Genomic DNA, 288,358 nt, shown 5'->3' with positions numbered 1-288,358 from the left:
AACACAGATTCACTCACAGATTAATTATCTCACATTTCAGTGAGGTTGGAAAATTTTCGTTTTATTCCTAATGGTGGAGGGATGGGAAAGGAAAAAAACCTCACATAAGGAAACTTAGTGGCTTGATAAATGTAAGAAGATTTGAACACCAGGATTGTTCAATAACAATACTTAGCAAAAAGGATGAAAGAAAGGGACACAGAAGAATTTTTCTTATTTCTTATAATAGTTATTTTAGGATTAGCATCTGAATGATAAACGATAATTCTGTATCTCTTATCTGGAAGCAGGCTGGCAAGAAGCCATACCACCCTATTATGATCAACTTTATTGATACTTGTTTGGATTTTGGAATGGCTAACATTTTTCAACTTCTTCCAGATTCCAATGTTCCATCTGGATTTTGTGGGCAGAAGTAGAGCTATTTCAGGCCCAAGTGTTAGCTCTTCAAGATACTCCAGACCAAGAAACACAAACTATGAATAGTGAGACTATTGTTATTGTAGGGTTACAGTAATAGAATCTTGCAAGTCTGCAAGCACTTCTCCCCTCCTTTACTTTCACTTTCCCAAAAACTAGGGAGGGTCTCTTCTGAGATAGGTGAGATAATTCTGAGATAATTCTGAGATTAGCTACTGACTAAGTGGCTCAGTGGCTAAGACACTGAGCTTGTCGATCAGAAAGGTCGGCAGTTCGGTGGTTCAAATCCCTAATACAGGTCTCCTGCGTGAGCAGGGGGTTGGACTACATGACCTCCAAGGTCCCTTCCAACTCTGTTACTGGTAAAGAGATGCTTCCCACACCACTTTCCTTTCTTGGATCTGAGATATTTTTTGCATGATGGATGTCTAGAGGGTGTCTTCTTCCTATTGCCCAAGGCCATTCCTACATACCATTATACCAAGTGAGGCCTTTCTATTGGTGTTCCAGTCCCAACACAGTCATCTATTAAAGAGCTAATAATTTCATTTGAGGGAGCAAATCTGTTTTGGAACATGAAATTTGCAGTCCTAAGCTACTTTTAGGAGAGAACAGAAGCAGTGGTAGCTCTGGGTTTTCTCTTGTGGGATAACGTGGCACCAGCAATTTTGTGTCATAAATTAAAGTTACCAGATCTGAGCTAAAAAATAAATCCACTGAACATCTCCTAGCTGACAGCAAAGGCTTGGAGATTTTAGTATCTCTTTGCTGCAATCATTCTAGTCTGTATTGATTGAAGTGGCTCCTATGCCCTTGCTTCTCTCCACACATCTCCACACATTAAACTACTTCAGGCAATGCTGGATTATTCCATGCTTCTGTGCTGGTCCTTAACTAGATTTGTTTTTAAACACTGAAGATTGAGCTAGAGGATTTTTGTATGTATAGGGCCCAAGGTGGCTACCAGCCCTGCCTTATAATTGCTTTTAGCCTACTGCTGGATTGCATTATTCTAAAAGCAAATCAGGCTCACTTCTGTACAGTTGTATATGTTCAATAATGACATCATTAGATATGGTCTCAGAGTAGACAAAACAGCTGTTTAAACTGTTAGGTATATACTACTATCTTGCCATGCAAGTTTGTCCTAAAGCAAGCTACAGTATAGATGGAAATAGGAAACAGCATTAAAAAAAAACTTGTGCAGATTTATCAATATGGATCTAACCATTAATTTTAGAAACTAGATATTTCCATCTGAAACTATTTACTATAATCCAGAACAAAGGAGAATCTGAAACACAATGATTGCTTTTGTTAAAGAGCCAGATTTCTTTCTGTCTCCCTGAAACTGCCTTTGAGAGTAGAGTTACATATTTTTTTTTTTTAAGGAAATAAATTTGGGTCTTGCTCTTATGTTGACTCATTAACATATTGGTGCTGCTAGCAAACTTCAGGGCAAGGATGAATTAAAAATGAAATTAAATTAGATTAAAAGAATAAAATTAAATATATTCATTCCTTGAAAAAATTGTACCATCCTATGCTCCATTGACCTCCCTGGAAAGTAAATGCCACATTATTTGTAAAGAAATACAATTGACTATATTATTAACTGGCCTAAAATTTACACTAGGTCCAAATTATTTTACTGTGAAACGTATCAGTTTGTAAATTCCCCCCCCCCTTGTTTTCATGCCATTGCTTTAATCACATATCTAATATCTCCGGTTGCCAGATCTGAATAAGTTCCAAATGGGGGGAACTCAATATTAGAGAAAGCCCTTATTATCCCCAATCAAACACACAGCATATGCAATTGACATCTCACCTTTGGTTTTACTAAATTCCCATCTATTCAATAATATAGAAAATCTTGCAAAAAAAGAAGTTTCTTAGATGAGTTTCTATTGTAACTTTTAAAGAAAAGAATATTAAATTAGAATAATGAACTGTTCATGAAAGAGACTAAATGATTTGATGAAACAGACTACAGTATATTGTATCATTCACATATGTCAAAAATTAAAGGAAACTATTGTGGTTCATTCAAAATTGTGCACCCAATTTTGTACTTACAAATAACCTTTTAGGAGTTAAGATGAAAGTTAACTCCAGATTCAAGGTCAAGGAATTTGAATCTGATTCTTCCCAGTCCTAACTCAATAGTCTATCCATGTATGACATCATAATTACCACAATAATCATATTAGTATGCTATTTTAAATACCTAATCTGTCCTTTTTCATAGCTTGTATTGCTAGGATTTTTCTGCTCCATAACACCTGAATACATTTTCAGGAGATTATTTGAATTTTAGCCAAAGTTATTAAGTTCTCAGCATGGAAAAAAGGGCCTGAGGCTTGTTTTGGAGTATGGCATATGGATTTACTGCGGTAGATAAACTGGCATCTCTGGAAGCTTACTCAGAGAGTGACGCATGTGCCATTCTCATCTATGCAGCACCATGTGAGGTCCAATGGCAAAAGTCCAAGTCTCCATCTCACATGATTGAAAACTCTTAAACAAATCTGATGAGGAAGATGAAGCTCAAATTGAAAGAAGATCAAATTTCCCATTCAAGCTGTGTTTCACAACATGATGAAATTGATCTGTGCCAAAAATCATGCAACTGGCCAAATACCCTGATGAATGATAAGGCATTGGACCATGGTTAGTGCCACAATAAGGATAAACTGAACCTAATTACACTATTGCTTAACAAGATACTGCTTCTGAAATATTCATTCGCATCTGCTGCATTTGTAAATCCAGTTATTGAAAGTATAAACAACTGAGGCTACAATGTTACCTGTTCTGTTGCTGTTACAGGGTCTTTCTCACATATAACCTGTAAAGCATGCAAGTAAAAGTAAAGAGTCATAAAGGTGAATGAAAAAAGTCAGATTTACTCATTAAAGTGATGGAACTGACAGAGATTAGCTGTCAAAAGTGCCCTTGTGGTGTGGACCGTTTTAGGTTTCTGCTCCTGTGAAATATGCGAAAACAAGTGGGAATTGCACTAAAATAGTTCAAAATAGAGATTACCTGTTCAAGTTGCTCAGCCATCCTCCATTATCTTGCCGTGTTCCTCTATTGCCCAGTTTTCTCTTCCAACAGTCTACCAGTATTCTTTGGGCAATGACGTTGTTTAGCTTGGTCTTCGCTTTTTTTGTCTGAAGTTGGTTTTCTTTGGTTTTCAAATTTGGGAAATTTTGGCATTTTCCTAACCTTACAAATATTCTACTCTGCTGCAAAGGTGATGGTATTTTGGCCTTGAAATCATTCGAATTTCAATGATGGGTATGTTATTAGTATATGGTAGCCTTGTCTCAGATGTTTCAAACTATAACTACATCAGTCCTGATCATGGACTATGCTGGCTGGACAGAAACTGATGTTTACACTCTAGGACTTATTCTTGGTCTCCTCTCAAATTCTTAAACAATTTTGCAAAACAGAGACCCAGATTTATTTTCTTCACTTGAGGCCCAAATAGTCTTGGTGGTGGGGAGAACATTTGGCTATTTAAGGCTATTCTTTTGGCTGACTGCTCCTTCTGTACTGAACTGTTCATGGGAACCTACTGCCTCAGTAGGATTATAGATTCTCTTCCAAAACCATTTTTCTCCCTTTCCCATACAAAATAAACATAAGGAATTTATACTTAAAAGCCACAATATGTTCATTCACCCATGATCTAATAACTTGATTAGATTATTTCTTTATGTGTCTTTTGAGAAAGACTTGAAGATGCAGCTTGACTTGAATGTGGCAGCAGGGCTACTGACTAGACTGACATTTTAGAGATTATATCACACCTGTCCCAAATAAACCACCTGCCTTTACCCTTCTGTTTTGCTGATCCTTCAGAGTGTCTTTCTGGCTTTAGGAAAAATCTTCCTTAGTGCCTCCTTTGTTCCACCCCTCAGTTTTGGACTATTCTTCTGGAACAAAGCTTGGTGCCAGTGATAATGAAGATGGTATTATCCATTCAGTTGTGTCCAATTCTTGGTGATTCTATAGGCCAGGTCTCTCCACATCTTTCCATCTTGCACTGCTTTTGTTGCCAATATTATTTGCTTTTCAAGTGAACAACAGGTGTTTCTCGGTTATGTTTGGGATTTAACAGCTATTGCTTGGCTGTGGTGCTTTACCATCCCTTGTAAAATGTTGTGCCTTTCAATTATTGCATTATGGTTAATGTTGTTGTAATTTATTGTTATGTTTATTTTTTTTAAATTAAATTTATATAAATTTATTAACTTTAGTGTTTTATCTTTTGTATTTTATGGATTATAACTCCTGAGATCCTTAAACTAATGGGTGGACTACAAACATTTACATAAATAAATAAATAAATATGATATGGCAAGTTCTATATGTTGATTGGGGCAATATTAGAAGTCTCAGAAAATTAACTTTTCAGACTCATCACAGTCAATTTATCCGAAGAGTTCTTTGGTAAACCATAGTAAATTCAAAAGGAACAAACCATCAGCATTTCATTAAACAATGCTGCTGCCTTATTCCTTTTGATCAGTACTTGGCATTTGTCCTGAGCCCTATTCATAAAATCCAACTGTTCCAAATTTGCCATAGCTAACATTTTGATTTTTTATTCTTATTGATGCAATGTACAGAAAAAAAAAAACCCCGTACCATATAATCTATTTAAGTAACTTAAATAATTCCAGTTAAAACTTAATTCAGCCAATATATCTTGCGGACTTATAAGGGAAAATCTTCTTTCAATCAAATCAAATTAATCTGCTTTGATTTCAGCTTTTTAAGTACAAATTATTACATGCAGCAACTCTAGTGCAGGAACTCTAGTGCAGGAACCAGCCTGTAGGCAAATTTGGAGTCCTGAGGGTTTGTCCTCAGAAAATGGTTGCCATGAATAGGATGACCATTAAAATAAACTAAGAAAGAAGGATGGAAGACAGCATTGCAGGAATGAGCGACTTTTCTTAACACCTCATAATAGTAAAGAATGTTAAACTATTTTCACTTATTCACACACACATACAAATAGAGACATACTTTTCTCTGTCTCATGTGGCTTTTCTCTGTTTGTTTTCTTGCACCTTCCCCTTTCAAGCAAATGCATACATTTGATTGATACTTAATTGTAAGGAGACCAACTTTTTACAATGAGAAGGAGAACACAAATAAATTGTGTCCGTGTCGTGTTTTGGTAAGAAGTAAACAAAGCCACTTGCGCGCGGTGCACTCTTGCGCATGGCGCACTCTCTCAAAACAATTCTTCTGTGTGGAGCGCATGCATCTCATAATCGCGTCTCACCGTACTGTACCAAGCCTCGATGAATCGTCATGTCAAATACAAATACGTCACATCACACGCAACGGATCGGATCGGCATCGATCGAATACGGAGAGTTACAGATTAGTCTTCAAATATCGAAAAGGTGGACATGTAGGAGGACACTTTTTGAGAGAAGACAGAACTTACAAAAGAAGGACTGTCCTCCCTAAAGGAGGACGATTGGTCAACTTATTAATTTTTTCTAATCTGATCATATATATGACATGGGTGATGATTTGAATAATAAATAAATAAATAATACATCACACATTTTTTTTTCTTTTTTATGGGAGATCAAGATATAATCAGCTGTCCTGATAGACAACTGTAAAAAGTACCCTAACTAACATCACTGGAAATTTATTTTGCTATCTTCCCTTGGTACCCAGACTCCTTTGGAGATCCATTTAGATGTTGGAAGGTTAAAGCCATGTTATGAGAGGGCATGTTATGGATCTCATCATCTAGGGAGGTTCAGTTGGGAAATCCTAGGCAATGGGATCTGCTTTGATCCCTGCTTTATGGACGGTATTTTTTCCCAAAGTGAGGCTGGCTTCATCCCTTTTAACTTTGTGGAAGTCCCTGAAAAATTGGTTGGTCACCAAGCCTGGGCATCTCAGAGGACTGCTGAAATATTAAGATGGCTCTGGTGTAATTAACACCTGTATGTTGCCCAATGTATATTTATTATTTTTTCATTTTGTGCTTTTTATAATTTATTTTTTTTAAATAATATTTTACCTTTATAGCTCTTCCCTCACAATTACAGGGTTTGCTTTCTTTTGATCAACTGAGTATTGATGCATAGTTTGTAATAGGAATTGACTGACTAGCTTGTCACCCAAAGTTGACACTGTGGGCTGAGAGAGAGTGAGTGGCCCAAAGTCACCCAATTGTCTTTCATACTTAAGGTGGGACTGAGTTCACTGACTTTTCGCTTCTAGCCAGTGCCTTAACCACTAGTTCAAACTGGGTCTCACTATAATATTAATTTTTTTGTATTTATTGTTTTTAGCTTTGTTGTAAGCTGCCTGGAGTCATTTGTCTGTGAGATAGATCACCATGTTAGTATGACAAAATAAATAATACTTTATAGCAAAAATAAAAATAATTGGTAGATGATAGCAGTGAAATGCAGACCTCTCTAATTCCATGCTGTCATCTAGAGGTCATCCAGGCATTTGCAGTGCAAAGATGGTAACCTTATAGGAAACACATGTGAAATAGACCAGACAAAAATGATGGATAAAATGTAAGTCTGCCAGAGCATTAGGATGGACAGATGGCAAACTTTTTTAAAAATTCTAGATTACTTGATATATTCCTAGATATCTTGTCACCCTAGGCAGGGTATTTGTCTATTCAGAAAATGATTACCACAGTTTATAGCCAGATGTGTGATGCCTACAAGCTTTTTTGTAAATAAAGATGATGTTGGATGATGACACTTTGCTTTCAGCATATTTCCTTTCCATTTACTGAAATCAAAATAATTTTTGTAAAACAATAAGTCTGATGGGACAGGAAGTCTGCCATATGCTGAAAAGGATAAAATTGTGAGCTGTTGCTCTATTAGAAATGAAATTATTCATATACTCCCTGTGTATAAAGTACTTTTAAACTGCAGTTTTGTACATATTCATGTAAATCAGATAGCATGATTAAACTGTCAATATGATTAAACTTCACAAGCCTGAGGCTACTGTTACGTGGATAATTGGTTGGATAATATCTGACTGTTATTTATAGGTCTCATTTTGTGTATTTTGTGTATTTTATTTGTTTTATTATAAGCCATCTAGTGTAAACATGAGATGGGCAGCTATATAAATTGATTGATTGATTGATTGAAAAATAATACATAGGTTTGCTTTTGTAAGATTCTGAGCTTGGAAAATTATGTGTGTGTAGGTGTGTGTGTAATATTTCTGTTTGTAAAAACTCAAAGACTACACCTAATAATATGAAACCACATTTTTTGTGCTTTCATATTGTTTTAATCTATATACATCTGAAGCATAACCTCTGTGTACATATATTCAAAACATCATTACATGCAGAGTAAATTGTGGCCATTATTATGGGAAGAAATAGAAAACATTCAGAACTCTGTATTACTATCATTGCTCTTTTAATACTTGATCATTTTACTATAGCCCCACTATGCCCTGAAACAATATCACAGAATAAAGTATATAGCAGCATATCTTTCTCTCAATATTTGATAATTGTAAATTGATACCATTATAATAATTAATGTACAGTTTGATATTAGATATATTTTATAGCTGAGAAACTATGGGGCACAAAACTATTAACTTATAACAGCATGAACTCTCAAATTTAAATCCTGCCAATTTTGCTTCCAAAGACAAATGTTTCATTTCATGTTCAGCCTACCAAAGAAAACTCAAGAGCTATTTTCTTGTTCTCATTGTGCTATATCAACTTTCTCTCTTCTCACGTTGATGTTTTTTTCCATGTTTCTATTGCAGGCAGGCTAAATGGTTAGTGACGCAGTGAATTAGCAAAAGGTCTGAAACTTCTGGCTCTTGCCACCAATTGTTAATTTATTCTTAATGGTAGTGCAGCAAGAAAAAGATATTTGGACACACTTAAGACTGCATATCAGGCTCCCTTTGTGCCCTCCACTCTTTCCAGCCCCCATACACTTCACAAATTTGCTACAAGGAATAACTTAACTCTGTCTAGAGAAGATTTGGAGGTATTCAGATTGGAAGATAGAAATAGACTCTCCTGTGTTATTGAATATCTTTCTGCTGCTCATGTGATTCCATTGGTTACATATCAATATTGTAAACAAAAGTGATGCATTTGATGAGTAGAATAGAATAACAGAGTTGGAAGGGACCTTGGAGGTCTTCTAGTTCAACCCCCTGCTTAGGCAGGAAACCCTACACCACTTCAGACAAATGGTTATCCAATCTCCTCTTAAAAACTTCCAGTGTTGGAGCATTCACAACTTCTGGAGGCAAGTTGTGCCACTGATTAATTGTTCTAACAGTCAGGACATTTCTCCTTAGTTTTGGAGAATAGCTTGACTCCCTCTTTATTTCTTGAATAAAAGAAAACTAAATGCAGCAACTCCAAAACTGAATGTAGTGATTGTATTGAAATATAAGGATTACTTATATTACTTATATAAGGAATGAAAAATAAAATCTCCCTCTCCCTCCCTCCCTCCCTCCCTCCCTCTCTCTCTCTCTCTCTCTCTCTCTCTCTCTCTCTCTCTCTCTCTCTCTCTCTCTCTTGTAAATCCTTAGTAAGGCCACACCTGGAATACTGCATTCAGTTTTGGTCACCACATTACAAAAAAAGATGTTGAGATTTTGGAAAAAAAAGTAAAGAGCAGCAACTAAGATGATTAAGGGCCTGGAGACAAAAATATATGAAGAACAGTTGCAGGATTTGGGTTTGACTAGTTTAGAGACCTAATTGTAAAATCTTGCTTTTCTCACTGTTGAATTTTATTTTCTTAGGTAAGGCTTTTTTTTTTTTTTAATTTGATTTATATGTTGCCCTTCTCCGGAGACTCAGGGCGGCTTACAATGTGCTAAGCAATAGCCTTCATCCTTTTTGTATATTTATACAAAGTCAGTTTATTGCCCCCACATGCCCCCTATTCAGCCCCATTCTCAGTCTTGTTGATAGTCACCCTTCCAAAAGAGACATTTTTCAGCCTATCTGGACTGAAAGCATTACTTTATCTTAGAAACCAGTAAAATCAACACTTTCCAAACATAATGTGATAAACTCTCAGACATATAAGTGATTTGACCTTGAACTCTAAGCCAAAAGTAATGAAATTGGCACCATGGTGATATCTGGAAGCATTTATGCTGCAATGTAGTGTTCCTAAAACTATTAACCATCTGATGCAGCGATATATTTCCCTTTCTAACGCCCGCTCCCTTGTCAGTTCTGACTGTAAAAGAAAACAGTCTAAGCTCTTCCTCATCTTTTCTGTCAATCCAGTGACTATAAGGAATTAGGTTATACAAAGACATCTCTCTGCTGGCCATTGGGTAAGATTTCATTGAAATAAATGTCTACAGACTCACTGCTAAACTGTTCTGCTGTAAACGACTGATTCTTTCAAAGCAGCTAGCCATCAACAAGCTCACTTCCTAATTAAGTGCAGGACCCTAATGAGGAACAGGGCTGCCTTTGTTTAACAGCTTGTGTGAACTGTAGCCATAATTCCCCAGACTCTCCTAACTCCTTCATTGAAAACTTGTAATTGAAACACGAGGAACCAGGTACGACAAGAGAAAATGGTTTCACAGTGGCCCCATTCACTGCCAGCCAGATGTGAGAGGCTTTCAAAGGGGCTGAATGACTCATATATTGCCTGGTGTTGCATGACACCATAATCTCTGGTTTTTAGGCCTACCGTCAATAGGCACTGTCATCTTTAGTGCAATCTGGTGTGGCACTCAGATTTGCAAAAAAAGACTGGCCATTCAAATTCCAAGGCTAGGACAGGGGTTTAGACATTAGAAGTTACCAGAAATATCAAACAGATAGTTTAACCCTGATAAAATAGTTTAACCCTGATCAATTTGACATTCCTTCTTTCAATTCTTCACAATCTTGATCTTTAACTTATTCCAAGGTCACCACAGGACTTGATTTTTCATCAATCTTTGGCATTCAAGAAGAGATGTCAAATATTGGCTTTCATCAGCCAATATTGTAAATCCCATCAGGAGGCATGATCAAGGGTTTGTCACAGGTTTCCTATCTTTAGATCCTTTTCTTAATTTGTCTTTTGTATTCCCATTTTGGTAATTTGTGGTCTTCCGTATCTTTAAATTCTATAATGCTTGTGTCAAGTTAGCGTTATTTTTTTTCTTCATCATCTTCTAGAAGTTAACCATTGAAATACGTATCACTTCTAAGGTATTCCTTTTTAATATCTCGATCCATTTTTGAAGAATTCTTTGAGACAAATAAAAGTTATAGCTGGTTTAGCTATTTTAATTGCTGCCTCTAATGTCCATTTATGTCTTTCAAGTCTTGTTTCCTAAATTAGGTTTAGTTCTTTTTTAGTCATTTTCCACAGGTATATTTTTTAATTATATACTTCATATTTTATATTATATTATATTATATTATATTATATTATATTATATTATATTATATTATATTATATTATATTATATTATATTATATTATATTATAATTATATACTTCATATTTTAAAATCAAATCAAATCAAAAATTTCACATAACCAATATTCCAAATTTCTTTAATCTCTTAATCCATTTAAAAGTTTTATAAACTTTTAATGCAAATATTTTTAGAGAGCATTTCACCTATTCTATTCTATTCTATTCTATTCTATTCTATTCTATTCTATTCTATTCTATTCTATTCTATTCTATTCTATTCTAAATATTTTTTTTGCTTTTTTGCCAGTCGTATATTGTTTTAAATTAAGATCAGCAGTTCAGGGGTTTGAATCCCTAGTACAGGTCTCCTGCGTGAACAGGGGGGTTGGACTAGATGACCTCCAAGGTCCCTTCCAACTCGGTTACTGTTAAATTCTTAAGTGTCCATTTAACATTTCTTAAATTCAAAGAAGAAAGGAAAAGTCAAGCTTGCCATTTTGATAGTCACTAATATCCACAAAGGTGTTAAATTGAACATTTTTAAATGTGATTAGAAAGTGACTTGGGTTTTATGGCTCCCATCCCTAATGAAAAGTACCAAAAGCAGAGATGGTATTCAGCCGGTTCGTACCAGTTCAGGCGAACCAGTCGCAGAGATATCAGGTGCCACCCCGGCTCTATGCCATTCTATTTTGGGACATTTTTGAGGCTGGGTGCATACGCGGAAGGCATACAAACAAGCAATGCACATGCACGGAAGGCCGGTTGCATGAGCGGAAGGCACGCGCATGTGCAAAGCAAGTGTGCGCTTACACAGCAAACTGATGGTAAGAATATTGGCAACCCATTGCTGACCAAAAGGTTTAACCGCTCTAGAAAATGGCAAAATCCCACCTATGTTTTTGTAGAGGTTATTCTGTGTTGAATGACAGCTGAGTTTGAATCACCAAGCACCAGTTCAGGGCAGGTGTTGACAGCCAGTAGCAGAGTGAAAGATGTGGATATTGCTATGTTAACAAGTCTCTCCATAAATCCCTTCTAAAAGGAGTGCTCCTAGATGAGGTGAGGAAATTAACAAGGAAAAAAAAAGTAGAACTGGAAAAAATGAACTGGAAAAAATATGTAGCAATATTAAAATATATTTTAATATCATAATCTATGGAAACATTACATGTGATGGTTTCATTGAAGTAGTAGTGTTTGTTTTTTGCTTGAAAACCATAAAAGCAATTTCTGCCCAGCACAAATTGTAGCAGAAGGCAGTGGGAGTAGAAAGTCTTCTATTTGAACATGCCCAGTGTAATGATCAAAGCATGTCTTGCAAAGGGAAGTCAATTATAAGTCTGGACACATTTCTAGGAATATGCAAAGCTGCATTGTAACCAGTAGTGGGTTTCAATTTAGTGTTGTGGCCCGCCAGCGGACTGCGCGGCTTGTGGCTGATCCCAACGATGAGGTGTGGTGTCGCGCCAGCAGCCTGTGCAGCCAGCACTCGCGTTGGACAGCAAGGAGGCTGAAGAGGATGTGATGCCAGAGGCAGAGACTCAGACAGGGCCTTCAGAACCTCCAGAGGCTCCTTCAAGTGCAGAGGGTGAAGTGGAGGAGCCTCTCCTCAATGCTCGAGCATGCAGGGCTGCCAAAAGGCAGGAGTGGCTACTCAGAAGGAGGAGGAGGTCTCCTCGAGAGTAAGGCTTGGGGCTAATTGGCCACTCCCTTAGCCTATTTAAGTTGCACACAGTTAGCAATTGTTGCTGGAAACAACATTTAATTATTACGCAGCGCATTTTGGAGAGTGAGTTTCTTATCACATCTTGGTTTCTGGGTTGGTTGCCAACCTTTGTCGGACTTTCTTTATTCTTTGTACTTTAGAGCAGGCTGATAAGGACATTTGCACTGAAAGCCTGCATTTTGAAAGGGGTCTGTTTGTAATAAACTGAGTTTTTGGAGCTTGGTGTGTCACACTCTTTGGGATCCGGAGCTGGGGCAGAACATTTAGTTTGCTACCAGTTTGCTGGTGCACGCATGCTTGTGTGCATGTGCAACGCTTCTGCGCATGCGCTGAAGCGTCCAGATGGGTGGGCGGAGCCTCCCGCTGCCACTGCTACGGGTTCACCCAATCCAGGGCGAACCAGTAGCAACCCACCACTGATTGTAACTAATGCAAAGTTACATATCCTGGCCAAAGGTAGTATTCAACAGGTTCTGACCAGTTCTGGACAACCGGTAGCGGAAATTTTGAGTAGTTCAGAGATCCGCTAAATACCACCTTTTACTGGCCCTGACCCCATCTATTCTCTGCTTCCTGAGTCCCAGTTGATCAGGAGAAAATGGGGATTTGGCAGTAACCTTCCCCTGGAGTGGGGAGGGAATGGAGATTTTATAATATCCTTCTCCTGCCATGCCCACCAAGCCACACCCACCAAGCCATGCCACGCCATGCCCACCAAGCCACATCCACAGAACCGGTAGTAAAAAATTTTTGAATCCCACCACTGATCCTGGCACGCCTGGGCAGAAACCACATTTTGCTTTGGCTTTGACTTTGCATTGTCTTATATGCTTTCTAATGAACGGGTTGTGTGGATGTGATTGAAGTACAAAATCTTAAAAGGCAAAAGGAAGTATAAAAATCTTAATGCTATGTCAGATCCAGATTAGTGGAGATATGAAAAGGGCTATCTGGCAACTTACATGGGTGAAATATTTATCATGAAGGAACTGGGGACAAGGGGTTAGAGAATGAGAAACAGATTAAAAGACTATTCAATCAGCCCTATAAAGACGCCTTTTTTATCCTGAATTGTATAATTAAATATAAAAAAGGATTCTATCTTTAGCTTAGTGCTTAATTACGAAGTTTCAACAGGATTATTATTTGTTAGTTCATATGAGAATTAACAAAAAACAAAAAGGAAAACAGAGAATAAAAGAACTGCTTGGAAACGTAGGTATTTTATTTATAACTTCCTTCTTTATACTCTCACTGATTTGTATTACTTATAAACACCTGGACAACCCTCACCTGTTGGAAACCATACTATATTTGTATTTGGGTTGCTGCGTAATACGTTGTGTATATGGAACAGAAGCCATTCTGGTTAAATTCTATTCTGGATATATCTTATTAATTTTGTCATTCCTGTGTATTCTTCAATTAATTACATTGATGAGATCAGTGATTAAACCTGATAGGCTCCCATTATAACTGATTCTATATTATGACTTTTTAATTTAGGCAGAAGGTCTTAGTCATTAATTTCTAGGTCAGATTGTCTATAAAAACGATATAGATTCAGACTTTTGCAATGGTACAAACAGCCATTATTACAATGTTACAGCAGTTTGAAAATATTTCCTATTGCTCAGATTGCTGAACTCATATGATTATAGTGCTATAATATTCTACCTCTGCCAACAAAAATTAATTGTCTTGAATTATGTCTCTGTTTTGTTCCATTTTAAAGGCTTTAGAGATGTGCACATTGGCACTATGTAAGTTAAAAAACTTTTAACATGGTTTCTGTAGATTTGTTTTTAAACATAATATACATATAATTCATTGAACATGATCAATTTCAGCACAGCCAAGGCAATAAAATCTGAAAATGCATTTTTATCCCAGTTAAATGTTAACATAATCTGATTAATTCTATGGATCAAATCAGATTGAAGCAAAGCAGCACTCAGAAATTCCCTTTGTCAACTAGAATCGATATTCAATACATTATATACATTATATTTCTAAATGTGCTATTCCTTTATGTACATTTCTTTTATCCAGATATGAGTTAATTATTTTTACAATCTTTATTGCAGCCAATGAAATCCAAATTATAACAGCTGAATGCTTACCGAAAAACAAAGAATGTAGACCTTTATATAACTAGGTTCCAGGATTTCAATACTTGACTCTTTCAGAATATTTCTGAGTTAAAAGAAACTTGTGCCTAATGACATTGGGTAGCTGAGGTATGTCAATATAATGGTTCTGTATAGTCTGGGAACCATTGGTTTCTACATTATCAATTTTGGCACTTAATCTTTCAATGAACTTGAAAGTTTTGGCATTTGCATTCAGTGCCTTAATTTAGTTTTAAAAATCAACAAAATAGGATATTTTTTGATGTTGATGAAAAAAATGGATGAAATACATTTCCTTTCAGCTTGGCCTAAAGTATAACATTTACTACAAACAGATATAATATGCAAGTTTGTATTGCAGCTGTTTATAAAATATGATTTTCTCTTTTACTGAACTGTAGGTGCTGGCCTTTTCTAAAAAAAAATAATAATTCTTGCCCTGAAACGTTTTTGTTGAATTATTGATTTTTTTCTTGAACTCTCCCAGAATGTGCTACATATTGACCGATGAGACAACAGTCTTTTTTGTATTTTGTAATACTTTTTCAACAAAGGCTGTAGTTTACAATATTTTTATCCTATTCTTTTTTTAATGCATTTACTTTCAGACTACACAGTTATGATAATGGTTTATTTATCTTTCACACGTGCAAACAATTTAATATTTTGACTTTGGTTGTATACAGGTGTTTTTAGACCTGTTAGAGAGGTTGGTTTGGTTTTGGCTTCTCACAATAAGTTACACGAAGAGCAAGCTTGTGTGTATTTGTTACCATAACATGTGTGAAATTCCCATTATAACAGGCAGAATGAATTTTAAATATTTGGCTTTATCCAATAGTCTGTGAATGCACAGCTGGTTTCAGTCACCTTTTATGAGTAAATGTCTACATCATGTTTTACATCTATTAGACTAAATAGGAAGAAATTTGATTCAGGATGCCAAATATTAAATGATATGTGCAAGAATGTAAATTCTATACAGACCACTGTTGTTAAGGGCTTTGTAAGTAATAGCAGCTGTGGAAGGGGTAAGAGCAAGAATGAACTCACCTGGGGACACTGTTGTGGACACTTTTTGTATAAACATGTTATTTCCTAAAATATAGTGAATGGGCTTCAGAACTTGAAAGGGAAATGCGGCAAGGAAAAATGTAGCTGATTATGCCTTAGATGCCCTGCTGTATACATTCTGATACACAACTACAACAAGAATATGACACATATTCCAACATTTACAAGTCAGAATAAACATTGGGATCAATTCCTACTTAGCTTTCTAGTTCTTGATTCCTGCTTCTCTAATAGGTAATAGAACGGAAGCCGGCCAGTACAAAGCATAAATCAATACTTGTCCCAGGATCATTTTATAATTGGGCTTTACATATAAGCCAAACAAATGCAGAGAAAAACTGAATTAATGATTAAATGGAAACTAGAAACCTTACGTTGGGAGCCACAGAATTAATTCATTCTCAATTTTGAGATTAGAGTCCATGGAGGAAGATTCATCCTATTTTATATTCAGTTTTAGTGCTATTGTTTCCCTCTTCCTTATTAACAAGAATTTTGTTAATAATTGTTTTCCTCTTCCTCATTAACAGGATTTTCTGGTGCTGATTTAAAGCCATTCTCTTGATACTTCATTGCACATACACAGAAAATACTGTTAACATTTGATTGAACATAAGCTTAATGTTCTGCTTCTTTTATTAATTCTACCAAACTTGCTTTTTTAAAATGTAGAATTGGAAAAGAAAGTTTGTTTGTATTATACAAAGCATGTGGTATAATGCAGCATCATTTAGCATGCATTTTCAAACTGTCACTAACCACTAACACAAAGATCATTCCAGCTTTGCAAAATAAATTGTTTGATCTGGGTTGAGACTAAACAGGTAGCACTGTTTACTTTTGAAAGCAAAAGTAAAACTTAACATTAGGGAATAAAATATTAAAGAAGCTTTCTTTGCATGTATAGCTTTAGAAAATTACTTATAACAAATCATGTTGAAATATTGAACTATTACCTTAGGTCTCTGCTGGTGAAGTACAATCTTTGATCAGGATTTAATTGCATTTATAATGAAAAAATAAAGCAAGAAGCTCAAGTACTCTGAATGCATCTGGAATGACTTTATTTTTATCTAAGAGTTCCAGTAGCAGCAGCAATGCTAGTTGAATTCTAAACTTGCAACACTTAATTATTTATGCCCTATAAAAACTTTATTACAGGATCCTACCAAGCCAACTTTAGAGTTTTTTTCATGATAATTTTCCATGACAAAAATATGCTGTTGGTTGAAAGTTAATACTCATACACAAATTTCCAGCAATGAAACTGGAAAAAATAAAATTCACATTCACCAAATTAAGAAAGCCAATGGAAAAGGAGGCAAGAGATGCATTCCAAATTGCTTATAAAATAATGAAGTTACAATTCAAATTTACTCAAGTGCTTTATGAAATGTTAGAGGCCTGCTGAATTTCAGGGAGAAGAGTGTTCCATAGGGCATGAGCTTCCATGGAAAAGGCACACTTTCTAGCTCCCATAAGATAGGGCACTTGGATTGGAAACATATTGACATGGTCCCAACTAATATCCTGACTGGTGATTGATGAAGAACATGAGGCTTGTCTGGCACCAATGTTTTTTTACATAATGTATTTCATGTGTGGTATTTTTTTCCCACATAGATCACTAGAAGGAAGTGCATGATAAGTTTCATCTTATTTGGGATTCCTCAGACATAAGTAGCCAGAGATCTTTTCTATGAGGTTAAAACCCTCATTGGACTCATTGACTCTTGCAGTTGACTATAATAACATTTATTAGGCTTAGAAACTATCCAAGTTCTGATACTCAGCAAAATGTTACAGGAAGGCATATATAATAACTACATTTAGAATAATATGTGGAGTCCATCTTTCTTTTCTTAAGCTTTCAGACCAGAGAAATATAGATGTTACATATAACATGATGTCATGACATAAATTCTCCCTCTGGCTGGGGAGTAGAAGTGACATAAATCTCATACATGCTATATGTAACACTTGTAATCTATTTGTTTTGAGAGTTTAAGAAAGAAGGAGAACTATATATACCATTCCAAAGATAGATTCTATCACCAATTGAATCTTTCTCCCCATTACAAAGAGGCTTTGAGAAGCATTTTTATTAGAACATAAATATAAATGTTTTATGTCCACCCACAGGTATCAAGAACTTAAGTTCGCTTCCCTAATAGTTGCTATTTATGATAACTTTTTTTTTTAAATGGTACGCTGAATCCTATATTTAATATTAGGTCTGTTTATTCCTCAGCCTCAGCTATTGTACTTTTTCACCATCTTTACTGTTCTCAACAACAGCTCATAAAACATGATAACTTCCATGGTTTATTGTACTTAACGTCTATTTTTAAATAAAAATGATGATTAGTTAAATCAGGGATGTCAAACTCAATTTCATTGAGGGCTGCATCAGGGTTGTGTCTGACCTTGTGGGGGGGGCAGAGTGGGTGTGACCAGGATGAGCATGGCCAGCTCACCACATGCTGCCCTCCTGAGCTCCACTTTCGCTGGCAGAGCCACCCTGGGCCACTCCTTCACTGTTTTCAGAGCCCCATGGGCCAGATCTAAGCACCCAGTGGGCCAGATCCGCCCCTGGGGCCTTGAGCTTGACACCCCTGAGTTAAACAACAGTGATCGGTCTCATTCGAGACAATGATGAATCTGTTTACAGACGGGAGGACACTAGAACAGTTTTTCCCCAAACGCCATCACTCTGCTAAACAAATAATTCCCTCAACACTGTCAAACTATTTACTAAGTCTGCACTGCTATTAATCTTCTCATCGTTCCTACCACATATCTCCTTCCACTTATGACTGGATGACTGTAACTTTGTTGCTTGTATCCTTACGATTTATATTGATATTGTTTCCTGATTGCTTATTTGTACCCTATGACTATCATTAAGTGTTGTACCTTATGATTCTTGATGAATGTATCTTTTCTTTTATGTTCACTGACAGCATATGCACAAAGACAAATTCCTTGTGTCACACTTGGCCAATAAAAAAATTCTATTCTATTCTAAAAAAAACCCAATCGTTTTGAGAAAAAGTCAAAAGTGTTTCTAGTTACTAATTTTCAATGCCCATTCAAGCATGCAAAAAATGTTATTTTACATAACTAATATTTGAGGAACTATCATAGTGTAATGGTATCTATAAAATATTCAGGAAGATTTCTCTGGTAGTGTGACAAATGGGACAAGTTGGGAAGGAAGCTCCTTTGCAACTAAAATACTGGGCCACTGATGTTTGTCATATGATGAAGTCTTTAAGAATGCACCATGCAAAATTTTGTTTTTAGTTTTACTTATTTAAATGTATTAGCTACCCAGTTTCAATGGAAACTGTGTCATCTTTTCAACTTTGCTGTGTCATTAAGATACTGTTTTAGTGCCTCTCTACTCTAATGAAGAACACTTCACTCTCCCATAGTTTCAGCTTTCTACTAACATTCCTTTACTTTATAATCAGATGTGGCCATAATGCATGGTGTAATTGATTTTGTTTCTCATGAGCTTAAATGTACCGTGGGAAAGTAAAACATTAAACTATTCAAAATAAATACTTTTCAGAGATGGATTTTAGTTTAATTTTTCTACAGATCAAAGTTTGACTTTAGTCCACCATAAAATGAACATAACATAAGAATAAAGATGTTTTAGATTATCACAAGATCAATTTCTCATGTCTTCACAAAATGTCTTTAATGGGATTGGAATTATTTCAATTGTCATTTTTTTCTCATCTATGCTAATATTCGTAGGGTTATAACTATGAGATAAAATTAAATTTGGTTTACAGCAGTAATATATGCTTCCTGAAAATTGACAATATTGTTCCAAGTGGATTAAAATAGTTATCTGAAATACCTCATAATCTTGTATCATTGATTTTTTTTTTTAAAAAATTAAACTCAGCTAGACATATTTCAATTCAACTATATATTATCTTTATATGTTGTGCATAAAACCAATCCATGTGCTACAATATCCAGATACTGGGCACCAATACACAGTGCACAATACTTTTGTTGATAGAGACATATCTTTATTGTTACTACCGGTATTATTAGTTGAAAATCTCATTGTGTTGACTTTGTATCCTTGAGTCTTACGATTATGTGTATATATATGTGTAGAAATAATACAAAGTTTAGGATCAACAAAAATTAGAAATAAGTAAAAATTAGATGATAGTCTGAGAGAATTACACCTTGATTTGGATGATTCCTAACAAGCATGGGAATTCCTCTATAGGAATGCATAAGATTTTAAGCAAAAAAATGCCTCTTGGTTTTTTATTTTCAAGTTTTGTTAGTTGCCTTGGAATAAAATAAAAATACCATTTGCAAAAAAGGAGATTTCTATGAAAAAAAAACATAGATTACTGGTCATTCTTGCTGATAATCTCAAAAGAGAAGATTCAAGATAAGAGCAATACACAGTGAGGTTGAGAAAAGGTAGGGCTCCGTAAATGTGAAGGTAGCCAGCCCACCAAGGAAAAGGAGTAACAAAATTAAATTCAGAAAAAGGCAAACCTATCCATTAGAATTGAGACAAGGTATCCATATGGCCATAACCTAAATATTTAGATAGGGTGGTTCTCAGTTAGAAGAAGGAGTGAAATCCAGCAGATTCTGACAGGTTCTGGAGAACCGGTAGTGGAAATTTTGAGTAGTTCGGAGAACCGGTAGCGGAAATTTTGAGTAGTTTGGAGAACCGGCAAATGCCACCTCTGGCTGGCCCCAGAGTGGGGTGGGAATGGAGATTTTGCAGTATCCTTCCTCTGCCATGCCCACCAAGCTACGCCCACGAAGCCACCAAACCATGCCCATGCCCACCAAGCCACATCCACAGAACCAGTAGTAAAAAAATTTGGATTTCACCACTGGTTAGAAGGTGTTCCTATCGTTACAGGACTTTAGAGTTTCACAAGTAGATCTGGAGTTGGTAACTTGACAGCAAAATTACTGTAAGAAGTCTGGTTATTAATGGTGTCAGTATTGAAAGAGAAGCTACATATATAATAAAGAAACATAAAATTTAAACATGGAAATTTGGAAACATAAACAAAAGAAAACTTGAATCTGTCAATTAAAAAATGAAACCAAATGAATTATATGTTGTAGAAATAAGTGAACAAATAAAGGATTCTGGAATTGCTGCAAAGTTGAATTGAGTAAATGCAATAATGCAGAAGACAGCTTAACAGATATGCAAAGGTTCTTTCTTTACTGCCAAGACTTGCTTCAAGCAACAGAAACATGGATTCTATGTACAGAATGGACACTATCAGATCAATGGTGAAATCTACTTACCTTTTGCACCGGTTTGGAAAAGCACGCACCCGATGCGCGTCACGTGCACGAGTGAACCCTCTGCACATGCGCAAACCCTTCTGTGCATGCACAGAGGGTAAAAAACAGGTTACTTCCTGGTTAAAATCAGGAAGTAATGACGACTGAGTGGGTGGATGGAGCCTTGTGCTGCCGTCGCTAGTAGTTACAGAACCAGTTCAAAAGCATTTCACCCCTGCATCAGATGCATAAGCTAAAAACCAAACTTCAATTGCATTTTAAAAAATGCAAATACTGACTTTGTCCACATATATTTCATTCAATAAATATATAAATTATAGGTGAATAATTATTTTAAAAGTCAACATATTGAAAATATAGGAGGGAAGAACAGAAATCCAGGTGATAAAATTTGTATAGAAAGTAGTGATGAAGAATATTGATTGTTTTCTCCAGCAGGTGGCTATGTATTACCATTATTTTCTATTTTATTATTCCATTATTGTTTTAATTTTGTCAAGGAAATTGGCTAGAATTTCTTCAGTAATTGGTGTGGTATACAAATGGATTGATCAACTAGCAAACAAAAAATAAAGCGAAAGTAGCCTGTAGTTTGCAGTGTGATTCAGTTGCAGAAGGAAAGCTTAGAATCAATTTTGTTCACCTATAGATATAACTATCCTTCAGTGCATAAATAATTGTATTTAAGAAAATCCAGAGAAAGGAAAAAAGCTTAATTCTGCTTTGCAAAATGCACTGAATTTATGCAATATTGTTTCTGGCTTTGCATGTGGAAAATCACATCAGAAATTAATTTTGACTTGAGACTGCTTCAGCTTTTTTTAAAAAATAACTGCCATAGTTTTAAACAATCTGCATAATTACTTTAATTATTTGCTTTGATCCTCATAAATGTAATTGTCTGCTTCTGTAGCATTGGTTTCTTACCACCATCTGCAATAAATGAAGGACCCTGGCTAATAACTATTGAAAATAGAGAAATAATTGAAACTTTTGTTCACTTTTAAAAAGCCACTGTAGCTAGGATTTAAAACAATGGCACAATATTATTGTAATGGCATTCAGGAATATGCAGTCTGAAAGGATTTGTAATCTCAGCTGTTTCTTTAAAACTCAATTTAAAGGAATAAAAATTTCTGATTTTTTTTTCTAAATTCACTTTGCTTTTCATGTTCTATGTCAATTTTTTTTGCCAGAAACTTTGTCATTCAAGTATCTGTGACATTAAAATAAGCCATATTCAGTTTTAAATTTGGTTTGAGTCAAAGTGCTGCATTTGTGATCAACATCTGATAGGATATCCAATGGAAATGAAGCTGAAATTTAGATGGCAGAGGGTAGAAACGAAATAACTAAGGTTAATAATGCTCACATTCTTCCAGTTCAGAGATATATGCGATAATGATGGAGTCACAAAACAAAACAAATGCATGAAGAGAAAATGGTTCATGAGGAATGCACCTGGAAAAAAAGACTTAGAAAAAGGGAGGAATGTATAAAGTGGCATATGGATATGTTGGAAGCAAAATGATTTACAAAAGTACAGATAAGAATAATAAATGATGTTGGAATATTTCTTGAATGTATGCCTTTTGTATCTTACTATTTCTTTTTTTTAAAAAAATAATCTTTATTTACATTTTTCGTTAAAAAAACATAGAAACAACACATCATAAAAAGATAACACACAAAAAACAAAACAACAATAAACATACATACTTCCTTGCTTCTTTGCAGTACCTTAATACACAAATATTCGGTACTGTATCTCTACATTATAATCCGGGGAAGACAAAACAACTTACATGCTTTAATATATCAATTAGGTCTGTCCGACCTCACTTATCTTATATAGGATAGGTTTCTCAATAGATATCATTCCTCCTCTAAAATGGGATTTACTTTCCTCTTTTCTAGCCATTTATAAAATTTATCCCATACTAAACCTCCCTGTGATTGCTCTCTCTCCTTTAATTTTTTGGTTAATGTATCCGCTTCCGCACAGTCTAAGATTTTTTTAATAATAGCCTCTTCTGTTGGTATATTCTGGTTTTTCCAGAGTTGAGCATACGTCAACCTCGCCGCTGTGATGATATGTAAAGCCAAATACCACAAATCCTTTTTTATATTTTCCGGCTTGGACCTGAGCAGGCATGCCTCTGGTCTCCAATCTATTTTTACCATTAAAATCTCATTAAGCCATTTTTTTATTTTCCCCCAGAATTCCGTTGCTTTCGGACACGTCCACCACTGATAATAATAAGTGCCATGTTCCCACCCGCATTTCCAACATTCTGCCGTATGCCCCGGGAACATTTTTGCTAATCTATCGGGGGGTAGATGCCATCTATCTATCATCTTATAGATGTTTTCCTTATACGCTGTAGATACAACTAATTTCATATTATCCCACCAAATCTCTTGCCATTTGTCCAAATATATTGGGTATCCAAAATTTTTTCCCCAAGCGATCATGGTGTCCTTAACTGTTTCCTCACCTATCTCCATTTTCATAAGCAATTTATAAGTTTTTGAGGTCATGCCTTTTTCTTGGCCCATCAGAATTTTATCTAGCTCTTGTGTGTCCCCATTAATGCCTTTCCCATCTTCTTACTTCTTTTTGTGCTTTGTATAACATTGCTTACTCAAATCACGATTAGAGTGGATAATAAAAATGAGATTTTTGCACATTGTTTAATTAAATAAAAATGTGGTTTCACAGGTCCTTTTTATAAAACGTATTAGGAAAATTTATCTTTAATTAACTTTTTAAAAACGTATTAAATATATGTTAGCTAGATTTTCTTCTAGGAACCTAGAAGTTTATTGCTTGCACTATAATATTGTTACATCACATCTAAAAACATCAATTATGAGTTTATAATTCTTCAAGGCTGGGCTATGGGTTAACTTTTGGAAGAGTTTATTGACATTTTATTAGAAAGAAACTGACTATAGATATATGGAAATTTGACAAAGTGGAGCTGGAATAAATAATTGGGGAAAATAATAAAAATAATAATGTAATCTTCAGATTCATTATAATGAAAAAATAGAGGGGAAAGCAGAATATCAAATAAAGAATTGCTGATTCCTGATATGAAGTTGTGATTGTATTTGCTTGATAACAATGTAAGGCTAAAGCTGCTGAAGAAATATTTATTTCTTTTACAAGATTTTTTTTACAAGATTAAAAGATAAACGCAAAACAACATAAAGAAAAACAAAGTTAAAGGAAAAAAGTGCTGAAAACAATAAAGACTGAAGGGAAAGAAAAAATATACATAAAGAAAAAACTTCTGACCTTATTTAGAGCAGTTTCAAATGTAAGTTTGAAATTACGTTTCCATTTCACAGTTAAACACAGTTCCTTTCTCTCCATAGCCCATTATTATTAATTGGTAAATCCAGAAATCACCAGTTCATTTTTATCCATTTTCAGCAAAAAGCCCATGAAGGGTTTCCCAATTTCATAAAAATTGTTATTGTTCCCTCCTTAATCAAATCAGTTTAATTTGATTAATCTTAATCAGTTTAATCATATCTGCAAGTTCTGCCATCTTTATGATGCATTCTTCCATTTATTTATTAAATTTATATGCTACCCATCTCACCCAGAAGTGACACTAAGTGGCTTATAATCATTCCACCATTGTAGGTATTCTTTTATTTTTCCATCTTTGTGCATATAATTACCTCTCTGCTGCAGTATAAAATCAATTATCCATGAATCTTTTCTAATTGGCTACTCATAAATCCTAAAAGAAAAGTATGTCCTTTTTCACATCTTTCCAGAATGAAGGTAATAAGAACTTTTTAGAGCAATAGCATTTAATTAAAACCAATGAGATATATGCCACAACTGCTATGTAATATTTGATGTGTTGGAATCATATGATGAACCCCTGTTTTCAAGTTTGACAAGTAAAAATGATTAAAAATAAGCAGATTGGGAACCACTAAAAATGTGTGGCAGATGGAAGATACTGATTATTTTTATAACTTTTCTCTTTCACTCCTGGTGATTGCATGGAGATATCCGTGTAATTTTCTTTGTACTTTGGAATCATCTTGCTGTTCTCATCTTCGATAGTTTTATAACTTCCCAGCCTAGCCCACAACCCAGTGGTGGGTTTTAATTTCGGCCGCTACTGATTTGCGCATGCCCAGAGACGTCCAGATGGGTGGGCGGAGCCTCCTGCTACCGCTGCTACCAGTTCTCCCGATCCGGGGCAAATCAGTAGCAACCCACCATTGCTACAACCCTGAGATTTTGTGGAAGTTCCCTCTCAAATGTTAACTGGGTTTGATCCACTTTAGTTTGTTCAAGTTTTAGACTGGCAGATATTGCCAATTGTTGTGCCTATTTGAATTTACGAATGTATGTTATTCTAATTATTTTCATTTTATTGGTTCTCATATTCATTGGCATGTTTAATTTATATTAAAAGATATATAACATTGTTATTTATTTTTACACTTGCTATTGCTTGCTACCTTGTAGATTTGACTGTTCAATCTTTTTAAACATGTTTAAAGATTGAGTTGATCTGTAGAGAAATGTATACAGTGTGGTAGTTTCTCAAAAAAAAATATCAAAAGGATAAAATGAAATATTTTAAAATTCTATAAGACATTTTCACACAAGGATATTTTTTCTTATAGCTCCAACAGGCAATGCCAGTCATAATTATATGGAAAAGCTCTCATTATGGCTATGCTAGCTGGGAATAATAAGTGCTTTAGTCCAACACAGCTGGAGAGCATGAAATTCAGAAAAGCTGAGAATGATTCAGTAGAATGAAAAATAAAATTCATGCAAAAGGTTGTGAGACATTGCAAAGGTAGAAGAGAAAGAAAGATGATGTAATGGGCTCCAGAGCTTGAATTGTTAGCCCTGGGAACTGCCCAATAAAACACTCACAAAAAATGATCCAATATTGAAAGTAGAACTGGTATAGTTCTAGGAAAAGATGAAGTCATTGTTCACTCCTGTTTTGAAGGAAAATGTTGAACTTCTTGCAAAGCCAAAAGAAATGTTAGAAACTTAACAAAAGCTCTGGAAATAGTATATTTTTAATTAGATTTTATCCTTATACTTCTCTTGATTTTGAAAGTGGAATACGTTCCCAAGGAATGCTCATTTGCAAAGGTCGAAAGATGATCCATTCTTTCTAAAATGGATTCTAAATCTGCACCAAAAATATCTAGAAGTGACTTTTAGATACAGCCTGATCTTTACAATGACCCTGTTTTGCTACAAGAATTTACTTAAAAGGGTATTTCTACAAACCAAAACAAAAACCAGCATGCCCTTTGTCTTCACATTTTCTTACCAATGAATAAAAATGGGAAGATTTTGGTTATGAAAAGCCAATCTTGCTGCTTTATTAATTCCAAATTTCTTTTTCAACAATACCTATAGAATTGGTTTTTGATGGAGCAAACTAAACATGGGTCTGTGAAGAGCAGTGATGGAAATCATGGCAAAGGCTGAAGGACTGGTCAATAAACTGGTTCTTCAGAACCTCTTCAGATAAAAAGAAGATAGGAAACAACCATGTGTGTGCCAGATGGATGTACCTCGTGAGAAGACAACGCACAACAGTCTCCCTGCATTTGAACATCATTAGCAAAGGGATTAATTATCAAGTTCGCCACCAGAGTGGACACTAATTCTTTAACCTTCTAATCACTTTTGGAAATTGCTTATCTAACCATCTTAAAGATATCAGAAATCTTTGAAACAATGTTTGTAAAGTCATCCTGTGAGTCTATATTTCTGAACAAAATAAAAAAAATCCTAAATTTAAGAACTTAAACAATTTGACACAAATAACAATTAAATGGCACCAATAAGTTTTTGATAAGAACAACAAACAAATTTAGGCTCCAACTGAAATTTTTACTACAAGATTTTGGAACCACCTATATAAAATAAGCGTTCAGAATTATTTTGTCTACTTTAAGCCATAACAGAGATTAGAGAACTTCCGATTTAAATTGGACACTAGAGGGAAACTAAAGATTCCAGGCAGGAAGAACCCCCCCCCTTTTGGCTTTGATTAAAATTTATAAAATGACACAAGCACAATAACGTTTGAAATATTAAAAGAGATCTTCAAAGAATGACGCCAGAAATCAGTAGCCATAATATCAGAAATGATGTCTGATTCTATGAATAGACTTTTTAAAGGATGTTAATAAAAAAAATGATCAATATGAAACAAATATTACCTAATGCAAAAATAGTGGAATCAGAAATATTGGATAAAATAGTACAGATTACAACATAGAGAAGGTATTTATAGTGGAAACACAAGTGGACATACAAGCAACAGGACACAAGAATGACCAGGATAAGAACCCTTCATATATGAAAGAAAATGGCTGAAGTTTTAAAATTAAGAAATAATTAACCAAGAGAATCACCTGGAAAAATGTCTTTTTATTGTATTTACAAAAGAGGCTTGTTAAAGTCTCAAAGAAGCCTATGTAATGGGACAAAGAAGACAGTTCAAATCCTATAACAATATTTGAATGAACTAAAGATTAAGAATTTCAGAGATAAAAGGAAGGAATATAAAAGTTGGTTCCGTTGATCAAAGTTAAAATAAGACATGTTTTTATGAAATACTGGCAAATCTTTATTGACTTTTTGCTGATACCAGATTTGAAAACGATGTTTTTATGATCAAGTTGCTTATAGAAAAAAATGGATTGTAGGAACAAGAGCTATCTGTAATTTTACAGAGGGTGAAAAATCACTAGGTTTGTTTGTTTGTACTTTTTATGCTTTCTTTTTTCTTTCTTTTCTTTTCCTGAGTTTAATTTGTATAAGCTTTTATTAATGTAATTAAAATATTCAATAAAAATTATACACATTTGCTTACACAAACACACAACATTACTTATAGAATTTAGGCTTAACTGGACCTGATGTAGGATTCTGATATTTAATACTTCTTCTTAGAATATTCTACTTCTTAGAATAATATAAAGTTAAAGGCAGCCATTATTGGATATCTTAATGTAATTTTAATAATGCAGATTTAACAACTTAATACATTAGGCTGAGCAAGGGTCTCCAAATTTGGTAACTTTAAGACTTCTGGATGTCAACTGCCAGAATTCTCAGCCAGCTGTGGGAGTTAAAGTCCACAAGTCTTAAAGATGCCAGTTTGGTGACACCTGCATTAGAGTTTGCAGCCCATAGATTCATTCTGTAGCTCTCAGATTCTTCTAGCATTGTACCAAAAACTTTTTAGCCTTTTTCTCCTTGTTTGTTTCTGTCCCTGAGGGACTTTTCCTAGAAAGAGAGAATACCAGAAAATGTGTTTGGGAGCTGATGGGTAGGTTGCATCTGTCCTAGCGAGCCCATTTCTGATTTCCATCTACTCTCTCCTCTGTTCCCTGTTTTTTATTTTATTTTATTTTATTTTATTTTATTTTATTTTATTTTATTTTATTTTATTTTATTTTATTTTATTTTATTTTATTTTATTTTATTTTATTTTATTATTTTATTTTATTTTATTTTATTTCTATACCGCCCTTCTTGTTCTTGTTGCTTCAGCTGTCACTTACTTTCATCTTGCAGAACCCACTGTCTTCAGTGAGGGCATGAATATCATTCCCTGGGGAAGCGAATGTCAGCATTCCTCTGCTTTGCAAGCACAGTCTTGCTAAGTAGCCCTTAAGCTGCATATTGAGATAGTGTATCTTTCTTTAGCTGATTAAACTCCTAAGGACAAGGGTTTACTTTGAGAAGAAGGATTCACTTTAATTCCTCAAAGCAGATTGTCTGATGTTTCTCCAACACACACAATTTGCAATTGCTAAGCAACATGGGCAAGAATCGTTTAGTTTTGCAAGGATTCAGAGTTGTGTTTGATGCATGGACTGTCTTATTTCAGCTGTCAAATCTTGTCTTTGGCATATATATATGTGTGTGTGTGTGTGTGTGTGTTAAAATTATTTCTTGATCATATAAAATTTAATATATGCTATTTGGCCATATCGAAGCTAATGTAGGCTATTGTCTTCTTTCACATAGACATGATATAATTGTTATATATTATCTCTGTTACCTCCAGTAGTGAAAACATTAAACAATGCCATCTGGGAGACATGAAAGGGAATTGCTATTGCACTCAAGGTCTTGTGGGATTTCCATTGTGGTTTCTGTGAGAACAAATTGACACTATTATAACCTCCCATGTTCTTATAAGAAGCCATGGGAAGCTTTTCCTATGGGAATAGAATGTTGGGCTGATTGAGAATTTGGCTTAATCCAACATGGCTTGATTTACATTCTTATATATTACTACACATAATGAGCTACCATAAGATTCTGCAACCAGATTCCGGCTTCTTCCAGTAATGTTAGCTAGCTCACAAAAGAGACAATTCACACTAATGTTGTACTTCTAATGATAATCACATAAAGAACATCCAACATGCTATGGAGAGGCAATTTCACCTGAGTTGATCTGAACAGGACTTCTACCCAGAAAAAGGCTTATTTCCTCTCATAAGCCTTAATGAAAATGATTCACTAAATCTTTACCACATGAATGCCTAACAGAAGAAAGTTTTTGTGCCAGAGTGGTATAGCAACCTGATCTTGAAATCTCTTTGAAAGCATGAGAAGCTTCATCTCAGGTTTTTTGCATTTCCTGTCTAAACTGAAGTTAAAGGTCTGTTTCTTTGCTAGAACTCCTAGACAAACTCAATTGTTCAGGAAGCACAAATATAAATTAGTGAGAAAATAACATTTCAAATATAAGTTTAGTGCAGACTATGACATTTATTTTTTTAAACACGATAAATTGTTATATGTAAAATTATTAAATATATTGGAGTACAGCTTCATAGATATAGATGAGCCTGCTTCAATGTTCCATTCTGTACAAATATATAATTTCTTGTTGACATTTTGCTTGTATGACCTTATCTTCTCTAAATATTCATTGTTTACATTAATCAGTGTGCAGTATTTATTGAAGTTGGAATATCGGTTTATAATAGTAGGATATTTTTGCCCTTGGGAAAGACAGTTCTAACAGCAGTGCAACATGAGCAGGCATAATAGGGAGTTCCTGTGCTATTTAAATCAACAGCTATTATTCAATCAAGTTAATAAACCCCATTTGTTGATTGGAGAGCTGTCATCTGCAAGTACTGACATTGAATGAATGAGATAGTTTAGAAGTCTTTGCCACAGGAATATCATTCTTTCAGAACAGGATTACAAATCTCATGTTCCCCTGAGAAAACAAATTTCAATGCAATTAAAATCATTTTTCCTCATTTCATTAATCAAGGATAGATACATTGATTTTAGTATCCAGGAATAATATAAAGACTTTCTCAGGAATAAGATTCTGAGAAAGAAAGATAAAATCTATAGAAATTAGAGTCTGGTGTCTTCAGTCATGGCCTTTCATTTGTATTCTCCAGCATTAAAGGATTGTTACCGCTGTGTATCTTTGGGAACTGTGCATAAACTGAGAACTATGGTCAATACCATTTCATTTCAAATGCCTCTCATTTATAAAAACAACCAAGCCTGGAAAAAGAGCTGTTCAATCAGCTACTACTTGTCTGACCTTGCAAACAGACCTTTTCCTCTGGTGTGGATTTGGGGTTTCTGCTAGAATACTTTAATCCTTGACTTTTTGCCTTGACAGCTTATTCCCCCTGGAATCAGGATCTGAGTTTCTATTGCTTAGCTACTTTGGAGGGGGAAAAACCCCCCAGAAGAATCATAAAGATATGTTCAAAGGAGTTTAGCAGTGGAAGAATAAGATTTTCATGGATTGAAAAACAAAGGCACTTTTATGCCCTGCTTTCTGTATAGTTATATCTGTGCATATGTGTTCAAACTCTAGCAGACATTACAGCAAGCAACCACATGGCCACTTTAGTTAATGCTCAGTTTGTGTCCACAAAATATCTGTCTTTCATTATTACTAAAAGAAAGGAATGTTCAATGCACTTAGGCGGACATCAGGTTAATTTTGTACATGTCAGCACTTGCAACTTAGTATAATGAAATGCCTTGTTATATGCTGTAGTATAATCGTTGAGAAACTATTCTGATTATTTCTCTCACAAGGTTACTGAAGGCATTTTGGCTTGGATAATTACAATGATAGACTGAAAGTGCATAAGCGTGCACTTTAGTGAGGTCATTTCACTAAATGGTTTCGGCCCTTCTTTTACAAGTTTATCATATGACTTTCTCCTCCATCACTTATTACAAAACATATTTGAAAGCAATGGATTTTTTTTTAGAAGTCAGTGCATATATTCAGCAAATTGCTGTAGTAATTACAATGAACTCCAACGAACTTAATGAATGATGTCCAATAATGCAAATATTGTGGGCACCAGAGGATTGTTGCTACGGTAAAGAAAGTCCTCCATTTTTAATCAAGCTTGATCTTCTATTGCCTGCAAAGGAAGGAGCTTGAAGATTGAGGACATCAGAAGATAAATCCTAATGCTGCCTCTGGTAGCCACAATTGCTACCAAAATTCCTTTTCCATACCAATCTGAGCATTATGTTTTATATTATTTCATCTGAAATAGAATAGAATATTACTTTTGAAGTCTGAAATTACAAGAAATCAACATTTTTACCCAATGCTATGCACCAGCTTCTTTTAAACTGTAAACTATTTGACTGTATGCAGTGCAATAATAACTTATGATCTACTAGTAGCAAGAAGAATTAACAAACTCAAAAAACACAATGTTGGTGTGAGTGGAAGTACCACTGTGCTTCAAATTAGAATTAAAAAGTTTTTGTTATGGAAATAATAAATGGAGGTCTGTTATTGTTAGCACTGTAGGAACCTTATATGTTTCAAACTTTTTTTTTTCTTAATTTCTGTTGAAATACTGTTTACAGTATTTCAAAGTAAACTTCCATTGGGACCAGTGACAGTTTCCCTTTCTCCCTTTCTCACTTGGGAGAAAGAATAATTCTGTATACAGTTATAATTTTGTGGAATACATTTTCATTTTCTCAAGAACAAAGCCCCAATTTAAGTTTGTTAGATATTTAAAATGATTGTAATCATTTTAGTTAGTTCTATATGTTCTTAAACTCATAAATTTCAAATTGCTTAACTCTATACCCAATTAAATCATTCATTTTTCTGGAGGAAGATATATTATTTGTCCCCAACTCAGCAGAATTGGGTCACAGGTTCTTTTGAAATTGGAAGCAGTGACCATTTAGTACAAATACTTAAGTTATTCCAAGTAAGTATAAGGATATAACATGATAGGAAACAGCAATCGAGGAATGTAACACAAGAATCCTGAAACATATAGTACAATAAAAAGACAGAATTTGAAAAAATTCAACAGTACAGTAAGACAAAGAAAGTCCTTATAATCCTTCTGCCAGTCAGGGAACCCCAAAGAGATGATGATGGGCAGACCCCTTCAAAACCAGTAAACATACAGCACTCTCCCAGTTAGATCTGCATTAAAGTAGCATTAAATGTGGTTCTGACTAGCTCTGAATCATAATTAAGCACATCTGCTTTTAAATGAATTCTATGAAGAACAGGAAGGATTGTGGAATGCTTTGCCTTCCTGTCAAGAATGAGGCTATCAAGGTAAAGGAGTCCTTATTTATAACAGGTGGCAATGAGACCCTCTCAAAGTTCAAGCATATCTCTGTTTCTCACAGATAATTGAACTGATCATGGGAAAATTTATCTTATATTCATGCAAATTAATACAATCTTATATTCCAGAAGGACTTTCAGAGGGATGGATAAAGGAATATCAGTATAGTGAACAGAAGGCCCAAGTATCTTGTTTTATATATATAGTATGGGCCCAATTGACAAAAGAAACCTCATGACCATATTGGTTGGAAACATGCAGAAGAGGCCTTCATCCTGAAGAGAATAGACAATGGCTAAAATGATTATATCTAGTGTCTGTGTCTGTGTCTGTGTCTGTGTCTGTCTGTCTGTCTGTCTGTCTGTCTGTCTGTCTGTCTGTCTATCTATCTATCTATCTATCTATCTATCTATCTATCTATCTATCTATCATTAGAACCTCTGGTCACAACCATAATTCATTCCATAACTTTGGTCACAACCTGATTTGGTCATGACTTGAACCTAATTTTGGAAATTTGGCACTTACCCAAAAAAAAAAAAAAAAAAAAAAAATTGGCGCAGAAGGAAAAATTGGCTGCAGGGAAAAAAAATGTGAATTTTTTGGTTGGAACCCGATTTGGTAGTGGTCAGAAGCGTTCATGACCAGAGGTTCTTCTGTCTGTCTGTCTGTCTATCTGTCTGTCTGTCTGTCTGCCTATCAATATATATGATATATATATATTTATACTGTGTTTCCCCAAAAATAAGATCCTGTCTTATATTTTTTTGAACCCTGAAATAAGCACTTGGTCTTATTGCCATGCACTCAAAAGCCCGATTGGACTTATTATCAGGGGATGTCTTATTTTGGGGGAAACAGGGTATATTTATTATATGTGACAAAATATTGAAGTCTGTTTTTTGTTTCCATGTAGGGTGCATTTCACATGAACATCTCTAAATACATGACATTTGATCATTGTAACCTTTAGAGTTATTTTGGCAAGAGGGGTGGCATATATGTTTGATAGATAGATAGATAGATAAACAAACAAACAAACAAACAAACAAACAAACAAACAAAATTCTGGGTCCTTATAACAAAGCTTCCAATGTTGGCTGATGCTATAGAACAAAAACAATAATAAAAAAGGCTATACTGACATCAGAGCTAAGTAATGAAATTTGATCATTATTTCTTATTCTAACAAAGCAATCCCACTTCAAAGGAGCATAAATAGTATCAGGAAAAAAGGGAGATTTTTATCCTATCAGAATTTGAGAAGAGAAATACCTGTGCAGCAGGGGTGGGTTCTAATTTTTTTTATTACCGGTTCTGTGGGTGTGACTTATTTTGTGGGTGTGGTTTGATGGTCATGTGACAATTCTTTAGTATTTAGCAGAGGTACTGGTCTACCAGGCTTTTAACTGCTTGCAGAGCTGTACCGGTCTATCCATTTGTTCTTGGAGCGTTCCAGTCTACCCATTTGTTTTTGGAGGCACCGGTCTACCCATTTGCTTTTGGAGGCACCGGTCTACCCATTTGTTTTTTGAGCGCACTGGTCTACCACCACACTGCTTTTTAACACTGATCAGCTGTAGGGCAGCCCTTTGAAGCCCTGCAGCAAGAGTTTAAACAGTTTTTTTCCTTCTAGCCGATCAGCTGGGACTCGGGAGGCAGCGAATAGATTGGGGGTGGGGCCAAATAAAAGGTAAGAATAACGTGGGAACGGGCAGTTCGGCTGAACTGGGCCGAACCGGGCGGAACCCACCACTGCTGTGCAGGAATGAGAGACCATAAGTTCTAGTCCTCCTTTAGGCACAGATGCTACATGTACGATTATGAAACAGTTTCGACCTGACCCTTCTCACTGGCTGCTATTGCAGGAATATGGAGAAAACAGTATGTATGCCACCTTGAGTTGTACACATGAAAGGGGATATAAATCTAATCAAGAAATGCATTCGGGAAAGGCATAATTGCATTTGTCTATGAATAACAGAGTTAGTCTGATAAGTCTTTTCATTATGAAGTCACTTGTGGGAGCATTGTATTTAGGTCTGGCAAACAATTATGAGATTAGCTTGATTTTTTGTACTTCTAATCCACATGTGGCATCCATATGGGATGACAAGAAAAGATGCGCTTCAGAGCACACAAACCATTAGAATTGTATTTTGTTTTTACCGACATGGTTCATGGCTTCTGAAATCACAACAGATCTACTGGAATCTGAATGCAGTTTCTTTTACAAAGAAGGATGTGCAATATCTATTTTAAAAAGAATATTTACTGAATATAGAAAATGTGATTTTTATTTCCTTTTTTCCCATCTTAATTTCTTTCTTTCATTATTCACATCCATAATAAGAAGCATTTGCCTACAAATGAGAAATTTTCTTTAATACTTATGCACTTCTGTATTATCACAGAGTTGACCCAAATTCATTTTGGTGGTGCTAATTATCAGGATGAATTCCCAGCACACAGGGGGTTCACAAGGTTACTGTAGCATCTGTTTCACTAGAGTTACCCAGGCTAATGAGTGCTGAAATGACAGAATCTCAATCAAAGACAATTTATAAATTTAAATTCTGAATTAACCTATACATGTAAAAAGGTTGTCAGGTTCCTCAAAATGCTGATTCTAACATTGAAACAGATAGGATTCATAATGAATGTCTGGCTCTTAAATCTTTTATTAAAAGGTGTTTAATGTCTCAGAAAAAAATTAGAATATTTCAGTATGGGCTCTATACTTTCCTAAATGGTTATGACATTCTCCCTTCCATTAATAGTTATAATTTTGAACTTAAATCTATTTTTTATACTTACTTTACCTCAGTAAATGATCTACTAAAATCCTTAGTTGCTGATAGATAATCCGATCATTGATGTACAGAAGTGATGACATGTTATCACTTCACCTCTGGTCTCCCTGTCTCCAAAAATTGTGGTTCAGAAGCCAATGGACAAAGAAAATTGGTTATCCCCCCCTCCTCATATTAATTCTCTGCAAACTATGTTTATATTTAGTTTCAGGATAAGTGACTAGGCCAGTTGTTTTTATGCTCATGGAATTCCACTTCTCCCACCACCCATCACTGCCTACTAGATCTTCAGACCTGAATACAACTGGAACACATGCATGATACAGGACCAACAATTAGCTACTTGGTCTCTCAGAAGTGTCTTAATTTTTTTTTAAAAAAACTCCTTAAAGGTAAACTCAGTTCTTAATGACCAAATGGATACTGCTATGTTTTCTTGGAAACAATACCAAAATCATTTCCCACTGTTGTCTTCTGGCAGTGTTTTTTACATTTGTACAGTATATACTTTCCAATCTCGCCTACATCCTTAGGACATCCTGGTAGTTTATCATTCAAATACTGGCTGAGTCAAAGCTGATTAGGAGTGGCCAACCTCAATTTTCGTGGTAAATCTAAGAAATCATTTCTCAGATTGGCATGAAAAATTACATTTGGTTGGAATAATCACCTTTCACTCTGGACTATCATGAAGATAGATTCTAAAGTCAAAAAATGTGCATTATTACTTCAAAAACAGTTGGATAAAACAGATCTAAATTTTCAACTCAGCAGTTAAAAATGTTACAGATGGTGAGGTGACCCAATTATCTGATACAGCACATGCAACAGATTCTCCCTACTGTTAAAAAAAAACCCACCATGGGGTTGAATAGTAATTGACTGAAATATATACTGATATATACAGTGTTTTCAGAATTAATTAAAATGGACTGACATACTTCTAAAATGATATCAGGTTGTACAGCATTTGGTATTCACTGATCAGAAATCAATGGCTTTGGTGTGTTAGAATGCCATCAAATTGATTAATGTTGGCCCTGTCTGCTGTGAAATTCCTGACTAGAAGCCTTGTATTTGTGCATACTGGTGCCTTTTGTGATAAGAACAGACAACATCACTGGCACAGACCACTTGCATTCTTGGCTGTCTTCCTGGTAGTTCCATATTCTTATCGAGCGGTTATTTTTAGTTGATAGTCATGGATGGTTTATTCATAATTAAGCCAGAGATGACCATTGAGTATAGATTCACCATCTTTCTGATTTTTTTTTAAAAAACTATAAATAGCTCTTGAGCATTTCTAAGCATTTCAAAGTGTTCTATTCTTTGTTCTATCCTGATGATGGCACAGAGAGAATTCCAGCTTTCTTTGCAGCTGGATGTATGTGTAGCCAAAGGGACATGTCTGCCCTTTTCTGCAAAGTTCAGACATGAATACTCATAATATCATGTCATGCTTTTCCTTTAAAAAGCAATGGCTCATTCTAACCCACCTGTGAGTTAAAAGGCCATAATTTAAATTTCACAGTACAGCAGAGAAGTTAACCCTGAATTGGAGCAGATGGGCTACATTCATACAGAAAGAAGCCACTGAACTCATTTAATTAAACCCCACTTGGTACACAGCTGTGCATGTTTAATCATGTATTGAGCTTAAATGCAGTGATTAGAAGCTGACTATCTGGATTGCATATATCCCCTCCTCCAAAAAACAGAGGTATCATTTTACTTCAGTCCTATGCAAGTTCATTTGGAATAAAAATAAATGCATTCCATTTTCATTTATTTAGTGTGTGGTAATGTCGATATTGAATCTGGATTGCAAAAATCAAGGTGACAACTAAGTGAGCAGCAGAGATTTTGCAGCCCAAATCTGTTGGAGATAGAGAAATTGATTCTAGTGGCTCTCTAAAAATTGGTGTTAAGAGACATATCAGGAAAATTAGGAGGATGTGCAGTAGAAAACGTCTGTAGATGAAGACTGAAGGAATAAGCAACAGGGGTGATATGATAGTAGGAGGGCTGGATTAAGGCCACTTTTTTTTTTTAATTGAAAAAATTTTACAATTACATTTTCTCCCCAGTTTCCCCCCTCAATCCTCCCTAACCCCCCCCAACCCTCCCTAACCCCCCCAACCCTCCCCTCCCCCCTGGACTTCCACAAAATTTAATCCAAATCAAAATCACATTTTATAAAACTTGAACCCTCCACCCCATGTATATTTTTCACATCTTCACAAAATTCTATTATTCTATCCCTATATAATACTTTCAGTTAAAAGCTATCTGATATTTCCTAGTTTGATATTTATTCTGCACATAATCTATCCACTTTTTCCACTCCCATACATAAGTCTCTTGTGAGCGATCTTTTAAATATGCTGAAATCTTCGCCATCTCTGCAAAACTGGCCATCTTCAAAGTCCATTCTTCAGTAGTAGGCATAGCTTCATTTTTCCAATATTGTCCTATCAGTAATCTCGCTGCTGTTATCATGTACAATATCAACTTTGTTTCATCCAATGTAAAACCCTTAACTATACCCAATAAAAACAATTGTGGAGAAAACTGAATTTTTTTCTTCAAAACATTCTGCATAACCCACCAGATTTTTATCCAAAAAGCCTTCACTTTCTTACAAGTCCATCACACATGATAATATGTGACATCTAGGCAATCACATCTCCAGCATTTTGGTTGAACATTAGGGTACATGCACAACAATTTCTTAGGATCTAAATGCCATCTATAAAACATTTTATAAAAATTTTCCCTCAAATTCTGCGACTGTGTAAATTTAACATTCTGAACCCATATTTTTTCCCATGTTTCCAACATCATTGGTTCTGCAAAATTTTGTGCCCACTTTATCATGCAATCTTTAACCAATTCAGTTTCTGAATCTCTTTCTAACAAAACATTATAAACCCTTTTAATATGCATTGGACCTTTCTCTTTTATATGTCTAACCAGTTCTTCCTCATGCATCATTATACCAGTTTTTTGGTCCTCTTTCCATCTCAGTTGAAGTTGATTATACTGTAACCAAGTTAAATTAATCCCTTCTTCCAACAGCGTTTCTAAAGTCTTCAACTGCCATCTGCCCGCATCTGCAAAAAGAACTTCTTTATATAAACCCCCCCCGAGTGACATTATATTTGTATTCCACATAATATGACCAAGATCCAGCCATAACGGTATTTTGTAATCCCATTTGAGTCTGCGCTTCTTCCAAACTCTCATCAAAGAATCTCTAAGTATGTGGCTTTTGAATACTTTATCCACTTTGTTCTCATAAAATAAGTAGGCATGCCAACCAAATTCAAGGTCAAAACTTTCTATATTCAATATTCGAGTCTTTTTCCTTCCAAACCAATCACTTGTTTGCGTCAAAGCTGCTGCTTCATAATATAATTGTAGGTTTGGAAGTTTAAGGCCTCCCCTTTCTGGAACATCTTGCATAATTTTCAGTTTAACTCTCGGCTTTTTCTCGTTCCAGACAAACTTATTCAGTCCTCTTTGCCATTCTCTCAGTTGTTTATCACTTTTAAGCACCGGAATCATTTGAAACAAAAAAAGAAATCTTGGCAAAATGTTCATCTTAACTGCTGCTATTCTTCCAAGTAAAGACAGCTGCAGTTTTTTCCAAGTCTCCATATCTTTCTGTACGTCATGCCACAACACCTCATAATTATTTTGAAACAGTTTCATATTTGATTCTGCAACCTGAACTCCTAGATATTTAACCTTTGGTACTATCTCAAAACCTGCCTTGCTTTCAAGTTCCTGTTTTCGATCTTGTGTCATATTTTTAACTATCATCTTAGTTTTTTTCTGGTTCAATCTAAATCCTGATACTGTACCATATTGATCTATAATGTCTTTCATCTGGATTATTGATTCCATCGGCTGTGTTAGGGTAACAACCAGATCATCTGCAAATGCCCTTATTCTGTAATCCTCTTGCCTTATCACTATTCCTTTCAAGGTGCTCGAGTCCCATATTGTATTCAATAAGACTTCTAATGTTAAAATAAATAACAATGGGGATAACAGACAACCTTGTCTTGTTCCTTTTTCAATATTAAAGTCTGTTGTCAAACTTCCATTAATAATAATCTGTGCCTTTTGTTCTTGATAGATTGCTGAAACCACCTGTATAAATTGACCCCCAATTTTAAAGTCTTTAGTAGAAAATTCCAGTCCACTCTATCAAAGGCCTTCTCCGCATCCAAGAAGACCAGCACTGCAGGGATCTGTTTATTCTTCTCAAGATATTCCAGTAAATCTATAACTTGCCTTACATTATCCTTCATGTATCTGCCTTCTATAAATCCAGCTTGGTCACAATGAATCATCTCTTGAATAACTGGCATCAACCTGTTGGCTAATACTTTTGCAAATATTTTATAGTCATTGTTCAGTAGAGATATTGGTCTAAAATTCTCAGGTTTTTTAGGACCTATTTGCTCTTTCGGTATCAATGAAATATAAGCTGTTTTCCATGATGGGGGTATTTTACCCTCTTGTTGTATGCTACAAAATAAATCTTTAATATGTTCAGTCATTTCTGCTTGTAAAGTTTTATAGTACACCGCAGTTAAGCAATCCGTCCCAGGAGCTTTAGCAGTAATTGCAGCAATAATCTCCTCAACTGTTATAGGATAATTCATTCTCTCCTTTTGTTGACTGGTAGTTTTTGTAACTCTTTTATTTTCTAGATATTTCTCTATAAGTCCACTGTGTGTATCATCTTTGGCATATAATTTAGTATAATAATCTACAAAAACTTCTTTAATTAATTTTTGTTGAGAAATTTCCTTCCCTCCAGTATCAATACTATCAATAATCCGTGTACTCTGCTTCTTCCTTAGTGTATAAGCCAACCATCTGCCCAGTTTATTAGCGTTGCAAAATGTGTTGTGTTTCGCAAATTGTAAATTTGTTGCTGTTTGCTCCGCCATAAGCATTTGAAATTGATCTTTCAGAAGTTTTATAGCTCCTCATATTCTTTCATCTGTTGGGTTTTTTATAAGTAACTGTTCTTTATTCTTTATTTCTGTGATCTGTCCCCGTCCCCACACACACACACACACACACACACAGCCAGTCGAGGGTTAAGGAAACACTTTGGAATGCACCCAGTTCTTATCTCCAACTTGGCAGCGATAGACACACCGTCTGCCAAGTTACTTTATTTTCACAAATAGACAGATAAGATACGAACGTTCAAGAAAGTCCAAACAGAAATAATATTCCTCCCAGCAGTTCCGGACGAGGCTTTAGTGACTCCAAGGTTTTGCTTTGTTCGTCACAAGGATCCTTTGACCACTACCCTCTATTATATAGTCTCTGGGGTGTGGTCCAGTGACTCAGTTCTAATCCCTAGCACGCCTCCCAAGCTGCTGCAAACGTTTATCACGCCTTCGGAGGCGTGCGTCCAGGAATGATGTTTCATTATCACTTTGACTCGAATCAGCTGTTTCCTCTCCCTCAGCCGGCACTTGAAACAATGCCAGAGGGGAGGGGCCTGGAGAGGGAGGCCTGGCTGACTCCTCTTCCTCATGCTCGGAGCTTTCTTCCTCCGATGGGACAGGCTCAGAGGGCGGGGCCACAACACTATCCCCCACCGCAGGGCCCTTCCCCCGGGTCTGACGGTCGGGATGGGGTCGGGACGGGAACTGTTCGTGGAAAGCCCGCACCAGGTCAGGGGCCTGAACGGCAGATGCGTCCACCCAGGTGAAATCCTCAGGCCCGTACCCCTTCCAGGCAATGAGGTATTGGAAGCGCCCCTTCAGCCAACGGGAGTCCCGGATACTGTCCACCTCGTACGTCGAGGCATCGTCCTCGTCGGCTGCGGCTGGGGGGGCAGGCATCGGCGGGCGGCGGAGATGGCTCGCGGGGGCCTCAGGGACCAGGAGGGACCGATGAAAAACAGGGTGGAGCCGCATGGAGCGGGGTAGAGTCAACCGGTAGGCCACCGGATTGATGACCGCCTCGATAGGGAAGGGACCGATAAAGCGTTGGGCCAGTTTCCTCACCGGCCGGTCCGTGGGGAGGTGTTTCGTGGACAACCACACCCGATCTCCTACTTCCAGCGGTGGCGTCGCCCGGCGGGCGCGATCGGCGAACCGTTTATAATCCTCTTTCGCCCGGATCAGCTGCCGCCGCACCAGTTGCTGCACTGCCTGCAGCTCCGAGAGGAAGTCCCGGGTCTCGGGAACAGGGGAGTCCATGATGGTCAACGGGAAAAGCCGTGGATGGTATCCGACGTTGGCATGGAATGGGGTCATCTGGGTGGAGGTGTGTTGGGAGTTATTAAAAGCGAACTCCGCCAGGGGAAGGTACTCGGCCCAGTTGTCCTGCTGCTGGTTGACAAAACAGCGGAGGTACTGCTCCAGTATGCCGATGACCTTCTCCGTGCCCCCGTCAGTCTCCGGATGGTGCGACGATGACAGGCACACCTGCAGCTCCAGCGCGGCCATCAGGCTTTTCCAGAAGCGAGCCGTGAACTGGGCCCCGCGGTCCGAAACCACCCGGTCCGGCAGGCCGTGGAGGCGGAAGATATGTTGCAGGAACAGGCGAGCCGTGGTGCGGGCCGAGGGCAGGCCGCGGCACGGGATGAAATGTGCCATCTTCGTGAGCGCATCCACCACCACGAGGACGGTCGTGTACGTAGCGGACAGGGGCAGGTCTGTCAGGAAGTCCATGGAGATGGCTCCCCAAGGTCTCTCCGGTGTCGGTAGCGGCTGGAGGAGTCCGGGAGGGGGGCCGGACGCGGCTTTGGCCTGTCGGCACGTCACACAGGACGTCACGTAGGCGTGCACGTCGTGCCATACCCGAGGCCACCAAAAAGTCCGCGTCACCAGGTTCAAAGTCTTAAAGAAGCCGAAGTGCCCCGCCGCGGGGTTGTCATGACACTGGTTCATGACGAGGGCTCGGAGCGGACTCGTGGGCACGTACAGCCGACCCCGATGTCTGAGCAAGCCCTCCTCCACGGTCCATGGGGACGCGGGGCCGACGTCCGCTCTCCGCTGCTGCGACCAGTCGTCCCGTCGCTGCGCTTCCAGCACCCGAGCCCGCAGGTCCACCGGTTCCTGGACCGCGGCCAAGGAGTCCGCTGGCAGCACCGTCCGGGGGGGAAGGGAGTCCTTGGGGCAAAAGTATTCCGGCTTACGGGATAGCGCGTCCGCCCTCTGGTTGAGGTTGCTCGGAATGTAGGTGACGTGGAAGTTGAACCGGGCGAAAAACAACGACCACCGGATCTGCCGCTGGTTCAACTTCCGTGCCGTGGTGAGGTGCTCCAGGTTCCGATGGTCCGTCCGCACCTCCACCTGGTGTCGGGCCCCCTCGAGGTGATGTCGCCAAGCCTCGAACGCGGCCTTGATGGCCAGCAACTCCTTTTCCCAGATGGTGTAGTTGCGCTCGGAAGGGTTGAGTTTCCGGGAGTAGTATGCGCAGGGAAAAAGAGTGCCGCCATCCACCGGAGCCTGTAGCAGCACCGCCCCAATCGCCACGTTGGACGCGTCCGTCTCCACCACGAACGGACGGTGTGGATTGGGGTGCCTCAGGACTGGCTCCGTGAGGAAGGCCTGCTTGAGGACCTCGAAGGCCTGCTGCTGCGGGGGCCCCCACTGGAACGGGACCTTCTTCCGAAGGAGCTGGGTCAACGGCAAGGTCAGGGTGGCGAAGCCCGGGATGAAGGTCCGATAGTAGTTGGCGAATCCCAACAGACGCTGGACGTCCTTCACCCGACGCGGGGGTTCCCAACTGCGCAAGGCCTCCACCTTGTGCGGGTCCATCGCGATGCCCTCGGGGGTGATGATGTGCCCGAGGAACTCTATGGAAGTCTGGAAGAAGTAGCATTTCTCCAACTTCACATAGAGCTGGTGCTCCCGCAGGCACTGCAGGACCTGTCGGACATGCTGGAGGTGACTTTCCGGGGTCCGGGAATAGATCAAAATGTCATCCAAGTAGATCACCACGAACCGATCCAGCATGTCCCGGAACACATCGTTCATCAAGTGCTGGAAGACCGCGGGGGCGTTGGTCAACCCGAACGGCATGACAGTATACTCGAAGTGTCCGTACCGCGTGCCGAACGCCGTCTTCCACTCGTCCCCCTCTCTCACGCGCACCAGGTTGTAAGCCCCTCGGAGATCGAGCTTAGTGAAGATCGAGGCCTCCCGCAACCTCTCCATCAGCTCCGGGATCAGCGGCAGGGGGTAGCGATTTCGCACTGTGATGGCGTTCAAGCGCTGGTAGTCGCAACACAGGCGCAAGTCCCCCGTCTTCTTTTTAACGAAGAGGACCGGGGCCGAGAGCGGGGAGGTCGAAGGCCGGATGAACCCACGGGCCAGGTTCTTTTCCAGAAAGTCCCGTAAGGCGGCCAGCTCGGGCTCCGACATGGAGTACAGGCGTCCCGAGGGCAGGGGCGCGTTGGGCATTAGGTCCACCGCACAGTCGTAGGGTCGGTGCGGGGGCAAGCGGTCCGCCTCCTTCTCGCTGAACACGTCGGCGAAGGGCGTCAGCTCCGGAGGCAAGGAGACGTTTGGGGCAGAGACGTCCTGGCCGGCGCAGGTGTGGCGAAGGTGGTCGACACACTGCAGGCTCGGGAACGAGATGGCGTTTCTCGACCACGCCACCTGAGGGTCGTGCGCCCGAAGCCAGGCCATCCCCAGGACCAAGGGAAAGTGCAGATCCGCCGTTACGTAAAACTGGATCGCCTCCTCGTGGTTTCCAATGGCGAGGCGCAAGGGCTGGGTAGCGGTTTTGATGGGTCCCGCCACGAGTTCCCGCCCATCTATAGTTTCAACCCTCAACGGAGGGTCCACTGGAACCAAGGGGACTTTGTAATGGGCCACAAAGGCCTGGTCCATAAAGTTCGTGGTGGCCCCCGAGTCCACCAGCGCGTGCGCCTGGAGCCCCTCCGACCGGTTAGCCAACAACACCCGGGTGTTCAAAATCAGGTGCCGAGGGGGCTCACAGTCCACAGCCGCCGACTCCGGCGGGGCATGGTCACGTGCCTGACCCAGAGTTTCCCCTAGGCCAGGCCTGGCCCGTTTCCCGGCAGGTCACGCCGAGACTCCGGAACAGGCTTGAGCGGTCCACTCCGCTTCCGGGGACACGAGGCGGCAAAATGTCCCGCCTCGCCGCAATAGAGGCACAACCCCCCTTGACGTCTCCGCATCCGCTCCTGGGCCGTCAGTTGAGGTCTGGCTGCTCCGAGCTCCATAGGCTCCTCAGCCGTCGCCACAAAACGCTGTGCGGTCCGGAGCGCTGTCGGTGCGAAACGCGGGGGTGCCGACGCTGTCGATGGTTCCGGAAGAGCCCGACGGGGCCGTCGTCGTTGCAAGCGGGCGTCGATGCGCAGGCATTGGGTCACCAGCGCGTCGAGGGTCGGTGGCGCCTCCACACGAACCAGCTCGTCCTGCATCTCGTCAGAAAGGCCGTCCTGGAAAGCGTCCATCAGCGCCACCTCATTCCAAGCCGAATCCTGGCCTAGCAGTCGGAACTCTGCAATATAGTCCTGCAGGGGGCGCTTGCCTTGGCGGAGGTCCTTGATGCGCCTCGCTGCCGTCTGCACCCGGAGGGGGTCCTCAAACATGGTGCGCAGGTGTTGTAAAAAGCCCTGAAAGTCCAGGAGCAAGGGGCTATCTTGCAACAACAGGGGCGTGGCCCATCGGGCGGCAGTGCCCGAGAGGGAGCTGATAACAAATGCCACCCGAGCCCGGTCATCCGGAAAATCCTCCGGCCTCATTGCCATAAACAGTTGGCATTGTCCCAAGAAGGCCGGAAACATCTCCTGCTGCCCAGAAAACCTATCTGGCACATTCACTGGGCATCTCGGATGGGGAGGGGGAGGAGGTGGAGCTGCAGGAGCATTTCCCAAAGCAAGTTGGGCAGTTAGCTGTGCTACTTGCTGTTGCAGAAGCTGATTGGCCTCCAGCATCTGCTGTATCTGCTACTGCAGCTGTTGGTCCATCGTGGGTTAACGATGGAGTATGGGGTGACGAACAAGATGATCTGTCCCCGTCCCCACACACACACACACACACAGCCAGTCGAGGGTTAAGGAAACACTTTGGAATGCACCCAGTTCTTATCTCCAACTTGGCAGCGATAGACACACCGTCTGCCAAGTTACTTTATTTTCACAAATAGACAGATAAGATACGAACGTTCAAGAAAGTCCAAACAGAAATAATATTCCTCCCAGCAGTTCCGGACGAGGCTTTAGTGACTCCAAGGTTTTGCTTTGTTCGTCACAAGGATCCTTTGACCACTACCCTCTATTATATAGTCTCTGGGGTGTGGTCCAGTGACTCAGTTCTAATCCCTAGCACGCCTCCCAAGCTGCTGCAAACGTTTATCACGCCTTCGGAGGCGTGCGTCCAGGAATGATGTTTCATTATCACTTTGACTCGAATCAGCTGTTTCCTCTCCCTCAGCCGGCACTTGAAACAATGCCAGAGGGGAGGGGCCTGGAGAGGGAGGCCTGGCTGACTCCTCTTCCTCATGCTCGGAGCTTTCTTCCTCCGATGGGACAGGCTCAGAGGGCGGGGCCACAACATTCTGCTTCCATTTCAGATCTTTTCTTTTGTTGATTCAGTTTGTGTTTAATGTTCATATGAATGAGTACCCCTCTCATATATGCTTTACTCGCATCCCACACAATTTCAATAGGGGTACCCTTATTCAAGTTCATTTCAAAAAATTCTTTCATCTGCTTTTTAAGTTCTATTATATTTTTTTCATATCTAAACAGATTTTCATTTAATCTCCATGATCTTCTCTCACTCTTTCCCATCTCAATTTCTATCCATACCGGGCTATGGTCAGTTAAAGTCCTTGGAAAAATCTTTGTTCTTTTTGTTTTTACAAGTAGATCAGCTGATAGTAAAATAAAATCAATCCTAGAAAAGGATCTGTGTCTATCTGAAAAAAAAGTAAAGTCCAATTCTTTTGGGTTATGTATTCTCCAGATATCTTTTAATTCCAAATCTTCTTTCATATCAAAAAAAGTCTGTGGTAGTCTAATCCTTGACTTCGCCGAACTCTTTTTATCTATTTTAGAATCAATTACTCCATTCCAATCTCCCATGATTAAAATAGATCTATAATCCCATTGCAATATTTTAGAATGCAAAGTTTTATAAAAAATATCCTGTTGTTGATTAGGAGCATAAATTCCAATCACTAGAATTAAACCACTTGCTGTGTGCAGTTCAATTGCTATAAACCTACCACCTTCATCTGCTTCTATAAGTTTAGCTGACAGTCTTTTATTTATATAAATAACCACACCATTCTTTTTTTCCAAATTTGAGGCTATAAAATGTGTTCCTAATCTTGAATTTATCAGATATTTTTGATCTTGTGTTCTAACGTGAGTTTCTTGTAAACAAATTATATCATTGTTAAATTGTCTCGAGTATGTAAATAATTTCTTCCTTTTCTGTGGTGAATTTAATCCATTCACGTTCCAAGATAAAAACTTAATCGTCATGTATACTTTTTTGAAGCGACAAGAGCTCGTGCTGAAGATTTTCCGAGTTGGTGGTCTTCGGCTTTGCTCCTCCCATGGCTCCAGATTCTTGTATATTGCTCTTGACTCCTTTCTTATATTGCTGTGGCTTGGGCCTTTCCTGTTGTTGTTTTTCTTTGAGTTGCTTAGAAATTGCTCGAGTTATACGCTGATCTTTAGCTTCACACATCCTGGCTAGGTCCAAAGCCACTTCTCTTGTAGTCTTAGGTGGTTCAATCACAATTTTCGAAGGAAGATCTAGCAGGGGCTCATCCAGAAAACCTCCTGTAGCTCCCTGCATTTCTACCTCTGGTTCCAGCTGCTTAGGCTGCTCTTCCATCTCTTGCTGAAGTTGCTTCTCCTTGTCACTCTCCTTTATCTCCAACACAGAGGATGTACGTGGAGATGGTGAACTCTCTTTAAAGACATTAGAATAAAATTCTTCCGCCTTCTCAACAGTATTTAATCGGTATCTTTCTCCCTTATACCTCAAGATTATACCAGTTGGAGCATCCCACCGAAATGGAATTTGTTGTTTATTTAATTCATTCACTAGAAATCCAAAATCTTTTCTATCTTTTAACATCTTAGGTGGTAGCTCTTTATAAACTCCAATCTCCTTTCCCTCCACTTGCACAGCAGAGAGAAAAGACTTTTGCAAAATATCATTTCTCATTCTTCTGTCTGTAAAGTATATCACCACATCTCTAGGCAATTGTCTTTGTCTGGCCACCCACGAATTCACTCTGTAGATTTTATCCATTTTGTAAAAAATCACTTCAGGGCTAATCTTTAACAACACAGCTAAAGCATCAGCACAAATCTGTCTCAGGTCTTGTCTATCATTCTCTTTTATGCCTCTCAGCCTTATAGCAAATTCCATAGACCTGAACTGTATCATTGTAATTTCATTTTCAAGTCTCTGCATTTTATTGTCAGCATCAAAGATTTTATAGTCAGTCTCTTTCATTTTGATATCCGTTTCTGATCTAAATTCTTCCACCTTAGCATCAGTTTTAATAATTGCTTCTGACAATCCAGTCACCACTGTCATTAATTTTTGGGTCACCTTGTCATATTTTTCTTGCACCCCCTCTTTGATTTCTTTAATCTCCTGCTTAATTTCCTGTTGTGACTTTTTAAACGTTTCATCCAAATTTTCATCTTGTCTCATCAAAGCCTGAGCAATAAAATCCTTTAAACTTTCAAGATCAATCTCTTTTTTCTGGCTCTGCTGGCTAGGAGGCTGCTGTTCAGATTTATGTGTGGGGGATCCCCCCCCTGCCGCCTTCCCTTCCTGTTTAGTCTGCTTAGAAGCTATCCTGCCATATAGGCTAGCTTTTCCAAAAAAAGAAATCCTTTTTCCCTTTCCTCCACCACAAAGTCCTCTAAAAAATTCCCCCAAGTTTAGTCAAATTAAGGGTGAAATTGAAGCAAAATCAGGCTTGTTTTTTTTTTTTAAAAAGGATTTTCTTTTCCTCCACTTGTAACAGACAGACCAACTTTGTAACTAGTTGAAATAACTTTGCTAATCCACTCTCGCTTTCAGCTCGTTAATGCTGAAGCCGGACGCCATTTTCAAAAAACTTTCACTCATTCACTCTTCCGTTTCAAAGTTAATCTCAGGGCTAGTAATACTTGCAGTTTCGAGGTTCAAGTTGTTGTTCCACCCTGGTTATTTGAATTTGCTTTATTTTCAATAAAAAGGTTGCTCCTGCCGCCTTGTTCTGCGCTAGGTAGACTCGTCCCACGCTGTCCGGAGTCTCGGAAAGCTGAAAGGGAGCCGCGCCTGTTTCCTCCCCAGAAGCAAACAATAGCTATCTGGGGGCTCACAGGGGCTCAACCTGCTTCTCACCCACTCTCTTCCACTAATCCTTTAGGATTCGGGAACTTCTGAGCCGCTTCTCTTGATCGAAGCGGCTCTAACAGGCAGCGGGGCTGGCAGTCCAAAAACGGGACCGTCTTTCGGCGACAGGAAGCAAATCCATCCCCCTTGTTCTTCGAATTAAGGCCACTTGATACCCTAAATGCAGCTCAATAATGGTGCCCCTTGGCCTTCCATTGTTTTATTGACAAGAAGTAAAGACTTTAATGCTGAAAATTAAAGTTGACTATGTCAGCAAAAGAGTTAAAGGCATGGATGCTATGGGCAGAAAACTCTGTGGCATCCTAAGTATCTGCTTATTTTGCTTAGTGGTTAATCCAGGTCTGCATAATAGGATGGCCTCAATTTGTGTGTATGTGTGTGCTGACTTAGCAAAAAAAAAAAAGAATATCCTAGTAGCTGTCAAGGTGATCTCTTCAAACTATTCATCTTACATGCAGTGTTAGATCAGATGCTGGTAAAATAATTATGCAGGATTTAATTTTGGAAGTGCTGACTTGTCATATAAATACCTGGCTGACATAGGGTGGGTTAGTTTCTCCCACCTTTGAATGCCTGGATACTTTATGATATAGCAGGTAGGGTGGAGGACAGGGGTGGGTTCTAAATTTTTTTACTACCGGTTCTGTGGGCGTGGCTTATTTTATGGGTGTGGCTTGATGGTCATGTGACAATTATTTATGATTTAGCAGAGGTACTGGTCTACCAGGCTTTTAACTGCTTGCAGAGCTGTACCGATCTACCCATTTATTTTTGCAGGCACTGGTCTACCCATTTATTTTTGCAGGCACTGATCTACTCATGTATTTTTGCAGGCACTGGTCTACCCATTTATTTTTGCAGGCACTGATCTACTCATGTATTTTTTCAGGCACTGATCTACTCATGTATTTTTGCATGTACCAGTCTACTCATTTGTTTTCTTTTAATACTGATCAACTGTAGGGCGCCCCTTTGAAGCCCCGGGACAAGAGTTTAAACAGTTTTTTTCCCTCTAGCCATCAGCTGGGACTCAGGAGGCAGCAATAGATTGTAGGTGGGGCCAAATAAAAGGTAAGAATAACGCGGGGGGTGGGGGAGGTGGGGGCTGGAGAGAGCCCAGAACCGGTTCGGTGACATCATATTATCACCGCTACCGGCTCGGCAGCACTGGGCTGAACCAGAAGGAACCCACCACTGGTGGAGGATAGAAAGGATGAGCAACCAAGGTCCATAAGAATTCCATGTTTAAACATAATGTTGTGTATAAGTACCAGGATGTCAGCTCCTCCTCAGCTGGTTCAATTTAGCAACAGGTATTCATGCTTTATCCTGTCTTGTTTGCTGCAATGAACTCTAAAGTGATACTATCCTTGAAAAGTGGCTGGAAATTGTCTGTAGCACTAAGTATAACAGGTAGATTCCTAAAATTAAAGCACACAGAACTTTGTTCTGGCAACAGCTTCTTCTTTCTCTTGATATCTTTTACTTTTTGGTGTATATATTCTTGCTAATGCCTTTGGCCCATTAAACTTTTGTATAATTTCTATGTAAGAAGCTGTACTGAGCTTTGTAGCTTGAGATAAATCTAGTCTCTTGCTTTGGGCAGGCCACCAAAGAGAGAACTTTGTTTAACTATTCAGTGCATAGATAATTTTCATGAAGGTGACTCTATTTAAATCTGTGTAGAGAGCTTTTTCTTTTGTTTTTGTTTGGCACAAAGTCATCTTGGACAATTGCCCATTTCTAAGTAAAAAACTTAAGTGAATGTTTCGAACTTGCATTTCAATATGATTTTAGTTGCATATGGATGAAATCACTTCCTGAGTTAATAACTAACAGGGATGCTGGCTTTTGACTGTTGGCTAATGGGAGGAGATTAAGGCACTTCAGGCTCTAGTTGGATGTAGCGAACATCACATATTAATCTGATGGAGTGTAATTGCATCATATAAAATTATGCTTGAATATAGATTGTCTAAAAGATGTCAATATTCTCAGTGGTATTAAAGATAGCTTAGACCCGAGACTCAAGAGCCTTCTTGATGGCAATTGTTCATTAAAAACTACTTAAATTGAAAAGAACCAAATAACTATTATCAGGAATCCAGCTGCTATCAGGTTACTACTATTCTGTTGAAATTGTCAGTTTCAAGATGAATTTTGTTCAGGGAACTAGAAGTTACTGCAAACCTTGTTTTGTTTTTGCAGCTTCATTCAGATATTATGATAAGTAGAGAGCATGTCGGTGATATTTAACAATGGGAGATTTGCAGGCCAAAAGTTCAACTTATCAGTTTTTCTTCAAATTATTATTTTTTAATCTGACAACCCCCCTTCCCTCTGACAATTTTTGACCCAGAATTAAACCAAACTACATCTTAACATAATTTCTTCAGGAAAGTAATGCTAATAGGAACAATGAAACAATGGTGTACATCTTTCAGGTCTCAAACTGAATGAATGAATGCAGTCAGTGGTTAGATTGGTTTCAAACAATCTTTTTATTTTTTATTTTATTTATTTGTGAAGCATATATAAGATAACAGATAAAAGTATAAATATTATTTGAATGCATGAAAAGGATACGAGTAAAAAGGGACATTAAGACAGGGATAGAAGGCACGCTGGTGCGCTTATGCACGCCCCTTACAGACCTCTTAGGAATGGGGTGAGGTCAACAGTAGACGGTCTAAAGTTAAAGTTTAGGGAAGAAACCACAGAGTCAGGCAGTGTATTCCAAGCATTGACCACTCTGTCACTGAAGTCATATTTTCTGCAATCAAGTTTGGAGCAGTTTATCTTGAGTTTGTATCTACTGTTTGCTCATGTATTGTTGTGGTTGAAGCTGAAGTAGTCATTGACAGGTAGGACATTGTGGCAGATAATTTTATGTACTATACTTAGATCAGACCAAAGTTGGCATAGTTCTAAGTTGTCTAAGCCCAAAATTTCAAGTCTGGTGGCATAAAATATTTTATTGCGGTAGAAGGACTCTTCTCATGAAATATCTCTGGACTCTCTCAATTGTATTAATGTCCAATATGCAGTGCGGGTTCCAGACAGATGAGCTGTATTCAAGAATTGATCTAGCAAATGTTTTGTATGCTCTAATTAGTAGTACAATATTACCAGAGAAGAAGCTATGCAAGATTAGGTTAACAACTCTTAATGCTTAGCACATTGTAAGCCGCCCTGAGTCTCCGGAGAAGGGCGGCATATAAATAAAATAAATAAATAAATAAATAAATAAAAACCCCATTTTGGCAATGTTGTTACAGTGGAGTCGGGCACTTAGATCTTTAGAAATGAGTACTCCAAGGTCCTTGACTGAGTGAGGGTCATTTACAAGGTCATGTCCATCTAATTTGTATTTTATGTTCTGATTATTTTTTGCCAATGTGCAAGACAGAGCATTTGTTGGTTGAGATTTGAAGTTGCCACTTGTTAGACCAATCTGACACATAGTCAAGGTCTTTTTGAAGGGTAGTTGCATTGTCGGTGGTGTTGAATAGTTTTACATCATCAGTGAAGAGAACACAATTGCTTTTATTATGATCGCAAAGGTCATTTATGTAAAGTATGAAGAATGTTGGACCTAAAATGCTGCCTTGGGGAACACCACAGTTAACAGGTGCAGGATTTGATAGAGCACTTCCTATTTTGACCACTTGTTGTCTCTTTGACAGGAAGGCAGCTATCCATTTATTTATCTTAAGCTTCCATGGATATTCATCAAGGGTTGCTGAACAGGAAGATCAAGAGTAGTAGACTTGCTACAAAAAGATGGGCTGTTCATTGGTATCTGTGTCCCTCCCAAATCCCAGCAGAATTTGAGGTTGTTTCAGAGCTGGCACGGGACATTTTTTCCCTACACCAAGACCTATTCTTATAAGACTTTCCTAGTTAGGTATAAATCAGGCAGACTATGACTACTTATAATGTTATGAAAGAGAACATCACAACATATTCTGTCAAAGTCTTTGTTCAATTTGTTTTTGTCAGAGTAACCTCATTATAGTAGATTGGCAGTTCAACATGCAAAAGACACCTGGGTATTTTTATTGACCTCAAAATTATACAGTGTGAAGCAGTTGCTGAAAAGGCAAATGCTACCTTCATTAACAGAAGCCTAAAGTCCATATCATGGGACATAATTGTTCTACTCTGTCCTGATCAAATGCCATTTGGACTACTGTGACCAGTTCTGCACACAACAATTCAAAAAAGAATTATCAATTGGAACAAATCCAGAAGAAGCCTACTAGGTGGAGGACACCAAGCCCAAGGAATAGTTAAAGGATTTAAGTATATTTAGCTTACAAAAAAAGATTGACTAAAGAAAGATGTGTTAGTAGTCTTCAACTATCTGATAGGGTATAACATAAAAAAGGAAGTGGACTTATACTTTGTTGTATGCAGGAAGGATAAGATTTGGTTGGTTAAAACTGAAAAGTTCAAGCTAGATATCAGGAGGAATTTGCTGACCAAACGAGCTGTCAGTAAATGGAATAGGCTGCCTCATTCTATCAGTTCTTATTCATGAGAACTCTTCAAAGAGAAACTAAGCGGCCATCTGTCCGAGATGCTGTAATTAACCACACATTGAGTGGCATCTTAAACTACACGGCCTCTATGGTCACTTATAATTTTATGATTATAATTCTATGATTTAGCTTGCAAGCCAGAACGTATAGTGATTGTCCCATATTTCTCAATAATGCCCCACTTGCGTAATGAATAGGCTTGAGACATTTTCAATATATAAGATTCTGTGTGAAATATGCTGTACTACATCCTGTGTTGTGCATTTGGGAAGGGAAAAAATGCTCTCTTGGGGACACTATTGAATCATAAGAACATATGAGCTTTGAGATACACACACACACATACACACACACACACACACACACACACCGTGTTTCCCAAAAAATAAGACAGGATCTTATTTTCTTTTGACTCCCCCAAATAAGGGCTTGGCCTTATTATCGGGGGGGTCTTATTATTTTGGGGGTGAAGGAGGTGGCGAGCGTGGGACTGGATGTCCCATCGCTGCTGTCACCTCCCCTCCCTGTTCTTCATGCCGGCTGAGTGGCCCAACACATCCCACCCCACCCCAATGACAACAGCTGCTTCCCTTCCCCGTTGACTCTTCATCGAGAGGGGTGGCAGGTGGGGTGGTGGAGAAATGAGATGCATGGAGTGAAATGTGGCTCCTCTTGCCGTCTCTTCTCCCCCCCACCTCGCTGGGCATGACAGGGCTCCTGCCCCTTGCTTAGCTACCTGCCCCCTTTAGGGACGCAATTTGGGGATGACAGGTAGGGCGGGTGAGAAGCGGGATGCACATCTTACCTTTCCAGATCCATCATGTTCCTCACCGTTGTGTCCAGGAAACACACTGTAAAAGAAAACCTTCTCGCGAGTTCGTTTTATTGAACTCGCAAGAAGGTTTTCTTTTACAGTGTGTTTCCCTGGACACAATGGCAAGGAAAGCGACAGAGCCTGAAATGTAAGACCTGCATCCCACTTCTCGCCTGCCCCACCTGCTACCCCCAAATTGCATCCCTAAAGGGGGTGGGTGGCTAAGCAAGGTGCAGGAGCCCTGCCATGCCCGGCAAGGGGGGGAAGACATGACAAGGGGAGCCATGTCTTGCTCCATGCATCTTGCTTCTCCCCCATCCCACCTGCCACCCTCTTGATAAAGAGACGGCGAGGAAGGGAAACAGACAGGCTGCTGTTGCCATTCGGATGGGGTGGGACGTGTTGGGCCACTCAGCCAGTGTGAAGAACAGGGAGGGGATAGCATGTCCCCCCCTTCCCCACCTCTGGCCTCGCCTCCTCAACTCATTTTAGTTGCGCGGCAAGCAACCAGGGAAAATGGCAGGACCGGCTGCACATGGGTGTAAGTAGTTGGTGGGGGGCTTATTTTGCGGTGGTGGCTATATTATTGCATGTGCTGAAAAGCCCAATTGGGCTTATTATCCGGACATGTCTTATTTTCGGGGAAACACGGTATATATAAATAAATATACAATAAGCATGAAGAATGATAAACTTGTCAAATGCTTTGTTTATTGTATGTGCATCGCAAAAGCAATTCTCCAAAATCTCTTATTTGCAATAGGAAAAGAGCAAATTTGAGAGCAACCTAATTTTGTTGCAGCACAGAATTGGAAAATGTGCAGCAATGTGGCATTTTATGCTTGCCTGCATGCAACTTAAATAATTTTCATGTTTTGTTATTTGTCATTTTAACTTGAAACTAAAACACAGGTTCTTGTCAGTAGTCCTATCAGTTGTCCATTATAGGCATAGCAATTTACTTCTGGCTAGACTGATTTAGGAAGCTTAGTTTGCTTTTCAAAGAAACTTTGACAAGAACACCATTACTAATCATATAAGTGTTTAATTACAGAGGCTTACAGCCCCTTGATATGGTCTTATCAGGTTTGAACTTCAGTGACAGCATCAAATGTAGGGATTAGCAAAGAAAATATTTTCTTTCCAAGTAGTTCAGATTTCCTGCATGTGAATCACCTTTGCTTTCAAATGTGAGCCCACATGATCTCAGCAGTTCCCAAGCTTTGGACTGTTCATTTCTGCCACTTGTTATTGTTCGCACCAGTTCTCTGAACTGGCATGAAAATAACCATGGTACATAAAAAGATGGACTACTATATTTTCCAGATATTTTTTAAAAATCAGACCTTCAAAGCCAAAACTTCATGCTTCAAAGCCAAAACTGAAAAAAATCCATTTATATGAAAGCAACAGCTATTTTCTTCAGAACAATAATTACATTTAATCCAGGTCTGCTATAGCAAGAGGTGGTTATAGCTCACTCTACTAATGCTTACTTTGCTAACCAGTTAAATATTGTGAGAAAATAATCTGTTCAACTCTGCTCAAATCCTTGGAGAAAGATTTGTCTAGAATTTAGTCTGGACATCATTAATCTCCCAATATTACACATGCTGTTTGTGGTTTTTAAAGGAAACTACTGTTTCCAAACTTGTAGCAAAGTGCCCTTAAATTCTAAGTTCAGGATTTTCCAGCCATAAAGTACTAGTCTCTCTCTACATTAAGATGCACTTTTATTAACCTCAGCATTCTGATTTCCTTGAAAAATTGGCAAAATTCTTTTGGGTATACTTTATCTCCCATCATAATTGCACAAATGAGATGTGCATATTGTACCGTTTTTTTTTTTACTTAACAATAAGTTTGATGCTAAGAATTAACTCAATTTTCTGATGTTTTTGTGCTCACATATCAATGGCTCTGCTATAACTAGGTGAAAGGGGAGGATGTACTGTGGGAACTCCAAAAGGAAATCATTGACAGTTAACCTCAAAAGATTTAGCTTCAGCTTGGAATAGAATTTCTTGCATAGGCTTTTACTAATTCCCCTATGTCAACTATGTCATGAGAACTGCTGACTTGGCATCTAATAACTGTATTCTTATTTTTTCCAAGATTGAGATGAAGCCCTAGGAAACTTGTCTAGGAATCTGCCTGTAAGATTGTTTCAGTCTTCACACCTCATAGCTACCCAAGTTGGTTGATGGGCTGAAAAATTACCAAAATGGCTGTGAAGTGACTAACATTGCCCCATCCCCATCCTATACTAGTTGACAGTGATGTTGGCACTCATTGTTCTATTATAGTTTTCCCCCTGATTTTTAGAATTTATTTTTGCCCTGGTTTTAAAAAAAAGAGACAAAAGGGAAATAGGATCAGAAGGGTCAATCTCCTAGCCTCCTTTCATGTGATTGGCAGGAGTGCAAAATTGATCATTGCAATACAGATCCAGTTATCCCCCATCATTAATAACATGGATGAGAAGGTGGAACAAAGTCTTCTCAGATTTTCAGAAGTCTAGTATTCTACAAGTTGAAATAAAATTCAACATCACATTGGCAAGGTAGAAATGAGAGGCCCAATTAGCAGAATGAAATTTAATAGAGATAAATGTAAAGTTATGCACTAAGGAAGCAGAAATCAAATGACCATATCTGGGGGTGAGTGCTACTGCAGTTGACAGTAGTTCTTATAAAAAGGTTTTGAGTAGTTATAGTAAATAAAGACAAATACACTTTTAGGCTGCATTAACAGAAAGATAGCATCCAAATGATAGGAAATAATAGTTCTACTGTTGCTCAGTCTTACGTTCTATATTCTACTCACCATTTTTTAAGGATTCAGACCAGTGGTGGGTTCCTCCCGGTTCCGCCGAGCTAGTAGCGGTGACGATATGACATCACCGAACTGGTTCTGCCCCCCCAACCCCCAACCCCCCGCGTTATTCTTACCTTTTATTTGCCTCACCCCCTATCTATTGCTGCCTCCTGAGTCCCAGCTGATGGCTAGAGGGAAAAAAACTCTTGCTGAGGAGCTTCAAAGGGCTGCCCTTCAGCTGATCAGTGTTAAAAGAAAACAAATGAGTAGACTGGTGCCTGCAAAAATAAATGGGTAGACCAGTGCCTGCAAAAATAAATGAGTAGATCAGTGCCTGAAAAAATAAATGGGTAGACCAGTGCCTGCAAAAATACATGAGTAGATCAGTGCCTGAAAAAATAAATGGGTAGACCAGTGCCTGCAAAAATAAATGGGTAAATCAGTACAGCTCTGCAAGCAGTTAAAAGTCTGGTAGACCAGTACCTCTGCTAAATTCTAAATAATTGTCACATGGCCATCAAGCCACGCCCATAAAATAAGCCATGTCCACAGAACCGGTAGTAAAAAAATTTAGAACCCACCGCTGATTCAGACAAAGAGGGAGAGCCCAGTAGAAGAGAATATATCTCTCTCAAGGTTGAATTATAGAGTTCTTCATGCTCCTGAGCTTGGTTATTTACTTATAGATGTTTCATTACCCAAGTAGATAATATTAGCAGTTTGAGTGAGCACAAAATTTGCTGCCTGTTTACATTCAGTAGTTTGGCTGCCAGTTTCACTGAGGATGTAGTTTCCACCATGATGGTTTTTTTTATTAGAGCATTGCTTTTCTGCCAAATTGTTTATCTGGTGCTAGCTATTCCCTGAATCACTGAATGTGAGCAGCTGGGGAATGAAGGATGTATTGTATTTTGTTTCCTTCCTAGTTTTTTTATTGTCTCTTGAACGATGAGTAAATGCATTTTATCTATATATGTTTATTGATGCTGTTTTGTCTGAATACAAAGCTTCCAAGAATTCTCTAGCAATTTTGGATTTGGCGTTGTTGATCAGAAAGGTCAGCAGTTCAGCGGTTCGAATTCCTAGTGCCACGTAATGGAGTGAGCTTCCGTTACTTGTCCCAGCTTCTGCCAACCTAGCAGTTCGAAAGCACGTAAAAAAAGCAAGTAGAAAAATAGGGACCACTTTGGTGGGAAGGTAACAGCGCTCAGTGCGCCTTCGGCGTTTTAGCCACATGATCACGGAGATGTCTTTGTACAGCACTGGGTCTTCGGCTTAGAAACAGAGATGAGAACCACCTCTAGAGCCGGAAACAACTAGTACACATGTGTGGGGGAACCTTTACTTTTACTTTAAGATGCTAATAGTTTTCCAGTTGAAACTGTGATTGAGTTTGTCCATGCGTTGTGAGATTAAAGAGTTTTTGTCATGTCTTCTGGCAGCTACCTTGTGTTCATGGATGCACTCTGCTAGTCTTCTGCTTATCTGTCCTACATCTTCTTCCTATCTGCCCTACATAGTGTCTGTTACAATCCTTGCACTGAATGTTGTGTAGTAGATTACCCTCTGCAGAAAAGATACACAAGATACCTCTTGATTGAAATAAAATTCTAATTGCTGGAGCTAATTTTAGGGCATTTTAGTTTATATAGTCCAGAGTAGCACTTTTCTTACCTTAGGCCTGGAACACAATTCCAAGATATTTAAAGGACTTGATTTATTCCCTTTCATATCTAGGTTGCAGCTTGTGACTGATAGAACATTTTAGAACTACTAAGTATTGTCTTTTCATAGTTAATTGGTTATTCTTTCTTCTTGCTCTGACTGACAAATGCTCTTAAGATACGCTTCAATCCAATCAAGGGCTGAGACAGGAGAACTACTCAGCATATAGAAGCAGATGTATGTATCTATGAGCTGACCTTGAAGGAAAGAAATCAGGATTATTCTGATAATTGACTAAATAATTTATGTAGAGGTTAAATAGTAGTGGTGCCAATACACAGAGCTAATTACCCTAAGTGAAATAATTGCTTTTATTAAGTGACCTTGTGTGTGTGTGTGTGTGTGTAAATCGGACTTTTAAGTAGGATTTTTCATGAAGCTTACAGCAACTGTAGAAGACATACTGTGTATATATCTATCATAAAGGTAAAGGTTTCCCCTGTCCAGTTGTATCCGATTCTAGGGGTGATGCTCATTTCTGTTTCTTAGCTGAGGGAGACAGTGTTGTCCAAAGATATTTAAAGTACAATAACAGAGTTGGATGGGACCTTGGAGGTCATTTAGTCCAACCCCCTGCTCACGTAGGAGACCTATACTAGGGATTCGAACCGCCAAACTGCCGACCTTTCTGATCGACAAGCTCAGCGTCTTAGCATGATTATACATTGAGGCTCATGGAACACTGTTACCTTCCCACCAAAGTGGTACTATTTATCTACTCACATTTGCATGCTTTTGAACTGTTAGGTGGAGAGGAGCTGGGGCAAGTAAAGGGAGCTCACCCTGTTGTGCAGCCTTTGGGTCTTGAACCCAGGCTTTCCAGATAACAAGCTCAGCATCTTTAATCACTGAGCCACTGCTCCCCACCCATATATCTATTATAGAAATGGTAAATTTGATAAGAAAAGCAAACCTAAAATCAATTCAAATAATAGATAGACCAATCCTGCTTTAGTCAGGTGCTTTGCTGCTCGATGTGTTCTGGGGAGAGTGATTGGCTCTAAAAGCTAACCTATGCCTCTTTGACTGGATTGACTTTTGCATCCAGTCAATCCAACATTTTCGCATTTTTGCAATTTGCTGATCATCCTTTAGGATGGTAATTTACTGTTAACTCTTTTTCCCCCTTTTATAGGTAGAGACTGTTATTATTTCTACCCCTGTACTTTGAAACCATTGCAGAGCAATCTTTAAAGACGAACAGGAAGGTTAAGACCAAGGTCCTACAAATTTGTACACATGATTTCCACTGTTAGGAAATCATTGCAGCATGCTTTTCTTGGTTTAAGATGGTAAATCAAATGTTGATTTCTTAGCAGTTTATGGAGGCCAGTGAGAAGAAAGTCAGCGTGCAAATCAGTTTGGCTTGGTCTAAGCTCTTGGTGTGTGTGCAGCAAGGGAATGACAGTGCTAGGTTGGGAATTCTGAGGGTTGATGTCCTTACATCTTGAAGTTGCTAAAGTTGAGAAACACTGGTTTAAAGAACACTAGCATTATTTGCTCTTGTCTCACTAGGTTCAAATGGGTTTATTTAAAATTGGTAATAGCTTCCAGATTTTGACATGCAAATTCCAGTGAGATACTTATAAAATTATTTGGACATCCAAATGGCAGTTTGGATAGCATATCTGTGGATATAAATACAGAGTAGAAAAAGGTTGTCTGTTCTGTATTACAAGTACGGTGACCTAGCTGCATCCTTTAGTAGTGGATATTTTCCTGCTTCCACTGAATACTTCCACTGAAGAAGAGTCATAGGTTTCTAGACCAGAAATTAGTATAACAGAGAATTTTCCGCCTTAAGATCAAAAGCTAATTAAAAATGCAACCTGTTTTTCTGTATTTGAACTGGGTGGGAATTCTTCCCTAGTAAGAGCTTTTAAAGCAAATCATGCCAAATTCCAAGAATCTGCAGAAATTCCAGAAGTTTGACCCATATGAAGGATATATACCAAAGGTGGGTTTCAGCAGGTTCTGACCAGTTCTGGAGAACCGGTAGCGGAAATTTTGAGTAGTTCGGAGAACCAGTAAATACTACCTCTGACTGGTCCTGCCCCCATCTAGTCTCTACCTCCCGAGTCCCAGCTGATCAGAACCTTCCCCTGGAGTGGAGTGGGAATGGAGATTTTACAGTATCCTTCCCCTGCCATGCCCACCAAGCCACACCCACCAAGCCATGCCATGCCCACAAAGCCACATCCACGGAACCGGTAGTAAAAAATTTTGAAACCCTCCACTGATACATATCCTGCTTCCCCCAAAATAAGACATCCCCTGATAATAAGCCCAGTCGGGCTTTTGAGCGCATGGCAATAAGGCCAAGCACTTATTTCAGGTTCAAAAAAATATAAGACAGGGTCTTATTTTGGGGGAAACACGGTATTATATTTTTGAAAATTGCAAATATTTAGCACAGGTATTATTCTGAGCCCCTTCTTCTCATAGGAGCATGAATTCATAGAAAAGAAAGATAAGAGAAAAGATAGAAAAGAGCTCCATTTCATAAATTTAAAAGTTTAGGTCTTTCTTTGTCCTTCAGAAAACAAATATTATACCTGATTGTCCTTCAAACTCTGCTGCTGCTATATATATATAAATACCGTATTTTTCAGAGTATAAGACGCACTGGAGTATAAAACGCACCTACCTTTTTTGGTGAGGAAAAAAAGAAAAAGAAATCTCCCTCTGCCTCTGCACAATTTTGCCTTGCAACAAACAGCAAACAGCAAACAGCCTGCTTCACTTTTATTTTCATTTTCAGCATAGCTTGATTAGCACAAGGAAAAAAAAAATCTGCTCCAGCAATTTACCTCTTTGCAGCAAGCAGCAGAGCCTCCACAAAACAGCTGAGAGCAAATGAGCTGAGAGTCGGGAGGCTGATCCAATCAACTTGTTCTAATTAGGCTGTGCTGAAGCTGAAAGGAGCTGTTTTTTCTTGCTGTTTGCTTGCAAGGAGATAACTGCTGTGAGGCAGAGGCCAAAGGGTGGGGGCCAGTGGGTGGGCGGGGCTACATTCGGTGTATAAGATGCACCTAAATTTTCACCCCCTTTTAGGGGGGAAAAAGCTGCATCTTTTACTCCGAAAAATATGGTATATTTTCCTATAACATGTTTGTTTCTTTATGCTGAATGCCAGTAACTAGGAAAGATCCATGCAATTGTTTTTGGGCTGTTTCAAAATATTTTATTCCTCCATTCCATCAGAAATCTGATTAGTATTTGAGCGTCTTGTTAATATTGGGATGGCACCTTCCACTGAATCTAGAGGCAACAGACTGCCTAGACGTTGAACATCAAACTGATTCACGGGAAATGAGCAGGTTTCACTCATCATTATTTCTGGCATTTGTTAAGGCATCGATCTCATTCTGCCTAATAGGATGACTAGATATAACTTCCTTTCCAACAGTTGTGTTATTCATGCACAGGACCCTAGTGCATGAAATTACATTAGGAAATAAATTCCTTTATTGCCAGGAGTTGAGCTTAAAAGGCAACCTCAAGCAATAGGTCTGAAGTTGCTTATTCCTGAGATTCTATATAGTTTATCTGACATACTTTCTCTGATCCTGCCTATCATGTGTTTGTTCTCATCAGGACTCACTGCAGAAGCTCCTAACCTCTACCTTTTTTCTTACCATACTTTAATAAGACATGACATATGTGATAGCAATTGCTTGAAACCTCTAACAAGACGCTCAAATACAAATCAGTGCACATATGGCTACTTGTTCAATGTTTATGGGTTTTAGAGGTTTCCAACACTTTGCTCTTTCAGAAAGCCTTCATAATCTGATTATGGTGGAGCTGCTGGCCTTAGTATTTATTAATTACTATGTTTAATTTTTATTGTAGTTATTAATTGGGTTCATATATCTTGCTGATACTATTTGCAAACAGCTTAGAACCTTCTGAGATTGAATGAGCTAAACATTTAAACGTACAAGTAAGAGCCTTGGTAGTACAGTGGTCTAAGGCACCCTGTTATTAAGCTGGTTATTAAGACCAGCTGCCTGCAATTACTGCAGGTTCGAATCTCGCCAAGGCTCAAGGTTGACTCAGCCTTCCATCCTTTCTAAGGTAGGTAAATTGAGGACCCAGTTTGTGGGGGCAATAAGCTGACTTTGTATAAATATACAAAAGAATGAAGGCTATTGCTTAGCGCATTGTAAGCCGCCCTGAATCTCCGGAGAAGGGCGGCATATAAATCAAATTTAAAAAAAAAAGTATAATCAGTTTAACCTGCCATAATATTAAGTTTTCAAGAAACCTAAATACCAGATTCATCATATGTTCGGAAACTTTCAGAATCTGTTTGTGCAGAAATGTAAGGTGGTTTTTTTTTTGGGTAGCTCAATGCCCCATGGAAAATGATTTTAGACCTTCATGTGAGTGATGAGAGCTAGAGTCACCCTCACGCACACACTCCTCTGCTATTTCTGATTCATGATCACCCAACTTTTTCTCTCTTAATCACTTATGGTGCTGCCTCCAAAAAGCCTTGGTGATAATTTCAAGATCATTTTCATCCCACCCCGTTTTTCCCACTCTTGCACAGAAGTAGATTCACCTCTGTCACTTGACATTGCTTGTTTTCATCCTACATAGCATGAGTCTTCTTCCCATGCTCTTCTTCATCTTCCACGTCTCTGTCTCTTGCACAAAAATATACTCCATCTGTCCCCTTATAAAAAGTGCTTTTTCACATTCTTTGCACCATTATAATGAATTAAAAATGTCTTTCCTATGCAGTAATTAAAGTTGTGTGCAAAAAACAAACAAACAAACAAAACAAAACAAAACAGCATCAGTGGGTCTTTTTATTTCTAGGACAATTTCTAGGCCCTGGTGGCGTAGCAGACTAAAGCACTGTTATTAACATCAGCTGCCTGCAATTACTGCAAGTTCAAATCTCACCAGGCTCAAGGTTGACTCAGCCTTCCAACCTTTCAAAGGTAGGTAAAATGAGGACCCAGATTGTGGGGGCAATAAGCTGACTTTGTATAAATATATACAAAAGTATGAAGGCTATTGCTTAATGCATTCTAAGCCGCCCTGAGTCTCCGGAGAAGGGCAGCATATAAATCAAATAAATTAAAAAAAAAATTGCAGTGGTGATGATGGGAAGCTAACGCAGGAGACCCAGGGTTGGATCCAAAGATGCCCTAAATCAGTGGTTAGTCTACTCTACATTAAAACACATTGTAACATATTTAATAAACAATAATTTAAACACGTTAATGCCATTATCCTGAACCTATGGCATGCATGTCCCAACTGGTACACAAAGCCATGTCATCTGGCATGCGCGACCTTGCCTGTTTGTCTTCTGGGTTTCTGGTGTGAAAAGCTGAAAACCAGTGTGTGCATGCGCACTAGCCAGCTGATTGTCAGGTGCGCATGCACACCTGAACCTGGAAATTTGGTTTTTCCAGAGCGCGATCCCTTCGTGCGTGCAGCAGTGCTGAAAACAGGCCTATGCATGTGTGCCGGCCAGCTGATCGTCGGGTGCGCATGCATTCTAGAACCCAGAAGTTTGGCTTTTCTGGGGTGTGGTTCTGACGAGCGCGCGTGTGATGTTTCTGCATGACTTTTTCGGCAGGTTCACCATCGCTGTGTTAGTGCAATATTTTTTTCAGTTGTGAAAAAAGAGGCACATCCTTTAATAGTTTCACAAAGGAATGTCTTCCCATCTTGATCATCACCAGATTCAGAGCCTTCTTAATTCTCAAAACAAATGCACTGGAGAATGACCCTTCATTCTTGATGTGGAGAAGAATGAACCTTTGATTTTGGGATTTTACCGATTAGATTGATAGATCTTTATAGAAATGGCTTATTTATACTATCAAAAAAAAAAAAAAAAAGGAAACATTTGTGATTTGATATTAATGCCTTATTTTACTGTAACAGAGAGAGTCAGAAGTCAATGCTTCTTTCTTTCTTTCTTTCTTTCTTTCTTTCTTTCTTTCTTTCTTTCTTTCTTTCTTATCTTTCCTTACTTCTCCTTCCCCTTTACCTCCCTATTGCTTTCCTATTTACTTTGTATTTTGTATTTTATATTACTTTATAACTCAGTAAAAATGTTAATTGAAGAGAATGACCCTTTAAGCAGAAGAACTAATAAAATCCAGTGACTAAAACTATCATCCAGTCAGAACCTGGTACAATATGTTCTGGCTTTTGCCTGTTTGTGTGTTTTTTCCTGGTTGACTGAAATTGGCAAAAACAAACACTATTCATAATTTTGTCAAACTCCTGCCCCGCCACCTTTTTTTTTTTTAGAATATGCAAACAACTATTTGTAAACTGTCAACTTTTATTCCAAAATGTTATTTTGCAATTTAAAAAACTAAAAACTAAAAGTACTGTACTACAGGTAGTCCTCGACTTACAACAGTTCATTTAACGACCGTTGAAAATGACAACGGCACTGAAAAAAGTGATTTACGACCGTTTTTCACGGTTACAACCTTTGCCGCCATCCCATTGGTCATGTATTCAAAATTCAGGTGCTTGGCAACTGGCTCACCCTTATGACCATTGCAGCATCTCTGGGTCATGTGATTTTACAATCTTCTGACAAGCAAAGTCAATGAAGAAATCAGATTCATTTAACAATCGGGTTGCAACTTAACAACTGCAGTGATTCACTTAACAACTCTGGTAAGAAAGGTTGTAAAATGGAGCAAAACTCACTTAACAAATTTTTCACTTAACCACAGAAATTTTGGGCTCAATTTTGGTCGTAAATCAAGGACTACCTGTATTTTAGAGAGTGACGCACCTGGTCAATCTCAAGCACCCACTCGGTTGGGCAACCATTCTGGAATTTTATGCTATAACCCTGGCTGGGAAATTGACAGAAGACAAAAGCAAGCCAGTTTTATATTGTTGTAGAAACAAACAACCCATAATCCCTACCAACACATGTCCATGCTCGACTTGAAGGAGACTTTACTGCTTTTTAAACTGAGTTAGTTTGAAAAGCTTTAGTGAAAACTCAATAGAAAGAGCTAACTGATGAGGAAGATTTTGTGCACAGTGCAGAGTATAATAATACCATTTTGTCTGATAAAAGAAAAGCTGTGTTTAATTTAGGGAGAGCAACGTTATATTTAGATATGGGGATGCAAGTATTAAAAGCAAATGAACTTTTCATGAAATAGAAGGAAAAACCCCTCTCCACTGCTCTTTCATGTATCAGAAATGGATGCAACTGAATTCTCCAATCAGAGACAGATGGGTTTAAAAGCTGCTAATCAGACTAAATATAATTTGGTCACCATCCTAGAGAAAAGAACATTGTGAAAAGATATATTAAGAGTATAAATATTTAGAAGTACTAATCATGCTCCCTAGGGCAATGTTGCAAATCTATTGGAAAATACTGATTTATTTCCCCCTCTGACCCCAGAAATAAAGCCCCAATCTCTGCTGGTTTACATATTTGGCTTTTGTCAAGGTCAGGAAATTCTGACCTTGGGAAATCCTGAAAAGAAGCATGCCAGAATAGTGTGGTTTGGAAAGGCTCGATATCCAGTTGCTCCCATCTCTCCATCCCTCTGTCACTCTCCCAATCTGGAGGAAACACAAGCTATTGATTTGGCTGATCTAAATGTATCTCTTCCTTTTGCTTGGGAAAAACATAAGATAAAAAAAAAAAGATGAAGAAACGCAGCCACATTTCTCTTCATTTTTCTACACAAGGCTTGCCCAGTAGGCCGCTGGATATGTTAGCATGTTCTACGTGAATGAAAGGATTGTTCTGCCTGGTTGCAATCACATACATCTGGAGTTTGACTAGGCAATCTGGTGCCCTCCAGATGTTTTGTTTTATTTTATGACTCCCATAAACCCTAACCATTTGTTATACTGGCTGAAGCTCACTTCCTTGGGAATCAGAAGGTGAATAAACAGGCACTGGATTGCAGTGTTAGCTGAGAGAGAAAACAAAGCACTTTGATTTGTTCAAACAAATGTTTGATTTAGATTTGTTCAAACTAAACCATGGGGAAAGATATATGGGTCAAACGTCATTGTTTCTGCTCTTCAGACTAAAAGAGACTCGGGGATCTGGATATCTTGTATTTACCTAGAAAGAAGAAAACCTTGAATTTAAGATTATCTTTCCCACAAAAGGAAGAGTAGGTAAGCGCGTGCGTGTGTTTTCAACTTTCTTATCTACTTTTCCTTTTTTTATTCCAAAAATGGACAGTTAGGAGAGACTCTACTGAGTTAAGAATTTTTAATTAAAATAAATTTCATGTGAAATAAAGTATATTGATAACATTGATTCCTAATTGAATATATTATCCATTGTGTCTCATCTGCAAATTATTCTCCCACATAGAATCTCTATAACAAATGAGATCCCTTTTCCTTCCTTCTAGTAAAGCCTTCTGTTGTTATTAGTGAATATTAATTGAAATAGCTCATCCCCATGTCATAATTATTTGGGAGCATAACCAAATATGTTTTATATGGCTGTTTCTTCAATTTAGGTTTTGAACTTGTCCCACAGCTAACCATTTTGATTTGTGGAAGAGGCAGCTGCAAAAGGCCTATTAGAATTTTTTTTTTCATCCAGTTCTAAGCCAGGTTATCCAATGAAAATAGACACAGTACAATTGCTAGATGCAGAGATGAATTGGATAATCATTTGTCTGAAATAGTACATGGTTTTCTGTCTGCACAGAGGGTTGGACTAGAAGACCTCCAAGGTCCCTTCCAACTCTGTTATTCTGTTCTGTTAAATTTTATTTGAAGAGCCAGACAGTAGAACGGAAGATCTGCAATTTGAAGGTTTAGAAATGAGAAAACTGAGTCATGGTATTTATAGTGATAATGGACTTTGAGCATGAAGTAATGGACTTTGATGTGGAGCCTGTCGGACAGCATTGAAACCATTGTCCAAGAGTCTGGATTATAGGCTTCCATGCTATTTCAGTGGAATTTTTTCCAAATAGTTTGTAGAACTTGTCCTTTCTGAGAAAAATATTCAGCAGTTGCATCATATCTCCTTAGGATGGGTTATGGCTTTCTGTGATTGACTGCAGGATGTCTATGACCATTTGTGGGTCTTCCTGGAAGATTGGGTATCCTTCTTCCAGACCACCATGTTGGATGGGAAGAAGGTGCATGTAGACATAATCCAGTTGTCCATGGGCTCAGATGGACAACTGGATTTTTCAAAAGGGGTATAATGAGTTTCCCCATCATTTTCCCGGTCATTCCATCCTGTTCAAGATAGGCAGGAAGAGTGGAAGGTTCATTTTGGCCATAACCTTCATGGTCTGTATAATAAGGAGGGGCTTGAGAGTTGTGACTGCCAGGTCAGAGTTCTGCCCAGCAATACCAATAGGGTAAATGGACAGCTTCAGTTTCAATCTTAGAGATTTTAGGGTAGCATAATTGAAAATACCCATTTCCGGCCAAAATGGATTACCAGCCCCTATCTCTGAGTCTAGCCCATTCAAGACATAACCTTTGTGCATGGTTTTGTTTCATCCTAACCTGGATGGGCAATTTGAAAAGACTGATCTGACTGAAGTAATACAACTGTGTCTGGGTTAGTTGATTAAACACTTGCATTCTTTTCTTTGTGGGTTTCTTCCCACACCCAACTGATAAAAGTTAAGTGTCCCATGGGAAAAGGGTCTTGGAATAAATCCTTTAAAACCCATAAGATTTAAATTAGTCATGATTAATTGACTAAATTTGGATCAAGCTCATTCAGCATTTAATATTTTTATCTTGCAAAGAGCAATTAACTTTTTCACAGAAATGGAAAAGTACCGTAACACAAATTAAATGATTTGAAGACACGTGGCAATCTAATCTTTACTTGAATACATCAGATGAAGGGAATTCTTCCACCTCTTTGGTAATTTGTTGTACTGTTGACCTACTTTTTATTTTTTATCAACTATCAAGTATCACTTAATATAACTTAATTGCTAGTACCCTATTTTTTTCTGGAAGTATTTCAATTTTTCTGAATCCCATTTCCTGTGTAGGGCTCAGACCTGGATAAAATAAAGTAGAATGACTATTTCCCATGATTTTAAAATTATGCTTCCATTAATGTGGCCTAATATTGCATTAGCACTTCTTTTGTAACCATATCATAATTTATGTATTTTATTTTTCTTTCTGAACTGAAGAAATTTCTCTGTGTTAAATTTATTCTTTTACTTTGAGCTCATTTTCATAATCAACTTTCTCAAATATTTCTCTATTTTACCTTTTGCCACCTTCTTCTCCTCACTCTGATTTGTCTTTGGTACTATGGACAGACAAAATGGTTTCTTTCTAAAGGTACTGCAAATGTACTGAACATAAGGAAATATTTTAAAATTACATTTCTATAGCCAGAGGAGATTATCAGCCCTTCTTAATTTCCTTATTCACAAGAGGTGGCCACTATACATCTGCAGCACTCAAATTATTTGAAGTGAAGCCAATAGCAAAACTTCATTATGATGCTCAGCTGGACCTCTTCTCCAATTTTGCACCATTAGAACTTGCACAATCCAAAGATTAGCCTTTCATATCTCAAAGTGCCTCTAATCAGGGGTGAAATGCTCCCGGATAGGGCCGGATCGCCCGGTCTGGTAGCAATTTTGGCTGGTGGTTCTGCAAACTGGTAGCGATGGTGGAGCAAAGCTCCGCCCACCCACCCGGGTGTCATTACTTCCTGGTTTTAACTAAGAAGTAATGTGTTTTTTACCTTCTGTGCATGTGCAGAAGGTTTCGCGTATGCGCAGGTCTGTGCACGCACGTGATGCACACGCACTTGAGTGAAGTGAGCATGCGCACGGCACGTGCACTTCTAAACCAGTAAGGAAGGTAAGTAGGTTTCACCCCTGCCTCTAATGCCACGTTTCAGACTAGAGACAACATCATGAAAGTAGAGATTGGAATGTGCCATTGGTTAGACTATCCTTTTTTCCATATGATTTTGCCTCATTAACTCCGAGTGATGATTTTTAGCCCACATGGAAGTTGACAGTGGTAAGTAAAACCTCATCCTTCTCTACATGTCTTCTATTCAGCAGTGGATATGAACAGGCCCAAGCATTCATTAAATACTGTATAGCAGACACAGAACACCAAGTGAATCTAGCCAGGAGCTCAACCTTTATTGCCAGTGAATTCAACAGCCATTCTACCTCCTCTGTGATATACTTAACTAAATTTGAAGTACTTCAAGTAAATTTGGAGGCTTTTATTCTGGTACAATGTCATGATGTCCCGTCAGCTATCTTTTAAGGTCAATATCTAGAGAGACTATGCCTCTGTGATTCTGGACACACAAAAACAACAGACTATGTGCTTCTCCAGTGTCTGTACTACAGAGACATTCATACTAGTGTCCTCTCACCAAAACTACGTAAATATTCAGCGCACAGAACAGTTCTACATTTCCCTGCTGCTTTCAGATATCAACCCTGCTACAATAGACAAAGTCACGAGGTTCTGTGCAGCAGCACAACATTCATCAGTTGATGATCTGTGCCATAAGCTTGACTTAGTGAGCATCTAGTTTGCCATACTAGAACACCCTGCAATTTGATATATACTTTCACTTACTAACCTTGATGCTTCTCTACATCCATGTTACGTTCCTACCTCTTCTTTTAAATTCATATTTATATCTTCTAGCTTTCCATAATATTTTAAGGCCCCATGAATCTTCTATGACTGCACCCCACATGGTGGTTTTTGACTATAATGAAGATTGGATTGTTTAATTGATTGTTAGGTTTCTATAGCAAGAGAAGATACTATCAATTACTCACATGTTTACAAAAGGGGTGGACTTGTGTCAGAACATGGAAACACACATTTTGTCCTTCCCTCCTTCTTCTCATTCAGAATAGAATAGAATAGAATAGAATAGAATAGAATAGAATAGAATAGAATAGAATAGAATAGAATAGAATAGAATAACAGAGTTGGAAGGGACCTTGGAGGTCTTCTAGTCCAACCCTCTGCTTAGGCAGGAAACCCTACACCACTTCAGACAAATGGTTATCCAACATCTTAAAAATTTCCAGTGTTGGAGCATTCATAACTTCTGGAGGCAAGTTGTTCCACTGATTAATTGTTCTAACTGTCAGGAAATTTCTCCTTAGTTCTAATTTGCTTCTCTCCTTGATTAGTTTCCATCCATTGCTTCTTGTCCTGGCCTCTGGTTCTTTGGAGAATAGCTTGACTCCCTCTTCTTTGTGGCAGCCCCTAAGATATTGGAACACTGCTATCAAGTTTCCCCTAGTCCTTCTTTTCATTAAACTAGACATACCCAGCAGTGGTGGGATTCAAATTTTTTTACTACTGGTTCTGTGGGAGTGGCTTGGTGGGCATGGTGTGGCTTGGTGGGCATGGCAGAGGAAGGATACTGCAAAATCTTCATTCCCTCCCCACTCTGGGGCCAGCCAGAGGTATTTGTTGGTTCACTGAACTACTCAAAATTTCTGCTACCGGTTCTCCAGAACCTGTCAGAACCTGCTGAATTTCACCCCTGGTTCAACTTCAAACACAACCCTGATGCAGCCCTCAGTGAAATTGAGTTATACACACCTGCTGTATATGAACAATTCCCAGGATTAAAGAAGGCTTCTTTACTTAGTCAGCCTTAACTGCAGTCTGATTTCAGTTTGGGAGAACTTATTTAGTACTTAGTCTTTCATTTAAAAGAAGCAGTTGTGTTCATTTGGACCCATTTCAAGACAGATGAAATATGTTGTCATAAAACCACCTTATTTTTTTTTTCTCTGAAAGACTTCAACATGATTAAATTGAAAGGAGATAGCCAAAGAGGAAAGGCTGCTTGGGATGTGGTTTTGGGTAACACAGATTTACATTTCATTCAGCAGGAATATTTTGTACTGCAGATGACATTTATTTTGCATACAATGGAATTGAGAAGGAAAAAAATTAAAGAGGATATTGGAGCAATGCAGAATTCCAGGATGATATATTTGAAAGTATCCTAATGATGATTTAATATAATACCACACACCCACACCATGAGCCGGGGTCCAGACAAAAGTTTTCAACTAAGGCGATTACATTCTTTATGTATGTGTTTTCAATTTTTAGACATTGTAGGAAATGACATTCTGTTGATAAAAATATAGACGTACATCAACCAAATATAAATTGGATTCAATTCCTAATGCCTTAGAAGTTTAGCTAGAAAGCCTGCTAGCCATATGAAACTAAACAAATGAAAGATGTTGACAACCATCTGATTCATATCTAAGCTCACTTTGACTATTAAATTATGGAACCACCAATATATTTGCTGAATTAGCTCCCATATCTAACTCAACTATAATTTATTTCTCCATCTGATCAGTTTAACCATGCTAGCTGATTGGTAGGACTTCTAGTTTTTCTTCTTTTTTTCTTGAAAAATAAAATGTTTTCTTTAAAAAAACGAAAGAGGGGTGAGCCAAAGATTTTCCAGGTGTTTTGGTTTAAAAATCTCTGTGTACTTCAGGCAACTGATTCATTGAAAAATGAATTCATTGGCAGCAGTATCAGTGCAGCTGTCATTTTTTTTCCCTCTTCTGTTTCTAAGTTTCTGATGGTGGTGGCTACATTAGCAACAAAGATCCTGTTGGCTACACATTTATCCCCAGAATATACCAGACATATAAAATATTCAGGGCACTGAAGAGCAGAAATGGGCCATGGACAAAAGCTCTGGGAGAATTTCAAGCATTACAATAAAAAAAACTAAAAAGGCTGGTGCCACAAAATTATCTTACTAATATTATTCTAAAATTTCATACAGCAATGTTAAATCATACTAGCTAATTCTTTAGCTGGTGTTGTCCATCACATGAATCTAGTTCATCCCCAAGAACCTAGGATGTCATAATGTATTGCCATAACGTAGGTGTGGAGCTAAGCAGTGTCACATTTTGTAATTGACAGATAGAAAATTTGAGGATGACAAAGTTTCCAACTACTGCCCAAGATTATTTGGTATGGTGCTGTGTGCTGATAACTACTGGGACAACAGTTTCCCCATTTAACCATTTACTACTAGGCCATAATCCAGTGGACTGTGCAATGCTAATACACTCAACATGGTTATAACCATCAGCAAAGACATTTTAATAGTTGTAATAACATTAAGTTGGGAAATAATATAGCTGTAGTAACTTTTAGAATATCACATTTATACAGAAAATTGTGACTCTGAAAACAGAAAAAGACAGAAAAATTGGCAAAGGGAAAACTCCACAACTGAAGAAAGTAGCAATGAAAAGAAATAGAACACTTGTGATACTTCTACCTTTATTTTTCCTATCACCTTTACCTTACTGCCTTCGTTCTCCCAGGAGTTTGAGGGAGAACTCCTTAAGCCACAAGCCCAAACTGGAAATTTGCTTCTATAATTGTTGCTCTTAGGACTTGCAGACAATTCAAGACTGGGAAAAAGACTGGCTCCTCTGCCCTCTTATTAGAAGATTCAAAACACAGAAATTGTGAATAATTCTGTGCTTACCCTCTGTCCTCTTTTCCTTTCTTATCATTTCCCTTAAATATTTAGAGTGTTTAGTAAACTTCGGCTGTTTCAATAAATAATAAAAACTTCTAACTTCTGCTAATTGCTCCATGTAAATAGAGAGGCAACTCACATAGATCTAAATTGTAATTGTAAAAGCATATCTGGTACTAAAAGTATTAGCACAGGTATTGTTACTCAGAATTATACTAGTGATATGGTCCCAGCCATGCAATATTCCTTGAAATCCGTTGCATGTGCTTGTACTGCTTTTAATTTAAGATGCGCTAGGTCTTTCTTAACAATCATCTCCCATTCTTATAAACCGGTATTCTCTGTGCCAGTATTCACATTTATCCTTATTGTGGTTTTCTAAAACAAACAGGCTGATAAATCCAGGACTGCTGCCAGACTTTCTCAACAGACATTTATTCTGTTTTGTCATTTTCTCCCTTCTCTAATTAACACATGCAAAATCCAGGGTGTCTTGAGAATGACGCAGAGAAATATATATATATAGGGGAAAATCAGAAAATGGGGAAATATCTAGAGACAAGAGAGGAGATTATTTATCAGCTGAGTTTGCCAGTTACCATTCGATGGCTAATGAGAACACAGCGGAAACTCCTGGAGCAACAGAGTGGTTTTCCAGCTGCTGCAGCTTTCTGCTTGGCTCCTTGAGGAACTTCACAGGAACTGGGCAAACGTCTTCACTGTTTGCTTATTGTTTCCTGTGTTGCTACTCATGAAAATCAAAGGTAGAAAAAAAGAGGATTTTGCAAGGTCAGGGACATCTGTGGAAAGAAAAAATTGAACCAGGGAAAATATAGCAAGGACTGCCTGGCCTGGGCCAGTTCATGGATCCTGATCTTTTGCCAGTGGAAACAAAGCTCAAATGCAAAGAATGTTGAATTCAGGCAAGGATGGTGTGGGCAAGTTTGGGAATGCAGCAGTTGACTATGACAAATCTCATAGGCCACCCAAAAGGGACAAAGGCTTATTCCTCAACGTCAGTGGTGGGTATCTACTGGTTCGCCCCAGTTTGGGCGAACTGGTAGCGGCGGTGGTGGGAAGCTCTGCCCACCCACACGGACGTCATCACAGATGCTCTGCGTATGCGCAGAAGCGCTTTGCGCGCGCTCACAGTTCCGAACCGGTAGCGAAGGTGAGTGAAACCCACTACTGCTCAACATGTTCCTCAACACATTTCTCAAGGAAAGGGGAACATAAATATCCATATAGAACATGCACACAAAAACTGAATATATAAAACAACCATTCTATGTTAATGTAGAAAAGGTCTATGTAAGGCATCAAGACACTTTTTAAAATTGTGGCAGGGTAGGAATATATTATTTATATAATATGTATATGACATTTATATATATCAAATTATTTAATAAATAAAATGCCATTTTACTTTTTGTATAGTCATTTTCCTATTCTTTTCAAGGTGTAGCTCCTGATTCTGAATCTCCATTAGGAAACAAAACAACAATAACAGAGCTCTGCCAGGTGTTTATATTTCCTATGCTTTGATTAAGAAAAGATAGTTGGATCCCCACAGTGCAATGCAACCAGAACCCCTTTTAATGTTCCCTTCCCAAAGAGTCAATTGTACTGAATTACTCAAAAGAAGCCTCCCAAGGACATTGCTATATTTTCACGAAAATTCCATGTAATTCTTCATGAACATAATACGACAAAAATATATATCTTCCCTGCCTGTTTTCCACTTTATCTAGTCTTTGCTGCTCAATTGAAGCTAAAGAGACCCCTTCCACCCCTTTCCCATTGGAGAGTGTAGTGGAAGAAGCAAGGAACCAAATATCCCTGTTTAGATAGGACAACCAAAAGGCAGGAGAGGAAAGAAATTCAATTAAGCATGACAAAAGGAAATAGAGATACAAATTAATCTTTACCTCCTTATCCATAGCCTTGGGTATCTATTTACAGATAGTTTTCAAATTTCAGGCATTTTGCCAATAAGATTTTCCATTGAGTTTCTTGGTGTAAAAAGCTAAAGGGATTTTATTTATTTATATTTCATATTTCTTAAGAGTCCACATCCTGTGGAAAGGGGCTCTGGGCGGTGTACAATATCATCAATAAAATTAAACATTAAAAACAAAAATGTTTTTGAGATCCTGTTCCAGCCAATAGCAATCTGAATTAAGTAATCAGAACTGACCATGCTAAGCTTCTGAATTCAGCCAAGGACAGCTAGATGCTACCATGCGTCAGACTAAAAGCATATTTCTGGGCCTGAACAGTTCCCAAAAGGAAACATGGCATGCTTTCAAGACAAATCTGTGGAAAACAGAATACAGCATAAAATGAATTTTTGGGCTTTCCTGTATAACCTTTCTTTGCCTTAATATCTCAAACAAAAATGGTAACTGCAGTGACGCAATCCAAGTATACACAAAATCAAAACATCAAGATCTATTGCAAAATATGGTGCCTGTAGACTTCTTCTAAAGATATATCCCATCATATGCAACAGTAGAATGATAGAACTGTGTAATTGGAAAGGGCCACAGGAGCATCTAATCCAAGCTACTGCAATGCAAAAGAAAACCAAACCAAATCCTTGAGAGGTGGCTGTCCAGCCTCTTCTTAAGAGCTTCCAGAGATGCAAAAATTTCACAATCTCTGTAGGAAGATTGATTCCACTGTTGTGCAGATTTTATCATCAAAAAGTTTTTCCTTTTCCTTACAATTTAGATGTAACTTAATACCATATTGAATATTAATGAGTATTTCTATTCTGGCTTTTGTGGCAATGGAAGTGCCACAGGAAAGTAGTTTCCATTTATGTTCCTGATATGGGTACCAAATATTTCCTTTGTCTCTTTTCTTCAGACTGTACACCTCCAGTTCCTTCATGGCTTCCTAGAAAATTTCTCCAAACTTTCTATCACCTTTGCCAACTCTTCTGAACCTGGCTGGATCTGGTCTAACCTGTCAGTATTCTGAAAATGTGATGCTCTAAACTGTACTCCAGATGTGAACTCACCAATAAAGAATAAAAGGAAATACTTTTGATTAAAGATTAGATAATACAAAGAAGTACATAGAACAGAATATTCTACAGATGTTTCTTGCCTTTTCCAAAGATATCCTGATTATTGCAAAAGGGATATAGGCTAGGACAGGGCTGTCAAACTCTCAGCCCACGGCCTGGATGCGTCAGGCAGTGGCCATGCCCAGCCCAATTTAGCGAAGGGGAAAAAAATCCCGATACATCACATGATGCCACCGTGATGACGTGAGTTTGATACCCTGGGCTAGGAAGTAGACAGCTCTATCTACTAATGAAACTTGTTTCAGTTATTCTATCATTTCTTTAACATAGAAATGTAATTGTCTATTTTGTACCAGTATAATAATTTTGCTGACATATGTTGAAAGTGTACACAAGTTTAAATATTGAGGAAAAATCCTTCTCAAAATTGTAGGCAAAGGATCATAAAATTACACCGTTAGAGGGATTTCTTATTCCGACCTGTGTCAGTCCCATTTGACATCATATTTTGAAAGAGTTTTCTGGCTGTCTCCCCCTGACTTTTCATCAAGGAGAGTCGCATTTCCATGACTTCATCATTCTCTACCTTGAGTTAATGAAGCACTCCACACCTGCACCCAGCAGGAGTGGACTTCTTGATTCTCAATTCTCTGAAGTCCTAATGTAGTTGTAGCAGCCAACCATGATGTTACAAACAGAATTACAACAGAGTCACCTGGTGAGGGAATAAGCAAGTGGAGCAGATGAAATCTCCACAATAGATACCTTTCTATGCCAGAAAAAAATGGAGAAAAGAAACAGGGAATAGTTATAATCAATGCTTTTGACAAGCTGCTCACTAGGATAACATCCCAAAGTGCAGCCAAACATTTGAATGTTTGTGTTATATCATGGGAAAAACAATTATATAGTCATTGAATTAGACTATTAAACTTCCTGGCAACACAGCTGTTCAGTGTTTCTTTAAATAACTCTTTCATTAGCTGTATTTTAGTACTGTGGAGAAATACACTGCAATAACCTTCATATGGTCTTCTCATTGATAGCGGGGTTTACTTGAAACATTATTGCATATTTTGCAATAATGCAAAATTGACAGATTGACAGATTAGTTCATGCATGCATTTCTCTACTTGTTTGAATCTGCTTTAATATTATCAAAATATGAGAATGTTTCCATTCACAAAACAGAATCTTTCAGCTTCTAACATGGAGATGGAGATCCAATACATATACTGTAGATCCAGAGAAGAATCTATGTAAGAATTACCTGAAATTATATCTGGCCAATATTTTAGTAAGCAGATATTCTGTATACTGAGCTAATATATGAACATCTAATACAATTTGAATCTTATGTATACAATTTGTCTCCTACATACAGATTATCAAATTTTGTCAAGTTTGTAAACTGAAAAATTTACAAAGGTATCAGTCATGTTTACACAACACATTCGTTTAAAGTCTTTCTGAGATTCTTGTTTTAGAAGTTGTACTTATTTAGAATTAACATCCAGAGTACCATATGTGAAATGAAGCCAGCAGTGCTAAGATGCTTTATAAAAATGTAATTAATACTTCTACATTTCTCAGACTATGTTACATTGACCTCAGTAGGTTTTCGCATACACATAATTTCTTCCTGCAATAAATAGTACAATATTTTTGCACTTAGTTAAAGCACTAAATCTGATCTCCAGAATAAAGCAAACTTCCTCTGAAAGCTCTCCTTAAACAATTAAGTCTTTGTAGTGATATAGCCTCCAGTTCTATGGCTGCTTTTCTTTACTGTGTCACTTTTCCTTGATTTCCTTCTTTTGATCTCTTGGTTCCATGTGGTGTTGTAGTTGATAATTTATATAATATGCAGCAGATTGGTAACAAATGTTCTTAGACAATCAGATGGGATTCATGTTCAAGGGAAACAACCATGGCTGTTGTAGAATGTTATTTTATCAAGGAGTAAAGTTTTTCATCAGTTTATAAGGTACTTTATGGACTTGGCTAGACATACTGAGATAAATTAAGAGGTAAGAAAGATAAGATGTTAAAGTTAATAGAAAAGTACAGAGAAGAGTACAGAAACAGAATTTAACTGGCTTAAATTTCCATTTTTTGCTTTTTAGTCATTCTATTCCTGACTGAAGTTTTTAGCACATTTACTTATTACTTTTATATGCCCAGAATAAAAATTGACAAATGGTCTGTTTTGGAGATGACATCAAATAATGCACATATAAAGTGGCTTCATTTACTTTTGGAGAAGTTTGACCCTCTTTCTCCTTGACTTATAATTAAAATTATTAAGATGCCATAGTCAACATTATAAATGCACTCTGAGAAAGGGCAGGAAACCTCTTTTAAAGCAGTGGTGAAATTTAGCTGGATCTATCCAGATTGCGCGATCCTGTGGTACCGGCGGTGGGAGGCTCCATCCACCCACCTAGACATCATCACGTCCATTTTTGACCCTCTGCACATGCGCAGAAGGCTCTACACATGTGTGGAGGAGGCGCACGTGCTCACATTTGCGAGCCAATAGGAAAAGGTAAGTGAATTTCACCCGTTTTAAAAGAAATAATTATTACATTCATCTTAAGAAACCTGGGCTGGATCGCTCAAGTAGGCAATTATAGGCCAGTTTCTAACCTCCCATGGTGGCATGAGCTGATTGAAAAAAAACAAAAAACCCTTTTTCACCTGTGAGATATCCTGGAGGAAGCAAATTCTGTTTATCTATTTTAAACTGGATTCAGAGAAGACTGTGGATTTGAAACTGCTTGGGCTCACCCAATGAGTTTGATGTGGGATTATAACTTTGTTGGTTCTTCTTGAAGTTTCATTGGCTTTTAGTACTGGTGACCATATCCATATTCTTCTGGATTACTTTAGAGATTTAGAAATATGGCAGTGACTTTGTTTCTGTATCTCACATATATATGAAAGTGTCATTTGCAAAAAGAAAAAAAGAAATTGTGCTTGAAAAAGAAGCTATTGTATCATATTCCGCAGAATTTCCCAATGTCAACATGAAACTGCTAATGTTTTGCCCCTGGTACGGACCCCAAAGAACGCAGCACACACAAAGTCTATACAAACCTTAGTTTACTAAATTAAATCAGTCTTTTTCAAACAAAGGCTGTTAATTAACTTTCTTAACAGCCTACAAGAATCCAAAGAATAAATAATCGTAATCTTACTATGATTTGCAGAAAGCCCAGAAGCAATTTGCAGGAAACTGATAAGAGAACTAAGATCAGGACGCGAAGGAGAGTGAACAAAGTTGTTCCCTGCAAATTGCCTCAGTTGTCATCCTTCCTTAAATAGGCTAAGGGAGTGACCAATTAGCCCCAAGCCTTACTCTTGAGAAGACCTCCTCCTGAGGAGCCACTCCTGCCTTTTGGCAGCTCTGCGCGCCCATGCATCGAGAAGAGGCTCCTCCTCGTCTTCCTCTTCACTTATGGGAGCTTCTGGAGGTTCTGAAGGCCCTGGCTGAATCCCCGCCTCTGGCACCGCATCTTCTCCAGGCTCCTCATTGTCTCACTCGAGTGCCAGCTGCACAGGCTGCTGGCGCAGCACCAGCCTCCTTGCTGTCGGAATCAGCTACCAGCTGCACAGGTCGCTGACGGGCCACAACAGCTAAGGAAGATGATCAGGAGATTGTAAGCTAGATGTTATTACAAAAAACTAGTGTGGCCGCTCTGATAACTGTCTGCAGTCAGTACTGGGCTGGATAAGAAATAATAAATAATAAAATCGAATCCCCTCAAAATAGAGATGATCATTCCAGAAAGGTAATAAACATGTTGTTGTGGGATTATACTCTTTCAGAAGAAGCAGATATACAATACTGAGGTGTTTTTGAGAACAACAGCCAGAATCACCTTTTATCTATTTTAATCTAATTACTTTATGTCCCTTTCTGGATGAAAATAACTTTAATACTGTGAAAGTAGTTCTTGTTTAGGGACTGCAAATTGGACTCAGTGATTAAGCTAAGTGAAAAATCATGTTACTGCAACTTGCGATTTTATTTTGGCTTTCCCAGCTGAAATATTTTCAGCTCATGAGAAAGCTTGGTAAGAGTAATGGGATAATTAACAAGAAGGGAATTAATGTTTGTATTTACATTTATTGGAGAGAAAAGGATTATAAAAGAGTATGAAAGCATACAATAGGGAATACATACCAAAAGGCATTTAATGGCAGTTATGTGTCCAATGCACTTGTAACTATTAGTCACAACCTATTTAGGAAGCAAACAAAAGGTTGACTCAGCCTTCCATCCTTTCTAAGGTAGGTAAATTGAGGACCCAATTTGTGGGGGCAATAAGCTGACTTTGTAAAAATATACAAAAGTATGAAGGCTATTGCTTAACGCATTGTAAGCCGCCTTGAGTCTCCGGAGAAGGGCGGCATATAAATCAAATTATGGTATAAAAGCTTTCAGTGTGAAACTGACTAGTGTCTTGTCAGTTTTAGGGAGCAGCTACCAGTCAGTTAATTAAAGTAACAGTGTTGAGCTTGTTAACTTGTAGTACATACTTTTTAAGGGGTACTGTAGAGCAGGGCTGTGAAACTCCTGGCTTGCGGGCCAGATGCGTCACATGCTGGCGACACCCATGCCAGGTTTAGTGAAGGGGGAAAATGTCCTGATATGTCACGTGACACCACCATGACAACATGAGTTTGACACCCCTGCTGTAGAGGAAAACAGATCAGGAAGAAAGAATTTATTTAGGTAATCTCTCCACTCAATGAGGAGAGGGGGGAGTAAACAAATGGGTCAGCACAGAACAATGTAAAATAGTGTAATAGTGAATAAGTGACAGAGTGAGTGAGACTGTGAAGGTTATAAATGTGAGTATTGGTCACAAAGTTATTTCTTCTCTCTGTCATAACTGCAAACAGTCACTGTTTAAGGCAATTACTAAACAAGGACAACCTGTGTGCAGGTATGGTAACATGCTACATAGTATGTGAGGCTGACATTCTGCCTAGTCCAGACACTTCATATGGTTTAAAACTTGTCAGCCAGCATGGACTCAAAAAGACTGCAAAGAAATCATATTATATCTTTGATTAAAACACTGCACTGGCTGACAATTTGTTTCCAGATAAAATATTAGTGCTATTATGTTTAAAGTCTTATATTGCTTGAGTTCAAAATATATAGAAGGGTATCTCTGTCTATGTGAACCATCATGCTTATTAGATCATATGAGGAAATTCACCTACATTTTATTAAGCTTGTCTAGAAGTGAGTTGAAGTTGAGCTTTTTATGTTGCCCTTTCTAGTTTTTTGAAATGCTCTCCTTGAAGAACTGAGGGAGTATAATTATCATAAGTAGCTTTCTAAAGGCTCATAAAATACATTCATTGTATACATTTTACAATTTGTAAAATGTTAAGTGTTAATTTTAATGTTATGTGTTTTAATGGTTTTAATTGTTATTTTAAATTATTTCAGTATCATAATTTTAAATTTGTAAATTTAAATCTTTAAAGCTGTTTCTTGCAAATGTTTCATTACCCAAACTTGGTAACATCATCAATGCTAATTTACATGAAAACAACAAGCTCAGAGAGCACCAAGGACCCCCCCCATTTCAACCCTGAGCTACAAATGTTCTCCTTTATTGTTTAGATAAGGAAAAATCTCTAAAACTATGATCCAGTTGTAGTAGTAGTAGTAGTAGTAGTAGTAGTAGTAGTAGTAGTAGTAGTAGTAGTATTTTTTAAAAAATTACAGGTGTATATTTTTCCATTTATGAAGGTAAAAAAGCTAGGGAAAAGAAGTAGTACTTGTCAATGGAGATTATTTTGATCTTGGAAAATACTTTTGAGAATATCATTGGCAGCCAATAAAACAAACAATTTGATCATCAAACATCAATTGAAAGTTTTAATTCAAGGCACAATAACAAATAACCAGGCTCAAATTATTCTATTTCAAGCACATTATGCAAAGACCCAGGTCCCTGGAAAAATGCTGTAATGCCAGAAGAAGATGAAAAGAAAGAGAGGAATTAAGGTGAATGGATTTAATGGTGATAAGTTCACCATTATAGACCTGAAAAGGGCTAGGTATAGATATCATGGAGAATATCTATGTGGTCACTAAGAGTTGAAAGACTTAATGGCACATAATCAAGAAGTTAACATAGTCATTTAAAGTACAAAATCACATGCTAATGTCATTTTCATTTTATCAGCAGCTGACCTTATAATTAGAATTAATGCAATAGTGCACCATCTATTTTTATATCTTTGGTTTTCCTGGTTGAATGCCAGAAAGGTGTTAACGTGTTGCTCTGATCCATCAGCACCTCATGAAGGTGAGGTGTTGATGGATCATAAGCCAGCAGTAATTGGAATCGTGCAGATGGAAAATTTAAGGCTGCTACAACTATGGGAAGCAGATAGTGATTAGATGAGCATGGAACACTTGAGATAAAAACATGTTAATTAAAGAAAACATTTAAGACTGTTGAATTGACTGGCAGTGTTGCAAAACTGAAACTAAATGTGGCAGGTTGTGATTTTAGGCTCTCAGCAACTATAGTCTGATTTTAATAGGAATTGGAACATAAAATTGCATACATTGAAAATATGTTGAAACTGATGTAATTATTACAAAAATATTTGTATTATTAATAATTCTTTTAATCGCTATTATTTAAGCAGGACAGAGACTACATCTATATATTACTGAAATGCTTATGTCCGCAACCTTTAACTGGGTGAAACAGTGCATTACAGGGCAACACTTTTTGAACTAAGCGACCTCAAATGGAAAGTTCAAACTATCGCACCATTGCACTCATTTCACATGCTAGTAAGGTTATGCTTAAAATCCTACAAGGTAGGCTACAGCAGTATGTGGATCGAGAACTACCAGAAGTACAGGTAGGATTTTGAAGAGGCAGAGGAACTAGAGATCAAATTGCCAACATACGCTGGATCATGGAGAAAGCTAGGGAGTTCCAGAAATACATCTACTTCTGCTTCATTGACTATGCTTAAGCCTTTGATTGTGTGGATCACAACGAATTGTGGCAAGTTCTTAAAGAGATGGGAGTACCAGACCATCTTATTTGTCTCTTGAATAACCTATATATGGGTCAAGAAGCAACAGTGAGAACTGGACACATAACAACTGATTGGTTCAAAATTGGGAAAGGAGTCTGGCAAGGCTGTATACTGTTGCTCTGCCTATTTAACTTATATGCAGAGCACATCATGAGAAATGTGGGGCTAGATGAATCAAAAGTTGGAATTAAGATTGCCGGGAGAAATATCAACAACCTCAGATATGCAGATAGCAGAAAGTGAAGAGGAACTAAAGAGCTTCTTGATGTGGGTGAAGAAGAAGAGTGCAAAAGTTGGCTTGAAACTCAACATTAAGAAAACTAAGATCATGGCATCCGGCCCTCTCAATTCCTGGCAAATAGATGGGGAAGAAATGGAGGTAGTATTTTCCTGGGCTCCAAGATCACTGCAGACGGGGACTGCAGCCAAGAAATTAAAAGACGCTTGCTTCTGAGGAGGAAAGCTATGGCAAATCTAGACAGCATACTAAAAAGCAGAGACATCACCCTGTCAACAAAAGTGCCTATAGTCAAGGCTATGGTTTTCCCAGTTGCAATGTATGGCTATGAAAGGTGGACCATAAGGAAGGCTGAGCACCAAAGAATTGAGGCCTTTGAACTATGGTGCTGGTGAAGACTCCTGTGAGTCCCTTGGACTGCAAGGTGATCAAACTGATCAGTCCTAGAGGAGATCAACCCTGACTGCTCTTTAGAAGTCCAGATCCTGAAGATGAAACTCAAATACTTTGACCACCTTATAAAGAAGGACTCACTGGCGAAGACCTTAATGCTGAGAAAGATTGAAGGAAAAAGAAGAAGGGGACGACAGAGAATGAGGTGCCTGGATGGAATCACTGAAGCAGTAGGCATGAGCTTAAATGGACTCCAGAGGATGGTAGAGGACAGGAAGGCCTGGAGGAATATTGTCCATGGGGTCGTGATGGGTCAGACATGACTTTGCAACTAACAACAACAACAACCTCAAATGGGCCAACTCACAGAATGCATCCAAATTCAGTCCTCCTTGACTCCTGTGGGATTAAAATTTAGCAATTTTGTGGTTGTTTTGATGATGTGCTGCCACCTCTGTAATCAAATACAATTTTTCACATTAGGTAGTCAAAGCAGTATTTCTCAGTCCTTATTTCCTAATAATTCTGTTGGTATCTCCAAAACGTAGGGGAACTCTAGTGATTGAAGTCTTCTACAGGAGGCCAAATTTACAGGTACCTCCTATCTCTTTTTTGCTTGAAAGGAATAAAGAATTGCCGAACAGACTCAGATACCTACCAATATGGAAATATGGAATGAAATAGTGCCACAAAGAGCTTACATGATGAGCTTTTCAAAATCTGTTTTAAAAGATTTAGATGAAACTGTTAAGACTTTGTAAATGGATAACTTAAGCTGAGAGACTCTAATTAATCTAAAGTGTAGTTTCTAGTCTGCTAACAAAAGGATCACATTGACTTGTAGAATGCATAGAATTCTTTTTCTCTAAATTCTAGATTCCTGTTTCTCCTACTTACCTTGTTATGATAAAATCTCTATGTGTTAGCAAAAACAGTCCTTACAGGGACTATGAAGCAGTGGTGAAATCCAATTTTTTTTACTACCGGTTCTGTGGGTGTGGCTTGGTGGGCATGGCAGGGGAAGGATACAGCAAAATCTCCATTCCCACCCCACTCCACGGGAAGGATATTGCAAAATCTCCATTCCCACCCCACTCTGGGGCCAGCCAGAGGTGGTATTTGCCAGTTCTCCGAATTGCTCAAAATTTCCACTACTAGTTCTCCAGAACCTGTCAAACCTGCTGGATTTCACCTCTGCTATGAAGTGTGTGTTTACACACATTCACACACACACACACACATACACACACACACAAACACACACAGAGTGTTATATAATATAAAACATGATGTACTATTGCCACAAGAGTTATCAGTAGTGCATTTCTGATGTCCCATAAAAATTCAAATGAAACGACGTGGACAAGCGTAGGGCAAGATGGCACAGGACATAAGCATACCCATCACATATTCCATATCCAGTCAGACCAAAAGCACCCTTTCATAGAAGACATAACGTAAAATTAGCCTTGGGGCTGCCATGAAGAGTTCCTCTCTGATTTGGATTAAATGGGAAAGGAAACAAGAGTCATCTCTGTACTGGCTTCCAATCTGCTTGGGTTGCCATGACAGAAAACAGGATATAGTTCAAGGCATCTGTTCTCAGCACATTATTACCAGTTCATAAACTTGACTCCAGTTAGATTAACTTCTTCACAAGGATGTGCTGCCAACTTGTTAACAAGGAGATTTCCAATCTTGTGAGGGCAAGAACAGTCATTACTTGCTGGTTGAGAAAAACATAAACGTCCTCTTTCTCTCAGTTTTTTTCCCTGGAACCATGTATGTCAAGAAAGACATATTGCCTCTAAGTAATAGCACATAAGTCTGCCTCTCTAGGATCTTCTTCATGTACCCTCCCACTCTGTGCCTCTTATGCAGAATGAAGTTGGAGCCCTTAGAAGGGACTGGATTCCTTTGATCTTGCAGTCACAACCAAGTGGCAGTGAGTGAATCTTTCTGGACCCTCTTGCGATCTGCATTGTTGTAATATTACATTTTATCAAACTATTTTTTTCACAATCTGGTTTGATACCAACCCACCCCCTCTAAATTTAACACAAGTCTCCTACAAGCGTATCTCCAGACACTTCTAATATTCCCCTCCATGTCTACATACAATTCTCATGGAGGAAATTGTAGGGAAGGGAAAATAAAGAGAGACAATTTTGCATACATAAGAACTATGAATAAAACTTGAACAGTTTGTTTTAAGGCAATGAATGGTTACATAAATATATTAATTTTCTATAACTTATAAACACAGCTACCCAATAGCGAGCTCTATTCTATTTGAACAAGCGGACCAGCGTAGATAAAGTATCCCACACAGGAATACACAGGAAGAGTGCAATTATGGGACAAGATAGGAGATCAGAAAATATCTCCCTGTGCCTCTGCTATAGTACTGTAGACAGTTAGCACCCAACCCCCTCCTAGAAGAATGAAATATTCTAGGAAATATTAAAAAGGCAGAATATTATATTTCGCTGGATGAGAAAAAGAGAAACATGTTTTTAAAGACAAAGAGGAGGTCCCTGCAGCAGATATTTGGTGCACATTAAGACTGGGCCAGCCTATCTACAAGACAATTAGAATTTCAGCTCCAAGATGATGGGATTAAGACATGACCCTCAGGACATAATAGGATTAGCCCTCTACCCATCTAGCAGCAGGGCTCACTGCATTGTGAAATCACCTGGGGACATTACATCACCCAGCAAGGTTCAACCAAACTTAATTCAGACAACCTAAAAAGTTAGCTATGACCCCTGCATCACCCCATGGGAGTCTGACAGCAGCCAATAAAATACATTTCTTGCACAGGAACTGGAAGCTCAAGCCCAAGAGAGAGTACAAATAACCCTCTTTCTATCTACTCCATGTGTACAGCTACCCAGGACTTAAAGTCCATGTGGTCCAGGGGTGGTATTCATGTACCTTCGCTAGTGGTTCACAAATATGAGTGCATGCACCACCTCCGTGCATGCGCAGGGGCTGTCCACACATGCACAGAGCATAAAAACATGGATAAATGGGACGTGATTACGTCTGGGCGGGTGGGCGGAGCCAACCACCACTGCTACCGGTTCGCTTGAACCAGATAGAACTGGCTGAATACCACCACTGATGTGATCCTGTCCATCAATAAACCATCTTTCCAATCAGCCTCCATGTTTCCAGTGTCTTTCTCCCCACTTGGAACTGAACCCAGATCGATATTTCTTCCTACAGTATATAAATGAATATAGTGTTTTGGTGTTCTTTTTAATATTTCTAAAAATAAATGGTAAAATGTAAGGGCTAGAAAGGTACTTGAAGATCATCTTTCACAGTTCCCTTGCGCAAAATAGTTCTAACCTCCTTCTCCTCATAAAGTGAAAAGTGTCCCTCATTCTACTCATTCTACTCTCCATTTGTGAAAAAAAACTGCTTGGAAAATGAGAAGCGCTTATAGGTAGTCTTCGACTTACAACAGTTCATTTAGTGACCATTCAAAAAATGACAAAAAAGTGACTTATGACCGTTTTCACACTTGTGACCATTACAGCATCCCCATGGTCATGTGATCAAAATTCCGATGCTTGGCAACTGGTTCATGCTTATGATGGATGCCCTGTCCCAAGTGTGATCCCCTTTTGCAATCTTCCGACAAGCAAAGTCAACATGGAAACCAGATTCACTTAACAACTGTATTGCTAACTTAACAACTACAGTGATTTGCTTAACAACTGTGGCAAGAGAAGTCGTAAAATGGGCTAAAATTCACTTATCAAATTTTGACTTAACAGAAATTTTGATCTCAATTGTGGTCATAAATCGAGGACTACCTGTATTTTATGTTCTTTTTGCATATACCACTTAATTTTTATTATTCACATTTCCTGTTTGTGTATTTCATTTCCGTTATACATATAAAAAAGGTAGTCATTCTATAATAAGCTTTCTCACATGGAGTGTAAGATTGCCCTGTGGGTGTTCTTGAGATTATGTGTTTCCTTCACTGCTCTCAAAACTTAAATCAAGACTTGCTGTGTTTCATAAATTAACACATAAATAGCATACCCCAAACTGAACCAATTACTGTATATAATTTTCTTTGTTACTGTAAAACATGATTTGAGGGGAGAAAGATATTGAAATAGTCTCTATTAAAATTAGTAAGACTTTGGTCTTAGAATAGCAGAGTTGGAAGAGACCTTGGAGGTCTACTAGTCCAACCCCTGCTTAGGCAGGAAACCCTACACCACTTCAGACAAATGGTTATCCAATCTCTTCTTAAAAACTTCCAGTGTTGGAGCATTCACAACTTCTGGAGGCAAATTGTTCCACTGATTAATTGTTCTAACTGTCAAGAAATTTCTCCTTAGTTCTAAGTTGCTTCTCTCCTTGATTAGTTTCCACCCATTGCTTCTTGTCCTACCCTCAGGTGCTTTGGAGAATAGTTTGACTCCCTCTGCATAGGATTTAGACTGTTATACAAAACTGTTTCTGTATTTTATAAAGCAGGAAGCAGCAGTCTCCTTTGTTTAGTATGTCTGCTCCAGGAGCTTTAAAATACTATAAAATTGTAAAATAAATAAAGCAATACAGTTTTTACTTTCTTATAATGATTTCTTATAGGGGAAAAAAAAGCTTTTTAATGTGAGTTTGGGGACCAGTAACTCAAATGATCAAAGTGTTTTGAATAATTGATAATATTTTGATGTGCTGGAACTAGAATTAAAGCAGCAATGTGAAATGCAGGGTAGATTTTATTTACAAAATGATAAGGGGACTTGCTCTCAGTCAGCACTTCCTGCTTGCTTGTTGTGGTGATGGTAAGTAGACAAAACAATTTCTTGCTATCTTAAATTCTTGAAACAAGTTGCCTTTTAATTAAGTCAGAAATCAGTAGCAGACAGTCGTAACATTTATCCCAGTGCAGGAGAGGAACTACTGAAGTCTCACCAAGCTACCTAAATGAGTAAGATCTCTGGTCAAAATCTGAACAGTAGAGGTTAGGTAAGCACTAAAAGCTTATCACAAGACTGACTATAAGAAAGCTGCAGTGATCTCAAAGGAAGTCTTTCTTGTTCAAAGGATGGAAACTTTGTCAGACATAATATATCAGCCAGATGGATTTGACTAAGGGTCAATTCATTGTAAATACAAAGATCTACCAACATTCTCTTGAACTTTGAGGTGATTAATTCACATTGGCTATTATGAAAATATATTCCTATGAAGAAACTGTGACTAGTGTGTAACTGAGACAGGAATATTCACTTTGTGTTTAACACCACTGTAATAAATTGTTTTCATACATATATTAAGCAAGATGGTATCTAATACATAGTTTTAACAATAAAAATACTTCAGCACTCGAGACCACTAAGAAACTCAAACATCACAAAGAGCTCACAGTACAGAGCCAAAATAAATATTCATCACAACAATGTTTTTGATGTGCATAGTAAGAAAAAAAAATCCAAGAAAGATTCAGAACATGATCCAAAATAAGTCCTGCCCAAATTAGTAGAACCAAAATGTGAAGGTGGAATATTAAGAAGGAATGTGAAACCACTCTACCTGCAGAATCCCCTGAACTTTTCAAGAAATACTCATAGCTGAAAGTAACTATTAGAACAAACAAATAAACAAAAATAGAGTTCAGAGAATCTTTTACCCAAGCACACGTGCACAGATTCTTAAATAACATACAAGCATATGTGTGTAAAACATTCCCTGAACTCCTATTTTTTTTAAAAAACAAATTAAAAATATATTAAAGATTTTTTTTAAAAGAAGATGAAAACTAATACAAATATAAAATAGGAAAAAGAAAAGAAACAACCAGTAATCCAAGAGAAAGCTGAAAATGCAAAAAAGGGGGAAAAAAGTAAAAGAAAAATAGAAAAGAAAGAAAAATATAAAGAAGTAGCTTCTGATCCTCTTTACAACAATTAGAAGTAAGTATAGTTATAAGTTTACCTCTTACTCTATGATTACAAAATGACTCTCTTCCTTTTATTATCTAATCTGTATAATTTAATTTAATTTAATTTAATATTTAAATTTATATACCGCCCTTCTCCCGAAGGACTTAGGGCGGTGAACAGCCAGAAGGAAAAAACATCAAATACAAAATTTAAAAACAATTTAAAAATAAATTAAACATTTTGGCCCGACAGTTAAAATCCTCCATTAAAAATCCAAATTAAAATACACAATTGGAGAGATTAGGCCAGCCCGACTTGATGAAATAAAAAGGTTTTGAGGGCCCAACGGAAAGTATGTAAGTCCGGAATTGTCCGTATCTCGGGGGGAGTTCGTTCCAGAGGGCAGGTGCTCCCACAGAGAAAGCTCTCCCCCGGGGACCACCAGTCGGCATTGTTTGGCTGACGGCACCTGGAGGAGCCCCTCTCTGTGGGAGCATACTGGCCGGTGGGAGGCTCTCGGTGGCAGAAGGCGGTCCCGTAAATATCCAGGCCCTAAGCCATGGAGTGCTCTAAAGGTGGTCACCAACACCTTGAATCGCACCCAGAGGACCACCGGGAGCCAGTGCAGCTCACGCAGGAGAGGTGTTACATGGGCGCACCATGACGCTCCCATAATCACCTGTGCAGCTGCATTGTGGACCATTTGGAGCCTCCGGGTGCTCTTCAAGGGGAGCCCCATGTAGAGAGCATTGCAGTAGTCCAGGCGGGAAGTGACGAGGGCATGAGTGACCGTGCGTAAGGAGTCCCGATCCATAAAGGGATGCAACTGGCGAATCAGGCAAACCTGATAAAAAGCCCCCCCATAAACCATAAATAATAAGCTCATTTTTTTCTGTAAAAAAAATTGCATCTTCCTATCTGGTTTTTCAATTGAATTTTATTGGATTTTTTGTTTTACTGTTATCCACCCAGTATGTTTGATGCAATATAAAAACTCCATAGACAAAGAATGGTACTATGTGCCCATATACAAACAGATAATCATTATTTAGTGACTTTCTCTTTACTGCACGTTTGCAGTTATGATGGTGATAAAAACAACTTTATGACCAATTCTTGAATTTATGATCTTTGTAGGTCTGTAAAGCAATGGAAAGCTGAAGTAAGGCTGGAAGCACAGTCATGATCGCAATTGTGGTAGCTAAATGAGGATTACCTATGCACACTCATACACATGTATACAATTTTATGGTTTCAGATTTATACATGGAAAGCTGCTTAAACTGGTGCACGAAATCCTTTTCTTGTCACCTACATTTGCTTTTTGTTATTTTAAAATGATAAACTAGCATCATCATTGTTATTTTAAGATGATAAACTCTTAAACAGTGCCACCTATTGGGACCCCAGAAAAGTGCCCTTTCTGGGCAGAGCCTGCTCTCTGAAATGACATTCTCTTGAGATCTGGGTGGCTCCCACCGTGAAGCTACTCTTAAAGATTCAGCTTTTCTCACGGGCTTTAGGCTAGGCTGTTGTTGTAGGGTATACGTATGTTGCCACTGGCCTGATTTGTCATCTAATTTATTGTTTATTTGTATATTGCTCTGTATATTTGCTTTTAAGCTGCCCGGACTTGATTGGAATTGGGTGGTGGCCAAGTTGACGGATTGAATAAATAAATCTAGCTTTGGGTTTCTAATTTTCTGACCTAGTCATTCCTTGTAGATTTAGAAAGATAAGTTTCAAATGATTTGTGATTATTTGTTCTCTTTTTACATATAACTTCAACCAGGCTTCCACATATATCAAAGGATAAGTCCCCCTGCTTTGCTGTACACCTTTTATTATGAATTCTCTTGCTTGGATTCCTAGGCTGTTAATGCCAGGAATTGGCTGGTCTGTGATTTCTGATTAGAGAGGTGCTCACACATGAGAATGCAAGCAGGCAGATAAGTGACAGTATGTCAAATGAATGAAGAAATAAGTCGCCTATTGAGAGGCACTGGAGCAGCAAATGGGGGAAAAATTGAGGAGAGGCGATTTCCCAAGACATTATTGTCTAAACTCAACAAAATGAGAGAAGACAAATAATGTCTGTTAAAATGTTGATTTCTAATTGATTCTACAAGTTGTAATAGGGAACAGTTTCTCAAGTCTTAGCTGGGATTTAAATGAAAAAGGGAAAAAAAGCACTTTTAAAAATACATATACAATGCTCTTCTATAATACGATGAATAAAGAAACAGCTGTTCAGTTCATTGTTTGAGTTTCCATGGTAAAAGAGCAAGAGGTGGGGGGCAGAGTTTACTGATTACACAGGCAGGATGCCAAAAGGAAGGTTTAAATTTGGGTCTCTTCCACTTTGTCAGAATAATGAATAGCACTCAGTTATATTTCTGCCTGTGCCTTGAAAGATGTCTAGTGAATTATGAGGTTGAGAAAAAAGATCATTTTTCTTCTAACCCATTTAGTTGGAGTAATATAACAGAAATATTTTTGTAGAGATATAATACTGAAAATATACAGAACATGTTACATCTATCTTTTCCTCTTTGAGCTGATTCTGATGTGATTTAGACACAATGCCCGGATGGGAGATATATTTTGTGAGCATTGTAACCCCATACAGGGGAGATGGCCCTGTTATGCAACCCCAATGCACAACAAAAGAAGAGTTCAGAAAAAGAGACTAATGCGGGTCGTACTTGCAGATATGTATTGAAACGTATTTCTCTGTAACTGTATACTATTGTTCAGGTAGGGAAGAACAAATGACATTTTGAACTATGAATTTCTGCCCTAGGCTCTTCTCTTCTACAGCAGAAATGTGTTGGCAAGTTAAACCAGCAGGATTTAGACTTGAGGAATCAGATAAAGTTGAGCCGTGGTGGCGCAGTGGTTAGAATGCAGTATTGCATGCTAATTCTGCTGACGGCTGACTGCCAGCAGTTCGGCAGTTCGAATCTCACCAGCTCAATTTTGACTCAGCTTTCCATCCTTCTGAGGTTAGTAAAATGAGGACCCAGATTGTTGGGGGCAATATGCTGACTCTGCAAAATGCTTAGAGAGGGCTACAAAGCACTGGGAAGCAGTATATCTAAGTGCTATTGCAGGTGTGTCAAACTCACATTGTCACAGCAGTGTCACGTGATGAATTGGGACTTTTTTATCCTTCACTAAACAGGGTGTGGGCATGGCCAGTTTGTGACGCATCCAGCCCATGGGCCAGGAGTTTGACAGCCCTATGCTATTGCTATTGCTAACTCTGTGATATTTCCTCTCAAGAACAATCCATTGCAGGATTAATTCCTTTTGTGTAAGCAGGATGAAGAATCTGAGAGAGAAAAATCACATCATAATAATCGGAGCAATACAACTCAGGCGTTTATGATTCTAATACCGTATTTATTTATTCATTTGCTTTATAATCACTTTTCCCATACAAAGAAGGAACTCGAAGGTTACCCCCCCAAAATAAAAAAATTAAAAACAAAAATGGAAAATAATACAATTACTACCATTAACATTAGAACTAAGTCAAGTTGATGACTTTTTTTAATTCACTGTTATTTGTCTGGCTAAGACTTGAGCAATTCTTGAGCATTTCTATATACCTTTTGCCAAAAAGGGAAAGTTGTAGCAACAGTAAATTTCACATAATAAATTCAATTTTTGAAGAGAAACTACAGCAATATATGTAAATAAAATGTAGTTCACAGATATCCTACAGCTTTTTAAAAGAATTTAAAAGAATCTTGCACAATGAAGAAAAACAAATATATTTTTGAGGTTTATTTTAAAAATATTTGCAAAAGAATAAACCTGTTGATAAATAAATAAATAAACCACTTCAATGATCAACAGGTTTATTCTTGAATCAGAATGACTTTTGCTCTCAGCTTAATGTCAGTTAATTTATTTTATTGTAAACTGACCAAAATCACTTCTTTGTGAGATGGGCAGCTATATAAACCAGATAAATAATTAGATAATATTATAGATGAGTGGTACATTTAAGGTATCTGCATTTAAATGTGTAATGGGAAACAGGAGGCAGACTACATGCTTATTGCTTTGAATCATGTGACCAGGTAGGAGGGGACGTAGAATGGAGCAGTTTTGACATTCTATAGAACTTTAGATAATAGCTTTATTAGAGTCAATCTGCAAGCTTTGTAGGATTCTTGCCAAGTTTACTTTATTTTGTGTCTCATCTCCCTACCAGGTTATTCATTTTAGTCCCATCAATCTAGATTTGGGGGCCACAAGAAAAATCCTGGAAAATTATGAATTGCATTTTTTCACCTATAAATCATCTGTATTGTACACGGTGCAATTTAGTCCACCAATCTCTTCTACTGCTAGGTAACATACACAGCAAAGAAGTTCATAAACTCTGTTCTAAGTTAATTTTTAATGGATTATTATCACAGATGTGCTTGTGATTTCCCAAGAATTTACTGAATATGAGCAAAATATTCCATTTGTCCAGAATAGCAAAATCAAAATCTATTCCTAAAATATGAAAAAGAGGAAGATTGTAATCCATGAATGTAATCTGCTGATTTTTAAAATAGAAGCTTAAATACTATTTTGAGGGGGGGGTAATATAGAACTTATAAGAAATAAGTTACAGAAACATCTACTGAAGACTGATAAAGTACCAGACATTAACACTTAGCTACAATTAATGTACAACAGCTGAAAAAGACAGAGAAACTAAGAATTATGACATAAAATCATAAAACACTGCAAAGAAAATAGAATATTACTCAACCACATAGACATTCCTTAGAGGTACAATAAACAATGCATTTTGCCCACAGCAGCACATTAAGAACACAACTGCTATTTGTTTGAACTCTGTCCTCCATTTTAATGATTCAGTTTTCACAATTAAAGAAAACTACATTGAAGAAACTATGAAATATTGTGGTATTGTCTTCTGAAAACCTGAAGCCAAAGGACTCAAATTGAGAAAGATTGTTTAATTTCCCAGAAATCTCTACATGAGATCAAAATACTTTAAAAATAGAGTTTTTAGGTTATAATCATTAAACCCCTTTCCCTTACATGAGAAATAAACACTGAACTTTTTGGACTTTTGAAAATCATATTGTCTTTTAACTTTATGGATGCCTGCCTTAAGATGATGTTTTTATAAGAAGGCTGTCTGAACACACAATAAGTCCTTCTTTATTCTATAGGATTCAAATAATTAAAATAAAATAAAACTAACCCTATGATAGCAGCTAAAGTCTAGTCATGACCATAACTTCTAAAACTAGATAATGAAGTATGTGTTATATTTTACTGACTTTGCAGAACTGCACTCATATTTATGCAGTCTAGCTTATTTCAGGATGGAAGTGACTAAACTCTGATTTGTTACTAGGAAATAATTCTGCTCCCTTTTATATACTGTATATATTATTGTCATTTTGAACTGAAATGATGGCTCTTTTGGAATATTTAATCTTTATGCCTTTGGCTTGGCATGTTTGGAAAATTGATCCTAAGCAGCTCTAACTATGTGTGATTTGATTAAGAAAGAAGTGGCAGTTCAATCAATAAGTAGGAAGAATGGTAGTTTTAAACTAAAAACTGGGCAAATTGATAAAAGCAATGAAAGATCCAAAATAATGGGACGAGAAAATCTTTTTGCTATTTCTATTTTGTTATGAAGTCTTTTAAAGAAAGCTTTTCTTGAAGACTTTGAAGGTGCTTTGTGCTTACACCCATTACAATTTTGGCTCTGCCATTTTATGTTTTCAATTGCATCTTCTTCCATACTTTCTGATATAGGAAGAAACTGCTGTAATTCAAGCATTGGTTTGATACTGTGATTCAGACATTTGCGCCAAGGTTTTCTAGTACCAAATGCTAGTGTTGAAGGCATTTGTTGAACTTTTTCATCTTGGAATGCCCAATTTCTTATACACTGGAAAGACTGCTGTTTTAAGACATGCCAAGGTGCGGGATCTGACAAGTTTGTTATTCCAGGCCTGGCAAATGCAAACTTCTTTGAACAACCTGTCTACTCCACTACTCTACTCCACTTATTTATTTTCACTCAAAAATTACCATTTATTTTATTTCTTCTCAAAATAAGTTACAGTCAGGTCCAGAAATATTGGGACATCGACACAATTCTAACATCTTTGGCTCTATACACCACCACAATGGAGTTGGAATGAAACAAACACAATGTCCATTAACTGCAGACTGTCAGCTTTAATTTGAGGGTATGTACATCCAACTCAGGTGAACGGTGTAGGATTTACAGCAGTTTGTATATGTGCCTCCCACTTGTTAAGGGACCAAAAGTAATAGGACAATTGGCTTCTCAGCTGTTCCATGGCCAGGTGTGTGATATTCCCTCATTACCCCAATTACAATGTGCAGATAAAAGGCCCAGAGTTCATTTCAAGTGTGCTATTTGCATTTGGAATCTGTTGCTGTCAACTCTCAAAATGAGATCCAAGGAGCTGTCACTATCAGTGAAGCAAGCCATCATTAGGCTGAAGAAACAAAACAAACCCATCAGAGAGATAGCAAGAACATTAGGCATGGCCAAAACAACTGTTTGGAACATTCTCAAAAAGAAGGAACGCGCCGGTGAGCTTGGCAACACCAAAAGACCCGGGAGACTACGGAAAACAAGTGTGGTGGATGACCGAAGAATTCTTTCCCTGGTGAAGAAAACACCCTTCACAACAGTTGGCCAGATCAAGAACACTCTCCAGGAGGTAGATGTATGCGTGTCAAAGTCAACAATCAAGAGAAGACTTCACCAGAGTGAATACAGAGGGTTCATCACAAGATGTAAACCATTGGTGAGCCTCAAAAACAGGAAGGCCAGATTAGAGTTTGCCAAACAACATCTAACAAAGCCTTCAGAGTTCTGGAACAAGAACCTATGGACAGATGAGACCAAGATCAACTTGTACCAGAGTGATGGGAAGAGAAGAGTATGGAGAAGGAAAGGAACTGCTCATGATCCTAAGCATACCACCTCATCAGTGAAGCATGGTGGTGGTAGTGTCATGGTGTGGGCATGTATGGCTGCCAATGGAATTGGTTCTCTTGTATTTATTGATGATGTGACTGCTGACAAAAGCAGCAGGATGAATTCTGAAGTGTTTTGGGCAATATTATCTGCTCACATTCAGCCAAATGCTGCAGAACTCATTGGACAGTGCTTCACAGTGCAGATGGACAATGACCCAAAGCATACTGCAAAAGCAATCAAAGAGTTTTTGAACGGACAGAAGTGGAATGTTATGCAATGGCCAAGTCAATCACCTGACCTGAATCCCATTGAGCATGCATTTCACTTGCTGAAGACAAAACTGAAGGGAAAATGCCCCAAGAACAAGCAGGAACTGAAGACAGTTGCAGTAGAGGCCTGGCAGAGCATCACCAGGGATGAAACCCAGCGTCTGGTGATGTCTATGAGTTCTAGACTTCAGGCTGTGATTGACTGCAAAGGATTTGCAACCAAGTATTAAGAAGGGAAAGTTTGATTTATGATTATTATTCTGTCCCATTACTTTTGGTCCCTTAACAAGTGGGAGGCACATATGCAAACTGCTGTAAGTCCTACACCGTTCACCTGAGTTGGATGTACGTACCCTTAAATTAAAGCTGACAGTCTGCAGTTAAATCACATTGTGTTTCTTTCATTCCAGCTCCATTGTGGTGTTGTATAGAGCCAAAGATGTTAGAATTGTGTCGATGTCCCAATATTTCTGGACCTGACTGTATATGCTAAATGCTTTCTAACATATTCAGTATATAAAACATGTATAAATCTGAATATTGATGGATGTGAACAGTAGAATGAGGAAAGAAATGAAGAAAGAAATAAAATCTACATATTTGGAGTTACTGAAGTCCATAAATACAAAATATGTAATCGTATCAGTTTTGTTTAAAATATCTATCACATACTTTCTCTTTTAAACATTGCTCTTACATCAAATCCTGAAGCAACTGAAACTTCACAGAACTTTTAGCTCCATGTAAAGCAGATAACAGTAATACAAACACAACAAAAGTTAAATATTTGTCAACATGGCTGGATACTTTTCCAGAAATTATTTCAGCAAGTTCATTGAATTAATTTAAGCAAAATCACTTGTGGTTGTGGTTACCAACCAGGACATTTATACTGGTTTTGAATATTTTCAAGTTCAGGTAAATTTTCAAGTTCTCTCAAAGTGCTTATTCACATTGCCTAACTGCCTCTTTCCTAGAACAAGCCAATAACTATTTTTTAAGAGTAGAAACATACTTTATTCATCCTTCATTTGTTGTAATTTTGATATGTTTTCCTGTTTGAAAGTAGTTTTTTCTTCCTATGTTGTCTCAAGAACTCTTGTCCATTTGGGATGGAGCATTTTACTTCCTGTAGGCTAATTTCATAAATCAATTGGCATATTCAGAGAAGGTACAACACGAGCTTAACTGAACAATAGTTGTGAATATATGAACTTCTAAGACTTCTTTATACTCAGTATTAAAAGACCACACTAGCTAAGAATATTTGCCTTGATGTAAAAGGTTACTGATTCAAACCCTAGCAAAACTTTTAAAATTACTACTTCCTGTATCTACTTTGCTTTCCCTGAAGGAAAAGTACAAAATTGCAGTGTTATATCATTTTTCTATTAATTGAAGTAAAGGGGTCTCATATGTAACTCCTTTAAGAAATTATTATACCTGACATTAACAAGACTGACAGCAACATCCCAAAGAAAGAATTAACATCTTTTATCTAAAGCAACATAGTTAATCTTACCAGGGGTTAGCAACCTATGTTCCACAAACTGGATATGACCTACCATAGTCTCATCTATCCCTCACTTCCTCTATCCATTGCTCCCCACTGGGACTCTTGGTTACTGAAGTCTTAACTGTCTACTGTTGACTTCACCCCATTCCTAACAGGTCAGTAAGTGGTGTTTATACTTATTCCTGTTACCTCGTACATGTTTGACAAACTAAATAAATAAATAATGTTTGACAAACTAAATAAATAAATAAAATAAATAAATAAGTCCCTTTCTCCTCTTCTATCCAGACTCATTGGCCATACCCTTATTTTTCCCTTTAGCCATGCCTCCCCTTTTTTTCCATAAGAAAGAAATGTGTTTCTATGGTTTGACCTAAATAATAATAACAGTATCCTTCCCTGCCACGCCCACCAAGCCATGCCACGCCCACCAAGCCACACCCACAGAACCGGTAGTAAAAATTTTTGAAACCCACCACTGCTCTAATAGTTTTTTTCCCATATTTTTTATTATTAACATATATATATAAAAGAAATTAACATACATAACATACATGAATCATAATATATAATATATAACAATATACACAATACAAACAATCAACGAGTGCTCCCCCACCCCTCGGGATCATTCCTGCTTCCAGAATCTTAAAGCTTCTTCTGGCGGTGGAACACTGCTCTAATAGTTACGTGTTCTGTGAAAAAGATTGACACCATCCCATAGACTTTGCCACATGTAATCTCCCGAGTAGCCTCCACAAGCCAGGAGAAAGAAGGATCTAGTAAAAAGCTGTAACAGTCCCAAGAATCTTATCCACTTTCTCAGAGTTACAGGATGAAACTCTCCCGAAGTTATCCGGCCAGTCCATGCCTTTGCAATTCATATTGTGTTTTTTTGTAAATTTAATTTAAGTGTTTTGAGTGATATAAAGCTGGTGAAAATATGCAAAGGCAGCCTTGAAGTATGATGTAAATTGTATTTTTTTAACATAAAATAAAATAAAATGTTAAAAACATTATGGAAGAACAGTGGGTTCTTGGACATGGGCTGATTTCCAGAATTGGACTGATTCCAGAACTAGCAAGAAGGTTGGCCCCACGACAGAAAGAGAATGCATGAGAAGTAAAAGGATCTGCTTGAAAGACCCTTTGTGAAGGCTCAAGGAAGCAAGCCAGAGGCCCATAAAAACTTCTTCCTTAAAGATAAATGAAGACAATTATATGGGAACCAAGCCTCATTATCTAACTCTGCACTTGAAACAGGTTCATAGATCCAGTAATATAAACCAGTTTCCTGTTTTCCAAATTTGCCTTGAAGTGCAGTATTTTACATCTGCCTGAGTTTGGCCCGAGTCTGTTTTTTAGAAACGGGGACCACCACTGTGGTCAAAACAAACAATTGCCTCATCAAAAAGATTGTGGCTTGATTTTAATGATACTTCCAGTTGGAATTCAACTGGTCCCTGAAAATGTCCTAAGAAAAGGAAGACAAATGGAAACTGCTAATATATGGAGAAGGAAATGCTACATCTAGCAACCATTGCATTGTATTCTGCAATTACACATTTTAATATACACCTATAGAAAAAGATGGAGAATGCTTCAATCCAGATAGGATAGCAACACATAAATAACTGCAAAAGTGTAGGGTATCTGTCAGGTGGAGTAGTTGAAGGATAAAATGGAAAAAGAAATGGAGAAAGAACACATCTGGCTTTAATACTCTGACAGCTTTTCTTCCTTCCTTCTTTTGGTTCAGGCTTTTTTTTTTTTTTGCTACACATCTGCGTAGTTCTTTCATTTTGGCAAACAAACAGCATTTAAACTTCAGTTCTGCTGTAGGGTTTCTTCAGAGTGATGCAACATTTTAAAAACTAGCCTTAAAAATGAACCAAGCCTGTTCCAGATACTCAGCCTTCATCTGGTTATTTGGAATTCAGCCCAATCTCATACTAAGCGTCATGGATTTCGCAGAGCACTGCAGCTTCCTGGGCCACTTGTAAGATAAGAAGGTCTACCTTTCAGTGAATGAGACTTGAGAGAAAGAGAAACCAGACTGTCAGCTGGCACTTTGCCTTGTGTGGTTGCAACTGAACATCACATTTCCTGCTCTTGCCTCAGTCCCATGAGCTGTAATAGACCTTGTTCTGGCTGGCAGACAAATAATGGGACTGCATCTATTTTTAAAAAAAGTATTAATGTTACAGCTACAGTATATTTAATGCAGTGTATCTTGAGCTGCTATACAGGCTTTATCATGAAACTCTATTGAGTGAAAACCACAGTATAGCTGTAATGACTTAGGCAGAATGCTGGATTCAGAATTTAACACCTATAATGAAACTGACTTTTTTTCCTAGTGGCTGCCTATATATGTATGTGACAAGAACAATTTAGCAACCATGAAAGAGGAAGAATTTATTTTATCACTATTACTATTTAGCGTACAATTTAGCTTCTTGATTAAATTTGTCCTGTTTTGGTCCTTCACAGTTCTATGCTGTGGTCCTTTGACAGAAGCCCAATCTTTAAGCTGCTGTTACTGAACTATTTGACATCTTCCTCAATTGTAAACAAAAGATACAGGGCACTTCCAGCACACAGACTGAATATACCATCACTTCATAGAAGTGAGAAACTGCCAGTCCTAGTGAAGGAATCACAAAGACATAGAGTGGATTGAAGTGCTGGGTGAATGCATCCAATAGCTATACATAAATTCTATAGTAGACCACACTGGACAACATTTAAATTAGCCAGTTAAAGTAGGGTTTGGACATTTGTGTGTGGTCCCCTGCATCCCATTTGCAACCCCAGAATGTGCCTCACCCCACTGGAGGCTAAAACATGCTTTGTATGGTCCTTTCGCCTTCAGTTACTTAAGTCATTCATTTTATACCACATAATAATCAGATCACCACCACCCCAAAAATATTAAAACCTTGGTAGGTTTTTTCCCCCCTATTTGGAGGAAGCTTGAAGGGCAAAAACAAAAAGCCCTTGCCGCTCTGCACAATTTAAATTACCAACATCACCAAACCCCAGGGAAAAGAAAGAAAGAAAGAAAAAACAAAACAAAACAAAACAAAACAGCCCACCTACTTGGATGACACCACCACCACATCCAGCAGCGTTCAGGAAGGGAGTTTGAATGTATCCCCAGGCCAAAAAGGCTGCCTTTCCTCTTCTCATCTCATCTCCATCAGCATCTCTTCATTACCCTTTTGTCATGATTGGGTCTCTCTGTGATTTCATCTGACTTTTTCCTTAAGTCAGAGAAAATCACAGAGGCAATCTTTTATTTGGCAGCTGAATTATTGCTATGGAATAAGACAAATTTCATTGTAGATATATATTACAAACTGAAGTCTTGGAGGCATTTTACAGCTATAACCCTTAAGATTATATGGAAGATAAACTATCACTAATTATTGTTAGAAATGAGAATTACCCTACAAAAGGGCCTTTATATGTTCAAAAAGTATTTAGCAAAGAGAGGAAATATATGTCATATAAAAATATATGATTTTCCTTCTTTTTGTTATCTTCTGTTTTCATGCCAAGATGATTCAAAATTGTTTGTATTTTTGTGCAAGTACAGAACTTCGCAATTAGTATTTCCATTTCAAATTGACACATTTCTTTTTGTTGCTGCTTGCCAAGTGAAGTTGTTACTGAAAATTTATATTGAACTGATAACTCTAATGTTGAAGTATTAATCACAGCTGTGAATATTTTTTAAGAATAAGTAATATTTAGGTTGTACTTATAACTAATATTAATGCCAAAGTGGCTGACTTCACACATCATGCCAGTATTGGAAGAAAATTCTGGTCTGGTCTACAGCCAGATAAATGAGCATAGGACATCTCTTTGAAGTGGAAGTAGGATTTCAACAACAAAAACATGAACACACAATCCAGCTGACTATAAATTTTGAACATTGAGAATGATAGTACTTACAGTAACAATGGACTTTGATTTGAAGTATGTTAGATATGTAAATTGAGGTGTTCCTGCCTTAAGTATGTGTGAAGTCCCTGAGAGAAAAGGTCCATTCCTTGTTCTGTGGGGTAGGTGATCTTAGATGTGTAAATCTCTTCCTTCATGTGGAATTTTATGAGGAATCTGGCATCGGGGATGCAGCATTATCATAAAAGAATTCCTTTATTTTGAGGGGAATTCTGTTTTATATTTGTTTGGCAGTGTTGACTTATCTACTGGAGAGATGTGCTTAATTGCAACCCGCATGCCCAAGTCATGCATAATGACTTGGGCGTGCATAAAGGCATGCATAAGGGCGTGCATAAGGGCGTGCATAAATGCACCAGCATGCCTACCATCCCTGTCCTACTGTCCCCATTTATTTGTACTCATTTCCTACGTTCATGTCTATATTTATACTTATGCCTGTTATCTTGTACATGTTTGACAAAATAAATAAATAAAATAAAAATAAAATAAAAATAAATGCTTAAGCTTTATTTTGAGGTTACCAGTATATCAGAGGTGGTTGAAGTTGATGTGTGTCCTCACTAAGGAGTATGTATGTGTCATAGACGCTTATTATTTTTTATTTTTTATTCTTCCAACACTAGCCATAAACTGAAGTTTCTAAACCAGAATAACTTGGATCATATCATACAGTAAGGCACAATTTTTAAGCATATCTTGTTGAGTAAGAGAGAAATGGATGGATTTAAACAACAATAGGTAACAAGCAATAAGGTATTCATACCCCTGGTAGATGATGAGACTCCCAAAATCTTGGATGATAATGATGATGATGAAGATTCTGCATCCATCTGATAAAGCTGGTAATTAAGTATGAAAAACTTTGTAGTTAATTTGTCCGCAACAAGAAAAGGGCAGTTAGCACATTCCAACCAATCTGTTTACAACAGAAAGAGGAGTCAACCTTGTTTCTATTGCTGTCCTGATTCATGATGGCACATGTTCTTTGATGAAGCTTTCACATGGTCTTCCAGAATGAGATGCTCAAAAAACAAAACATATAAGAACAGAAATGAGCAAAATGAAGGGTTCTTTTTCCCAACAAAATGAAATTTCTCTGGCTAAAACCAGCTATACCAGTCCTACGTAATGTTGCCAATAGCTGCCGATGCTGATGCTTTGTAGAAATGTTGGCATGAAAAACCATATTTGGCAATTAATTAGAAACACAATAGAATGCTAGGTAATCTAGACTTAGATTCCACACATGTTCAAAACAGGAACAGTCCAAAGAGGAAGCAGTATTTTCTCTGGTCAGCAGGGGGCACAAAGACCCTAGCACCAGGCCTAGTTGGAATAGGAAGAACAATCCGGATTTACCAAGCTTTCAACAATTCCCTTGAGGAGTAGCAGAATAAGAACTTTTGTAAAAAAAAAAAAATGTTGGGCATAAGCACCAAGTTTTTGAAAGGATTAAAAAGTACCTTTTTTCTGCTTGCCAGATAAAACTTTGAGGGAAGTTAGCAATGGAAAAGTAAGATATATATTCCCAGAATTAGAAATTTAAACTACTTTGAAATAACATACTGTTATCTCAGAAGACTAAACTTCTGGTGCTGGTGACGGACTCAGATTGGATCATAGTGTTAAAGAAGCTGATTTAGATATCTCAGTGCAATGTTTTCCTAGATTTATAAAGTTGGTCTTGAATTAGTTTGTCATTTCCTTGGAAGGACATGCAATTCACCATTAAAAGTTGATTATAGTTGATTATATCACTTTTCCCACAACTCTACACACCATTGTCACTCTTAAAAGATTTCAGCCTTAAGAGTGTACATTTAATTCCCAATCATATTCATTTTGCTCATTTAAAAAGGTCCAATCACCTTCTGAGAAGAAATCATTAAGACAAATAAAAATAAAAAGCATACTGGCTTCACTAGAGAAACATATCACTCCATAAAAGGAAAGAAGGATATACTACTTGAGCAATCACTTACAGCTAACATTAAAAATAGGCCTCAGACTGACCACCCAAGATTGCATTCCTCCACTTGCCTGAAATCCAGCAAAATCTATGTCAAATTTCATGATTATGAATGCTCAGTCAATCGTATCCTTAAATCTCATCTTGTGATGTAGACTTCAAGCCTTTTTCTTGCTGTCAACAACTTCCCACTTCCTCGTAGCCTTTGCCACAAAACTCCCAACTTGGTTATGTTAGTCATCATGAGAGGCAGTTATGTTGTAAATTTCAAGCAACCCATTGCTTCCTTCCAATCTAGCCCCTAGGGAGATGTGTGATACAGAAATATTCAGAAAATTTATAATAACTCTATCCACAGAGATGGTAACTAGCATGTTATTTTAACTCAAGCACAGGAACATCTCCAATGTTAATAAAAAAAGAGTAAAACATGGATTGGGTTTTGGGGATGGAGGAAAAGTTCATCATAAGAAAACATAGGAAACAATCATTCCATAAATTGTTGTTGCAGTACAATGACAATTATAAATTAAAGATGACTCAAATCTTATGAGACACCCCCCACCCAAACTTAAGAGTTTTAGGAACTATTATATGGAATCCCATCATCTGTCTAGCAGGAATGCTGTCTCTTACAAAGTGTAGCTATTGTGTGAGGTTGCATGACAGCTCTGGAATGAGATCTCCCAAATCTCATGCTATGACAATTTCATACGTTTAAACCTCATAGGTTTGTTGAAAATGACTATAAGAAATATTGAAGTATACATGGTATGGTACTCACATGATCTGATTTATTTCAAATGAAATAAATAGTTGCATGTTTGAACAACTGAACCCAGCAAAGTTTCAAAAAGGTATCCTGGAAATACTTGCTCTAGCAAAGGTATGGGTGACAAATTCATTATTTGCAATTATCATTGTAAAGATATGAGCCAGTGGAGACCTTTTTAATTCTGTGGGTACTTTTAGAGCAAATAGCTATTATAAGCTGAGCTAGCCAAGAGAACTGTTCTGGTAGAAATATATAAAGGACACCTGATAGCATCTCTTCCATTAGCGGTTATTAAGATAGAGTCTCTTGCTCCTTAGGCTATAAATAGAGTCTAATCCTCTTCCACTTCTCTAGTGCATATGCAGGAAGAGAAGATAAGGGGAGTCAAGGCTTAATGCTGAGAAAAAGTATTGCCATAAGTAGCTCCTTCCTTATATAATTACTTTAAAAATACTTCCATGTTTGTATTTAGGGATTCTGTTATACTGTACTGCAGTACAGCTTAGTTGATTAGGCTTTATTTAATTGAAATCTATTTACAATCTGCATGTTTAATTAAGGTAGTTGATTTATTACAATATTGAAAAAGGAAGATAACCCCTATGAAAATTTTAAATGTTACAAACCAAAATCTGTAAATATTACCTAGATGACTATTAAAGAGAGTTATGCTACATCTAACATTACTCTACTTTTTTAAGAGAGTCTTAATATGGCAAGATTTTATCAATTCTTTTGTTTTTAAAATGCATTAGATTTGATTCATGCTAATTTTATTGCTTTTTAAATTATCATTTAGCATCACTTGCAGGAGTATTAGTTTTTCTCTTCTCTTCCCACAATAAATTAATGTTCTTTGTTTATACAGAAATCTGAGCATATTTAATTGAAAAATAAAATATTCCAGACCTTGTACATTGCAATTCATTCACATGGGTAGTACTCTGTTCTTTGATTGATTATGCGCCATCTAGTCATTGTTGACTCAGTGAGAAAACAGATTTTCTCCAAGACAATCTGTCGTTAACCTGATCCTTTAGGTCTCCCAATGATGCCCTCCTTGCTACTATAATTGACTCACATTGTTGCTAATCATTTACTTCTCTTTCTTTACATTTTCTCAGCATTATTGACATCTCAAGAGAACTATGTTTTGCATAATGTATCTAAAGTATAATAATTTAAACCTTGTCATTTGTGCCTTGAGAACTCTAGGTTGATTTCTTCAATGATCCAATTTGTTTTCATGATATTCTCAGGAATCTTCTCCAGCTCCAACATTCAAAAGCATGAATATTCTTTCTATCCTGCTTCTTTTGTCTTGCTTCCATGAGTGTCACAGGGGAAACTGTGCCTGCACAATTCTGATTGCTGTACGAATAGCTGCTATTATACTATCTGAATATCTTTTCCAAGGCCGTCATCATGGCTATTATGCCAGTGCTTCCATTTATTTCTTGAGTGCTGGTTCCTTTATGGTCAATAATGAATCATACAAAGTATAAACTATCCGCCACCTTCATTGCCAAACTCTGAACTTTATACCAGATATATGCATCAAGGTTAGGTCTGTTGTAAAATGTTTTGAAAACTTACTTGATGATTCGCAAACCTTGCAGAGGCCATTTTGATAATTACAAACCATCAAAAGAAAAACTTAAACAAAAATAAAATATATTATGTAGGCCAGAAGCTAAGAATATTTTTGGCCAGCTTTGCAGTAAGTGCAAGTTCCAAGATTGAGTCTGGAACTTCAAAGGATGAAGTGTGCTAAATTATAGAGATCCAGTCTTGTGTTAAAAGTCAGCTGTGTGCAAGGAAAAATCACAGAGGTGTGATGCCCAGTGAAGGACGAACAGAGACAGGAGAGAGGGATAAGAAGAATTCAGATTTACTTTTCAGATATATGAAGTGGCCACCAGTCTTTCATCTCCTATTCTTAAATGGTAAAAATGATAGCCTGGGGAAAAAAACTTCTTTGCCAAAAGCCCCATCCCTCGGTTCATTTGAAGTATATTTATAAGATGTAAAAACAGAACAGGAAAAGCCCTCCGTCACCTTATAGGCTTACAAAGTAATCCTACTACCCTGGAGTATGGAGTGATGGTTTTTTAAAATAGAGAAATATTTAGAAAGGTTTATCAGGCTGGAAATGTTTCTTTAAAGAGGCTGATGAATGAAATGGACTTAGTTAACAGAGGGATAGAATCAAGATCATGTGAAGGGTTAATATCACTTTATAATGCCTTGGTAAGACCACACTTGGAGTATTGCATCCAGTTTTGATCGCTACAATATAAAGATGTTAAGTTCTAAACAGAGTGCAGAGAAGAGCAACAAAGATGATTAGGAGACATGTACAAAGAATGGTTGCAAAAATTGGGTCTGTCTAGTTTAATGCAAAGAAGGACTAGACTAGGACTGATAGCAGTGTTTCAATATTTGAGGGGCTGCCACCAAGAAAAAGGGGATCAACCTTTTCTGTCCCCTCCCATGAGTGGCCTTGCAGAGGCTCAAATAGCCCGGCAGTAACAAACGCAGGCTAGAGAGACTGAAGCTGGCCCTTTAATAAATAGTTCTCTTCCAAAGCATATATCAGTCCAATAGTTACCGGGCAATGTTCCAAAGGTCTTGGCAGACGGCCATGCAGGAATGCAGACTCTTGTCAAAAACTCCAAACTAACAGTTGTAACTCCACTGCATCCAAAACGCCAACAAATTGTTCACCACACCTTTCCAGCCCAGTCACACCCCTTTTATACTTTGTAGGGTATGGCCCTATGTCTCCTGACCACACCTCTTGGGACGTGGCAATAGCTCTACAACATCTCCCACGTCTCTCTCTTGCATCCAATAGGGGTTCCCCCTCGTCATTACCGGCCTCTGTTTCGTCCTCAATTTGGCTGGGGTCCATAGGCACATTGCTGACTCACCAGTGAAGACGGCCCCTCCGACACATAGCTCGTGACAGCTTCCACCTCCTCCATATCATCCTCCGTATCAGCATGTGAAGATAAATCAGCCTCCAGGGCCGGAATCACAACACAACCTATTATCCAAAGCACCTGAAGGCAGGACAAGAAGCAATGGATGAAAACTAATCAAAGAGAGAGCCAACCTGACAGAACAATTAATCAGTGGAATGACTTTCCTCCAAAACTTGTGGATGCTCCAGCATTGGAGGTTTTAAAGAAAAGATTAGATAATCATTTACTCTGTTATTTTTATTCTGTTCTGCTCATTCCTATTCTTAATATGACTTTGTTTTTATCTCTTTTATCATTCTGGTTGATAATTTTTGAATATGCTCTAGCACCTTAAAATGTTAGATATATAAAAAATTTACCAGATATAATTCTCTGAATGTAACATAATATAAAACAGGGCAGCACTATTACTTCCTGTAATGTAGATATTGTTGCTTCTACTGATGCTTTCTAAGATTGCATTAGCAGTCACCTCTGACAAACTTCTAAAACTCAAGGACAAAACCCTTCACTTTATCCATATACATTGATTATACTCAGCTAATTAATTTCTAAACAATTATTCTTTCTGAATTTATTTTCCTATGCTGTACCTCTGGACAGGGAAGGACAAATAAATTATCATGTAGACAGATATGCCCTTTTTCTCAAGTCCTACTCTCAGAAATAAAAAAAACAGACAGAGAATGAGAATGAAATAAAAATAGCCAGGGTGGAATTTGTCAAGGAAAAATGCTGAAAAACATAAATTAGGTTCCAAATTAAGAGTTCTAATATAATATGGGTGATAGAAAAAAAGAAAAGTATGGATGGCCCATTCATAACTGTGTCTTTCTAGTCCCAGACTGTTATGAAGTACTGTATTGTCATATGAATTTTGTATGACCAATTGCAAACTGATGTTTTTTGCAATCTTGTCTGACTTTTTTTTTTTAATTTGATTTATATGCCGCCTTTCTCCAGAGACTCAGGGCGGCTTACAATGCGTTAAGCAATAGCCTTCATACTTTTGTATATTTATACAAAGTCAGCTTATTGCCTCCACAAACTGGGTCCTCAATTTACCTACCTTAGAAAGGATGGAAGGCTGAGTCAACCTTGAGCCTGGTGAGATTCGAACTTACAGTAATTGCAGACAGCTGGTGTTAATCACAATGCTATCAGTCTGCTGAGCCACCAGGCTTATAATTGAATGTGACTGTTAGCACTGAAGAGATAAAAGCATCAAGATTTTAAATGAGACAAAAATACTATCAAAGATAACTTTCTTATCATGGTGAATTAAAACACCATTTCAGAGTTTTAGCTGGAATTATGGTAGGCAGAAGAATGGATTTGTATCATAAATGTGTAAGTGTAACATCTGTAAATCCACAGAAAATTATTCAAGAAAAATTTGAATTGTCCATACCAACATTCTCATGCCATTTTGGAAACTCCTGACTTTTGGAACATTTTGTACATTGTTCTAAGTTTTGTTTGGTGTAGCTTTAAGTCATATCAATTTCTTTCCAAAGTAAATCTGTCTAGTTTTAAACAAAGTATTATTCAAGCAAGAAAAAAAAAAGATACATATACACAAAAAATGGACAATTGAGTCTTAAACTATATTTGTAGTTGGGGCTAAATTCTCTGAATGGGATTTATTTCCTGATATACTTGTGCCTGATTACACTGACACTGTAGAAAATAATATTTTTTAATGCTTGGGTTAATTGATTAATATTTTCATTAGACTTTGGTAGCTGTAGATTCAGAATATATTTGGTTGATTCAAACAGACAAAATAGTAAATTAATACATTTGATGGGTGCTTAAGTCAAAAGTTTATGGGGGCGCAGTGGCTCAGTGACTTAAAAACACTGGATTTGCCAGCCAGGAAAGGGCAGCTCCCTGTACTTCAGCAGTTCGAGCCCTAGCACCGTGTAAACTCCCATCACTCACCTCAGCTTCAAAAGCCTGCAAAAATGCAAGTAAGTAAATAAATAGGTACCACTCTAGTGGGATGCTAATGGTAATAGCAACAAACCAACTGGTGCCATACCTGCCTGAATGTGAAGTGAAATTGGTAGAGAAAAATCCCGGATGTTGCTGACGCTTCCGTAGAATGTTGTTAGCCACTCTGTGTGTGAAGCTAGTTCTTCCCTTGTGCATCCTACATAACGTGTGAACATGAAGTAAATCAGAGGTGTCAAACTCGATTTCATTGAGGGTCACATCAGGGTTGTGTTTGACCTCGCAGAGCTGGGGTGGGCATGGCCAGCTTGACATCACTTGTGTCAGGGTTTCCTGTGGTGGCCCGAGTGGACCTACCGTGCTCCGTTTTGGCTGGCAGTGGGTTGCAGGAGGCCTTCCCAGCTAAAAATGGAGATTGGGAGCCCATTTTCGCTGGCAGAAGCACTGCAGTCTGGTCCTTCGCTGTTTTCAGGGTGGCCCTGCGGGCCAGATCTAAGCCCCCCGCAGGCTGGACCAGCACGCGGGCCTTGAGTTTGACACCCCTGAACTAAATGAACTAGCAAGCTTAGACAACCAAACTACTTTGTAATAACACTGTAGATTTCCTGGCTCCCAATATACAAATGCCCTATGCTAAATATATAATAAGTCAAAAGTTTTAGATAAGAAATTTGAACACAAAATTACAAATAATCACTATGCTGCCTGATTTCAGCTTCATTAACCAATAGGACCTTCTCAAGTCATGTTCAGAGTGACATTCTCATGAGGACTGCAATTCCACAGGTTTGAGTTCAGCATGCTTTTATTTGAGGGGAAAATGTCCACTTAGGCATCGCTCCTAGAGCTAAGAATCAACATCAGTGAAAAGTATAATGAATATATGTCAAAGAAGGCAACGATGAATTGTAGCTTCAAAGCAAGAAAGCAACACTTTTCTTCACTGCCATCTGAAGCAAACCCGCTGGAGTTAAAAATAGATGTTCTCTTTTCAAACCGATATTGCTTTTATACAATTACAAAGCTCCAGCAACATTTATCTCAGCTTTCTAAGTGTCTTTAAGAAAGGTTTTGACAGAAACATTTGCATAGATTTGAAACAGAAATAGCACTTTTAAATCTGTTACTCCCATCTTATTCCGTATAAAATGCAGTTAAAAGTGCTTGCCTATAATTCACAAGATATAGGTGTTTGTTTTTAATCCTTGTTGTAGATATCAGTTTCCTCAGTGTTTGCAAACTTATCAACTGAAATGATTGCAGTAATTTCCTGACATGAGAACAATAAACCAGTGAAATGGCTTGCCTTCAGGAATTATGGGTGCTACACAGTGGTGAAATCCAATTTTTTTTACTACCAGTTCTGTGGACGTGGCTTGCTGGGCATGGCAGGGGAAGGATACTGCAAAATCTTCATTCCAGAGGTGGGTTTCAGCAGGTTCTGACCAGTTCTGGAGAACTGATAGTGGAAATTTTGAGTAGTTCGGAAAACCGGTAGTAAAAATTCTGACTGGCCCTGCCCCCATCTATTCTCTGCCTCCCAAATCCCAGCTGATTGGGAAGAAATGGGAATTTTGCAGTAACGTTCCCCTGGATTGGGGAGGGAATGGAGGTTTTTCAGTAACCTTCCCCTGGATTGGGAAGGGAATGGAGATATTACAGTATCCTTCCCCTGGAGTGGGGAGGGAATGGAGATTTTACAGAATCATTCCCCTGCCATGCCCACCAAGCCACACGCACAGAACTGGTAGTAAAAAATTTTGAAACCCACCACTGTTCCATTCCCACCCCACTCCAGGGGAAGGATGTTGCAAAATCTCCATTCCCACCCCACTCTGCAGCCAGCCAGAGGTGGTATTTGCCGGTTCTCCAAACTACTCAAAATTTCTGCTACCAGTTCTCCAGAACCTGTCAGAACCTGCTGGATTTCATCCCTGGAGCTCCGTCACTGGAGGCTTTTAAGAAGAGACTGGACAACCATTTGTCTGAAATGGTTTAGGGTTTCCTGCTCGATCAGAGGGTTGGACTAGAAGATCTCCAAAATCCCTTGCAAATATGCTATACTGTTAAAGAATGTGCGAGAATCGAACCATGCTTCTACCTTAAAAATATAGCTCATCTTTTACTCTTGGTAGTGACTAGATTTCTTTTAAAACAGTTTGCCTATGTCATTGCAATAAGCAGAATTTATCAACAAGCTGTCCTTGAATCATTGCCTGAGAGACTTCTAGTTCTAATACCAGCTGGATAAATACTGACACGTAACTTTCTGCTGGCTGACAGATAGGAATCCTTTAACTGAGTCATGGGGAAGACTATAGGAATGGCCCTTGGAACAGCAGCTGGGATAAGCAAATTCAGCTGCTCATTCTTTTTCCAACCCCGAACAGCAAGTTTAAACTTTTTGAACACCTTCTATTTGTTCCCTGCATCCAGACATTTTAAAAAGTAAGAAATCAGTTTTAACTTTTTTATATCCCAGCTGAAAACTTCATAAACACAAGACAGTTTCAAGGACTCCATACATAAAGGCGGAAGAGATTGGTTGTTAGGGCAGAAAAGCAGATACTAATTGAGAAGCAGGATTTAAATGAAGGGGGATATCATTCCCAAAATTATTGAGAAGAAAATAAAAGAAGGCCGAAAAAGCCTAGAAGAGCAAGACATTATTAAAGGTGAGTGATAGAGGGTGGTGTTCAAGGGAAAGAACTAGTTAAGTTCATAGTACAGCTTATGAGAATTCATTGCATGGCTATAGGGGGAAATTCCATTTCAGGAGGTTCTGAAACGATAAGAGTTAATAGAAGCCAGGTACCTGTTCATTCTGGAAAAGGGGGAAAAGTCTGGCAGATTTAGATGCTGATGAGATACTCTAGAACAGTGATGGCTAACTTTTTTCGGACCGAGTGTCCAAAGCGCGCCAAAACCCCCAAAATGCAATGCGCACATGGCCCCTGTGCATGCGCCCCGTGCATATGCATGCAGCCCCCCACATGCACCCCACCCACTACATTGTGCATGACCCCCATACACATGTGCTGACCCCTGCACATGCGCACTGACCCCCCTGCACACATCCCGCCCTTGCGCATGTATGCACAACTCCTTGCATGCGCCCTGCCCCACATGTGCATGCCCCGTACATGCACCCTGCCCCCATGCATGCATGGCAGAGACCCAAAGACCAGCTGTCTGGTGAGAGGCATGCACAGCAGAGCTAATTCTTCCTCTTGGGTGGGCTTTTAGAAGGGGAAGGATTCCATGGAAATGCTATTAAAAATCACTATTGCTTCGTTGAAGGGCTTCCTTTTTCCCTCTCTGCTCTGCAAAAGAGCCTGCCATGCTTTAAAAACAAAATAGTGAAATTGCCTTTTATGTGTTAAATTTGTACTTAAAGCTTATACATTTACCTAAGTACAGAATTATGGTACAATAATTAAAACTGCAATTTATTAGGAAATAATTCCATCTTATTACCTTGAATGCCTCTCTGTAGCCTTATTAGGATTTCTCGGAAGAAGAAAGTTAGGAAGGATATGATGGTTTTGAAGCAGGACGGTACATTTTTATCTGAAGCAAGAGATACATGTGGAATTTCACTTGCAGACTGCAAGCCACACTTCAGAACAGTTCAGGTTAGGATAAAAATTAATGTCTATAGGTTGCACTAGAAAAATTGGTGGTGTGGAGAGGTAGGTGCACATTTTGGTTAGGGAAATACCTCTCATTTTATACCTTAGGAAGTAAAACACAAAGTAAAAATCAGAAAGAATTAACCAATGTATAGTCTATGACTCATGACCTGAAATGGAAACTCACAACTATTTTTGGAGCATGTTACTGGGAAGAATAAAGGGAATGAGAAATAGGTGGAGTGTTGGGGTACTCCCTATGAACAACTGAGACAGAAAAGGAAACATCTCATCTCTTTCTTGCTCCAAAATAAAGTGGTGAATCATGATGCACAGGCAATGCTTTGAGTCATGATGTCCCTACAGGGCTTCAAGTCACAGTCCAACCCATAAATTTTGAACATTTTTTTTCCATTGCCTTGTTTCATACTTTGTCCCTGTTATGTGCTGGAATGGGGTTGCCATTCAGACAAATAGAACTTCCTAGAATGGAATTTGTTGCTTTTTTTGTCTCCCCTGTCCCCACCCCACAATTTGGATGCAAGAAAGTTTCTGCTCAGTGATCATTTGGTTGGGATGGCGGTCTTCATTATGGAGTGCAATAGGAAGTATTAAAACAAGCAAATGCTTCCATGGGTAAGTCTAAAAATCATTTGTAAGGGACTACTAGATTATATTTATTTTGTTTAATATTTGGCTACCAGTCATCATGATTGATTTAGGATGGTGTGAAATTAAAGTAGATTATATAATATAATGATAACTCAAGATGACATACACATATAAAATTACTCCACAGCAAACAGAGGCAACGAAAAGAACTAAAAAGACCTTGAACAAATGAATCCTGATTTTGCTCCAGAAAGAATAGAACATGATTTTTTTTTTAAAAAAAACTGACCCATTTCTTTGTCACTAGTCAGGTGTTCAATATTTCAAACTGGTCATGGCGTGCTGTAGATCTGCTGCATACATTTACATAGGCTGGCATGATGGGTAGGCACTGAAGTGTGTATGAGTTAGTGCAGTGTTCCTCAAACGTGATGATTTTATGATGGCTGGACTTTGGCTTTCATTCCAATTTCCACTCCCAACTTCCAGCATGCTAGCTAGGAAATTCTGTGAGTTGAAGTCTACCCATTTTGAAGTTGCCAAGATTGCAAAACACTGGATTAGGACATGACTCTGGAACTACTGGTCAGAAATGGTCTGCACTCTGGCAGTTCGAGCCCAGCTCTGTGAAATGGAGTGAGCCATCGTTCGACCCCTAACTCCTGCCCTAACCCAGCAGTTTGAAAGCATGCAATATTGCAAGGGGATAAATGGGTACCACATTGGTGGGAAAATCCTAGCTGCATTTGTATGTGCAGAGAATGGAAGCTGGCGCTGGATTTTGTTGAACGCAAGCATCGCAACATGGGGTGAGATCAGCGGAGGAACAGGAAGAGCCACTAGTTAGCTGATGTAAATCATCCCCCGCATGCACCAAGGATAAACTTCTAAGCACTGAACAGAATTAACTAGCATTCTAGGCTGTCAAGACTGCATTGTGTGTCTAGCATGTGTAGATTTCCCTGATATTGTATGGCATACGCTAAATAAATAGTGTCTGAGGACAATCAAATATATGCATAAGATTTATTTTTTTTCTTTCTTTTTCTTCTCTTTTCTCTTTTCTCTTCTCTGCCATCAGATGTTGTATTTCAGATCTAATAATCCTAGTACAGTATTAACACATCCTGCCGGTGCCACTCCATTTGAGGTACCAGAGCAGCTCTTCCCTCAAATATAGCCACTAGTTTTATTTTTCTGATGGGAGACTTGTCTGAAAGGTTTGCCTTGGAGCTATAGAACTGTCCTTACAACCCTGCATGGTTCAAAGGACAGCAGCTTGGTGGAATATTATGAACAATATTTTCTTTTAACTAGAGACCACAGGAACAAATGTGAATGGGCTTTTATGTTAGCAATCTCACAAAGCTAATGGAAATAATTATATCAGGTTTGTAAAGCCCATTCATCAACAATATGCAGAAGACAGAATATTGATAGGACATGACAAAGGTTTCTGAGTAAGAATAAGCCTTTCATTCCAGTCTAATTAGCTTCAATGAATGGAGCGAGGGGCAACTCCAAATCCTTTCTTATGAAGCTTAGTATAATTGATAGAGCAAGAAACCTATATTTTGAATTGCCTCATTCCCAGCAAAGCTTCTAGAATGCAGATGTTATGTAGGAAAGTATGTTGTGGTAATAAATACATATAACAAATGAGAGGAAGAGAAGAGAGTTCACAAATCGCTTTCTTGAAACTTGGTGAATTCTGACCAAACAGAATGCTTTGGGGGATTAAGATGATTTTTGGTAAATATCAAAACTTTTCTTATATCATCAGTAAAAAGTTTGTGGAAGATGAAAAGGATTACATGACATACTTTGATGTCCTCTACAGGGGATTCAAAGAGCAGTGGAGAAAAACATACATTTGTAACAAGAAAGTACAGTTCTATACTTGTTGTGGAAGGATCTCTCTAGAGTTTGTTCTGAATTTAGTTTGCATTGGGAGTCCACTTACATTCCTAAGCAATGATGGCAAACCTATGACATACAGTATGTGTCAAAGGTGAAATGCCATAATATTTTTGGTGACATGCCAGTGTTCACCAACCCCCGACAAATACTATTTTCAAAAGCATGCCCTGTTCAGTGTGATTTTTCAGAGGTTGCAGAAGTCATGAGAGAATGGGAAGTGTGACCTTTGGATTCTGTTGAAGTTGCACAAGTAGGAAACATGTTTTTGGATGATTTCCAGAGGCTGCAAAGACCACAGTAGAGAATTCTCCAAAGCAACTTCAAGAAAGAAGGCTTCATGTGACCCAGAACAGCCTCAGGTAGATCACAGGTGGCGGTGAACAGAAAACAAACACCACTGGAAGGTAAGTGGTACATGGTAGATCCTGTGGAATACTGTGTCTAGGGGACAATTATGCTCATGTGCCTTGGGGAATAGTGCAAGGTGGCCTTATTAAACAGCAGTGGTGGTGCTACGGCTGAAATCAAGTTCCAGGCCTCCTAGTGCCAGGCCTCTACAACCTTGATAAGATAGAAAAACGTGGATTAGACAGCATCACAACCAGATAGATTTGTAACTGGCTGATCAACCACACTCAGCATGTAGTCCTCAATGGAACTACATCTACATGAAGGGATGTATGCAGTGGGGCACCCCAAGGTTCTGTCTTAGACCCAGTTTTCTTCAATATCTTCATCAATGATTTAAATGGGGGGATAGATGGAGAACTCATCAAGGCCAGTAAAATGAGAATCCAGATTGTTGTGAGCAATATGTTGACTCTGTAAACCATTTAGAGAGTGATGTAAAGCACTATGAAGTGGTATATAAGTCTAAGTGCTATTGCTATTGCTATTAATTGATCTCTTTTTCACTGATTATATATAAGTAATACCCAAATAATATAGCATGTGTAAAGATCTAAAATTCATGATTTGTTAAGAGGTTAGTTTGCTTAGAGTTTTCAAGTAATTTCCAGGCAAATGTTTTCACAATATGAACACAAAATGATTTAAGTAAGCTATTTATGTCTTTACTGTTCTAGAAGGTAAGAGTGAAATACTTAATTTATTTTATTAGCATTGGTATTTGCTTGTCTCATTCTTCCTTATTATATCTAAAGCTATCCATTAAAATGGATTTCAAATTGCACTATTTGGCCACTTGTTCATCACTGTTGCTTGATAGTTAAATAAGTCAATTCTCTTTTCATTAATATCAATTGGGATTGTTCAGAAAATGTTGGTATTTCCAAAAACATCAGGAAAAAGCATAAATTTAAAACCAATGAATCCTAGAATTTCTTTAAATAGCCACTTCTTAATGTTTTCCCTCATTCATATTTAGTTATTTGTCTATTGGACAAATAAGAATGTCCACTAGAATTAGAAACTAACCCATTTGGTATTTAGCGAACATAATCTTATTTTAAATATCTAAATATCTATCTACAGGATATGGAGGCCAGGAAAGTTTAACGAATGCATGTTACCTATTCATAGACGACTGAAACAATTTCATATAGAGGATAGGGAATTTTCAAAAGAAAAGAAAAAAGAAAGCATAACAGATGAAAAGAGACTATCTGCCCCCCCCCCCCAAAAAAAAAGACTTAGGAAGATTGGATAGTCCATGAGATCCCATGGGAAATATTTTGGGCATGGATGAGAAAGGAGGTGATAGTGAATTGTTTAATCTTCTCAATCTTGTCAAACGATGAAGGACCAAGAATCAGATGTCAAATACTTTATAACAGAATGGAAGAACTCTTTGAGTTCCAACCATTTGTTCAATTCAGTTGTCATTGTTTCTTGTTACAAGCCATACACTGTGTAAAGAAATAGGCAGCAACATGTGTGATTGAATAGTACTGATCAAAATTGTTCTTTAAGTCTACCATCTTAAATTCCCATAAAGCAGAAAGACTTTGCCACCACAAAGACCCACATACATTTGTTATATTAAAACTTCCATGATTAAAATCTAGTATGTTTTGGTCCATGAAAGCTTATATCATAATAAATTGTGAGTCTTTAAGATGCAAACATGTTTTTGATGTAATTGATTAACAGGGCTCTCCCTCTGCAAGCATGGTAATCTAGGTATTGTTGTATATGATTATACTTAACCACTCAAACTGCATTATAATACCACAGTCATTTTGGATTAACTCTTGCTAATTCCTATCACGTCTAATGGAAATCTTGGCATTATGAAGAATGAAAAAAATCTTCATCACATAATTATTTTATTTATGGCATTGTAGATTCTGGTTTACCTTTATTTAATTATTGTTACTTTTTGTTGTTATTGTACCAGTAACCCAGCAAATTGACTGATAGGAGTTAACTGGTGAGAAGCTGTGTCTTGATGTTTGGAGGCCTCTCCAAGTATTTGAGATAGCCATCTCAGGTTAGAAAATGTATTTAAATAAGGCACATGCGATAGTGGAGAGGTAATTGAAAGCCTTTCTAATGCATCATGTTGCTGGTAACACTTAGCTTATATACACACACACACACACACACACACACAGAGAGAGAGAGAGAGAGAGAGAGAGAGAGAGAGAGAGAGAGAGAGAGAGAGAGGGAGAGAGAGAGAGAGTTTGTTTATGGAGTGCTCATTATTTAAGTCTAGATAATTCAGCAAGTTGATATACCAGATTAGGTGACAGGAATTAGGTGACAAGATGGGTGCCCAACTCTACGCATTAGTCCTATGTTACTCTGTTGGATAATATGCCAGCTCTGTTTGGTATAAATCAAAGGATGTACAATAGGCAGACGTGGTCCTAAATAAAACAGAAAGACTGGTCAGGAGGTGTCCAATACAAAAGGTGCATTATCTCCCCTCTAAAGTTCTCCCCTCTAAAGTTCTGCTGGGAAAGTGCTGTACAGAAAGAGTGGGTTAAAGCAATGTCTATAGAAACACACTGACTAGCTATCAACTTCCAAGATCAAGACTGAGATTAAGGAACAGCTTCCTCAAAATTTCCACCTTCCTAACAATCAGACATTACAGACACCCTGGAACTATGGAAGGCAAGTAAGCAGCTACCAAGCAAACAGGCACAACTACATGATTATCTGCCACTTAATCAAGAATAACTTGGCCTGTATGGAAATTGCACTGTACACTGGAGTAGGGAGATCAAAAGACAATCTAAGAAAATGGGGCTTCCCTATAGAAGATACTCTGTGTGAATGTGGAGAAGAACACTCCATCTCACACATGCTACAGTGCATATGATGTCCTTCAACATATATGGAGAAAGACCTCATGCTGGTGAAAGGAAATGCTGTTGATGTGTCCCAATAAAGGGCGGATGGTCACTTAGTTCTAATCCTACATATTTTACATACTTTTTATGCACACTCTATTTCTATGACTTGTTTTATACCTATTTTACTTGCTCAGAGCTGAATGTTGTATGTCTATAATTTGAAGGTGCTTCTGACATGAAGAAAGTAAGAAAGTAAGACAGGAAGTATAATTCAACACATCCTCAGGGTTTCAGGTGGCAAAGGCTGGACTATATAGGTTGTCCTCAATTTATAACCCTGGCAGTTTTCATTATAAGTCATGATGGTTGTAAAGCCATGTGACCAAACATATTTTTAATTACCTTTTTGCAATGGTTGTTAAGCAAATGTGGTGATCATAAAATGAATATCACAGTCGTTAAGGAAATCCATTGTTCACTGTGGGACAGTTTTTGCAAAAGCCAGAAGTAAATGGCAGTTTCCAGCAAAAATGTCATAACTTGTGGTCATGTGACCACAGGATGCTGCAAATGGCCATAAATGCAGGCCGGTTGCAAGTGCCAAAAATGTGGTTATGTGACTTGGGGAGGGGCAATATTGTAACTTTGAAACCAGGATGTAAGTTCCTTTTGTATTTTTTGAAAACACAAACATCACTAACAATGTAATGTTTCTTTATAAAAATATTTTAGATGTGCTAAAATGTTTTGATTCTTTATTGTAGCAAGTTTTTTTGAAATTAATTTTTCTTCTTTTTATCCTACTGTATTAATGAAGGAGTTTATAGTCTCTTTCTGGAGCAGCTTTACTTGGTTGCCACTTTTATTTTGAACAGGGTGGAGTTCCAATACTTTTTTTAATTAGAGGAAAAAGCATATCTGAAACCTGGAGCCCAGATGTTATTTTAAGAGTTCATTGTTTTCCTCAACATCCAACCATATTATTCCTTGCATCTTTGAAGTCCAGTGTGTTGTATGCTAATAACACCTTTGTACTCTCAGAGCTGAAAATTGACCAGATGTCTCCATTTTAAACGTAGGCCCAGTTTCGGTAAGAAATTTTGAATTTAGATACTCGTTCATAAGAATTTGCCCAAATACTTATTGTACATTTTTCCCAATCAGATGGGCCTTTGTACTAATTCAAGTGCAAGGAGCAGTTGCAATTGTGCTGGACAAACATCATACACCAAAGCAATCTGAGCATCTGTAATTACATGTATGCATGTAATTTCAATGCATGTGTTACTTTTTCTCTCTACATAATTACATGGAAGTAATTCTGCAAGACTATAAATCAATTCTCTGCAATTTGAATTTAAAACAAAAGGAGGGTAGATCCATTTAGCTATGCCACTTATAAAACAAGGATCTACAGAACTCCCTGCCACAGTTTTAATTATGTCCCTAAATAGATGAAGCTGATAGGAAATGCCTCTCTACTGATACCAAAAAGAACCGTTTGATCTTTTAAAATTTTATTCTGGGTCCTATCGTATTATTTTGGCATTGATACCGGCAACAGAAATTATTAAGATGGACAAATATTGTTAAGAAAATTATTTATAAAGGATCATGTATTAACATAAAGTTAAGATAGCTTAAATGAAAATAAGGCATATTAATTATTATGCCTAATACTTAGGGAATGTTCCATAGTTAATAAACTTCTATGGTAGACAACCCTAAACTCAGTTCCACTCCATCTGGCACAATCTGAAATAGGTGCCATATAACAGTAGTGTTCAATACTCCTGACTGTTAGTATTAGATTCATCTGGTCAGACTTATTAAAACCTTCTGGTACTATACTCTGCCTAACCACAGTGGTATAATATAGATTTCTGTTTCTCATTCTTGTGCTTTCTTCTAATAATATTTCTTAGAATAGAAGTCCTTTTTGAACCCTTCTCTTTTAGTCACTAACATCTAACTGACATTTTTTACAATATCCTAGCCTGAACCTCTGCCCAATTATGTTCTTTATTTATTTATTGTTTATTCATTTATTGGTTCGATTTATATGCTGCCCTTTTCCGGAGACTCAGAGTGTCTTACAATGCATTAAGCAATAGCCTTTATATGTTTTGTGATTACAAATCAAGGAATGATATAGAAAGGACTTCAAAAGTCATCTAGTTCAACTTCCTGTTTGGTGCAACTACTAAAGGATCCACTCAACAAAATCCAGTTTGTTTAATCCTTAAACCAGGGGAGTCAAACTCAAGGCCCGCGGAGTGCTTAGATCTGGCCCATAGGGCCTCCCTGGAAACAGTGAAGGCCCGTGATGCTTCTGCCAGTGAAAATGGAGCTCGGGCCACATGCAGCCCTCCCATGCTCCATTTTTGGCCAGGGCGGCTTCCTGCAGCCCTCTGCCAGCGAAAATGGAGCTGGGGCAGCCGCGAGTAGCCGTCCCGAACTCAGTTTTCACGGGCAGAGGACCAGCCCCCCCATCTCTCCCTGAGGTCAGACACAACCCTGATGGGGCCTTCAATGAAATCGAGTTTGACACCCCTGCCTTAAACAGTTCAGATTGTTAGCCTCATACCATATTAGCTTTCTTTCTCTAGAATCAGCCATAGAGTCTTGTATGTACAGTAATACACAACAAATGGGACCAACTCAGTGTCTACTTAACTTAGAGATCATTCTCTAAGTAATCGTTTTCCTTCCTCCCTTATCAAAATTACCTAGACTTTGGAACTATTATCTAGGTTTTACATAATATTAATAATTGTTAATAATAACAAAATATTCAAGGAAAATACAACTAGAATATATTGTTGGAAATTTATGAACTGTCTCCCAGACATAGAGAAATAAATGCCTCTGAAGAATTTTCTAATAAAATCACAGAGGTTTGTTCTTTGTGTATTGTATTAATTGTATTAATTTGGATGACAAATGAGCACAATGCTATTGAGCAACTTAATTTTTTGCAAGTACTTTAAAGCCAGCAGGCCTTGTTTGTTGTGCATTGGATAGTCTCTGCCTGACTCACAAAGGCCATTAATCACCTATTAATATCTCTCACAAGAGTGCATGTCCTATAGTGTGAAGACACCTTGCTGGAAGTGGAAAGGTGGAGCTGAGAAGTATTAAATAGGGATATTTAAGGATTTAAGCAAATCAAAGGATGGTTGTCGGTTAAAAAAGGAGCTACTGATCATTCCAAAATGATATGTTGGAAATGCCTGAATAGAATAAAAAAAGGAGAAAAGGAGAAGGTAACCAGAATTCACAACCCCCTAAAAATCATAATGATAATCATAAGTTTATTTGTCAAGCATATATAAGATAACAGATAAAAGTATAAACATAATTTGAATACATGAAATGAGTAAGTAAAACGGAATATTAGGACAGGGATGGCAGGCACACTGGTGCACTTATGCACCCCCCTTACAGACCTCTTAGGAATGGGGTGAGGTCAACAGTAGACAGTTTAAGGTTAAAGTTTTAGGGGTTTGGGGAAGAAACTACAGAGTCAGGTAGTGCATTCCAGGCAGTGACCTAAGAGCCTTGATAGTACAGTGGTCTACACACCCTGTTATTAACACAGCTGCCTGCAATTTACTGCTGGTTCGAATCTCTCCAAGGTTGACTTGGAGTCAAGGTTGACTCAGCCTTCCATCCTTTCTAAAGTAGGTGAAATGAGGACCCAGTTTGTGGGGGCAATAAGCTGACTTTGTATAAAAAAAATATATACAAAAGTATGAAGGCTATTGCTTAACGCATTGTAAGCCGCCCTGAGTCTCCGGAGAAGGGCGGCATATAAATCAAATTAAAAAAAAAAAAAAGTGACCACTCTGTTACTGAAATCATATTTTCTGCAATCGAGTTTGGAATGGTTTACATTGAGTTTGTATGTATTATTTGCTCGTGTATTGTTGTGGTTGAAGCTGAAGTAGTCATTGACAGAAAGGACATTGTGGCAGATAATTTTATGTACTATGCTTAGGTCAGACTGAAGTTGGCGTAGTTCTAAGTTGTCTAAGCCCAAAATTTGGAGTCTGGTGGCATAAGGTATTTTATTGCGGTTAGAGGAATGGAGGACTCTTCTCATAAAATATCTCTGGACTCTCTTGATTGTATTTATGTCCTATATGCAGTGCAGGTTCCAGACAGATGAGCTGTATTCAAGAATTGGTCTAGCAAATGTTTTGTATGCTCTAGTTAGTAGTACAACATTACCAGAGAAGAAACTACGCAAGATTAGGTTAACAACTCTTAATGCCTTTTTGGCAATGTTGTTATAGTGGGCTCGGGCACTTAGATCTTTAGAAATGATGGTTGTTTAGAAACAGCCCCCTAAAAACTAACACTTCAGTGTTCACACATTCCAAAGAGAAGAAAGAGGATGAAGTGGTGAGCTGAAGAAGAAAGATTAGTGTTGGAGATGAGAATACAACTAAGCAAGATGGGAGTAAGGTAGTTGTAATCAGCAATCCAGCAGACCAAAAGCTACTGGAGTTCCAGACAAAGCTGAGATGGAATAGAAGAAGACTGGGAAGGCAACCTTGTTGGTTTCTCAACTCTTTATTAAGCAGCATCTATTAAGAATAGCGGAGAAGAAAAAGGGGACCCAGAGAGCAGTTCTCTGGAATTTGTAAGTGGCCAGGACAATCAGAAGAAGGGACCCAGTAAAAGATATTCCCTGTATTCATCCAGATGGTAATTCCCAAGGCAATTGGAAGAAGGCTGAGAAAAAGGAACAATGTTATGTCATTAGAAAAGGAATAGTTACTGTCTTGTTGTGAACAGCTAGCCTCAGTTCTAGATATTTGAAGAAAGGAGCTTGAAGAAGCAAATCAAATGACTCTGGAAAAGAAGGTATGTGGGAGAAAAAGAAAAGAGATACCAGTAGTAAAAGTAATGAAGTGTTATAACCTGACTAGGTAGTTCAGTGGCTAAGACACTGAGCTTGTCGATCAGAAAGGTTGGCAGTTTGGTGATTCGAATAGTACAGGGGGTTGCATGAGCAGGGGGTTGGACTAGATGACCTCCAAGGTCCTTCCAACTCTGTTACTGTTAATCATTGTTAATCAAAAGTTGTAAAACAATAAAAGGGTGAATAAAGGGTTAACAGTCAAAGAAGCGTAAAAACAAGAGAGGTGAAATAAATAATTTAGAATTTGGGCACAGAAAGACATTAAGTATACAGCAAGTCTGACAAAAAACTTAAATAGATAAAAAAAAAGAACCGTAGAAATGTAGAGGGAGAAGATTTTAATAAGTATTGATTATAATAGACAAAAAAATTCAGTGTATTTTATATATAATTCTTTAATAAGGCACTTTATGTAATATAACTATGAAGGCCATCATCTCTTTTATAAGAACTGAGAACTTGTTTTCTTCTTTCCTTCCTTTCTTCCCTCCCTTCTTTTTCCCCTCCTTTGTTCTCTCTTTCCTCCCTCCCTCCCTCTGTCCCAATTTTTTTTCTTGATGTGTTGAGAAATTTCACATTGGCATACCTGTGCTTCTAAGAGATTTAGCATGTTCTTCTTCAGTGATAAATAGTTCTATGTCTGGTGTCTTAATTTGCTCAGCAGCAAAGAAAGCCATGTTTTGGGATTATGTTTTGCATATTTTAAAGTGAAAGTCTTTAATTTTTTTTTAAGATTAACATGTCAAACATATGTGTGTACATCTAGCAATGAATATAGGTATTTTCAAATAGTATCTTAGCAACTTACATCTGTTTCCTGATTGACAGTTTTATGTGACATGAAAGGAAGTATATATCTCTTGAGTATTTGTATAAGACAGATGCAATATAGTATTGCTCTTTTAATGTAAAATATGTCCAAAAATAGAAAGAAACCTGTAACTTACCAAATTAGGCTGGAAGAATATCAAACAAGAAGATTGTGGCAATTTTTTCAACTAATAATTTATAACAATTATGTTAAAAATATTTTGCTAACAATCCTGAGCATTATCTTTTTGTCCTGCTGTTTCTAGCAGCTTCCCATCTAATGATGCTGCACATGATCTGTCACTCATCCATTTTTAGAAGTAGGTTTTTATGATACTGTTATCATTTCTGATAATTATGGAAAGGCTTAGAGGTTTTTTTTCCCCCTTAAGAAATGTTTAGAACATTTCACAGAAGTGTTTCAAGGGTTACCTTAAACCATGGCATTTTGTTCTACTGAGCCCCACCATTAATTACAGTGGATGGCCTACGGCAATTTTGATGACCAGAGGCTGCATTTAATTTGGGGTTGGGAGTGGGAGGGAAGAAGGGTACTGGCTGACAGCTGCAGAGAACAAAGCAATGATGTATTCTGAAGGAGGATGCGGTGCTTGTGTGGAATTTTCCATTTTCTACTATTTGGGGGGAAATGTGATATTTTAATGTGTTAAGTGTATTTAAAAGATATACCATCATTTCATTCTGTTTTACAAGTTAGAGAGCTGTCACATACCTCTTTTGTTTTCCTTTATAATCCTTTGTTCTGCTACTACCACTAAACCCTATTGAAGGTTTAGATATTTTTGAAGTCTGTCTCTTTTTCTTTTTCTCTTCAATCATATCTGATTCTCGGAGAATGCCTGGACAAATCCCTGCAGTTTTCTTGGCAGGGTTTTTCAGAAGTGGTTTGCTGCTGCTTCCTTCCTAAGGCTGAGAAGAAGTGATTGGCCCAAGATCACCCAGCTGGTTTTATGCCCAAGGCAGAACTAGGGCTCACAGTCTTGCAGTGTGTAGCCTGATGCTTTAACCACTACACAAAGTAGGTACTGTACATGGAATATAGGAAGGAATAGAATAGCATTTAGTCAACACAAAACAACTAAACCAATTGTCTGCTATTAAAATTAAAAAGGCTTCAAAATATATCTACATTTCCCCCTACAAATTATCTACACCCTATTAATAGTAGCCTATGCCTGTCCTAAAATTATTCATGAAATTGTCTCCATGATAGGGAAGTATTCTGAAGCTTGATTACTTATACAATTTGTTTATACTCCTTGTTCTCTCCCTTTGCTGAAATATAATCTGGGAAAGGGTTCATGTGTTGCTATCTTTTGACTGGCAATTCCATTATTCACATAAGCAGAAAAACACTTTTTGGCCATCTCATCCCTGAAATTCAGCAGTGACCTTGGCTTATCTTTATGAAATACATTGGCCAAAGGTGTATGCTTGGTCAGTTCATTTCTTCTAGAAGGTTGCAAATTTTTGTTCAACTACTATCCACATTTCTAGATAGGAGTTTCTCGGCATCTTTAAGATGTGTTGACATCAACACCATTCTGAGAGTTGAAGTTCACATCCCTGAAAATTGCTGAGGGTGAGAATTCATATTAGATGTTCATATTATAAGTTTCCAATGTTATAATGTGACTTGTACAAAGTTTATACATGTCAGCTTTTGAGCATGAATGATATTCAAGGTAGATAAGGTAGGCAGGTGGAAGGATGGATGGATGGATGGATGATAAGTAACATTAAGCTACTTTTCCTCTTGTCGATGGAGGACTTAAAACTTCCTTAACTCTTTTTTTGTTAACTCAGACTTGGATCTAATACAACATTCTAATGTTCTGGGATGCCACTTCTTATAAACTAACTGGAGGAAACAGTCCCACAACCCATTACATCCAGATTCCTCTCTTTTTTTCCCCTTTCCAATTTTATGATATGTTTGGAAATTTATGTAATGAGGTTGTTTTCATTTCTAATTTTTCTAATGAGGCCACAGATATTTTGCGAATAAACAAGATATTTTTTAAATACTATACGTAAGACAAGCTATTCCAAAGCTGTGCCAAAATGACAGACACTTTCAGAAGGAAAGGAAGATTTGGCTTAATCGTATTTGATCACACATTTTTTATTTTGTTATTAGTCCAGATGAGGCACCTTTTTCTGATACCTGGATCACTGCTCCTTCCTGTGTTAGCTGTCAGATATCCCTAGGCTGAAAAAAAAAAGAGGATTGCTGAAAACGTAGCAGATGCCAGAGAGAATTAAATTTGTAAGGGTGTCAGAAGGTAAGGAAAAGAACTTTATATTCTAGAGTTAGACCTAATTATTCCATTTCAGGCTTTTAAGTGGCAGCACATTTGAACCTGTCATGTAAATTGGAGTTCTGGAAAGAAATGTCACAGCCCAGCTGGGAGGCAAGCTATTGTTTCCTAGCAATAAGGTTTAGCATTCAAATTGCATCCCAGGAATTTAACTAGAAAGCGTTTGAATGCTTAGCGAATATCTGCAAATTTTGATATCATTCTGCAGCTTTCTGCAGTAATTAATTGCATTAGTAAACAGATATACAGAAAGAAAGATTTCATTCATAAACATTTTCCTAGACAAGTATGAAATCACTGGAAGTCTTCATGTAGTCAACATAGGAAATAGTACAAGAAATATACACTGCTCAAAAAAATAAAGGGAACACAAGCAGAAGACATCCGAGATCTGAATGAATGAAATAGCCTTATTAAATACTTTGTTCGTTACATACAGTAGTTTTGTGTTCCCTTTAGTTGTTTGAGCAGTGTATAAACTACTGTATGTAAAAAACAAAGTATTTAATAAGGCTATTTCATTCATTCAGATCTCGGATGTCTTCTGCTTGTGTTCCCTTTATTTTTTTGAGCAGTATATATTTCTTATAATATACATCAAAATGGCAGCAGGGAAGAACGGAATGGATTTTTGCTTGCATGTACCTTGAATTGTATATATTCAGGAAAGTTCTATTGTTGGCAAACAATAAAGGAATATACTGAGCCACAAAATGACTGTATATACATACATACATATGTATATATATATGTATATATGTACTGTATATGTATATGTGCATGTGTATGTTTATATGTATATGTATAAATATAATATGAAATAGGTTTTATTTTGCAACAGATGAACATATTGTAGCTATATAGTGAGAAATTTTAGTCCTATTAGAATTCTATTACCTTAGAATCATATTTTTAAAATAAATTTAATACTTTGTGCATTGGCTGCTGGAACAGATGTGGCATACTTTATCTCAGATGCTGTCATGAAGAAATAAAGCAGAAATGTTGATCAAAGGATAATACACGAAGGAGGAGAAGATGGCAGCATTAATAGGACTACTTTGTCTTATGTCCCTGAAAAAAAAGTGAAAGGAATTCCCCGTTTCCTGACATTTGAATGGTTCATTATTTCATTTCAAATACTAATAAAATTTTCTTTCTTGCCTTTTGATATTTCAAGGCTTCTACTTCCTATCCATATGGCTGTCTTATCCTAATCAGTTGGATTTGAACAAAAGACTTGCAAAACTAGCTTTGTGAGCTACAATTTACAAATTAATCTTCAATAACACCCACACCCACACACCGTACTTGGATCTTCTTTTCCATAACTGTATACATTCCTTCCATTTGTAGATGTAAGTTAAAAAGAAATTAGGCTTCTGCTTTACAAATTAAGCCTTTTTTTGCCAGTGAGGTGAATGGACAGTTTTTATTAAAATTCTCTAATTAAATGTTTCTTGATCATTTTCAATGTAAGTCTCTTGCTTTGTGAGCCTTGGTGGCGCAGCAGACTAAAGCACTGTTAAGTAACATGAGCTGCCTGCAATTACTGCAAGTTCAAATCTCACCAGGCTCAAGGTTGACTCAGCCTTCCATCCTTTTGAGGTAGGTAAAATGAGGACCCGGTTTGTGGGGCCAATAAGCTGACTTTGTATAAAAAAGAACACCGCTTAGGGGGGCTGAAAGCCCTACTAAGCAGGTATATACAAAAGTATGAAGGCTATTGCTTAATGCATTGTAAGCCGCCCTGAGTCTCCGGAGAAGGGCAGCATATAAATCAAACCAATAAATGAATAAATAAATAATTTTGATGAGTTGCAGCAATTGAAAGAATATTCTAAAAGACTCAAAATACAGCCTATAGTCAGTCCAAAACTAAAGCTAGAATACACACTTAGTTTTGTTAAAAAATGTTAATTGCATATGTTATTTTCATGTTTAATGTTTCAGTCAAGCTAATTTAACATTTGTCTTTTTAATATGAAGATCTGAGGATTCTAAAAAGAACATAGTTGAGAAAAAATTAGATAACAAGCTACTGATTGTTTTAAAGCTAACACTAATTTTAATTTCTCTCCTATATACCTTCTTCTTTTTCCTTTGAAGTAGAAAGTTTATTTATGGCATGTCAATTTTAGGGCCATTCCATAAACTTTAATGTACATATTCTTTATCTGATGGGTTTTTTAAAAAATCTCATCTAAAATCACCTAGAGGTCTGTTTTATCTGAAATGTCCAATATGATAGCTCAACAAAGTTAAACAAGAGCCTTTTGTGTCATCTAGTTAATCCCCTGGTTTTGAAAGCTTATGATGACAAATAGGTTCTTTCAGCATTTCCAAATGGTTATTTTAAAGAATGACACATATTTTTAAAAAGAATTCTAAAAGCAAGAGGATTTTTAAAATGCATGGCTGTAAAAATGTTTCAAAATTTAGACCGTAATCCAATATTTGTTTTCTGCTGATAGAAAAATATGTAGTAGAAGATAATTTCCCCTTTGTTTTGCAAACTCATGTCTCCAAGTTCTATTGCTGAGTATTTAAGCCTCCAATAGAATAGTAGAGAAAACAGCATAAAAAGGGGTGTTTCTATTGAAGGCAGACAAGTATTCTATTTGTAACAGGTTCATTATTTTACATACTTTCAAATGTCCGAAAAATGTATAGAGAGCCAGTTTGGGATAGTGTGGTGGTTAAGTTACCAGACTAGAAATTTAGAGATCATGAGTTCAACTCCAGATTTAGATGAAAACCCAGCTGGGCCAGTCATACCCTCTCAGCCCTAGGAAGCAAGCAACAGCAAACCGCTTCTGAAATCTTGTCAAGAAAATTGCAAAGACTAATCCAGACAGTCACCAGGAGACAACAATGACTTGAAGTCCAAAACACACACACATACACACACATAAACACAGAATTACATGGTAGACCTTCAGAACTTTTCTGAAGTTGATGCTTCAGAAAAGTATCAAAATATCTAGAACTAGAAAAATACATTAGTATCCAATGAAGACATATTATTTCATGAAAACTCGAGGTCAAAAGAAAGCATGTGAAAAGAAAGCATGTGAAAAGATGTGAAAGAAATCATAATGTCGTGTTTAAATAAAGTTGAGATTAAAAATGCATTCAACAGAGGTTAAAGTGAAATACAACTTTTGTTCTTTACAGACTTATGAAATAAGTAAAGGTAAAATAGCCATACTTCAAAAGATACAGTTCTATTTTATACTCCAAAATCATTTTCACCTTTTTTAATCTGCCTGGGAGCCCTTTCCTGAGTCTCTTCTTTCAGAAATTAATCTATTTCAGCTGGTCATATTATCAAATGGTGACTATTTGGCAATCTCAGAATTTTGGCTAGACTACAGAAAAGAAAAAGTTCTTGGAAAAATTCCATAATATACCAAGAAAGCAGTAACCAATGCTTCGGAAAATCAATTTTAACAAATGGTTGTTCATTTTTCATTATTTTCATACTATCAAAAATTAATATTTTATGATTTCTTCTTAAGCATTTTTTCAGAGTGACGTTCTACAATTCTACTTATAATATATTCCTTCACCTTTCTGTAATCTAATAATATTTTTATTACATATATATGTATCAATCGGTAATATATCCCCTATATTTTTTGTATATTTCTAATTTTTAACCAATTATACCAACTATTCCATATTTTATAATAGTCTGATTCTTCTTTTTCTTGTAATTCTTTGGTTAACCTATCCATTTCAGCGCATTCTAAAATTTTCCCTATTACTTCTGTTTCACTTGGTATTTTTTCTTGTTTCCAATTTCTTGCGTAGGTTATTTTTGCAGCAGTTAATATGTGAATTGTAAGATATTTAATATCCTTAGGGTATGATTTGTTAAATATTCCTAATAAAAATGTTTCTGGTTCTTTTTCAATCTGTGTTTTTGTTATTTGTTCCAACCATTTTTTGATGTTAGACCAAAATTTCTTTGCTGCCGGGCATGTCCACCATAAATGATAGAAAGTCCCTTGTGCCTTTTTGCACTTCCAACAAATTGGGCTATTTTTAGGTTGTATTTTTGCCAATCTGGTTGGAGACATATGCCACCGATAAAACATTTTCAGTTGGTTTTCCTTGTACGCCGTTGCTTTCGTTAACTTTAGGTTTTCCTGCCAGAACTTTTCCCATTTTTCCAAAGGTATTGTGTGTTTGATATTTTGAGCCCACTTAATCATCGTTTTCTTTGACTGTGTCTTCTTCCAATTTATAGCGTAGGAGAAATTTATAAATTCTACTAATTAATTTATTTTCTGAATCTAATATAATTTTATCTATTTCTTGTTTTTGATTGTAAATTTCATATGTTTTTATATGCTCTCTATATTTGGATTGTATTTGAGTGTAAGTCCACCAGTCTATTCCTCTGTGTAAATCTGTCTCCAATTGTTATATTCTTTTTGTGTATATGTTGTATAAATGTTCGTTGTGTATATGTTACGTATGTCTTTTTTAATATTTATATTCAATAAAAACTATTTAAAAAAAATTAATATTTTATGTTGATGTATCCAACCTACATTTTATGTTGATGTATCCAATGAAAATTATGCTGGGAACAAGATGGCATGGACTGGCAAAAGCGATGGTGGAATGGGTATGGCCTTGAGGTGTTGGAGACATTTAATAGCATTATTTTGTGGGACAGCAACAATGTTTGGCATTAGTGAATTTGAGTTTTTTAAAAAATACTGGTGGGCTGCACAAGGCTGTTTGGTGGGCCAATATGTTGTTTATGCTTGGTGGTGGTTAATGTTGTTTTAAATTGTAGATCTTTTATTATCGTACAAGGTATTCTTAACATGGGCATTCCTTCGGGGGATCCATGAACTTGGTTGGGAAAAATTCACAACTTTATTTATGCTTCTCTCTAAATAAAATCCAGCTTTTCATTCAATGATGTATGTAGGTAAACTAATTTAGGGCCTCTAGACTCTAAAAAATGTTTATTAATTTCCATAAATCTCACACTGTAAAATTAATATTCCCTAAAATGGATATTGTCATCATTGATTTAGTGAATTACTAAGGAAGAATATATATTACTGTATTACATACTTCTAAAAAATGGATAATGGCATTTCAGCAGAATTGGTTTCTTTATCAATTTGTATCTATGTATTTTATTTCATGCATTCAAATATGTTTGGAATGTGTTGGTTTCATCAGACTTCCAAAGGAATCACAAAAAGATCAAGAACTTCTGGTTTAGAGTTCTTATTTAGTATCATGTTATATTATGATTACAAATTGTTGTTTTATTATATTCCTGTTGTTCTGACCTGGCTCCAAACATAACAAACCCTCTGTAGTTAAATGTTTCCTTTATTAGGAGCGCCAGGAGCTCTGGCAAAAAATCTCTCTCTCATAGCAGGTTAACAAGTCTGCCACACCTATTCATCTCCACCCCTGCCTTTTATCCCCAGAGCTAGGGTGGGGCTTTGCTAGCAACATTAGCTCTTCCCTCCCAAGGATCGGCCCATAGATTTCCACTGCTCTCCTCTCCTCTGCCTTCTGCACATCCATGCATCAGGCACTGGACCCAGCTGTTCCTCCTCTTCCTCATCAGCCACCTCCAGACCTGGGGGCTGTTGACTCTCCATCTGAAGGCTGATGGATGACCTGGGCTCCGCCTCTGTCTCTATCTCTGACAGCTCCATTGCCTCTTTCCCTCGGAGCTCTCTTGATGCTGGTCCTGACTCCCATGCTGCCTCATCTGATTTGGCTGTTGGAAGGGCCGGCAGCTGACAAGCCACAACACCTGTACTATTATTCAGTATATGAGCCAGTTTGGTCTAGTGGTTAAGGCACCAGGTTAGAAACTGGGAGACTGTGAGTTCTGGTCCCACCTTAGCTATGAAAACCAGCTGGGTACCTTCAGCCAGACATTTTTTTCTCTCAGCCCAATTTACCTCAAAGAGCTCTTGTGGGGTACATAGGAGGAGGAAGGATATTAGATTTTTGCTGCCTTGAGTTTTTGTTAAAAAAATAAATGTGGAATATAAATAAAAGAAATAATAAAGAAAACTATTATCCCTATCCTGAGTTTGATAAACAATGCCATTGTTTTAAATATGGCTGTTATTGCAGGCAAATGAAATCAGTCTGCAAGTAGAAATGGAAGACCTCTACATAAATTTTATTTCTTTTCAGAAACAAAAAAGAAAAGAGAAATTGCTTTTGAGGTGCATCATTTTTCAACTCTATCCTAGTAAGACTCCTTAATGCCTGGAAAAAAGAATGTCTGCCTCCTCCCACAGATTTCTTCAAATGTTTGATCTCATCAATGCTTGAAAAGCTCTACTTTGTAAAATTAAGATCTATCTCTATTTCATCTCAGAATAACATGTAACATTCAGATACAAAGGAACCTAGAGTAATGTGTTGTTGTAAACCTAGCATTAAAAGTGCTATAAATCACAGTAGTTATGTCTCACTGTCCAAAACATGTGTGGGAAGGGAAAGCAGTTGTTTAGGTGCTTTTTTTAAATACTGTACTTCCATGAGTATGTTCTCATATGTGCCATTTTTGTGAACAGCAATTTCTAGACATAAATTTTACAAGAGAAACCAGAACTACTGCAATAAACATTGCCTACTCAAGGGGACCTGCTGGGAGGTATTTTCAAAAGAACGTTTGTTGTTCTGGGAGAAAGTAAAACAACAGAAAGAACTATCACAGATCTCATTTTACAACAGTAGTAAATATACTAAGACCACTGAACTCTGTATTCATACCAGATCTCACATCATTGTTACAACTGCAGTGATAATCATGTTCAAATTCCTGTCTTATGTGTGTAAAATAATATTTAGAATGAGTCCAAATATAATGGATTGGATCAAGCTGCTGTTCCATGAGCAGAAAAGTGAGATTTAGTGGAGGCTCCAGTTCTTTCAAGTGGATGCTCCAGTGAATAGTTTGGAAAGAAGTGATTTTTGGCAATTCTCCATCCCATCTGCAATTTTAGTATCACTCACTCAGAAGAGAGTTTTGAAGCAGTCTTACAGGAAGAGAAACCAGAGACCACCACTCAATTCTAATTCTTAGAGCATCCATTTTGTACAATTCTGCTTTGTGCAAAATGTTACTCTCCAGAATAACCCTTTTTTTTTAAAAAAAGTTGTTTTTTACCCCAAATCAAATTAATTAAATTAAATCAATTAAAACACACACAAACACACATTTTTTTATTCGTTAAAAGCACATTACAATATAATATATCCTAAATATTATTTATAGAACATGATAGTACCTACCTACAGAATCTCATATGATTCAAGCCTAACAAAATACTTGTTGACTTAAACCATATTTAAGCCAAAGTTTGTGTGCACTGGAGCAACCAGTCAGTCATCCTGGACTGCCTAACAAACAAACACGTCTACTTCTCCATTTAAAACGTGAAGAGGAACTGGTGATACATTTACATGTATTTGAATAAACCGTGATGTGGTTGATGTGGGGCTTACGTGTTCTGAGGAAGATGAGAGCTATGTCAGATATTGAACCATACTGGACAGGTCTTGTCAGAGGAACCATTTGAAGAGTGTCTCTCCCATAAACAAAGTGGTGAGACTTAGTTTACAGAAACCCATATTGGATTGGTCATTGTTTGAGTCAACAAATACTGTGTTAGGTATTGGGAGTTTCTGAACATCTTAAGGAGCTTCAGGACTCAAAATTGTTGGCTAAGCAATCAAAGGTCAGTAACTGCAAGATTACTGAGAGAAAAGGCATTTGCTGTCAAAAATATACAAATATTAAAACAAAGAAATAATGTTATTAGAAATCAACTCCAATGAGAACAGGATCACTTTAACACCATCGGCACTGATAAATCATAGTCAATCAATTGTAAAAGGCAGGTTTACTTGGAACAGCTTACATCCTGTAGTGATACTTTAACACCATGAAAAATCAGAATTTGCCTATCCCAGGTCCTTTGGAAAGGACTCCCATAGGTGGATAAAAATGGCAAATCCAGTCTAAACATCTGGCTGGCTCTGCGAGCATTCATATTAATTTATTAATTTATATACTGCCTAATTCTCAGCATCTCTGGACTTGACTGAAGCTGTTATCCCGAAGTTAATTGGAATAAGCTGGCATCCAGTTTGAAATAATCAGAAAGGAACTACACCTCTGGTAATATATTCACTTCTGTAATATATTCAAATATACGCATTATATAAGCAATCTTTTATTTTAAATAAACACGTTTAAACTGTCACTAATGGAGAGGATGCCAGCCTGAAAAGAGAGAAACTATAATAAGCATTGGAGGCAAATTGTGTCTTTTTTTGGTTTGAAGCTTAGAAAAGGACATAAATCCAAAACGTATTTACTCCCTAGCATAATCAGATCCACTTCCGGTCCATTATCCTAACAATATTTAGCGCATTTCTATTCCTAGCATGCAAGTTTGTGAGTAAAAGAATGATTACATGCGATACCTCAAGATGACCCAAAATATGACTATTCTTAACCAGAGCAGTACCATGTGAAATATACTAAATATGACAGAGAGATCATGCAGTCTAGTTTTGAATACAGCAATTTGCCTTCTTTCAAAAATATATTTTCCAAATTATTTGAGATTAGGAAATACCTTGACTCCAGTTAAGATACCATGAACAGATACTATTTTTTTTCCAAGTTTGAGGGTGTTTTTTAAAAAAGCTTTTCTTTCCCATCTCAGAAGGAAAACAGTAAGAGAAAATGTACAAAAGTACATTTCAATAGCCCATAACGGTTGCTACAGGAAACAGGTGCTCAAGTGTGGTAGATTTTAGGTCCAAATAAATGAGGAAAAGAATATGGGGTCAGACAGAAGGGTGAAACCAAACATTCAGTTCTTCACATAAAATTGATTTTCTTTCTCCTCTCCAGACTATCATTATGATGGAACCAAACATGTTAACTTTTACAAATTTTGTTACTCCCACATGGTTATATCTTTTCATAAACTTGGCTACAAGAAAGAGTATATTTTGCCAAACATGTAATATCCACAGATTATCTTTCAGACCAGGTGGTTTGTTAACAAACTGAACATTTTCTCTTTTTACTTTTTAATATTAAACAAGACCTGCTAGTTGTCTAGTTTTTACACACTAAAAGCATAAATGTGCAGTTTAAGCAAGATACATTGTCCCTCATTACATCTTCATGAAGTCACATAATTATTTATAAATTTCTGCTGCTTTTCTAACTATTATATTTCAATATAAATAGTATTTTATAGAGGTGTTTCATCTGTAAAATGGGTACTTTTAAAAAAAGTGAAAAAAATGATGGAAGCAGTGAAAAGAATGAATTATTTCCTCCCTTGTATATATAAAATCCATTTACAGGAAAGTTTGAACATTTTATCAATGTTTATTCATTGAAACATTAAGGTAGTATTGCAGACTTGATAAATCTAAACCTCCATTCTACCTTTCTATGATTAATGTCATTTTTAGAAGTTTTTAAATTTAAAGTTTTTAAATATGTGAAAATTGAAAAATAATTGTTTGCCACAAGTGAAACTAAATAATAGACAAACATTTAGGAAAATAAGAATATTCACTTTAATTACAGTAGAGTAGTTCTATCAAACTAAGATAAAAAATTATCACAACTTAAGCATTTTTGGTCTTTTGCAAAATAGAGCATTTCTTTGATTACTGCCATCCTTTATAATCTTAATTGCTACATATTCAATAGGAAGTTTTGACAATTTTTAAGGTTGGTTTTTTTTTTTTTTGCAACTATACAGATTAGCATGTAAACTATTTATTAACACTGGCTTCTTATGCTAATTATTCAAGTTGTAAAGGAATTACATGAATATATCTCCTTCAGATTGATTTAGTACATGATATAGTTTTTACATTAAGATGTTGTAAGATCCAAACCAGACATCTTCCAGATATGCTGATTTGGATTATAATCCCAAAAATTGATGGCATGAGCTATAGAAGACCATGTTATCTGAAAATATGAAAACAAGTTATGAACGTTCTGAAAGTGTTTTTCCCATTTAGCTTCCAAACCTTCTATTACTTAAGCAAACGAGTTCTCTTGAAAATAGTTTTTAAAAGAACTTTAAAAAAAAATTATTTAGTGAAAATAGACTATCGTAGTAATTTACAACTAAAAATAAAGCCGTTGTGCTCCAATTATTAAGATGTAAAAATACAGATACAGGAGGGGGGAAAAAAAGTATGAACTTCCCATATTTTTATAGAGTCCTCATTCTCAGTGAGGTTCAAGGAATGTAAGATATTCTTCTAATTTCAGACTTAATTATTCAAGAAAAAATATATTTTAAAATCCTTATAAATACCTCAAATGGAACATCCTATTTAGGCATAGTTTAAGGAAGTAGTTCTTGGTATCATTATCTTCTTTACCAGACTTTGAATGAAAACAGACTTTATCATTCCTCCAAATTGGTAAGCTTCTGAGGAGCATCATGTAGCACAATTATTCCTTAGTATTATTATAACTGCAAAACTACGCAATACATCACTCCTTACATGTTTTACTTTGAAAATATTGCACGCATGATTGTTTTACAATGCTTGCAAAGCAGACTCCTCCCCCTCCCAACACTCTAATTTCACAATTAAATTTATACCTTAATATTGATAATCCTTGTTTAGTGATCACAATTGGGACCAACAATTTGATATTTACATGAAGCAGTCGCTAAATAAAACCCTAACTAATGATTTTCAGCTTTCCCTTGCTTTACAGACCTGCAAAGTTCATAAGTGAGAGGATTGGTTGTAAAGTTACTTTTTCATCATAACAGCAAATGGTTACTAAACAAATAGTTGTTAAAGATTACCTGCAGTGTAAAAATTACCAAATGCTAAATGTCTTCACACATCCAAATTAATACCATACTGTATCATTTTCAATGTTTAATAATATCTTCTTAATAATATTGCTTTATTCTTCTCATGCTTCTTCAAATTAATCTACAAGTAATCCTTGCTTAATAACAGTAATTGGCACTGGAATTTCTGTTGCTAAATGATATGGCTATAGTGTCACATGACCTTGCTAGTTAGTGACAACAGTTCTGGTAGTCCCGGTTACCATGATTGAGGTCTGAGCAGATAATTAATCTCATGTAATTGCAATTTCTGACTTCCCGCTGGGGAAGGTCACAAATTGTGATTGTGAAACGTGGGAGTGCTGCAATGGTCAGAACTTCAAGGACAGATCATAAGTACTACTCAGTGCCATCACAAGTTAGAACGGTTGCTAAATGAGTGATTATTAAATGAGGAGCAGCTGTATAGTAATAATTTGAAAAATCAATACTTCATAATGTAGTTCTAATGGTAGAGCTGTTTGAACATAATTTGTATAAACTTATATTTAAGGAATATTTCTTAAAACATTTCTCGTGATTTGTGAGAACGAAGTTAAAAGTCAAAAGAGTATTTGTACAATTATACTGATACACTAAGTAGGTAATAGGCAAATAGAGATCAGATTAGATAATTAATTTCAGCTAACAGTAAGCTAATATTGTTCTTTCAGTTTTTGAAGTGCTATAATATAGTACTGATAATACTGGTGAAATGATTAAAAGACAGTATTTGAGTGTTTCTGAAAAAAAATCCAGATTGTATTCCATTTCCCACTAGATGACAGAAATACATGAATGAAATTTAAGTTCTAATAGTTTGCAACCATAAGTAAGTGTATATAATTGTTTACTAAAAAGCAGATTCAAGGTGAAACATAAATATTAACAGTTGACTGTATTACATAAAAATGTTTGTTTAATAGAGTCATAATAGAACAGAATTCAATTTTTTAAAATTATTTTCTATTGCATGTACTTTATAATGGGTAAAACCTATAAATGTAACTATCAGAGAAGCGCTCACAAAATGGATTTGAAATCTTCTGTCCCAAATAGTCTTAAGTTTAACTCTCCCTTACAGATAGTTCTTGACTTATGACCACAATTGGGACCAGAATTTCCATTGCTAAACAAAGTGGTTGTTAAGTGAATTGTGCCTAATTTTACAATCTTTTTTGCCTTGGTTGTTAAGCGAATCACAGCAGTTGGTAAGGAAATCACATGATCATTAAATGAATCCATTGTTCCCCATTGACTTTGCTTATAGGAGACCACCTGGGAAGTCACAAATGGCAATCACATGACCCTACAACTGTTGTAAATAGATGCCAGTTGCCAAATGCTTGAATTTTGATCACATGATCACAGGGATGATGCAATGGTTGTAAGCGTGAGGACCAGTCATCACTTTTTTTCCATGTTGTAACTTCAAACACTTCAAACACTAAATCAATAATTGTAAGTCGAAGACTATCTGCATCTGTTTTCTATATTTGATACAATTTTACTTTATTTTTGTCTGTAATTTAAATATTTTTTCGTATAATAACATGAAAAAAATAAAAATAAAGACTTTTAAATAAAAAGCATTTAAAAGGGTTTTGGAATTAACATCAAATCAACATTGGCAGACATAACTCACTGTTGTAGTCTTAAAAAGCCTTTACTGAAATACAGAATTAACATAAAGGTTATCCAATCAAAAGGATTAATAGCTGTATTTCTTTCAACATCACTGCTCTTTAACCAAAAATACTGAAACACAAAAGCTTTTCTTGTCCAAACAAATAAAGTGAGGTGTAGAATGTATTTTTGTCTTCTATTTCTTCAAGTCTTTTATTTGATTGCAAATTGACAGCAGTATGTTCTTAACATTTTCCCATTTTTATTGTACAAACAGAATACTGAAGGCCATTGCAATACAGCATACTGCTACGTAAGGGCTCTTCCGTTCACCTGGAAGAAGAAACAATACTGAATTACTATCTCCTTTTATACAAACAAGGCTTCCCCACCCCAACTTGAATGAAATAAAATACTACTATCTAAGTCTGCAAGTGAATCCAATAAAATAACGGCTGGTGGCATATTCAGGTGTAAATGTTGTAAAAGTTAATCCACAAATTCTCCTGAAACCCACATTTTCCATAACTAGTAAAAGGCATTCTATTCTGCGTGCACACACACAGAATTCAAATGTTCTTTCGATAAATTAAACAGCACACTGGTAATAATTAAAGTATTTTTTTTAATTAAAGAAAGATCTAAATGCCTGATAAATAAAATGGTTTATATGCTTTTAAAATATTGGTGCAATAACTAAATATAATTAAATTCTTTTCAACAGGTAATTTTTCCGCAGCCAGAAACAATTCACCATTTCTTCCTTTAAAGCAAGATTATCAAAATTACTATTACGAGACATTGTTAGTTGACAGATATGTAATTAAACTGCAAATAGCTATATGAATTAAAATATGCAATTTCACATCTGTTTAGAATTAATATTGAGCTAATCCACCTAACAATATGTTGAAGATTTCTGTTCTTAATTTTCTTGAAGAAAGCATCCATCATCCATTAGGATTGCTTGTCTGTTAACAATACTTTACAAATAGGGAACAGCTTGTCTGAAAGGTGTGAACATTTAAAAGACTACTTAAATAAAAGTAGCAGAGTTGCATTTTGCATTAATGAAAATTTATATAAAGTGTTAAAATAATCCAAAAGGGAAAAAATCCAGTCAAAATACTTAAAGACATCTGGATTTCTAAGACAGACACTTATATGTAACTTACAGGATCATACAATGCCAATTACTTCTAAAAGCCCAACTCGGTAATATATGGTTATTTGTCAATATATTGTTGACAAATAACAAGCACTTATTTTGCAAAACAGCAAGTCCCCTAGGCTGCTTCGAACACTGGGAAACTGTTTTTAGGACACTTTGTTTAACCTTTTCCTGCAATCTGATCTTTCCCATTTCTGCGTAAGGACAAAGGTATAAAGACATAATCTTTTCCCTCATCCACGGACTAGAGATGTATGTGTGTGTGTGTGTGTGCGTGCATGCGCACATGCCTAAAGATTACTGATGTACAAAACAAAAATGGTGAGAGATTATAGTGCTGGAACTTTTAATCATATTTAACTCTGATTTTAAGGCAAAATCATCAAGCAACCTGTAAAAATTAGTCCAAGAATCGGGTATGTTATGCATTGTTTGATATTTGATCTTTTTAAAATAGACAAGAAATCTTTCTTGTTAATACAGAAATTCAAGATCATGTATGGTTATTCTCTAAATCAAAGAAAATCAACCTTAATGTCAGTGGGTTAAAGTAATTTTTTTTGAAAATATACAAATAATCTTGGCATACAATAAGGATGAAGTTATCTTGGCAAACCAAGCAACATCCATCCTTGCTGTATTTGACCTCTCTGCAGCTTTCAATACCATCAATCATGGTATCTTTCTTGAGAGGCTCAAGGATTTGGCAGTACTGGTTGTGCTGGTTCACCCCTTTCTCCATGTTTGGTTCCAGATGGTGGTTAATGGGGAGGGGAGATTCCATCCCTGGTCCCTATATGGGGTGCCATAAGGTAAGATCATTTATCTCGAAGTGTCATCAATATGCTAGCTAACTGATACTGTGGATATCTTGAGATAGACAATTTGGTGCAGTGATTAAGGCATCAGACTAGAAACTGGGAGAGTATGAATTCTAGTCCTGCCTTAGACACAAAGCCAGCTGGGTGCCTGGGCTAGTAACTTTGTCTCAAGCTTACGGTGGAGGCACTTCTGAGAAACCTTGTCAAGAAAACTACAGAGATTTGTCCAGAAAGTCTCTGAGCACTGGACAGAATTAAATGGAAGGAAAAAATGGATGTCTTATTCCAGTATCTGTAGACTCCTGCTTGAAGAACAGGGAGTAGTCATGATTAAGAGGGCTTTTTTTACAGCTTTGTGTTGTTCATTAATTATACCTGTTTCTGGATCAGGAGGGGGGAGGCTCTGTTCACAATTACTCATACCCTAGTCACCTCTCCCCCACATTGGACTACTGTTATATGCTCTATATGGGGCTGCCCTTGAGCAGTATCCAGAAACTTCAGCTAATGCAAAATGTAGCAGCATGGGAAGTTATGTCTGCTCCTAGATCAGCACGTTATGCCTAGATCCAATTTAAGACATGGTTTAAAGCCTTCCATACTATGGGACCAGGTTATTTGAGGGACCACCTGATTACCTTTGCTCATCCCATCAGATCTAGTAAGAGAAGAATGCTGTGGATCCTATCTCTCAGGGAACTACACTTGGCGGGCCAAGGAGGGCAAGCATTCTCTGCTATGGCATCTATTTATGAAATATTCCCCCTTACGCACCCGAAGTGAGATTAGCTCTATCCCTCCTTATTTTCTGGAAATCCCTCAAGACCCGGCTTTGTCATCAAGCCTGGGTGGTCTCAGGGGGCCAGGGAAATCTTCAGGTGGCTCAGTGGCTGATTGAATCGTGTATGTGTATGTGTGAGAGAGAGACTTTTTTTAATTTGACTATGTTTGATATGTTTATTGTTTTAAATTTTTTTGCTGTATGCTGGCTAGAATAATTTCTTATGAGCTTGGTAGCCATATAAATTTGATAAATAAATAAATAGATTGTGGGAACTAATAGCAATTACTAGCAATTTGCATTTTTCAACAAATTTACACATGCTTAAATGTTATACTGAATTGTATTGTTCGACAACAGTGTATGCATGCATGCATGTTTATGTATAAATGACTAGGTAGTAGAAACTACTTACCAATTCTGGCACACTTCCAGAATATGCCCAATAATCTGAAAATATATTAATTGTAAGAAACAATTTTATATTTTCACTATGATTAGATGCAAATTACAATATTACAGATACAATAGTAATGACTAATTTCCTAATACTTATTTTTAAGGAATTGTAAATCTGCTAATATTTTTTCATGCTCATAAAATGCCTTTGAATTGCTACATATGCCAAAACAAATGACACAATGCACAATTTTAAGTATTGCCCTGTAAATCTTGAGTTTGCTCATTTAACTCAAAAATGGGTATTATAGCCTGTTGTTACAATAATGCCAAGTCATATGATACAACAGAATAACCTAAGGCTCATTAAAGCATTATTTATTTATTTTATATATTTATTTGTTGCCTATTGCCATGGAATTACTTTAGGTGGTTTACAATAAAAAGGAAGAAAATGAAAGGAGTGTAAAACAATACAACCATGAAATAAACAATGAAAAAGGAACACAGCGAGAATACATCAATAAGATTACCAAGATGGATGGGTAGAGAGCAAAAAGCAAGGGGTGGGATGGAGTCTGCCATCAATGCAACCGTTGGTCTCCAGGCCAACAGCCAGAGCCAGATCTTCAGGCTCATGTGGAAAGATAGTATTTAGGATAAGGACAGATCTTATCTTAGAGGGTAATATGTTTCAAAGGGTGGGTGCTCCAGCAGAGAAGGCTCTTATTCTGAATCCTGATAAGAGTTGTTTGACCAACTGGATCTGAAGTTAGTGCTCTTTGCTGGCATGAGTAGGATGGGCTTGTCCTTGTGGAATGAGGAGGTTCATCAGGTAGCCTGGACCTATGCCATTAAGATTTTAAAGGTCATAATTAACTTGAACTGCACTTAGAAGCAAACTGGTAGCCAATGAAGTTCTCAGAGCAGAGGTGTTATATGGCCCATTCTAGGGGGCCCGAAGATTGCTCTCACTGCTGCACTTTGTACCAGCTGAAGCTGCCAAATGGACTTCAAGGGTAGTCTCATGTACAATGCATTGCAATAGCCTAGAAGAGAGATGACCAAGTTTTTTTTTTTTTTTTTATTATTAAATTTGATTTATATGCCGCCCTTCTCCGGAGACTCAGGGCGGCTTACAATGTGCTCAGCAATAGCCTTCATCCTTTTGTATATTTATACAAAGTCAGCTTATTGTCCCCACAAACTGGGTCCTCATTTCACCTACCTTAGAAAGGATGGAAGGCTGAGTCAACCTTGAGCCTTGGCGAGATTCGAACCCTGCAGTAATTGCAGGCAGCTGGTCTTAATAAGCTTAATAACAGGGTGCCTTAAACCCCTGTCCTACCAAGGCTCTTAAGTAACTGAGCACAGGGAGTAATGATCCAGGAAAAATTGCAACTGGTGCACAAGTCAGAGTGTGCCAAAATTCTCCCGGTCTCGCCTGCTCCCAGCTCTTTGAGCAGGAGATGTAAGTCCAGGAGAACCTCTAGGTGGCAAACTGGGTCTGAACAGGATAACACAAACTGCTCCACAACTAAGGAAGACAAACACTCAGATCCTGAGATTCTATGTACCCAAAGCCACACAGTCTTGCCAGGGTCTGTTGCCCCTCATCCAGATCCCTAAAACTTCCAAGCATTACTCAGGTCGAGATGTAGAATGGAGTATCATCGGTATATTGATGGTATCTCAACCCATAATGACAGATGATCTCACCCAACAGCTTCATGTATATGTTAAACAAGAGAAAGTAATAAACCCTGTGGGATACCACAAGGAAATGGTCGGGGGCTGACTCTCTATCAACACCGATTGGGACCGACTTTGGAGAAAGAAGCTGAGCCAGTGCAAAACTGTGCCACCCAGCACCAACTCATGTAGTTGGCTCAAAATGATATCATGGTCAATTGTATCAAAGGCCACTGAGAGATCAAGAAGAGCAAGAATGGTTGCACTATCCCTTCCTGCTCCCATCAGATATCGTCCATGAATGCAATAAAGCTCTCTATGCCCCCATAGCCAGGCCTGACTCCTGACTGAAAAGGGTTAAAGAAATCTGTTCCAATCAGGATCTCCTGTAGCTGCCAAGTAACCACCTTTTCCACGACCTTCCCAAAAAGGGAAGATGGGAGATTGGACAAAGTGTTGGCTTTGTAAGGAAAAGACAAGCCAAGGCCTCCTGAAAAGATCCCAGGAATGTCACCTCATACACTGGGGAATTTATCACTTAGATGTGGATTCCAGAGGTTTCCAAAAGCTGTAGCCAAATTTTTATTATTAATGCTTTAGAGAAAATTATTTAACAATTGCAGTATACTAAAATATATTTAAATTGTAAAGATAGACATCAAATTACATTTTTGGCTATTTTTTAATTTGGCCTTAAAGCCTAATATCAGGTTGCTTGTAAATTCAATTTAGCTGCAATCATTCCTAAAGTCCTTCTGAGTTTCAAAGAAAAGGCATGGTGTCAAAAATATAGAATGAGCTCTAGGAAGCATGTGCTACTTTTATTGCTTATTTTAAAATGATATGAAAGGAAGTTTTATTTAGAAAGAGGGTTTTTAGATTGGGCATTTTAGCTTAATTAGCGTTTTACTGAATAAGTATTAAATTGCAAGTTATTTTATATATTTATTATGTGATTTGTATATTGTCGGCTTCAAACTAGATCTCAGCTATTTACAGTCATAAAAATGCCTGTAAATAAAACCACAGAATTGTAAAATCTCCATAAAATAATAACAAAAAACCAATATAGAACACAGGGGGATATCATTAACATTAAAATTCTTTTCTCTAATGGTCTAAATAGTGAAATCTCATACTTCTCAGAAAGGCAGGCTCCATTTTAAGAAAATGAAAATCTTCTGCGGTTATGACTTATATTGTAATTAAGCTTTTGAAGATTAACAATGATTTGCATCAATGAATCAATTTCAAAAGAAAAAATAGTAAAATTAAAAATAAGCAAGCTTACATGCATATTCTTTCCCCAAATTTTTAGAAATGCACATACCCCGTTTTATTGTTATCCAGTAATCTGGGAGCCAAAGATCTTAAGTATGCACATGTACATATAAGCAGTAAGATTACTGTCAGAAGACTCTGAAAATTGAAGATCGCAGACTGAAAGAAAAGGTAATATATTAGTTACTCACCAGTTTTTAAAAGTTCTCTTTACTATATTCATTTACTTCTTCCCATAATTACAAAAATAATAAATTTAACAGCCTATTACTATTTACATTATAATTCTAATATATCCATTCTATCTAAAGCAAGAAACAATGAAATACTAGATAATTTTTTTCAAAGCTATTATTGCGAATTTCAGATCATTCATAAATTACTTGCTTTGCAAATTAAGTGTCTTAGTTTGTATTCTATTTCAATAGTCAAAATAGTTTGTTGGGTATAATGTTCTGATATTACAAACTTGGGCTTTTAAGCAAAACTTGGAATATACCAGGCTATAAATCTTGAGTTCTAGTTCCACTTTAGGCATGAATCCAGCTGTGTGACCTTGGGCCAATCACTCTCTCTCAACCCAACCTATCTCACAGAATGGCTGTTGTTGGGCAAATAGGAGGAAGTTGTGTTGGATATATTCGCCTCCTTGAATTATTTGTAAAAATAATAAAGATGGGATAAAGTAAATACTCTAATATGTCCTCTCAATGAGATGACTGTATAAAGTTATGAGAAAAGGGCAGATTTTGCTCTCACCAAAAAGTATTTCAAAGTGCAATACAGAGTGAATTAAGTCACATTTAATTTAGATGTAAACCTGGAGAGTTCAGGATATGCTTTATGTGCAGAAAGGCCCAGCTGTAATCCTTGGCATCTAGTTTGGGCTCAGAAAGGCCAAGTTGATTTGTGCTTTAAACCTTGAAAACTGATGCAAATTAATAACACTGATACTTAGTGGTATTTGTTGTAGCAGGTTTGTCTGCTCTCATAATGGATTCTAATTTTTCAATCGATCGATCAATCAATCAATCAATTAATCAATCAATCAGAATAGAGCTGGAAGGCACCTTGGAGGTCTTCTAGTCCAACTCCCTGTTCAAGCAGGAGAATTACCAGTATACCATTTTGAATAGTGAACATACAATGTGGAAATTGAGATTCCTGTTTTATGTCCCCAAAAGGCAGAGATTTGAACGTGTGACTTCAGACACTAGTTTGAAGTAAGCAAGTTAGAATTGTCAATTCACAGTGTGTGATTGAACTAAGTGAGGAACTTTCAAGTTTCTTTAGCTACTCTCATTTGGCAGAATCAAGTGGGAATAACTGAGAAGACTCCACTTGACAGCTTGATTTATTAAATTTATATACAGCCTGACTCCCAACAACTCTGGACTGCGAAACCATACAGAAATAATAGAATGTCATACAAAATTATTTAAAAGATAAAAACAAAAGAATAAAAACAAAAGAAGTAGAAATGGCAGAATAACAAACCCAGTGGAAAGAAAGAAAAGCTTCAGTCATCTTCACCAAAGACCTGGGTGAGGAACCAGGTCTTCTGGAAGCTTCAATACATCTTCATTTAAATGAAACACTTCATTTACCATGATGTACAAAGTAGCCATAGTGTAAAAATGAAAAGGGCAATTTTTCTAGACCAGATCTAAAAAAGTAGTTCTTACGATCAGTGCTGCTAAACAATTCTCAATCCTCCCAAAGATCTCTTTCAAAAGACAATTTTTCTTGCTACATGACATGCTTAGGATTGCATGTATTTCTTCTTCTTTTAGGGACCTCTGCACTCAGTACCTATTATTTCCCATGAAGTTTCTGTCTGCCATACTGCAATTAAGTTTGTAGTTAAATATAGCTGACACAACTGTCCTAATTGTCACAATTCTTTCACTTTGTCCCCTATTTTTTTGCCCCAAGTGTAATAAAAGGAGGCATCACAAAATATACAATACAAACTGATTTTAAATAGAAATGGAAGGACACCCAACTTAATGCAGAAGAATTATTTCCATGTAAATATGTCTTATATGTATTACTAAATTATTGATTCTAATATTGTATGTATTATATGTATGATTTTAATATTGTATGTATTGTTTTGGAGAGCTTCTTAACAAGTACTGCCCCACATTTTTTTCTTGCTTTTGCTAACTGTTGTTCTGTCTTTGTTGTCATTTTTAAAAAATCACATTAGCCATGTTTTGTTGTCATACTGCACACTCCACCAAGTGCTGAAAATCATCAGATTGCAGCACAGTACAGGTTTGATAAATAGTAGATTCTGCTTTGTGTTTTAGAAACAGTGATCTGCAAACAAGGCACCTAAATATTTTGCCTCGAATCTCTAGAACTGGTGTACAATTCTATGTAGTAAATATTTGTTATGACACCAGGGACAAGAGATAATAAACTGCAACAACTGTGCAATTGACCACAAGTGCTTTTAATACTGATTACATACCGATACTATTTTTCAAAGAAAAAAAAGTAAAACGAAGTATTACACTTCTCTGAATAATATAAAAGCTGCAGAGGTAAGATAGGCGGTAAACAAACGCTTTTACTACATACACACAGAGAGGGCTGTGTCCCCACAACCCATTTTTGTCCAGGATTAACTTAAAACTGCAGTGTTACTGCAACCTGAATTACAAAAAGCAAGATGCGCACAAAACTCTTGAGCCGCAAACTAGCCAGGCTATTCGGCGAGCCAATATTTCGCCACCCGTAATTTACACAAAGAAAAAGAAGAAGAAGAAGAAGAAGACGGGGAGGAGTGAGAAGTGATGCTCTTTTTTTGAGCCATCACCTTTCACGACGTCTTGAGCTAGGCCTCTTTGGCAAAGCCAAAGGCGGCGAGGCTACACTGGGGAAAGGGGCCCAAGCGGCCTTCCGCGCGCGTTATCGAGCCGTTCCCAAGGGCGCACCCGCCAAAGGAGCCACAAGGCCCGGCGGCCCCTGGCTCCCAAACGGGAGGCCTCTTTCCCGAACGCCGCTCTTACCATAGTTACGCGCCGCCACGAGCCACATCACACTTCCGGTAACCAGAGGGGGGCGGGATCTGAAAGAAAGATGAGCCTCAGGCGCCTGCCGATTGGACGGAAGAGAGACGCCGACGAGAAACTGTCGGGGTTGCGATTGGAGGAAGGGCAAAGTTGAGAGCCGCTGAGCCTGAGATGGGAATAAACGGCGGTAGGTTCTCCATAGTTCGTTTTTTAAAAAAAAGAAAGAGAGAGAAAAAAGCAAGGACATTTCTGTGTTCGGGTGTGTATGCTTCCATGTGCATAAACACACACCACACACAGGCGGAGTTTACGCATACAAAAAACTGAAGTGACATTTTCAGTGCTGTTCAAGGTAGGAAAGGGAGGGTGGGAGCAGAGGAAGGGAAGCGCGATCGTATTTGTTGCAGCGCTCTTATTATTACACTGATTATATTTAACCCCCCTCCCCGGCTCCAAATATATATATATATATATTTATATATGGAAAACATACTTTTCCGAGTCATTCTTCCTCTCAGGTGTTTCTTGCAGGGAGGAACCGGCACAGATGGAGAAACACAGAGACACAAGGACACCAGCCCCCTCCCCGGCCACACTCGTGGCATTTGGTATAAAAGGGGTGCGTATACCACCTTTGTGGTATGTGATGCTCTCTCCCGGTTCGTCTTCTTTGTTGTTGCCTGGGTCAGAGCTTCATTAACAATTTCTTGGCATTTTTCTAACTGTATTGGTTCAACAGGATCCCATTTCTTCTTCCCCAAGCTTCCTTCACATTACATTACATTACATTACATTACTTCTTGTGTCTTTGCATGTGATTGTGAAGATAGCATAGGGTATGAAGAGTTGGTGGACAAAAGTTACATGTGAGCTTGTGACTCAAGGACGTTTGAGAACTCAAAAGGTTTAATCTGTGGGCTGAGGAACAGTATTTTTATTTTTCCCAATACCTAATTTTTTCTCTTCTTAACCTTGCACATTGGGGAAAAGGAGAGTGAAAACTTCTCCTAAGTGATGTATTGCCATTTGTGACCTGGTTGACAGAAATAAACTTTCTATGACACAGGAACTCTTGTGTTTTCTTATAAAGTTCTGATAGGTGAGCTGGTAAGTCATGTCAGGGCTTGTTTTATAGAACAGATTGATGCAAAAGTGATGCCTTTCCCTGAATGTATTCTGCTCTGTAGTGTGGTATATTGATTTATTTATTTATTTTATTTTATTTTATTTTGAATTTGTATACCGCCCTTCTCCCTGAGGACTCAGGGCGGTGAACAGCCAAGTAAAAACATCAAATACAAATATTAAAATACAGTTAAAATATACATATATAAATTTGGCCCTGTTAATTAAAAACAATAAACAAAACACTTAAAAACACTTAAAAAATTAGGCCAGCCTGGCTTGCTGGAAAAGGAAGGTTTTAAGGGCACGGCGGAAGGCACTGAGGTCTTGGATTCTTTTGAAGATATTTTATTGATGCTTGATTTGGCTTTTGTGGTCAAATAACTTCTCAATCAACCACTTACTAATTGTCAAATTACTTTTATTGTTAGACTTTCAAGTTAGTGACTACTTCCTTATATTTTCCCTTGCCATTCAGTTGAATTTTTGCTCCATTACTCATAGCATTGAAAGTTGATTCCCCCTCCCCCCCCCCACTTTCCAGTATTTCACAGTATTTCAACATCAAACTACCCAGAAATAAACATTAGTGAAATAAATCATAAATATGGATATGATGACCAAATCTGGTATTAATATGCATCTTTCAATCATTTTCTTTAGCTTTTATACTGCTTCCTTTAGGCTGTCTGCAATGGCCTAGATTTTTTTTCCTGGTTAGCCATTATAAGTATATATGCAGAGTTGGAAATTTTGTTCTTACGCATCATTATAAACTTATTGAACCAGATTTTCCATTTTATTGCCTTATATTCATAGAGGTTCATACACAAGTTTTAATCTTGTATAAATTTGATGCCAACTGCAGATTTGACTATATTATTTTTTAGTCTTAACTTCAAATAATTTATAATCTGAAGCATGGGTCTAAAAAGGATCTTTGGAGGATGCCCTCCACTTGCTTTTGGTATATGGTTATAAAAACTGGTCATTTAGTCATACTGTTTCCCATTTTAAAAACCATATATTTATTTTCTATTATCTCATAGCTACTGAATTCAAAAGCCTTTGACGAAAGATTTTGCCAAAATATTTTTTAAAAAATCTTCAAGTATATAATGTCTCCCATACTGTCCCATCCAAATACTTTTGAACACTTCCAAATAAGTTTAAACATCAGTATATGAGATAGGACTTATATCTGTAAAGACTGATGATTCTGCCTTAACATTTTGTTCTTAATCCTTTTTTATTCTCTATCTCTGTTCAACTGACCTTTTCCATTTCTGCAAAGACCACCAACAGAACCAGAACCATGTCTGCATTGGGGAGATCAGTGGCAATAAAGTGGTGGGCATAACTGGAAGATTAAAGTCTCACTTCTTTTTAATATGGGGCCATGCACATTGCATCCATAATAAAAAAGACAGGGCTTTGATTGTCCATTCGCACCCTCTCTTTTGGTTGACTTCCCTATGGATATTCTCCAGATATTTATTTGTTATAAAATTAGTTATGTTTATGTAGATATAAACTAGCAAAAATACATTATTTGTTAAAAAACTGTAGAATTAGTTCTTTTCAGCAATCTTTCTCACGTTCCAGCTGCACCAATACAAATCCAGCCTGTTCCTGGGGCGCAGAATAGCTTTCTGATCTTTTTGTCTTGTTATGCATATTAGTCTATTTCAGCTCCTCTAATGCTTGCTTTCTTCAATTCTTGCCTTTTAACTGAATATCACTGATATGACACTGTGCCATTATTTACACTTGAGTCATACTGTACTGATCTTTGACCAGATTCCAAATGATAGTATCCACAGACGAGTTTATCCTTGATTACAGTCAGTACATCCGGTGGTTGACTTTATCCTTTACTGTACACACTGTCCTAACATGACATCATTCTGTAGACTGTCCCTGCCTTTTTCAATCTTGTCCAGCACAACATGGTATAACTCTTGCCAGATTCACATTCTTTTCTTCCTGTTTCTTCTTTTCTTCATCTTTTAGTCCAGCCTTATTCTGCAACCAAAAATCCTCTTCTTCAGCATTATCACTCTCCAAGAATAATTCTTCTAAATAAACCAAGAAGCCAATAATAATATACCTCAGCAATCTCTTTTCTTAACCTAAAATACTTATATTAATCCTGGAAGGAAAAGAAGGGAAGGGAAAAAAGGTAGAAAGAAAGAAAGAAATTAATACATTATCATTCTAAAATGCTGATTCCCTTTTTTATCTCATTTTTGATCCAGATAACTTTTTAATCATAGTATAAAAAGGATAATTATCTCCAGGAATAGATTATACATAAAATACCAATAGTATCCTAGTGTCTATGTTCTCTGTTGGGTACTTCGAAATGGTAAGAAGAAAAAATACCAGGTCTTATTCTATATTTGAAAAAAATCCCTCGAGAGAGAGAGAGATCATTCTCTGTCTTGCTGTCATGATGTTATTTCTTTCCTTTTCAAATGAAAAAGAATCTATTTACTTGATAAGTTGATTTTATATTTAGACTTTACCCAATATTATTTCTATTTTTAATATTAATTATGCTTTCTTTTATGAAAAAATAAACTGTAAATTGGATGGGTACAGTCCGATTTGAATGTTTTAACAGAAAGTCTTTTAAAATGATCCAGCAATGTCACGTGACTATGAGAATAAAGAGCAAATTAAATTCATTCAGTACACAGTGGAATACAGGTGGCAGGAAATGGATCATAGCTGAGTTTAAGCTTTTTATAACTGTTGGCTTTGGTTGTCTTCAATAGATCCAAAAAAATTCATAACATAATTTGCTAGGAACCGAGCTTTGTATTAATATATTAATATAATATATTTTTATTACTTTGGGTCTGTCATCTACTTTAAAAGTAAATTTAATTTTCTGTTGAAGAAAAAAGAAAGCCTGAAATTTAGACTTCTTCAGATGTTTTGACAAAAGGATTTTTTTAAAAAAACACATTTTTGTTTCTTTAGTTTTCATTTAATGCACATTGTACATTTTCATTGAGAAAATCAATATTACAGTTACATTTTAATAAGTGCTATGCTGATATTGAGTTAATACAATATAATTCAGAAATGTAGGTATTTTAACACATTGTAGTATTACAGGTATTTTTGAAGAGGGGGAGAGAATTCAGCAGATCCTTAAATATAAAGGGCATGTTGTTAATAGCAGGAAAAATATCATTTTGATGGATTTCTTGGGTTTTTAGGGATTCCATCTTTTTAATCTTTAGTTCTGTTGTATATACCGTAAACGTGTAATTAATAAATTGGAATTTGGTATTTATGGTCTACTTCATGGACTAAATTTAAAATTGCAATTAATATGACAAATATTGAAAAATAAACAAAGTTGTTATTTTTATTCCATGTTTTGAATAAGAATATTTACCATTTTATTTCATGTTTTGGACAAACATATCTTTCTGTCAAATTTTGATGGAAATTACTGATTGTACTAGTTATTTAGCCTTCATTGCTTTGGTGAAGTTCTGAGCAATGATTCAGACTTATTAAGATTTTCCTGTCACATTAAAACCTATGTAGCAATTGCTGGCAAAGTTATATTGTGTATACTCAGTTTCATTTTGAAGCTTGTATGCTGCCAATACTCAAGTATTTGCAAAGACTTTTTATGTTCCTGAGGAAATCTAATGGATTCCATCTGTGATTCTTCTCCCTTTAATTATGGAACACAACCTTACAGGATGAAATAAATTGGGAGACTTTGAGGCTTGCACAGCTGTATGTAGGAAATTCTGAAAATGTTTTATGAGAGATTTTAAGATTACTATGGCTGATTTGAGTTTCAAAAGCCTGGAAGAAATAAATTAAAAAAAAAAAACACTAAAGAAGACAATGGAGGAGTCATCAGCAACTACTACTGTTCTCTTACAGTATTCATCCAAAGGCTGAAATAGGTTAAGAGTCAAGACCAAAGCCTGAATCACTACCAAGGAACATGCAGGAGAAAAGGGAGGTGGTGGTGATCAGATTTTTATTCTGCTGTGTGTGTGTGTGTACGTATCGGGTGGGTTCTACTTACCTTTATTACTGGTTCGCAATGGGAGTGCACACGTGCTGTTGCTTCGCTTACACACGTGTGCACACTTCTGCGCATGCACAGAAGCTTATGCGCATGCGCAGATCATCAATTATGATGTCTGGGCGGGTGGGCGGAGCCTCCCCCCGCTTTTACTACCGGTTCTAAAGAACCGGACAGAACCGGGAGCAACCCACCACTGGTGTGTGTGTGTGTGTGTGTGTGTGTGTGTACTCAAGGTAGTGAACATACCTAATACCCCTGCCTCCCATTTTCTGCCTTGTGAGATGAATTGGGCTGAGAGAGTGACTGGTCCAATGTCATCCAGCTGTTTCTTCATGCTTAAGGCAAGCTTAGAATTCACAATTTCCTGATTTCTAGGCCACTTTACCATTATACCAAACTGATTCTCTTGCTTACTACTGTGTGTGTAATTAACTGATGTGTAGAATTCCATCACTCCCTGCTTTATTGAGAAGTTTAACTTCCACTGTATTAAATGTAGGAAGTGTTCATCAGCAACTTCCTGGTCCAGACTGTAATATTTATGAGGGTTTTGATTTCTGTCTCTGACCCTGATAGCTGCTGTTTGTTCAATATGATTTACTATATAATAAATTATAGGAGAAGTGCAGTTTCTGTTTTCAGTCTGCATCCATTATAATAGGCAAGAGAAGAATTCCAATAAACTGCTTTCAACTTTTTTTAATACTACAGTTCATTAAAAAGAAGCTTTTGATATCTCAAAAAGAGCTTTCTTAAACTGAGAAAATATCGCTTTCCTTTTCATTTGTTCTTATTCATGTCCAATATTTCCAAACCTTCTCCACCCCCAAAATCCCCAACAAACAAAGTATGTTTTTCCACCTGAAATTGTGGTGGTGAGTGTAATATTCAAAATTATAATAATCAGGCTTAAGCAAATTATTAGGGTTTGAAATATTAGTTAAGAGATAGGGGTCAGCAAAAACTAGAGAAATTTCTTTATCCTTGTTTACGTTAGTGCAGTTTCAGTGAAACCCATTTGTAAGGCAATAGGGTCAAGGCTGATTTGAACAAAATACAGGAATTTTATAAAATGGGAGAAGATTTAATTTCATTGTAAAATAAAATCTCTACTGCAATCCTTTTTTTTAAAATCAGAAGTCTAAAATAGTAACCGCGTGTGTTGAGAGGATGTATTCTTTCCTTTTTCACCAAAACTTCCATCCATTTTCCCCACTTGGATAGCATCTACTAATAGAACTCTCAGAGTTGCCAAAGAAGCATGATATGGAAAAGGATATTGCAGAGGTTGGGAACATTCTAACACTTATAAAAATATTAAATCTGTAACTCTAAATTTAACATAAGATTTTGAGAATTAACAGTTAACAAAGTGCGTGTAAGTCCAGTATTTTTAGGCTGCTATTGTTTTCAAGGTTTTAAAGTTCTAAATGAAAGGATATGTGAATTTTTTTTTTTAATCTAAAGAGGTCTTTATTCTAAAATATTACTGTAAAACAAGCCATGAAATAACTGTTTTAACATAGATGCAGATGATGTAATAATCCTTTCTAAGTAGCCTTTTAAAACTGATTAAATAGATGCTTATTCTTAATCATGTCTCCCTCATAGATAATGCTTTTATCATGTTCTGAGGTACCAAGAAACTAGAGGATAAAACAGATAAATTCCTTACATCATAATTTATGTTTTGCATATTTCCCCAAGAAATAGAGTTGATGCTGCATGATTAAATGTTCAGGTTTTTCTTATATGACTCGCCACTTTCCTCAGCGCCTAGTACTCATGTACCGCCTGGGCAGGATTGGACTATGAATATAACTGCTAAAGTTGAAATATATTTTTCTTTTAGATCTGCATGTTCCCAAAGCAGAATGGCTGAGGTTTGAGGCACCTGTTACTAAACCTTTTTCTTAGTCAAAAGACAGTTCTGCAAGCCAGAAATGAAAAGCTGAAGTTGAAATATCAATGACACTCTGTAGTGCAGTGAAGGAAGCCAAGAGTTGGCTTCTGTATTGTGCTTGAGAGTTACCCAAAGCAGCATACAAAATGATTTGTCAGCTAATTAAAAAAAACTGTCTTGTTTATTCATCAGAACTGTGGACAGTCATTGTTTGGGAGCAGACTCCAACTAATTACATGCCAGCCAACAGCTGATTCTTCCCCAGAAGGAAGCATTGCCTAATAAAGATCATAGATGCCAACTACTAAATACACAAAGTACTAAAGAGGAGCAGTTCAATCGCTAACTGTCTGGTTTTTCTCAATAAAGCTAGTGATGGACAAATTTGGGGAGAACTCTGCTATTCCCACCTGAAAGTCAATCTTTGTTTCTTACTTGTCTTATGGTGAGATATTGATATGAAATATGATTCTTTTGTACAATTAGGAGAAATCACTAGCCTTTCTATTACCATAATCATTCTGCTTTTTAAAAATGCTTATAATGATTAAAGGCACCAAATGTTTTAATTTTACAGAGCTTGCAAATAAGATTATAGAAGTGTCATTATTTATTCCTTGAAAGTCATTTCAAATCCATTTGACAATGGTTATTTTGTGTGATACTAGAATGCAGGGTAAACATTCATTCTCATTATCTTCAAAACAAATGTTGGTAAATGCTTGGTTTTGTAAGTGTTATCTTAATTAAACAGTGATAGCATTATAAAATAAAAATCCTACCAATAATTCAATTGCCACCATATCATATATTCTTAAACACTTTTTTAAAGCTAGTGAGGAATTCTAAATGTCGTTTTCAATGTCAAAAATAAGCAAACTAAATATAATATTTATTTAAATACTTTTTAGGGGAAAATCACAATCATGCATTTGAATAAATTCTAGACTATTTTATGAACAATTGCTGTTTTTTTTAAAAATGCACATAGTGTACTTTTTCTGTATATTTTTAGAATAATTTAAAAGAGAAATGTGGATATGAACGAATTGGTGTATTTCAGAAACACACATACTTATATTTCTAGGAAATTCTTCTAGGAAATTACAATCCATGAATTGTAATGGCAGGTTTGTAATCCTAAGTAGATAGAAGATATTTATGGATCTTTGTTGGATCTTACATATGCCTTTTATTTTATCAGTGCTAGTGTTTCTGATGTGTCTTCAGTTACATAGAATGTGTTGTGTCATTAGGCTACATATATGGATAAGACTATCCTTGTGACCTTATTAGGCTAGGGGCAAAAGGAGCATGGAGAAAAAACATTGACAGAAGTTATGAAGATATGTGTGCCATTTAAAATCTTTGCATGAGCTTCATTTTTCAGAGTAAACTAATTTATTTCGGCCATACATTATTTATAAATTTATGGGAAGATCTGATCTTTAAATACTCCTATCATATACTCTATACTCGGGCTGATGGGACCCATAGCATGCCCCTTCTGCTGGCACAAGTGGTATGGGCCAGTCTCAGTGGCATGAGACAGTCCCTCTAGTAACCTGGACTTATGCCATAAAGAGCTTTAAAGATAATCACCGACACCTTGAATAGCATTCGGAAGCAGCGCGGGTCAGTGGTGTTACAGGAGCCATGCTTGGGGCTCCCAAAACTACCCACGCTGCCACACTCAGCATCAGCTGTAGCTTTTGAATGATCTTCAAAGGTATCCCCATGTAGAGCACATTGCAATAATCCAGTCGTGAGATGACTAGGAATTGAATGACTGAGTGCAGGGAATCCAAGAAAGGCCGCAACTCGTGCACAATACAAAGTTGTGCAAGGTTCTCCTAGTCGCAACTGCCACCTGCTTCTCAAATAAGAGTTGCGAGTCCAGGAGAACCCCCAAGTTGCATACCAAGTCTTTCTGGGACAGTGTCATCCCATCCAGAGCCAAAGATGACAAAGTCCCAGATCCTGCGTACTCAAAGCCATTGGTCTTATCAGGGTTCAGTTGAAGCCTGTTGTTCTCCATCCAGGCCTCTGCAGCCTCCAGGTACCATGCAAGGGCAGCCATACATCAGCATACAGTATATACGTCAACCCATAGTGATGGATGATCTCACCCAGGGGTTTCTTATAGATGTTGAAAAGGAATGGAGAAAGTACTGAGCCCAGTGGCACATCACAGAATAGCGGCCGAGGGCTGGACCTCTCACTACCAATACTGATTGGGACCTGCCACAGGGAAAGGAGTTGAACCAGTGCATAACTGTGCCACCCATCCCCTATTAAGGTTAATAAGGATAAGTTTACATAGATTTTACATCTAAAAACTGAATGTGGCATTCATAAGCAATTTTAAGATACATTAAATTATATACTAAAGGTGTCTATTTTATGCTTAATAATACTGAGGTTTCTTCAATACTGAATTGTTACTTATTGAGTTTTGCATATAAAAACATTCTTTAAACACCCAAAGCCTAAATATATCTTCATAATAACCTTTAAAAAAATAAATTTTACTGTTTATAGGAAAACGAACTTATTTCCTCTAAATGTTTGTATTAATCTATAGAGATATGGTCAGCAGTGCTTGTAAATTTTGTATTTTGAAATTTGCTTATGTTCTCTGAACTGGAAATATATGTGCTGCTATCCTTGTAACTTTTAACTTCTGGTTTTTTTAAAAAAACAGTGACTAGAAAAATATGGAGAAGAAAGTGAGGCAGCTGTGTCCTATTTCTGATCCAGACACTACATACTTTCTACAAATAACTTGGTGCAAAGATCTGGGTATGGGTTTTCATCTTATGCTAAGTGATGGCCAATCATCTTGGATTGGAAGAGGTATAATAAATTTATAATAAAGTATAATAATATGATAAATTACTGTATCACTTACCACCATTGATTTATTAATGGGCTCCCCACTCTATTTCCCCCCAAAATAAGTTGAAGTTTTCCCTATCGTCACAATTATTTTTTAATTGGGAAAATTGTCTTTCGTTCCCTGAAGAATCTCTAGAGCTGATTCTGAATATGGCAGAAACAATGGAAGCAAACTTTCCCTTTTCTGCCTCATTGCAGGTACTTATTCTTGACTCCTGGTTGGGAAGACTGAAACTTGACAATCATAGCCAATTCCTTTATTGGGCTCCGAAGACTGTATGAAATCAACAGAGATTAGATTATTCTAAAATCTATATTTTATAGATTATTAATTTATCATCCAAATTATATTCTTCCGTTGAGTTGTATAAATCTCTAATTTCATATTAAATTATAAATATTACAATATTATATATTATAAAACTTCAGTGGACTTCTAGTTGAACCATATTTGAACAGATCAAAGATTGATCCAGTATTCTGTACCTACTGTCTCTATCCAAGTACTGATAGAAACGCCAGTCACAACTTAAATACATTGATAGCTTTCTCTTTATGTTCTTTACTGATTGGTATTTAGAGATCTTCTGACTATTGTACTGGAGATACTTTGAACCCTTCATTACTGGTAACTATGGTAGTGTTTCCTCCATAATGATCTTTTGAAGTTGGTAATCATTTCTACATATAATTATGTATTATAAAACAGACTACTTTGTCTTGATTTTTAAATGTCTTTTTAAATATAACCACAGTGATCTGTAAAAATGTTTGCTTAATTTTAAAAATATGGTATAAGTGGTTCCTTATTAAGAAGGCCTCTTGCATTTTCACTATTTTAAAGAAAATCTAAAACATGTAATATTTTGGTTATACTTTTAGAAAATTGTGATTTCAAATAAATCGACATGTGTTTCAAACCTGTGGTATCTACTTATATCTCAACAACTTTCATGGCTTTTCTTTCAAATTTACTTTAATTCTTTGAATTACTGTCTTTTAGTGTCTGAAGAAGAGATTTCCAGAGAGGCTGCTGACATGGAAATGAAACAAGAAAAGTATGTAGAAGAACTTAAAAAAGTACTGTTGTTTGACCAGGAGTTCTCAGATACATACCGTTTTGATATTTCTAAAAAAGAAATAAATGGAGAATCAATTCATTTTTCGTATGAAAAGAATTTGAAAGAAGTTACTGTAAGTATTGCTTTGTTACATTTATCCATTTTTATGTCATAAAATCAACATTTGATGTCAAATCTTCAGGAACAATGGATACTTAGACCTTTGTCTTAAACCTCAGCAATTATAAATTCCAGTATACTACTGAATTATTAGCATAATGTTCTGTTTTTAAAAATCAGTAAGAATATTGTGCTCATGAGAATCTTTTTAATAATTCTATAGTCAGAATAAAAATTATGTTGACTTTTCAGTTCCAGACTTTTGTAAAGCAGGATTCATTTGTTAAAAATGAATCTATATATACAAACAGAGATACATAAACATATGCATGTACATATATATATATATGTACACAAACAAAACACACACTACTGTGATTTGAAACATTACTAAATTTGTTTTAATATACACAAATATTTATCATTTATTAATTTATCTCCTGTATTTATAAACTGCCAAATCTCTAAGGTGTTTTAGACAAACTTACAGTAGGCAAGAACTACTATACTAGTCCAATTGACCCAGTGCCTAATTTGACCCAATGTAGTTTGAAATTCCTCAATATGAAAAATTTGGGAGGGGGATCCATACCAGTGTACATTGTTGATATGTCTTTTACTTACTTTTTCCATCCAGGAACCAAGAAGATCATATTAGGATAGGATGGGATGGGATGGGATAGGATAGGATTCTTTATTGGCCAAGTGTGATTGGACACACAAGGAATTTGTCTTGGTGCATATGCTCTCTGTACATAAAAGAAAAGATACGTTCATCAAGAATCATAAGGTACAACACTTAATGATAGTCATAGGGTACAAATAAGCAATCAGGAAACAATATCAATATAAATCGTAAGGATACAAGCAACAAAGATACAGTTATACAGTCATAAGTGGAAGGAGATGGGTGATGGGAACGATGAGAAGATTAATAGTAGTGCAGACATAGTAAATAGTTTGACAATGTTGAGGGAATTATTTGTTTAGCAGAGTGATGATGTTCGGGAAAAAACTGTTCTTACATAGAACATGATCAATATCATTAATCTCTATTGTGTGTATTTATGTAGGTCTCTTGTTAAATACAGATGCTCTCCAGTTTGCAACCACAATTGAGATCAGAATTTCCATTTCTAAGCAAGAAATTGTTAAGTTGTTAAGTGAGTCATGCCTAATTTTATGACCTTTTTTGCTATGGTTGTTAAGCAAATCACTGCAGTTTTTGAGTGAACCATGCGGTCATTAAGCAAATCTAGCGTAACCTTGACTTTGGTTGTCAGAAGCTGTCTGGGAAGGTTTCAAATGGTGATCACAGGGCCCCAGGACGCTGCAACCATTCTAAATATATGTCTGTTGCCAAACACCTGAATTTCGATCACATGTCCGTGGGGAATGCTGTGACGGTTTTAAGTAGGAGAAACAGATGTCTCTTTTTCAGTGCCATTGTAACTTTGAACAGTCACTAAATGAGTTGTAAGTCGAGGGCAACCTGCATTTAACTATATAAAAAGTTTATATAGTACTTAAGCCTATTGTATAAGCTGGAGTTTGAGCCAAACTGATAGGAAATTGGTAGGAAAACTGAAATATTGTATTTATTTCTAATGAAATGTATCTTTCAGTTGTATTTCCAACTTTAGTTAGTGCATATGGTATTAGAATGAATAGAATAGAATAGAATAGAATAGAATAGAATAGAATAGAATAGAATAGAATAGAATAGAATAGAATAGAATCAGTGGTGGGATTCAGCCAGTTTGCACCACTTCGGGAGAACCGGTTGTTAACTTCCTGAGCAGTTTGGAAAACTGGTTGTTGGAAGAAATCATTAGGGCAGAGAACCGGTTGTTAAATTACTTGAATCCCACCACTAAATAGAATAGAATAGAATAGAATAGAATAGAATAGAATAGAATAGAATAGAATAGAATAGAATAGAATAGAATAGAATAGAATTCTTTATTGGCCAAGTGTGATTGAACACACAAGGAATTTGTCTTTGGTGTATATGCTCTCAGTGTACATAAGGAGAATAAAATACATTCATCGAGAATAAAAGGATACAACACTTAGTGATAATCAAGGTTACTAATAAGCTATCAAATCGTACTAGGAAACAAATAAAAACAATATAAATTGAAAGATACAAGCAACATGGTTATAGTAATAAGTGGGAAGAAATAGATACTAGTAAGGAAGAGAAGAAGAAGTAATACAGCCTTAGTAAATTATTTGACAGTGTTGTGGGAATTAATTGTTAAGCAGAGTGATGGCATTTGGGAAAAAACTGTCGTGTCTAGTTGTTCTGGTGTGCAGTGCCCTATAGTGTCGTTTTGAGGGTAGAAGTTGAAACAATTTATGTTCAGGATGTGAGGGGTCTGTAGATATTTTCACATCCCTCTTTTAAGAAGAGGGTTAATTCTTCTTTTAAGAATTAAAAGAACAATAGGGAAAACAAAGTGAATCACAGAATTCTAAAAGACATATCAAATAGCAGGTTCAAAACCAACTTGCCCCAGGCTTTTTGAAACAGCAACTCTTCCAGTTAAGAACAAACTTTGCAGAAACACATTACTGTAAAGTGATAACCTTCTACAAAAAGGATGCAACCTTTAATGGTAGCTTGATGCTCTTATCTGCATGAGAAGAATAAAAGCAATATAAAGAAACAGCAGAATTTAACAAATTATGGTAAATGGTGTGCTCTAGGTTCTTTTAACTAAACAATGCCATCTTTTGGGACCTAGGAAGACTGCCTTTTGAGCCTGTTCTTTGGAACAGCATCACTCCAGACATCTGTAAAGTACTTATATTGGTGATTTTCAAAAAATCAGAGAAAACCTGGCTGTTGGCATTTTGAGCTTGGGTTAAGGGTGTGCTAAGCCCTTGTAGGATATATACTTGACTATATTTTCTTCCTGACTCACATGGTCTCTGTTTCTTAAATTGTTTTTTTAACAATGTAAGCTGCCCAGAGTCTTATGGAGTTGATCAACCTCTAAATACCAAAAAGAAACAAAATAAAGGAATTTAGGCCAGGAATAAATATGGTGCATATGATATATGATTGTATATATATATATGTATATGATATATGACTGCACAGGTTCAATCTAGCTTTGGATACTTACAGCCCCTGATTATTCTGGATGTTGAAATTCATTCCAACATATATTAAAAAATGAATGTTACCGATTCATGGGTGGTAATAGAATTGCTGAGAGCTGGATTTAAATACTGTATGACTCCAGTTGTATTCCTGCAACAATTCTAGTCTATTTCTCATGTATTTTTCTGCAGATATTTTTCAGTTACTATATGGGATGCCATGAAAATATATTTGATAGTGCTATCAGAAGATAAATGTAAATTCAAAGATCTACTGAAAGAAAATTAAAGTTGCTGTACATAGTTATATTTCCATTGAAGACAATAGAATATTTGAGGGGCTGCCACAGGAGAGAAGTGGGCTATTTTCCAAAGCACCTGAGGGCCAGACAAGAAGTAACAGTTGGAAGTTTATCAAAAAGAGATCCAGTCTAGAACTAAGAAGAAATTTCCTGACAGTAAGAACAATTAATCGATGGAACAGTTGCCTCCAGAAGTTGTGAGTGCTCCATCACTGGAGGTTTTTAAGAAAAGATTGGACAGCAATTTGTCAGAATGGTATAGGATCTCAATAAAGGAAAATATTTGTAGCACAGATTGAAATGAAGTGTCCTTGGTGCTATCTGAGCTTGGTTGTTTTTTTGTCGAAGTTTCATTACCCCAAATTAAATCTTCTGCCTAAGCAGAAGATCCTATCTTCTGATAGGATCTTCTGCCTGAGCAGGGGTATTGGACTAGAAGACCTCCAAAGTCCTTTCCAATTCTGTTTTACTGTTACTGAGATTATAATAATAAAATGCTACATCTGTACAACGATTCCATACTAAATTAATTTTCTGTTAACATTGCTTGGGTTTGAATCTGTATAATGAGGAAACTAAACAGATATATAACGTTGCATTCATTAATATGTTTGGTTGGATCTTGTTAAACCTGCAAATAAAAGAACATGGGGTATCTGTAGATGAAAAATATTAAGGATGAATTGCATTTAATCATTAGCAGATTGTTTTTAAAAAGTTGCTTTGTTTCACGTAATTTTAAACTTTTAACATCTTCTATAAAGTTTTTAGACTGATAAGGGCAAACTAAATGGCTGAGAATCATTTTAACATAACAATAGGCCTGGTACACTGTAGGGCTTGTGTGTCAAAGCAGCTGCAGAGGCAATATGGGCCACACACACTGAGAGCTCAGTAAGGGGCCATTGAGGCTTGGCCAGCTAAACTGCTGCCACCTAAACAAACACCATAACAAGAGTCAGAGATTTACTGTTTGATCTAAGTAGGTGACCACTTGGAAGTAAATCTTTCTGAGTACTTCACCTAGGAGCTCTCTGCACATTGCAAATAATGGGACTCCTGCGAGACTTTCTCATTGGAGGTGGCAATTAAATTGATTAAAGAGCTCTTGATAAACAATATTTGAGAACTAGCAAATCTTTTGGTACAATCAGGTGGCAGATATTGTAGTTTCTTATGAACACTAGTAAACTTTTAGCCAAAGAAATTTCTGGCATATGCAAAATTTGGCTCAAAAAGAAATCCGAGTAATTTGTTTCATATTTCCTACACCAGCATTTTATTTTTCAAAATGATTAAAGCAAGAAAGTCATTTATCGATTCAATATACATTTTCTATTTTTTAAAAATATACCTCTAAATGTTACCTAGCACAGATGATGTTACCTAGTTTGGGTAATGAAACATCTGCGAGAAAACAAGCAAACTCAGGGAGCACCAAGGACCCCTTGCCTCTAAATGTTTCCAAAATGATTACTCAAGGGCTTAAACTCTGTGAGTATCATCTTCATGTTTTGGAACATACGCTCTGTGCTACAGTTTTTGGTATTTACAATTGCTTGTTTAGTTGAATAGAAATAATTTCCTGTGAGGAAAACTTTAAAATCCTACATTATTGACTAGACTTTTCCCTTTAAAAAAATAAGTTTGGCAACATTATTTAGTGGACTCAAACTTTGTTTTGTTTTATTTTTAATATTAATAGAATTTAAGTGAAATTAAATTTAAATCTCATGTATGTAAACACCCTGCCTACCATTTGGCCTTAGTGAAAGAGTAATTATAGAGTCTTTGTTGATTATAACGAAGGACATCATGAATAAAGATCAATAATTGAAATGAAGCTGGAGCATAGGGGGCTTAAATATTTTTCCAATGCAATTCCTTGAACTTAATCCCAATTTTTGCTCATATACTGTTAACCTTGCATGTATCTAATCTTTACATTTACTTTTTTGCAAGCCATAAAGAATTTCAGAAATTGGAAGATGGAAGTGCAAAGTACAATCTTCAAATTTCATATCATGGTCTTGACGCAATCAGGGAGATACTTTTCAAAATTTATCTGTCAGTCTGTTGTTGCTTTCCCTTTATCTGTCTCAAAGACTGAGTTCTGAAATCATGAAATTAGTCAAATTACTTTGAATCTCTGACTTTGTAGTGCTGTCTAGTTGTAAAAAGATTTTGTTAGATTTATATTGGCTAGTTGTATATTGTGTGAAGAAGAATATTTTGATTGCTGCAAGATATATTTGATTTAATTTGATTCATTTTTGAAGAAGGTTTAATTTAGTCATTTTCATCATGATTTTTTTCACTACATAGATTCTGTAATAATTTTTCATTTAAAAGTTATTAGCAGATACAGATTTTAGATTGTAAGGTACATATAATATAAATAATTCTTTAAGATATGAATTCTGCACTTGTATTTTGAAGTAATTAGGAGATGAACTACCAGTAGTTCAATTAATTTGTATTTAAGGATAATTTTGTCATGATGTTCAAAAAAAACCAACCACAACTAAGTTTTAAATTGTATTTAAAAGTTACTACTGCCAGATCTCTAAAGCCGAAAATTTCCATCAGATTGTTTTTCTCATATCTTTTGAAACATTGGTGCTCATTTTTCTTGAGTAGATTACCCTTCATTTGAAATTTATTATAGTTAGTATTATGGAAGGATGATTGTGTGATTTCATAGCCATCTTCTGTTTTTCAGCAGTTAGCACAAACTGTGGTGCTGAGCAGTGAAATTAGTGACAAGAAAATGGGTTTGAGAGTGTTCTTATTCTGTTTTGATTTTATTATGTTTGTTTGTGCCTGAAATTTTGTTGTGTTAATTATACAGTTATTTTCTTAAGGTTAAAGCAATTTCTTCAAAATCTTTCCAGCATCAGAAATGAAACCATATTACTTTGCAGTCTGATTAAAGTAACAGAAATAGACCTTTAAGATAGTTATCAAATGTTTTCTTTAAACCGTTTAGATACTGAGAACTATTACCCTTTTAATTTTATCTGTTTATTCACAATATTATACATAAACTGATGCTTAAAGTGAAGAAATAAGCATCACAAATATGCTTAAAATAAATTGTCTTACAGGTTTATAGATTAATTTCATAGATCTTGACCAGGGGTGAAATGCTCCCGGTTTGGACCAGATCGCCCGATCCGGTAGCGATGGCGGCGGGTGGTTTGGAGAACCAGTAGCAAAAATCCCTGCCTCCCCCCCCACCATGCCCAGCTGAGCTGCATGATCATCAGAGGCTTTTTTTTTACTTTTAAAAGCATTTTTTCTACAACTTCTTCTGCCGAAAAAATGCTTTTAAAAGTAAAAAAAAAAAGCCTCTGATGATCGCGCGGCTCAGCTGGGATCTCAGAGGCTTTTCAAAGCATTTTTTTCTGCAACCTCTTCCGGGGAAGAGGTGGTTTAAAAAAACTTTGAAAAGGCTCTGACGATCAGGCAACATAGCTGGGATCGTCAGAGCCTTTTCAAAGCATTTTTTTAACCACAAAAAATGCTTTAAAAGTCTCTCTGACGATCCCAGCTGAGTTACCTGATCGTCAGAGATACTTTTCAAAGCATTTTTTAAAATGATCAGGCAACTCAGCTGGGATCATCAGAGAGACTTTTAAAGCATTTTTTTCTGCAACCTCTTCAGCGAAAGAGGTGGTTAAAAAAATGCTTTGAAAAGGCTCTGACGATCCCAGGTGTGCTACTGATCGGCAGAGGCTTTTCAAAGCATTTTTTTGCATTTGCAGAAAAAATGCTTTCAAAAGTTTTTTTTTTTAAAGTTGGCCACGCCCACCCAGTCACATTACCCACCCACCCAGCCACGCCCACAGAACCAGTAGTAGCAAATTTTACATTTCACCCCTGATCTTGACCTACTGTATATTTTATAAATACTTATTAATATATAGTTATCTCATCTCTCACAATTGCTTAAAGGATATAAAAAGCATATAAACGATAACAAAGTGTGGGGAGCCAGTTTACTGTCATAGGCTCACCTATGAGCCTATGACAGTAAACTGTAACAGTAAAGGTGAGCCTCATCAGGCTCACCTTTAGAAAGGAGGCAAAGGTTTTTCTGAAACATCTTGCCAAGAAAATTGCAACGTCATGCATCCTCTTGGACTTGCAAGCAGTCTCTGAGAATTGGCCACGATTGAACAGAAAAGTGATAGTATTGTTGAAAAGTGCATATATTGTTCCAGCATCTCCAGCCTACTGTGTGTATGCTGGTATCTGTTTTACTTCTATTATGGAAAAGTCATTTGCACAATTATAAAAAATAAATAGAAAGCTGTGATTCATGTCTGTTAATGAGGCAGGAAGCAAACTACCGTATTTTCCGGCGTATAAGACGACTGGGCATATAAGACGACCCCTCTTCCAACGCACACCAAATAAAAATTAAAAAACATCAACTGGCTCACCCACAATGTAAAAGCAGTTGAGCTAGACCCAAAATGGGCCCTGCAACAAGCAGGAACCTCACACAGCCACAAAAAGCCCCCAAAAAACAACTTTCACACTTTACACACACAAAATTCCACATAGAGCTTTGTGAGATTTTGTGTGTTTGTGTAGTTAGAGTGAAACACTACAGAAACACACTAAATCTCAGAAAGCTGCACAAATATTATTTTATTTTATTTTTATTTTTATATGAAAGCTAAGTTTAAAACTTCCTAAACTTTAAATGGCTAGGTCTAAAAAAGAACAACTAAAAAAAACCCCAAGTAACTATTTTTTTTAAAGTTGCCAAAGGGGAAAAAAACTTACCCAATAGAACAGGGGTCTCCAACCTTGGCAACTTTAAGACTTGTAGACTTCAACTGCCAGAATTCCTCAGCCAGCTTTGTTTTGCTGGCTGAGGAATTCTGGGAGTTGAAGTCCACAACTCCCTGTCTGCTTGATTGCAGGCAGGAAATGGCTTGCTGATGGAATGGATTCAGGCAAGCGAAGCAAGGCAAGCGTTGCTACTAGCAGCTAAGGTAAGCAAGCTGGAGGGGGAAAATTTTTTTCCTTTTACATGGCTCTGGCGATCCCAGCTGCATTGCCTGATTAGCAGGCAACTCAGCTGGGATCGTCAGAGCTTGGATCGCCAGAGCCATTTAAGGCTCGTCAGAGCCTTTCGGGCTGGTCTGCCTGGTTACAGGAGAACGACACCCGGCGTATAAGATGACCCCCGACTTTTGAGAAGATTTTCATGTGTTAAAAAGTCGTCTTATACGCAGGAAAATATGGTAATGCATTTTTCACAATAAATGGTATTTTTCATGGCCCTAATTTAAATTCAGGTTTCATGGCATATAATACAGTACCTTATAATTACCGTAGGCACTGCTAATATACTTATTATCATAATACAAATTACAAGAAAAGTATTCTGAACAGTAAATTGTAAGTTTATTAGATCTAATGAATAAATCATGATTGAAAAGCCTATTTGAAAGGAGAAGATGTCTCAAATGAAAGGAGCATGTATCATTTAAAGTCCTGTGGCTTTTCTCTAGACTAGAACATCAAAAACATCTGCAGTTGGGACAGTTTTTCCCCACTTAGCATCATTTCCTGGGAAAGAACAAGATTTGTGCATTTATTTAAATTATTTAGAAAGCTATCTCCCATCAATGATTCCTAACTATGAAACCTAGACTCCTTTTTAGCATTGGATGAGCCTTTTGATAAAAGCTGCTGTGTTAGATTTATGTTTAAAGGTGGTTCTAGCATTCTGACTTACCTGGCATAGTAAAAGTATTTGCAGCCAAGTCATTTACTAAATATTTGTCACTCTGGATACATGGAATCTAAACTAGAAATCCTGATTCATACTCTTCATAAAAATGTATAAAATAATATGGAAAGAATTAATATTTTTGACTTGTTTCATAGCAGCTAACAGGAAAATGAGATAAATGATGTTCAGATTTAAATGTAAACATTTAAATGGTTTATTGAGAAAGCCTTAGGGTAAAACCTTATGAAGACACTGAGAGCTCTAATCTCTGGGGTCAGCTCATCCCCTTCCTGGGCTGGTTTCTTATGAGAAGCAGAAGATGTCAGAAAAGTCTTCTGTTCGTGTACATCAGGGATGGGGAACTATGGCCTTTTTATGACTTGTGGAATTCAATTCCCATAATTACTGAGCCAGCCTGGGAGTTGAAGTCCACATGTCATAAAGGGGCCATAGTTCTCGACCTTTGATGTACATGCAGGCATTAATAAGGTAAAGGGAATATGTGTAGCCTTGTTTCATGTTTGATGCACAACATGGCATTTGTTCATGGCTGGTGCATGACAGTATTATCATCTGTGGGTCTCCCATCTGTGGAATTGATTTAGATTATTAACTTTTTATGAACTCTGGTGTTAATATGTTGTCATTTAGTATTGATGTTCTCTGTTTTTATCGTTGCATTGCTACATCTGAGCAATCCTCCCATTCACTCATACACCCCCCCCCTCACCCATGTTTGACTCTTGCTAAGACTTTCATGACACAGCACTGGCATAGTTAAGTCATAGCCTTGGTATAATATTATGACTGCTGAGGCATTTACTGTAGAATTAAAGAGCTAAAATCTAAACAAAAAGAAAATATGAAGGCATTGTTTTCCTTGTTAAGTAATCATTTTAAAATGCTTGATCATAACAAGGCAAAAAAAAAAAAAATCATAGTCATCTACAACCAGAGGAAGATCTGTATTTTTTCCAGCTTTACATGAATCATATTTTTTTGTACTACAGTTTGCACTTTGACCTTTAGGAATAGTGCTGCTTTTAGAATAGTGATGATAACCATGACAGGAATATTGAAAGCTTGTGGATTTTAATTGCCATGTAATTAAAATCAGACGTGCCAGACAGAATTTCTATAACATTTTAAGCACAAAGGTTTGTGTTTGGCATTGTTCCAATGCTGCATATGTTCATCAAATTGCAGCCTATTTATGCTATCTGGAAACACATGTGTTTAGTTTTGGGAACAATGGACTTTCATCAAGGCCACCTCCTAGGACAGCAAAGAGGAGAAGTATGTAGTAGGTACAGTACCAAAATGAAAATAAAATATATGCTTGTTCAGACTTCACCTAATCACTTCATAGAGGACAGTGTGAGTCTGCTAAAGACATTTAAAGCAAAAAGGACTTAACTTGTGTCAGTTTTTAAAGCTTGGAAAATAGTTAAAGCATTAAAACACTTAAAGAAAAATTTAAAAAAGCAATTGCTTGAGTGTCTATATAGATTTAATGCTGGTCTTCGTTCATCTCTTCATTTCTCACATCCTTCTGGTATAAACTTTCATTATGCTTTTCCTGTGCAAGTGAGAACAGAAAAGTGCTTGGCTAAAATCTCTCCTACCACACAAAGGATACCTCCCAAGTTGAAAATGACTATTAAAATAAGACTTTTTATATCAATTGTGATATATCAAGTGTGAAAAAAATAATTAATTGACAAAGGTCCTTGGCCAATCATTTCATTGTTAATGAAAATAATGCAGTTGCTTTATTTCATATATTCCAATAAAATTTAGATTGATAGTATAGAATATAATATGTGCAACTTTCATTAATAATTGTGCAGATATGCATGATAGCTTCCTATGGGAAACATTTTTATTATAGCACATTTCTTTTTATATTTACTATTAATAAGAGTAGAAGTCTTTTGAACTATGTTTGACCTTCCTAAACCAGGAACATTTCAATACAAAACATATTTATAGCTCTGACATGCTGTTCCTGGGTAAACTATAGATTTAAAAGCAGTAACAAGAAACAATTTGTGGAAAGTAAGAAGGGGCTTTCACTGTTGTAGCTACATATGAGAACTGGATGTAATTTTAAATTCAAATTATGTTAATATTCTTTGCCTTTGCATTTCATTTGGGGTTATTTTTTATTTTGCCCTGGTCTTTATTTTTTAAAAGAAGTCCCTCAATAATATCACACAATAATATTCTCTTCTAGTAGATAACCTTCGGGATGATATGGCAAAAACATAAAACATAAAACAAATAAGATGGTCTAAAGTTGTACTTCATGTATAATTCATTTAATTTCATGAAAGAGTTCATATGTGCTTACTAAATGCAGAAGAACAGTTAAGATTACTCTTATGATGAAAATGTTTATTGGATTTCACATTTTTCTCTAGAAAATGAGATATTTTGTTCTTGGTTTTCCCATCATAATGCAAGACTTAGTCTGAGAAGGGAAATTCTCTGCAGGATACATTTTGTTAAGTATGAAAAACTCAGTAGAATAAGGTTTCAATTTTAATTTTTTATGTGTCAAAATTTGAGAATTTAAGTTTAGTAGATTTCAGATTCATGTTTTTTCATTCAATATAATTGATCCCTTATATTATGTAACAGTTATTAATTATGTATATGTTGTATGCAGAATCATACATTATTATCCAAGGCCGGTCCCAATTGATATTAATAGGGAAAAATCCACCCCACAGTTATTTTGTGGTGTGCCACAGGGCTCGTACTCTCTTTACTCCTTTTGAAAACTTTTTTGAAGCTGGTAAGTGAGATCATTTGTCACCATGGATTGAGATACCTGCAATACATGGATGATAGTCTATATTTCCACTCCTGATGACCTAGGTGATGCTGTTGCTGCCCAGAAGATCTTAAAGACCTAGCTCTTCCAGTTGGCTTGGGGATCCAAAGGGGTGGGGGCAAGGATGAAATGTAAAATTTGTTACTACCGGTTCTGTGGGCGTGGCTTGGTGGGGGGAGTAATGTGACGGTGGGCGTGGTCAACTTTTTTTTTTAACTTTTCAGAGCACTTTTTCTAATGCTTTGAAAAGCCTCTGCTGATCAGGCAACTCAGCTGGGATCGTCAGAGAGGCTTTTAAAAAAATGCCTCTCTGCCGATCAGGCAATTCAGCTGGGATCGTCAGAGAGGCTTTTTAAAGCATTTTTTTTACCATCTCTTTGGCCAAGAAAAAAATGCTTTGAAAAGCCTCTGACGATCCCAGCTAAGCCGCGCAATCATCAGAGGCTTTTTTTTTAAACTTCTAAAAGCATTTTTTCGTCGGAACAGGCTTTAGAAAAAATGCTTTTAAAAGTAAAAAAAAAAGCCTCTGATGATTGTGCGGCTCAGCTGGGCATGGTGGGGGGAGGGGCGCAGAGATTTTTGCACCGGTTCTCCGAACCACCCGCCGCCATCACTACCGGACCGGGTGCATTTCACCCCTGGGTGTGGGGGTCACATTAAAGGTGATTGAAATATTAATAACAAATCCCACCTCTGCCTCTCTCATGTTACACCCACCTTCCCCATCCTTTATCTAGGGTTCTATATTGTATTTTTGTAGTATTTTATTTGTACAGTTTTATCTTTTTAATATTAGAAGTCACCCAGAGTTGTTACTCCATGGTAAGATGTGTAGCCAATAAATTTAATAAATAAATAAATAAATTGCATTGTGCATACCACCCTGTGCTCCACAGGGCCCAGATGACCTTCACTGTATTCTTTCTCCCACTGCTGACAAGGCATGCTCAATTTGGTCCTGTGAGGCAGATGCTGGCTACACCAGGCCTTCTTCATGATGCTATGCACACTCTTCTCACAATGTTTTCAGATCTTCTGATACCTCACTAGAAAGCCACACCCACCTTTCTCCAAATCATGTGTTCTGTTTTTCAGATCATGTATGCCCTTCTCACAATGCCATCCAAAGCATCACAAGAAGGTTGTGCATGATTTGGAGAATGGCATATATAGCCTTGGCGGAAATACTTGTGGCCATCAACTGGGTTGCATAGATCCAAGCCAGGTGCACCTTATCAACAGTGGGAAACAGAAGACCAAAAGAAAAAAGAGCATGACATTGAATTGCTATAATTGGTAAAGACAGTAAAGGATTGTGACAGTTTTAAACACAAACAGAAGGAACCATGTGCCTTATTATAACAAAGGTCCAGGCCCTGTGCCTTGCCCTGTAGTACAGCATTGTGCTGCTGTTAAAGTAGAATCAAGGCCAAACCCCAAGACAGTTCTTTGAGCTGAAATGTGTGACATATTTGTCAAACAGACTTGAGTCCCATAAAAATCTTTGTTTTCATTTCCTCCTCCAAATTGATTGAACAACTGCTTCTGTTGCTCTTCCCGAACCAACATTTTTAAACTAAGCAGCAGAATTTTAAAAAACTACTGTATGCTATATATATATATATTTATATATTTAAATTAACTTTCTCCCCATTGAGGGAAATCCATATAAACATTTCTTCCATTTTTTAAAGTAGGAAAATAGTAATGGGTGTATGCTGAGCAGTAACCTACATTAAGTTAAAACAGCTGTAGTTCAGCTTTTTGGTCCTAAAAATCTGTGGGATTGGCTAAAGTTCATTTTGGAACTCACTAATTCTTCATGCATTTAGCCCTTTGTGTTAACTTTTGGCTTCTCTCTGAAGGAAAAAAAAAAGACTAAACGTTCTTAGATTGTAATGTTTAGTAAACAGACTGTGTATTGCTGTGGAAACTGAGAGAACCTACGTATTAAATTGTAAACTCTATAAATATGAAAGTTGCACATATCAGAGAATAGCTTTTACTTAGGTTTGTCTGCATGTGTCTCAAAGTATTTGTTTTTATTTCATTACTTATTTATGATATCATTATCAGATTGTATTAGAAATAAAAAGGAAAAGTGGTATTATAATACTACCCTTTAATTTCCCTGATATTAAGCCTTTGTAACATATGGGGAAATAGTGCACATGCCGGAATGGATTTTTTTTAAAAAAATTAGCAATCAATTCAAATTAAACAATAATTTAGTGTCTGGCATGGTCACAAAATGAAAGTGAGAGTGCTTTGTTGAACATTGAGAATAGATAATTTAATAAAGGGTTAAATTATTCTGATTTAATCAGTACAGTATGCTCATACAGGCATTCTAAACAGGGATTACACCAGGCACTTGTCAAGCTTCCAAGTAATAAGTCCCCGGAATAGATCACCTTACAGAAAAATAATAGGAAATGACGACAATAAAACATGGCTACACATATGTCAGCTTCAGGGTCGACAACACCTCTTTTCTGAGCCAACCAGAGGCATGGTCCTTTTCCATCAAGAAAGGTGCTCCCTGAGTGAAATCTGGAAGAACATATACTATAACGAAGGATTGTGGTAATAGGCTCTTGACTGAACAAATTTACCCATGCACAACTATTCCCATTTGGGAAAGAAGTTTACCACACAAAATTTCTCTAAGATTCAGAATACAGTGGGAGGGGTAATTATAACAAGGTTAAAAGCAAACAGTCTGAATTGTTGTGTTAGAATTACATTGCACAGGTATCAACTGTTCTCTAAAAGAAAATTGCTGCCAGCTTGTTATGATTAGGAGAAATGGGCCAAATCAGGACTTATAACTTCCAGGTAATATTTGACTATCGTTGGATTTCTTTTGTAACTCCCTTTTTCAAAGAGTTACCAATAACTTACCAAAGCTGTATCGTTGAATCACTGTCTGAAGGCTTCTGACTGCTAATAATCAGTTGGGAAAAGCTTGGCACTTGAGAAACAGTACCAGTTAAACATCCACCCAGGCCACTGGATCAAGTTGGAGCTGAATTCAGTAAATGTGTTGAGTCTACTTCCCCACTCAAATTCCAAAGGATATTGCTGAACTTGCAAGGCTTCTGTACTTTGCAGATCTGAAAAATAAATTAACAAGAAATCCCAATCTGGTTCTGTTTTATCACTTGTCAGTATGACATCAAAGTAGATCATTTAATACTTTTTCCTACCTAGTGTTGATGACATACAACTACAAAGATTTTGGTGCTTCCATGGCCATCGACTATAATCACATGCTCTTAAACTCTTAAGATTCTATTCAGAAATATAGCTTTATGTGATGACAACTATGAATTTTATCCCAGCTTTTATTGTGGAAGTGATAGAATATGTTGATAGAACACTTAATTTGTGGGCCAAATCTGTCGAGTATTCTTGATAGTAATTAATATTGCAAAGCAGTATCCCAGGAAACACAATATTGAGTACTTTCCCTTGACTAATATGTAGCAATTTATTTATCACATTAGGCCAGTTGACTTTTTAAAAAGATTCTGTGTTCATCTTTTTTATTATAAATTTATCCTGTGATTTCAGAAGAATTTTTTATTGGGAAAAAGATTAATGTGGAACTATTTTTCAATGACTTCTCTGGACTTATGAAAGTCTTGTTACTAGGAAAACTCCTTGAATCTGAGAATGGTCATGTGGTTTTGGTGGAATTTAAAATGTGGAGGTGACTTGGTTTTAATGCTTTGTATTGCAGGTTAAGTTTGCAGTACTGTATGTTCTACTTGGAGAATAAGCCCTATGTAGAAATTGCAGAAGTTGTCCTCAGTTTACAAGGGTAATTGAAACTGGAATTTCCGTCACTAAGCAATGTGGTCATACAGCTCAGTGGCTTCACTAAATCATGGCAATCTCTGCAGTTCTGTCATGGTCGTTAGACGAGGCAACTTCCTGCTGGCTTCTTGCAACCAAAGTCAGTGGGGAAACTGACAGGAAATTGCAAGTTTCAAGTCAACAGGTAGGTAAGTGGCTATTGACAAGTGGGAGAGGTATTAAGGGATTTAACTTAGCCCAGTCACTTTGCTGCTGGCTTCCCCATTGATTTTATGCGGAACCTGTCAGTGAAGGTTGAAAATGACTATTATAGGGTGCTGCAACTAGTTGTAAATATGAACTAGTTTTCAAGTACCCAGATTGCAATCAGAAGATCAATGGGGCGCTGGGCTGATAACAAATGGTCCTAAATTGAGGACTACCTATAGATACACCAAGCATTGTGATGTGCGGCTGCTTTTTTTTCCTAATATTTTTTGTGGTGGTGTTTATTATTAGTTGAAAGCAGGACTCCCAAAATTTTGGACCAGTAGAATTTGGAGAAGGTAACATGGGTGTTCTTAGAAAATTATTTCTATGAGATGATATAAGCAGCCACAGAAACCCATCAATCAGAAAGCAAATGGCTGAAGATGCTTCCCAATTTATTTATTTACAATATTTATATGGCAATCCACAGCTCTGGAAGGCTCACAGCAATAATAAAACCAAAATTAAGAAAACCGGGTCCTATAACCCATCATTTATGGACTGGATTCATGATTCTATTCATTCTAATCCATCAATTTATATAATCCCCAATCTTTCCGATCCTTCCTAGCCTAGTAGCTGGGGGAAAAGTCAATCCTTATGGCCTTTGGAAGGCTAAAGAATGGTGGGGCGCTGCTAGATCAAGTTTCACAGGGTAGGTTACAGAAAAGGCAAAGTTCTACTGAACTTCCAGAACAATTACTATATTTAAGAAAAAAATACAAGTTGTGTTTAGATTAATGTTCTGCATTTTATTACTTATAGATAAATTTGTACCAATACATTTGTATTTTGCATTAATGTGGTGATCTTCCAGTGAATATATTTGTTTATTTCTTTTGTTTAAAGATATAATTAGCAAAGTGTGCCTGTTGACTGACTTTATATATCTATATGTTTCTGAACTTGATACTCATTTTCAATATTAAAGGTTAATTAAAATGGTATAGTATGTATACTCCTTTACCTGATAGTTCCAATCTTTATTTGAAACATTTGCATCTTCAGTCTCAAATGGTTTTTCCCTAGAGGATGCATTTGTACATATAGTTTTATTACCTTTGTGCTTTGATTGTGATAGTGATGTGATCACTAATCACATCAACACTTTTAGTTTCTGCTGTAATAGAAAATGTTATAATTTCAGTGAGTATGAAAGTTCATATCGAAGAAATTTTTCACTTTCCAGTTTTACTTACCTAATGAAGTCTTCTAATCAGAATTAGGATTTTTGTGGCTATTTTATAAAAATAGCTCCCCCCGCCCAAGCAGATTAGCCATAAACACAAACAATCCAGAGCCAATATAGTATAGTTTCTAAAATGAGGATCCAGATTCAGTTCCATCTACAGTTGTGGAAACACTCTAGTTCAGGGGTATCAAACTGGCGGCTTGCGGGCTGGATAAGCAGGCCTCGCCCACCCCAGCTCTGCGAATGGGAAAACTGTCATGAAACATCATGTGACATCAACATGACGTGGTGAGTTTGACCTCTATGCTGTAGATGATGTTGGATAAGTTGCTATCAGTGCATCTATCTCACTAGCAAGTGACTCTGGAGAAAAACTGGAGACAGGAGAACTACCTACATTGTCCTGAGTTTATACAAGAAAGACAGAATATAAATCTAATTAATAAATATATAAATCTCATGTTTATCCAGAATATCACTAAGCTAAATAGGACTGATTCCTGCATATCTCAGCCTATATTTATTTATTTATTTATTTATTTATTTATTTATTTATTTTTATTTATTTATTTATATGCCGCCCTTCTCCGGAGACTCAGGGCAGCTTACAATGCGTTAAGCAATAGCCTTCATATTTTGTATATACCTGCTTAGTGGGGCTTTCGGCCCCCCCAAGCGGTGTTCTTTTTTATACAAAGTCAACTTATTGCCCCCACAAACCGGGTCCTCATTTTACCTACTTTGAAAGGATGGAAGGCTGAGTCAACCTTGAGCCTGGTGAGATTTGAACTTGCAGTAATTGCAGGCAGGTGGTGTTACTTAACAGCACTTTAGTCTGCTGCGCCACCAAGGCTTTAGTATAGAACAAAAAAGACGTAGTCTTGGACAGGCACCACGTTTATCAATAGTTTTATTACAACGAAAAAAATATAAGATTTTGATTGCATGGTTTCTGAAGCTGTTTTGTACTTAAACTTGCAGTTGAATAAATTAACACTGATATTGTGTATATCTGTGCTGTCTATACAATCAGTCTAATAAAAATATTGCATAGTCTAAAATACCGTGCAAACTAATTTAAAACCGCTCTTTTGAAAATTGTCACTGTATGCATGTAAAAGGAAAAAAGTGCATTTCCTGAAAGACCTAGCAGAGTTTGGAAACAATTTGTCTCAAATATATACAAAAGACATTTTAGGCCCCCAGTAAGCCCCCAGTAAGTAAATCAATGAAATAATGGCCTCTTGAGGGTCACATTTGTTAATCTTGGCACAGATGTTGTAATTCAACTTGCACACACACAAATTTAAGGGGTCTTTGACATTAGAGTTTTTTGGTGGCTGCTGTCTAATGGTTAGGCATTATAAACATATCCATCCTCTGAAATGTTACCAGTTCAAAATGCTTTCAAGTCTTTTATAGCTGAAGTCCATGTTCACAGTCTGAGTGGTGAGTGATACCATTCCATGCTTGAATTGGTCTTTTGTTTTCAATGACTGTTAAAAGCTAGATATTGGACAGGAGAGTTATTATTTATATTATTCACTACTAAATATCACTGTATTTCATTTAAATTGAAGAGTGACATTTATGGAAATAGTGATAATGTTGGCTTACAGACATGTATCCTGCCAGACTGTGACTTCATGTTCTGATTTTTAATAGGGTCAGAATTTCTGAGTATTCAAAGAAATTAATTTACTACATTGAATGCTGTTAGTTTTTTTGTCTAGCATTTCCAAAGCTTAAGGAAGGGTTAGATGTACTGATTACGCTTTTGTCTACAAACAGTGTAATGCATTTTTTTTTCTTATTTTCCTGAAATGTTTAGCATGAGGAAGGAATTATAACAGAGGACATTTTTCTGATGTGCACAGTAGTGATATAAAATGAGACGGTTCTAGGTACTGTACAACGTCCTTGTAGGGAAGATAGGGATTTTCACTGTGTTACTATTCAGTGATGTTAAATAGTCTTGTGGATTTTATACTTCCAAAAAGTACTTCGGTAACATCTGTTTAGAAAACTACTGCCACAAATTGAACAAAAGTTAGAAGGAACTTTTATACTGGTTCATTTCAAGCATGACATTTTTCAAAGGAAGCTGTGAGAAATTAAGTATGTGTACTTGCATGTATGAATCAGCTCTTGGCTTCCAGTAAAGATGCTTATGATGTGGGTAGGGGGGAAGCTAAGGAAGGCTTTGAGAAGGTTATACATCTGGTAGTTTAGAAAAAAATATTTTGAAAAGTGGCTTTTGTATTTAAAAGTAATATGAAGCTATTGTCTTCAGGTCTGTTTTTTCATCATTGGAATAAAGAAAAAAATGTTTTATGATGAAGAAATAGAAATGGGGAACAAACTCTGTAACAGTCTATAACTGCAACCGAGTTTTCTTTAGCTAAAATTGTTTCAATAACAAAGTCCATTTCTGACTTTTTGCTCAGCTGGCACAATCCAATTATTTTTAAGATAAATATTTTTGTAATTGCCAGCATTTCCTCCCCTTTCAATGTGAAGTATTTTTTCTTTTCCTCTGGAGAGTTTTACCAACAACATTTCTATATTCTACTGAGTAAATGTTTACTTGCAGAGTAGAAGAAAATGCTTTGTATTAACAACACCATAACAGTGCTTGCTTTATTAATTTAGTAAGTAAATGAAGTAATCTCCTTCATTTCCCCTAATCTTTCATTCAGCTTTGGACAATATTTTCACAGAGATTCCCACTTTGACACATAGAATTTAACCACAAAAATCAAGAAGATAGGGAGAAATCAGAGCACTTAGGAATTAAATCATATGAATATGATTTAGTATCAGTTATAATATAGTTTTAATCTGCTAACTCAATGTGAGCAACTGGCATTTGGGAGGTCAAACTGAGAAGTAATTTAGGATGGAGAGTTGAAATATTTTCAAAGCAGCTATATATATGGGAAAAGTGTGAGTGCTGTACATAAATTCACATGTGAACTGGTGAAACCTGCTGCTGAGATTCAAATCCAGAGGGAATTTGGAGGCCTGTGGGCCTAGCCATAAGTGAAAAACTTTGCATAAATTGCAGTAGTAGTATTTAAGTATTGCATTATTTATTTATCGTTTACTTTTATCCATGGAGAAATCATAACTTCATTTATTATTTTATGGAGTTTCAGTATCATAAATTTTGAATACATGTACACTAACATATAAATTCCATTGAATATACATTTTCTAATTAATCATATTGGCAACTGGAACACCCTTTCCCTTAAAACAAGATAGGCCCCTAACCTTCTAGCTTTCCAGAAAGAAGAACTGGCTTTTTCCACTAGCATCAGAGCAGAGTAAGGCTAGAGTCCAGTAGAGTAGCTGATACATAAGGAATGTTCTTTTGGGGGATGCTGGGAGTTTCTGCATTTGGGGGGTGGGCTGTTTATCAGCCATCCAGAGTTATGGAGTATAAGATAAGTAGGTATATAAATCAAACAAATTCTAAAATGCCTACCTTTTAATTTTTTCCAACTCTAAAAATATTTTTATTACTTACAAACTCAAACACTACCATTCAGAAGAAAATTTTATTGAATAAAATTTCAGTATGTTCTTATAATATTAATTATTAATAAATATATTATATCAACACATATATAATTACAAGTTATATAACATTAACATATATTTGCTTGAATATGAATTTTCAAAAAACCTAAATAGTTAATATTATGTTTTTCACAATATATTGATTTTCTTCCAGAAAACACTGAACAGAAAGTGTTCAATATAGTTCCTCCCAATGCTGCATAAAATACCATTCCAAAGGGCACCCAATAACTCCATTTTTAGAAATAACATTTAGGAGAGTGCTACTAAAAATTATAGTTCTGTGGCAAAAATCCTCTTATTTATTTGGATTCATTCTAATTTTTAAAAAAATACTCTTGGCATCTGATGGTGGTCATTTAAAGGCCAACATCTTAACAGTAAATAAATGACGCAAAAAGGATTAAAATCTAATTTAGATTTAGCAAGAATCTACATAGTTCAAAAGAGTCTGCAAGCTTTCAAGTTCTCTAGAACATTTAATCAGTCTGGTAGTATAAAAAGAAACGGAAATGCACTACTGTTGTCAAGACCCAAATAGTTGAGCAAGATCAAAGATCATTAGTCTAGAAATAAATGCCAAATTTTGAATATTGCAAGAGTACTTTCCATCCCTCATTTCCAGAAAATGAGACCAGGTTAGCACCAAATCTGATAACCTTCCAGAAATAGGTAAATTTGTGAAAGCATTTAGGGGATAAAGCTGATATCATTAGAGAGCATTAGTATTCCTTGGGTAATATAACTTTTGATATTTTACTTATATGAGTGGCCAACACAAAAGAAACAGGTTGGAGTGGTTTGATCGTCTGAAGAGAATGAAATTTGAATTGCAAAAGAATAAAGGAAGGAAGGGATAATGCAAGACGAAAAAAGTTGCATGTTAAATGAATGTGAAAAAAAGAATGAGAAAAAAAGAATGTGAAAAAAAGAATGTGAAAAAAAGAATGTGAAAAATTTAAAGAACAAAGGGCAATGCATGAAGTGATGTATAAACATGACAGAAGCAAGCATGGTTTGCAAGTGAAAAGTGTGGAGAGGTATAAGAATGTTTTTATTGCAAATTAATTTTAATTATAAATCTTTTTCTTATCTTATTTACCTTCTTACTCCTATTTTCTTTGGCTTACTACTTCTTTCTCTTTTTCTACACTTTGCATAAATATTGCTTATCAAAAGTAAATAGCATGATGGGTATAAAGGATGGGAAAATGGCATGATAAAATGTAATACTCAGAATGGCATTAAAATATATGGTATTTTTCACCATTGCAATGTTAGACTTTGAATTCACCTAAGCTTTGTCAGCATTTCTCATATATCCTGTGATGATGGAAAAGTGGGGAAGCATCTTCTCTGTCTAGAACTGGGAAACTACTAGCTCTGACCCAACATAAACATGTATATGGGAAATGCATTTAGTCCTAATTGGATGAAACTTTGTCTTTGAATTAAATGATTCAAGTATTCCATGCTTGTTTTGCATTTAAGCCAAGTATCCCATGCTTGTTTTTCCTTTAAGAGTGAAAAATCAGTGCCTTCCTTTGATTTATTGACAGTGTTTAATTCTTTTCCTACTGGGCGCCTTTTGGTTTTGCTAGGACTGCCATTTTCAGCTTTCTCATATCTGGAGGATTTGGGGTGGGGGAAGTCTGGCCTGCTAATGTAAGTAATACAATTTGTAGAATTTTGTAATGCAAGTTATTGTGACTATTAATGGTTCAGAGGATTTTAAAAGCAATAGTGGTTTTTTTTTAATGTATCAAATGTGTTAAAGCCATGGCAGTCAAAATGGAAGGCCCACATTGCGAAGGGTAACCAACAGACACCAAGCAGTAAAAGAGGAAAAGACTGTGGTCTTCAAGTCTAATGGCATAGAATAAATAACTTTATCGGGACTAAGAATTTTTTTTGGCAGGGGAAAGGATATACTGTAGATGGAGCACTTGGAAGCCAAGGCTAATGTATGTTGCCAACTAAAACTACTTAGTAAAGAGTCTGGATGATAAATTTGGAGTGTACGCTTTCTGTGGCTGTATCTGTGTTTTGGTGGAAGTGTTCTCAATATCACCTGTTGTTTTTTTTTTTGCAATATGTTGCTGACCCATATTGAGGACAAATATGATTAGATTTTGGGTTCTCAGAGGTGAACTCTGCCTTCTTATAACTCACCATCTCCTTCTTATCACAGGAAGGAGGGAAACTTTTCCTTCTGCTGTTGTTTAACTTCACTTTGTTTTTTCAAAACCGACAGTGTGTAATGTTATTCCTGATTAATTAGAAATGTGCTAGTTAAAACTCAAGTTTATTATGTAAACAGATGACAAAACAGTAGACGGTAAAGAAATTTTCTGCCAATAACTGTATTTAAGGACAAAAGTATTCTGAAAAACATTTTTAAGTAGAAGAATAACTCCTAGGCATTGCAGTCAAATGAGGCTGGAGCTCAGTAACGAAATAAATTGAGGTGTGAGAGGATGTTGCCAGTGTTATAGCCATTAAATACACTAATTGCGATCCAAATTAAGCTTTTCCATATTGTAAAATTCCTGAATATATCAATATATTTTTGTTGTTATATGTGATTTAAAAGTAATTTGTTAGTTACATTTAGCTAGGGATGATTTTGGACTTCAGTTTCCAAAAATGAGTCTATATTAAGAAAACCAGCTGTAATTATTTGAGAATGAGAATAGCGCTATTGCACATGAGGGCAAAATATTTCTAGTGCTTTGTTTAGAAACTTGCATATTTTGCCTTAGTCTAGGCATTATCTCATGCTTATTCTTATGAATTTCCAACCTTGGAGTCAAACAGCAGAGTAGAAAAACTCTTTGCCTTCAATAGCTGAAACCTCTAACATTCTGACAAGTTTTAGAAGGATATGATTTCAATTACTGTCATTGAAAAAAAAACCCTGCTCTTTGTTGATAATAATTTCTATAAAGTAAATAAAATCACTGTATTTATATTGTCACATCAATGCCAAGTGTAGATTTGAAAAACACATATAATTTCCATGACTTTTGAAAGTAAAAGGGCAACAACTCAAAGAGGAAGAAGTTCTCAAGACATGGTGTCTGAATACTTATCAGTTACTCTAGACCAGTGATGGTTAACCATCTCGGCACTGAGTGCTGAAAGCGCGTGCGCGCACACCCATAATGAAATGAGCAAGTCCCCCGCGCCTGCCCCCTGCATCCGCCCCATGCACCACACGTGTGCAATCCCCTGCATGCACCCTGGCCTGTGCATGTGCACGTGACCCCACACATGCATGCATGACACCTGCATGCACCCCGTGCATGCACCCCACCTTCATGCATGCATGCATGCATGTCTCCTATATACACCTCACACATGCATGGGAGAAACCTGAAAACCAGCTGACCGGCAGGAGGCATGTAGGCATGCGTGGAGGAGTTGAGCTGGGGCAACAGCTCGCATGCCTGCAGAGAGGGTTCTGTGTGCCACTCGTGGCACGTGTGCCATAGGTTTGCCATCATGGCTCTAGACACTTCATAGTTTCATAAATTTTCTTAAATGTCAATCTGTTTATGAATATTGGGTTAACTGAGAGGTAACATTAACATGCTTCTATTTATGTGCACGTGCATATTGTGATATGCTATGCTACTTGGCTTTTTAAAATGCTAAAACTATTCATCATATTGTTCTGCCAACTTCGCCATGCTTTGTCCTTATTTCAAAAGCATGATAGCAAGGCTAAATTTATATTTAGCTATTAAGTTGTAGCAGTATCAGTTAAAATGGTTATCCAAACTATTTGTAGTCTCATTTGTAACTGATTGCTTATTACTTGGTAATTCTTACACAGAGTAATATAGGAAAGAGAGAAGTAACTGTTTGATCAGTTTGCCCTGTATATTAACACATAATATGTAAACAGAGTCTGCATGGAGTCAAGCTCTTTTGTTTTCCTTCTTTCAAATGAAGACTCACTTGCTAAGGCCCCAGAAAGCATTTAAAAAGGCATATTAACATGAGTGAAGCATTTCTCCTTGAAACATTACAGATAGTACTTGACTTACAACTGATTGCTTAGCGACTGTTCGAAGTTATGACGGACCTCCCTGGGGGTACTTACAACTTGGTTGCAGAGTGGGCCATGTTGTAAGATACTGGTATTCTATATGTAGCAATCACAGTTGGGACCTGTGACTTAGTCATTAAAGCGAACCTATTGTTAGGTGAAACTGCAGTTCTGCTTATGATCTTACTTCAGCTCTCCTTTACCTGCTTGTGAAGATCATAAATGTGAGGATTGATCATAAAGTTGCTTTTTCATCATTGATGTAACTGCAAATGGTTGCTAAATTAGGCACACACTAAAGAAGACTACCTATAGCCCAGTAGTGGGTTTCAATTTCGTTTGCTACCAGTTTGCTCATGGGTGCGTACAACACTTCTGCACATGCTTAAAAGCTTCTGCGCATACGCAGAGTCATCTGGGTGAGTGGGCGGAGCTTCCCGCCGCCGCTACTGGTAGCAACCCACCACTGCTATAGCCATAATATAGTATACAATACAGGAAGATACCTGCTGAATCAAGGTGAATCTGATGTAGCATTTTATGCCACACATTGGCCAGTCAGATGCATCCAGTAGGCTCATTCATAAAGACAGGAAAAAATATCTTTCCTCTCCTGTTAATGGTTATTAGCTATTATTCAAAGCAAGTTGCCTATATTCCAGAAATAGCAAATATCCATTAAGCCTTTAGTCAATGCAGCTCAATTCTCCATGAAGTTGTTCAATCCTCATTTAATACTGTCTAATTTGATAACTGTTACCTATGATGATAAGGAACTTTATAGATGAGATGTGTATTATCATGTTAATAAGCCAATACCTAAGCATGGTTGATGATGCCCTCAAGAAGGGTTTATTTGGAGACTGAGGGAGGGAGAGAAGTATGCAGCAGCTTCCATCATATTCATTGTATTTTGCTAGGTTAGTGATTGATTGATTGACTGATTGATTGATTACATCATTTTTTTACTCTTAGCAACCACATCGATTTTATGCGTGAGAATCTATATCTAACCTGTTTTTTCAAGTTTCTCAATGGTGCACCACTAAAGACGTTATTGCACTTGCTATTTATAAGAAGATTGCCTGTAGATGTAGGCTTTGTATAGACAAATACAATGAAATATAAAAACTTATTCATGCAGGGTACAATAAGCTAAAATAATATCATTGTGTAAATGTATTAGAAATACATAAGTTAAATAATGTTTGCATTAGTGAAATATATATCTAAAATTGTAACTGCTTATTGTTATAATGACATATCATAGTTTTCTTTATTGGATTTCACTTTTTTGTTAAAGTATTTTTATGTGTCTTCTAATTAGTTTTGATAATATTATGCCTAAACCATGGAACTGTGGAAAGTTGGGAGGAAAGTATGACAATTAACATGAAATGAATGAAATTTAAACATTGTCTGTAAACACACATTGATGTTATTAGCAATGAAGCACAAAAATACAACATGCAGAAAGATTGAAATTCTATTTTGTTGACTGACTGATTACTTGTGTAGTTAATCTTCCATTGAAAATAAATCTAATATATTTTCTTGTATTCTAAGAATCCATCTTTTCCATCCAACATCAACAAAGCTTTCAATTTTTAATGTCAGTTATAGATATTTTTAAAATGACTAAGTGTACTTACAATTTTCCCCCTCACCTAAGTTGAAAAATCAGTACTGATGCATTAGGTAATTAGGAGAAATAATCAGATAAACATTCATTGTTTTCCGCCCCCTTTTGTCTTGTAAGATGGATGTACAAATGAATTTCAGGGCCTTTTATATCCAAATAATGTTTACTTTCTTTTGTTCTAGTTTAGCCTTGGATCATTGATATTACAGAAAGTTACAAACTCATCTGAAGTCATTAGAGAGTTGATTACCTATTGCCTAGATTGTGTAAAAGAACTACATGCCAAAAATGATCATCTACAAAAAGAGAATGAAAGGCTTTTGAGTAATCTGGATGACATCCAAGAGCAGTAAGTTGAAAAATAATATCCACAGGTGTTTTTTTATTATTTTCTTCTGATTCCCTCATACTTTTTATTATGTGAATAGAATGCTTATTTACTAAACCAGGGATTAATAAAGTTGATTTAAAGTTAATTTAAATCAGTTGGATATGACCTTTGTTGGATTATATACACCAGTGAAAACAGAGAAGTAAATTTTCCCACTGTTTAAAGTACTGAAAATTTTGAATCTTCCTAGGATATATTGCACCAAGATATTTATTGATAAATTGCTTGCATTTTTATCATTTCTAGGCTGTTCCCTCTTACCACTTCCCCAACTAATTAAAACTTAATTTATGTACAGGAGTTCTTCAGGTAGTTGATCAGTAGCTCTAATGTTTCTAGGAAGATTTACTGAATTGATCTCCGCAGTAATGATATCCAGTCATTTGCATTTAAATTAGTTGAATTATTTATTGATATAAATAAAAGTTTTAAATCGATGTAATCATTTAATGTACAAGAAGAAATGTGCTTTTAAATTAGAAGACTTTAGTACCAAATCCTATGACAGTATTCCAATTCCACATTGCATTTTGCATTTACTTGTAGGATGATGCATGTAGAATTGTGATATAATACACACACACACACACACACCCCTAGTATTATATCAGATATATTTAGTTCCTGTTATGGATAGATGTTTTGATGGCTAAATCCCCAACAGCAGTAACAACTTGCTATTACTATATGCAGATACAAGGTTTTAGTGCTCGTTTAGTAGCATGACAAATGATTGCACTTCTGGAAAGTTTGGCAATACTTTGATTTTCTAGTTAACGAGACTACAGCAGAACAAGAATTCATATGGTCCTGATACACATGTGGCAGTACTAACAAAATGACCTATTTATAAAATAGCTGCTATCACTGGCGGCTTTAATCCCAAATTCATTTACTGGCAGGCAAACTAGCTCTCAGGATGCTTTCTCTCAATCCACTGGGACACTGGGGGATCGAAAGGTATTGTTACAGCAAATAAGATGCTAGAAGAGGATCCTTTACTTTCAAGATCCTAACAGTATGCATGCTAGCAATATCCATTGTGCAAGTAAACTGACAATGTTCAGTATGAAGCTGAATATTTTCAGATTTTTTCATAAGTCATTATATAGGCTTTTAAAAATTCAGCATGTATCTTTGATATTCTATTAAAATAATTATCTCTCTCAAATGTAAAATCAATAAATATGTATAATATTTGTGTCTATAATGAAATCATAATCAAATAATTTTCCTGGTATAGTTGTGCTTCTATTCACTTTCATCATTTCTGCCATACTCGATGACTTTGATTTAAGCTTCTCAGGAAGGTCAGCACAGTATTTTTTGTTTTTGTTCTTTTTTAAAAAAACCTCTTGTATTCTTTATTATATAATTAACAGCGGCATTTATTTTTAAGATTACAAAAATGTGTTGAAGCTAAAGAAGAACTGGAAACTGATCTTTATAAGCGATTTATCTTGGTCCTTAATGAAAAGAAAGCAAAGATAAGAAGTTTACAGAAACATTTAAAAGAAGTTGAAGAAACAGTACCGGAAACTGCACAAGCAGGGTATAATTTATTACTTTCCTTCCACTAAATAAACATCATGCATGAAATAGATGTAGTTCTGTTCTCTATCTTATACAGGCTTCAAAGTTCAAGGACTGTGTGTCCTTGAAATGAAGTAATATATTTCTTAGTTCTATAGAAGAACTTCAGCATTCTCATGAATGGCAATGATGCATTAATTGTAGTGTATATTTGAAGCATTCTATTTAATAATTTAATCTGTTTAATTTATTTATTAAACTGCATTTATATTTTTAAAAATAAAATAATTATTTAATGACAAATGAAATCTACAAACTATTTTTTCTTGCAAAGGATCTATTTATGGGTCTGTGACTGTTAGAGCATACTAATTGAAGATAAAGTTTATTCCCTGTAAATTCATAAAAAAAAATATTACAGCTTGTGTTGATGCCATTGAACCTAACAATGGGACCTAAAAGTGGCTGTTTTTCTTAATAAGATTTCAAGATTTGTTTCCAGCTGAAAGAAAACAGATGGCTTTTGGATAAAGTCACTCTGTATTCATATATAATTCAAAAAATATCAAAATGTGCAGAGCTTTCAGTAACAATAGTATTATAATGCTAATGATATTAGGACCATGCTGTAATCTGTTTTCCAAGCCCAAATTGTGATTCAAAGTTTATATGTAACACTCATCAGAACATTTTGAAAGTATTTAAGATGTTCCTTGTAGGAGCTGCATCTGTACTCTCCAGAGGTGGGTTTCAGCAGGTTCTGACCAGTTCTGGAGAACCGGTAGAGGAAATTTTGAGTAGTTCAGAGAACCGGTGGTAAAAATTCTGACTGGCCCCACCCCATCTATTCTCTGCCTCCCAAGTCCCAGCTGATTGGGAGGAAATGGGGATTTTGCAATAACCTTCCCCTGGATTGGGGATGGAATGGAGTTTTTACAGTATCCTTCCTCTGCCTCGTCCACCAAGCCATGCCCACTAAGCCATGCCATGCCCACCAAGCCACACCCACAGAACCTGTAGTAAAAAAATATTGAAACCCACCATTGGTACTCTCCATCTTTTAGGAATACGATAAGAGTCACCCAGAGGTCAATATACATCTATAAATGAAATAAATACAGGTTTCATGGGTTTAACCATACATTCAATGACCTTTTGAAGTTATGGCAGTGCTGAACAAGTGGTAGATATGTGTGGTCCCTGAGGTTTCAGCCATTGCAGCACCTCTGCAGTCACGTGATTAAAATTTTAGGCGCTTAGCAGCTGGCCCGCACTTATGACTGCAAGCTCCTCCATCTACCTATGTTCCCCAGCCCATCTTTGCACTTATAGTTGCCCTGAACTCACTAATCATGCAGGCATTGTCACCTTCTGGCCTCCAACTAACCTTTGCTGTCTTCCTCCTGCCACTATTCATGAGGCATACCTTCTTCCTGAGGCCGCAGTTGCCTTTTGCCCAATGTGCACGTGGCCTTGTCTAAATTGTGTATGGCTTTTTTATAACGTTTTGGAAGGCGGGCATATGGAAGATGGCCCCATCTATTCTGGTATGAAAGAAAGGCTTGGCTAGAAGGATCCTTCTTTTCCATCAGTACTGTACAGCTAGGCCAGTGATGGCTAACCTTTTCCGAACCGAGTGCCCAAACTGTGCGCACAAAACCCACAATATGCAATGTGCACATGGCCCCTGTGCCTGCACCCCTTCACCTGTGCATGCGCATGCAGCCCTCCCATGGCCACGCCCCCATGCATGTGCGTCCGGCCCCCCACATGTGCCCTGCACATGCATGGCAGAGACCCAAAGACCAGTTGGCTGGCGGGAGGCATGCTCGCATGCACATTAGAGCTGAACTGGGGTGACAGCTCGTGTGCCCACAGAGTGGGCGCTGTGTGCCACCTCTGGCATATGTGCCATAGGTTCGACATCACAGAGCTAGGCCTTTCTTTCATGTTGTGTTTCAGAATGAAGTTTTCTCTCTTCCTGAATTCTAGAAACTAAAATTCTGAAAGAAAGTGAACAGGACTGATTGCTTGAAAATATGTCAATTCATAATTGTAAAAATGGCACTGGGCGTTACACCAAAAATTCTTGGAGGTACTTAGATAATCTGCACATTGGCAAAATTTCTGTCTGTCAGTTACAAAAGTTTATGTTGCTTAGATCCACACAAATACTTTGCCAGTACATTATGACATCTTGGATTTTCAGGAAGAATTTGATGAATATGAAGGCCAACACCAAGAAAAGGCAGCTGTGATTTTATAGAGTTGTATCTATAATAATTGCCTTTTTTAAAGGCTAGAAAAAAATCAATGGCCAAAACCTCCATGTTGTTGCCAATAAAATATTCACATAAGTACCCTAAACTCCACTGACATAAGAATGTCTTTACTTATATAAAATTATGTCCATGGATCAACTTTGGTTAAGTCTTGCCTTGGGATGAAATTTTTGAATTTAAATATATAAATGGGATTTAAATAAACATTAAATTTAACCATGAGACCACTTCATTTCTTATATTTATGTTTGTTTTTATTATTACATTGACTTCAACATACAGTGATGTTAATATATATAATTGAAAACATTTTTGTATGTTGCATACTTATAGGCTAAAAATACATATTTTTTTGCTCTATAGAACCTACAAGACTTGTGACCTTGGGATATTTTTTAATATGACATTTTTGTTTTATTTCTATTTGAATATATAATGTGAGAATTTATATAATAGGATTCCTGATAACATACTCTAGCATCATCTCTTTAGAATTTAGTTATTGGAAAATACTTTATCTCACTGGTTAATCTTTCATGTTAGAATAAATTTGGCATGCACCAAAATATACTTACTTTTTCCCCAAGGCACTGAATGACTGCAAAGTTTGATTTAATATTATAGAAATGTTATATACAAAGTTTTGCTGTGCCATAAATTGGGAAGAAAACATACAATAGTGTCATAGATAAGATATTAAAAGTTTAATGAGAACCAGCATCTGTCAACATTAGTGGTAACATTTAGACAAATGGGACTAACATTGACTTTCATAGCTTTGAATGTCTCAAATTGGCACTGGGACAACAGCTATTAAAACATTTTTGTAAAATTGAAGCCGGAGATTAGGAAAAGAAAATAGAATGTGGGAATATAATGAATTTGAAAGGAAAAAGAATGAAAAGTTCACGAGTAACAAATAACATATATAATAAAATATGTGTTCTCTATTCCTTCCACTTATTCATTTAATTTATAGGTCCTTCCCCTACCCTCAAGTCCAAAATAACTCTGCAACTTACAACTAAGGTAGATAGTTGGGTAGGTAGGTAGGTAGGTGGGTAGGTGGGTAGGTAGGTAGGTAAGAAAGGAAGGAAGGAAGGAAGGAAGGAAGGAAGGAAGGAAGGAAGGAAGATGATACAACTGAACTGAAGAACCAGTATTCAAAAGAAGTATTCAAAAATGAATCAAAACAAATGAAAGGACAAAAGGAGGGTTCTACAATAATTTTGTATGCAACACCTGAGAAAATAACCTTCAATAGTTTCTTGAATGTCAGAATGGTGGGAATGACACAAATCTCTTTTCTCTATTTTTAGTCATTACATCATTACAACAAGAAATGTGTTTCTAAAATAATTTACTATTACAAATGTTACCCAACATTATAAAGTAAGATTAATTAAAACCATTCCTTTTTTCTATTAAGGCACTTTGTCCCTTTCTTGTCTGTTTATGAACTCCATATGTTCTACAGTACTGGTGTATTTTGATAAAGTTTTGTATTTTTCTAGGGACACAGTAATTGCTTCAAAAAGTACCATTGAAAAAGAAAATTATGAAGGAAGCACTGATGAAGAAAGTGAAAATTTAATACAACTGGCAACCTCAGAGTCAAGTAAGACCAAGACCAAGTTGTTTACATTGATGTCATTACAACCATCTATTTTAATTGATTCAAACTGTCAGGTTCCTTATTATAAGTTAATATGAAAGCATACCATTTTTAAAATCTTTAATCTTGGAGAGAATCATGTACAATAATTCCATTCGGTGCTTTAAAAATCAAAATATTAAGATTCAGATTTTTCTAATAGTAAGCACAGGAATGAAAACTGTGCATTGAGATAGGGCACTGAAAAGATGATAAATGCCTTTATAGGTTACAAAAAAGATAGTAGACTGAAAGAAGAACCATCTAGTCCTGTGATGGTGAACCTATGGCACACATGCCAGAGGTGGCACGCAGAGCCCTCTCTGCTGGCACGTGCAGCGCCGCCCCAGATCAGATCTCCGTGGCATTTCTTTCATGAGCTTCTGTTTCCCTGCAAACAATGAAACAGAAGCTCATGAAAGAAAAAAATCTTACCTCTTGCCACGCTGCCAGTGTTGGGATGCCCCACCTCCCACTGGCGACCTGGTCTTTGGGTCTCTGCTGCACATGCACACATGTCCGTGCATGCACACATGCCTATGCACGCGCACACACATCCGTACATGCACACATGCATGTCAGCACAAACACGCATGCCTATGCAAGCATGCATGTCTTTCAGTTTGGGCATGCATGCACGCAGTTAGGGCACTCGGTGTCTAAAAGGTTTGCCATCACTGATCTAGTCCAGCAGTCACCAACTGGTGGTCCTTGGGAAAATTTTGGTGGCCCGCAGAAAAATTATTTGCATTTTTTATATGGCACTAAATCAGGGGTCCTCAAACTATGGCCCCTGGGACAGATATGTGCAATGAATGTTTTGTGTTACTGCAGAGAGTCTCCCCCTTCGGGGTCTTTTTGTGTGGGTCGGAGGTGGGCAGAAATTCCGACTTGAGGTCTACTTCAGCCTCCTGGTATGCGGCTTTGGGCGAAGGCTGGAGGGAAGCGCTGCTGGGTGGCGAAGAACCGGAGGGCCTTTTTCCAGTGGGACTACCTCATGGCCTGGAACTGGTTGACCATCTCAGCTCAGTGAGCCTCCAGGGGCTGGTATTTGGCCTTGCACTCCCACAGGTCTTCCCTCTGCTTGGAAAGCCTATGGTCCTAGTCCTCAGTGAGGTGCTTCTGCTGAGCCTCCTTCTTGGCCAGATCCAATTTGAACCGAGCCAGCTGTTTTGCCAACTCTTTCTCGTGGTGGCTACTTAGCTCCAACAACTGCTTCCTGTTGGGACCCTAAGGAGCCCGGGTGGGCAGGCGAGGAATGGCTAGGAAGGGAGGGGCAAGTAGAGACCGGCGAGGCATCCCTTGATGTAAGTGACATCAAGTCCATCCAGTCACATGACTACCTAGCCACGCCCACCCAGCCGGTCATTAGGCCGATCATATTCGTAACAAGTAACAGTAACAGAGTTAGAAGGGACCTTGGAAGTCATCTAGTCCAACTCCCTGCTCATGCAGGAGACCTATACTAGGGATTTGAACCACCAAACTGCTGGCCTTTCTGATTGACAAGCTCAGCGTCTTAGCCACAGAGCCACGTAGTCAGGTATAGGTGGTGCGCGGGATTTAAAATTATGAAGTTAGTGGTCCCTGAGGTCTGAAAGGTTGGGGACCCCTGATCTAGTCAGTCCTGGATTTAACTAAAGACAGACTGATTGCACCCTTGAATTGATGATCATTAATAGGGAACTCAGTTAGTATAGACATGTAGTGAAAAAGAACTGAACTTGAAAAAAATAGCTTTCTTGACAGGCAGAGAACTCATTGACTTTTTTCCCTTTTAGCTTTATATTTAATTTGGTGAAACAATTTTTTAATTTTCTTAATTATCAGGAGGAAGCAATTGTTTTTTCATTGATTTTGAGACAGATGGTTAAAAGACATTTTTATTGTGAAATCCTCTTTCCCTAACTTCTACCTTTTAGTTTAATCTCCAGAGAACTTAAGTTTGGCTTTTCCAGTAACAGAACTTTTGTCACACTAAGTTGTAGTAGACTACTGGAAATCGTTGGACAATTTCTCTTCTTCCAGAGGAATTTAGACATCATCCACTCATTTCTCTGCTCAGAAATTTGATGAAAAACCTCAGCTGTTCCTTTTTCTAGTGTTGTATGTTTTTGATAAAGTGAAAAAAATCAGCAAATTTTGAAAAATAAAATACGTGGAAGAGGGACCTGACTTTATTTTTATACAAATACAAGTACTCCATCCACAAGGGACTAGAATTTTACTTATTAAGCAATGTACAGTAGTTATAAAGCAAGATAACAGAGGACTGCATCATTTAGTGATCGCAACCTGGTAATTCCTGTTGCCAACATTAAGCAAATTTTACTGGTCGTTAGCCAAGGACCCACCCAGTAACTTCAAACCTTGAACTTCAGTAAGATAAGGGACTGCTTCCAACTTCTCTCACTCACCTCTCTCACCCCTCCACCCCCATCTTTGTCCCTTTGTTTATCATGCAAGGCTCTGGGGCTGCTTCCCACATCCTGGGATGCCACAGTCACCTAGCCCAGTCCAGTTGCCCTTTCCACCCTGCACTCCAAGATCCCTGCTGCCCTGCACTCTGCCATCCCAGCTCACCTTTGCAATCTTCTTGCCTGATCTGGCTGCAGGATGCTCTGATGCTGGCTTTCAGCAGAAGCAAGAAGAAAGCAAAGATGAATTGGGCTGGTGGAGCATAGGGTGGTAGGAGGCCAAAAGGTCATAGATGATGGAGAAATTGGCAGGTGGAGGGAGTTACAGCAACTTGCCCCCCTCCCCCCCCCCAGTTATTAGTACAGGCAGGCTGCCAAGTGCTGAGTTTTGTTTACAGCAACAGCCATTACTTCCTGCATGGGTTGTAAGTCTCTTCATTCAGCACGTTGTAACTTTGAATAGTCACTGAACAAATGGTCATAAGTCAAGAACTACCTTTCTGAATCATGAATTGATACCCCAAGGTCTCTCATAACAATCAAAGACTTTCAATGAATGAAATTATCAAGAACATAGTTATTTTTTAGGGGGAAAAACATAAATGAATTCTCCTTAGCAGCTTGCAAGGGAAATTGCTCTCACATTAATTCTTAAGCCTATAAATAATGTTGAAGCAATGTCAGGGCTCTGACATTTGGTCCTAAGTAGATTTGAAACAGACTCTCAATGTGTGGGTAACTTAAATTGCAAGACTCTTTGTAAATCATTGTGCTCTCTCATGTGTTCAAAACAAATTAGAGTGTAATGTTTATAGGTCTCTTAGCTGTTTATAACTTTTACCTGACTCTGCTTTCTTTGGCAAAGCATTGTACCTCTGGGAAGCTGGTTTATTTTGTTTACATATATTGTTGCTCAGACTGGGCTGTTACAGATGTCTTTGGCAAAATTATCCTCAGATCTTTGATTTGCAAAGAGTACTTTATCCTACTTTTTTGTCATTCTTTCCCATAACATTTAAGTCTTTCTGTTTGGTATACATTAGTAATAAAAGCACTCTATTCATTATTTTAGGTCATGTCTGGTACTTATTCACAGATTGATTTGGTTGTATTTTCAGCAATTAAAAGGCTTGGTTTGTTTCTTTCTTTCTCCATTTTGCAATCTAAATTTGTTATGTAGAAGTAGTTCTTAACAATGCAAATCTCCCACTCCAATGAAATACTGTATTATTTGTTGGTTAAATTTATCTATTTTTTGATAGTCAAAAAATAAAAGTATCATGGTAAAGTTAGTTAGGGAGGCATTGCAATTAAAAATTGATTATTTTATCTCAAAAAGTGGTTTCATTTATTTCAGAACGCAAGATCATTTCCCCATTTGCACCTAATGCAGCACAACATGTATTCAAAACATTATTTTTCTGCTATGTTTCCATGACATTGCCTTCAGAGTTCATGAGTCAGACTAAGCCATCGTTGACTGTCCCAGTAATAAAATAGTCTTTCCCTCCTTAAATCAGTGACAATTTCAAGGTTCATAAAATCCCTGACACTTCATCACTCATTACATCAGTACTGGATAGGATCAGAGAGGTGCTAATTGGGCATTTCAGCCTGGTATGGGTGTGCCCCATCCCTGATGGTTTGTGCTGTGCCAGAACTGACACAGCGGTGCTATTGCAGTAGTCTGTCAGATTTGTATAAGGACAGTAGAGCTCTATTCTTTAGTGCAAGGGTTCCCTTTCTGTCCTTTAGCAACCCTGTTATAGCTGCATTCAAATGGTTCAACCCTTGTGTACTCAGAGAGCACAATTTAGCAGGTGGACGCCACCATTAAAAAACCTGTGTGGAATGGTGGAAACAATCAGCAGCCATTAATATAAATGATAATCTCACACTAGTAACTAGGCTGCTCAGGTGGTAGTACTGCAAGTGTTTTAACCTTATGACCTTATGGCTTTACTACAAGGTTGAAAGAATAGGAGAAATGAATGATGGGACCATCCACTGTACCTTTACATCTTGAACAGAATACAAGGCTCTTGAAATTGGTATATTTATGTATGTAAAGAAAGGAAATGAAGCAAAAGAAATCCAAAATAAAAATACTGCTTTTTATCATTTCCAGTCTTTAGGGATTTAAAAAAAGAAAAGTTAAGTTCAGGTTGTGGCAGGCAGAATGTGGTGTGGAATGGTTATAAAAATAGAATTCTTTATTGGCCAAGTGTGAAATTTGTCTTGGTGCATACGCTCTCGGTGTACATAAAAGAAAAAGAGGGTAAATATGATGGAACTGAATAAATGCAAAAGGGACATATAAGGTTTTTCAATGTGACAGTAGATTTATTCTAATACTAGATAAATAACATTTTGGAATACATTCAGAGAGGTATCTGATTTGAAAATAAGCCATGTTAAACTGTATAGCAGAGTCAAACATTAGCACAGGAAACGTTTTATGACATTTTGAATTATGCCATAAACTGCTTTATGATAATGTTTATCTCATAAAATGTTTTATAAAATTGACCAACTTTCAATTCCATAGGAGTCATGGGTCCTGGATTTTGAGTGCATTCTGTAAATTAGCCTATTTGAGATAATTTGGTTCAAAAGATTTTGCCCAGTTAAAGGTTACAAGTATCAACGCAAAATTGTCAGATAGATACTTTCTAAAGATTAACTACTGAGATCTCATCTGAATATTAAACTAGATATTCACCGACTTCCATTCTTCATAAAAGCAAATTAGGTTCCAATAGATTCTTTTGATATACATTATTATGCAACAGACAGCTATATCAATTAAGCACAGAGAAAAGCACTGTAATATTACTACACAGGTTATGTTGATCTAGGCCCCTTGAAGCGTTTGGGGATGATAGTTTCAAGCTGACATATCAACAGCAATACAGTAAATAAACTGCAGTTCCAAAATATCTTGAAGGAAAGCAAATCAGCAAGAACTGAACTAAAAAAAAAACATCCTTAGAGCTACACAGGACCTCAGAATTAATTTGGAAAAGTTATATGAAGTATGTGGAAGTGTGAATGAAGCACGCTAAAGCATCTGCAACTTTTGAAAAAAGCCATGTCTTTTCCTTGGATCATGTGGCTGTCCTTAATGCTGCCATCTCTTCCCAGTCATGTGGCTGCATGTTCCAATTCAGGTTTTGGAAGTAAACTTGAAGCCATATTATTAATTATACATTATTTAATTATTCCATCAGAGGTCTAATCTTTTCAATGGACGTCCATGTTTTTCAATTTGGAAAACTTTCCAGAAACTCCTATACTTTTTAGTATTATCATATTGTCATAGTGTCCCCATTGCATTTATTCTGAATTACTGCAACAATGAGGCTACCTTAAATACACATATGTAGCATATACTGGATAGAGATGTTGATTCTTTTGGATTTGTCATTCTTCCTCTTTAGCTTTCATGTGAACTTGAAACATTTTTCAAAATCAATTCAGAGTGAAACAATAAATGCAAATTGGCTTAAAAGAATCGAAACATGCTTCCTATTAGTTTGGGGCTTTGTAACTGTCTTTTAGAATCCTTGGCTAGCAAAATCAATATACTTCTGTTTTGAATAAAAATAGGTTGCAGAAAATAACAGGTATTCTTTTGTAGCAAGGAAACAAAGGAATAGTTAAAATAGGTTACATTTTCTTTGTCAGCAGAAGTGGATTAAAAAACATAATCTGAGCCTAAATAGGCAACTATGGAGGCTAACAGCAAAGCAAAAGACTTTCTCTTAAATGAGAATCCATACTTGAATCAGAACATGGGCCCCAAAAAATTGACCTTTGACTTGTCAACTCAATCTGTTCTGCTGAGCTTTCCCTCGGGCCTGAAAAAGATTGACCATTTAACTTAAGATGCCTGGCAAAGCATAGAATTACCTGCACTATATAAACAAGTTACTTTCTTTTGAGTGCATAGGCAAAAGATAAAAGAGTGCATGGAAACTCTTGGGTGAACAAATTTAGTGTGACTGTACATAGAACATTTCTCACTTGGCTGAGCGGGAGGCTGTTCAACAAAACATTCTAGGAGTTGAATTTGTACAAGCTGTTTATCATGTCGGAAACTAGAAAAACTGGTCTGAAGTTGCTGTGTAAACACAATAGAATTTGGGGCAACAGTATTTGGGGCTATGAATGAGATCATATTTATGACTACCGGTATAAAGAAAATCAGATACCTTTTTTGTGATACAACTGAAAAGAGCAAAGAGTTGTTACAGTGGTAAAACATTTCTTTCTTCAAAACTTGAGTATGTATGTAAACTCAGTTAAATATTTTATTGGAAACAGTACAGAGATGTATAGTTCTTGTAGTGCTATTTCATTTTCTATAATTAAGCAAATTGGTTAATTTCTCCTACCTTTATTTAAAATAAGTATTTATGCTTTTTGTCAAAGGGAGAAATGTAGCTCCATATTTAGAATATACTATCTTCTTTCTTCTGTCATTCTAATTGTTTCAAACTTATCATAGATTCCTCTCTGCCTGTACATGCCAAGTAATCTGATCTTTCAGGGAAAAATAATTTGGTTAATTAACTGCAAAATGTAGCTGCATCTGGAAACATCACTGGACTACAGGACTACTGAACATTTCTCAGATTATTATGTTTCCTTATTTTCTTTACATTTCCTCTTGAGGATCTAAATCATATTAGAATTGTATTTATAATTGGCATAGAAAACTTTAAATTAAAACCTATTCAAGCCCTAAATGAAATAATTTTATATAATCTCAATATATAATGCTACTGAAATAAACTTCAGAAATAGGTATACATAGACTCAGAAATAAGATAACTGGAGAGTAGGTATATCATGTTACCTAATTCGTTTTAAAAATCTACTGGATCTTCCAATCAAAGATATCCTCTCAAGGACCTAAAACATTATTTATTAACATTATATTGTATATGTCTTACCACTGCTGATGAACTATATATACTTAGAACATAAAAAAATGACTGTGAATCATACAGCAAGTTTTTAAAGGATATTTTCAAGAATATTTTAAATGCATTGTGAGCCGCCTTGAGTCTTTGGAGAAAGGCGGCATACAAATAAATGAATGAATGAATGAATGAATGAATGAATGAATGAATGAATGAATAAATAAATAAATAAATAAATAAATAAATAAAGGGAAGGCATGAATAAAGGCAGAAGAAATCTATAGAACAAATCTATAAAGACAGAAATTAATCTGTATAATTAACAGGCAAGTGTCTTATGAGTTAAGGTACCTTCAGAACAGCTTCTCCTGAATGTAAATGATGGTCAGTAACCCTAATAGCCAAGTCCTAAGAATTTAGATCTCTTGAAGTGGGTCTGGAAAAAAAAGACTTAGTCCAGATTTGAATTACCGAAATAATAGATCATAGATTTCAGTGAATTTTGACAGTGTGGTATTTTGCAGGATTGCTTGCTGATGCTTTCCAAAGATAGCCCTTTCTATGTAGCTTATCTCAGTCACCCAAATGTAATGCAGCTAATTCATTGCCAAAAACAAATATAGCTAGATAGAGCTATTTAGTGAAATATGATCTTTGATCAATATGGAATAGGTAAAATTGAATGCTAAACATTCAAAATTACAGCTAGATTGAGACATAATTGAACACTACAACTCTTCGGTTGATAATTCACACACTAGATATAATCTAAGTGGCTTTATATTCTTAATGGCAAGAACACCATATACTGTTACATGCCACAGTCTTAGCTAAATTGATTTTCTTTTGATGTAAGTTTTGGGTTTTGTTATTCCTTACAAGTGTATTTTTAAAACTACTTGAGGGTTTCAGTTATATATTCATTTTTTTTTTCATTTTAATAATATTTTAGAGCTGTGTTTCTTAATGTAGTCTCGGGCCCCAAGACATTTTCAGGGAGTCTGCAAATTCAAATAAATAAATACGTTAAAATTTCTTAGTTTTAATTTGTAATGCAGTATCTATTTATAGATGCAACAGACAGAAACAAAGCTCTTCGGGGTCCTCAATAATTTTTAAGAATGAAAAGGGGTCAAAGGCCAAAATATTTGAGAACCATTGTAAAACAGGAAAAGTGGGATATACATTTATTAAATAAAAACAAGGGGCAGCAGATCTAATAATATAGATTTAAAATAATGTATATTTTTGTTATTCTACTGTTACTCAACTTTGTTCACTATAGTTTGGGCCAGTTAAAAGTCAAGATAAATAATTTTAAGAATAGTTTAGAATATGTAAGAAATCTTCTAGTTTAGGATGACATTCAAACGGTGTAAATAAATAAAATGCATTGTATTTATTCCCCAAATTATTTAAAACAATGTTACTGTTCACTAGCCACTTTCTTTTTAATATGAGAATATATTTTCAAATTTCTAATTATCAACTTAAAGAGCTGAAAATCAAATAATAAGGCATTATGGCTATTACAATCTATTAGCAAAATGCCAAATGTTTCAGTCTATAAGCAAGCCTGCAAAATAAAATTGGAAAAAAAATATTAATCTTTATTTGAAACATAAATTAAGTAAGCAGAGATGTTGCAGGATAAATAAAACTCTGGATAATAAATCCAAAGTTCCAGGAAAATATGGCAAAAATAATTGTTATGTAATGAACATGAACATATGAACATATTTCAATAAGTTTTGGTTTGTCAATGCTTTCCCACTTGTAGGTACACAAAGTAAAAAAATATTTATCCTGTTGATATAGTTGGTTCCTGATAGGCATTTAAAAGTGAATCATTTGGGGCAGAAAAAACTAAAGAGTACAAGCTTCAAATAATAAAATTATAATTCCTCAGCTTTCACCAGTTTAATAATGGAGCTTTTACCTATGATCCATGTCCCTACAATTTCAAAGCATAGTATAGAGCTTTCATTGTTATGCTTTGAAGGAAACCTTAATTCCTTTCACAGTCAAAACATTTTTTATAAACTATCATCATTACATTTTTTCCCTTCTTGGTGAACCTATAATTGGGGCTGGAGGTTCATTTTATATCTTAAATGCTTCATTTTAACAAGCTGACAGTTTATGTCACTGCTATTAATATTATGGTTAAAGAGCATGAAATGAATATTTAACATGTAAATATAAAGAATTTGGCACTAATGACTGTATATGCTCCAAGTTTAAAAGTATTTCACATTTTGTATTTTAGTTTAGGGGGGGAAAGTTTGAAGCCAAAGATGCTGCCTTCTGATAGGGTATCCTTGTGGCAGAGATCCTTGTAGACCGACAGTTGGGGGCCTGACTAGTGAGTTATGAGTTATGGAAAGCAAACACTGGACTCTCCAAAGATGTAGATGTCAAAGATTATTTTATTTCCTCAAATCCAGTTCAGGGGCAAGGGTTGAAAACAAAAATAGATTCTTTGGAACTGCAGCAGTCCAAACCAAGAACTCAAGGTAACGTTAAAAATAGAAGCTTCTTGGACGAGAAGCAAAATGTCTTCAAAGAAAAACCATAAAGTCCAGTTGCCTCTTGAAAAGGCACCTTTGGGACAGTTTGAGGCTTGTTCTCTTGCATTTACTCCAGCAGTTTCAGTAAGCCTTCCAGTTCTACTGTGGACATACAAGGAACTCCTTACTTGAATGTCTTGCCCTTTATTTTCTTTTAAGATTTTCCTACTGGAGAAACTAGTTCTCTTTTCTGCCTGGGCAATGAACGGAGTTCTACCAGCCAGGCAACATAAAGAGACAGAGGAGTTTGTTTATACAAGCCTGTTAAAAGTAATCCAGCAGATCTTTTCTCTTCAGGCTTCTGTTAGTTGTTTTCTAGCATCCACCATCTCTCTCAACCTTCTTTTCCAAACTCTTCTTTTCCAAAACTGTTTCCTGCTCCTTTATCAGCAAAGTTCTTATGCTCAACAGGTGTTGAGTTTATAGATATTGTTTTGGTTTACTCAAAAGAGGTTGGTGTTTTCCTTTCTCCACACTCCTGATTTCTCTGTACAGTAGTTCTTTTAAGTGATTCACTTCATGCTAAGTCTTTAACTTTACTGATCACATCAAAGAAGGATGCAGAGGGCAAGAAAGAAATCAAATGAAAGATCCTTTGCTCTATGTTGCTCTGTACCACTGCCCATTTCAAGGTGAATTTTAGCTCATCTTTATATATAAACTTCTAGTGATGAAGTGTCAACCTTGCGAGTTAGTCCAGACAAGAAGTTTACCCAAAAGTAATTATAAATTTATGCTAACAGAATTCTGCAAATCTGAAGGTACATCTCCTCCACTTTACAGTCTAAGAAATTACAGAAAGTTCTTTCTGAGATTTTTGCCATGCTCCCATTTCTTCTGTTGATTCAGCCGCTGCTTGTCTGACCATTGTCTAATCTGTGACTCTTCCTTCTATCTCCCAATGTCATTCCCAGATACCATTATATCAATCCTGTTTTAAGCCTGCAGATCTGTAAAATATGTACAAGAAAAATAGTTCTTGTGCTTTGTTACATGCACAGACCTGGATTTAGGAATAAATCCAAACCAGAATTTTAGCTTCCGGATGGTTTATTATATTTATATAATCTGTTTTCAAGCTTGTGAACCGGTCTTTGGTAACCTCTTCCTCTTAGACATTCCCCTCCCATGTTCCTTATCTGTGGAATTGGAATAGTAATAATGATGACTTGTTGTATCGTATAAGTAGGTAATAAACCCCCACTGTTCTATCCTATCTGTCAGTCCTCATGCCAGATGGCAAACTGCCAGTTCAGACCTATAAATCAATGTGGTTTTGAGAGAGAGGCACTTTTAGAATATAACAAATAGAAATTATCATTTTCCCTTCCCTTTCTATAGCTTTTATTCTTTTGGAAATTATTATGAGTTATTAAAGTTAAATAAAATTATTTATTCTGAGGGTACGCAAACAAAAATGTATATGATGTAGGAGGGAAGAGAAAATTAAGATGCCCCTCTGATTAAATAGAAGTTTCCAGGAGAAAGGAAGTTGTTTGTTTATTTATTTAGTCAGTCTTAATAAGCTGCTCCAACCATGAACTGATTAATAAGCTTAAATTTTTAAGTTCAGTTAAAACTTAAAACAAATTCAAAATAACAATTTTGCTATCTCAAATGAGTTTCAACAAACAGAAATTCTAATCGACTCCAAGAAGAAGGGGTCAAGTCACATTACTGTATCAAGGCCTCTTAGATAGCTAGGTCCTAGCAGGTTTTTTTTATCTTAAATGGATGCAAGAAGATGGTAGAGGACAGGAAGGCCTAGAGGAACGTTGTCCAGGGGGTCATGATGAGTCAGACATGACTTTTCAACTAACAACAAAAACAGTTTTTTCTCAACCCTAATAGGATTCATCCAAATTTAATCTCAAAAGTATATTGTTTCAAAGAAGAGAGGCCACAATGGAGAAAGCCTGCCCCTCTAGTCCCAGAGGGACTCTTAACATAGGTATCCAGAGAGACTTCTCCTAGATTTGATTGGGTTTGATTAGAGGGAAACTTGAAGATAGCAATAGCACTTAGACTTATATACCACTTCACGGTGCTTCACAGCCCTCTCTAAGCAGTTTACAGAGTCAGCACATTGCCCCCAACAATCTGGGTCCTCATTTTACTGACCTCAGAAGGATGAAGGGCTGAGTCAACCTTGAGCTGGTGAGATTCGATCTGTCAAACTGCTGGCAGCCGGTGATCAGCAGAAGTATCCTGCAGTACTGCACTTTAACCACTGCGTCACCATGGTGCAGTGCTAAGATGCTAAGGTCCTAAGTCATGCAAGGCTTTAAAGGGAATAACCAGCACCTTAAATAGTACCCATAATTCAATCAATAATGCAGCTTGTAGGGAAGTGTGATGATGACTTTGAAAAAGAAATTAAGCAAATTTTGTGAGCATCAGTTTAGCCTAATTAGACAGAAGAGGGTAATGAAGATAGCTTTGCCTTGATCCTCTTTAGTGTATAACCAAATGTCTGTCAGGCTTTCAAGCTTTTGTTATTATATTCCATAGCAATGAAATAGAGTTGCAATATTTCTTACGCTCTTTGTTTCCTGACATGTCTATCTTGAAGGATTGACACAGATGTAGTTCTTGCAGTAGTGATGTCACTTGGATTTAATGATGTGCACCTATAACCTGAGAAGCTGCTGTATTCTGAACCAGCTGTAGCTTTTGGGCAGTCTTCAAGAGCAGCTCAACATTGCATTAGTAACCAAGAGATGAGGAGAGCATAAGGTACTGTGATAAGAATGTTTTCATCCAAGAATGGTTGCAATTGCACTAAATCAAATTCGGCAAAAATCATCCTAGCCACAAGTACTTCCTACTTCCTTTTAATTTCTAGGTCACAGTTGAATCTAAGAGTGAATTTTATTCAATATTAATCTGTTGTATAGAAAGTTAGTTAACAACTGCCACATTAACATTAAATGTATATTTAATTAACATTCCCCTTGAAACAAGATCAGCTCCATCCTTTATTTTCCAAAAGTGTCAGTCCTGGAGGGGAGGGGGGATGTCTCAGGGAATCAATGAGATCTTGAAATGACTTTTATGGTTAATCAAATCTCTTGTGTAGTGTGCTTTTCAAAAAAAAATATTACTGTTTGGCATGTTTATTGTTTTTATACTTTTTTTTTGCTGTAGTGTATATTACTCAGTCCAAGGGATGTGGTTGCTCAGTGGCTAAGACCTGAGTTTGTCGATCGAAAGGTCGGAGTTCAGTGGTTCGAATCCCTAGTGCCGCGTAATGGAGTGAGCTCCCATTACTTGTCCCAGCTTCTGCCAACCTAGTAGTTTGAAAGCACGTAAAAATTGCAAGTAGAAAAATAGGGACACCTTTGGTGGAAAGATAACAGCGTTCCGTGTGCTTATAGTGTTTAGTCATGCCAGCCATATGACCATAGAGACGTCTTCGGACAGCGCTGGCTCTTCGGCTTTGAAATGGAGATAAGCACCACCCCCTAGAGTCGGGAACAACTAGCACATATGTGCGATGGGAATCTTTACCTTTACCTATATTACTCAGAGTCTTTTCTTGTGAGATGGATGGCCAAATACAAATGAACAAATAAATAAATTTCTGGGTCTGGGTTTCTTTATGTTTCTTTATCTCCGGTTCAGCCATTTTGTGTTTTTTGTGCAAAGTAGAACCATTTCCCACTAGAATTGCTGCTAAATTAGAAAGAGACTAGCATCTTATTATGGTTGTTTAGAACTTTTCCTGAAATATATATAGACATACACACACACAAACATGTTTGTGGGGGGAGATTTTAGAATAGAATAACAGAGTTGGAAGGGACCTTGGAGGTCTTCTAGTCTACCCTACACCACTTCAGACAAATGGTTATCCAACATCTTAAAAAAATTCCAGTGTTGGAGCATTATCCAACACAATTATCCCACATTTTCTTAGGATGCTGCCTGTTATTATAAAAGCTCTTATGTTTTTTGTCTCTTCCACCACTGAAAATTTCACAGGAAACAGCTTAGAATTTTCTCTTTCTCATTTTGAGCTAAATATTCATTTTATTTAAACCCTGTTTGATTGATATATCTCCTAAAGGTGGGAGAGTACTGCAGGCTAATTATGCCAAGAGCCAGCAGTTCGATTCTCACCAGCTCAAGATTGACTCAGCCTTCCTTCCTTCTGAGTTCAGTAAAATGAGGACCCAGATTCTTGGAAGCAGTATGCTGAATTTTTAAACTGCTTAGAGAGGGCTGTAAAGCACTATGAAGTGATATAAGTGCTATTGCGATAAGTGCCTTAGAGTACAGGGCTAGGATGTGTTGCTATAATTGATCTGTTTTTTCTTTTTTTCAATTTGGGTGTAATGCAAATAAATGTGGGTATTTTATCTCTTTCCCTTATTCTTCCTTATAAATAGAACAATATGTATATAATTTAAAACATTTTTTGGCTTGTAATGGCAATTATCAAAACAGAAATATTTAGAAAAACTATATCTTTACTTTGAAAGGAATGTATTTTAATACCTCAAATATTTGTGCTAGTTTTAACCAAAACCAGTAATCTTAATTTCATTTAGTTGCTTGACGTTGTGTTGTTCATTTCAAGAGATATTACATAACATGTAATGCATTTTTCAAGTGCCAAATTAATAACAGTTATTCCTGAAAATCTTAAGGAGTGCAAGTACAGTTAGACAAATATAGTTTGCCTCTTTGACAAATTATATGGAACGTTATAGTTCTATGAAAATTATGTAAGCAAAGAAAAGGCTTTTTAAGCTTTTCTTTTTTTTAAAGGATCAATAGACTCTGATCCAAAGAATTGAAGGCAGTATTCTGCACCATGACAAAACATCAATTGCCTCTTCTCTTCCCATATATAAGGTGACCAACTTTTTTGCAATGAGAAGGAGGACACAAATACATTTTGGAGTCTAATGCATGCTTGTGTGCCGTGTCATGTTTCAGTAAGAAATAAATAAAGCCACTTGCGCGCGGCGCACTCTCTCAAAACAAGTCTCCTGTGCGGAGTGCATGCATTTCATAATCGTGTCTCACTGCACTGTACTGAGCCTTGACGAATCGTCATGTCAAATACAAATACGTCACATCACACGCAACGGATCGGATCTGCATCAATCGAATACAGAGATTTACAGATTAGTCTTCAAATATCGAAAAGGAGGACATGTAGGAGGACACTTTTCGAGCGAGGACAGAACTTACAAAAGAAGGACTGTCCTCCCTAAAGGAGAACGATTGGTCACCTTACCATATAGTCATTACATGACCATGCCTGCTTGTCCATGAAACGGAAAAAAAGAATTTGATAGAAATTATGGAATCTCATCCTTAATTTATATATATAAATTGGAAATTAAATTAAATTAAATACAAAAGAGAATAGACTCTTTGGGTCATTGCCACATTTGAAACAAGTGTGTTTGTGGGGGAGGAGTCTTCAAGTCTATTTTGACTCCTCTGCAATTTTCTCTGCAGAGTGATTGGACCAAAGACACCCAGTTTGCCTAAGGTCAGACCATCTCCTGGTTTCCATTCTGATGCCTTAACCACTACACCAAACTGAAAGAAATATAACATTTACATTCTCTATTCAATCAATTGAATATTTGTAATGCTCTGAGCAGAAGCAGATATTTGATTATTCTTTATTATCCTTTGGGGATGCCTGAACCAAATATTATGTATAGCCTCGACTCCTTGAATGGAATCACACAAGGGTTTCCCTCTGGGCATTTTAGTATAGCAGAATAGAATGCATCAGGAAACAAATTTGCTTTAAATTATTACAGCAAGGATTTGTCATTGTTAATCTGAGGCTGTATTGTGTAAAGTATCTTGTTTTTAAATGTGTAAAGATACAATTTCTATATATAATTTATAGTACTTATATTACATGTGAACTGAAATTTTAAATCTTGATATGACTAAAAAAACATTTCTTTATATTATGGAGAAAAATCAAACAGCATCTGTGAGAACTTAAATTTAATAAGTGAAACTATTATCATTAATATATTTTATTTGTTTAGGAATGAGACCTATTGAGACCAGCATACTTCTTCTAGTAATGGAATTATCCTCTGTTTAAAAGCTTGAATTAATGTGTGTTCTATCTATTAACCTAAATCCTGGGGATCAATTCATAAATGGGAAAAAAAAGTTTATTTCCTCTAACATTTGCATCGTGGGAAACATAAAAATGAGATTGTATGCCATCAAGCTGGTTCCTTGCAAATCAGAAAAGGGGAATCTGGAAAATGAATTTCCCATCTTTTTCTTTTGCAAACTTTGATCTCTTCACTTGGATATTTGGAAACATTTTTAAGACAATAAAAGGTTTGAAGATGTTTTAAAAATGGTAGAGCTACCTTTAGAGAGAATGTAAACATTTTTTTAAGTTTAGAAATCTTAAGTTAATAAAATGAAAGTTTATTCTTGGAAGTAGTATGTAACTAGATCAATGTGCATTTCACTGCAACACACACTATGTAGGGCTGCCCTAGAAGACTATACAGAAGTTTCCACTGATCCAGAATGCAACAGTATGAGCAGTGATGTGGGTGCTTCGGTATGCCCATGTAATACATTTGCTTTGCAAGGTGCACCAATTGCCATCTTGCTTCTGAGTCTAATTCAAGGGGGTGGTTGTTACCTATAAAGTCCTTTGTGGCATAGGACCTGATTACTTGAGGGACTGCCTGTCTTGTATAGTATCTCCCCAACCACTGCAGAGTCAGCACGCCTTGGGTTTCTTGGAATAAACAATGTTATTTATCGGGATTCTGGAAGCACACATTCTTTGTAGAAGCACCTGCCCTCTGGAATAAGTTTCCCCCTGAATCTGGATGATCCTCATTCTGCTGTTGTTTAGAACTCCAGTGAAGACCTGTGACAACAAAAAGTGGGACCCCTTACTCCATTCCATCTGCGCTGTGGCACTTGCCATCTTTTACCTTTTCCTGATTTTACTGTAATTTCCTTTGTTTGATTATTGTGAGTTGCCCAGAGTTGTTGGGAGTAGACCACACTTGGTATTTTTCTGTAAAGTGGAGAAAGAGCAAACTTAACATGGTGAGCAGAAGCAAATGTAAGAGGAGCAGAGGAATATGGCCTAAATTTTGCCTAGAGATATAAATGTGCATTTATTAAGGCATCAACAATTGTAACATTTGCTATTCATATTGCCTAAAATAATTATCTTGAATTATTTCTACTCTAATTACCATTCAGACTACCCCGGATAAGCAGCCTTCTCATAATGTTCCCAGAATTGATAATTTAATTCCCTGTCTTACTATGTTATCTTTTCTGTTCTGACAGTCAAACCCAGAAGAGATTCATTACTTGGTAGTCCAGATATTACTGATATAGTTCCAAGTAGAAAAAGAAGACAACGGACTTCAAAAGATGGAAATACTAAACCAAAGGTGACACTACAAGAAGCCCAAACTACTTCAAAAGAAAAGTAAGCTTTTTAAAACATATACAAGGATATATTTATAATACAAAAATCTTGGTATGTACATAAATACTTCATTTTTTATTGTGAGTGTTACAAGTGAGGTATAAAACCATATAAGCTTATTTATTTCCTTTTTTATTCACCAAAATGACCTTATAAAAATAATACATATTTAAACTTCTCCAGATAAAAAATTACATCCTAATACTCTGCCTAAAATTAGTTATGCCTTTTGGCTATAGAAAAAATAAAGTTCTGTGGTCATTTGTAAATCCTTAAACTAGACAGAAAGGTTAATTCTTAAAATGACTTTTACTGTTTCAGACATTTGATCAAATTTTGCATCTACCGAAGCAGTACTTACTAAAGTACTAAAGTACTTACTTTAGTTTTGTGACAGTCTTCTTAGATCTCAAATGTTTGGTTACATATATTAATCTAAATGATTTTTAATTATGATTTTCCTGCTGATTATTCCTATAAAAATACCACATGGGGTACCAGAAGGGTATATAGTGTCTACCATCACATAAGCATTCCAAGGAGAGAAATATAAATGTGTCCCATCCTGTTCATGTTGGAGGCAATGTTTAAGGCACTTCTGGGTTGAAAGGATTAGGCAAGGACATCATTGTTGCCAAGGGCTTTCCTTGATTTTTATGCATTAATATATTAGATATGTAATGATTTTGAACTGTCCTTAATATTTTTGGCAACTCTTAAAAATTTTAGTACTTTAATTAGAATTGGTAATGTTATTTTAACTTTGTTGTTGGTCCCTAGGGGTAATTAAGAAATAAAATTAAATTTTTCTAATCATACTTCTGTCATAAAATAATCTGTCTAATCCAGACTTCTTGTATATATTACACATTTTTAATTGTGGCTAATTTAATGTTAATATTTCAGTTGCCACTTAGGTAAGTAGTATGTGTGATTTTCTGGTGTAATTTTACTTTTATAACTTCAGAACTAAGTGTTTTCCCTCTTCTTTTGAAATTTAACTTCATCTCACTATTAATTCCAGGGGAGAAAAGGATAAGCATACTTTTGCTTTTTCTGTGGGACAGTTCTTTTCAAGACACTAATCTATATCTTTAATAAATTAGCATATTGGTGGATTCAACATATGTGATTAATATCTTTTAGATAATTTATTTTCATTCACATTTCTTCTTTTAGATTCTTTTATCCCGCCTTTATTATTTTTATAAATAACTCTGATACTTCCTCCTCCTCCCATATTTCCCACCAAAGCAACCCTGTGAGGTGGGTTGGACTGATAGAATGACTGGCCCAAAGTCACTCAGCCAGTTTTCATGCATTTTTAATGTTCTACTTATAAATTTTATAAATGTAAGCAGTCATTAAAACTATTTTAAGCTTCCAAGACCTATTTGCTTAAATAAATGCTATTTACGATAACTCTTTAAGATTAAGACAAAAAGTAATGTTAGAGCTTCATTGCTATATTAGTAATTAACATGGGTATTTACAAATGAATGATCTTCAGATATTTTTACAATAATCTATATTTTCATGGGAGAGGACAGAATCTTCATGCTGTTCTTCATTGAGGGTGGAGACAGCAGCCAGTATGGGTAGTACTCGCCCAATCAGCCTGAAGGACTGAGTCTGTCAATAATATTAAATCCCACCTTTGTTGCCGGGCAGACCAGCTTTTGACTCAGTCCTTCAGTTTGGACGGGCATCTGGGTCTCTAGCTCTTAAACGTTTTCTCCAATTGACTCTGTGTCTTGCTCTTTTTGGTATTTTTCAATTTGGACTGTCTGACTACGATTTCTTCTTCACCCTTTGGCTTCTGGTTGTATTGGACTCTTGAATCTTATCATGAGTTTTACTTTGGACTAGCCTTCGCTCTTTCTGGGGGGGGGGTGTTTTTCCCCTTTGCTGGGAGCCTCCTGGGGGGTGCAGCAGATTGAGAGGGGTCGCGAAAGGACTTTGTGAAGGTCATGATTCCTCTGACTCCCTTCCACGCCGCAGGAGCGGAACGCAATTCCATCTGTGGGCTGCCTTGATTGAGTTGTTCCCCTACGGCTGTTTTTTCACGCCGCAGGAGCGGCAGTGGCCATTTTGAACTCTTCGTGCCGTTTTAAAGTGATTTTTGGCCGAATTCTTTATCTCTTGTCTCTCTGGCTGTCTTGCATACTACGAGAGGGCTAATTGGAACTGTAAACCTCCGATTTATGTACGCCTCTGCTGAGCGATTATTCCATAGGCTACTTGTGTGCAGAGCCACACCATCGCTCTCGACGACAGCCGCCAATTAGCTGGGCTCGGAATTGGTGGAGCTTCGCGCTCCCTATGCTGTTTAGTGGGAGCGATCTGATTTGGCTTTTCGGCATTGGGCTGCTGTTTTCCTCTGGTGGAGCTTTGCGCCCCCCCCATTACTGGCAGTGTGATCTTAGTGGCACTTCCTTCAGCGACTATATTGACGGCCGCCATTTTCTTGGACTGTTTCAGAGGCGCGGTGGCCATTTTGTGGAGCTTTCGCGCTCCCATTACATTCAACTTGCCTGTGACAGTATGCCACTAGCCTCATTTGCGGAGTTTCTGCGCTCCCCCTGTTTTTTGCCAACTGCAAAGAAATTTGGTCTTTTGACTAGCCCTATTGCCTCTTTTCTGCCATTATGCCTAAGGCTTCATCGAAATCTAAGCACGGTCGGAGGGCCGATGCTACTGACCTTGGCCAATCAGACAATTTGTCTGTTACCCATCAATCTTCCAGCCAGCACACCATAGAGCCAGCTCCTGTTTCTCAGCATTCTCGCTGCCACCACAAATCACACAAGCATGGCGGAACTCCCTCAAAGGTGGAGAAACACAGAGACAAAGTTCTGACAAAGCTTTGTAACAAGACGAGTGCTCATCTTGCCGCCGCTGTTTTGCAAGCCCCTTTGCCTACCGAGCCCTTGGATCCTGTTCGGTCTCCACGACCTGCTATCCCCGATCAACTCTCCCTTCGGGACTGCCCTATTGCCATCTCCACTTCGGACTTGTGGGGATCCAGTACATCTGCTCCTTTGGCTTCGCTTCCGGTTGTCCCTGAAGTACCGCAGGATGTCTCTGCTCAACTGACGGCGCCCACTCCACCTCCTGGGCCTATCTCTTACAGGTGCACCCTGACCAGCTGCAACAACTTATTGAAGCTGCAGTGCAAAAATCGCTAGCTGCTGGTGTTCGCCCCTTGAGTCGCTCTGCCTCCGTGAGATCTATTTCTCCTGAGCGGTCATGTTCTGAAGAGGATGTGTCAACCAGAGCTCCGGACTCCCCTTCGTGTTCCCACTCGAGCCATCCGTCTGCCTTGGCTGAGGCTGACTATAGTGACTCCGGGTTATCGGAGGATGAGAATCTGCCTCCGGATCAACCGGCCTTTACCGGACTTTTTCCTCAATCTTTATTTAAGTCTTTACTTTTCAAAGCCATGAATACGGCTCAACTATCATCTTCAGCTGTGACTCCAGCGGCTTCGCTTCCTCCGGGGGCCCTAGACCCTATGTTTGCAGAGCCAGTTCAACAGGTCACAACCATCCCTGCCCCCGCTCTCTTTGTGGACATTGTCAAGCGGCAGTGGTCTTCGCCAGGTACGGCTCCTCTTCCTTCGTCTAACGACTGGAAGAATTTTAATGTCACCTCAGATCTGGACTCTGTCCTCCAACTCCCATCAGTGGATGCCCTGGTTACAGCTTTGTTACCCAACGCCAACGTCCCGGGGGATCCTGATGAAGGACTGCGGCCTGACGAACAGCGTACTGATTTGGTCCTTCAGAGAGCACATCAAGGTTCAGCATGGGCTATTCGGGCACCCACGACAGCATCCCTTTTCAATCATACCACCTTGCTCTGGCTGTGTCAATTGCAGGACAAATTACCTACTGAGGACCTTCGGGCCAAGCAGGATTTAAATAAGATCGTGGCAGTGGTCCAGTTTTCAGCAGATTCCACCCTTAATGCTGCACGCTTTGCCGCCAAGTCCCTGGCCTAAGCTTTCGCTGCTCGTTGTCTGGTCTGGTTCTGCCATTGGCAGGCGGACGCCAGGCATAAATGGCATCTGGCTTCTGTTCCTTTCGGGGGCTCCAGTTTATTTGGGGAAGCGCTAGAGCGCTAGAGCCTTTCCTTACTGAAACAAGAGATAAGAAGAAGGTGTTGGCGGCGGTTTACCATCACGGGGAATCACGGTTTTCACCCTATACCCCTCGTCACCCAAGAGGTGCGGATGGCGGTGCGTCTTCTTCCTTCCCTTCGCCCCACTCATACACCAATTTTGCCAGGCAACCAGGTTCCCAAGATAGGTCTCTCCGGGGTAAACCCTTTGTGTCCAAATGGCCCTTTTGAGGGGGAGGAAGTCGTTCCTACCGGCGCCGTTGCTAGTTGCATCTCAGGCCCTCCCATAGGCGGTAGATTGGCCCTTTTCACTGCTATTTGGGAGAAGTCCACTTCTGATAAATGGGTCCTGGCCACCTTACAATCAGGGATGGCCATTGAATTTCTTTCCCCCCTCCAAGTACCTTTGTCTGCTGCCCGCTTTCTCGTAATACCGAAAAGAGCTCTTATTGACTCTGCGGTTCAGCATCTCCTTGCAATCAGGGCTATCCAACTTGTGCCTCCCGATCAAAAGGGGATGGGATTTTATTCCCGTGTTTTTCTCGTGCCTAAGTCCTCGGGGGGATGGAAACCCATTCTTGACCTAAAATGCTTAAATCAGTATGTGGTATACCATAAATTTAAGATGCAATCACTAAAATCTATTCTTGACGGTGTTAGGAGGGACGGTCTCTTCTCTTCTATAGACCTTACCGAGGCCTATTTGCATATCCCTATCCTCTCTTCCCATAGACGGTATTTGAGATTTTGTTACGGGGGAGTCCATTACCAATACAGGGCCTTACCTTTTGGCCTTTCTTCCGCCTCCCCCGTACCTTTACAAAGGTATTGGCAGCCTTGGCTGCCTCCCTCAGACTTCGTTCAGTTAGACTCTACTACCTGGACGATATTCTTGTTTTATCCTCTTCCCCTCAACAGGCTGTCCTAGATGTGCAGCTCACTCTGGAGACGTTGGCCTCCCATGATTTTTCTATCAATCTGGAGAAAAGCCACTTGGTTCCTTCCACCTCCCTGATCCACTTAGGGGCCCTGATTGATTCGGTTCAGGGTAGGGTTTTCCTATCTCCAGAGCGGCAGAATAGCTTGCGGGAATTGCTGGCTAGTATTGAAGGGTGTCGGGCGGTTTCCCCGTATGTCCTTTCTCAACTTTTGGGAAAGATGATATCGGCCATAGCCATTGTTCCCTGGGCACAGCTCCACGCCCGGGAGCTTCAATGGTTTCTCTTACTTTTGCAGAAGGCGGGCAGAGGTACGTCAGCCAGGCTGGTTCCTGTTCCCTCCTCAGTTCGCAGGTCTCTCAGGGGGTGGAGGTCCCCTGCTTTGTTGGCAGGCTGTCTCTTTCTCAAACCCCAGCGGGTGGTGGTCACCTCTGATGCCAGTCTTGGAGGCTGGGGAGCCCATTGCGAAAGTCAGTTAGTGCAGGGGACGTGGACCGAGTTGGAGGCTCGTCGTCCAATCAATTGATTGGAGTTGCAGGCAGTTTTTCTGGCGCTCAAAGCATTTCGTCACCTTACTTCCGGAGCCCACGTGCTAGTGCTCATGGACAATGTTGCCGCCAAAGCGCACCTGAACAGGTTGGGGGCACCAGGTCGAAGTCTCTGTTGACTGTAGCAATGGCGCTGGGGCTGTGGGCGGAACCCCACCTCAGCTCTCTTCAGGCAGAGTACATATCCGGGGTCACCAATACTCAAGCCGATTGGTTGAGCAGACAACAGGTGGACAATGCAGAATGGCGTCTCCATACTCAAATATTCAGTTCGGTGCTCCAGTTCTCGACCTTTTTGCAACGCACTCAAATGCCCAACTGCCTCGCTTCTTTGCCCGTTTCCCGGAGCCTCAGGCAGAGGCCGTTGATGCCCTTCGGGCCCCTTGGTCGGAAGGTCTCCTGTTTGCTTTTCCTCCGACGTCCCTTCTTCCCAGGGTCATCCGGAAAATCCTATGCAAACGTGCAGAGGTTGTCCTCCTGGCTCCTCATTGGCCCCGGAGGGCTTGGTTTGCGGACTTAGTCTCCCTCTCGGTCGCTCCCTCCTGGCGCATTCCTCTCGAAGTGGACGCTCTGACTCAGGGGGCCTTGAGCCATCCGGACCTCTCTTGGCTCGGTCTGACCGCTTGGAGGTTGAGCGGCTCTCTTTGAGAGGCGCAAACATTCCCAGGGATGTTATTCGTACTATCCAGGCTTCACGGCGCCCGTCCACAGACCGTATTTACTCTGCTACCTGGCTGGCCTTTTGTTCATGGTGTGACCAAAACGGCGTATCACCTCTCCAGGCCTCCATTGTGAACATTCTGGTTTTTCTACAGAAGGGTCTCTCCGAAGGGCTTTCGCCTAACACCTTGCGTCGCCAGGTGGCGGCTATTTTGTCTGTGCTCACCTGTGGCTCTCTGTCGTCTTTGTCACAACATCCCCTGATTCGCCGTTTCCTCCATGGCACAACGAACCTTTCTCCTCTGGTTCTGCACCGTTACCCTACTTGGGATCTTTCCTTGGTTCTCGAATCTCTTATGGGTCCTCCGTATGAGCCCCTGTGGACGACGAATCTCCGCCTGCTGTCTTGTAAGGTCTCCTTCTTGGTGGCCATAACTTCTGCTCGCTGCATTTTGGAGATTGCTGCTCTGTCCACCAGTGCCGATCTCTGCGTGTTCCACGCAGACTGCGTGGTTCTCCGCTTGGACCCTACCTTCGTGCCGAAGATCAATTCTGTTTTTCATCGCTCGCAAGAGCTGATACTCCCAAATTTCTGCCCCCGCCCATCTCATCCTCGTGAACGCCGTTGGCACACTTTGGACATCAGGAGGACGGCTGCCATCCGACGTTCGGAAGCGCTCTTTGTCTCCTTCTTACCCGTCTCCTTGGGCCACAAGGTTTCGTCTTCTACCATTGGCTGCTGGATCCGGCAGACTATCGCTTCGGCTTACGACTTCCGTTCTATTCCACGGCCTTCCCGTCTGACTGCGCACTCCACCCGCAGTGCGGCCACGGCGGCGGCCTGGGCTACTCAGGCGCCTTTACTGGAGATTTATCGAGCGGCTACGTGGACTTTGCCAGCCCCGTTTATCCGCCACTATAAACTGGACACATTTCCACCATCAGAGGCTGCCTTTGGACAACAGGTGTTGCAGCGGGTTGTTTCCGGGGAGGATGTCTGGTCCCACCCAGGTTTCGGGACAGTGAACTTGGGTATGTCCCATACTGGCTGCTGTCTCCACCCTCAATGGAGAAGGGGCGTTGGTCTTACCTGATACGCACCTTCTTGTTGGGTGGAGACAGCAGCCAGACCCTCCCTGTGCCAATCTGGTCTCTCTCTCTATCTCTCTGCCTCTTGCTTGCCTGCTGTTCGTTGCCTTTCTCTATTCTCGCCGAGTCTGTCTCTTTCAGTTCTTCGCCAAAAGCTGGTCTGCCTGGCAACAAAGGCGGGATTTAATATTATTGACAGACTCAGTCCTTCAGGCTGATTGGGCGAGTACTACCCATACTGGCTGCTGTCTCCACCCAACGAGAAGGTGCGTATCAGGTAGGACCAACGCCCCTTTTTACAAATTTATAACTTAAATTTTTGATGTTACATTTTTATTTACTAAATTGTTCCATTAGATGAAGCATCACTATATGTTTTGACTCTTACTATCCCTTTCATGAAACAAGCAAACAAGAAATGCAAAATGGAAATAACTGCCATTGTATCACAGAAAAAGGCTTCTTTATAGTTCAAATGCAATAAGGTGCTCTGTGTAAAGAGATTTCATTATACCAGTAAAGTACATAGTAAAGTAAGTCTTGGGCTGAAATCTTGACTGAACTTTTTGCAGCCTAGTGGAACACTAAGATTACTATCCTGGGATTCTGGTTGGAATAGAGTTCTTTTCCTTTTTTGTAAAAGCATTTCCAAGAAATCTTGGGGGAACAAAATCACTCTGTACATCAGGATTTTGGAAGGCAACTCACATAAATTTCAAAATGGAATCTTCAGAGTATTTGCTAAATTATGATCAATGTATTTTTCCATTTTGCAAATAATAAGCTATAGAAGTTACAGCAATAAAGTTCTAAGGAAATGTCTGCTTTATATTTTAATATGCACAAGGCTGTGGTAACTCTTAAATAATGGTCCTGTTTCTTACAAAGGGCAGTGATGGTTCTTAGTCAAGATGTGTATGTATGTATGTATGTATGTATGTATGTATGTATGTATGTATGTATGTATGTATGTATTTTAACTGCCCATCTCCCTCAAAAGGGACACAATATAACAATAACAATAGGATGACAACATTTTCTTTATCTGTCTGCCTGTTTGACATAAAAGTATGAGCTACTTCTACTCAGAAGGGTGTAGAAGAACAAACCTTCTAGAAATTGGTTTGGAAGCTGTAACATTGGTGCTTGTTACCGTGTGTCCCTTTCCTTAAAAAACAGGAGCCTTGAAGTGGGGCAGGATTGAATTTGGCATGCTGAGTAAAAAAGTGAAGTCTGTTTTATTATTTGCAGGAAATATGAATGGTTCATTTATCGTAGCTATGGCAAAAATCTACAGCTTATTTTCAGGGTCATGACTCATCTTGCATCTGGATCCGAAACCAGTGTGGTCCAGTGAATAGTTTATTAGGTTTGGATCTTAGAAATCTCATTTCATATCCCAGCTCAGTCCGGGTCTTACTGGGTGGCCCTGGGTAAGATGCTCTCTGGGCTGATTCCTCCATCTGTAAATGAGAATGTTAAAGACTAACACCATTGTGCAACTTTTGAGGATGGGTAAAGTTATTATGGAAGTCTTATTACAAGTTATGATACAAGATAACTGAACCAGGATACTTGATATTTAACGAGTATTTATATTTAGCAGATATTGAGCAAATTTAAGGTTTGCTCCTTTTTTAAAAATCAATTCATGTCCTAGTTGTGTTAAAGCCCTAACATAAAAACAGTCTTTGCTGAATAATGCTAGTTGAATTCTGTTGTAACTACTACATTTTTGTCAGGCAGATCTGAAAAGCCACGGCTTTGCATTTTGATGCTGAGAACTCTTCTCTCCTGCTGCCACTCTGTCAATTATACTTTGAATTGGAGTGGGTTGCAAACAGGGATCAAAGAAAACTAAAGACTAACATTATGAGTTTTCCTTCTGGTGGGTGTGAGACTGACCTGTGCAAAGACACTCTCATGGGAATTTTAAGTGCATGGCTGCTGTACCACCTCGTTTAGTAATCTATATTATCTCCTTGGGAAATGTCTTGCTAAAGTTGCGTAGGATTTTCTTCAAAACACTGTAGAGGACATAAACAGCTTTTCTTTCGATAACCCTCTGCCTTCTTAAAAGCATAGCAAGTCTGGGGTACATCATGAATTCCTGAAGGATTATATCTCTTCTTTTGCCTAATTTATTGCTTGTGGCTCGCTTGTTTAAACCCTGAATTCAAGCTTTGTTTAAAATGTGGTTTGCTACTACTAGTGATTCAAATTGCAAAACCCTTGGCTTATCTTGAATTTCAGCTTTCTCGGAGGACCCTGCAGACGTTGGTATTGTTGTCTCATATGAAGCAATATTTTACTGAAAAGGTTTAACTCTCTGAAATTGGATGCCCATATAAAAAGGCATCAACCTTTTCCACAGCCCACTGAGAGTATGAAGTTTATACTGCAGTTTCTTTATTTAAAAAAGTATTATTATTTTCTTTCAAGCATACAGTACATGCTAACAAAGCACTGCATTTTAGAAACATTTACTTATTCTAATTTACTGGGTGTTTAGTGCTCTTATAGTGTTCTTTTGCAAGAGTTTCATACAGATAAATTGTTTTTGGGAAGAATAGTACTGTAAACTCTTTGTCTTCTAGTTTCTGTTTAAGTTTGTTTCATACAAAATCCTTAGCAATGCAAAATGAAATAATTAAAAAAATTCAAACAGTTATATAATGTTAGAAACTCGCTTCTTCATCCTTTACCTCTTTATTCCAGAAAGTTATTCAATTATAACTTTCCCCATCTATTGCCTCAGTATTTTTTTTAAAAAATCCTGAAACCAATTTTGAAATTTTTAAAATTTTTATCCTACCTGTATTACTTTATAAGTAAACAAGGTGGTAAACATATGTAATATTCCTTCCTTTTCCTATTTTCTCCACAACAATACATTTGTGAGTTGAGTTGGGCTAAGAGTGACCAGCTCACACTCAGCAGCCAGTTTTCATGCCAAAGGTAGAACTTTGCAGGCAGGGATCACTAGTTTCTTCTTTGTTTTAGGTAGCAAAGTATCTTTTTCCAAACTGGAAGGACAGACTGAGTTACTAAAATCTTTACTTAATAACATACATCCCTAACCCAAATGAAATGAAAGAGATATCAGTGGGGTATTATTTAATCATATTAGCTGCTGTAAAGTACCAGAATATTTGGCTTCTTTGAGGAAGAGGTACAGGAGTGGCATGGAGATTGGATATTAATGCAGTAATTCTCAAATTGATATTAATTTTATTTGCAAACCATGTGTAATCTGGGGAAATGGAGGAGGAGATATGGTAGGTAGATCATTTATATGCTCTCTTTAATATGAACCAGAACATTAGACTTATACTATCATGCCCAAAGCTAATGAAACATTTTTTTCTCATGTTGACCATAAAAATGGGAGGTCTCCACCTGACATGAAACATAGCATAATTCCAATTAATAGTAACCGGCTAGAAGACTTGAGTTGTAGGTAAAGCTTTCATGTCATGTTTATTAAAAAATGATGTGATGTTGATGTTTATTATGTTTCATGTCAATGGAATTAAGTAATTCTCATAGAATAAGCTTTGGAAGCTGAAACTGCAATAGATGGTACTTACCCCCCTCCCCTTTAAATTGCATTGCCATAGGCTTCATATTTTCAATTATATAAACAGAATTACAGTTTAGAAAACAGTTTAAATTTCTAAATAAGAATATCTAATGAAACAATTTGTATGAAAGAGAGCTCTTCATCTTAAATATTAAATTGGGTCTAAATGTAGGTATGCTCACTTTTGCTCAATCATTGAAACAATTTAGTCATGGCTAACTGGCCTTATTGGGTTCCAAGCCTATCCCTAATAAAACCATTAGGTTTTTATTCATCTGGGAGTGGAGTTATATAAATTAATTTACCATTTTAAGGGACTTTGGTTTTGCAGACTTGTAAAATTCCTACCTTGTGGGTTTGAGAAATTGATATGAAACTAAGTGGTTTGTCTAGTTATTTGGATCCCATTGAGACCTTTAAAGTCCTAATCATCTTCAATTGTGTCCATGAACAAATTTGTATATAAAGTAGTTGAAATTTGACAGTATTCTGGGAACAAATCATATATAAATTAGCATATAAAGCATATATGCATATAAATTAAATAAATAAAGGAAACACAACTTTTTATGCATATATGTAAAGTAGAAGTGCATTGATATTGAACATTTTCTGTAATTAGTTCGCATTGTTTCTAGCAACTGTATTGCTGCTTTCTTATGTTCAACAGAACTGGGCTGCAGAAAAATCTGGACAACAACTAAGTGGTAACAAGGGAATATAGAAAAATTGCTGTCTAGCAATCATCTGGATGTTTGCAGCCTTAATATGATAACCCTACAATTTTTACAGAACAAAATATGTTCTAGAGACAATGTATTGAATATTGTCAGTGAATAATAGCAAGCACTGCTTGTGTCTCCTCTATAATAATTCAAAGTTCCGAAAGTTGAAAATGATTCAATAATAACAAAAGGCTTAGTGTGCGTGTTTTGTGAAGGTATGCTCTGATGTAATTTAATTTAGTTTTAAAAGGTGTAAGTTTTTAATATGTATTGGAACTTGGTCCTCAGCTGAATTTTGTTTTGACAACTGTGACTAATTCTATGAATCTACACTCTATAGAAAAGTAAAGTCTTTGAGCTTATTTGGTTTTTTTTTTTTTTTGTATTGCCAAATGTCTTGTAATTCAAAGTCAAAGTTTGAAATTAGATAACTTTATGTCAAATTAACAAGTTCAAGCCCTCTTAAAAAGGGGTTGCATCAGATCTATCCTTGTTTGTTTGTCTGTTTTGTGCCTTTATATTTTTATAAGTATCTTAAGGCGGCAAATACTTAATAGTCTTTCTTCCTCTTCCCTTCCCCAGAACAACAACTGGTGGGTTGGGATGAGAGAGTGTGACTGGGCCAAAGTCACCTAGCTGGCTTTCATGTTTAATGTAGGACTAGAACTCACAGTCTCCTAGTTTCTAACATGGTGTCTTAAGCACTAAACCAGACTGGCTCTCTAATTATTACTCTAATTTGTTATATAAATTACAGATTTGCTTTTATAATCACTATATAAAAACAGGAGACATAAGCATGAATTTAGAATTTGCCCTTACAATATAGTTGAGAAAGATTGATCAATTTCTTCCGGAATTATAGTGAAGTTTCCTTTCAAATCTGAAAAAAAATTGTAATGATAACATATCTGGCTAGTCAACCATGATCAAGTACTACTGAATCAGTGAAGCCACTTAATAATGAATAAATAATAATTATTACTGAAAAAAATCTATAAGCTATAGTAATTACAATGTATCTCCTTATAAGGCTTCCCCCTTAATCGTGAATACTTTTAAATGAATTTCGCCGATTTTGTGTTAAATGTATTAGTTTAACAGTATGTGAGAATGACCTTGGGAGGCAGGAGGAAAAGCCAGAGACTAGCCCAGCATCATGCAAAAAGTATGTCAGTCCATAAAAACAGATGGGAAGTGGGATGTGTTTAAGAAGGAACACTCCCTAGTTTTTTGGATAATAAAAGTAAAAGAGGGAAGTACTTTCAGACTTGCAAGATTCTGTTACTCTAATCTTACAATAAAAATAATTTTAGTACTTGTGGTTTCTGCTTCTTGTCTGAACTATCTTAAAGGTCTGACAACTGATCCCCCAAAGTGTAGTTTTTTTTTGCTATGATGTCATTCTTATATTCTTTTCACCTTCTGAGTTAGAATTTTGGTTTCAGTTCCTGGAATATTGAGTTAACAAGATTAGTAGTTATAGAAAAGATGCATAAGACTGCAGGTCAAATTACATATAGGAAGATGGACGAATGGTGTGATCTATCACAGGAAAGTTTTTTATATAGTATTTTTCCACAAAGAAGCTCAGTGTGTATTGGACAGATTTTGGTTATGGTTCCAATTATCTATATTCTACATGTTCTTTTATTATCGAACTTATTGTTAGCATGATATTAGCCAAGATAGTTTCATTAGAGTGAAGGTAAAGGTCCATGATTAACAATAGCAGTAGCACTTAGACTTATATAAGCTTCACAGTGCTTGACAGCCTTCTCTAAGCAGTTTACAGAGTCAACATATTGCCCCCAACAATCTGGGTCTTCATCTTACTGAACTCGGAAGAATGGAAGGCTGAGTCAACCTTGAGCCTGGTGAAATTCAAACTGCCAAATTGTAGGCAACTGGCCGTCAGCAGAAGTAGCCTGGCATATTGCATTCTAACCACTGCGCCACCGTGGCTTTTAATATAAGCCCCACTGATTTCAATAATAATATTTTAATTTTGACCCTTGACTTATCCCTATAGTATTTAAACAAGGAGTTTTGTGAACCACTTTAACAAATAAATGCTTGGTGGTTTACAACTTATTTAAACTAAGCTTCTAAATAACTTATCTGAGGAAGATTACTATGAACATACTTGTCAGGCTTCGAGGTCGTCTCAAATAAATTGCATTTCAAACAAAGTCTTTGAAGGCACTTTGTCAGCACTTCAAACTGCATTTACTATAGTGCTGACAATACTATAACATAAGTATAAGAAGACGTTATTTTAATTTTATGTGTGTGTTTTGTAGAGTAATATAATCTCTTAGTCAAATACTTGGAAAACATTGTAAAATTATGTTTCATATTACATTGAGCCTATGGGAAATAAGAAAACGTACCACATGCTGAAATATTTTAGAAGCTAGTGTTACTATATGCTTTCATAACTACCTTTTCATTACATGGGATATTTTCAGAAATCTCTTCTTAGTAATATATATATATATGAAAGCCACTTTGAAGTGTCTGTTCCACCTCTGAAGTAATTTTAAGGCCAAAACTCTAAAACTATTTGATCAATCAAAAATTGTTCCCAACAAAGCTTTAGTTTCTTCATTGTAGTACAGATATACAATGGATTCTATACTTTTTCAGATTGTAATTTGCAACTTGCTAGTAAACTTAGTTTAGCATGAAGAATCTCTTTTGATTGCATAGACATGTCTCACATGGCCCTGTTCCCTATCTTGACAGTTTTTAAATTACAATTTTGTCAAGTGGTTACCTATTTGTAGCATTTAGTCTGTATCAAATAGTATACATATAGTGTTTGTCATGAATGTGTAGGCTGCAAAGCCCCACCCCTCATTTACTGGCAGCCTGATAGCATCTGACTGCCAGTCAACTTACAGTATAAGAGGGGAAGTTGTCCTTTGTCATATAGGAGTGAGATGTCTTTGGCACACAGGTTTAGCCATGCCTCAACAGCTCCCTTTCCTGAATAGAAAAAAAGCTTGATTTTAAAAAAATACTAGTGATAAAACTCTGGGGAAATGGAAGAAGAAACTGCTGTATCTGAGCTGGGGAAATTAACATGGTATAGCAGGCCTGTCAAATGGGCAGCCTATGGGCCAGATGCGTCACATGCATGCCATGCCACGCCGGCTCCACAAAGGCAAAAAACATTGTGATATGTCACAATATGTTACGTGATGCGATCAAGTTTGACACAGGTGTACTATAGCATCCCCAATAGCACTTACATATAGTTAAAATTACCTCAAGAGGTTGGGGTGGTGCAAGGAAAAAAAGCATATGACTTTATTCCTTTTCTTTATTGCTTTCAATATAGTATTGGGATTTTTTTAAAAAAGCTGTTTTATATGATCAGATTATATTCTCATTCTTCATCTTCCTGAAATCCCTTTGCATCTCTAAATATTTGAAAAAGAAGGAAAGGAAACCCTCTGGAATAATTGTGCTTAGATTCAGAGAGAGGAAGGAAGGAATGAAAGGAAAAACTGCTTATGTAACAATAGATGAAACTCTTGGGAAGCAATATAACTGTTATTTCAATTAAAGCAGATGTGTTTTAACCATCTAGGCAGACCTTGAGAGCAGGTGATACATTTTTCTCTAGAGAAAGTCATCTTTATTGTCACTGTTTTTCACACTGGTAGTTTCATGTAAGTTACAATAAGGCTGTTCACCAGCTTAAATGAGTAGGGTAAAGTGCTGTGAAATTACCTTTTTATGTAGTTAGAAATACTTCACAGCTGTGAATGAAGTTTGTATGAAAGAAATGTTAATTGCAACAGCTGAGATAATTCAGATGTTGAAATTTACATATCATCACATGTGAGCTGTAATGCTTTGGTGACCTAATGGAAAAATGTTCCTTTTGAGGGAAAAGGTGTCATTTTATTTTTGTTTTGAAAAATACTACCCTGTTTCCCCGAAAATAAGACATCCCCTGATAATAAACCCAATCAGGCTTTTGAACGCATGTTCTAAAATAAGCCTCTCCCCAAAAATAAGCCCTTCCCCGAAAATATTTAAACGCAGAGCTGGAAATTAGGTAAGAAGGCAAAATAATAAGACTTCCCCGAAAATAAGGCCAAGTGCTTATTTCGGGGTTCAAAAAAATATAAGACAGGGTCTTATTTTCAGGGAAACATGGTATTTATCTGAAAGATAAGGTTTTTTCCAAATATTTTACTTTTTTAAATGAGAGTTCCTCCGAAATTTACTGAAAATATAAAGTAATCATAGCAAATGAATTTCTTCTAATTTTCTTGATGGGATGGGAGGAGGAGATGGGTTGTCTTGATTCCACTTTCAAGATCTGTTGCATTTAAGAGAACTAAAAATATTAGTTCCGTGTTGAAATCTGAATAAAGTTTGAGAATCCATTTATGAGGATTTTAGTAATGCATTTCAAACCCAAATTTATCCAGGACCATACTATTTTTCACTGTTTATTCAGCTTAATTGACAATCAACACCACAGTAATGTGTTATAAATAGGCCATGAGTATTTAGACCACAAAATATTTTCATGGGGAATACATAGAATCCCTTCTCAGCTGCGCCACTCACTAACAGATGCCAGACCAACCTTTAAATGCAAGCCAAGTTTCAATATCTTTCTTAGAAACCACTCAAAATATTAATCCCTAGGCCTTATGCAATGCCAGTGGATGAAAATGTAAATAAAATATAATCTAGAATGTATAAATTCTAGAGAGCTATAAAAAGGTCTCAAGAGTAACCTTGTGCAATATTTTGTATATAAAAACTCTGAGTTTGGAATGCTTTCAGTGTTCATTGGTATTCGGATTTATGAGACTAAGCTTTATTGTAATTGTAGAATTTTAATTTTCATGTAAACTAGTTTATTACAGAAAAAATATTTGGTTATAAGAATTAGAACACAGTTGATGTCGTAAATGCTGCTGTAAGGGTATGTGTGTATGTGTGTTTTGCCAGTCTGAGCTATTGATCAGAAATGGAGATCATGGCTTCCTGAATGACAAGTATCTGATTTAGTTATGCCAATGGGGTAAACTAGAATACATTTCTTTTAGCATAATTTCAATTATCTAACGAAACAGAAGAAATGAAGTAGCTATCTAATCTTTTCTTCACAGTTAACTCAATTAGAAATGTAGTTTTGGATAGGTTTTAAGAAAATGAAAATGGTAAATTAAGCAAATGAATAACTTCTTTCAATACAGATAAGGCATTGTTCTTCAGACAGTTGAATAAAGGAAGAAGAACATGACTTGGAAACAATCAATAGTTCTTTGTTAACAAATTACTTTTTAAAATTTAATATTATCCCATTGGTAATTCATACACTTAAAGTGAAAGTCAAACAAGGGTTTTATCTGGAGGAGATCTTGCTTTTCCAGATGAATAGTTTTCTTGCATGAGGCAAAAGAGTATTTTTTCTGTGGCTCATTAAATTGTGGAGTCACTTCTCGTCTGGACAGATAATTCATAATTTCAGGTTGGTTTGTTTTTTTTAATTGTAGCTAAACTTGTAGCCCAACATTTTGAATTACTATATTTTCCAACATTTTTAGAATTGTCAAAACAAATTGTATTCTTTTTGCATATTTTGAATGCACTGGAAAAAAAATCTGCTCCAAAATGAATTCACTATTGATTAGTAACAAGTATTAATGTTTAAATGAAAACAGATAATCTTTTGATTCAGTTAAGTTTTGTTTTGTATAGTTAAAACATGAAAACAATATGCCAGGGAGAAAGCCACATTTTACTTATCATATATTTGAATATTATATTCTGTTGTTCAATCGTGAAATTGAAATTATTGGCATGTTTTCAGCCCTTCAAGATTTCTATTTCAAACTCTTAATATGTTTTTGCAGATGTTAAAATAGAAGAATAGCAGAATAGCATGGGCAGTTTGCTGCCATGCCACAAATTAAATTTCCCTCAGGTTTTGGGATTTTTTTTTAATTTATTTTTTTAGTTTTAGAAACCGTTCGTTAAATGAAGGAAAATGTAGTTTTGCCAGAATAATTTAATCCCAGCCTCAGCCTTTCACTGACAATTAGTTAAGCAACAGAAACCCTAACTGTAATAATATTACTCATGTCCTACTTTGATAGTCTGCCCTGCTTGCCAAAATGACAAGTAGGAAATTTGAAAGCAAAATACTAAACCATTTATGAATATTTGGCAATTCTTCTGAGTTTTGTCTCTTAAATTCTAATGTTGGGTGGAGGTGCGTTAATATTCCTTCCTTATTTTCAACCATCCCAGAACATTAAAATTGATTCTTCACATTTATAAACATGACTTGCCATCCAAGCAATTTTGTTGTCAAAAATTAATAGTAGCCAAACTGAATGTACAGTAACTTATAATGAACAACTGGCATAGAGAGGTAAAATTGGATCCAACTCTTTAATTCCTAGTTAAGGACTGCATTTTATGAGATGAGTTCTATGAAGTTGATATTGAGTTGTTCCAGTTCTCGGATCTAGGAGAAGAATAAATTAGGCTTTCAAATTTGAAGACTGTAGACAGCTTGAATGAACGTATTTCCTGATATAGCTAGCAGTCAGCTATAATCCCACTGTGTTGGCTAAGACTATGTTGCTACTACATCTGCCATTTTTCTCTCTATAATTTCTCTTCTTCCTATAAATATTGAATGGGAGAGGAAGACATATAAAGAAAATGGACAAGTATGAAAATTTTACTCAGTTTTTCTCACTACATGTAAGTTCACAAGTGAGGAAGTTAAGGAAGGTTGCACTAGTCCATTGCTTTATCACATATCTTATTACATGTATATCTACTACATCTTTTTGTTGATTTATATTCTTTCCATTCAGTCCTAAAGCAGATATATGCCATATTTAAATTTGCAATCAAATATTTTTACAAACAGTAGCATAGTAATTTATTGTGTCTTGTATCTAATTTCTGAACTACTTTTCTTTTTGCGCATTTAGAAATGCGCTGAAAAAATTAATCTGTTGAAAAATGAACTCATTCATTAGTTACAAGTATTAATATTGTAAATGAAAACAGATAATTCTTTGATTCAGTTAAATTTTGTTTTATATGGTTACAACATGAAAATCATGTATTAGAGAAAAAGCCACAGTTTATTTATGATATATTTGAATATTGTATTCTGGTATTCAATAATTAATTGAAATTATCGGCATATTTTCAGCCAATTCAAGATTTCCATTCCAAACTCTTAATTTATTTTTCAGATGTTAAAGTAGAATTTGGGGGTGTTACTTGGAACTCTGACAAGAATAGCATGGTAGTTAGCTCCCGTGCCACAGATTAAATTGCCTTCAGTTTGCCCTTTGCACCCACTCTTGGCCTTGTGAAAGGGACCAAAAACTGGTTCTGCCTCCTGGTCTGGGGCCCCAATAGGGACATTTCATTCTGAAGGTGGTTAATGAACTTGATTAAGACCCTACTTCCACATACACACACCCTATGTAGAGTTGTGTTGTGTTCAAATATTAAGCAAGAAAGTTGCCTTAGATATGGTAATGTTTGCTATAACTGCTGATGGCTTTTTAAGGAAACCATGCCTTTCTCTTGTCTCCTACAGTACCTTCATGGGCCCAGGAAAATGTATTTTTTGGTTAAGGTATATTAAGGAGACAGTAACATTCTCTCATTGCGTCCTTATCTCAAATATACCTTCTGAAACATACTGACTTAAATGTGTGCTTTTCTGGGCTTGAATCCTTACCAGGTAAAATCAAGAAAAGATACATATCTTTAAAGAATTGCTGATAGGTACAGCAATCATACTCATATCAAATCTAAACATTTTTACCTCTTCAGATTTTAATTTTGCACACTTTGAGTCAATAGGACTCACTGATAATATTCAGGGGCAAAGTCATACAAGAATTCAAAAAACATCCCAAAGGAGGAAAACACTCTTTCACAAATCTTCATTGACCATTTCCTCCGTTTTTTACTTTTTTTGTTGTTGTTGTTGATGCTCCCACCGCCTTTACATTTATCTCATTGATTTTATAAATTCTCTTAAATTAAACTTTATTTCTTCAGGTACAGATGCCTCCAGATGCTGCACATACTCAGATATTTAACATGCTCTGCATGCCCCTATTCAGATAAGAATATATAGTTTTGCAGAATTATAATTAATATAATATAATTAATTGTTATTATTTTTATTTATTTATTTATTATTCTTCATTGGCCAAGTGTGATTGGACATGCAAGGAATTTGTCTCCAGTGCATAAGCTCTTGGTGTTCATACAAATAAAAATGTGATATAACCATAAGATACCAATATGAGAAGGTAGTAGGAAAGATAAGGATAATAAATTTAATAAATAAATTTAAATTTAAACATCTAGAATATATTATCTTAGTAAAGTGTAAAATATGAAGAAATTTCTTTCTTTTTATGCAAAAGTTGTGTTAGAGAAAATAAAATACGGCACTGTTAGCGGTAAAAAAAATGCATAAAATAATGTAGGTGTTAATACTATGATTTGTCACACAGTCAGCTAGCTGTTCAGACTGAATATGGCATTTTGTCTGCCTATCAAATCTTTCCCAAGGACTTTGGAGATGTGGATATTTAATGGTATTGCAGATATTGTCACAGGATAGTCCAAGTAAAGCTGGCTTTTGCAGGTGACTGATGAATGTGAATTTATCAATGCCATGGTGTTCAAGGTTCAATTAAGAGCCTTGGTGGCGCAGCAGACTAAAGTGCTGTTAAGTAGCACCAGCTGCCTGCAATTACTGCAAGTTCAAATCTCACCAGGCTCAAGGTTGACTCAGCCTTCCATCCTTTCGAGATAGGTAAAATGAGGACCTGGATTGTGGGGGCAATAAGATGACTTTGTATAAAAAAGAACACTGCTTGGGGGGGGGAGGGGCGAAAGCCCTGCTAAGCAGGTATATACAAAAGTATGAAGTACAATTGCTTAACGCATTGTAAGCTGCCCTGAGTCTCCGGAGAAGGGCGGCATATAAATTGAACCAATAAATAAACAATAAATAAATAAGTGGTACTCCAGTTGTTTTGGGATTACAGCCAAGGCGCTTAAGCACTATTGATAGTGCTAATACTATAATATTGCATTTATTTAATTTGCTGTATACTATTTCCTACTGTTACATATACTAAAGTAATTTGCAGATAATTGAAGTGCAAATAATAGATTAAAACAATCTGAATCATTTAAAATTGTATATAAAATTTGAAAAATTAACGAATGCAAAATAAAATAAAATCCAAACCATGCACACCACATTTATATAGGTAAGATATTTTGAGGGAAGCATTGCCTAAAACAAAATCTTCATCTATTCCCATCTGCCAGTCAGTCTTCCTTAATGTCTCCCACATTTCTGTATGATGCAATTATACTATTTGATTGCTGTTGGATTGTTGAGCCATTTCTTGGCTAGTCACCATTATACTGTGGAAATGAATAATCCTGTTAGTAATGGCTGAATATATTAGCCTGCAGCCTGAGACAGTTGACAACCTCATTTATAAATATTTGGTTCTCAAACTTTTATAAAGTCCTCTTTGAAAGTCATCAGATATCTGGGGTTCTTCCTTATCTCTTTGCCTTTTTCAAAAATAGTATAGCAGCCAAGTACTTAGCAAGTAAACTTTAGCCTATTTTTCATGTTTTAAAATGTGAACTGACATGAATTGCCAGTAAAGCCTGAAGTCTGTCAGCTGGCACAGTTATTTCTCCTGACTGCAAACAGGTCTCTAGAGTCTCATGCAGACCCTCTCTCCAAGCCTAATGTTGAAAGCTTTTAAACTTGGAATATGCAAGGTAATAAATATGCTTGTTTGCTCATCTGCTTAAAAAATAGCAAGGAGTAGAAAACAAAATCAATAAAAGTAGTACATATTTTGTAAGTATAAAAGGATCTTTTCCTTTTCTTGTGTTCTGTTTTTAACTCTTTTGCTCTTTAAGGCAGAAAGACTTGCCTTTATTTATTTTAATTTAATTTAATTTCTATGGCCACCTCTTCACTTTGAGAGCATGGGAAGAAAGTTTAGAGATAAAGATTAAAAGTGGACATTTCAACTGGAGAAAAGGTTGAAGTATGTGGTGAATACAGTATTAATTTGATGAGATAAGAGAAAGGTGGGAAGTACCGTGTTTCCCCGAAAATAAGACCCTGTCTTATATTTTTTTGAATCCTGAAATAAGCGCTTGGCCTTATTGCCATGCGCTCAAAAGCCCGATTGTGCTTATTATCAGCGGATGTCTTATTTTCGGGGAAACAGGGTAGTAACTTCTTGCATCATTGCAATTGTTGGGAAAACAGAGGATGGTCTGAGAAGAAAAGGAAAGACAACTGATGCAATCATCACTAAAAGGGAGTTTGGACTTGTTAGTGAGGCCACTTGGGAACAATTGTTGCTCTTGCTGCTGCTGCTGTCTTGACTGCAAGATATTTTCTACAATTTTTTTGTGGAATATTATAGAACCTGTCATGTATGACAGGTCAATCATATCATCACCATCGTCATTATGATGTAGAATCAAAATTTTATGCAAAAATTCCTCTTTTCTGCAGGCAGTATAGAAATGGCTATTCTGGATATTTCTTTCTTGTATTTCTATTAAGAGTAGAACAGAAGAGATCTTGGGTTTTAAAGACTTGTTCCTTCTAAGCAACTGGCAATTTTACAGATTTCCCTGCCTTATGCTTTCTTGCCTTATATCTAAGCTAAAAAGGCTTCTTCCAGAGATCTGTTCCAGCAAAGAAGACTAGTGGCAGAAATAGGTGGAAGTCTCTTTGCTATCCACAGTGAGAGGAAGAAAAGGGCCAGGATAGGAAGCATAAACTGCATGCTGAATGCCAGAGAGGAGTTGGGGCTCCCAGTCCAGGAACAGGTGCAATTGACACCTGTTGTATTTGTGGGTCAGATTCACTCACAATAATGGCAACCATGTGTCAAAGCTTGGATTGGTGGTCTCCAAGGATACACCTTTTTATGCGGCTGAAGGACATTTTTTCACAATACTTATTTATAAGTTGAATTCTGTTTGAAATGAATGAATGAATGAATATTCTGATTTCCTCAGCTCAGAAAGTTAAGTAAGTGGGGTCCCAGAAGCTTCCCTCACTTTTAGGAATATGCTGACCCCCATATCTGGCTATTTCCCAAAGTGGTTGGAATGGCTTTTCTGAGAGGTATTTGGTGACTAATGCAGAGGCTTTGCTTCCCATCTGTAAAAAGTGAAGAAAATGCACTTGACAGAGAAAGGGAAGACCTGTTACCAAGGCAATGAACAGATAAACATTGCAAAAGCATCTAAGACAAATATAACCCAAATTCACACGAAAATCAAAGGAGAAGTATATTCGTGATTTGGTAACAATAGGCAATCTTAATAAAATTTTAGGCAACTGAGCATCTCCTTGGTTTGATCTACCTTGTAGGGCATGCCATTATATGATTGGCAAGTGCACTATTTTTAATTTTATAGAGGTTTTATGAGCTTTATGATGATTATGGATTTTTGCCATTTTTATTGATTTGTGAAACATCTACTGATGAGTAACTCTGGTGGTATAGAAATATCAAAGATAGATAAGTCTGTTGGTCCAGGTTTATCTCAAAGGTTTATCAAAAGTCCTATTTCACAAAGGACAGCTTTATGTTTGAAGAAAATCCTAGTTGGATTATCTACACATAGTTTATCCGGTTTCAGCATATACTCCCATGAGCGGTATTGCGTTTCTATTTAAATACAATCATATCATCACCATCGTCATTATGATGCAGGATAAAAATTTTATGCAAACATTCCTCTTTTTTCTGCAGGCAGTGTAGAAATGGCTATTCTGGATATTTCTTTCTTGTATTTCTATTAAGACTAAAGCAGAAGAGATCTTGGGTTTTAAAGACTTGTTCCTTCTAAGCAACTGGCAATTTTTCAGATTTCCCTGCCTTATGCTTTCTTGCCTTATATCTAAGCTAAAAAGGTTTATAAGAGCAGTTATTTACTAAAGTATGCTGATGTCATTTTTAAACAGATTGTTTTCAATGCAGAAACAATGAAGTAAGTGTTCTATACAGTTTTATTAATGGGACATTTTTTCACTCCTGGCTCATAGTAGGCTGCTCCTTTAAGATAATTTGTGAGTGTTTTTACTTGCAGAGAAGGAAGGAAAGCAAGGATGTAGGGGCTCATTACATTTCTATGCTGTGTCCCCTTATGTCAACCAAATGGTAGCAATTTTGAAAGTATTTCAATATATTCTTTGATATTCAAATTGATCTTTACATCATATGTTATTAGAGACACCTGCTGCCACTTCTGTGTTCAAAGGCATATTGAAATTCTCTCTTAATATGTTTTTATTGGCTTTGATGATTTTTTTGTCTTCAGTTTTTAGCGTATTTCACCAAAAGCAAAACTTTTTTTGAACAATTTGACGGTAGTGGTGGTAGTGGAAACTGGAGAGAAATTAGATAATTCAAATGAGCAGTATGACAACCTAGTTTGCACACAAATTTTTTTTGTGTTTATGTAAGCTAAACAGAGGTGAAATGGGATCAATTATAGTAAGAATATTTCTCCCTATATTATCACTTCCATTGAAAGTGCCATTCCTTTGAAAATAAACTAAATCAATCTGTTAGGATGATTTATACTCTTTTGCCTGCACAATATCCACCCTCAAATTGTAGCCTGCCCCGTGTTGCACAGATACCAACTTAACCCTAAGCCAGTTTAAGGCAAACCAGTTCAGATCAAGATATTTTGTCAGCTGCTTGCAAAATATTTACACTAAGGACTCACGCTTCTACTTTGGACACATTATGCATAGACCCAGCTTTCTGGAAAAGGCTCTAATGCTGGGAAAGGTAGAAAAAAGAAAAACAAAATCAAAGAATGACCAACCACTTGTTGACTTAGAGTGGCAATGAATGCATTATTAGAAGAAGGAAGGCAAATAGAGATGTCCCTATTGGAAGACTTGAAAGACCAGGTTAAGGACAGATTGTCATAGAGAAAATTTATCTCTATGATTGCTAGAGTCAAAAGCAACTTGATGGAATATAGTTAATATCAGGCTACACCCAGACCCACTCCAGCTACAATAATACAATAGTCTTGCTCTGCCATCCCAACTTTCTACTCAAGAACTTATATATGTTGAGTTCTCTCTCCTCCCTCCCTCCCTCCCTCTCTCTTTTTCTCTCTTTCTCTCTCTCCCTCCCTCCCCCCCTCTCTCTATCATCTCTATTTATCTATCATCTATCTGTATATGGTATACAGACACAAAGTTAAACATCAAATGCTCATAAATTAGGGACAACAACCATCTTTAAACTAAACATTTCTGTCTTGCTTTTCGCTCTACTATGATTTTTGTTAAACTCCTTTCTCAGTGGCCTTGCAATTATAACACAAAATACTTCTGGTTTACAATGGAATTCAGATTTTCTTTCCCTGAGCTACCTATTTCTTCACTCAGTTTTTTTTATTTTTAAATAAGTCCACTAGTGTACTGTTTCACACCAATCAAATAAGTAATACGATACAGTGAAACATTATTGTATTTAAATTCATTGGCTTCCTCTGTTCTTTTTTATTTAATTTTAAAAAAGATTACATATGCTATCGCATGACAATATACAATTCAGTTGTGTTTCCCGCTGATTTTTGTATTGATTTGCTCAGTTTGCATCAAATCAACTGAAAGGATTCATGTTTGTCATTTAATTACATTGGTAAAGAGTTCTGTTGATTGTTTCTGTTTTACTAAAACTGCGTATAGGACTGTTTTATTGCTGCTGAACAATTTTTTTTGTTCCTTTTTTTGTTTTTTCATCTGTTTTGTTCACATTACTTTTGATTGTATTACTCCTCTTCCTGTGATATTTCAGTTTATTCTTTGGATGTTACTAACTGTTGCATGGTAGTATTATAAGTTACTGAGAATATGAACAGATTCAGTAGTATACAGTACTAACTAACTAACTAACTAACTAACTAACTAACTAACTAAACAAATAAACAAACAAATATGCTTGTTTTTATACCTATGGACTGAAAGTAATGTAAATGTGGGACATGCATATCCTTCTATTAGAAGAGTTGCCTTGCTATAAATCCTAACTAATGTTGGCATTAAAGATTTAAGAATACAGCTGTCTCTAGCCGTCTATCTAGAGAAGACTACATTTAGCCTTTGCTGTCTGCTGGCAACCTCTTCTCAATTGAGTTCATTAATTCTCTTGTCTATCCAAAACATTACTCTGTTTGTCACTCTTTTGGCTACCATTAGCTATTTAGAGGAGAAGAGCCAATTTCATCAGCCAATACTATTGATGGTAATTTTATGAAAGTTTGCCTGTGCTTCAAATAATGGACTAACTCATTATATTTTGTACACATCTCTCCTTTGCTCCATTGGACAGAAGTGAAAAACAAGTTCCAGTACATGTATAATCACTTTCAAAATATAATTATTTACATCTCTGATTATTTCTGCTCTTCCTTTAATGTGATAAATTGGTTGATCGAATAGTAAGATATGAACATACCTATAAAATTAAAATACTTTATATAATGAGCTTGCAAATAATTTCTTTTCCATATAACAAAATTTTAAAAATGAATAACTTCATAAAAGCTACAGTTGTGATCATTCAAAATTAACATACCCATTAAAGATATTATATAATGTTAATTTTAATAAAATAACATTTTATTAGAAATAGCAGCAACAAAAGAAATTTGAGTGATGTATCTACATCTTTCCAGGTTTCATGTTATTACAGTGGTAAAGTCCCCTTTGAATAGAAGTGAACACACTGACATTAATTTCTCAGAAATACTAGCTTTTCCAGGATTTTAATTTAATTTAATTTAATTTCGAATTTATATACCGCCCTTCTCCCTGAGGACTCAGGGCGGTGTACAGCCAAGATAAAAAACATAGAATACAAATATTAAAACATTTAAAAATATATATAAAATTTGGCCCAAAAAATTAAAATCGCAGACTAATTAAAAGGATTTAAAAATTTTAAAAATTTCTTCTTAAGCCAACCCGGCTTGCTGAAAAAGATAGGTTTTCAGGGAACGACGGAAGGCATTGAGGTCCTGGATTCTTCTTATCTCCGTGGGCAACTGATTCCAGAGGGTGGGAGCCCCCACAGAGAAAGCCCTCCCCCTGGGGGCCACCAGCCTACATTGTTTGGCTGATGGCACCCTGAGGAGGCCCTCTGTGGGAGCGCACGGGTCGATGGGAGGTCATCGGTAGCAGCAGGCGGTCTCGGAGATAGCTAGGCCCTATGCCATGGAGCGCTTTAAAGGTGATAACCAACACCTTGAAGCGCACCCGGAAGACCACCGGGAGCCAGTGCAGCTCGCGCAGGAGTGGTGTTACATGGGAGCGCCATGTTGCTCCCATCACTACCCGCGCTGCTGCATTCTGGACCAGCTGGAGCCTCCGGGTGCTCTTCAAGGGGAGCCCCATGTAGAGAGCGTTACAGTAGTCAAGGCGAGAGGTGACGAGGGCGTGAGTGACTGTGCACAGGGAATCCCGATCAAGAAAGGGCCGCAACTGGCGAATCAGGCGAACCTGATAAAAGGTCCCCCTGGTAACAGCCGTCAGATGTTCCTCCAAAGACAGCTGCCTATCCAGGAGGACTCCCAGATTGCGAGCCCTTTCAGTGGGGGCCAAAGACTCGCCCCCAATAGTCAGTGATGGAGTCAACTGACTATATCGGGATGCCGGGAGCCACAGCCACTCAGTCTTGGAAGGGTTGAGCCTGAGCCTGTTCCTCCCCATCCAGATCCGCACAGCCTCCAGGCACTGGGACATCACTTCAAGGGCATCGTTGGGGTGGCCTGGGGTGGAGATGTACAGCTGGGTGTCATCAGCGTACTGGTGGTATCTCACCCCAAAGCCACGGATGATCTCGCCCAGTGGCTTCACATAAATGTTGAACAGAAGGGGCGAGAGGACCGATCCCTGCGGCACTCCACAAATGAGAGGCCTCGAGGTCGACCTCTGCCCCCCTGCCAACACAAACTGCGACCGGTCGGAGAGAAAGGAGGAGAACCACCGTAACACGGTGCCTCCCACCCCCAACTCTTCCAGCCGGTGCAGCATGATACCATGGTCGATGGTATCAAAAGCCACTGAGAGATCTAATAGGACCAGAACAGAGGAATAACCCCTGTCCCGAGCCCTCCAGAGATCATCGACCAACGCGACCAATGCCGTTTCCGTGCTGTGCCCAGACCTGAAACCTGACTGGAACGGATCCAGATAGGATGTTTCCTCCAGGAATTGTGGAAACTGTTGCGCGACCACACTCTCAACAACCTTCGCAATGAAGCGAAGGTTGGAGACAGGACGATAGTTAGCCAATATTGCTGGATCCAGGGACGGCTTCTTGAGGAGAGGCCTCACCACCGCCTCTTTCAGGGCAGCGGGGAAGTGACCCTCACTCAAGGAAGCATTAATAACGCCCTGGAGCCAGCCTCGTGTAACCTCCCGGGAAGCCAGTACCAACCAGGAGGGACACGGGTCCAGTAAACATGTGGCCGCACTAAGTCTCCCCAAAATCCTGTCCACATCATCGGGAGTCACAGCATCAAACTCCTCCCAGATAACATTCTCAAGACTGTTCCTCGTCACCCTGCCCTGATCTACCCAGTCAGAGTCCAAATCCCCCCGGATCTGAGCGATTTTGTCATACAGGTATTGTCCGAAATCCTCCGCCCTGCCTTCTAAGGGATCCTCCCGCACTCCCAGATGGAGCAGGGCGCGGGTCACCCTAAACAGGGCGGCCGGACGATTCCCTGATGACGCAATAGAGGCGGAAAAGTAGTTAGACTTTGCCGTCTTTATCGCCACTAGGTAGGCCTTAATATGCGACCTTACCAGTGTTCGATCAGATTCAGTGAGACTGGCCCTCCAACCGCTCTCCAGGCGTCTTTTCCGGCGCTTCATTTCCCTCAGCTCCTCAGTAAACCAAGGAGCCACCCGGGATCGGCATCGGGTCAGAGGCCGCAAAGGCACAACTCGGTCCAAGGCCCCACCAGCCGCCCGATCCCAGGCGGCTACCAGGTCCTCGGCCGAGTCATGTGCTAGATCCTCAGGAAATGGCCCAAGCTCCGTCTGGAACCTATCAGGATCCATCAGGCGCCTGGGGCGGATCCATCTAATTGGGTCCGCCTCCCTGCGGCGAGGGGTCGCGGTTCGAAGATCTAGGCGAAGGAGTGAGTGGTCAGTCCATGACAAGGGTTCCATGTCTATATCCCCTATAACAAGACCACTCAACCACTGGCCAGAGACAAAAATCAGATCCAGAGTGTGACCTCCCCTGTGAGTAGGGCCATGAACTAACTGGGTCAGGTCCATGGCCGTCATGGAAGCCATGAACTCCCGAGCCACCTCAGACGTTTCACCGACAGATGGCAAGTTGAAATCACCCATGACTAAAAGCCTGGGTGTATCTACTGCCACCGTGGCTATCACGTCGAGTAGCTCAGGAAGGGCTGTTGCCACGCGGCAGGGAGCCAGGTACGTAAGCAACAAGCCCATCTGAACCCCACGGCCCCACCTCACAAGGAGGGACTCACATCCGGCTATCTGAGGCACAGTGGTCTCCCTCGGATCCAGATCCTCGTTAATAATAACCGCCACCCCCCCCGCCCCTCCCCTGGGCCCTCGGCTGATGGAATGCTCTGAAGCCTGGTGGGCACATTTCAACCAGAGGGACGCCACCCTCCGGGCCCAACCAGGTCTCCGTAATACCCGCCAGGTCCGCTCCTCCCTCTTGTATAAGATCGTGAATGAGGGGGGCCTTATTAACCACGGACCTGGCATTGCATAACATCAGCCGAAGGCCCAGATCCTGAGTATCTAAGCCACCTAGTCTCCAAGAGGAGCCATGGGGACCGGGGCAAGCAATTGCTCTCAAACAGCGAGTGCGAGCCCCCAACACATGATATGGTCCCCTGCTCCCGCCATATCTGCGCCTCCCATCTACCGTGCTGATGGTACAAACCTCATAGGTATCGTCCCCCATCCCTTTCCCAGTCCCTCGACCAACACCTCCCAAATCGTTACCCTGTGCCGGGCTCGGCTCTGACCCTGGTGGATTTCCCCCCCCATCCCCCAGAGTCTTCTTCCCAATTTCTCTAGAAAGATCATTACAAACCCCCCTCCCAGAACCCCTTAAAATCTTAAAAAATTTCCCTAAAAAACCCCACAAATTGATGATTTTTATCAAAAGACTAGCAATCCCCAAATCAGGAATTTGGTTCAACTATATTTGTAGATGCCTTACAGCACAAATCAAGGCGAGCAAAAAGCCTTATATATTGAAGGTTGACTCAGCCTTCCATCCTTTCGAGGTAGGTAAAATGAGGACCCGGATTGTGGGGGCAATAAGATGACTTTGTATATAAAAAAAAAAGAACACCGCCTGGGGGGGGCAAAAGCCCTACTAAGCAGGTATATACAAAAGTACGAAGGCTATTGCTTAACACATTGTAAGCCGCCCTGAGTCTCCGGAGAAGCGCGGCATATAAATTGAACGAATAAATAAATAAATAAATAAATAAATAAATAAATAAATAAATAAATAAATAAATAAATAAATAAATAAATAAATAAATAAATAAATAAATAAATAAATAAATAAATAAATAAATAAATAAATAAATAAATAAATAAATAAATAAATAAATAAATAAATAAATAAGGGTTTGTCTACCTAGTCCCGCCTTTTCCATGAAAGCCAGCTGGGGGAATTTAGGCCAATCATTCTCAGCCCAGCTTCCTCACAGGTTGGTTGTTGTGGGAAAAGAGGAGGAGGAAGCTGTGTTGGATATTTGCTGCCTCAGTTATTTGTAAAAATAATAAAGACAGAATATAAAGAAATCTCTCTCTCTCTCTCTCTCTCTCTTTCTCTCTCTCTGCGTGTGTAATCTTTATAATTATTTATCAATATGTCACTTCCTGGTGATAAAGTTGATGTCTGTCAACTTTAGGTTGATGTCTGTCATGTGTTAATATTTTAATGTGTCACACAAACAAACACTACTGAAATCTGCAGAATTGTTCTTAAATACCACTCAGTTCTATTAACTTAAAATATGCCTTGTTTTTGTGGATTTAATGACATAATTATAAAGACTGAGAGTCCTTTCATATGACCATAATAACCTGGGAAAGCTAGTACTCCTATCTATTACAGAAAGTTGTCATTAAGCAATACCTGTATATGTCATAGTATATGAGAAAGACCTTGATAGATGGTGCAAAGAAATGAGAATGATGAGATAACAGAGGACATAACCTACAGCTGCATAATGGGTGGAGAAAACAACTCAGAAGGGATCTTCCCTAGGTTCTCGTGCTGTTTAGGAGAAGGTGGAAGATTTGAACTTTCAGATTTGCAAATTGATATCAGCCTTCCTTGATAAACCAGACATGAGACACCACCAGATGAGCTAACTCTACTTTATTGTAAAACTACATTAACAGGACCTTGCAAGTAAAGAATCTCTATGTAAAAAAAAAGTCTCCGCAATTTATCCAACTGCCATTGTTTTCATAACATAAAAATATAGTACAGCTATTTTAAAATCCTGAACAAATAAATTCTGTTAATTTCAGCAATTTCCTACTAATTAAGTCCTCCCTGGACCTACATAAATGGTTACTCCAAAATATAAAATGAAGATTGGTTTTGCCCCTGGGATTATTCAGCATGCATAATGAAAACAGGTTTTACAGCATAAACAACAATGTGCTTTTACTTAAGGAAAGATTGCAGATGAGACCTTTCCCTGTGTTAGCAAATTATAAGCATATTATTGTTATTTATTTTTCAGAAGAGAAAACCACACATCTTCAGCTTTAAGTGAAACGTTTATGCTTGGCAAATATTATCCATCTTTTTTTCCTGGAAGGGCAGTAGAGGAATTCATTTCATAAAACAATAATTAAATGAATCAATTAAACCTTGAAAAAAGAAAGGAAAATGGGAAAAGCCTTCCTCATCAATATACTCTGTACTGCAGTCATAACTTACTTCTATATCAAGTTTATTCCTACTGTATCAGCTATAAATTTGGTGGCACAGATAGTCTTAAAACTCGTTTGTTTAATGACAGTTTGGACTTATAGTGACACTGAAAAATGTGATGTACAATCAGTTTCACACTTACGACTGTCACAACGTCCTCATAGTCATATGATCAAAATTTGGGCCCTTGGCAACTGACATGTTTTTATGATGGCAGCATCCCAGGATCATGTGTTCATCATTCTTGACCTTCCGAGCCAGCTTTAAACAAAAAAAGTCAATGGGGGAAGCAAGAGTCGCTTAATAACCTCATGATTCAGTTAACTTCAGTGATTCACATAACCATGACCAAAAAAAAATTGTTGTAAAATTGGATATAACTCTTGCTTAGCAGCAGAAATTCTGTTCCCAAATGTGGTTGTAGGCTGAGAACTACCTCCACCCACCCACCCACCATTTTTCACTATTTTGCAGTATGCAGAATTTAGACAAGCCTTCGATGACAACATTCAAACAAAACTGCTTTATACATTTTGGAATGGGAGAGGAGATAAGCTGTTAATATATAGTACCTAATAGCTATAGATTTACTGATAGGTGCAATTGTCAGGGCAGCTCATATATAGCAGAAACTGAAAGTATAAAAGCACATTGTGATATATGCAGAAGTGGGATAGAAGAATCGAGGCGATGTCCTTTCATGCCTGCAGCATGTTTGGTTGTTTGTATTTGCAATGTGTAGGGTTTTTCCCCCTTCAAATGTCATCATGCACTGATGATGTTACCTAGTTTAGTATTGAAACACATGCAAGAAAACAGCGAAACTCAGAGAGCACCAAGGACCCCACAGTTCAACCCTGAGCTACAAATATTCTCTTCCATTGGTAGTGTTATTTGGTTTCTGTATGTCTGTAGTTCCACTTATGTTCACACAAGTTCTGTTGAATTGAGTTGCAGGAACTTCAATAAAACATTCAAGTATCAACAAATCTGGGGTTAGAATATCATTATTTTTCCAAGAAGTAATTCTATACCAAGAAAGTCTTTGAGAAGGTCACAGAAGAACATGATTGAGTTATTTCAAGATGATAAAATACAGCAAGGGCAAATTATTAATCTACCTGCATTTCACAAAGCATTCTTCTGTGAGATCTGCCTCTGTTTGCAGACAGGAAATTAGCTTCCAAGTTAAATAATTTACTCCTTGCAAGTTTATTAAGAATTGATGGTAGCATTCCTGTCTGCAAGACTAACCCACTACAGAATTGGATAGCCACTCTTTCCAAAGTGAATTACTCTTTCTCACAGATGGGAAAAAAACAACCCACCTGACATTTTAAGGAGCTTTGTTAATCTTTGTGTATAAATTATTGGCAAATGTTAGTTTAATGCTCATTAAACATTTACCTTGAACAACTATTTCGGAAGCTAATGGAAAATGGTGAACACTTTAGAAGGGGAGAAATGCAACCAGAGCAGGTTTTTCCTTTTCACATTTCAGAGGAAAGGAAAATGTCCATTTAAGGGCTAAGTACAAACTTTGTTTTTTGTATTTCATGAAATCATGTCTTATTCTTAAATGATTAAGAACTGGTATCATAGAAGCACTTGATGTGGAGCTACCTCTTAACTTTCCAATAAAGCTAAGCAGAGCTTATGCTAGGGAGGTTCTTGATATAAAATGTGTTTATGCATGATGAAATCAAGAATCCATCTAGTATTCTTTCATAAGACTTTTTTTCCCCAAACACTAATAGGGAAGTGTTGTACAAGTTTGTGCAATTTTTATGCATTGGCCTCAGCAACCATTGGGGAGGGACATTCATTCATTTAAAAACTTTTAATAGAGTAAAAGGGAAATAAATTGAAAGGGAAAAAAGGAAAGAAAGTGAGAAATCGAAATTTCCACTGCAGGAATTTCATTATTCTTCCATTTTTGTGCATACAATAATTTGCTGCATTATCATACACAAAATAAATTTACCATATTTTCTAATTCATTGTCCATAAGTACTAATAACAAAAATTCTCTTATTTATATTAGTCTTTAAAATTCTTCTCCTATTGGCTGTCACGGCAGTCATGCATGGGTGTTGCTACGGTGCTGATTAGTAGGACCGAGCCCACTGAAAACCTTAGACCCGCCTCCTCCTGCCTCTCTTCAGTTTTTCAGCTTGGTCTGTCAGGACAGAGTTGTGTCTTAGAGTGCTTTCTAATAATCAATTTTCTCTTGGCTTTCTGACTCGGAACGGACTGGTTTTCTCCTTTCGCTTGCTCCCCTGGCTTGGTTAATCAGGATTTAAACGGCTGGCGGCTACATAGGCGCGGGCGCGAGTTCGCTCCGCCACGCTTCCCGGCTTTCCTGCAGCCTCAAATCGCTGCGGAGGATTCTTCACAGACCCCTCAGATTTCTCTTGGGGTCTTTTCCGGGTGATTTTCTTGTTGAAAGAGCGCGGCGCTCGGCTTGGAGACCAGCACATTTAGGCGCGATTTGATCCGCCTTTTCTAAAGGGCCTTGGCGCGCCCCTTCGCTCCGCCTTCAAGAGGCCTTGGCGCTCATTTCTTCAGCCGCAGGTCGCGCTATTAGCCATCAGGCTAGCGACCTCCCATCGGCCCGACTAACTACTGGGGGCCTAACCGCAAGTATTAGGGGCTTCTAAATTGTTTTACTGGGCACTTGTAACCGCGTGGCTTCCCACCCAAGATGGCGGACGCATCTAAACCCCACCATTCCCGCCAGGCCCGCGGTAAAGGGAAGAGGCCCCGGGATGAAGACCCCGAGGAGGGGACATCAAAAGGGCGGCCAAGCAAGTCCAGGGCTAAGAGCACCGCACCTTCTTCCCGAATTTCCTCATCTAAACAATCTCGGGAGGAAGAAAGGCGGCATAAGGCTATTGAACGGGCCTTTCACAAGGCCCAAGCTGCAGCAGACCTGCAAGGATCACCTGAGCAGGCCGAAGACCTACCTAACGATCCTCTCCCTTTGAATCCTCCTAACCAGAGGCCAATCCCATCTTTGTCACCAGATAGGTCTGTTGGGGGAGACTTTATTTGTGGCTCAGAGGCGGCCTCCGTTTTTCTAGGGCCCCAAGATGTCCCTGCTTCCTCAGTTTCTGCCATCCAGCCTTCGCCTTCTCATCCTATCATGACTTCTGATAAAGTGCCCCAACCTATACCAGAGATTACCCCTGCATTAGCTGCTCTCATTGCAGAGGCCATTCGCCAGGGTATTTCCCAGGGACTTCAACAAAAATCTGCTCCACCTTCTGAGGCTTCTGCCCCTCTCACCCACCAGCGCCAATCGGGGGGGTTTTCCTCCCAGGATGAGGCAGATCCCGTCCCTGAGGTTGATGACCCGGATGATTCGGTCAGCCAAGGTTCCCTTTCAGAGGGCAAAATCGTGGCAGATCAAGACCTGTCAGACAATGATGGCCTGGAACCTGACCAACCTGCATTCATAGGCCTCTTCCGTCCACAGATGTTTCGCTCGTTACTTCACAAGGCTCGAATGGTCACTGGCCTTGGGTTATCTTCTTCTGCTTCTTCTTCATCTTCTGCAGACGCCACGGCTTCCACTTCGGGGGATCCTGCCAATGCCTTGTTCCAGGAACCTTCAATTCAGAAGGAAGTGGTACCTGCTCCAAAATTGTTTTCGGATGTGGTCAGCAGACAATGGTCCCTTCCAGGGTCTGGACCTGTTCCCAATAACTTGGACAAACGCCTTTTCAATGTGGCCCCTGAATTCTCTCAACTATTACAGGTTCCTTCAATTGATCAGCCAGTTTTGGCATTGTCTTCTGCTTCTCCCTTCACAGGTCCTCCTGAGGAATGCTTGAGGCCCGAGGAAAAGAAGGCTGAGCGAACCTTGATTAAAGGCCATCAGGCCTCTGCCTGGTCGGTGCAGGCTTCTTCGGCTGCATCGTTCTTTAACAGAGTGACTATTCTCTGGCTAAGACAGTTGCAAGCTCGCCTCCCAGCTGCCGATCACCGTTCGCATCAGGACCTGAATAAGATCTTAGCAGCGGTTGAATTTTCTGCCGACGCAACCCTCAGCGCGGCCCGCTTCTCTGCCAAGGCCATCGGATCTACAGTCACTTCACGTCGCCTCTTATGGCTTCGTAACTGGCAAGCTGATATTAGAAGCAAGTGGAGATTGGCTTCCTCCCCATTCTCTGGCGAGAAACTCTTCGGCTCTCAACTGGACCCGCTCCTCGTGGAGACCAAGGACCACCGCAAGGTACTTCCCTCTCTGAATCGTCGCCCGGACAACAAGGCCCATCCCTATTTTCGTTCCTCTCATTCCTTTCGATCTTCAGATTCCTCTTTCTCAGCCCATCGGTCTCAACGCTCCTATTTCTCCAGAGGTCCTTCCCTCCAGGACAACCAGGTTAGACAAGGGGCCAGATTTGGGTTTAAGCGGGCCTTCCGAGGGGCTAGGGGTCGGCCCTTCCGCTAAACCTTTCAATAGGGTGCCGGCTTTCCCTATTTGCTGACATCTGGGACTGTTCTGTCTCAGACGCCTGGGTCAGGTCCACTATTCGTTTCGGACTCTCGTTGGAGTTCCGTTCTACCCCCCCAAAATTTTTCTTGCGATGTCCTCCCTCCCGGGATCACATCAAGGTCGCTCGCATCAATTCGGCTATCCAACACCTTCTGGAGATTAAGGCTATTGAGCCTGTCCTGACCACGCTGAGTGGTCACAGGGTTTCTATTCCCGACTATTTCTGGTTCCCAAATCATCTGGCGGTTGGCGGGCCATACTGGACTTAAAATCCTTAAACCGGCACATTGTTTATCGCCGGTTTAAGATGCAGTCGCTGCAGACTATCCTGCAGGGGATTAGACTGAACGACTTCATGACATCCATAGACTTAACGGAGGCCTACCTCCACATCCCAATTAGGCTGGCCCACCGCAAATTCCTTCGGTTTTGTCACAATGATTGCCATTTTCAATACACGGCTCTACCATTTGGCTTATCCTCCGCCCCTAGGGTGTTCACCAAGGTGACGGCGGCCCTTATGGCTCATATTTCCTCCATCCCTGTCAGAGCCATGTTCTACTTGGATGATATTCTCATCCTTTCTCGCTCTCTTGATCAGGCTAAGTTGGATGTCACTCGTACTATCCACATACTGCAATCACATGGTTTTTCTGTAAATTGGGCTAAAAGCCACCTAGCGCCAACTACACGCATTCAACATTTAGGGGCGGTCATTGACTCAAATTCTGTGGAGGTTTATTTGTCCCACGACAGGCAAGCCAGCCTGTCTTCCCTAGCGACACGTATCCGCAGTCGTAGATCAGCTTCCTTGGCGGACCTCTCCACCTTACTGGGAAAAATGGTGTCCGCTTACAGGATCGTTCCTTGGTCTCGTCTCCACAGCAGAAAGCTCCAGTGGCTGTTACTCCCCTTTCAACGAACTCCTTCCACACTGTCCTCGCGGACTATCCAGCTTCCTCCTCACGTGGTCTCCTCTCTGCTTTGGTGGACTTCACCAGCGATAGCCAAGGGCTGCAGGTTCCACGAGCCCCGGAGAGTAGTCTTAACGACCGACGCAAGTCTCATCGGTTGGGGGGCTCACCTTGAGTCTCTTTCGACACAAGGTCTATGGTCAACGAGCGAACGAGTACTTTCCATCAACGTCCTCGAACTTCGAGCAGTGTACCTAGCACTCCGGAAGTTCCTGCCACACGTCCGAGGCCGAGATGTGTTGGTCCTCACGGACAACATCTCGGCCAAGGCGCATATCAACAGACTAGGCGGAACTCGCTCACGGGCTCTGATGAAGGAGTCTCTCCATCTGGGATTGTGGGCCGAAGCTCACCTGTCTTCTCTTCGGGCAGACTACATTGCCGGGAAAGACAATCTCCAGGCCGACTCCCTCAGTCGATTCCGGATAGACAACACGGAATGGAGCATCCCTCCGCATCTATTCGAGCAGTTGTCTCGTCAGTTCGGCAGGCCACAGGTGGACCTATTTGCTCCAGCACCAACCACCGCCTGCCTCGCTTCTATTCCCGGTTTCCCTCGGAGGGAGCAGAAGGGGTGAATGCTCTTCGCAGTCCTTGGCCTCACGGTCTACTCCTCTATGCGTTCCCTCCCTTTCCTCTGGTGGCCAAGGTGATTCGCAAGCTGTTGCAAGAACGGGCGGAACTCATCCTCCTGGCTCCTCGCTGGCCCCGCAGGCCATGGTTTGCGGACCTCGTGTCACTTTCAGTGGCACCCCCGTGGCAGATCCCGGATGATCAGATCGTGCTGCAGCAGGGCAACCTCGTGCACCCAGAACCCCAGGCCTCTCATCTAACCGCCTGGAGGTTGAGCGGCAATGTTTGATCAATGCCAATGTTTCACCAGCGGCCATTCCTATCATCCTAGCAGCTCGCAGGCCTTCAACCGCTCGTATTTATGATTCTACGTGGAAAGCATTCATTCATTGGTGTGCCAAACATCGCCTGGAACCATCTTCTCTTTCTGTGGCCCAACTGATTGATTTTCTTCAGGAAGGCTTCACCGCGGGTCTTTCACCCAACACACTGCGCCGCCAGGTGGCAGCCTTGTCATCGGTTCTTTCCTTTGTGCCGGACCTTCCCCTCTCGAAGGATCCGCTCATCCGGGCATTTTTACAAGGTGCCACTAATCTACGTCCTCCGGTAATCCACAGGTTCCCTACCTGGGATCTGAACAAGGTCCTTACTGCTCTCACGAAACCACCCTTCAAACCCCTTCGGGAAGTCAACTTGAAATTCTTGTCCCTCAAGGTCTCCTTTTTGGTGGCCATCACCTCCGCACGCAGGATATCGGAATTGGCTTCGCTTTCGGTTCGCTCTGACCTCTGCATCTTTCATAAGGATAGAGTAGTACTCCGCTTGGACCCGGCTTTCATCCCAAAGGTTAATTCCACCTTTCATCGGTCCCAGGAACTCGTCCTACCAAAATTTTGCCCTCAGCCTCAACACCATTTGGAGAAAGTCTGGCACACCCTGGATGTGCGCAGGGCTCTAAAGATATACTTATCCCGTACTGCGTCCTTCCGGAGAACTGAAGCTCTATTCATCTCCTTCCAACCATCCAACATGGGTGCTCGTATTTCAGCCTCCGTCGTCGGCCGTTGGTTGCGGGCTACCATCGCCACTGCTTATGAATCTCAGTCCTTACCTGTTCCACGACGTATCATGGCACACTCCACCAGAAGTGCCGCCACTTCAGCGGCTTGGGCTACCCAGGCTCCACTAGAGGAGGTCTGCCGGGCGGCTACGTGGACTTCGGTGACTCCGTTCATCCGGCACTACCGCCTCGACTCCTACGCCTCCGCTGATGCTGCCTTCGGCAGGAGAGTGCTACAACGAGTCCGACTGGAACCCACCCTATAGGACAAGAGCTTTGGTATGTCCCATGCATGACTGCCGTGACAGCCAATAGGAGAATGGGCGTTGTACTTACCTGATACGCCCCTTCTCGATGCTGCTGTCACGGCAGTCAGCCCCACCCTAGTCGGTACAGAGGGTTCTGGGGGCGGGTGGCATTTTCACCTTTCTCATTTTATCTCTATAGACACGTCAGCCTACTGAATACCTTCGCCTCAAAACTGAAGAGAGGCAGGAGGAGGCGGGTCTAAGGTTTTCAGTGGGCTCAGTCCTACTAATCAGCACCGTAGCGACACCCATGCATGACTGCCGTGACAGCAGCATCGAGAAGGGGCGTATCAGGTAAGTACAACGCCCATTCTCATCATTGCATGACTATATAGCCAAAATTTACTAGCTTTCTTACAAATCTATCATGCATGATAAAATGTCCCTTCATGGTTTTCACATTTCCCACACTGGTTTGAAATACCTTAGTACTGTTTTAATAATTTCTCTAGTGTCGTGTATCAATAATACATCATTTTATAATTTTTCTCTCTTAAATTATGACACTGTAAATTTAATATCTATTACCCACATTCTCTCTCAAGTGTCCATCTCTATGTTATACCCCAACAATTAATCACCCATTTTCACATGAAATCTTTTATTTGTTCTGTTACAAATCTTAACAAAAGTGTATGTTTTTTTCTATTACATATTCATCATTTGTATATAATTCAATTTCTGTTTTGTGTTTTTCAATTCTAGTTAACTTTTTATCCAATTAAACCTTACTTTTAGCTGCTCATATGAAAATCATTGAAAACTATGTCCTTTTGTAGTCAATTGTTCTCTTGAATTCATCTTAATTTCTCCATGCTTCTGTATTAATAAAATCTTAATATATTAACTCTTTATCACTGATGTTTCTGTTCTTTAAAATGCTTCATTTGCTGAAGTCAATAACAATCTGAGCTTGTATTTTTCCATATTCTCAATATGCCACATACATAATGATTTTTTTAAATCCACATTAATTTTTTTGTACAATAAAAGCCTGCCAACCAAATTTCAGGTTATGATCTTCCAATTCTTACATTCTTTTATTTCTCAGCAAGACCCATTCTTTCATCCAAAATACATTTAACTGATCGGAAGAAAGCATGAAAAGGCAATAATGCATTGAGGACCCAGATTGTTGGGGGCAATATGCTGACTCTGTAAACCATTTAGGGCTGTAAAAGCACTATGAAGCGGTATATAAGTCTTAAGTACTATATTCCTTTCCTTGGTCAGTTTTTTTATCTGATCCTACAGAACAAACAGACTCAGCTGAGAAATAATAGAGCAACAATAGTTTTAGTGTTGCTGAAATTTAGTGTTTAAATTTAAACTCATTTAAAATGCCTAGTGTCTTAACCACTGCACCAAACTGACTCTCAATTCATTATTATTACCTTAAGAAACTAACATGAAAATATACATCTTATAACCTCATTTTTTAAATTACATTTAGAATGATATATTAATACATAGCACTTTTTCTATTGTGCAAAGGTACGAAGGCTAATCAGTTTAATTAAAGTCTCTAATTCTGACCATGTAAATTTTTACTATAATTTTAAATGATAGTTTAAATTTAGAGAGACGGTTTGGTGTAATGGTTAAGGCGCTAGACTAGAAACTGGGTGACCATGAGCTCTAGTCCTGCCTTAGACACAAAGCCATTTGAGTGACCTTCACCCAGTCACTTTTCGCCCTAGGAAGGAGGCAATCACTTTTTGGCAAGCCACTTCCAAAAACCTTGCCAAGAAAACTGCAGTCCCCAGGAGTTAACAATGAGTCAAAGGCTTCATGATAATAAATAATAATACTCATTAGATGGACAAAAAAGCCAAATCTAGCTTGAACATCTGGCTGACTGTGCAACGAACCATAAATAATAATGGATTAAATTTAGTATAATTACCTGCATGTTTAAACTTCCACTTTTCTCTCTCCTGTATATTTAGTCGCCCTACTGCAGAGAATCCTGTTCATGCAAAAGGAGCTTTGCAATACATACATGAGGGAAAGAAAAGTCTATTTGTCAATAATCCCTATTGCACTGGTAGATAAGCACCAACAGAAAAAAGATAACTAAAAGGAAACAGGGATTTTCCCAAGAAAATTAACAGTTGCTATATAAAGTAAATGCTGAATTAATTGGCACTGAGTAATTAAAAATAATAGACTTGTGTGGTTAACCACCTACGTTCAGCAAACATAAAAAGCAGATACCATATTAGTAAAAGTTTGATTTGGATAGTGTTTAGTTTATTTAATAGTCATATCTATACATATCATAAAAGTATGAAGGTTTCTACATCTAATCCTAATATTATTTTAATCATAGACTATAGAAAATTATTAAATTTCAGTCTGGAATTTGCACATATGCTTTGTTAAATTGGCACCTAGAGAAAGTATCTAGAAATTCCAGACACCTTCTGCATAAAGGTGCTGTGAGTAAAGCAGGTGCTTCTTTTTTTAAACCAAACATTTCTGCCAGATGTTGATACCTATGATACTTTAGTTACTCTAATCTTTAGAAATAGTATGAATAAGCAACTCTTCTCCTCTGGCTCTTTGTTTTCAACATCACCAGGTATCTTTTTAAACACCTGATATTCTGTCATGGACACATGAAGCAGATAGCCATCCCTTACATCCATCTTTTTGGGTAGTGCCAAACATGAGGTTTAGGTTGGTTGGTTGGGTATTTTTAGGTGAAATTTCAATTAATGCAATGTACTTTACAGTGTTGATAGATTTTTCCCACTCTACTACCACCACCCTCCCCAAAATATGAGCTATTCCTAAAGCCAGGGATAGTTCCCTCCTAGAAATATTTGATATAGAACTCTCCATTCCCCTCCCCCCCAGCCAAGTTATATGGTATGAGATTTCATTAGTTTGCTTGCCTTTCTTGAATAAGTACATAACAAGAATATAAATACTGCTTTGGAATCTTTCCTCTGTGGAAGCCACATTGAGAGCAAATGGCAACAAGAGAGAAGAAGGAATTAGTCATCTTGTACAATTGTCTGTCTCTTTATTTTTATTGGTTGTTAAAAATAGCTAATACTAGAAGAGAAGATAATTGAGAACATAACAGAGGATGTGTTCTTTTTCATTAATATATATCACATATATATATCACTTTCTCCAAGTTTCCAAATAGAGTTCTCACTTGTTGCTTCCAAGCAGTCTTAGTTTAGATAATCTGAGTGTTTTAGGGTCACTATTGAACCTGAGATGAGTAAAATCTAACCCAGAGCTTCATATTGGATGAACATCAATATCTCACTAGCAGCACAGAGACCAACTTGAGTAGAATGAGGTGGAGATAATTTATCCCAGACTTGTATTTCTGAGTTTTTTTTACAAAACAGCAGCCAAATTTAGGACCAAATGTAATAACTTCAGTCAACTGTGGTTCTAATCACCTTTGTCAAATGCATGAATATATATTAAAATAGGTATAATAACTGAATGAAAATGATTGAAAATTTCAGTTCGAGCAGGTTGCTGTGCGAAATTGACTTGGCATTTTCATTCCTGGAGTTCTACCTAAATATGCAAATAATGTTTTAGTCCAGTCTCTCTCCCCCCACCCCAGTTTACTACCTTCCAGATGTGTTAGGAATAATGATCAAATCCAAGACTATGGAGAATACTTCAATCATTTGGACTGTTGGTGAGAATTTGTATCACCCCATGAATAAGCATATAGATTGTTGCTTTGCATAGTGATGGGAAGCAAAAGTCCATAGCATCTGAAAACTTAACATAGAATGCAAATACTCATTTATAACACAAAGCATTTCTTAGTAGAACACTTGTCAATTTCCATTATTTTTATGCAATGCACCATTAACTAATAAAGCACTAAAATTGAGAAACCAATAAAACCATGCCAAAAGGTTTCCAGGATATTTCTTCGAATTTCTAGGGAAACATTTCATAATACTTGAATCATGCTACAATATGTATCCTTTCAAATCCCATACTGGGAATTCAACAACAAAACTTTTTTTGAAAAGACCAGTAAAAGTGTCAATCATTGATGGATATGTCAAATTGGGGAAAACCAAGTATTGTACACATACGTAGATCTTGTGTAAGATCTTGGCAAATTTAACCTATTAGTTTAAATTAATCTTACTAAAGGCAAAATTATTATTGTAGTTGAAACTGACACATAACTTCTGCTTCAGGCTGAGATGTCAGTGTATAACTTACTTTGTTCTGTCACATAGCCTCATTCCTGTCAGTATTAGGATAGGCACTATATCACATATGGTGGTTATTTGATTCTGTGATTTGTCTATTGAGATACTCACATTTGCATTTTCAGTTTGTGTAGCTCATTTCAGTTTTAAAAAAAAACCTTAATACCTTAAAAAAAAGCTTACTTTCTGTAAAAACAATGCAATTTTTGTTTTCATTCTTACTGTTTTGGGCATAATTCATAGTCATGCATGTTTCCATATTTGGAATTATATTGATATTGGAAGACAGGTGCATTCATACATGGTTTCATTTTAATTTTCATTAATTTTAAATCAGTAAATTTAACCTCAGCCCAATATGGGAGGAGAAAGTGAAGTTGTGAAAGCATTTCAGAGTGTTTGACCTTAGAAGTGTTGCAGTTTTCAGCCATTTTTGAGGCAGGCAGGGGAACACTCTCCCCAGCAGGAGTAGGAGTTCCAGCGGAAGCCCTCTCTTTATTTGACTTGAGTGGGACTTGAGGTTGGGGGATTGTGAAGAGGAGTTTCAGAGGGGTTAAATTTTATGGCTGGTTTATGGATAGTTAGGCTGGTGGCTGTGTAGTGATATCAGAGCAGCCACAGGAATAAATATAATGTGGCTGACTAGTAAGGAATTGGGGTACTAGAATCATGCACCATTCACAGTGATGATGAATAGAATACAAGAGAATGGTGTAGACAGGAGAGGAACTGCATTAATGTAGTGATATACTGAGGGAGATATTGCAGAAGACGGGTCAGGCTGTCTTTGGGGAATGGATGTCTTAGGTTACTCTTGTCCCCTAGCTTTAATCTGAGAAAATGGGGCTTTAGTATTTAGTGCCTTGAACTAAATAGATTTCATTGAAATCTTGCACAATTACAAATATTTTTTGTACAATGCTTGAGATTTCTTTTCCGGTATATTATATGATCGAATTCAGAATTCATGTTGGCTCCTGATGTAATGCCTGATAAATAACTACATCAGTTGTTTTAAAAAATGGCTAACCCTAACCCTTTTGTGGTGGCCTAACCAGGTCTGACCTAGTTTAGCTGTTTTGAGATCAGTTAACAATGACGAGGTGCTGCCACCTGCTAAGAAGGTTACACAAAATTTTTAATGCCCGGATACCTTTTAAAAAAAACGGACAAGAACCACTTAAGAATGTATAGTCTATATACAGAATGTAAAGCCCAGGAATTTGAAATGTGATTTACTCTGTATTGTCAAAACAGTTGAAAATATTATAAATTGCATACGAGAATGTTTAAAACCATCCATAATATCATTTACTTTGTTGGTTGGATTGTTATTTTATATATATTTGGAATTAAGTAATATACTAAGCGCAAAAATGACACTATCCAATTCTATAGTTTAAATGCTGTTTTTGCCATAACACAGCCCTAAGCATCTTTGAAAAATATTCTTTCTCTCCCAAATCTGAAGTCTGAATAAAGACTCCATAAAGTATATTAAAAAATAATGTTTTGCAATGTTATGCCTGCATTTAATTTCATTTAAAGTAAAATCATAAATTTATTTCATATGTCTTCAACTTTAGACTACATTCCGCTCCATCAAAACCGACAGAGAGGCAACTGACCTTGAAAAGGGCAGAAGAAGAGAAAAGCACAGATGACCCCGAAGACCTCTTTGATGATATCTGACTTTTCTGGAAGAAGGCTACAATTTCACTACAAGCTGCTAAAAATGCAGTCAATTATCTCTTCTAAAGAAACTGTTTTACATGTGGCAGTGGAGGGAGTTATTTGTACTCTAAAATAATATTCAACTAGTGTTTTATCTTTTGCTAATAAAGGTTGTACCCATGAATCACTAACAGTCAACACTTTCCATTCAAGGCCTTACAAACTTCAGGAGGTTAATCTGCCTCCAGTTGATGTGAATGAGAAAAGTTAATTTATCCTCAGGATTAGGAAGGACAATTAGCAGACCATCAAAATGGCAGCAGTGAAAACTGGGAAGAAAGATGAAAGGCTGCAACCCATGATTTCAGGCAGAAAGGTGTTTTAAAATCTCTATAGTGGTTTTATGATTAACGAAAATATATTTCCTAAATTAAGAATAGATACAGTGTCTCATCCATTAGACAAATATTTTCTTTCTGTTTGATCATCGCTTTTAAATGTCCAAAATGAAGTCTCTTGCTGCAAAGTTATTTTCAGGCCTTTTACTCCATTTCCTTCTCAGTAATGGTCCCTAGCGACCATTGTTTTGAGAACAAAAGCAGTGACCCACAACTTCGACCAGCACTCTTGGAATATCAAAAGCAAGGGTTTCTATGACATTTTGGAGATAAGGCAATCTGTTGTAGATTGTTTTACATTTTGAGTTAGAGAATTCTTATGCATAAATAATATTGCCATAATAGGCCAGTTTGTCCCCAGTCTTATATCTGGGTATATTGAATTAAAACTCCCAGAACTCTCAGCTAATGAGGGAATTCTTCCAGTTTTAAATCTAGGAGATTGGGGAAAGTCTGCTTATGATAATAGATTAATTATTAAAATGGTGAATTAAGTTTGAAAATATTCACGTTCTATTCTCAGCTGTCAAATATCACTACGGAACAACTTTGAACTAGCCACTATCTTTACTTACTTCACAGGTTTGTTATGGATTAAAAAAAAAGAACTGATGGAAGTTTGCTATGTGTATTATTTTGATATAGAGCAAAAGTAGGATTATACACTAATGAATAAGAAAATGGGCACATATGTATACTGTGGGGACCCTGGGAGGCACATGACAACATGTATTTAATGACGTCATGCAAATTATACAATTTACATCTTGGCTAATGGCATTTGTTCAGCAACTTTTTCAATGACACTGAATGAGGAGACTTCTGGCTAGTCCTTGAAATTGCATTACAACATCTCTGTAGTTTCATGATTTTGATTTAAGCACTTAGCAGCAATTAGTTCACAATGATGAGAGTTGCCTCTTGTCACTGTCATGTGCTCGCCATTTGCAACCTTCACTGTCAGCTTCTCACAATCAATGGGAAAGCTGGCAGAAGATTGTCCATGGCAATCACATCATGCTACACCAATTTACCTGATGGTTACAACTGAAATTTATGAATGAAGGCAAATGTACATGTCTCATGATCTCTCATTCTGGTGAGAGAGAAGTTCCCTGAGAATGGGCTCCAGCACGAGTCTGAAAACTCAGAGACTAAATCTCTGATTCCGGTGACTAACCCAGATTGGGCCCTACAAGAACTGAAATTGCTGGAACAGCTATTATTAAGATGGTATAGTCATGTGACATCACACTTTACAACCATGTTGGTTAGCGACAGAGCTTCCAATCCTGACTAGCTAATTGAGAACTATTTGTACTTGTCTCAGACCTCATAGCCCATATATGTAATTGAAGCATTTGAATGATGATATCACACCCATGCCATTTGATGTCAACACAGTTTGTTACAGACATTACTAGGAAGACAGGCCAAATTAGAAATGTAGAAAGCCACTAGAAGCCAGATTGCCACTGAGTTGAGCCTATCTTTTATTTTATGACCTTAAATTTATTTTTTCAATCTGAAGGGTATTTTTCTGCTTGTTTTTCCCACTACTTTTACAAAGTATATGACCTTTGAAAAATTGCCTTGACATTTCATATAAACACAGCCTCTTGGTGCTTTGTTTGTTCAAGTATTTTACTATGGAAATTATCCTAGTGTTAAGCATTTATGCAAAATACTCCTATAAGAAGTAATTTTAGGTCATTTCAATACTTTCTTAATTACAGAGTAGCTGAATACTCAATTCTGCATATAATTCTGGTTATGTGTACTTAACCTGTATCTTCTGTTGGATAAAACTTTTGTGTTGTTGTTCTATTTTATTTCTGTAAGCCTTGAATTTTCATTCTCCTCTCCCCACAACTAAGATTTTTTTCTTTCTTTTAATAAGATAATTAAAATACAGTTTTAAGTATTAGCTTTGTTTTAATGGTAACCTGCAAGTAGTCTTCAATGGAGCAAGATAGTTTTTAAAAATGTCTGGAATGCTGAAAGAAGTTACTTCGAAAGAACCATCCACGAGAATAAAATATTGTCTGCAAACAATCGCATTGGATTTTTTTATAAAAGGATAGTATAAAAATAACCCCTAATTCCTACAATTTTTCTCAAAAGAAGTGTCTTGGAACAAAAAATAGTGTAGACAAATAGCAAGGAAGTCAGCCATTTGGCTATTATTATTGTCTATCTGGAGCAAGGGAAAAAGATGATCCTATGAATATGAGGAAAATGGAGCAGATGTCCAGTTTTCTTTTAAGAGAACTGACTTGGTCATATGATGTTTCCCAGATACCAGACACAATTTAAAGAATTTTAGCTGCAAATATGGCTTTTTATTGTACTACATACAAATGTGGTGTTCTTCTAACAACATAAAATGCTGAGTTATAAAAACAGCATTATTTAATCAGTGAGATTACTGTTTTGTTATGAAATGTAAGCTCCAATTAGTAGTAAAGAGATCATTATCCCATTTCTAGAATTCTAATCTGGTAGATTACAGGTCAGGGGTAATTGGATCCAACTAGTAGGGCACTCTAAAGTGCTGCCCCGTTTCAGGAGAAAGGAACTAGAGAAGCTATAAATCACCTTTTGTAGTATCTTCTTAGTAGCTGTGTTAAGGAAAGTTTGCAGAGAATGCTGTCTTTGAAATGTTTTCAAAGTTTTCCCAAGATAGCTATCAATAATGAAATCTCATACCAAACCAAACCAAACTAAATGTAAAACAGCAACCATTGATAAATCCATGAGCCATAAACACATTGGGTTACTATACCAAGTAGAAATGAGTGCAATTAGTTTCATACAAAACTGATCTAAGTGCCTTGCTTCAACCAATTCTTGGGCAATTGACTTGAGCAGTATATGTGGACCTTATAATGTCATTTATGTATGTATGATCTAGTGCATGTTCTCATTTTTTTCAGAGGGGTACTGCCAGCATATTTGTGTAATAAAGTCATTTTAGATTGTCATAATTACCTGAAATAAAAGAATATGAGAACTTCAAACTGATTACATGGTTTTTCATAGAGACAGCACTCCAGTCCAGACAGACTTCTGCCACCAATAGCCTCCCACCGGCCAGTTCGCTCCCACAGAGAGGGTCTCCTTAGGGTGCCATCGGCCAAGTTATGTCGGCTGGCGACACCCAGGGGGAGGGCCTTCTCTGTGGAGCCCCAGCCCTGTGGAATGAACTGCCCCCGGAAGTGCGTAAGATCTCCAACCTCCGGGTATTTCGCTGTGCACTCAAGACCCTGTTGTTCCGCCAGGCCGGGCTATCAACATAATTTTTTAAATTGGGTGTTTTAAATTTCTGGGGTTTTAATTGAGCCGAATTATTTAATAATTTTAAATTATTTTAATTTATGTTTGTCTTGTGCTTTTAATATGCTGTACACCACCCTGAGTCCTTCGGGAGAAGGGCGGTATAGAAATAAAATTATTCTATTCTATTATTCTATTCCACAGTTAAGACTCTCCACTGCCCATGGTTTCCTGTTTATAATGCCTCCATCATATCTGGATTGAGTCCTGCCTCAACCATTATTCTATATAAAATGAATGAATAAATAAATTATATTCAGTTGCATATGTGTATCATTTGTAACTTTTTGTATTTTCATGGTTTAATTATTGTGACACTTTGCCACCCAGACTCAATTTGAGATAGGTAAGTATAGAAATTGAATAAATAAATAAATTCCACAAATAATCGCTGTATCAACCTCTCTGTCAATGTGGTCTCCTCCAGATTCCTTTGAGTTGTAGTGACAAAGCTGTTCTAGGACAAGGAATTCTGAGAGTTGTCCCAAAACATTTCTGGGATACTTTTTGAGAGAGGTTGTACTAGCAGCTGATTTTAGAATTTCCCGGCATGATTGGACTACAAGCTCTACTTTTTAAAATGCATTGCAGAAATCTTGCAATCCTGAATAAACAATCGTGAATATGTCCTTGAGGAGACACCTAGATCTACATATTTTTGAACACTGAATTTGACCAACTACCATACATAACACTTTTGTGGAAATTGAAAGGAAATTATTCTTATGAGTAAACTCAAGCACAAACGCAAATTCGTTCAAAAAGAAAGAAATTTAAACCTAGAATCTGTTTTTGGAACAAAACTCTTGAATCTATGAACTAATAACCCATTGTAATGATACAAGTCCAAATGTTTTTCTTGACCTTAAATAGTTGTTTCGTTTCTAGAATTAAAAAGACGTTTCCAGGAAACTTTATGTTCTGGTGCCATTAAACTTTCTGTAATTAAGCACTGGGTGTTTGGTGATGACTGTTGGAGTTGCCTAGTAACATCAGCAATGCAGTGATTCCCCTTTCACTCTATCCAGAAAAATGAACACTGCATGGGAAACAGCATAGAAGATACACTGCAGAATCTGAATACATTCAGCAAGAAGAGTCCGTATGCCAGATGATGTATTATGGAGTTCCTTAACTGACAAACAGAGGATGCTACTAGTTATGAAATCATAGGCTGTATGTCTAGACATACTCAAGTGTGCATGCAAGAATCGTAAATGTTGAAGATCAGCCTTCCTCTAGCCTTTAGTTGTTTGAGAATGCAGCTCCCATCATTTTCAGACAGCAAAGTCATTGGTGGAATTCTAATTCAATGTATCTGGCTTGTACCACATTGGGACAGCTCTTGTAACAGGAAGAAGAAATGGCAGGAAATAAGTTTATTGCCTTCAAATGTATTTGCTACAATAAATCAGATTCTTTGCAATAATATTTTTCTTAGATGTCATGGGACCATTAATCTTTTTCCTGTTGAAAAACAGCATAAGTACTCTTTTGGGTTGGGGGGTTAGGTTGGGTAAAGCTACCTAGATCTTCTAGTAAATTTTAAGAGTGAAAGAATATGATAGATCCTATAGCTAAACCCCTAGCAGAATCCATAAGTATAACCCATATATATATATATATATATATATATTTGTTTTCTCAGGTTTTCGCGGGTGTTTGTATGTAGGTCTTTGGTTATTCGGGTCTTCTCCCACGTAAAATTGGGAGTGTCTTGGCGACATTTCGACAAAGTCTCATTCGTCATCTTCAGGCTTTTTCTTCAGATGACGAATGAGACTTCGTCGAAACGTCGCCAAGACACTTCCAATTTTACGTGGGAGAAGACCCGAATAACCAAAGACATACACACACACACACACACACACACACACACACACACACACACACACATACAGAGAGAGAGAGACCTCTAACAACACAGGTTAGATTTGTATTCATAATTTATTTACTTCTCAGAATTATGTACTCAACCTAAATAGTATTACTTGGGAGTGAATTCTATTAAGTTCATGAAAGGTGGTTTGATATAGTGATTAAGGCACTACGCTAAACTGGGAGACTGTGAGTTGTAGTCTTGTCTCGGGCATGAAAGATTGAGTGGGTTACTTTGGAGTAATTGTCCATATAATTTCAGGCTAATAAATAAACGTTAATTTTTGTTTGTATTCAGTGCCCAATGCCTCTTGTTGCAGTGTCCAACAATAGTCAGCCAGCATCAATGGATTCCAGTTGTCTGATACCGTTTTTCCATTTTGGCAATGATCTAATGAAACATTTCACCGTGTTTGTCACTGTACCTAGTTTTTGGGAAACAAATCCAAGTTGAATGCAGAAAATGAATCTTCAGAAACATCTGTCTCAAATGACAAAAATCTTCACCTTCCTTCATCACTTTCACACAATTTTTCATCAGTGCAAGTTTTATGTGAAGCAGAGGCAAAATTATCTTTATTGAGTGAACAAGTCCTGGAACCAAATTCTTTCAAGGTAGCCATTTCTTTTTAATGTAATGTGACTCTCTATCCCATTCGCATATGTAAAAATAGCACTTAGTATATGGAGTTACTCTCCAAACAGAAGAGTCATTACTTTTAAATCTCCACAGATATTCCAGTTGTACTTGGAGTTACATGTTTTCCTGTGTTTCTTTTCATGTGTGTAGAATAGCCAACAGGTGCTAAGGGCATACACTGCCATTGTCTTAACAAGACAGCCTAGAGGCTTAACACCGATGAATCAATAAAGAGACACCATTCTAGTGGGTTATGCTCACAACCAAAAGCTGTGAACAAGTGGCAAATGTCAGTACAGAAAATGAGGTTGTCAACCTGTGGAAAGAAATTTGTTAAATCATCTTGGTGACTTCAAAAGACAGATATTTTGGTACCTGGTGATAGCAAATACTATTCTGCCATTCTTGAACCCAGTAGTTCTGCTTTTGATTTTGACAAACCTAAATCCCTGACCAGGTAGTTTAATTCTGACTGTTTTATGAGATGAGGGTCACCAGTTCATATACGCAGTTCAAAATGCAGATCATTACCACTTCCCGTGACTGGCTGGTGCATTGCAGCATTTTAATCTGTTTTGTCTAAGCTCTGTTTCTTTGGTAGCTTCGATACTGGCAGATTGTCACTGTGTGACATTGTTCTTGTGGCTGAAAACAGACTGGTATTTAATTGATTTCTCATTTATAGCGGAGGAACTAGTGGCACTAGTCAGATAGAAGTAACAGTCTGTCTCATATGATTGTTCTGTTCTTGCCAAATCATCGGGACAGCAAACAGTATTGACTTCTGATTTCCTCTGAGCCAACAGCAACTCTTGCACAAGAAATGGGAGGGGTCCTGTCCTTGCCTTGATCACCCATCATATAACCAAGTTACAGTTCATACGCTTTCTTAACAAGTCCAGTATGACTTTGAGGCTTAAGTGTGTATTTGCTACCAATGTAGCAGGACATACGTATTATGGCTGTTCTGATATTGATGAGGATTTCTGCTGTCATTAGTTGTCCAATAACAACTCTATAACAGGCTTACTTGTTATGTAAATTACATGTACATAGACAGTGCTATCCTTGAAACAATCACAACAAAATACATGGAAATTGACATCAACAAACGGAGTAGCATCTGTGTATGCCTGCTACTTTTATAGCCTTTCCAAGTAGCATCCATCCAGCCTAACCATGCCTAGTAATAACCAAACTGTACCAGTTCCATAAACGTTATGCTATATGTCCTAAGTGCATAACTGGATCTACATGAGCTACACTCTCATAGACACATATGATGCATCTTATAAGCAAACAAGTGAAAATTAGTGAACTTAAAATATGTACAAGAAGAAATTACAAAAGCAGATTTCTATAAAATGGTATGTGATAGGTTAAATAACAGGATACTTTTGTGATTAGCAGCAAAAAATCTATACCATATAATCAAAAGTGTTCAGCAAGCAAAATCTTTAATTGGCTTAACAACATTATGCTGTCACCATACATACATATTTGTCTCTCTTACATACAGTGGTGAAATCCAAATTTTTTTACTACTGGTTCTGTGGGCGTTGCTTGGTGGATATGGTGTGGCTTGGTGGGCATGGCAGGGGAAGGATATTGCAAAATCTCCATTCCCACCCCACTTTGGCGCCAGCCAGAGGTGGTATTTGCCCGTTCTCCAAACTACTTAAAATTTCTGTTGCCGGTTCTCTGAACTGCTCAAAATTTCCACTACTGGTTCTCCATGAATAGGCATACACATATATATGCAGGGTGCATCAAGTTAGGCCCCAAAGATGATTTATTATATACATTACACTAAATGTTTGGAATGATTGCCATTTACCTTTAAGTGCTTACTTATTCATTTTATACACAATCTGTGAACATTCTTAAGTACAGTAACATTTTCTCTGGAAAAATATATATTAATAAACTTAATAAATGCATGTGATTGGCCTAAGGGGGTCTGACTTTTGGTAGACCTTGTATGTGTGTATTTATGACTATATTCTGATTTCATGACATAAATAATAATAAAATGTAAAGCATTATTGCTACCTCATGAATTTGTCTCAATAAATACAGTTAAAGCCATGAGGAGACAGACAATGGGTATAATTTCTGTTCTGACAAAAAAAGTGCTAGAGTTTTCATTCACCATGACCAGCAAAATTGCTTTTCAAAAGCATGCTTACAAGACATTGTTGTTTTTATTTATAGCCCTTTTCTCTTGTAATGAGAAACTGTTATTAGAAATAAAAGAAGTAGAAAATAAATCCTTAGTTTTATTTGCATGATGTGCATGATTGCATGATGTGGAAATAGCTGCTCTTCAGATAACATAATGTGGTCCCAGAAATGCAATTGTGATGTTGAAGCATTGTAACTTTTTGATAAATTGTTTAGTGGCTTTTAATGGAAATAACTGTACAGTAATATACAATAGCTGCTTCTTTCACTGTCCTTGATGGGCAGTAGAAAACTGTTGCAAATTGGCAGCCCTCCAATCAGGTTAAATGTATTCCTTATTCACAATTGACTTTGGGAGGTTGTTAGGCAAGGTGAGTCATTCTGATTTATGACAGCTATTCAGCAATGAGGTGAAGTATGAACTTATCTTGACATATTGTTCACCTGGAGAATTGCAGAACACAATACAGTGCTTTCCGCTGAATTAACTTTTTTTTTTTTTTGGTAGCCATTCTTCTCCTGAAATGTTAATGAAATAAAAACAATGTCTGCAAGATAGGTTGATGAAAGGTTTAATGCAAGTAAAATTCAACCAATAGAAAGATCACAATGTATGATACTGGAAATACACTCTTCCATCTGTTTCCACGTGTGCTAAGGATAATGAGGCCAAGGAAGCTTGGCTAATTGGAGCTGACAGCTATTCATGATAAAGATATGTATCAAAAAGGCGAAAAGATAAATAAGCACTTTCTAAGCTCGGGGTAAATACCACATATCACTTAGTGCCCTCTTCCCCAAAGCTTGGGGTGTGGTTCTCAGAGTTTCTCCAAAAGTTTTTGCTGAACTGCAATTTTGGACATACTAGAAAATGATTAACTATATGGGAGGTGGGGTGATCATATTAACTGCCTTAATTGAATTTAATTTAACCTTGAAATGAAATTAAATCAAATCAAGCTTTGTGCTGCCTTTGTCTTCATCCCATTTTCATACAATTGATTGTAATCCCCAGCATGATACGCACAGATACACTGCAGCCTCACACGCGTACATGCCACTTTGCATATAAATCTGGAAGAACCACAGTATTATGTTCCGGTTAGTTTATTGCATTCTAAAACGCATTTCCAAATAGTGGAAAGAGCATACCAAAAGGAAATAGTTTCATAATCACTAATGAATCATTTAAAAAAAAAAAAGGTTTCTCTTTGCAATAGAATAATAATTTACAATGGAGAATGGAACAGCGTGGTATATAAAAATATGTTCTTATTTTTTCACAGTCAATTGTTATTCTTCTGGAATTATGAACAAGACTTGATTTACAAACATATTTGAATCCTGGCAGGAAAATGTTTATTTCATTTCATTTTTCATTTTATTTGATTTATATACCGCCCTACCCCCGAAGGACTCAGGGCGGTGAACAGGCACAAGATAAAACACATATCGCCGTGCTCTCAAAACTTTTCTCTTTCAGCAAGCTGGCCTGGCCTAACTCCCCATCTTTTAAATTTTTTAAATTTTTTAATTTGTGATTTTATAAATTGGGTGTTTTAATCTGTGTTTCGGCCGAAATATTTAATAATTTTAAGGGACTTTTTTAATATTTGGATTATCTGTATTTTATCTTGGCTGTTCACTGCCCTGAGTCCTTCGGGAGTAGGGCGGTATAGAAATTTGATTAATAAATAATAAATAAATAAATAATAGAATACAAAAATTTAAGAGCAGAAGTAAAATCGGATGAAATCAATTTAGCCCAAGACAAATTTAAAACCCCAGGTTAAGAAGAAATTAAAATTTACATTAAAATTTACATTAAAAAGAGAATGGGAGAGCTTAGGCCAGACCAGCCTGGTGAAATAAAAAGGTCTTTAGAGCGTGGCGGAAGGTGCGTAGATCCGGGATCCTCCGTATCTCCAGGGGGAGCTCGTTCCAGATAGTAGGTGCCCCCACAGAGAAGGCTCTCCCTCTGGGGGCCGCCAGCTGACATTGTTTGGCCGACGGCATCCGGAGGTGTCCCTCTCTGTGAGAGCGTACTGGCCGGTGGGAGGCCGTTTGCGGCAGCAGGCAGTCCCGTAAATAACCAGGCCCTAAGCCATGGAGTGCTCTAAAGGTGGTAACCAAAACCTTGAAGCGCTCCCGGAAGTCCACCGGGAGCCAGTGCAGCTCGCGCAGGAGAGGTGTACATGGGAGTGCCATGTCGCTCCCATAACCACCCGCGCGGCTGCACTCTGCGCCAGTTGGAGCCTCCGGGTGCTCCTCAAGGGGAACCCCATGTAGAGAGTGTGTAGAGAGCAGAATAGTACAAAGTACAGGTACAGGTACATAGTACAGGTAATAACAGCTGCAAGGATTGTCCATGCACAAAATTGGAAAGCAGAGAAAATATCTTTGGAAGAAGAAGTAATAAAAAAAAATTTAGATTGTGCAGAAATGAATAGATTAACTTTGATGATTAAGGATAGAGAAGACTCAGAATATTTTAAAATATGGAATTATTTTTATCACTGGTTGGAGAAGAGATATAAATGATTAATTATATAAGTATGCATAAATATGTGATGAGTAGAATATTATGTTAGCGAAGAATTGATATCATGGATTGGACAAGGATCAAGATAGAAGAAATAACACATATACAGAAGAAGAAAGAAACTTTGGAAGATAACACCGAGATATCACAGGGAAGAAATAATTGATGTATTGAATGTTTGTTTGTCTAAAAAATAAAAAAAACTTTTATAAACAAAAATTGAATCATGGCATATATCTTATTCCTAAGAAATACAATCTATTGAGAAATTGACCTGCATGAAACTCGTTTTCTTTAAAAAGGTAGACAAGTATCCAAGTATTCAGTTCTTATTTAGTTAACAGGACTGGTAAAGAACTAAATATTTAAACATTTATAAAAAGTACCATTTTTAAAAAATCTGATAATACTGAAGCTAAGATTTTGCAGGGAAAGTGGAAATATGAATCATTATTTGTGAATGCTTGTTGCTGGGATCCCTGATACAGGGAAATGAAAGCAGAAGTCATTAAAAAAAAAAAAGGACTAGTGCTGAGATTTGTAATAACTTTGGAGCTGTTCATTTTATTCTCTATATTTTTCTAGGGACTGTATTTGAAAATCTAAGGGTAATTCCTTATATTTTTGATACAGTTGTATTTGTATGGTATTGATGAAAGATTATTAACATTCTAAATTTTAGTTTAACAGACCGTTAAATATAAAAAGAAAGAAATATATATCAGTTTTAATTATGATTTTAACATTGTTAATGTTAAATGAGCTTAAATGGACTCCAGAGGATGGTAGAGAAGGCCTGGAGGAACGTTGTCCATGGGGTCACAATGGGTCAGACACGACTTTGCAACTAACAATAACAAATGTTAAAATATAAGATTATTAACTTAATTAATTCAGAATTTAATATAACATTTTAAAAAACTGCTGCAGATTGTGTCAAAGTATTTGTTATATAATAAAGGTTTTGGTGTTCTGATTAAGCTGATTACTTAATATTAAGGTTTCTACTGTAATGTATTATGTAACTTTCAGGATAATATAATAAAAAATATTACTATTAAAAAGAAAGAAAATCTAAAGATCATTCCTGAGAAGGCCTGATTACAAATCAATAGTTAATAATCCTTTGTTGATTGTCATTGCATGAATTTATAGAATACTGCTCAAAGATGTAACAGACTTTAGGAGATTTTAAAAAGACAATATTATTTTTTAATTATTGAACAAGTAGGTAAAGTATCCTTCAGGTTGAGTTCAACTCTGCTCATGTAATGGATAGTTAGTTTCTTAAATGATCATGCAATGGCTAAAATACTGGTAATTTTGCCAATTTTAACTTCATTTTTGTCCAGTTTCCTATTGTTTTTAAAGCATTGTTTTGAAGTATATTGATGTAATTTTTCAATGCTGTGAATTAATATGTGCACAATTAACCAGTTGCTATTTTCAATTCCAGAAGAAGCATACTAAGTAAGTACTTTGATGCTATACACAGAAATGCATTGAGATTGTTCAATCTGAAAGTTGCCATAAATGATATATATATTCCAATTTTTTTTCTCTTAAAATCATAAAGAAATAGTCACAAAAAATAGTTATTGTTAAAGATTCTCTATTTACTTCTCCATTTCCTATTTTTTTTAAGATTGTGTCTTTTGCTCTTCTGTTTATCAGCCACAGCAATTTAGCAAAATATATAGCTGTAGTATCTAATTTTCTGTTTGCCTATCACATTAGCTCACTATAATCTGGACACATTGTGAAGTGGACACAAACATCATTTGAGTTTATCCAGTGTGAAACTGGCTTAGTCATGCTCAGATGGTGGGTCTATTTACCCAGAAAAAAACCTAAACTGAAGGTTCTGAAGACATTGTCAGGCTACTGTTTAAGGAAACCAAGAAGATGTTAGTAAATTGTGGAGCCATAGATGTGCTTATGGTCTGTCAATGATTTGCAGACACATGTTGCTGCTAGGATCACAATAATGATATTAAGCATGCTGTCTTTACAAAGTTTCTAAAAGCTTGAAGTCCATGCTTGTAGTGGGTGTTGTTAGGCAAGAAAACCAAATCCACAGGTATGGAATAGGTGGTACCTGACTCAATACTGGTAGTAGTAACTGCGAGAGGGATCTTGGAGTCCTAGTGGACAATTATATCATATTTAATATAAGCCAGCACACTCCTAGGTTGCATTAACAGAGGGACAGAATCAAAATTATGTGAAATGTTAATACCACTTTGTAATGTCTTGGTAAGACCACACTTGGAATATTTCATCCAGTTTTGGTCACCACAATATAAAAAAGATGTTGAGACTCTAAGAAAGAATGCAGAAAAAAGTAACAAAGATGATTAGTGGATTTGGAGGCTAAAACATACAAGAAACGCTGCAGGAATTGGGTATGTCTATTTTAATGAAAAGAAGGACTAGGGGTGACATGATAGCAGTGTTCCAATATCTAAGGGGCAGCCACAAAGAAAAGGGGGTCAACCTAGTCTCCAAAGCACCTGAAGGCAGGTCAAGAAGAAATGGATGGGAAATAATCCAAGAGAGAACCAAACTAAGGAGAAATTTCCTGACAGTTAGAACAATTAATTAATGTAATGACTTTCCTCCAGTGCTCCAACCCTGGAGGTTTTTAAGAAGAAATTGGACTACCATTTGTCTGAAAAAGTATATGGTTTACTGCTTGAACAGGGGGTTGGACTAGAACCGGGGTGTCAAACTCACGGCCCGCGGGCCGGATGCGTCATGTGCTGGCATGCCCATCCCCATTTTAGCGAAGGGAGGAAAGAAAATCACGATACGTCACATGACAACAATGTGACGATGCGAGTTTGACAACCCTGGACTAGAAGAACTCCAAAGTCCCTTCCAATTCTGTTATTCTTTTATTCTGTGTTCCTTTGAATGTGATATTCTTCCCCAGAAGCTCCAAAGTTGAATCTAGTGATATTAAGCAATTTGCTGAGAAATGATGCAAGGGAAAGTTGTGGGTGAATATCACCATTCCTATGATGTTTGCTCAGCAGTTGCGGTTAGAGAGTCTAAATCAGATTTTATAGCATGTTTGGGGATAATAGATATTTTTTTGCCCATCAACAGAGCATAGAATAGGGCTCTTGTTTGTGCCTACCTGGGTCTTTAGCCTTGATCTCAGTGAGATAAATGATGTGACAGCATTGCTGATAGAGGAAACTGTCAGTAATGAAAGCCTTTTATATATATATAAAAAAACCCTTCCAGTTATGGTATTATTTCTTCTTGCTTCTTTAGTGGGAGGGCAACATGAGGGCTAATAAGCTTGTCATCCTTGACAAGAGTCTTTCAGTTGCTTGCCTTCTCAGAGAGCATTCACTTAAAATTGGCCTTGAGGGAGATAAAGGAGCCTCGTGACATTGAACAGGTTTCTATTCCTCCCTCTGATTTAACCGTTGTTGCAATGAGCCAACCATTGTTTCTTCTATTTTTGTGAAAAAGAGTGGTAAGGTTATAGTGGGTATCCCGAAAGATTCTAATTTGTGTTATTGGAAATGGTCTCAAGAATGCTTTCGTGAGAAACAGCACTCTGGGAAACATGCTCTTCTCAAACTCAATAATAATTCTGTTCCCTTCATAGTAATATAATAAACATTCTATAATCCCAGATCATCAGGTAACTTTGATATTGCATCAGCTGTCTAAGGGAATTTAGAACTGCTTTATATGGGCTCTGTTTTTCTGTTGATACTTTTAATTTGTAGGACCATTTTGTTTAATTGAAAGTCTGCCTATATGTTAGAAGAGTTGTTCTTCTCACTTAAAGAAGGAACTACATTTTGGGATTGTCTGAGACTTCATTTTCCTTTGAAGTTGACTTGGTTGTATTCTTTTATTATGTCTTTCCTCTCTTTCACTTTCTATATGGCCTTTTTCTGAGTTAATTCAGTTAATTTAACATTTCTAGCCTTTTATTCCTTTCCTATCAGAATATGTACTGTATGAATAGTAAAGGTAAAAGGTAAAGGTTCCCTTGCACATACGTGCTAGTCATTCCTGGGGGGGTTCCTAGGGGGTGGTGCTCATCTCCGTTCCAAAGCCGAAGAGCCAGCGCTGTCCAAAGATGTTTCCGTGGTCATGTGGCCAGCATGACTAAATGCCAAAGGCACACGGAACACTGTTATCTTCCCACCAAAGGTGTCCCTATTTTTCTACTTGCATTTTTTACGTGCTTTCAAACTGCTAGGTTGGCAGAAGCTGGGACAAGTAATGGTAGTGCACCCCGTTACGCGGCACTAGGGATTCGAACCGCTGAACTGCTGACCTTTCAATCGACAAGCTCAGCAACTTAGCCACTGAGCCACCATGTCCCTTTTTATGTCCCTTTTTACTGTATGAATAAACAATAACAAATTGTTTTAACTCCTCATTTTCTTATACATGTAACTCTTATATAGTTGTTTGCAAATAGAAAGCACAGTTTGCACAATTAAAAAGCATTGGTGAGTTATAAAACCAGTTGCTAGTTTATATTGACTTACAATTTCTCTGAAGTTCCTTTATCTCTTTTGAGGTTCTTGCTGGCATTGTTTCTTCCCCGGCAACTAAATTCAGCTTGTTCTTATAATAAGGCTAATTCCTTATATCAATTGTTCAACTGTAGCAAATTTTAAAGTGCTTACTGAGGCTTTGGATGTCAGCAAATTGTCAGTTGTCAGCTGTTCTGACAGTTTGTCCAATGTTTCTCCAAAGCTTATCTTTACTTGTTTTAGATTCACTTTTATTTCCCACCTCTGTGTAGCTCTCTGCTACTTTTCCTACAGATCTGAGAACAGCTCAAGTTGTAAATCCATTGTTTTAATAGGCTTTACCAGAACAAGTTCTGAGCACTTGGATTTCACCCAGCCCTGGGAGAACATGTGCATGTGCAGCACGAGACACAGAAGATTGTGTCCATGTCTTCTTTAACTGCCAACTGTACGCCCTAACAAAAGCTCAGTATTATTAGTCATTGCTGTATTGACAGAACACCACATTGGGACCACAGAGTAAGACTGTCTTATTTCCTTCAGGGCACAGACACTATAGTTTTTTAATCAATAGAACTGCTTAGTTTATAGTTGGAGCTGTTCAACTGAGAACATATTACACACATTGGGGTAGCATGTAAAGGTGACGCATTCATTTAAAGATATTCTCTTTTCTATTTTAGCATACATCTTATTTTATACTTTGGTATTCTATTTTATCTTCCATCATTTTATATCACGTGATTTTATTTCATGTTAGTTCATTTTATCTTAACTTATTCTAGCCTGTTTGGTTCCAGCTCAATCCCAATGTTTCTTGATATGGTAAATTGACTTGCTATATTTAACAATAGCAATGTAATATAAATAAAATAAATTCCAAGATAAACAGTGGATTAGCATGGTGCTTAGATTATGTCCTACTCCCTCAGGGCATTTTGAGAATCCATTCATATTGAAGCATTGCACAACTGCTCTGTCTCTCTCTCTCTTGTTTGCCCACTGCCTCATCCAGTAGAGTTAAAACCTACATCAGTTAAGATGCTCCATGCATCTGAAGTAAGCCACCTTTCATGAAAGTTTATGCCTTTGTAATAAAATTTGTTTATCTCCATAGAGACTCTACCAGACTATGGGTTTTAGTTAACATAGATTGACGCAGCTCTCCTCCTATAATGTTGACAGAGATATATTAAGTAAGTCTATGCAATGCCCTTGAAAGAATGTTTTGCACAGCTCAAGATCACTTATAAAATACTTCTTTTGAAGCAGCTACATTATTTGCACGCCTCGGATAAAGCTTTTGGAAGCTATTCATGGGCAACTCCAAATATATGTGCATGCATTTCCCCCAAAACAAGACATCCCCTGATAATAAGCCCAATCGGGCTTTTGAGCGCATGGCAATAAGGCCAAGCGCTTATTTCAGGGTTCCAAAAATATAAGACAGGGTCTTATTTTTTTGGAAACACGGTAGTCACTTTATTTTGCTTTTTCTTCAATAAATTTGAACAGGTAATCCTCAAGTTATGACCATCATAAACTATTGCAGTCATTAAATGGGTCACTGAGTGATCATATCTGATTTTACAACCTTTTTTTCTGGAGGTTGTTAAACAAATGCCACAGTCTTTAAGTGTTAAGCAATCCAATCTGTGTTTTTTGCCAGAAACCAATAGTAGTTGTTGGAAACCGGCAAAAAATAATAATAAATCACATGACTGCAGGTGAGCCAGTTGCCAAGTGCCCAAAGCATGATAATATGATCATCAGAACCTTGCAGCTTTGAATAGTCACTAAGAAACTGATCATTATATGAGGGCTGCCTGTACTGTGAATAACCTCTTTTAAAGGCTATGCACAGCCCCACTTTGCAGTGCATTATTTTATTTATATTGTTTAAAAAAAATTTCTCCTCCTAATTTCAAGAGCAACTGTTATACTGCTTCAAAATACACACACAAGTGGAAGGTGATGAGAGCTAGAAACAAAGCCGAGGTCCTAGTCTTATCCATCACCTGTGCATCCTCATTCTGCCACGTAGGAAGAAGAAATAGTTGGGAGAGTGTGATCATCAGTTAATCAGTTTGGCTGATGCTTTAGCCTGGGACCATAAGAGGTCTCAGCCCGTCTGTCACAAGATGTCTTAACCCAAAGTGACAATGTTTGGATTTCCATGCCAAGTCCTATTATGGACACATCGTTAAAGAATAGCTTTAGTTCACAATATTTAGAAATGAACCGGAGTGAAGAGAACCTGATTTCCATGCTTGTCTTGTACCTGTCAGCGAATATCTTTTCCATTTCTGCTGTATTTGAACAAGACCACACATGCTGTATTAGGCCTATTAACAAAATGTGAGATTTCATGCATTTTTCTGGGCCTGTTCCTTTTAAAATCACACAACTCTAAGAAGATTCATTACAACTTGTAAATATTCCGTGCTTTCTTTGCTGGAGATCCATTTGGTTTGTGGGAAACTGCACATTTTCAATGGAATTCTTTTTTGCAGCTGCTTTCTTCTGTTTATCTGGATCTGTCACTAAAGTAAACTTGCATTTGCTTGTTTAGGAAGCTACAGTGATGTCCAAGGCCTTTTGGTTTCCAAATTCATGAAAGACCCTGGTTTAGTATCGTCACTTAAAGGTTATAACTCTGCAGTATTTGAAGAGAAATGCCCATTGACTGAAAAGCAGAATCACTTACGTCATTCAGAAGAAAGATTGCAGGTTTTAATAAAGCTACCTTCTATTGTATTTGTCTGGCTAGAGTTCCCCAAATTTAAGTTATAATGTAAATAATGTATTTGTGAGATTGTACAGAATCTTGCAAGACTATACCTTTACTCTTCTCACCCTAACGAATATATCTTGGGGGAATTCTAGGAGTGGGTATCCTAACTTTCTTCTTTGGTCTCCAATACAACTCCTGGTAGTGTTGCCTCTTGTTTTGCCTTGGTATATGCTCCCTCCTTCCTGGGAAACTGCTGCTTCACTGTAGTCTATCACATCAACCTAGTGGTTAGTTAAAAGCATGGGAGAAAGACAAATCTGTTGCATGAAGTGTAAATGATTAAGTGAGAATAAACAGAGATCAAGTCCATAACATTGGATATGCATTTCCTGAGTAGAAAATAATGTAAATCTCTTTTTTGATGATGCATATCTTTTTTTGAAGGGCAGAATGGATACACTACAGATCTGAATTGCTCCATTTCTGATATCTGATAGGAGGTTGATGTCCAAATGTTCTCATGGATATTTTTCATTTCTGCCCATTCAACCATTCCATTATAAGGGTGATGGATATGTTAGAAATATCCATCAGAATGTCAGAACTCATGTGTTTAAGGGAATACAGACTGAATTAAAATATGATAGCGTGCAGCACAGCAATAAATGTTTAATGAGAGATTCTTATTTATGGATGGTATCTTTCAGTAGTGGTATTGACATCCTTCTCTTTGGAAGCTAGCCAATATGAAACCATGGTTTCCTAGATAGAAAAATGTATGTCTTTATCTTGGGGGCAGAATTCTGATTGCTGTTTTATTCTTTATCAGGCTTAACTGATGTAGCAAAAATTGATTAGGAAGCTATCTTGGTGCCATCTGCATTAGATTCAAATATATAAATACATATCCTTTGCTCCAGGCTAGGACATCTGTCACATAACCCAGTTCTGTTTACTTTGGTTCAATATTTGCACAATATTAAACCAAGAGATATAGCTGAAGCTGATACTTAGTGAAATATTTGTTTTCAAACTGAGAAGTTAAATCACAGTATTATATTGTTATCATTCCAATTTTTAGAGATCTCATATGCCTTCATCATCAGAACCTCTAAAGCAGGAGTGTCAAACTCAAGGCCCGGGGCCCGGATCCGGCTTGCAGGGTACTTAGATATGGCACGTGGGGCCACCCTGGAAACAGTGAAGGAGCAGCTTGCAGCGCTTCTGCCAGTGAAAATGGGCCCTGAGCTCTGTTTTCGGCTGCCATGGCCTTGTTCTGCCCCAGCTACAGACCCCAAAGAACGCAGGACACACAAAGTCTGTTCAAACCTTAGTTTACTGAATAAACCAGTCTTTTACAACAACGGCTGTTAATTAATTGCATTAACAGCTGCCAAGAATTCAAAGAATAATAACTGAAAGCTTTCTATGGTTGGCAGAATGCCCAGAAGCAATTTGCAGGAAGCTGATAAAATAAGCAAGAAAAGACACGAAGGTATGTGAACTAAGTTATTCCCTGCAAATTGCTTCAGTTGGCGTTCCTCCTTAAATAGGCTAAGGGAGTGGCCAATTAGCCCCAAGCCTTACTCTCGAAGAGACCTCCTCCTGAGGAACCACTCCTGCTTTTTGGCAGCTCTGCGCGCCCGTACATCGAGAAAAGGCTCCTCCTCTTTGTCCTCTTCACTTAAGGGAACTTCTGGAGGTTCGGAAGGCCCTGGCTGACTCCCTGCCTCTGGTGCCACATCTTCTCCAGCCTCCTCATTGTCCTACTCGAGTGCCAGCTGCACAGGCTGCTGGCACAGCACCACACCAGCTGTCTGAATCAACTACTAGCTGCACAGGCCACCTACGGGCCACAACAGGCCTCTTGCAATCCTCTGCCAGTGAAAACAGAGCTCAGGAGCCTGTTTTCACTGGCAGAGCAGTAGGGCCACCACACCTGCCCCTGACAGGAGTGACATTGGGCTGACCATGCCCACCCTGGTCATGCCTACCCCAACCATGCCCCCGCCCAGTAGTGAAATCCTCTGCGGTTTGTCACTGGTTCGCTGCCTGCGCATGCACAGTGTGCAACAAATGCATGCTGCGCGTGCCCATGCACAATGTGTGCCAAACGCGTGCTTTGAGCAGAAAAAAGGACACTTAGCAAGGTAAGTAGAATAGCAAGGGGGGAAACAGCTGTGCCACATTATTTAGATTCTCTAGAAAGCTTCCTAGCTAATATAAATTGTGCGGTACAGCTGATCATCAGAAATACTGGTTCAGACCAACCGGTAGCTTTTTTTTACTACCGGTTCACCGAACTGGTAGCTTTTATCACTACCAGTTCACCCATACCGGTGCAAACTGGTAATATTTCACCACTGCTCCCGCGCCCCCCCAAGGTCAAACACCACCTTGATGCGGCTGTCAATGAAATTGAGTTTGACACCCCTGCTCTAAAGGAAGCTGACTGGGAGTAATGTTTATCCCATGGTTTTACCTGTCTGCAAAAGTCAGTGACAGTGACAAAACATTTCCTTGAATCAATGCCCAGGAGTTAGCCTGAGATGAATTACCTGCATGTGTCTTTCCAAAAATCATATTAAGATTCAACATGCTCCAAAGTCATAAAAAAGAAATGGCAAAATCCTGTTCTATTGCTTTGTCTGGGATGATTTTATAAACCTATAGTCTGCTGGTAATTAAAAGATCATGAATCTGAATCTGATCACTTTAGTTTTCAGTCTATACTGATTGAACATGAGATTTTGATGGGGTGGGAGGGGGGTTACAACTACACTAAAATTTTGCCAAGACAAAAAAGTATCATAGCCTGATCATAATAGCTGTACATAAAAGCATGTTTCTGCCTACTTTGTATTATGGAACTGAAAGCTGTACACATTAGGAGAAATTTAAATGTAAATGGAATGCAGTGGGAAAGATATAGTTAAGAACTGTATGTGATAAAATAGGACGAGAAAGTGTCAAGGATCAATAGTTGCAGAAGGAGTGTGGACTGAAATAAAGACTAAGTAACCAGTGCATATGCACGCGCTGGCCATCTGATTTTCGGGCCTTCCGGGCTCACTGGCCCTCTGGGGGGCGGGGAAGGCTGTTTTTGCCCTCCCCAGGCTCCTAGAAAGCCTCTGAAGGGTGAAAAATGGGCCTTCTGGTCCTACCAGAAGTCAGGAAATAGGCCGTTTCCAGAATCTGGAAGGCTTCCAGGGGGTGGGGAAGGCTGTTTTGCCTTCCAAGAAAGCCTCTGGAGCCTGGGGAAGGTGAAAAACGGGCCTACCATGCCCACCATGCCATTGCATGCTAAAAGTGGGGAGAGCGCAGGGGGGTCACGTGCACATGTTCAGGGGGCAGGGCACATTGAATTATGGATGTGAGCACGCATGTGTGTGACCTCCCCACGCTCCCCCACTTTTGGCACACAACGGCAAAAAGGTTAGCCATCACTGGCCTACATAATAAAGTAAGAAGGACCTAAACATACCTACACAGAGAAGATTAAGTAAGATGGCAAAGAGATTCTAATTAAGGCGAAGCCCTTTTATTTGTACATGTGTTGAAGTTATTTTCATACATTTCATTTCAGAGAAGTTGAGAAAGTAAAACCTCTCTTCAAAATTTCAGCTGAGAGGGGTAGGGATGCTTTTCATATTATAGTAGAAAGAGTAAAAGTAAGAACACTATTACTCATCACCATGTTGCTAAGATAAACAAAAAGTTGTTTTAAATGCCAAATTGGGACACTCCAGCTTTCTCATTCAGATAATATAGGCAGCAAACACACAAGAGTAAACAGTTCCTCAAGCCCTATGGTGAAAATAATAAAGATTAATATCAATTTTAGAAGAACTATTTCCTTTATTAAATTAAATAAATTAACAAATGTTAAAATACTATTAGATATTTCAGCACTGAAATTAATATTAAAGTATAAGCCTTAAGTATTTCTTGCCAAATATAAGAAGACTCTAGGAGAAATTTGTGGGTCCAGGCCTTCATGACAGCACTCAGCCAAAACCCATTAGATCATCTAAGAGAAAGTACCATCAGTGGATACTGCATCATTTTCTTTACATTGTTGAATTGATTGAATCGCAGTTAATCAAATTCCTTTGGAGTGAGTTAATCACATGTTGCTGATTCTCAGATTTGCTTCCAACATTCTCTTGGATGACAAATGCTGTAAATAAAATGCAAATATTTGTCTCACCTTGCAGTTGTTCCGGAAGCTGTTAAATTCTGGCTACTCTCCCATTCCTTCAGGTATGGTGGTTCTCAGCACCTGTCTGTTATGTTTTATAGTATGTGGAGTGAGATTTACCCAGATGTACAAGATCTTTTTGTTTTCTATCATCTTAAGTATAATACTGTTCAAAGTCAGGCAGCCTCTAAATGTAATCATGAAATAAATAAAATTAATAAATCTGGCAAACACTTTATTGATAATATTTGAACTTCTGGGAACCTAGAGAGGTGAACGGACATATCAGCATGGCACAAGATTCTCTCATTCAGCAGGTCTGTGTGATACTGAAAGCAAAGCTATGTGAGCTCCAACAGACACAGCATTTTTTCTTTCAGAGCAACAAAATATGTGGACTTGGGAAAATAGGAAAAGGGATAATCAGGAGAATGCAAGAACAGCATAGAAGTACATAAAGCAAAAACAAACTTTTGTTAAAAACAAAACAAAACATCCCAGAATCTTGCAGATCCCACTAATAGGCTTCAACAACTATGGAGATATGAGTAAATGAGAATTTGTGTTTTATGGGGACTGAGAAATAGATTGTTTCTTTTCAAAGGTGGTGGCTTGGGAGTCAGTTGTATTGTAGCCTAATTGTGTGAATCATTCTTCATTTAAGCATGTTTAGTTGGGCTGGAATAAGTTATGGCAAATTTTAATCACACCCATTTAACATAATTGAAATGCTCTAAGGTGCCAGTTGAAATGCTATGCTATTGGCTGAACTCAAAATGGAACAAAAACCTCATAGCCATTGAGAATTGTGAATCCCGAATTTTGATTGTCTCAGTTACCAAAAGATGTACAGATCTACTTTAATGACACAGACTGTCCTTTAGGATTTTCTTTACAAATACAGGTAGTCCGTGACTTACAACAGTCCATTCAGTGACTGTTCGAAGTTACAGCAGCACTGAAAAAGTGACTTTTGACCATTTTTCACATGATCATTGCAGCATTCCCACAGTCACATAATTTGCATTTGGATGTTTGAAAAGTGGTTCATATTTATGATGGTTGCAATGTCCTGGGGTCATGTGATCCTCTTTTGCGACCTTCTGACAAGCAAAGTCAATGAGGAAGCCAGAGTCACTTAACAACTATGTTCTGAATTTAACAACTGCAGTAATTCACTTAACAAAAGTGGCAAGAACAATTGTAAAATGGGGGGAAAACTCGCTTAACAAATTTCTCACTTAGCAATATAAATTCTGGGCTCAATTGTGGTCATAAATTGAGGACTACTGTAAAAAAATGTAACCTACCGTATTTTTCAGTGTATAAGATGCACCTTTCCCCCCCCAAAAAGGGGGTAAAAATTTAGGTGCGTCTTATACACCGAATATAGCCCCCCCACCCACTGTCCCACACCCTTTGGCCTCTGCCTCCCAGCAATTTACCTCCTTGCAGCAAGCAGAAACAGCCCATTTCAGCTTCAGCACAGCCTAATTAGCACAAGTTGATTGTCTGTTGGATCAGCCTCCCGACTCTCAGCTGTTTTGTGCGGGCCACTGCTGCTTGCTACAAGGAGGTAAATTGCTGGGAGAAGATTTTTTTTTTCTTGTGCTAATCAAGCTATGCTGAAAACGAAAATGAAAGTAAAGCAGGATATTTGCTGTTTGCTGCAACGAGGCAAAATTGCTGGGAGGCAGAGGCAGATTTCTTTTTCTTGTTTTCCTCACCAAAAAAGGTAGGTACATTTTATAGTCCGGAGAGTCCTATACCCTGAAAAATACGGTATTTCTTTATAATGTTTCACTTTTAGAAAAGAACTTTAAAAAAACCATGAAAAAGGACATAAATGGGTCATGTGTTGGACAATTAGAAAAATACAACTATAACATATCTCATCAATAAAGACAATGACTAATAAATGGCCAACATTTAAGTCCCTGATCTCCCATTCTAGGATTCTCTTGAATTTGGGCTTCCTTCTCTGTTTGACTAGCCCAGTTTTTATCCAAAGTCAATACATACCCATCAGAGCATGTCCTTGAAGTGTAAGCAACATTATGTACCGTACAAAAAAAGAAATAAGAAATAGTAGTAAAATGAAAATTTATAGGCACAGGATAAGAAAAACAAATGAAAAAATAACTAAGATTACTGTACATCAAGATCATTCTCTCCATATCTTTCTATACCCTTGAAAGCCAATCCCCACTTCATACATTGCCTTGTTCACTGAACTTTTTAACTCTTTTTGAGAAATTACTTCCATGTAACTATGGCTTTCTGAGTCATCCCTTCTCTCTTGACCCATTCACCATACACTATATTTGTTTTGCAATTCAATTCTCAGATGTTGCCATTGAATAATCAAACTTCCTCAATGTGCTTCCTTCATAGTAGTCATTAACTTTTATATTCAGTTTACATTCCTTCAACAACCATTTATCCTTGACCTACATTTTTTTGAGTTAAGTAACACGTAAGTTACTCATTTCCAATGCGTTCAATTTAATTTATGTATTATCCTGTGAGCCAGCTCTTAGATTGATTTTGTTGGCAAACATTCTTTTCTTTGCAAAAGCCATGTACTATCTACTGTGTTACTATGCTTTATTATATCTTGGTTTCACTTGTTCCATTTTTTTCCTGTCAATTTTCACCTTTAATGAAATAATTTGCTGATACAAATGCCTGTATCATACTATTTTACAATGGGGAGGGGGGGGGATGAAATTTTCAGACAGTGATACAATATTTTATTTATTTGTTCCTATTTCTATACCGCCCTTCTCCAAATAGGACTCAGGGCGGTGAACAGCCAAAGTAAAAAACAGAACATACAAAATTTAAAAGCAGTTTAAAATAATTAAATATTTTGGCCGTAAATTAAAACAACCCAATTTAAAATCAATTTAAAATTTAACTCAAGCCAGCCCAGCTAGTTGAAATAAATGGGTTTTCAGGGCCCGACGAAAAATCCGGAGGTCTGTTATTGTACGTATCTGGGAGGAGGTTGTTCCAGAGGGTGGGCGCCACCACAGAGAAGGCTCTCCCCCTGGGAGTCGCCAGCCGACATTGTCTGGCGGACGGCACCCTGAGGAAGCCTACTCTGTACAAGCGTACTGGCCGGTGGGAGGCTATTGGTGGCAGAAGGCGGTCTCGTAAGTATCCCGGCCCTAAGCCATGGAGCGCTTTAAAGGTGGTCACCAATACCTTGAAGCGCACCTGGAAGACCACCGGGACCAGTGCAGCTTGCGCAGGAGAGGTGTCACATGGGAGCGCCTCGTCGCCCCCGTAATCCCCCGCGCGGCCACGTTCTGGACCAGCTGGAGCCTCCGGGTGCACCCCAGGGGGAGCCCCATGTAGAGAGCATTGCAGTAGTCCAGGCGGGAAGTGACGAGTGTCTGAGTGACTGTGCGTAGGGAGTCCCGATCTAGAAAGGGGCGTAACTGGCGTATCAGGCGGACCTGATAAAAAGCCCCCCTGGCCACGGCCGTCAAATGATCTTCTAAAGACAGCCGTATGTCCAGGAGGATGCCCAAGTTACGAGCCCTCTCCGTGGGGGCGAGTGATTCGCCCCCAATAGCCAGCGATGGTGTCAGCTGGCTATATCGGGACGCCGGAAGCCACAGCCACTCGATCTTGGAGGGGTTGAGTCGGAGCCTGTTTCTCCCCATCCAGGCCTGCATACTGCATACAAAGTTAATATCAACATTCACATCTCCAATCAATTATCTACCATCACCACAAATATATATTTAGCAATAGCAACAGCACTTAGACTTATATACTGCTTCATAGTGCTTTACAGCCCTCTCTAAACAGTTTACAGAGTCATCATATTGCCCCCAACAATCTTGGTCCTCATTTTACCCACCTCGGAAGGATGGAAGGCTGAGTCAACCTTGAACCTGGTGAGATTCCATTTGCCAAACTGCTAGCAACCGGTGATCAGCAGAAGTACTCTGCAGTACTGCACTCTAACCACTGTGCCACCATGGCTGATTTATTTATATATATTAAGCAGTCCAAGAAGACATGAAACATACTTTTCTTATTTCCTGCTCAATGGTTACCTATCAGCTAGGAAATCTTTTATTTTCACACATGCTTTATTTCCATCATTTCCACGGTTTCGCTGTGCCATCAAAACATTTCTTTTCCAGCAGGCCGGCCTGGCCTAACCTCTCTTTTAAACTTTTTAAAATTTTAAAATTCTTCAATTTTAAATTTGTCCTATGAATTTGAGGTGTTTTAAATTTCATTTTCTGGGCCAATTGTTTAATTGTATTTTAATGCTTTTTAAACATTTGTATTATATGTATTTTATCTGGCTGTTCACTGCCCTGAGTCCTTCGGGAGTAGGGCGGTATAGAAATTCAATTAATAATAATAATAATAATAATAATAATAATAATAATAATAATAATAATAATAATAAAAAAAAAAAATTACCTTTACCACATTCCTTCACCAACCTTAAATTCCCTTTTCACCCAAAACCTTTCATAATTTAAAGTTATTCACTGTATCATATAGTATTTTAATTAACAAAGCAAAAATAAACTTTTTTAGATGTATGTGTTTTGAAAGACCTCTGAAGAGCAAAGAGCTGTACCTTCTGCCCAATAGAAATGTACACAGCACCACACTTTTCAAATTGAACTCACTGTTAATTCTCATATCTTCTACCAAATATCTTTCCAAGGCAAACTAAACAAATGAATGCCCTGTGTTTTTTTGTATTCACTCCTGCTATTTTCCCTTTCTCTAAGAGAGTAATAATATTACTGCAGTCATCAATCAAAACACACAACTTAAAGAAGTTATTCAGCCACTCTATAAGCAAACTGTATCTATATCACAATATTTCTCCAATTACACTGTTTACACCTGTAGTGTTGGTATTTTTCAACATTTATATTTCCTTTTCATCATTTTATTTTATTCAACAATAACCTTTCAGTATTGATCTTATTTCCACTCCTTCAGAGATTGCACCACTTCATTTTCTTTTTCTCTACATTCATTCATTCATTCATTCATTCATTCATTCATTCATTCCCTTCCACTGTCTTTTCCATTTCATCATTCCACTTTGCATCTTTTTTCATACTTGGATGACATATTTTTATTCTGTTCCAAGCAAAATTCTCTTTTGTTACATTGACTTTAATTTTGGTTCAAAGATTAATCTACCTTTTAATAGACTTTTCATACAGGATTCATATTTTCTGGATCTGTTATTGTTCCACATTCACTTCCTTTTAATTTACTTCATTCCTTTTCTTCCTCTCAAGATCCACTCTGGACATTACCAGAAACAAGTCTGTCCCACATTCAAACTCCCTCATCACCCCTGTATCCATCCTTAATTTCTTCATTTTTTTATCATAAACAATAGCATCAATCATAATTTTTGATTCATTCCTTTTCAGTTTGTACATCTGAACAGATTTATGCTTCAAACAGGTATCTGAAATAAATAGACTAATTGTTCTGATAGTTATTTCTAAGGTATCTGTAATTATTCTCATACTGCATTTCAAATGTTATAGTGCAGATCATGACATGACTTTTTTGTATTAAATCAGGAAGGAAGTTAAGCAATTAAAGAAGCAATTGATGTGTGAGAAAGAGCTTCAAGTGACAGGCGCTGTTCAGTAAAAGAATTATTTGGAAGAGAACAAAGATGAAAAAAACCCAAGAATGTGAGAGAACAATAATGAAGAGGAAATGATTGAATCAAAAATGAATTTTCAGAAAGAAAGCAATAAGTTCCAAGCATTCCTGATCCAAAAAGCTGAAGTGAGATACACTTTAAAGCTCAGTGTGAAGATATTTTATACTTGTGATTTCATCGTGTAGGATGAATAACAATAAATAACAAATACGTTTCTGAACTGTTATGGTCAGTGATGACTTCAATAGTCCATTATTATTGTATATAATTATGGAGATGCACCAAAGCCTGAGCATCTTTCAGAAGTATTGAAATGTTCCTTTCAATCCAGTCCAGTCTTAAAAGATTGTTCATTGTTTGACCCAGTTTTTTCTAACTTGTCCTCCTCTTCAACCAATTCTCTGTAGTGATACTGATTGGAAATTATAGAAGGTAAGGACAAAGAAGACTACAGATTTGGAAAGTCTGATTAAAGGATTTATCTAGGAAGTTTTCTTATAGTTGTTTGTTTATTATGGGTTAGTTGGTTGATTCACTCTTCACAATGTAATTATTTTTTCTGTTTTCAATAAAATAAAATAGGTCCAGATCAGCCATAATAAAATAATTAGCTTTTAAAGAGGGAAATCCTCCCCATCCCTGAGTAAATATGACGCTGATAAAAGTGAGATGAAAATTGCTAGAGAAATACCAATATCTTGAGCAAGAATTCCAAAAGCATGGACGCCATGCTGGAGAAGTCAGGTTCTTCAAAATTAGAGTGGATCACTTTTTTTCTTTTTTGCTGTACCAATCAGTAACAGAAAGACATGCCCTGCATACTGTTTGTGTGACGTTTCTGTAAGTGCTTTTTCTACTCAGAAATTACTTCTAGAATTTCAAATAGAATTCAATCTTATTAATAAATCCACTTATAAAGAATGCAACTAACCTAGTTTGCAAATTAGTTGATTTGTGGCTCTTGCTTTCTTTCTTTGCTTGGATTGGTGAAGTGTAGAATTTGAACTGATGAGTGTTAACATCCTTCTAGCAATTCTAAGATTCTCTGTGCAGTAGCACAGTCTTCTGTAAGGCCCTAATTAGTGACCTTTGTGCCTTTTGCAAAATTGCTGTAAGAGCAACACAATGCTGTTTTATTACCCACATAAAAGACTTACTGATAATCCTTATCAGCATTAAATAATTACACTATAATCATGCTAGGTAAAGTAAGAGATAAAGCACCACCTAGTGGGTAAAATTCTGATCCTTGTCGCTCCCTTCATTTAAAAATCTCATTGTTCCTTAAAATCCAGATTTGGTTGAACTGGATGTATTGCTACCATATTAGCACTTATTGAAAAACTAGTGGTAGTTAACCTTCAAAGTATGAATAGGATTCTTCTTTTAAACTGCCCTAACAAGGCACTGATAAGCAATATTTCAGATCATGTATTAGAAGAGGTAGTGTGGTATCATAATTAGGATTTTGGTTTAAGACTAGGGAAACTCAGGTTCAAATTTACCTTTAGTCATAGACGTTTTGGGACAATCACTTCCTCTCAGTCCAACCTACCTCATAGGACATTAATACTAATAATTTTTTAAAAGACTGTAGCAAAAGAAAACAAAGATAGGTGCCTTGGTTGCAAGTCCCAAACATCTGGAGCAGTGGTGGTATTCAGCTGGTTCTATCCGGTACGGGCTAACCGGTAGCGGCGGCTGCAGGAGGTTCCGCCCACCTGCTCAGATGTCATCATGTCCCATTTTTGATGGTCTGCGCATATGCAGGCGGCCCTGCACATGCGTGGAGGTGGCGCATGAGCTCACACTTGCGAACTGGTAGCAAAGTTAAGTGAATACCATCCCTGATCTGGAGCATATCTTGAATACAATCAGCATTGACAAAATCATCACCAATCAATTGCAAAAGGCAGCTTTATTTGGAACAGTTTACATCCTGCGCTGATATCTGTAACAATAAGTTAAACAACAATAACTACTACAACATCTACCTATCCCAGGTCCTTGGGAAGGACTTTATAAAAGGATAATAATGCCAATTCCAATCTGAACATTTGTCTGTGTTTCTGATACCCATAATAGCAATAATATTTATTAAACTTGCATGCCATCTGACTCCCAATGATTCCCACTACTCTACTCAGAACAAATACAGAAATTACAATAAAAACAAAAATTCAATTAATTCTAATTATAAAACTTATTATCTTGATATTATTGATACATTGTGGAAGAATTGCATGACACTATTAAAAATGTGAAGAACTTTTGGTCTTGATAGATTTACCCAATACTGAAAAGTTTATACAACTGGAATTCAGCTTTTGTTTCTTTAAAAAAATGTAATCCCATTTCTTTAAAGCACACTGGACTCTGCTTTTAAAAGGTCTTCAAGATTAATTTCTAGATCATTTCTGATTTGTTGCCTAGAAGCAGGAATCATAGTGGGAGCATTGTTAGTGGCTGGCAGAGCAGCAGTTAATTTCCCAGGAGGAACTGACTCTCTGATCCTTCACATCTGATAAAACTGAGAAGATGACTTCAGAGAGGAAGAGAGACAGAAATGAAAAAGAAATGAGGAGGACTTGCCTAGGAACATCCAGTAATGAGTCCAGATGAGCTGCCCCCAATCATCCGTCTTTGTGGTCACATGCTATAAAGCCAAGGGTTTATTTAAGGAAGTAATAAGTAACTTACTTAGCTGGGCTGATATATTAATTTCCCTTGGAATTTTGTGTGCATGACATTCCTTGCTCTCCATAGATTTCTCTTTTCCCATAAACTTTTTATTTTTATTTATTTGTATCCCACCTTTATTATTTTTATGAATAAATCAAGGCAGTGAACATATTCAACACTTTCATCCTCCTATTTTCCCCACAATCACTATGCTGTGAGGTAATTTAGGCTGACAGAGACTGACTGGCCTAAAATCACCCAGGTGGCTTTCATGCTTAAGACTGGACTAAAACTCTTGGTCTGCTAGTTTCTTGACTTGTGGCTTAACCACTAGTCTTCCTTAGATTCAGAAAGGACCCTCTCATGAAAATTTCTCCATCATTCAAGAGTTCACGCTTGTATAGAAACTCAATATTTCAGGACTCATTAAGATTTGTGATATTCTGTATTTATGGACTTTGGGCAGGAAGATCTAAAGCCCTTTCCTCTCCCTATTCCTGGAGCTGGGTTGAAGGGATAAGTCCTGGGTAGAAGAGAACAGTGCAATTTATCACAGTGACCTTTCACCAGAAAAACCTGGGAAAAATTGGTATGCCAAAAAAGCTTTAAACTATCCCCCTGCCTAATTTATAATAGCAGGTTTCAACACTAGCATATTTCTATACATATTAAACTGATTTGTAACTGAAGTGCAGATGACATTCAGTTTCATTTCTGCTTTCCGCTGAATTTTGTGACCTTAATTGTCTGCTGGGTATTTGACTGGGGTTACTAACGGATTAAATAACATTGAATAAACTGAAATTCAATAAAGTCAAAATGTGCATATACATATGTATGCATGTTTGGCTTATGCTACTTCCATTTATTTCAGAGAGATTTGCTCAGGAAAATCCTCCAGCTCATTTGAGTCCCACAGTAACTGCTTGAACATGGATCAAGTTTCCATTTGATGTAACATTTACCAGAAATGGGAACAAAACACAAGACAAAGATTACTGCCTGCGTCTCTCTTTTTGCCCTGATTTCAAGAGTTTCCCTATCTGTGTGGAACCAGGCTAAGTCTTTACACAGTTGGGATAATATCATCTTATAAATTACAAACATCTGGTGGTGTGAGGTAAAAAGAAAAAAGAACAAACCCTCAATTGATTCTCCAAGTATTACTTCTGCATCAGTTCTTTGCAGTTCAGTCTCAGCATTATCAAAATGAAAATAACATGAGCCAGGGGTAAAATTTATCAGAGGAAGTCTGAGACAGTAAGGATTAACACAGGATTTCAGTATGATTGGAACCCCTTGAAAGTGATAAGTTTCTCTGCCTTCATTGGACTGTGCTTTGTTCCCTTCAGATCAACATGCAGAAGGAGACAAATAACTTGTGACCTTCTCAATCCTTCTCCACCAGCTGCCACTATAAGCTACTATTTGTCTATTCTTCAAATATACAGACCACATCCTAGAAGAGTAAAACAAGCTATTTATACCTGACACTGGAATAAATTGGGGCATGGTGGTTGCTTAATCCAGCTAGGATTTTCTTCCATGGGATGGGAACTTGATTTCAATTGAATTAAAGAATGACGGTAATCAGTATACAGCATTATTAAATATGCCATTTGACTCAATAGTATAAACTTTTGGCAAATGAAGAAATGAGTCTAGGTTTCTAGAAAACTAGATCATGGTTCTTGTAAAACTTAGATATCCCTGAAAAATTTGTTTGATAAATCTTTTTGGAAATATTGGTAATTTTTTTTAGGTG

At 37.5% G+C, this 288,358-nt stretch overlaps 2 protein-coding genes across 3 annotated transcripts; one reads left to right on the top strand and one right to left on the bottom strand.

The window, feature by feature from the left end:
• Nucleotides 1-140,628: 140,628 nt before the first annotated feature.
• TMEM167A (transmembrane protein 167A) lies at nt 140,629-149,827 on the bottom strand. Of its 2 annotated transcripts, none has more exons than XM_070935781.1 (4): nt 149,773-149,827; nt 146,802-146,911; nt 143,796-143,830; nt 140,629-140,940 (listed from the first exon to the last, which is right to left on the bottom strand). In XM_070935781.1, the coding sequence occupies exons 1-4, from the start codon at nt 149,773-149,775 to the stop codon at nt 140,870-140,872; spliced, it is 219 nt and encodes a 72-aa protein (XP_070791882.1). In that variant the 5' UTR covers nt 149,776-149,827; the 3' UTR covers nt 140,629-140,869. The 2 variants fall into 2 exon arrangements, with proteins under 2 accessions (XP_070791882.1, XP_070791881.1); XM_070935780.1 differs by lacking the exon at nt 149,773-149,827 and adding an exon at nt 148,306-148,380.
• Nucleotides 149,828-149,952: 125 nt separating this feature from the next.
• XRCC4 (X-ray repair cross complementing 4) lies at nt 149,953-255,991 on the top strand. The gene is made up of 8 exons (XM_070935779.1): nt 149,953-150,127; nt 159,577-159,728; nt 160,774-160,964; nt 187,685-187,851; nt 189,293-189,445; nt 193,223-193,326; nt 210,598-210,742; nt 255,717-255,991. Exons 2-8 carry the CDS (start codon nt 159,590-159,592, stop codon nt 255,820-255,822), a joined length of 1,005 nt encoding a protein of 334 aa, XP_070791880.1. The 5' UTR covers nt 149,953-150,127; nt 159,577-159,589; the 3' UTR covers nt 255,823-255,991.
• Nucleotides 255,992-288,358: the final 32,367 nt, after the last annotated feature.

The sequence above is a fragment of the Pituophis catenifer genome, unplaced genomic scaffold, assembly GCF_029215685.1.
Source record: "Pituophis catenifer annectens isolate HBS135680 unplaced genomic scaffold, rPitCat1.0.hap2 SCAF_2, whole genome shotgun sequence".
Classification (NCBI taxonomy): domain Eukaryota; kingdom Metazoa; phylum Chordata; class Lepidosauria; order Squamata; family Colubridae; genus Pituophis; species Pituophis catenifer.
The sequence above is the reverse complement of the archived record's forward strand: the minus strand, read 5'-3'. Positions and strand labels throughout refer to the sequence as shown.

What these genes read in the sequence shown, in the direction of transcription:
- TMEM167A (XM_070935780.1), bottom strand. Translation starts at nt 148,380, where the DNA reads ATGGCTACTTTGTACATCATGGTAAATGAAGTGTTTCATTTAAATGAA. An exon ending in TGAAGCTTCCAGAAGACCTG is followed by an intron (nt 146,912 to 148,305) that starts GTTCCTCACCCA and finishes CTTTTCTTTCAG; the next exon opens with TCTGCGATCTTCAATTTTCA. An exon ending in CTGGAAGTGTGCCAGAATTG is followed by an intron (nt 140,941 to 143,795) that starts GTAAGTAGTTTC and finishes TTCTTCTTCCAG; the next exon opens with GTGAACGGAAGAGCCCTTAC.
- XRCC4 (XM_070935779.1), top strand. Translation starts at nt 159,590, where the DNA reads ATGGAGAAGAAAGTGAGGCAGCTGTGTCCTATTTCTGATCCAGACACT. An exon ending in CTGGATGACATCCAAGAGCA is followed by an intron (nt 187,852 to 189,292) that starts GTAAGTTGAAAA and finishes TTTATTTTTAAG; the next exon opens with ATTACAAAAATGTGTTGAAG. An exon ending in ACTGGCAACCTCAGAGTCAA is followed by an intron (nt 193,327 to 210,597) that starts GTAAGACCAAGA and finishes CTGTTCTGACAG; the next exon opens with TCAAACCCAGAAGAGATTCA.